The sequence below is a fragment of the Pleurodeles waltl genome, chromosome 3_2, assembly GCF_031143425.1.
Source record: "Pleurodeles waltl isolate 20211129_DDA chromosome 3_2, aPleWal1.hap1.20221129, whole genome shotgun sequence".
Lineage (NCBI taxonomy): Eukaryota > Metazoa > Chordata > Amphibia > Caudata > Salamandridae > Pleurodeles > Pleurodeles waltl.
The window spans coordinates 188,879,617-189,167,974 of NC_090441.1; the positions used below are offsets into that span (position 1 = coordinate 188,879,617).

Below are 288,358 nucleotides of genomic sequence, written 5' to 3' on the forward strand. Positions count from 1 at the left end.
GGCTGTCCACATGGTTACGAGACACCCCGTCGGTTGAAAGCAAGATGTTACAGACACATACAGCACCACAGGGGCTGCTGCTCTCGATACTAACTAACGCTCCTCACACGCTTCCCAGACTAATATTACTAGAGGCAGCCCGATTCTGCTGGCGCAGATATGTCCAAAATAAGACCACATCTCTCCCCTATTCGCCCCTGTTGCCACTGCTTCAATTGCCGGGTACCCAAACCCTGTCACTACACCACGATACACGAGAAATGAATAGGCTCCAACTAGGTGATTTATACTCTAGCTCCTTGATGCATACTTTTGCGGAACTGGTGACTGTAGGCATTATGCAAAATGGGGCCTTTCTAACATTTAATGCCATAAAGTTACTGCTCAACAATATCTGGGGCGTAGGAGACTCGGAACCTCCCGAATCCTCACTGCTCACCACTATCCTAACTATTGGCAGCTCAAAGGGCACTATTACCACACTATATAAAGCATTGCTTGAGTCAATATGCACAACACTGCCACATGCGAAAGCGCGTTGGGACTCTGTCCTTTCTACCCCATTACCACAGAAGACCTGGGTTACTGCCCTTGCAACAATCAAATCAATATCCCGTAATCCTCACCTACGTTACACCCAATTTAATTATCTTCATCAATCATATTTATCACCAGCTCGCATCCAAAAAATCTACCCCAATACAACACCAACATGTCCCAGATGCGCTACACAAGCAGCTGACTTCTATCATATGGTTTGGAGTTGCCATCCCATAAACTCGGCCTGGCAACGAGTGACGGAGAGCACAGCAGAGATCTCATCTCACACCCTGGTACCCACGCCTGACTCCTGTTTACTCGGCATACGTCATCGTGCCAAAAAAGATAAACATACGCACAGGTTTATAGACCTGGCATTTGTGGTGTATAAACGTTTGATAGCAACACATTGGAAAGCTCCACATGCCCCCTCCCACGTGACATGGCTACAGGAGTTACATAGCCGATCTCAAGCTGAAGCCCAGACGCTGCACTTGCTACAGCACAGAGGTCTCATTCTTTCGGGCCCGGAGGTTTGGGACACGTTTGTGGTGGCAATAGAGGCCAGAGATGACATGTATCCCCCGTGAACAGGATACAACATACAAACAACACAGCTTGAGCTGACACCGTTAATACTTTAGCCACACGGCATCAGCTCTGATTGTCCTTAACTGCACTCATTGCTAATATCCTCCTTCTTTCTCAAATGACACTTCCCAGCTGTACCCATCCACACCCCACGCGCTAACACATGCATGTAACATACATTTACAACATGTAAAATATTCTTGCCCTTGTATCTGTCAATACCACAGACACTTTTTACACCCTTGAGGTGTAATCCACCTCAATTACGGATGCCGTCAGAGTTTGGCCAGACCCTCTTAAGCCGCAATCATTCCCCATAATAGCTCTCACGCTAAATGCCACTGTACCCTCCTTTTACCCCGCCCTTAATTTTCTCGCACTCTTAGGATTGGTTATAAATGTTCTCCCTTTCAGTTACTTTCGTTCCCCTCTTTCTATCCCCCCTTCCCCTCCTCTCTCTTTGACATCTTACGGTGTAGCAATGCTGTGTAAAATTATACAATTGTACAAACGTATTGCAAAATGACGTACAGCTATTGTATTGTTGTGTGAAGATTGTGTTTAATAAACAGATTTAAAAAAAAACTAAAAAAAAAAAAACTAGTGCCTGCAGCAGTATCTTTTCTGCTATATTAATGTTTGTCAAGACAACTGAGTGCCCGTTTGTCAGTAGGTATGTTTTCATGCAACAGTTCAATTCATAATGCTGCCAAAACCTCACAGTTTATCCATTTACAAGGGTTCTTCTGAGAGTTGTTCCTTCTTTGTCGCACATTTATCCCTTAGTTTCAGCAGCCGCAAGATTCATGAAACATTTACTTGATCAAAGAAAATGAATAATGGACAATTGTAGGAAGCTGGCTCTCTATATTGGGGACTAATGCTCTATTTTGTGGTAGTGTGAGCGAGCAGTCGGGTGTATCAGAGGGTAGTGCTAAGCTTTTGTTGTACTCACAGAGTAATCCGTGAGCAAATTAGAAAAATTACTTTTTTATATATACTTTGAAACCAAGAACTTCGTTACAAGGTAAGCATGTTTTTAAGCATAAATACTTTTCACTTGCAAAAGTAGACAGGGCAGTCTGAGTTCATCAATGTTAACATATGGGAGGAAAACAAGTTCAGCAAATATGTACTTTACAACAACTTGCAAGACCAATCTCTGAGACTTAAGGTGAGTATTGGGCAAGGGTCAGGACCACACCAAAAGGTCGCTCTGGGCAGCACTGGGGTGGCTGGGTGCAGAGGTGTAGTACGGCGTTGGGTGCCAAATGTATTTCAATGGGAATTTGCCTCAGTGGAAATAGGCTGCAGCCTATGGCTAGGAAGCCAGTTGGGGGAAACCAACAGGTAGGTAACAAGCGTGGGGTGCTCTAGATGTAGGTGCACCTTTGGTCCTCTTCTCCAAGGCCCAGGGGCGATGGGGGAAGAGATGTCCTTTGGCATTGGGTTTCTGTGTCTAGTAGCACTCATAGTTGAGGGTTTCTGAGGTCTGAGGCTGCAGGCGTCACCAAGGAGTCTAGGAGGGGTGAAACCACAGTGGACTCAAGCTCAAGAGAGTTGGGGGACATCGTTGACACCAGGGCCAATGGAGACGGGTGCAGTGATGGCTTCAATTGTCGGGTTTCTCTCACCACAGAGGTTGTGGGAGAGGGGGCCTGATTGCAGAGGCTGCAGGCGACTTCTGGGAGTTGGGGAACCTTGGTGGCACAGGAGCTCCACTCCCACTCAGGTCCGTGATGGCGGGTGCAGTGGTGACTTCAGGTGTTGGGTCTTTGCGGTTCCCAAGGCTGCAGAGTCCTTTCTTTAGGGTTGGTTGGGGAGCAGGTCCGCTGCTCATGGAAGTCTTGAGTCTTTTTCGAAGGCAGGCTACCTCCTGGGTTTCTGGAGACTCAGCTGCAGGAAGAGCCGTCTTTCGGTGCAGAGTCCATCGAGGGTTGCACACAGGCTGGCGGGGCTGGTACCAGGTGTAGTGAAATATGTGTTTTTGACCACTGACTTTGTGTTGCACCACTTTCCACCTGGATTAGCTGTCTAGTTTTCACCAGTTGCAGACTACATTTGGTATTTAGTTTAGCTGCCTATTGACTTTATCATAGTATTAGACACTGCCATGTTAAATCTGCATGTATTTTTTCACATTGTAAACTGTGCTTGCTTTCGTGCTTTTTCTCACCAAGGGCGTTGGTTGATAAGGATGTACTCAGACGACAGGGAACGGCCTTGTTTTGATTTGACACCTTGGGATTGTGGCCAAATCCCAACATGTTATTTTCAAAGCAGACCTAAACTTTCCAGCATGTTTGAATTACGAAATAAGGGATTTTTTTCCAGAAAGCTCCTTTTGTTTTTTTACGATATAAAAAGACCCAGTGTGACAGTGAGAGAGTGTGTGGCTTCAATCAGGATTCTTGACGTTGGATGCTTGATATCTGTCCCGTGAGGGTGGAGATCTCTTTCTCTTTTGCAGTCGAACGGGGTTATAGTCTTGCTGGTATGAGAAAGATGATGAGCTTGGCTGGCCCTATGGTAATGTATTTTTACTTAATTATTTGCTTTGCAGGATAATTATAAATACATATATTCACTGTGTGTATTGCAGTTGAGAATAATTTTGGTATTTTTTCCTTTCATTGCTGTGACTATTTTTAAACGTGTGATTTCAACATGCTAATCTCCTTTTTAGGAACCTCGTGGTGAAATAATAATAAATGTCTTCTTTGAACTGAGAAGTGCATTCCAGAGATTTTTGTCAGCTTGGTCATTAGTGAAAGCAAAACACCAGGTCGGCCGCTTCTTTTCTCCTCTTCTGCTTGTGCGACTCTTTGGTGTCCTTTGTCTGGATCTGAGTTATTGGGTCCTGTGTTGCCACCTAAATACTAAATTTAGGGGCGTTACAGGGAGTGCCAGGTGGCAGCCAATTGGTTTAGATAACAACACCCTCTCTGTGACCACTTCCGTTGGGAAGTTGGCATAACACTGACCCTAATTCCATCCAGAAAAAGATGAAGGAATTTAAAAAGTGGCGTCCACTTCAGCTGATTCACCTTAGGGGTGGGACTAGCATGATGTGGACACACCTCCTTATCTAACTAATTTTCCCGCCTGTCTTGCTGCCAAGAAGTGGGGTCAAGACAGGGGAATTGGTCATGTCCGCCATATGGAGAGACCTGGGTTGCATTACAAAGGCGGCTAGGCCTTTGAATAATCCCACCCTGTAATGTCCCTCCTGCCTTGAGAAGATGTCAACACCCCTGCCCATTGCAGGCTTATGTCTTTGGCCAATGAAAATGTTGGCTCTCACCTTAGGGGTCCAAAATGTGGCAAAGGTGGCTGAACTGGTCAGGACCAGTCAGTCAAAACACTAGTAGTTGGTAGGTTTTCAGAAAGCACCTCTAAGGTGCCCTCTGGGTGCAAGTATTGGTAAACCCAATACTAGCATCAGTGTGGGTTCACCAATATGAGATGTTTGATACAAAACATCCCTATCTTCAGTGAAGCCATCATACAGCTGGCAAATTCGGATTGACCAGTGCTCAGCACATGTTTTTAAAATGGCTTCCCTGGCCACTTACTATGTCTGAGAATTGACAATGACATACCAGGGGTATATCTGCTTGAGCCGATCTACCCTCACATGTAATGTAATGCACCTTGCCAGTCGAGTTTTCACTTTTGTCTGCACCAAGACATGCAGCCTGTCATGTGCTTGGTCAGGGGTCCTTTAGGGTGGCACGATTCATGCTGAAGCCCTGAGGGAGCCTCTTTAGTACCTAGGCCATAGGTACCAGGGGTGCCATTCACTAGGGAGTTACAGAGGGTGCTAAAGGATTTGCCAATCGGGGGAAAACAACTGTGCAGTTTGGAAAAGAGATCTGGCACTGGATGAAAAGTAGGCCTTGAGCCAAGGTGAAAGGTACAAAGGAAAGCAAGGCTGTGATTTGAGATGCTTTTTCCTTGCTGTCCAGCTAGGTTCTGGTGGAAGATCTGACGAGTAACTCTCGGCCAACATACACCAATCCATATAATGTTTCCAGTCCTCGAACTGCGGCCCTTGTTCTGACCCCCACAATCTTGCAAAGGTCCGTTCAGCTACAACTAACCCCAGGAATATCCATATACGTTTCATGCAGAACAAATCTGTTTCCTCCCAGATATTCGGGAGATACCACTTTGCTGAGGTAGTGAGGGAATCCCCAGACACCTAGTCCACACATCCTTTGGCTGCTTTAACTCTGCTGTTAAACCTCACACTCACTACCAGATGTTGTTCAGTGGGCTGCAGGGCCCACGGGCTATGAGCCCCCAACAGTGTGGGTTGGGGTAATTTACCCCACCGGTGTCCTTGTGATTGTCCCACTCTAGTTTTGAAAACTGGGCTATGTACAATCCCTTCCACACTTGACTGTCAGCTTAGCATGGGCGAGCAGTCATAGGCTTTTCATGGACAAAGTGTGCACTGCTTGAGCTCAGCACTCAACAATCACCCAATAGACACAATACATCCAATGTCAGTCCAGTGCTTAGCTTTACAGAAAAGCAAACACTTTTAACCAGACAGCAATACTAAGTACTACACAGCCCTATTGGTTATAAAGGATAGTGTCTCTGTGAGGTTCTTCTACGTGGTGTTACATCCTGGATTCTCCTGGTCTCTCCCAGAAGACCAATTTCTGTGTGTTTACCACTTTGGGAAATCAGGAAAAGCAGGAATCCAGCTAACGTGCAGTCTTTATGTATTCCACAGTCACATACGTACTCACCTCGAGATCATTTTTTAGTCTTACCGTCTTCTGGAATATCGGATAATTAACTGTCTATTCCTTTCTTTTCTTGAGCAGTCCAGATTGCTTCTTTGCATGTGCAATGTTTGGACCATGCTTGGCAAGCATCTCCCAGAGGACTGGAGATGGGGGGAAGGGGGGGGGGGGAGTGGGGATATGGGCTGCATTTGTCTACATGCCTTCCAATCCAAGCTCAGATATTGCTAGACCGTAGCTTCAGGGCAGGTAAGGATGCAGCCACATCAGTCTCCTTGGATGATGGTGAGGGGCTTCACCTGGGCTGATGCCAGCTGCAGCCCCCATTGGGCCTACAATGATCATGGCAGTACAGTCCCTGACCAGGCCAAAGGTACAGCACTTTCCAGAGGTGCCTGCGAGGAACCGGGGGTGAGAGCAAAGAAAACGTGTCACACCCAGCTCACTCTCTGGAAGTCATCTCTCTCTGCATATTCTCAGTCCCTTGAGACACACTAGGCCTCTCTCATCCTGAACAGTCTCTCCTCCTGCAGGGCCAGACAGACTCCTTCCCTCCCTTAGCAGGCAGATGGCATTCAGGTGCTTCAAGGAAACCTACAGCTTCTCCAACAGAAAGTAGAGACTTCTAGTGATGTCCCCTCTCCTTGGGGAGACTCTCTTTCGGGCAGACACCAGCCTGGTTGCACAGCAGTGGTTTAAGTGCTCTGCAGAGCGCTAACTTCCCTAGTCATAAAGCTGTTGGAACTAGAAACATTGGGTGGTTTGAGCCCCTCGTTTATATGCATCTTCTAAACAAGGAATATGGTTCCCCTGTCTCAAACTGTTGAACCGATTTGGGGTGGTTTTGTTTTAAGCGTCTTCTCCCTTTAGCCACAGAATGCAGGTAACACAATTCCTGTGTGTGGGAGAACAGCCCTCACCTCTACCTTGTGCTATCTCAGGCCATCCAAAGTGCATCAAACTAGCCCCATTACTCAGACTCGCTCACACACACAGTCTTTTCACTGCATGTCTTACACAGCACACAGGCCTATGTATGTGACACTGACTTGGGATCCCAGCACAAGGTCCTGGCCATGCACAGAGTAGCAGAACTTTACACATGTGGGGCCTGTAGGCCTCAGTCTCAGTGACACAGATTAGAAGGTCTTTCTTAAACATGGAAATCCTGTGTTTTCCAGGTCACAGGACAGGTTCATGAACTCAGAGTCAAGAATAGATCTAGGTGTCTGTGTACATGGTTAGATTACTGTGAATCCAATTCAAGATGCCAGCTGTACAAGCAGTTGAGGACCAAGGGAGGCTGAAATGCCTGTATACCACGCAGGAGACATTAATTATCAAAAGCTTACTTGATCACCAGCTGCATACATACAGCTGGCATCAGAAGCTTCCGTCGCGTACTCCAAACACACACACACACACATATATTCTTGGAGGACTGGTTAGCTTGGCTAAAGTCACACAATGGTATCAAAAAATACAGACACCATGAATGGAAAACAACATCTCTTTATTTATATCTTAGTCGATGCAAATGAATAAAACCCAAAACAAATATACAAAATCATATAAAACCTGTGAACCTCATGTCCCATATTATTGATAAGGGTTTTTCTCTTCCTCTTCTGCACAAATGAATAATGAGTCACTTCACCTTTTGGAATCACTAGAACTGACTGCTTTTGGAAGTTTGGTTGACCACAGAGAATGAGAAAGGAGTCTTTACACGAGCGAATTATGAGATCCCGAAGGCACCGCCCCCGCTTCCTGTGAATGATCAGATGAGATACACCCCTTCCTTACTTCCAGAGAATATGAGCCAGTTGAGTTGTTTGACCCACTTCTTGTGAATGAGAGCCAGATGACACACCCCACTTCCAGATGTCACCGCTAGAACATCATTACGAGTGGCCTCGTACTTCTGAAGGGGCAGTGACTGTAGTCAATAGCCCCAATGGAATTATGAGACCCACAGTGTTTCCACAGATTTGTTTATTTTCACTGAAAGAGATTGTGGCTGCTGAAAAATCTGCATTAGGGTTCCACTTGCAGTGCCCTGGGTTTTTTCCACTCCCGGAGTAACTGATACCCAAGAATCGGTAACCTGGGTGATGGGGAAAATCCACGCCACTTCCCAGGTGACAGATAGTAAAAGCCCAAAGCTCCCAACTAGAGCAATCAGCATAACTCATTCTTGGTCAGTTGGCCTCTCTTACACTTTGTTCTGTTTCTTCCCATTCCACACGCGGCATGGACATTAATTGGAAGTAGCTGCTTCTCCCTTGGTACCACTGGCACTGCCCTTGCTCCCCTGGTTCTGGCCAGGAAGGAAGCTGCCACAAGAGAAGTAGAGAGGAACTGAAGAGCCCCATTTCCTTTCTATTGATGTACTCCTTGCCTTTTCCCAGGTCCACCAGAAGCGACCAAGAAGTTGTTGAAGGGATAGGGCTGAGGGAAGGGGTAAACCTTGTGCTATTATGGCCCTGGACCCACTTCTCTGATGAGTAGGATAGAGGCAGAGAGAAGTAGGAAGTGGTTCCAAGCAGAATAATGCAAGTCCCACACTACTGCAATTTCCTATATGCACAGTCCTCGTTCTCGCCCAAGCATCAGTCTGGGTTCTACTGGGAGACTATACAATCTCATGATCAAGTTCTCAGTAAATCCTGGAATACTATGGTGGCAGACCTGGTCAGATTGTCACCCTCTAGCTTAGCAATGCCCGGGACTTCACGAGCAAAATCTCTTGACCAACGTCAACTAAGTTATTTTAAAAACTAAAGACAAACTCTGTATGAATAATAATTTATCTAAAAAATCCATCAAATCAAGAGCAAAGAGCTGCACTCTAGGACTATCTAACATATAACATTATATCTTGCCAGTAGATTGCTAAACTTGTCTGCAACAAAGACCTAAAACCCAGGGAGTGAGTTTAAAACAATGACCCAAACAAAACCTGCCTTGCAAAGACGATACAGGATGCACATTCTTCTAGCAAATATGGCTAGTCCTATGTACCAAAAATACATGTCTGCTCCGACATTGAGGCACAGACTTTAAAAATGGTCTAGAATGACCAAGCAGCTCCTGGATGCCAATGGCGATGAATACCATCTTGGCTTTAAATTTGAACTAACAGTTTTGACTACAGCCACACCATTGACAATCCAAAGTGAAGTTAATTAAAATGTAAGAAAGAAATCAGGTGTTTTCCTGAGATTTACAAAAAACATAGCAAAAAATTTAAAAATGTTACATTTTCTATACATTGACCAAGATTGTTATTGTCTAGATATAAACATGGGCATGAATTAGAGTTTGTGGTGAGAGAACAGTCTGTGCTTTTTATGGGGAAGTGAAAATTCATTGAGAAATCTACGGCAGAGGGTTTATCGCTTGCTCCACAAATATGTGTGTATGTATGTGTATATATATATATATATATATATATATATATATATATATATATATATATATATATATAAACAAACAAACAGATGATGCCAACCAACCCATTTAGCCTGCCTGTCTTCAGCTCTATCAGTGCTCTTGCTCTCTAGGTGCAACACTTTGGGAAAACTGATCACATATCATCGGTTTCGAACATTTCCTATAATTATTTGGTTTCCTTTTCACACCTTGAAACAAATCAATTAGAAACAGTTTCTTGGAAGACTGCACTTCACATTAGAGAGGTCTGATGGTGAAGTCCACCTGCACATTCTGAAGAGTCCCATCATTTTTTTTATTTTTTTTTATTTATGATCAAGAGAAACCAGACGTGAGCATACCAAGAGAGAAGGTTTTAATGGTAAGAGGTGCCTTTATGGACCACAGTAGCCACTTCTGCAGTCAGCTGCTTGGAGATATTGAGCACAGCGCTGCCTTTGTAAGCTCAGTGTCGCCCTTTTAAGCTAAGGCTTTAAAAACCAAGGGCCTGATTTAGAGTTTTGGTGGACAGGTTACTCCGTCACAATTGTGACAGATATTTTGTCCGGTGTATTACAATTTCCATAGGATATAATGGGATCGTAATGCGGCTGACCGGATATCCATCATGTTTGTGACTGAGTAACCCCATCGCCAAACTCTAAATCAGGTCCTTGGTTGTGTTTGTCTACCGAAATAAATATTTGTGACCAAAAATAGGCTTGTGACCTCAAAAACATGAAAATGCCCTTCGTGTTTCCAATCCACGTTGATCAATGCTTCTCCAGGATTCTTTTGGCAGAATGGCTTGGCTTTGACATTTTTCGAATTCCGTTATCTGAACTTCTGTGCTGGGTTACTTATGGTTGGCAGGGGTGATTTACTCAAAAAATACATAAATCTATCTGGGCTTTCAAAACTTCATTCAGCCCGAGTCCATTGAACGAATCAATGAAATCTCGCTCCCCACTTGGGTACCAGCGTGAAACTTAGTAGGTCACAGATACAACATATCCTTCAGCGATATCACAGCATTGAAGATCTTCAAAAGTTGCAGTCGGGTTGAGAGGGTGTACCCTAGTGCCACAAGGGACAGTGCTTGCAGCTTAAATTAGTTAAGTCTCTCCCAGCAACCTCCAAATGCTTGAGAATCATCCCCTCCTGTTATCGAATGGAGAATTACCCACTACTGTTTCCCCCTATAAAATCGCTCTGCTGGACCAAGAAAGTCCTGAATCTAAAATTTCAGTCACTTAAAAATTGTGACCAGGTAACACTCATTGGGCCACAATCTTTGTAGCCTCAAGTAGACTGGCACACTAGCCTCTTGTGGAATCCGTTTCCTGTGGTGTGTATTCTGCAACTTCCCAACCCCCACTCCCAATGTAAAACACCCCGGGCCTTCTGAGTTCAGGGCTCGGAGCGTGCGCTCGAAATCACATCTGCTGTCTCTTTGCAGTCCATTAGTGTGGACACAAGGCCTCCTAGCCTTGTGCGCGCTCAGTGCTCTTGCCGCGTCTTTGTTGGCTGCAGTTTCTCTGAGCTACGGTCTTTGCTCTCTGTGTCAGATGCGGAGTCTGCCGAGTCGCTGCCCTGCTGCTGGCTTTGCCACATCTTGGCGTAGAGTCCACCTTTAGCCAGAAGCTCGTCGTGGCTGCAAGGGAAAAGGAGAAAGAGGGAGACGGGATAGGAGTCATAAACAATCTATGCCACAATGCATGTTCTGCAACAACTATTCTTTGGTCACCCAGTAATACATTTGGTGTATGAGCAAATGGCTGCAACCATCATGCCTTGAGATGCCTGTGTGGCACCAGCAGTACACACTGGCCGCTGTGATCCTCGTCTGATGTGGAATTCATAATGTTCATGTAGGAATCTGGCTCTATATATACTATATCAAAATGAGGTATAGTGTGCACAGAGTCCAGGGGTTCCCCAGAGGCTTAACAGAGGCTAAAGTAGATAATACTAATGCTCTCTTTTGTGGTAGTGTGGTCGAGCAGTTAGGCTTATCAGAAGGTAGTGCAAAGCATTTGTTGTACACACCCACAGGCAATAAATGAAGCACACACTCAATGACTAACTTCAGGCCAATTGTTTTTATGTAGCAAAAATATATTTTGTTACTTTATTTCTAGAACCACAAGATTCAAGTTGCAGGTAAGTACATTTGCAAGTAAGTATGCAACATTATGTATCAATACCACTTTGTTTCAAATTGGCAAGTTATATATTTTTTTAATAAATAGCAATAATCTGTTTAAAAAGTTGACACTGCAATTTGCAGAAACAGTTCTAGGGGGGGAAGAAAAGTGAGTACATTTCCAAGGTAAGTACAAGACTTCCAGTCTACTGGGGTTAGGATGTCCACAGCTTGGGGTTCAAGTTAACCCCAAACACTCACCACCAGCAAGAGGAGGCTGGCTGGGTGCAGAGGTCAAAGTTGAGGTTGGTTTAACATGGGCTCCTACGGAGACTGGGGGTACTTGGAATCAGGCTGCTTGCAGGGAAGTACCCGCGTCTTCAGAGGGCAGGCCGTGGGGGTTTAGAGGAGCACCGGAGGAGCCACTGGTCAGCACAAAACACACACTCTCAGTGGCGCAGGGCCGGCCGGGTGCAAACACATCTTCAGGCTCCCAATGCTTTCCTACAGGACGACTCCAGGGGCCACAAAGATGCTGCAGGTGAAGTCCAGGGGGGCGGTTCCGGGAAATCAAAGGCTGGACAAGAAAGGGGGCCACCTGCTTGACGTTGCTGCACCAAAGGTCGGATTCCCCAAGGCCAGGGGGCTACGGGTGCAGGGGTACCTTTTGGCATCAGGAACCTTCGTCCGGTTCGGTCGCGGTCAGGGGGGTCCACCAGATTGAGGCTGCAGGCATCGTTGTGTTGGACAGGAGGGTCAACCCAGGGTGGGCACTTGCTCAGAATGCTGGGGACCAGCTCTAGGCAGTTGGGCCACCTGGAGTCCTTGGATGGAGTTTCTTCTTGGACAGGGAAACTGTCCACAGGGGTTCTTGGTCCTCTGGGGTGCTGGAGCCAGGCCGGTAGGGCTAGGCCAAGTCAGTTTGCATGTTCAGTCCTTCTTTCTTCTTGTGAGGTTGCCATGAACTTGATGAGCTAGGTTCAGAGGAGCCCTTCAATCCTGGATTTAGGGGCATTACAGGGGTCAGAGGGCAGTAGCCAATGGCTACTGTCCCTGAGGGTGGCTACACCCTTTCTGTGTCCACTCCCTTTGGGGAGGGTGACACCGACCTAACGCTATTGGTTAGATGGAGGTTTTTGCAAGGAGGGGATCACTTCAGCAACTCTGGACACCTTAGGTGTGGTCCCAGCTGAGGTGGTCACTCTTTCCTAATTTTTCTGCCAGACTTGCTGCCAAAAGTGGGGCTTTGTCCAGGGGGCCGGCATATCCACTAGCTGGAGTGCCCATGGGCACTGTAACAAGAAGCCTGAGCCTTTGAGGCTCACCACCAGGCGTCACAGTTCCTGCAGGGGGAGGTGTGAAGCACCTCCACCCAGTGCTGGCTTTGTTGCTGACCAGAGAGAGAACAAATCTCACCCCATGTGTTCAGAAACTCGTCTGGAAGTGGCAGACTGGCATAGGCTGGTCAGTCCTGGACTAGTAGTTTGGCTAACATACAAGGGGCATCTCTAAGATGCCCTCGCAGTGCAATTTTCAATAAATCCAACACTGGCATCAGTGTGGATTTATTGTGCTGAAAAGTTTGATAACAAACTCCCCAGTATTCAGTGAAGCCATTATGGAGCTGTGGAGTTCGTATTGACAAACTCCCAGACCATATACTTAATATGGTCACACTGCACCTACAATGTCTAAGAATGGACTTAGACAATGTAGGGGCATATTGCTCATGCAGCTATGCCCTCACCTGTGGTATAGTGCACCCTGCCTTAGGGCTGAAGGCCTACTAGAGCGGTGACCTACCTATGCCACACCCCTGAGAGGGGTGCCATGTCGAATGACTTTTTCTCCCCTCCAGCACACACATGTTCTTGGTAAGGGGTCGCACCAGGATGGCATAATACATGCTGCAGCCCTTGGGGACCTTCCCTGGCCACAGGGACCTTGGTTCCATGGGTATCTTTTACAAGGGACTTAGCTGTGTGCCAGGGGTGTGCCAATTGTGGAGGCAGTGGTACAGTCTTGGGAAAGAACACTGGTGCTGGGGCCTGGTTAGCAGGATCCCAGCATACTCCCAGTCAAGTCACCCCAATATCAGGCAAAAATTATTTTTCTTTCTCTTCTGTTTACTTGTCGTGGAGATTTTATAATGGATCAACAAGACTATTAGAGTTCAAACAATAAAACCTGAACTGGATAAGCCGATTATTCACGGAACCAGAGGAAATTGGCAATTCCCCACCCGGCTAGTTGGTCAGGCTTGTTCACAAGGTACTTTTTGTTTACGCCCCACCACTTTCAGTGCTCACCCACTGCCACTGGACTTCACTGGACCGATCAGGTCAGAGCCGGTGTACAGTGAGGCTGAGGTGACCCCGTAAGTCACACTGCATTGCCCAGGGATCAAGGGCGTGGGTATCAGGGAATTTTGGGCTTTCAAGCGTGGCAAACAGATCCACATCAGGGGCGCCCCAGTGGGGGAAGTGCTGTTGTAAAATCTGTGGATTGAGTTCTGACTTATGGACCTATTGATGCATCTTGCTTCGAAGGCCTGGCAGGTCTAATAGATATTCTTTTATCAGGTGAATATAGGGGTGAATAGCCCAATACCAGATCAGCTGAGCTAGGTGACAAAGAGGCAATTTGTGGGTGCCCCCTGCTTCTGAAGGTAGTACATGAGGACTGCCTTTTCTTTAATGAGTGGTAGGAACGCTTTGGGAGCCAGGTGAACTACTAGGCATTCTATGAAGTTGATGTGGTGAGTCTGTAGAGCAGGGTTCATAGACCGTGAACTGTGCTGTGACTGAGGTGAGCTCTCCACCCGGCTTTTGAGGAGTCCATGGTAATAGTAGTCTGTGGAAAGCACTGCCCCGCACAAGACTGCTGCTGTTCCACCATTGCAGAGAACGATTGGCCATAGGCTCTTACCAACACTAGACCTGCAATGTGATCCTCCGCTTGACTCCATTGTGTTGTTAGGCATTGCTGCACTGGACACTTGTTTAACCAGCAACTATTGCAATATAATAAGCCATCATGCCCAAGAGGCACATTTCTGTTTTGACAGTGAGATGATATTATGGCTGAAAAAGAGGCACAAGCTGACCAAAGGCTGCCACCCTTTGGGGGTTTGGGTGGGCTTTGTTTTGGGAGTGGAGAACTGCTCCTAGATAAGGCTGGATCAGGAGTGGTTGCAAATGTTGCTTGGCTACTTTTATAGTAAGGCCCAGATTGTGGGGAAGCAATATAGTTTGCTGGGTGTGCACTGTCAGCATCTTGCACCCTTGATCAGCCAATCGTCCTGGTACGGGACCACGGGGATGCCCCTCCTCCTTAGATGTGCAGCAAACACCATCAGGCACTTGGTGACGACCACGCTTGGGGTGGAGGTGACACTGAAGGGTAGCACCGTGAGCTGATAAGGATGACCACTTACCATAATCTTGCTCCATGCAGGGTGGAAGCACTGGAGCCTTTCCCCGACAGGTGTTAAGCGGTTGGGAAGAGGAAGGGAGAGTCAATGTTTGGCTTCCTTCGAAAGGGCCCCTGTGTGGTGCAGATTGAAGGACACCCTTAGCCTTTGCTGTGTCTATGTCTTTTTTCAACTTTTCCAGCATTTACTATACTTGCAGCACAAACAGGTGTTCCCTGTCAAACGGAAAGTTCAACAAATGCAGCCGGACCTCTCGCTTAAATCCTGACACCCACAGCCAGGCATGATGCCAAATGAAGATGCAGGTGTTAATACCTCATCCTGTGGTGTCAAATGGCTGGATTGAAGAATGTATTTACTCTCCATCACCAACTAATCCCTCCACTGCCTGTACTCTTCTGGGAGAGGTTTAAGGAGTTCTTGTACCTTACCCCAGTGCGCCATATCATAATGAGGGAGCTGCCCTACTGAGTTAGACATTTTTTTATGTGTTTTTGCCTGTACAGCAATCCTCTTTCCTTCTGTATAGATTTTCTTGCTCTCGTTGTCCAGAGTGTTGAGTTCGCTGGGTCCTGGGCATTTGCATGCAGTATGATAGTTATCCCCTGATGTAAATTATATTGCTGGGGGCTGCTATAAGGAATATGTTACGTAACCTGTAAGCATCTGTTCGTGGCATGTCATGTTGTAGATTTACATGCTCTGCATACTCCTGCCCTCTAGTGTTGGGTCTGGAGTTGTGCACGTTTTTCTTTCTTCGAAGAAGTCTTTCGAGTCACAAAGTCAAGTAACTCCTCCTCTCGATGGTAATGTGCATGGACATCGATTCCACTGTTAGATTAATTTCTCTCCGTCGTCGGGTTCAGACATGTGTGCCTCCATTGCATGTTTCAACTCTGTTTGGATTTGATTTTCGTTTCTTTTCATCTTCAATGGTATTGTTATAATTTGTGCTTTCTCCATCCAAGCCGACCAAAAGACCTTCGCTTTAACAGTCCCACAATCTGAGGGGACTTGATTCGACATCATGACTTGAAAGACTTCTTTGCAGAAAAACAACTTGCACAACACCGGACCCACACTAGGTGGCAGGAGTATGGAGACCATGTGTATCTACAGCCACACATGCCATCGAACATGTTTTATACAGCAGAGGGGGATAGCTCTGGCCCTCACAAGGTCTCTGAATGTGTCAGCTGTTGTTTTGCACATTCCTTTGAGAATCTGTAAGAAATGCACCGTGTGTTGTGTCTTTGATAATGCCTCTGCAAGGAAGTCATTGTCTTCCTCTTGGATCTGCATGCTTACTTTGTGATAGTTAGCCGCCCTTTGGCTCACCTCAAGGTAGAAGGTGGTATCTCCCTGCAGGGAGGTTCTAGCTGGCTAAACAGATGGGTCTGTAGCACCCTGTGGGGTGATATCATAGTTCTCCCAGGGTCCCCTGAAGACTGTGGCTCATAAGGGGTGTCAAAAGAGTCTGAAGACTAGCCTCCCTCCTCCTGTGAACTGTGAGATGACACTTCGGGAGAGTATGGCTGAGGGGTGTATGAGGAGATAATGGTGAAAGTGATGGGGTGGAGGAGGTGGTTGTGGAGAGGGAGGACTTAGCAGGTCAAGGGAGAGGGATACGGTCTATGAATTGTCTTTGCTTTGGTGGTGTCAACTCCAGAGCATTCTTCTCCTCAAGGGTAAGTCTCCTTTTATATGGGAGGGTCTCTGTTGGTTTTGCCGGAGCCTTGTTGGTGATTTTTCTTGTTTGGGAAAAAAAGGCATTTTTGCCTAGAGTCAAGCTCATCCTGAAGGTGATGGAGAATCCGCTCCAAAACCTCAGATGTCAAAGAGGAGTCTCTTTTCAGCTCCAAATGCAACCTCATTGTCTGTGTGTGTTTTGGCGCAGAGCTTGGTTTAGGCATCAATGGACCTTTCAGCATCAACAGTGGTTTCGATTCCTGGCTGGCATTACAGTCTCGTGCTGCATGGTCTTTCAGCTTCAATGGCATACGAGGCCCTTTTGGGCTTGAAGCTCGAGGCGGTTCAGTGCTTGACACAGTGACCAGTGTTGGCTCCAAAGTTTGTGCTTGGCGCTGACGATGGCCTGTGTGGAGTGAGATCTGGCAGAAAGCCTTTTAGTGGCTGGGCTGAAAACCCTATGTCTCTGTTTCTCTTCTCGCTGTCTGAGGCCTTAGGGTAGAGTCGATATGATGGGCGATACTACTTACAGTTGCTCACTTCCGTGCACTATAAGTGGCCTTACAACTTTTCAGCTGTTCCTCTTCAGATTCTGATTAGGACACGACCTCTGTAGAGTTTGGTAGCTTCCTTGGGGACAGTTTGGTTCTGTTGTGAATGTCTCTGGTTGATACTGTCCCTCACCCTCGATGTCTTGATGCCTAAGATCTCTGCGGTTTTAATGTCCTGCAACGCATTCCTCCATTTGACCCACATGCTTTCCTGTGAGTAGCTAAGTGTTTTCTTGGACCAGAACCTGAGACAAGCCTTGCAAATGGAATCAATGTGCTCGGGGAGAGACACAGGTTGCAAGCCTGGTGGTGATCAGTTCAGGGATATTTTGCAAGGCATTGTGGGCAGTTTTGGAAAGGAGTTCTTTCCGTCACTCCTGTTGCATTTTTGTTGAGGAATTTATTGAAGAGAGTTGGGGGCAAAAGCTCAACTGGGACCTAAGACCCAAGCAATTTGGTGCAAAAGACTTTGGGACTGGTGAAAGTCCTTGAGATCCGAAGAACGCATTTAAGCATGTTGACCACGGAGCCTCATCAGTACATGACTGAGCCCAATGGCAGAAAAAAACAATCTAACATGAGTAGATGTCCAGGGAAGGAGTCACTACATCCTGTGATTCAAAAGACTTCTTCGAAGAAAAACAACTTGAAAAAGTCTGAGCCCAACATTAGACTGCAGTAGTATGCGAAGTGTGTGTGTGTGTACATCAACACATGCTACGAACACTGCTCAGGCCTCTATGAGCCCTGTTTTCTCTCTCACTCCTAAGTGGATTCATACTGTGGCCTAAAGGTAGGTGTCACGGTCTTTCAAAGCCATCAACGTGTAGGCCTGTTTGTTATCTGTGTATGCTGAAGTCTCACCTATGGAGAATTAAAGGTCAGTTTTCCTGATCCGCATGAAAGCAGCTGTGAATTGGACGGGGCTGCATGTGACCATCATAGCTCCAGAATAAAGTTGGCACCTCCATTTCTGTCAGTGGAAAAGCATGGCATCTGAGATGCTCTATGACAGATCTGGTGTGAGCCTAAAACCTCTGCCCATTATAATTTATTGGGACGAGGAGCGGGTGGACACAACAGCTCTTTGTGCCGCTGAAACTTTCATCTCTGTCATGGAGGAAGCAGGGAGTACAGCAGCTCTAACACAGCACTGGTTGTCACTGAAACCTCAACTCCCTAATAGTGGAAAAATGTGTAGCAACAAAACTTCATCACAGTACTAGTGTTATATGGAGCATTCGTCTGTTATTAGGGTAAAACTTTGGGAGACCCTTTGTCTTGTAGCACTGTAGGAGTGAGAGGACTGGAGGAGAGTCTCTGCCATGAAGTCACCACATAGGTTAACCTATCCAAGTGTTGACAGACCCACCCACCACCTCCGCTTGATGCCTGCTTAGACAAAGTCTGTCCAGTGTGCTCAGAATCAGGCAGCAACAAGAAAGACAGATGGCGGAAGGGATATCACAATTCAAAAATTCTGTGCTGTAGCAAGAGACTAAGGGACTCATTTAGAGGTGGGTTATAAAGGGCGCAGCACAAGGTTATCCCACTTTTATATGAGTCAACCAATATTTTGGAGCCTCAGCTGTCTCCACCACTGGAATTCCTTAGCCAGTGGCTCATCAGCCAAAGGTGTAATGGTTTTTCAGAGTTGGAGAGCTTGTACACGGCTGTCGCAAACAGGAAAATGGCATAAATGCTCCATCCTGCAGGAAGAAAACAGCTTGCCTGGCGGGATTGCCAGCACAGTATCTACCCTCCCTGGCCTTCCCAAATGAGGTTAGACATACTTTGGTAACAGAATCTGTAACTGCAGTCACCATCCCAGGGTTTGCTAAACTTCCTGGATCTATCTGGGTTATCAGATTCCACCCTTGGACAGGAAATTAAGGAGACTTTTAGCCCATCCCTAGGGTGAGCTGGCTCTGCAGAGGGCATAGAGGCTGCCTCCAGGAGTGAGCACACCGAGGCGATGAGGCTCTCAGCTGCCCTGATACTCTCCGAAGAGAGAAGCACTGCTTACCGGAGGAGCTCCAACACATATCTTTGAGCGGCGGAAACGTGGCTAACTTGCCATTTTGCCTACATCGTGCAGTGGAAATGGATATCACAAGCGTGGACTACGAGAAGTGCTTGTTCAGATGGAAGCAATGAGCTTGAGAAGAAGCCTGTGTGACTTTCATGGAACACAAAGAATAACCAACTTAATTTCACACACGTCCACCTGATATCTACTAAACTGGTGGGCGCCCATGAACGTGTGATAACCTTGGGAAGGTGTAATAATATTACTGCTGAAGCAACTGAACTATGGCCGCCAAGCACTCTTTTTACCGGTGACTGATTTTCCCTATGTAATACTTACCTGCCGAGGACCCAATATGATGATGTGCACGGCTTTCACTTGACAAGGTTGGGGTTATGCTGGGGAATTCAAGACTTCAAAGAGGAACTTATTTAGATTATTTGGCAGTAAAAATTACCTCTGATTTGGATTGGACAAAAAGGTCGACAGGCATGCGCTCAAATTGTAGCAGAGCGTCGCAGGGATTCTTAGATTTCATAAATCTACTACCTCCGGGTCCCTATTGTCGGCTATCCAAATTCACAATATCCAGCATTTCGGAGGGGCTCTCCATGGTTTGGAGTTACGGGGGATTAAGAAAATGACAAAGGGCCTGATTTGGATTTGGGCGGAGGGGTTACTCACAGTGGTGATGGATATCCTGTCTGCCGAGATCTAAATCCCATAAGAAATAATAGGATTTAGATTTCCCATAGAAAACAATGGGATTTAAATTTCCCATAGCAAACAAAGGGATTTACATTTCAGCAGATGGGATATCCATCACTGTTGTGAAGGAGCAACCCCTCGCCAAAATCTAAATCAGGCTCACATCTGTAGAAAATAAATTTATGAGAGCTTTAGTGAGTTTGGAACAGATTACCTACACATAGATATGGGTAAAACCCATCGACCAAAAGGCCGAACTGAGGGTCCTGGTGTTCTGGTGGAGACTCTGGAGTACCGAAGAACTATCAGAATATCAGCTAGTGCTAGAAGAGGTTAAAGCCTTGGACGTCTTTCGTAAGATCATCTGGCTTAAAAATGTTCATTCGAAGCTAGGCTCCCTAGGGTTGTATAAATTATGGGATAATCGGTGGAAGGTACAAAATGTTTTGAAAAAATTGCTATGAGATAAAGATTGGAAGGTAGTTTCTGAAAACAAATACAAAATATCTCACAGCGCCACATGGATCACTCATGGGTGCCTTTTGGACTTTAAACTGGGATATTATTTTGAACCTTTTATGGATTACATTACCCCTGTGCTGCACTGCAATTGTACGTCAGATTTGGATATGGGCACTCCCTTTAAATAGTTTTTGCTCGAAACGTCACAACCCGAACGGGGTAGTGGATGAATGCACAGCCTGCAAACCGGAGAAAGAAACTGTTGTTTTTTTGCGAAGCTTGTAAGCTCCCATGCAAAAAATGGATATTCCCAGCTTGCAGGTCACTCTGTATAAAACAATACTTGATAGCACTGAGAATTCTTAGATCTGATACCAGCGAAGTGACTGTCTGTACTTTAGGAAAGTTTTTATATGCTGCATGGATTACGAGAAAGATTTCAGAGTTGAGGAAGATTAACAGGGGCCGCTGTTACAGATGTTATTGGATTTTAAATGTATTTTATATTTCCTGTTTAGTTATGTTATTGTTGTAAATGGGCAATGAATGTAACTGTTTGATATGTCTGTTTTAAAGGGTAATATTTCAAAATAAACAGAGTGGCTAGCCACTGGGCTTACCTTCCTCGCTCCGCGATGCGACCGTCCTTCACTACCAGGATCTGATGGGCACTGATCACAGTGGACAACCTGAGGAACAGGAAGAGGGAGAAGGAGAGAAGAAGGAAAGAGAGAGGAAAAGAGGGAGAGAGAAAGAGAGGGAGAGGGAGAGAGAAAGAGAGAGAGAGAGAGAGAGAGAGGAAGAGGGGAGAAAGAGAGAGATAGAATAGAGAGGGAGGGGGACAGCAATAGAGAGAGATAAAGAGAGAGAAGAAAGATAGAGGAGAGAGAGAGAAAGAAAGAGACAGAGAAAGAGAAGATATCAAGGCAGGGGGAGAAAGAGAGAAGAGAGGAGAGAAAAAGAGAGAATAGAGAGAGGAGAGAGAAAAAGAGAATAGAGGGGGGAAGTGGGAGGGGGAGAGAGAGAAAGAGAGAGAGAGAAAGAAAGAAAGAGAGAATTACGTAAATCACAGATGCATACATCCAGACATAAGTGTTCACAATACGTGGCTGACTTGCTGCGGAACCAGGAGACCTAAATACTAATCCTGTGTCATTCTGACCAAATCATTTGGGAGCAGATGTATCATACAGTTCACGATGTGTGACGAGTATTTTTGCGACCTTTATTAAATTCTGTGCATCAACCTATGTACTAATAGGTCGGTTAATAAAATGGCAAATCACAGTGGGTCACAATCCCATCCACATGGATAATATTCATTAGGCTGTTCGTAAATCGTGACTCACTCTGATGTGATACAGCCTCAGCGCCCAGCATTGGTACCTTGCAAGGGTCAGCAGACCACCATATTTTTTTTAAAGCCTAATTTCCTCCTACTCTTAACATGGAATTGATACACCCGGTCACACACTCTAATTCAGAGTGCTTGTAACCTTAAAAAAGCTTAGTATATCCGGTCCTTAAGCTCCCTGTACCTCACCTCCATTATATACCAGCATAGGGAGAATTTAGAAACAGACTAAGCACCAGTAATAGGCAACGTGTGGAACTGGACATTCTTTTATAGTACTTGTCCCATCTACAATACTTGTCCTCCATCCTCACCTGCCCCTCCTCAACACAGCTGGTTCCAGACCCTTATAACTAACACACTTGCTAATCAAAGACTTCATGCAGACTTCCAAGTATATCAAGACTGCTGTAAAGTTGGAAGTAAATGCTATGGATTATGGTTCAGAGGATCCAGAAGACAATGTCTAGGGCCGTGGAACCAGTACTGCCCATCTCATTCCTAAAGAAGTCATGAGGTGGGAGATCAAGGCTGTAACACTGATATCTACAGTTTAAGAGATGGACATTAGAGCCTGCCCTGCATGAAGTAGACATTCACTGGTGCAGCAGCGACATCTAGTGGTGAATCAGTACAGCAGTGGATGAGATAATGGTGGAAGGCACAGCCACTGCTGGAACAGCGATACCTAGAGGCAAGTCAAGAGAACAGGAATAGCGGTGGGCCAAAAGGTGGCACGAGGGCTCTGGTGCAGAAGTGACACTTAATGCCAAGTCACTGGGGCAGGCCTTGAGATGGCATTCAGAAACTGGTGCAGCAGTGTGAGGAGACTGGTGGAGAGGCGGAGGTGGCATGCAGGCACTCTTTAGCAGCGGCACACAGTACCAAGTCGGAAAACACAACTGGCAGAGACCATGAGATGACATGGGGACACTGGTGCATCACTGACATATAGTGCAAGGTCCGAGAACATCACTGGAGGATGCCCCAGAGGTGACATGCAGGCACTCGTGTTGCAAGCATTGAAACTTGGGGCTTGATTTATATTCTGTCGGATGGAGTATTCTCCATGGGCATAGTGGATAACTTTAGGTTCGTCAGGTCGAGAATACTCAGCCCACCAGATTTATAAATGATCGTCTAGCAGGAGGTCATTTATAAAGGCACTGGCAGGAACCTCCGTCAAGGCAGTTCCTGTCCATGCATTTTACTGTTTGCTGCATGCCTGCATTGGAAGGGTGCAGCCCTGCACCTAACAGAATTCTTTTCAAAAAGAAAATCCTGAAATTGGATTTTTCTTTTGAAAAGAACAAAAAGCAATGCTCCTCTTGGCATGACAGGCTTCTTCCATGGCAAGGGGAGCATTACAATGGTTTTACTGATCCTTACCGGCAGGTCCTACCTGGCGGTAAGGAAAAGTAAAAAATGACCACATGTCCGGCCATCTAAACTGGGTGGGCTGACATGTAGCCATTTCTCCTAGGGCTCTGACTCTCCAGGACCGTCAGATGGCTTTAATGACAGCGCAGACAAATTAGTCTCCACTGTGATTAACTCTGAGGTCCATCCTACCCTAAGGTACAACCCTAAGGCTTGCAAATGCGGCAGGTGGACCACTATAATGGCGAGGCTGGAACTCCGCTGCATAGCGAAGGAATACCTTCTTCCCAATATATAAAGCAGGCCGTTAGTGCCAAGTTTGAGAACACCAATGGCCCTGGTCCCAGAGGTTAAATGTGTGTACTACCGCAGCAGTGAGATGTAGTGCGAAGTGAGAGAGGACCACTAGCGGAGGGCAAGAGGTGACGTGGGCACTGGTGAAACAGCCACATGCAGTGCCAAGCGAGAGAGGACCACTGGCGGAGGCAAGAGGTGACGTGGGCACTGGTGAAACAGCCACATGCAGTGCCAAGCGAGAGAGGACCACTGGCGGAGGGCAAGAGGTGACGTGGGCACTGGTGAAACAGCCACATGCAGTGCCAAGCGAAAGAGGACCACTGGCAGAGGCAAGAGGTGACGTGGGCACTGGTGAGACAGCCACATGCAGTGCCAAGCGAGAGAGGACCACTGGCGGAGGCAAGAGGTGATGTGGGCACTGGTGAAACAGCCACATGCAGTTCCAAGTGAGAGAGGACCACTGGCAGGGAGCAAGAGGTGACGTGGGGACTGGTGAAACAGCCACATGCAGTGCAAAGCAAGAGAGGACCACTGGCGAAGGGCAAGAGGTGACGTGGGCACTGGTGAAACAGCCACATGCAGTGCCAAGCGAGAGGACCACGTGGGGACTGGTGAAAACAGCCATATGCAGTGCCAAGCGAGAGAGGACCACTGGCGGAGGGCAAGAGGTGATGTGGGCACTGGTGAAACAGCCACATGCAGTGCCAAGCGAGAGGACCACTGGCGGAGGGCAAGAGGTGACGTGGGGACTGGTGAAACAGCCACATGCAGTGCCAAGCGAGAGGACCACTGGCGGAGGCAAGAGGTGACGTGGGGACTGGTGAAACAGTCACATGCAGTGCCAAGCGAGAGGACCACTGGCGGAGGCAAGAGGTGACGTGGGCACTGGTGAAACAGCCACATGCAGTGCCAAGTGAGAGAGGACCACTGGCGGAGGCAAGAGGTGACGTGGGCACTGGTGAACAAGCCACATGCAGTGCCAAGCGAGTGAGGACCACTGGCGGAGGCAAGAGGTGACGTGGGCACTGGTGAAACAGCCACATGCAGTGCCAAGCGAGAGAGGACCACTGGCGGAGGCAAGAGGTGACGTGGGCACTGGTGAAACAGCCACATGCAGTGCCAAGCGAGAGAGGACCACTGGCGGAGGCAAGAGGTGACGTGGGCACTGGTGAGACAGCCACATGCAGTGCCAAGCGAGAGAGGACCACTGGCGGAGGCAAGAGGTGATGTGGGCACTGGTGAAACAGCCACATGCAGTTCCAAGTGAGAGAGGACCACTGGCAGGGAGCAAGAGGTGACGTGGGGACTGGTGAAACAGCCACATGCAGTGCAAAGCAAGAGAGGACCACTGGCGGAGGGCAAGAGGTGACGTGGGCACTGGTGAAACAGCCACATGCAGTGCCAAGCGAGAGGACCACGTGGGGACTGGTGAAAACAGCCATATGCAGTGCCAAGCGAGAGAGGACCACTGGCGGAGGGCAAGAGGTGATGTGGGCACTGGTGAAACAGCCACATGCAGTGCCAAGCGAGAGGACCACTGGCGGAGGGCAAGAGGTGACGTGGGGACTGGTGAAACAGCCACATGCAGTGCCAAGCGAGAGGACCACTGGCGGAGGCAAGAGGTGACGTGGGGACTGGTGAAACAGTCACATGCAGTGCCAAGCGAGAGGACCACTGGCAGAGGCAAGAGGTGACGTGGGCACTGGTGAAACAGCCACATGCAGTGCCAAGTGAGAGAGGACCACTGGCGGAGGCAAGAGGTGACGTGGGCACTGGTGAACAAGCCACATGCAGTGCCAAGCGAGTGAGGACCACTGGCGGAGGCAAGAGGTGACGTGGGCACTGGTGAAACAGCCACATGCAGTGCCAAGCGAGAGAGGACCACTGGCGGAGGCAAGAGGTGACGTGGGCACTGGTGAGACAGCCACATGCAGTGCCAAGCGAGAGGACCACGTGGGGACTGGTGAAAACAGCCATATGCAGTGCCAAGCGAGAGAGGACCACTGGCGGAGGGCAAGAGGTGACGTGGGCACTGGTGAGACAGCCACATGCAGTGCCAAGCGAGAGGACCACGTGGGGACTGGTGAAAACAGCCACATGCAGTGCCAAGCGAGAGAGGACCACTGGCGGAGGCAAGAGGTGACGTGGGCACTGGTGAAACAGCCACATGCAGTGCCAAGCGAGAGAGGACCACTGGCGGAGGCAAGAGGTGACGTGGGCACTGGTGAGACAGCCACATGCAGTGCCAAGCGAGAGAGGACCACTGGCGGAGGCAAGAGGTGATGTGGGCACTGGTGAAACAGCCACATGCAGTTCCAAGTGAGAGAGGACCACTGGCAGGGAGCAAGAGGTGACGTGGGGACTGGTGAAACAGCCACATGCAGTGCAAAGCAAGAGAGGACCACTGGCGGAGGGCAAGAGGTGACGTGGGCACTGGTGAAACAGCCACATGCAGTGCCAAGCGAGAGGACCACGTGGGGACTGGTGAAAACAGCCATATGCAGTGCCAAGCGAGAGAGGACCACTGGCGGAGGGCAAGAGGTGATGTGGGCACTGGTGAAACAGCCACATGCAGTGCCAAGCGAGAGGACCACTGGCGGAGGGCAAGAGGTGACGTGGGGACTGGTGAAACAGCCACATGCAGTGCCAAGCGAGAGGACCACTGGCGGAGGCAAGAGGTGACGTGGGGACTGGTGAAACAGTCACATGCAGTGCCAAGCGAGAGGACCACTGGCAGAGGCAAGAGGTGACGTGGGCACTGGTGAAACAGCCACATGCAGTGCCAAGTGAGAGAGGACCACTGGCGGAGGCAAGAGGTGACGTGGGCACTGGTGAACAAGCCACATGCAGTGCCAAGCGAGTGAGGACCACTGGCGGAGGCAAGAGGTGACGTGGGCACTGGTGAAACAGCCACATGCAGTGCCAAGCGAGAGAGGACCACTGGCGGAGGCAAGAGGTGACGTGGGCACTGGTGAAACAGCCACATGCAGTGCCAAGCGAGAGAGGACCACTGGCGGAGGCAAGAGGTGACGTGGGCACTGGTGAGACAGCCACATGCAGTGCCAAGCGAGAGAGGACCACTGGCGGAGGCAAGAGGTGATGTGGGCACTGGTGAAACAGCCACATGCAGTTCCAAGTGAGAGAGGACCACTGGCAGGGAGCAAGAGGTGACGTGGGGACTGGTGAAACAGCCACATGCAGTGCAAAGCAAGAGAGGACCACTGGCGGAGGGCAAGAGGTGACGTGGGCACTGGTGAAACAGCCACATGCAGTGCCAAGCGAGAGGACCACGTGGGGACTGGTGAAAACAGCCATATGCAGTGCCAAGCGAGAGAGGACCACTGGCGGAGGGCAAGAGGTGATGTGGGCACTGGTGAAACAGCCACATGCAGTGCCAAGCGAGAGGACCACTGGCGGAGGGCAAGAGGTGACGTGGGGACTGGTGAAACAGCCACATGCAGTGCCAAGCGAGAGGACCACTGGTGGAGGCAAGAGGTGACGTGGGCACTGGTGAAACAGCCACATGCAGTGCCAAGTGAGAGAGGACCACTGGAGGAGGCAAGAGGTGATGTGGGCACTGGTGAAATAGCCACATGCAGTGCCAAGTGAGAGAGGACCTGTAATGGAGGCCAAGAGGTGGTGTGGGCACTGGTGAAAGAGCCATATGCAGTGCCAAGTGAGAGGGGACCACTGGAGGAGGCAAGAGGTTATGTGGGCACTGGTGAAACAGCCACATGCAGTGCCAAGTGAGAGAGGACCACTGGAGGAGGCAAGAGGTGATGTGGGCACTGGTGAAACAGCCACATGCAGTGCCCAGCGAGAGAGGACCACTGGAGGATGCAAGAGGTGGTGTGGGGACTAGTGAAACAGCCACATGCAGTGCCAAGCGAGAGAGGACCACTGGAGGAGGCCAAGAGGTGAATGTGGGCACCGGTGAAACAGCCACATGCAGTGCCAAGTGAGAGAGGACCAGTGGTGGAGGCCAAGAGGTGACACAGCCACATGCAGTACCAAGTGAGAGAGGACCACTGGAGGAGGCCAAGAGGTGATGTGGGCACTGGTGAAACAGCCACATACAGTGCCAAGCGAGAGAGGACCACTGGCGGAGGGCAAGAGGTGACGTGGGGACTGGTGAAACAGCCACATGCAGTGCCAAGCGAGAGAGGACCACTGGAGGAGGCAAGAGGTGATGTGGGCACTGGTGAAACAGCCACATGCAGTGCCAAGTGAGAGGACCACTGGCGGAGGCAAGAGGTGATGTGGGCACTGGTGAAACAGCCACATGCAGTGCCAAGTGAGAGTGGACCACTGGAGGAGGCAAGAGGTGACGTGGGGACTGGTGAAACAGCCACATGCAGTGCCAAGTGAGAGAGGACCACTGGCGGAGGCAAGAGGTGACGTGGGCACTGGTGAACAAGCCACATGCAGTGCCAAGCGAGTGAGGACCACTGGCGGAGGCAAGAGGTGACGTGGGCACTGGTGAAACAGCCACATGCAGTGCCAAGCGAGAGAGGACCACTGGCGGAGGCAAGAGGTGACGTGGGCACTGGTGAAACAGCCACATGCAGTGCCAAGCGAGAGAGGACCACTGGCGGAGGCAAGAGGTGACGTGGGCACTGGTGAGACAGCCACATGCAGTGCCAAGCGAGAGAGGACCACTGGCGGAGGCAAGAGGTGATGTGGGCACTGGTGAAACAGCCACATGCAGTTCCAAGTGAGAGAGGACCACTGGCAGGGAGCAAGAGGTGACGTGGGGACTGGTGAAACAGCCACATGCAGTGCAAAGCAAGAGAGGACCACTGGCGGAGGGCAAGAGGTGACGTGGGCACTGGTGAAACAGCCACATGCAGTGCCAAGCGAGAGGACCACGTGGGGACTGGTGAAAACAGCCATATGCAGTGCCAAGCGAGAGAGGACCACTGGCGGAGGGCAAGAGGTGATGTGGGCACTGGTGAAACAGCCACATGCAGTGCCAAGCGAGAGGACCACTGGCGGAGGGCAAGAGGTGACGTGGGGACTGGTGAAACAGCCACATGCAGTGCCAAGCGAGAGGACCACTGGCGGAGGCAAGAGGTGACGTGGGCACTGGTGAAACAGCCACATGCAGTGCCAAGTGAGAGAGGACCACTGGAGGAGGCAAGAGGTGATGTGGGCACTGGTGAAATAGCCACATGCAGTGCCAAGTGAGAGAGGACCTGTAATGGAGGCCAAGAGGTGGTGTGGGCACTGGTGAAAGAGCCACATGCAGTGCCAAGTGAGAGGGAACCACTGGAGGAGGCAAGAGGGGATGTGGGCACTGGTGAAACAGCCACATGCAGTGCCAAGTGAGAGAGGACCACTGGAGGAGGCAAGAGGTGATGTGGGCACTGGTGAAACAGCCACATGCAGTGCCCAGCGAGAGAGGACCACTGGAGGATGCAAGAGGTGGTGTGGGGACTGGTGAAACAGCCACATGCAGTGCCAAGCGAGAGAGGACCACTGGAGGAGGCCAAGAGGTGAATGTGGGCACCGGTGAAACAGCCACATGCAGTGCCAAGTGAGAGAGGACCAGTGGTGGAGGCCAAGAGGTGACACAGCCACATGCAGTACCAAGTGAGAGAGGACCACTGGAAGAGGCCAAGAGGTGATGTGGGCACTGGTGAAACAGCCACATACAGTGCCAAGCGAGAGAGGACCACTGGCGGAGGGCAAGAGGTGACGTGGGGACTGGTGAAACAGCCACATGCAATGCCAAGCGAGAGAGGACCACTGGAGGAGGCAAGAGGTGATGTGGGCACTGGTGAAACAGCCACATGCAGTGCCAAGTGAGAGTGGACCACTGGAGGAGGCAAGAGGTGGCGTGGGCACTGGTGAAACAGCCACATACAGTGCCAAGCGAGAGAGGACCACTGGCGGAGGGCAAGAGGTGACGTGGGGACTGGTGAAACAGCCACATGCAGTGCCAAGCGAGAGAGGACCACTGGAGGAGGCAAGAGGTGATGTGGGCACTGGTGAAACAGCCACATGCAGTGCCAAGTGAGAGTGGACCACTGGAGGAGGCAAGAGGTGACGTGGGGACTGGTGAAACAGCCACATGCAGTGCCAAGCGAGATAGAACCACTGGCGGAGGCAAGAGGTGACATACAGGCACTGGTGCAGTAGTGACATGTAGTGCCAATTGAGAGAGCACTAGTGGCGGGGGCAGATGCAGCAATGGTCCCGATCGGTGGACTGATAATGTATGGGATTATGAATGGGGCCCTATAGTCTGCTTTCATCCAAGGTGGTTGCTGTAATGCCTGACTAGGACATAAAGATATAGGGAACCTTTAGTAGACATGAAGTGACAATCTGCGATCGCAGGAGTTACTGCCGCGCAGGTGAAAATGGCACATGATGAAAGAAGACAAAGTTACAGGTGGCTCACTTTTGAAGAGGTTCCCCTCTTTTTTGAGTGACTGATCTGAGGTGTCCAGTGGGAGCCACCTGTTCAGATCCCCATCCCAGGGCGTGTAGCTTTCAAGGCACCCCAGCTTCCTTTGCTAAAAATCTTTAGAACGAGTCCGGCATCAAGACACATCGATGCTATTTTATGGACTGCCAACATATTGTCAAGGTTCATACATGTGCAGTCAGGAATAGTAACTTTATATTCCCAGTGTATGCTTACATGGACAGTATGTTGGTAGCTAATACCATAACATCGATATATGGGCAAATCAATGTGAATTATCTCGCTATTTTGAAATACAACTCCCCAGTTATGACTGTTGTTTACTGTGTAACCATGGGGAGCGGGGTCTCTTTTACTCTGTAACCATGGGGTGCGGGGTCTCTTTTTCTCTGTAACCATGGGGTGTGGGGGCCTCTTTTACTCTGTAACCATGGGATGTGGGGGCCTCTTTTACTATGTAATCATGGGGCGCGGGGTCTCTTTTACGCTGTAACCATGGGATGCGGGGTCTCTTTTACTCTGTAACCATGGGATGTGGGGTCTCTTTTACTCTGTAACCATGGGATGCGGGGTCTCTTTTACTCTGTAACCATAGGGTGCGGGCCTCTTTTACTATGTAACCATGGAGTGCGGGGTCTCTTTTATTCTGTAACCATGGGGTGCGGGTTCTCTTTTACTCTGTAACCATGGGATACGGGCCTCTTTTACTATGTAACCATGGAGTGCGGGTCTCTTTTACTCTGTAACCATGGGATACGGGCCTCGTTTACTCTGTAGCCATGGGGTGCGGGCCTCTTAGTATTTAACAATAGGGTGCGGGGCCTCTTTCCCTATGTAATCATGGGGTGCGGGTCTCTTTTACTCTGTAACCATGGGGTGCTGGGTCTCTTTTACTATGTAACAATGGGGTGCGGGTCTCCTTTACTCTGTAACTATGGGGTGCGGGCCTCGGGGTCTCTTTTACTATGTAACAAAGGGGTGCGGGCCATCTTTTACTCTGTAACCAGGGGGTGCGGGCCTCTTTTACTCTGTAACCAGGGGGTGCGGGCCTCTTTTTACTATGTAACCATGGGGTGCGGGACTCTTTTACTATGTAACCATGGGGTGCGAGTCTCTTTTACTCTGTAACCATGGGGTGCGGGGCCTCTTTTACTCTGTAACCATGGGGAACGGGACCTCTTTTACTACATAACTATGGGGTGTGGGGTCTCTGTTTCATTCCTGCATTAGGATTAATGGAACTCCTGCAACTCCACTTGCAAATGCAAGAAGGCTACATAGTTCAGATGGGCCCTTTTCAGAGCACCCCACTCATACAGACTGTCCTTCTCCTCATACTGCCCTAATGATAGTCTGTGTGTCTGAAACATTTCATAAGAGGCAGTCATATTGCATTTACAGTCTGAACAATAACCGCCTTACCCTTGCGCATTACACCCTGACACAGAGCCGACTACATCCACCAACCCTGTACTACACGCGTTATGAGCCATCACTGAGGCTTTTTACATCGATTAAACTATATTGCATTACACTATAGTTAGCCATACAAGCAGGAAGGCAAAGGAAAGACTTTACATGAGCGTTCTGTTGCACAGCATGGTGGCAGCAGGCTTAAAGGTGTAACCACGCTTGCTGACATCAAGACTTCCACAGCCCTTTAGGCAAGGCATACTGGAGATTGGGATCAGAGGTATGAAGGTTTGCTCCAGTGCCCACCACTACGTGTGTTTCCCTTTGCATGTCTCTTTCTCGTGTTCTCACCTCAGCTGCTGTTTTAATAAGGGAACTGTTACTTCCCCTGTAAACATCTGTTTGCATCATTTAATGCCATGGCTTTCATGCTCTTCATACTCTTGCCATCTTGTGTTGAGCTTTGGCATTACAACTTGTTTTTCTTTGAAGAAATTTCACGTCACAGGAGGTGCTGTGACACCCCCTTAGACAGCAGAATTGTTAGGGTGCAAAATCCATCACCCCCTCCCTCTATTCATTCTCCAAAGCAATTCTCTGAAAACCTTACAATGCTTAGGCCATTTTAGGAAAGGCCAGAGGATAAGACCTTGTTTTCTTTAAGGAAATTTTGAGTCATGGAATGTGCTGTAACTCCACCCTCAGACCGCAATGCGCATGGGCATCGGCTCCACACTATATTGTTTCCGACCCAGTGGGTACGCAGTGAAATTGGAGTGTAGAGTAAGTACCATGGTGTGACGTGTATAGTAAGTTGTGAAAGAAGTCAACTGAGTGAAACTGAAAACTGTACTATCATTGCCAGCCTCCAGGCAGGAGGGTGGGCACAAGCGACTCTAAGCACTACGTGCTATGCACAGATGCTTACAGAGTAACAATTCCTGTTTGTGGCATGTGTGGCTGTAGATACACATCTCCTGCACAAGCTGTAAAGTAATTTTCTCCTAGGTAGGCTTGAGGGCAGATGATGCAAATGTTTGGAACAATATTCTTAATTCAGTTTGGCTAACTATAGCCTGTTGATGGGCTAGGACGTCCACAGGATAGTGGTTGGTAGAGGTGTGTTGTGCTGACCAGGTGGTTTCTTTGCAGATGTTTGCTAATGGGATGTTACCCATGGAAGCCATGGTCACCACCTTTTTGCAAACAGTGTGTGCACTTGGAGATTAAGTGAGTCCACAGTTAGCTTTAGCTGAGAAAGTTTGGTTACACCTTAAAATCCACCGAGCAATGTCTGCTTTGGCAATGGGGTGACCACTGTAGAGTTTAGCAAAAGCTACAAAGAATTGGTTAGTTTTGCGGAAGGACTTAGCCCTGTCAGTGTAGTACATGGGAGCACGCTTGACGTGTAGGGTTAGCAATGCCTTTCTGCTACCAAATCTGGTTGTGGAAAGACTATGGGCCGCTCAGTAGTCTAGCTGATGTGAAAGGGTGAGACTACCTTCAGAAAGACTTTTGGATTAGTTCTAAAGACCAGAGTGTTCTTGTGCACTAGAAAGAATTGTTCTTAGTGATAGTACCCTTTTAAATCCCCCCATAAATATCTTCACCACAGGGATTTTGAAGAGCAATGAGTGTTCGCTATTTGCATGTATGCCACATCAGTCCTTTGTAGGTGTAAGAAGTAGCAAATGATGTCTTGAGCCGTGTTCTTGAAGGGGTCTGGTTGTTTTGAGATGCAGTAGTGTATAACTCTCTTCCACTTGGCTGCGGGACATGCACGTTTGGTAGGCCTATGCGGCTCAGACAGTATGGCCATATACTCATCAGGGATTTTTACATAGCCATACTCTAAGACCTAAGGTGCCAGATGGCTAGGTTGAGCCGCTTGGGGTCTGGGTGCCCAATTTGGCCGTTATCTTATGTGAGCAGGTCTGGCCTGATTGATAGCTTCTTGTGGAGACTGATGGACATCTCCAGGAGCACTGAGTGCCAGGGCTGTCTGGTGCAGATTGGGGCCACTAGGATGAGGGTGAACACCTGTCTCGTCTTTCTCCCATGTACGGGATGAGTGGGAGAGGAGGAAAAGTGTAGGCAAATATCTCTAATCAGTTCCATCCATAGTCTGTTGCCCAATGACTGTGGATGTGGGTTCCTAGAAGTGAAACGTAGAAATTTTGCATTTTACAGGGCTGCGAAGAAGTCAATGGCTGATGTTCCTCACTACTGAAAGTAAATGTGTATAACTTGCAGGAGCAATTTCCACTCATAGACTTGCCAATGCACCCCGCTTAGCAGGTCCGGAGGTAGTTGTTTACACCGGGCAAGTGCTAACAGGTGGATCTTGTTAGAGAATACCTAGTGCTAAATCTCCTGTGCTATTGCAGGCAGGTGGAGGAGTGAATAACCCATCTTTCTGTAGTTAGTACATGGCCATCATGTTGTTTGTCTTTCTGAGGTCTACTTTGGCTTGGACAAGGTTAAAGAAAGCTTTGAGAGCTAGGTGGATACCAAGTAGTTTCAGGTATTTGATGTGTTGACCCTAAAGGTGATGGGTCCAGGTATCTTGCATGCACAGTCATACTGGTGTGAGCTGCGCCCTACCTGGTGGGTGATGAGTAGGTGGTGATGGTCACCTGGGGAAGTGGATACAAGAAAAGCCTGCCAAGGAACAGATTGTTCCTGTTCCACCATTGCACAGAGCATTGAGTGCTGACCTTTCTCAACCCTAGATCTTCCCAATGACCCTCTGCCTGACGAGGCACTGTTGGAGTGGATGCATATGTAGTCTGGCATGTGGTGCAAGAAGCCATCATACCTATGAGTTTTATTACAGTTCTTGGAGAAAGTAGACAAGCTGACTGAAAAAGAGGCAGCTAAAATACCATCACCCTGGGCTGACTGAGATACACTTTCTCTGTTGCAGCGTTTAACACTGAGCTCAAGAAGTTCTCCATCTACTGGAGCTGAAGGTGGGATTTCTTTATAGTTATATTGTCAAGCAGGGGCACCTCTGTTCTCGCATGTGTTATGCATTGTTGCCTGCTGCTGCTCTTGATCAGTCAGTCCTTGAATTATGGAAAGACATGCATGCTGCCTCCATGCAGATGAGTGGCCACTACTAATGGGCACTTCGTGAGCACCCTGGGAACCGTAGTGACACTGAAGGGTAGGACTTTGAACTGGTAGTGTTGTCCACTTACCTCAAAACAAAGGTTCCGGTGATGGGCGAGGTGGATGGGAATATGAATGTAGGCGTCCTTCAGGTTTGTTGCAGTCATGAAGTCTGAGTAGCTTGATGATGTTCTGCAGAGGTATCATATGGAAGTGCCCTATCAGGATGTATCCATATCCTGGCCTTAGGTATAGGATGGGTTGGATGTGGTCCACAATGAAGTACAGCGAGTACACACCTTCTCCCCATTGGTGTGGTGGCTCGAACCGTACTTCATCACTGTGGAAGAGTGCTGGAATCTTCTCTACAAGAAATGTGAAATGGTCTTATAGGTTTCTGAGAGGTGCTGCACCACCACCTGCATTTGCCCCCAGTGAAACCTGTTATACTTTAATAGCAAACCCACAGATTTGACGATACGCAAATGGGTAGCTGCTCCCACCGCCATGCATCTGCCTGCAGCGTCAAGATGCTTGCTCTACTTGTCTAGTAGGGGAGCATGGCATGTGGATTTTGCAAAGGCACAATTATGTGCGGTATTAACTACCATGGAGTTTGGGAGAATCTTGCCACAGACATAATGGCTCATCGGAAGAAGCTTCAAAATTCTTTTCTACCCATGGTATGACAACCATTGTGTTTACAAGCTCTTGGAAGTTATCCAGGGGCCAACTTTAAATTGCCCTTGAGCATAAGCAGGAACTGCTCTGTGCATGCAGTCTTAGTAGACCCTCTCCACCAAGAAGTTCTCCTCCTCCAGTAGGAGTTGCAAATCCACCTTTTGGTGGTGAACTGCCCTATGAATAATGGCATGGTATGTGTTTCATCTTTTGGGGGTGGCTTTGCTGGGTATGGCTCCAAATTAGGGCCAGCCGTAGGGTTGATGTTATAACCTTTCCAGCAGTAACCCCCATCCCCTGGTCCTAGACCCTGGTCGCATGGGTCTATATCTCCAAAAGGACTTCCTGGGACTAAGCAGAACTACAATGAGGTCTCTGGTGATTCTAGTGGTGGTGGTGGTAGGTTGAGCCGCTGGTACTCCAGAGGAACCCGCTTCTTCCTCCTTGATGTTGAGAGGGTTGTGTTCCCCCGAAGATACCAGGGATCTCCGAAGAAAGTTGCTGCTTCATGTTCTTGTAAGCCCAAAACCCCTGTCTTTAATACCTCAGTGTCTTTTTGTAGTGAAAGGCGAGGAAGAATCATAGTTGGGGGAGAGACAGATGTTGCAAACGCCATGCTGGTTTGACCAAAGTTATTTTGCATTACACCTCGGGCAGAATTGTCAGGTAGCCCCTTTCTCTTTTCATTGTCAACTGCAATGCTCTGAAAAACGTAGAGTGCTTAGGCCATTCCAAAGAAGCCCCGCACATGAAGCATCACTGCAGGACAGCCACAGTTTGTGGAGAAGGTCAGGTGGTTTATCATCCAGAAAAACAGACCTATAAGCGCCAACCACGCTGTGATTATTTTCTGAGTCTTCAGTCTTGAACAGTAGAACTGCTAGACCCAAAAAAGCTGAAAGGCTGCGCATTTGTCTTCGAGCTGCATTGGTCTTGGACAAGTCCAACCCTGATGGCGGTAAAAAACACAATGTAGGGTGCATTAGGTGCCCATGGGTTTTGTGAACTAAAGAAATACTCACAGCACATTGCCTGACTCGACAGGTCTTTGAGCCCAACACCAGGAGGCAAGAGCAGGGGCGGCTCCTCCATAAGGGCGGAGGAGCGTCGCCCCCCTGCCAGCAGCAGACGCTGCAAACCTTTCAGAACGAAAGGATAATAAGCTGTGTTTATTATCCTTTTGTTCTGAAACGGCGGGCCACAGGGGTGTCGTGCACTGAAAGAGAGTGCTCAGCACTCTCCCTCAGAGCACACCTGTGTTTGGCCGACTAAACACACATTCGCAGTTGGCTCTCTCCACCCCAGCGCTGTGTTGCTGGGCTGGAGAGAGCCTGCACAGTCTGCCTGAGAGGGCCCTTCCAGCCAATCCTGACCCTGCTGTGAGCAGCGTCAGGATTGGTGCAGGGCAGGCTGGGAGCCTGTTCCTGCAGCAGAAGGCAGCAGAGACGGAGGAGTGGCGTGGCCTCCGTTCAGGTAAGTTTTTATCATTTAAAAATAAATAAATAATAATAATGTATTCCTCCCACCGCTGTCCCCTTCTTGTCGCGCCGCACCCGCCCGCGCCTTTTAAGAGCTGCGAGCTGCAAGCCGCAACTGGGCAAGAGTAAGGAGAGCATGTGTCTATACATCCACACATGCTAGAAACGTATAGTACTTTTTCTACTAAGTAAACTAAATTCAAGATGCCATTTGTAGGGAAAGAGCCCCCTGCTTAGGGGAGCTTTTCTGTCCTCTTCTCAAGCCAACAGAGTGAGGTGTTGCGGAACCTGCGATTGCTGGTGTTTTTTTAAATTTATGTTGGAAACAAACTAAAGGCCACAGTAACTAGTTATTTTTTATACTGCTAGATTTATACCTTTTTATACTATCTATCTATTAAGTTGCCCTATGATGCGTAATAGTTCAGTAAGGGAAGAGGCTTAGACGAGTGCTGGCTGTCAAGGAAATTCTGTGCTCAACCCAGGACACCCTGTTAGTGTCAGGGAGTTGTATGTTTTGTAGACACGTCTTATAGACAGATGCTGGAAATAAGCAAGATTATTTAGGGTGTTGAAATAAATTGAGAACATGAAACTTATTTTTATTTTAGCTGTAAGTAATGTTCGTAATTGACCATTTATATTTTCTGTAATGTTTTATTTGCTTATATCAAACATATAGGGGGTCATTCTGACCCCGGCGGGCGGCGGGAGCCGCCGAATGACCGCACCGGCCATTCTGGCTTTCCCGCTGGGCCGGCGGGCGACCGCCAGAAGGCCGCCCGCCGGCCCAGCGGGAAACCCCCTTCCACAATGAAGCCGGCTCCGAATGGAGCCGGCGGAGTTGAAGGGGTGCGACGGGTGCAGTGGCACCCGTCGCGATTTTCAGTGTCTGCAAAGCAGACACTGAAAATTTTATGGGGCCCTGTTAGGGGGCCCCTGCACTGCCCATGCCAGTGGCATGGGCAGTGCAGGGCCCCCCAGGGGCCCCACGACACCCGTTCCCGCCATCCTGTTACAGGATGGCGGGAAGGGGGTCGGAATCCCCATGGCGGTGCTTCAAGCAGCGCCGCCATGGAGGATTCCCTGGGCCAGGGGTAAACCGGCGGGAAACCGCCGGTTGCCCTTTTCTGACTGCGGCTTTACCGCTGCGGTCAGAATGGCCCAGGAAGCACCGCCAGCCTGTTGGCGGTGCTTCCGCGGTCCCCGGCGGTCATGGACCGCCAGGGTCGGAATGACCCCCATAGTTTGTTTCGGATTATGCTTCAATCAATACACTTACTAGTATACCCGTTTTTTTGTGGTTCACCAATGTGTTTGTTTACTACTGCCCATTTAGGGGTTGTCTGTAAAGGCTACTTTGGTATCACAGATTTAATAAAGCAGATTGTCAAAAAATAGCTTTTCTGCTCATTTATCTATGTTTCTGGATTAGCCAGATTACCTCTTCACAGCATTTCCCTCAGATCTCTCATTCCTCTGTACTCTTTCCCTGAGGACTTTCAATCAGTCTTTGTATGAGTGTGAACTGTTTTGTTTTGTAGGTTGTTCTGACCTTAGAACAACTGCACTGACTGTCTGCATGCTGGCAGGCACCATGGTATGTACAGTGCCCTAGCAACAATAGGTTGTAGGTGTGGAGCAGACCGCATTAGGTAAAATCAATGTAACATGAGGGCATTTCTCTGTCTGAGCTTTGAGTCTATCTGCTGTTAGAGATGTATCTATCGGCTATCCAAGGCCTTAGGTTGTGTAAACTCTGTAACTCGTGAGATAGCATTGCTGTCTCAGCCTGTACTGTGTTAAGTAGGTCGACCCCCACCTCCAAATCCCTTTGGCGTTGAACGCTCCCTAAAGGGTTATCTTAAGCTAACGAGGCAAACGGTGTATGTGCCCAGGAAAGCCCACACCTTCACTCTTACCTGTGAGCCACTACGATGGATGTGCGATTGGCACAGACCTTGGCCAATGAGGACTGGATGTTTCTCTCTGTCTCTGTGTCCAAAGCAGATGTAGCCTACAGCGGGGAAGGAAGGAACTCTGGTTATTAGTAGGTCTAGGAGACGACACTGAGTGCTTGATGGAGGGGACAGATGCTCAGAGCTTGCGTGAGTGCTCAGATGTACAAAGCTTTTAAGTGAGGGTTGAATGGGTTCTTCGTGACAGCTCAGTGATTCACTGCTTGATTCTCTGAGTAAACACTGAGCTCTTCAATGAGGGCTGAGATGTTCATAGCACGAGTGTGCAATCAGAAGTTGAGTTGGGCATTAGGGGCGTAAGGGCACTGCTTCAGAAGTGTTATAGCGTGACAGAGTTTGGGGTTCTAAAATGAGGGGTCTGGTAGTCAGATAGAATAGAATGGCTTCAGACCTTCGGCAAAGATTCAGAGCTTGAATGAGAAGTCAAAGATATGGTGTCTAAATGAGGTGTTAGGAAGGATCACCACTTTAGTGAGAGATCAGACCTTAGCCCGTGACATGGAAGAAGGGGATCTTATAAATGGACAAAGATTCAGAGCCTGAGCAAGGGCTTGGAAGATCCAAGCTTGAGTAACGATTCAGAGGCGAGCATGAGAACAGGAGATGTCCAGTTTACAGATCGATATAGGAGCAGGGCTTCAGGGCTTTAGTTTGGACTCAGTTGTCAGCAAAGAAGACGCTATGGATAAATGTGGGCATGAAGCTATGGGTTCCCTGAGTGAGGACTACTGATTATGATGTTTATGGCATATAAAGAAGGCCCCCATCGTTACCTCGTCCAGTAGGATGATCTGTGGAGCCTTCAAGATGGTGCGAGCAATGGCCACTCTCTGCTTCTCTCCTCCACTCAGTTTCAAGCCGCGCTCCCCAACCTGAGTATCGTACCCTAAAGAGAGAAGGTCACCTCTTGTAACTGGTACAAAAGCAGAAGCACCAGAGATATTTCTTGTTTCAGGCACACAGGAAGAACCATCATATATACACCTCTCATTAAAGGCAAGCAGGAAGAGCATCAGAATTATGTCTTGATGGAGGTAAACAGATGTACCTCTCACAGCAGGCACAGCGGGAGGACCACCTGATATATCTTGATAGAGGTACACCTAGGTACCTGTTATAGCTACACAGGCAAATGCACCAGAGACACCACTCATTGCAGATACATAGATGGAGAGCTACCTCTTATTATTACAGATACAGATACACCACTCGTTACAGGTACGTAGAGGTACTTTCATTTGAGGTGCACGGGAGGCTCCAGTTATACCTCTCATTACACCAGAGATACCTCTCATTACAGATACATAGAGGGACGTATCAGTGATACCTCTTATTACAGGCACACAGAGAGAACCAACAGAGACATCTCTGGTTACACGTACTTAGAGGGAACTTTCATTTCAGGTACATAAGAAGACACCAGTTATATATCTCATTACACTGGAGATACCTCTCATTACACATACATCAGAGATGTCTCTTACTAGAGGTATATCGGAGGCACCAGTTATACCTCTCATTACAGGTACACAGGGAGAAGCACCGGAGATACCTCTCAGTACAGATACATAGATGGAAGCACCAGAGATACCTCTCATTACAGCTACATAGATGGAAGCACCAGAGGTACCTCTCATTACAGATACATAGACGGAAGCACCAGAGGTACCTCTCATTACAGATACATAGATGGAAGCACCAGAGGAACCTCTCATTACAGATACAGAGATGGAAGCACCGCAGATACCTCTCATTACAGATACATACCTATCATAACAGTTACATAGATGGAAGCACCAGAGGTATCCCTCATTACAGATACATAGATGGAAGCACCGGAAATACCTCTCATTACAGATATGGAAGCAGCAGAGGTACCTCTCATTACAGATACATAGAGGTAACTGCCCATGTAGAGAGTGGATGAATCCCACATTGGTAACAGGCGGAGTATGGGGAACGCTGTTGTGGATATCATATTAGAACGAGGAACCTTCACCCACACTAGGTGGCCTGCTGATTCCTGGGGCTCACCCCTCAACAGCAAACATGCTGCTAGTTGATCTCAACCAGAGCTCTGTTCTGCGAGCATTGTGTGGATGTATTTGTCCTGTATATCTCTCTTAAATTAAAACTATTAAGTGGGAGGCTCAGAATCTTTGATGTGACCTCGCTCCACTCTCACAAGGCTAAGATCGAAATTAGGAGCGGTGAGTAGTTTGTTAGGAAACCTTCTGCATCATGAAATGGTTGACTTGTTTCAGCTGCGACACACTAGCTGTTAGGTCTGGGGGTTTCCTTCAGGACCCAAAGGAAACCCACCACCTCACTAACCCTACATCCTATAGAATATGACTAGTATCAGGTTGTAATAATGAAGGGTAAAAGTCAAACTGTACGCTAGAGACCTACAGGCTTTGTCTGCCATTGGATTGAGCCCTTTAGAGAAAAAATCAATCTGGGTACTATGAAACCAAGCAGACAGCAGTATTTAGGGTGCCCAGCAACATAAAACACTACTAAGTAGGGAGATGATTCCTCCTAGTGTTAATACCAAGCTACATAAGGAAGCCACCAAACTTGCATTCCACCCATGGGGTAAAAATGTATCTTATTCTATCTGGTAATTCTCTGGATTCTGTGCCACTGCGTAATACTTCCCAATCTCACCCATCCACATCTCGTTTACCATCCACAGCTCTGCCTGTTCCCTACTTGACTTGGAGCCTCGCTGTAAGCCCCACCACAGCAGTCCCCCACGCCTCCCACACACTATCAGCCACAGAATGAGGACATAAGATGTTGGCCGTACCATCTCGGAAGGAAAGGATGCGTTCGTGTATGTCAGCAGCCTGGGCGGCCATCTCTACCTCATCGTCAGAGGCCGTCACGCGCCCATAGCGGATATTGTTGCGGATGGTGTCATTGAAGAGCACGGTGTCCTGTGGCACCACCCCGATATGTGAGCGCAGTGATGCCTGTTTCACCTAGAAGAAAGAAAGTATGGTCAGAACTCCATTGGCCATTGGCCATGTACTGGGCAAGCTAGTGGTGGCAGCAGAAATTCAGGCAGAGAAGGACAGTTAGACAATGGCGCTCACTGCTGCCCTGAAGTGGGTCTAATTGCAGAGACCCTACTTTCTAAAGCCCTGGTTGCCAGAACCACAACATCATGACAATAGACGTAGCAGATTTGGGTTTGTTGGGTAATTTTGTCACAGGTACAGAGTCAAGTGCTTTTAAGGTGCCCCTGATTGTTTATTTCTGCATTTAAAGATGGGCTGAGTAGTAAAATAGGCAACTGTGAGAAAAATGCTTAACTAGACCTTGGCCTTTGAGAACATGACTTGCTTGGGTTTGTGGAAGTAAATGGTTCAAGTGAGGGATCATAGCCCCTTGCAATGACTCAAAACTGCTTGTCGTTCCTGGTCACTTGTTTTACGGACATCCTGCCTACGTGACATTCCATGATAGGAGTGACAGAAGATAGTAGGCAGAACATTTACTTCAAGGCCTATGGATGCCATCTGGTGAAGCTGAATCCCCTTTACTCCCATATCTTTATTTAAATGCCAGGAGGTGATGTGAAGAAGAGAGCTTTCTTTCAAGTAGTGGCTGCATTGGTATGAAGATTCAGCAGGAGACCATCACGCAATAACACTCAGAAAGGAAGCGGAAAGCTCGCCTTTAGGGAAGGACCTACATAACACGAAGGTTTCCAAGCAGACACTTCTAAGGAAGCCTGTTGTGGAAGAAGACACCTGAAACTGATGTTAGGATTAGGGAAGTTAAGAGCCAGGTTGAGTTGAGGTCTGCAAAATGATCTCTGGTTCTGCAAAGACTCACTTTTAAACCACCTTGTACTCTGTAAAGTGACCTCCCCATCTCAGTCTGAAAACATGACTCTTTTAGTTGTGGAAAACATAAGACACTTAGGGCCAGATGTAGGTAAGGATTTGTGCCTCGCAAATGGCGAAAAGCGCCGTTTGCGAGGCGCAAAAGACTCTCCGCTATGCAAAAATGCATTTTGCGAGTCGGATCTGACTCGCAAAATGCATTTCCAACTCGCAAATAGGAAGGGGTGTTCCCTTCCTATTTGCGACTCGCAATGCCATGCAATTTCATTTGCGACTGCAAAAGCGGTCGCAAATGAACTCGCAGTTACCATCCACTTGAAGTGGATGGTAACCCAGTCGCAAACGGGAAGGGGTCCCCAGGGGACCCCTTCCCCTTTGTGAATGGAAACAAAAAATAATTTTTCAGAGCCGGTAGTGGTCCAATGGACCACTGCCTGCTATGAAAAATACCGAAACAAAAGGTTTCAGTTTTTTTCCTAAGTGCAGCTCGTTAGCCTTTAAGGAAAACGGGCTGCAGATGGAAAAAGAAAACAGCTTTATTAAAAAGCAGTCACGGACATGGTGGTCTGCTGTCTCCAGCAGGCCACCATCCCCGTGAGTGCCCATACTCGCAATGGGGTCGCAAACTGCGACCCACCTCATTAATATTAATGATGTGGGTGTTTGCGACCCCATAGCGAGTCGCAGAAGGTGTCTGAGACACCTTTCTGCATGGTGAATTGCGAGTTGCAATTTGCGAGTCGCACGGACTCGCAAATCGCAATTTTCTACCTACCTACATCTGGCCCTTAGGTCCTCATTATGACCTAGGCGGCAAATGCCACCTACCACCATGGCGACGGCCTCCAAAAGAACGTCGCCGTGGCTACTTACCGCCCCTCATATTATGACCATAGCCAGAATTCCGCCAGAAGTCTAGCGGAATTCCGGCTACGGTCATGGCGGCAGACGGTGGTAAGGTGGCGCTGCTGATGCCAGTAGAACGCCGCCGACCGTATCAAGTCCCATGATATGGCCTGGCGGTGTTCTGCTGGAGGAGCAGCAGCACCGCATCCCGTCTCCTGCCGGAGGACCCCCTGCAAGCAGGAAAGTCAGGTTCTCCAACAGGGGAGAGGGGCGGGGGTTGTTTTGTGTGTGTGTGTGTGGGGTGGGGGGGGGGGGGGTGTGACTGTGTTTGTATGTGTGCATGCGGATGTGAGCCGTGTGTAATGTGTGTGTGCATGAATGGGTGTGAGTGTATGTTGTGTCATGTGATTGCGTGTGTGCTAGAATGTATGTTAGTGAGTGTTGCTGTGTGTGTATGAATGTATGCATGTGTGGGTGAATGTTGATATGCGTGTGTATGTATGTGCGTGTAGGTGTGTGTATTTCGTGGGTTGGGAGGGGGGGGACTCTTGGGATGGGGAGGGGGACAGGAGAGATCCATATCAGTGTCAAGGTAGGAATTCCCTGGCACTGATAGTGCCTACCGCCATAGTTTTCTGGTGGTAAAAAAGCCACAGGAACCATGGCGGTGGGGTGTGTTATTATACTGTAGGCGGCCTAGTGATGGCCGCGGGGCTGGAGACTGTAGTCTCCAGCCCGGGGGTCGTTACCGCTATGGCGGTCGGTGTGGTACATGGGCGGTTTGGCTTTTGCCAAACCGCCAATGTCATAATATGGCGGTATGTACCACCAGCCTGTTGGCGGTACAACCGCCACTACTGCACCGACTGCTGGGGTCGTAATGACCCCCGCATTGTAGTTTCTTTGGTCTTTCCTGTCTCTGTAGAGTGCACTGATGCTAGTACCTAGGGTTCTTTAACACTACACAAGTTATTTAAATGATTGAGCTTTCAAACTTGGATTTTATGTCTGCACCTGAAAGCACCAGGCTCAGTAAGATTCTCAGGGAGCAGGTGGAGAGGCTGAGTCACTGAACAAGATGAAGTTTCAAGTGGTACACAGGTTGGTGGGGGGAAGAGTACAGGATGGGTAAACTGTTAAAACACAAGAAGGATTTTAAATGGAGCAGACACTTTTGAGTCAAGCACTCTTGTTCCTCACAGCAAATTAACGTTCAGTGGTACTGAAGTCAACTTATTTTATTGAATATGTTTCATTGAGACTTTCTAGAAGAGAACCACTCACTGTCTCTGCAGCTGGTAGCCTCAAAAAGAGAGTAGAAATATTTAACCTTGCAGCGTGGGACTGCAGCAGTCGAGGGATGTGGAATCGCTCTCTGTTGCTCTGCAGGAAGATCCCCCAATCTCACCTATTGTAGACTTTTAGTATACCTGCAGCCTGGCAGCTGGGAGTCTAGGCGCTACACAAGCAGCGTGTGCCGGGGCTTCCGTTTGGCCTTCATGGCCACTCTGGCCAGGAAACACACTGCAGAGAGTTATGCATGCCGTCGAGTCTCCCATACAATCCCTGCTCCTTGTGCTCAAGGGCACAGTTGTGTTGTATTGCATAGTTGTTAACTTTCACAAATTTCAACAAGAGGTTTCTCTTAGTTTAATAAACGGCACACTGACACGCATTAAAATACATTTTCAAGGCACAGGAAGAATGCTATTCTTTGGAAACTCTGCAGCAAAAAAGTGGCAACAAGGACAAATGTAACAGTTGCATTTGTTCTGACTCACTTAGTTGGTCACGAATAGGCTGCTTTTTTAAATATCTTAAGGCACCTGGTGTGGGCCACCCCTTTCCCCCCTGCCCCATCGTGCTTTGAGACCCATCAACCAAAAATAATGATTGACAAGGCCTATGCGAGATCTATTGGTTTTATCAAGCTTGTTTTAGACATGCTGTACAGCATTGCTGAAAGAAAAAACACAAGTGCTATGATGCGGTCAACGCTGGCCTGCTGTACAACATGCCACCTTAAAAATATTCACAAACCCAAATAGTGGAATTAAAGTGCTTTGACAGTGTTTTTTTTCGCCATGTTGTACGACATGGTTCAAAGTAAAAAATAAAAAAAAAGGGCTATGATATCTCCTGGTGCTTCTCTCTCCTGTTGTGCCTTGATATTCTTGTCTGCCTTCAAAGCTTTTTGTTGTTTCTGACTTTTCTTTGCCTTTACATAAGATTTGGTGACTCCTCGCAGGGTGGGCTTCATAGTTGCCCAAAGGGTTCCCGGTGATTCCACCAGGCCACCCTCAACAACCGCAATAGGACTTATGGGCATTGTTTGTTCGCTGTGTACAAGATGTTAATTTGCCATATTGACTGGGTCCTTCAGGAGGGCCTCTGAATCGGACTACGACTGGGGATATGAACGTGGCCGACGCAGTGCTTAAAATTACTGATGTGGGGAGCAGCGTGAGGTCAATAAGGGACAAAGTCTTATGTGCCGCTGATGTATGCATGTATTACCTTGCCATTGGGTGCCAAATGCACCACATATCGCACAGTTCTAGGCCTTCCACCAAATTAAACATCCCCCACATCTATCCCCCACCCCTATGGCCAGCCTGGCCCATGTCTCTGGGTCTAGGGTGGCAATACAGTCTCCTGTGTTAGCCCCAGTACACACACTTTCACTGCCTCCAACAAGGATTTGAATAATTGTGGGGTGGGGTAGATTATATCTTTTTCCTTTTAGCCAGCCTTCTAATGTGACAAATCTCCATAGTGCATCACGCGTAGTCTGGGAAACCATGAATGGGAAATTTCTGTGCAGGAATATGGCCGCTCTCCTGAAGCCTTTAGTGTTCTTTGCAAGGTAGATCCTATCACATCCAAAGAGGGCATTTAGGTCCCAGATGATGTGTCTCTTGTAGCATCAGAACTGCAGGTGTATGGCGCTTTGCAAACTTGAGGACTGCACCCCTCTTTATGCGGTCATTCAACCCATTAATGTTCCAGGTCATAACTGAGAAGCTGCATCTCAGAGTGTGGTGCGAATCAATGAGGAAATCCTTGACCCCACTCCTTTTCCTCGATTGTTGTCTTCTGTTTCTGAGGCGTGAGGTGAACCCTGAGCCACGCTGCATCACTTGGGGATTGTTGTAGCTTCTTGGGCATGTTCTTGTTTCCTGCTGGAACCCAGTTGTTCCGTCCGGGTGATTCCAGAGGGGTGGGGTGGGGTGATGTTGCATTTCAGAGTTTTCTGTTCTGTCGCACAGTCCCAGGGTGCTTCAAGAGATTGAAAGCAAAAGGAATTGGAGTCAAGGAGCACTTTAGGTTTCTCCGGGAACAGCATCATATATTGAAGTTTTAAGGATCTCAACTTTTGTTTGACGGCATCAAAAGACTACCTTTGCTGATGTACTTGTCAGGTGTAGTCCGGGACCACCATGATGTGCATCGATTGATACTGCAGTGTCCCTGCAGCTCGGGCTCCTCTGATGATGGAGTCTCTGTCCATACAATTCAGCAGGTTAGCAATCATGTGATAAGGGGTCACACCTGAGGCAGCCTCTGTGCCAAGGACCTGTGTGCTCCTTGTACAGTAAAATATGGGGACAGCTTCCCTATGAGCATCCAGGAGGATATACAAGATTCCAAGAGCAGTTGTGGCTTTGTGCCGTCCTCACCCTCAGGGAAACCTAGAAAGTGGAGGTTACTCCTCCTTGCTTTGTATCCGAGTCCTCTCTACAGTTTTAACTTAGTGAACTCTCTGCAATGCACATACCGCATGGAGGTATGGACCCAGCACTAGCATCCACGTAATCTCCATTTAAAATGGCCATTCTAGTAAGTGAAAAGCCATTTCGGCATCCAAAATACAGATTTTTTACAGACTAATTTTTGGTCTCTGGTGGACAAGAGGGAAAATGGTTCTGAGGCTGCACATGGCCGCTCTGCCAAGGCTAAACCCCAATGGGTTCTGTAGGACCTGCTTATCCATTAGTGGTGTGAGTCAGTTCAGGGCTACCTAAGCCAGAATATTGTTGTCTGGATTTAACTGGGAGAGATGGTGGGTGGTATGACTGACAGTCCTTGTCATCTTTATTTGGCTTTATGAGCACCATCACCACTGCTTCACGTGTTGCTGGTGGCAAACTACTGACCTGCAGTCACTCAATATGTAGGCCTAGTGAACAGTCCCCCAGTTCCCTCTTGAACTCCTTAGAAAATTCAGCAGTCAGCCCATCAGAGCCAGGTGCCTTCCCCCTCCATGGTGGTCTTAATTTCTACAACACTGAGCGGCTCCAGCAGGTGGTCTCTTACCTGAGTTCACCATCAACCCAAGTCACCTCCAACCAGGTATCGACCAGTTGTGCGGGGCCTGTATTAGCCCCATAGGGTCAGTGTAAATGTCCACATTCTCTTGCAGTATGGCTGCTTTCACATACCAGTCCACAGACTGTCGACTATAACACCACAATGACAATTCTTCAGTGCTCCTTCTGAAATATCAAGATAAAGGTCTGCTACATCTTGTACCTTCCCTATATTGACACATTCAAGCACTTCTACTGATGTATTTAACCTCCCAATTTGCTGCCTCTAGGAAGAGAAGCTAAGAGCTATTCATTTCCCTGAAGGTTTAAATGTTTCATTCAATTCCATATTGTCTTTCCATAGAGGGTGCAGTGCTTTCCAGCTGTGTAAGCTGGATGAAAATAGATTTAAGCACTCCTGCCAATTTTGCTGTCAAAATCCTTCTAATTTACATTTTAAATATTTCTCACACTAAGGAGAGTTGGGAGATGGAACCGAATATTGATGTCAAAGAACTCAATAGCTGTTTGCATCACAGCTCTAAAAACTACATCTCTGAGAGCCTGCGATGGGATGCCCAGCTCTGTATGTCAGTACGTGGTATATGTGAAGCACCGTACAGGGTCAAAGGCAGGCACAGAGTCACTGACTGATAGGAAAGACAGCTGGTTATTGGGGAGTTATGAGTTGTGATGTAGGGCCTCTCAAAGAGGTGGGCCTCCAACTCTTTCCTAAGTTGAATGCTGCATGTAAAGACAATTCTTACGGACATGGGGATGTTTTTCCAAATCCTGGGTGCTTTGTTTTTTCTTTTTTACATTTCTTAGTCTCCCCTCTGACGGTGGCCTGTCTTCATGTATGCAGAGAGTCACCAGAGATGGTTTTGGCACGTCCGGGCAAAGTAAGTCCAGATTCGCTGGAGAACAGTCATAGAGCGCACTCTGTAAATATTGGTGATCAAGAATCCACTACGGGTCTTATTTAAAGTTTGGCGGGTGGGATACGGTGTCACAAACATGGCAGACGTCCGTTCCACCATATTCCACCATATTTCAAGTGCATTATATTCTATGGCACTTGTAATATGGCAGACGGGATATCTGCCACGTTTGAAAGAGTACCACATCCATCAAACCTAAATAAGGTATTATTTCTCTTACCATGAGCCAAAAATAATGCTGGAGTGGGAATCAGACAGAAAGGAATGGAAGGAGAAAGATGCTTCATAATACCCGTCTCACTAGGGCACATCACTCATCTACTATATCAGTCATGAACACAATCTGCTGCGTGTTAATGACGCTCCGGTAGAACTTGCCCTCAACACATTGCACATGTCCATTGTAGAGTCAAACGTGAGGTTGAAATCACCACAATATCACGTTGCTAGCATTATGTTTCCCACACTAGGACAGTAAACCTTAAAAAACTCAAGCATCTAAAATTGGGAATCATTTATTGAGCCCATAACTACCAACAATCCTCCCTGTGCATCAGAGTGAGTAAAATTCTGCTTAAAGTTACACCCTAGTGATGAAATAATAATGTTGCTGTAATGAGCGTTGCGTTGCATTTGCCTGCAAAGGTTGGGGCTGTGTTTGGGCCAAGGTGTGTCTCTTGGGAAAAGGGTACTTCTACATTGTGCCTTTCCAGGGAGGCCAGACCCAACCACTTCTTTTTCGGGTTGTTTTTACCATTTCGTTCATTTATTTTCTCGGCCCATGAAATACCAGGTCTAGCCACGGAACTATATATGACAACAAACTGCACTAAAATGAGAATAACAAGTATGTACAGGTCTATGTGTCTTGATATAATATGTCAGGTAAATAAACTATACCCAACTACCTTCCACACTGAACCAAACAGGCGTGCAGGGTCACCCAACATCACCAACTCATGCAGTTGAATATCAGAGAGGAGGTCACTCCAAGATGGTCGTCAGGGTGGCTGTGGATGAAGATGGGATGGGTTGAAACGGATGCACGGCTTTCGGTATACAGCGACGCAGTTACGCAGCCATCTTGGTTGCAGCAGGCCACGCCCCTCCCTTGCACACGTTTTGATGGGACTGGTTTTTAATCACGAGTTGGAGCATGCCTGGAGAATACATTGTAATGCATGCAAAAGAATGCCTGATCTTTCTACCTCTCCGTTGCCTGATACTATTTACAAACCAGTGTTAATTCTCTGGTTGTTGGGCAGCCATCAACAATTACAAAACATAAATGAACTAACACCACGGCAGGGCACTCAATGAAATTTAGGTTCAAAACCCAAGGTTAAGGTTGGTGAGATATGGAGCTCCAGTGCACTTACTCTGTTGAGATTTAGTAGCAGCTTCTATGGTTTCCACTGTTCCAAGGTACTCAACAGAGACGCGAGTTGAAGTATTATTCCTTGCCATTCGTGCGCTGGTCTAGAAAGGCCGTCTCATTTCACAGTGTGACCCACTCATTTATTCACACAAACACTGCAAACGTGTTCTTACCGCAGAGATATCCTGCCCATCTATCTTGATGCTGCCCCCGCTGACATCATAGAAGCGGAAAAGGAGTCGAATGATTGTACTCTTCCCTGAGCCGGAAGGACCCACCTGGATGAAGGGGGAGAGAGAGGGTTAAGATATCAGAACCAGAAAGGATAAACTGCAGGAGAACAAAGAGAAGGTTAAAACTAAGAGGTCAGAGGCCTGGAGTGCAATCGGGCGTCCTGCCTCTTGTATTTTGAGGACTGAAGTTTGGAATTCTGATCTGTTCATTCAGAGAGAGTGGGGTAGTTGTACGTAGTACCTTCTGTAGAGCTGGTGACGGGATTAAATATAAATACACACTTAGGCAGCAGTGAAACCTACTGGAGAGCAAGGATATGCCTGAGATTAAAGAAGACACTGACGATGAAGCATGGTAAGGACAGAGGACACTACCGCATGGAGAACAAACAACCCGACTGTGAAATTTGATGTGATTGTTTAGCAGGCTAAGCCTTGTTACAGTTTTGACAGTACTCCATGACAGTTTTAAAAGGAACCGTTTTGATTCAAAAGTGGCTATTATAAATATAACACCAACTTTGCATCCTGACGATGACCTTATCCAATTCATGGTGTGTGAGGTTGAAACGTCTATGACTGACTGATTCTTCTATCGGCATCTAATATGTGGACAATTGTATTGTGACAAAACTGTCAGTTGTCACCTGATTATTCATAAGTATGAGCTGTTGTTGTAAACTGTATAGACACTGGCCACCTTTTTAGAACCAACTTGACAGCTCATGAGACCTTATGTGATCAAAAATAAGAGCTTTCGACAGTACTAGAGAGAGGGGTTGCGGCTCTTCCCAGATGTTGGTTCTTCTGAGTACAGCTTTTGATTTGGCAAAAGCTGTATGCTTCCACAGAAAGAGTGCCTATTCTCCAACCAGCTATCATCATGTGTTTATCCAGCTGCTTCAACCAGACACTATCATGCAAAGCTATCTTGTCTGTGAAGGCCTGACATATTCATGTGAAAAGCGTATGCTAACATCAGTCCATTTAAGGGAGGATTGTTGTTACTCTGTATTAAAGCCTACAGATAGGTATTTATTTTCTTACATTAAATCTTACAGATTATCTTATTGGCAAAGGTTTTGTTGTTGTTGGTGATCCCTGTGACAAACCCTGGATAAAAATATTTCCTCTGTGAGAATCTTTGTAAGGAGGGATCATATTTTGCTTAGCTAATTGTAATGGTGTATACTTTTGCAATTTTTTGAATGCGTGCCTAATGATTGCTTTGTGGGAAAGCTTACACTTAAAACAGTAGGCCTAAGTTGGTTGTGGTGATAAGCGATTAGCCAGATTGGTGCAGCGGGAGAAGGTATGTCTAATGCCACAGGTCTGCCCTATGTATTATGAACAAGTATGACAAACGTACTAGGCCTGGCCTAGCTTATTTATTGTGAAACACATTTGTTGAATCCACTAGGCCTTTAACAGTGTCAGAGGCTATAAATAGATATTTTGTGATATGTGATCTCACAGATCATCCTAGTAGGCAAGGGTTCTTGGGTTGGCCACACACCCGACAAACCCTGGGTCTTTTCACTGTGACGATTCTTGTTGGGCGCAATTGAAATAGTTTGTATATTGCTTGGAAAACTCAATTTTTCTACATGTTTGTAATTTTATAACTGTATGGACAATGGTTGCTAGTTTATATGCACTTGAATAGAACCGTGTTAGTTATGGTATCAAGCCAATGGTAAAGGCAAGGGCTCTTATTGGTTCCTTAGGAAAAGTTATATCAGATTCCACAGTTTGATTGATTATGAAACATTGTGACAAAGCCAGGAGGCCTGATTTATTTATTTCGCCAAGCACGTGTTAATGTCAAATATGTTTTTTAAACTGGCTTGTTATTACACTGTGCTAAAGCTTGCAGGTAGGTATTTTGTTACATGTAACTTCACAGATTACCATAATAGGCAAAGGTTTTGGTCTCCCACCCTGGCAAACCCTGAGAGTAGAAGAATTTTCACTGCAATGATTTTTGTTAGGCCCTTGAGAAGGGTTGTATATGGTTTTGCAAACTGTACTGTTGTACATATTTGAAATATTATAACTATGATTGCTGGTTGCCATCTTATCATGCACACTCCAGTAGGCCATCCTGGTTATAGTGTCAAACTAATGGTAAAATCTAAACACCTATTCAGTTGACTTGGGAGGCTATCTCAGATTCTTTTGGTACAATCTGTTTATAATGAAAAGTTCAGACAAAGAAAGTCATTGAAAGTTATTGTGAAAGGCATGTGTTAAAAGTAATAGGCTTTTAAGCGTGCCCTATACTAAAGCCTGTAGGCAGGTTTTTTGTTGAACGGAATTCAGCACATTACTACTGTAGTTGGCAAGGGTTTTGGTGTTGGTGACCCACCTGAACAAACCATGGGATTGAAGATGTGTTAATGGCACACACGCGGACAACAGTCACCATAGCATGGGAGTCAAAGTCTTTTGTGACAAATGCCTCAAGCAGTAGGATTGACGTGTTCTGCATTGTCACTCACACACAAGCCATCCTGAGCAGAACTATAAGGCCTGGATACTTGCAACTTGGAACACCCCATTTTTATGATTCAGTAGCTCTAAGTAAAAGCTACCGCTGTTAAAAGCTAACCTGTTGCTCTTTTAAACAACGTTTTACTTTGAAAAAGGCATATCTTACAAATGCTGAATAGACACAGACTAATTTAAAACTGGCCTTAAGCATTCAGATGATTTGCTAACAAAAACACAAGGTAATGCAATGCCACCCAGTTTAAAAAAATAGGGCACATAAAAAGATGAGATGAAACAGACACGTGGGGAGACAACTCTAGGCCCTGGTGTCATGCCATCTCCGTGTGTTCTAATATACAGTGGGGTCATTGCAGTGTTCCACATGTATCCAAACTGGATGGAGAACATGGACACTCTATAGTCACTTCCTAGCGTAAAACAGCATTGTTGGAACTCCAATAGAATGCATCTTATCACAGGCATCAGAGATGCTTCGTGTCCTTTATACTCTGATACCAAGGACAGACCACAGCATGAACAACACAATTACAACGAAAGGAGCTTTGAAGTGTAACTCACCAGTGCCAGCGTCTGACCAGGCATCACCGAAAAGGAAACATCTTTCAGGATTTCCTTCCTGCAGAGGTAAGAGGGTGTTAGAAATCAGGTGCTGCCTTTTCCCAAACTGACAATGATCCAATGTGAAAAGAACAGAAAATGGCAACTCACTGCACACACGACACTGAACTGACCTGCTCAAAGGAAGCAGGTAAAATACTCTATAATCTTCAAGCCAAACCACAGTGTCATGTAGCGCTCGTAGCCTGTCCTCCAATAAGCTAAAGTTCTGGCACTCAACTACGTCTGACCTCTCTTTCCACCCTCTCAAATTTTGTGATTGTGCTCAAACAAACCTTTAAAAATAAGCATGATCCTGAGTAAGTCTACCATATGGATACTAAACATCAAGGCTGAACCCTGAACATCCTGAAGTATGTAGTTCCTTTGATGTTGGAAGCCAGGAGGTTCTAGGATACAGTGTGGCCAATCTCTTGTTTCATTTCTTCCTCCATGAACTATGTTCTACATATAGACAGGATTATGTTCCCTTCATGTTTCAAGTGGACGTTCCTTTTGATTAATGCACATATATGTGTGAACTACCACTGAGGGCCACATAAGCCAAGGTTCTGAAACTCCACCCACAACTGCAAGTGTGAGGTTTCAGCAGTCCTGAAACTGCTGCTATGACAACATGATCCAGGGATAAATTCCAGGGAATGAAGGGTCTCATTAGATGCTCTGGTGTCCCCTGGATGCCCTCCGTTTACCTACCCATCCAAGTAACTGAAGTGAACGTTCTCAAACTCGATCCGGCCGTACTTGAACTTCAGGTCGCCAGCGCCGACGGCGTCCTTCACCTAGGTGGACGAGAGAGGAGTCAGGAGACAGAGGTATCAGTTAAGAACCTAGGGAGAACAATCGTAGGGGATGCACATTACACAGGGTCTACTCGATAGAAAGGAGACAACAGTCGTAAAGGAAGAGACTCCCAACAAAGGTTGGAAGTAATAAGGGGGGCTGTTGAAACACTGAGTGCAGGGTCTCAACACATCTTATGTTATATGACCTTATGAAGCGCTCCATCATCCGCGAGGGTATCCCTGGTACTCCCTCCCCCTTGAAAAGGGCTATAAGATCACTGCCCCATCATAACACGGCTCTCATTACATACTATCACCCCTACACAATGGGCATGGGCCTCTCAACATAAGGAAAGCTGCATGCAAGGTGCTCACACCACGTAAGGCCATTCATAGGTGAGACGCTAGAGAGATCCTACTACTGTCGACACCCAGAATACTGTGGTGAAGAGTATTAAGGATAGAATATCGAAAGGTACCGCTTAAAGGGAAGTATAGATTTACTATTCGTAACTGCACATCTACGTACCTTCAGGAGATATCTGTGTAAGTGCACATATATCGAAAATCTATACTTACTTAACTGTCAATATTGTTTTCACAATACTTTGATGTCTTCAATATTGTGTCCCATTGATATTCTATGGTCGATATTCACGGTCACACCCTCTAATTTTGGGCCACTTCTTGCATGGAATTTCTTTAGGGTATGTGAGGGACCCTGGACATTGAGTTCTCGTCACGGTGCCCTTAAAGGCAAGGGGACAACAATCTACGAGACTGGTGCTAGACGGGGCTACAAGTCGAGAAAAGCCGTGCTGTGGTCAGTGCTTCATACATGAGTGACGCGATATGTGGAATATGTCATACACAATGCTTTAAATATAAGGTAATGTCAAACGCCATGCGGACATCACTGCAGGAGACTGCCAGCTCACGCAGATGGTTGGTCAAGGTCTGAGTATCGATTCGAAGAGAAGGGTCAGATGTGGCACGCTAACCATCACTTGTGGCTCAGATGCAGTGACTGTTCCAGACTGACAGCACCTGTAGAAACAGGTTCCTTCAAGGGCGAGTGTGGTCTGTTCGGACAAGAAGCAGGTAATACAGTGGCGTAACACAAAATGATGGGGCTCCCTTGTGGAATTTAATGAAGGGCTCTAAGCCTCCTCTATCTCACCAATTACTATTGAGCTTGGCCTGAACTTGGTTCCCCTGAAGGTTTGGGGCACCCCAAAGGGATGAAGGCCCCCCTGTATGCAATGGCTGCAGGGGCCTGCGTTAAGCCTTCAAGGCAATATTCAGAACACATCTCAACCCTATGTTTGGTCGATTGCTATCGAACCTGCCTTCCTGGCTTCAGGTACCAGAAGGGGAATCCAGTAGAACTCTACCTGGAGGGAAAACGCCTTTGTGAGAATTACTATGCCGGACACCTGTACTTACTCCTTGAGAAGCATCTTTAACCAAACAAGAAAATGTACAGCGCGTGACTTCCTGCCTTTCTACTCCGAGAGCAGCTTGTGCGCTCTTATCTGCTAGGGCGGGGTTCAGACAGCCATCTATAGGTGTACGATGTCCATGTCCAGGAGGGGTGTTGGAAAGAGGACCCAGTAATCTAGATAAGTGACTTTACTCAAGCGTCTCCTCTCCCACCTTCTCTTCTCTCACAACTAGACTCATCACAACATTCTAAGGGAGATCTCAGTGGAATGTTCTACTGGGTGCAGTCGTAAAGTTACAAAAGGGGGCACGGCTGCCTACTTCTGGTCGTTATCCACCATAACGCATTTTTGCATTTCCTTGCAGCGCACGTATGTTCTGCTGGATCTCTTCTGAAGTAAGTTTCAAAGCTCATGATCAGATGGGAACCACTCCATCTAGCCAGTGGGCCTGCAATGGGGGTAACCCAGTGCTCTTTTTGTTGGTCAGCCACAAAATCTCGCAGCACACCAATGATGCCCACTTCTATATTAAGGAGTCCTCCCTGACATGTTCTCTGCCCGGGCGTGCCACGCCTATTGGGCAGAAGAGGCTTCAGCACCCCCCTCTTCAGTTGGAATGGTCCGGGCTGGCTGGGCTGGAGTTGCTGTATGGTAGATCAGCCTCACTCAAAGCATCCTGCTTGTGTTTACGAGTCCATTTGCAGCCGGATAGCCTGGCCTTTTCTATTCCTTTTTTTCATTACCTATTGTGTTGTCTTCTGCGCGAGACCCCAGGCTCCAAGCTGTGGCCCTGGCTGCCTGGTGTCCTGGGACAGGGCGTGAAAACGGAAGGTATTAACTCTGCTGTTGTCACATTAACATTCATTCCCTTTGCACCACCATTTCAACTGAGTTGCCTTCCTAGCACTGCATTTTTTTATATATTCTTTTTAAATTAGTTTTACGAATCTCTGAAAAGGACTACCAATCTACTTATGTTTACCACGATTAACATTTCCTGTTGCATAGTGCAATAACTTTTTCCGACAATCTTCTCCGAAGATTACCCCATTTTTCTCTCCATAATGTTCTAAAGTTTTTCACTAGCCCTGGGTGAAATTTCTATTCCGCCAGGGTATTGTTGCGTAATTTTCCGTTGTACTTGTTGCAGGAAATTCCCCAAATTACGTCATATTGTGTGCTTACACACCGTTTCCTGCCAAAATTCAGCACAATTGCATAGACAATGTGAACAACCAGCACACAAGCATGGCATTGTGCCCCAAAATGTAGCAGCAAATGCATGTTTTGTATTTTGTGTAATTTTGCTTTATTTTCTGAAATTTAATGAAATTAGACAAAAGCAAATTATGAAAATTTCACACACCTCTACTTTTTACATACCGCTGACTATATCTGTTAGATGAAAACATTCACCTAACTCATGCCCCACGTACTCTAGATGGGTAATAAGAAATGTGTGCACCATGTACTACTACCGGAGGACTGCCATTGACTATTTCTGAACATGGACCCACACTTAACCGGTCAGAGTCCTTTTGAAATAGGCTCATCTGATCCGCATCAGGGCAGATTCACAAAAATACTGCACAACACAGAGCATAAGCAAAGATGCTGGTTTGTGCTGTGCAGGGGGATAGAGCAGAGTGAAGCCATATTTACTGAATATAGCCTCCTGCTGCTGTCTAACCCTGTGCTGATGGTCTCTAAGGCCCCTGAGCTCCAGGCACAAAACTTTGTACCATAGCGCAAAAATCTGTGAGTGCTGTCGAACATAGATTTTTTTTATTGGTAATAGACCATGCCAGTGCAAAATACTAAACCTGGACAGACTTTAAAACATTTCCCACATGGGATGAGTGCTGTACAGTGCAGCACAAAATCAATGTGTGAAATGTTAGGAGAAATAAATACAGTTCTTCTTCGCACCTGCCTCAACAACTCAAAGAAGGGTTATCTTTTGACACTTTTAGTAGCTAGAGTTTTGCATCAAAAACCATAGGTGGTAGTGCTGGACCACCAAAGTACCGCCCACGGAACAGTGTCTTGACACAAGGGGGTGCAAAGCGCTATTTGCACTACCAAAGGCACTTTTCAGGTAAAAGGTTTCGCACTGGAAAGGAAATACCGTATCAAAACCTTGTGCCACGCTGCATCGCTGCAGTGCAAAGTCTTGATAATTCTGTCCCATACATTTTATGTGTAGCATTTATGTATGAGAAACGCAGCGCATGTGTAGATTGTTCTTTTGTCAACTACAAGGTGCAGCCAGAATTCCTTGTAGCACAGTCTTCCCTAAGAGCACTGCTTCCATTATAGAAAGCTGAGGCCTAGATATGTCCACAAAGTACTCCCAGCCCTTCCAGCGTCAAGAAAAAAACTCAAAAGCATTCCCTGTTCGGAATATCTACTTTTAACCTCTGGAACAGAGATACTAAAAGGCACAGGACACATGGAGCAGATGCATATGAATCCATATATTCTTTTGGTGCCAATGACAGTGGAAAAAGTAAGAGATTAAGGACAAGATGTGTCAAGACATTTTGCATTCGCAAACAATGCGAATTTCAAGATTCCACCGTTTGCGAATGCAAAATCGCCTTTCACAATGTATGAAAGGCGTTGCAGTGCAATTTTAGGGAATCGCAATTTTTTGCGATTCCCTAAAATTGCGACTCTGAATAGGGAATCGTAATTCACGATTCCCTAAATAGGAAATCATAAATAGGGAATACCTATTTGCGATGACCTATGCACATGTATCATGCATTTCCTAAATGCGAACTGGGCATTTACGAAATGCAATTACCATTAACCCCAAGATGGCGGTAACCATGTGCAATTTTTAAAAAATGCATTGAAAATGCATTTTTTAAGAAGTGCCATGAGTGTGCTTTACATGTGCACATTTTTTGGGGGGGGCTGTGCATAAAAAGGGGCCCTAGGCTCCCAGCACCCTTGGATTTGCATTACCTAAGTTGCTAATTCTTTTAGGAAATAAAAAACCATTCACACCTACGGGCCTTCAGGCCCATAGGGATGAATGGATTCCCATTCCCTAATAGCGATTCCTTAATAGCGATTGCGAATTTAAGAAAACGCTATTAGGGAATCGCTATTTTCTTACATACCATTTTGCATTTCTCAAACAGCGATTTCTTAACATTCGTTAATTAGGAAATGCTAAACGATACTTAGTACCTAAATCAGGCCCTTATGGGCCAGATGTATCAGACGGACAGGTCACTCCTTCACAACGGTGACGGATATCCCATCCCCCGATGTCTAAATCCCGTAGGATATAATGGAATTTAGATATTGGCAGACTGGATATCCCTCACCGTGGTGACAGAGTAACTCATCTGCCAATATCTAAATCAGACCCTAATTCTATTAGGTGCATTAGAATCCACCTTAACATTGACTGCAATATTTCCAGCTCCCAAAAGTTTTTGATTCTCTCATCTCTCTGCAGTCTTTGAAGGCTGGCTTACATCTTGTGACAATTGGGAGTTCCATTGAAAGAGAAGAAATTTAAAATCAGTATTGAAATGACATAAGATTTGTTACCCCTATTTGTTATGGGAAAGACAATTTCCACAGAGTTCTGGTTTAAATTAAGAATTTCAATGCAATTCTGTTCTTCTGAGGGATCTGGAGCCTCCAGTTTCATGTACATATTCATCAAGCAGAGAGAGGACAAATGCATTAGAGGGACAAATTACTGTCGTATTTTTTATATTTTTTCAGATTATAGGTCTAGGATTTAGGAGTACAGATTTAGTAATACTTTTGCACTTAATAGATTTGCCTTTTGAATGCAAAGAGGCTACACGACTGGAGTGGGAGAGTTTGAGGAGCTATCGCTTGATCATTTAAATGTTGGGGGGGGCAGTAAATATTTAAATAGCGGTAGTTAACTGGGGCAGGCTTAGCATGCTGTGGGTTGACTGTCTGGCGCAGGAGATAAGTTTAGCCACTGCAATGACGGTGACTTTTAAAGGGGCCAGGTGGGTTCTCCGAAAGCTGGTCAGTAGGGAGTTTCCGTAGTCAAGTGTAGAGAGAACTAGGTTTAAAGTCGTTGGTATAAGTGACTTGGTTCCCTAATGTAGACTGATTTGGTACAGTCTCTTTTTGCAGTTGTTTTATGTAGGATGAATTAAAGATTTTGAGTCATCCTTGCCTGTAAGCATTCTAGGGTTTTCTCTGGTCTTGGTTTGGCCTCTGGCATGTAGACTTTCAATACAACTGAGTGTCATCAGTGTGTAGATGAAATGCTCGATTTTCTCAGGAAAGAACAAAGGAGCATGATGGAAAGGTTTGAAGAGCTTAGTTAGGGGGGCTGTGGACCCCTAGGAACTCCTTGTTGAAAGGGTGGGTGGCTGGATATAAAGTTAAACAGATTCACTTATCAGTGATCTTAAGCTAGGGCTCAACCCATCTTATCCACTATGCTATGATTTTCAGGAGGGCGCATGGATGACCATATTGAATGCTGCAAACAGGTCAAGAAGAACAAGGAAGCAAGAATCCTCATTGTCAAATGTGCACAAACAATCCTACGTCTAACTTTGTTTTCTCGCTACTGACCATGGTGTAAATCCTGACAGAAGATCATTGAGGAGCAGGTTTTCATCAATGTGCATCTTTAGTTATTTTGTGACACACTTTCAGGTTTTTTGCACTAGGAAGGGAGGGGAAATTTGATATTGGGTGAAATTCATGAGGTCCTCTGAATCCACACCAGGTTTTTTGAGCAGAGGATTTATTTGGCCACATTTCTGGAAGTCTGTGATTAGTTCGTGAGGCGAACTGTTAAGCTTGTTGGTTATATAGGGGAAAATGATGCACCGAGTTATTTTACTTTTTTCCAGGGCTGGGATATGAGAATTCGGAGGACAATTTAAGTTCAGAGATTGTGTTCATCAGGTTCGCAAGCATTATCATCTTCAAGGATGAGCATTTCTTAGCAAATTTGAAAGTGTGGGCCTCTTGAGATGGTGGCTGAATTTGAGATGGCAAAAGAACACTTGATTGTTTAAAATTATTTTATCTTTGCAGAAGAGAAAGAATTTCTTGCTTTTTTTCTATGGTTCTCCGGATACTGTATGTAGGAAGTTGGCTCTGTATGTGTTATTTCAAAGTAAGGAATAGCATGCACAGAGTCCAAGGGTTCCCCTTAGAGGTAAAATAGTGGTAAAAATAGATAATACTAATGCTCTATTTTGTGGTAGTGTGGTCGAGCAGTAGGCTTATCCAAGGAGTAGTGTTAAGCATTTGTTGTACATACACATAGACAATAAATGAGGTACACACACTCAGAGACAAATCCAGCCAATAGGTTTTTGTATAGAAAAATATCTTTTCTTAGTTTATTTTAAGAACCACAGGTTCAAATTCTACATGTAATATCTCATTCGAAAGGTATTGCAGGTAAGTACTTTAGGAACTTCAAATCATCAAAATTGCATGTATACTTTTCAAGTTATTGACAAATAGCTGTTTTAAAAGTGGACACTTAGTGCAATTTTCACAGTTCCTAGGGGAGGTAAGTATTGGTTAGGTTAACCAGGTAAGTAAGACACTTACAGGGCTTAGTTCTTGGTCCAAGGTAGCCCACCGTTGGGGGTTCAGAGCAACCCCAAAGTCACCACACCAGCAGCGCAGGGCCGGTCAGGTGCAGAGTTCAAAGTGGTGCCCAAAACGCATAGGCTAGAATGGAGAGAAGGGGGTGCCCCGGTTCCGGTCTGCTTGCAGGTGAGTACCCGCGTCTTCGGAGGGCAGACCAGGGGGGTTTTGTAGGGCACCGGGGGGGACACAAGCCCACACAGAAATTTCACCCTCAGCAGCGCGGGGGCGGCCGGGTGCAGTGTAGAAACAAGCGTCGGGTTTGTAATGTTAGTCTATGAGAGATCTCGGGATCTCTTCAGCGCTGCAGGCAGGCAAGGGGGGGATTCCTCGGGGAAACCTCCACTTGGGCAAGGGAGAGGGACTCCTGGGGGTCACTTCTCCAGTGAAAGTCCGGTCCTTCAGGTCCTGGGGGCTGCGGGTGCAGGGTCTCTCCCAGGCGTCGGGACTTTAGGTTCAAAGAGTCGCGGTCAGGGGAAGCCTCGGGATTCCCTCTGCAGGCGGCGCTGTGGGGGCTCAGGGGGGACAGGTTTTGGTACTCACAGTATCAGAGTAGTCCTGGGGTCCCTCCTGAGGTGTTGGATCGCCACCAGCCGAGTCGGGGTCGCCGGGTGCAGTGTGGCAAGTCTCACGCTTCTTGCGGGGAGCTTGCAGGGTTCTTTAAAGCTGCTGGAAACAAAGTTGCAGCTTTTCTTGGAGCAGGTCCGCTGTCCTCGGGAGTTTCTTGTCTTTTCGAAGCAGGGGCAGTCCTCAGAGGATGTCGAGGTCGCTGGTCCCTTTGGAAGGCGTCGCTGGAGCAGGATCTTTGGAAGGCAGGAGACAGGCCGGTGAGTTTCTGGAGCCAAGGCAGTTGTCGTCTTCTGGTCTTCCGCTGCAGGGGTTTTCAGCTGGGCAGTCCTTCTTCTTGTAGTTGCAGGAATCTAATTTTCTAGGGTTCAGGGTAGCCCTTAAATACTAAATTTAAGGGCGTGTTTAGGTCTGGGGGGTTAGTAGCCAATGGCTACTAGCCCTGAGGGTGGGTACACCCTCTTTGTGCCTCCTCCCAAGGGGAGGGGGTCACAATCCTAACCCTATTGGGGGAATCCTCCATCTGCAAGATGGAGGATTTCTAAAAGTTAGAGGCACTTCAGCTCAGGACACCTTAGGGGCTGTCCTGACTGGCCAGTGACTCCTCCTTGTTGCTTTCTTTGTTCCCTCCAGCCTTGCCGCCAAAAGTGGGGGCCGTGGCCGGAGGGGGCGGGCAACTCCACTAAGCTGGAGTGCCCTGCTGGGCTGTGACAAAGGGGTGAGCCTTTGAGGCTCACCGCCAGGTGTTACAGCTCCTGCCTGGGGGAGGTGTTAGCATCTCCACCCAGTGCAGGCTTTGTTACTGGCCTCAGAGTGACAAAGGCACTCTCCCCATGGGGCCAGCAACATGTCTCTGGTGTGGCAGGCTGCTGGAACTAGTCAGCCTACACAGACAGTCGGTTAAGTTTCAGGGGGCACCTCTAAGGTGCCCTCTGGGGTGTGTTTTGCAATAAAATGTACACTGGCATCAGTGTGCATTTATTGTGCTGAGAAGTTTGATACCAAACTTCCCAGTTTTCAGTGTAGCCATTATGGTGCTGTGGAGTTCGTGTTTGACGAACTCCCAGACCATATACTCTTATGGCTACCCTGCACTTACAATGTCTAAGGTTTTGTTTAGACACTGTAGGGGTACCATGCTCATGCACTGGTACCCTCACCTATGGTATAGTGCACCCTGCCTTAGGGCTGTAAGGCCTGCTAGAGGGGTGTCTTACCTATACTGCATAGGCAGTGAGAGGCTGGCATGGCACCCTGAGGGGAGTGCCATGTCGACTTACTCGTTTTGTCCTCACTAGCACACACAAGCTGGCAAGCAGTGTGTCTGTGCTGAGTGAGAGGTCTCCAGGGTGGCATAAGACATGCTGCAGCCCTTAGAGACCTTCCTTGGCATCAGGGCCCTTGGTACTAGAAGTACCAGTTACAAGGGACTTATCTGGATGCCAGGGTCTGCCAATTGTGGATACAATGGTACATTTTAGGTGAAGGAACACTGGTGCTGGGGCCTGGTTAGCAGGGTCCCAGCACACTTCTCAGTCAAGTCAGCATCAGTATCAGGCAAAAAGTGGGGGGTAACTGCAACAGGGAGCCATTTCTTTACACAAGCCCCCCCCAGCCCACAGGCCAGGAGACTCAGCCCAAGCTGGGAGAGTCTTCCTAGTCTGTCAGGCGAGGAAGAGTAGGAGAAATAGGCTGGTTAGTTGCAGGGCCTACTCTGCCTTACATCCTTCTGTTCAGGTCATTCCCTTTGGGGAACTGACCCACTTCCACAGTGATAGGACCTAGTCTGAATTGCCTCTTGTGTGCCTCTTCAATGTCTCCACCCATTCTTTTTATTTTGGGTTTAGAGGTATCCACCTCTGCTAATCTTATCTTAGCCAGGGTCATCCCTAGCTTACCCAAAGAGGTTACCCAGAGCTGGAGTAACCCCACCATGACCAACAGGGTCAGGGGGCCTAACTTGCTATTTGGCATGGGGTCTGACCACCATGCCAAGGATAGTGCAGCCATAAAGGCTAACACCCAGCAGAGGCCACTGACAGCTGTCAGTGCCCAGAACCACACCTTTAGCTCTTCACCTAAAAGGGAAGGGGCTAAGTTACAGGCTTCTTTGGGTTCAGGTTGCCTGTCTGCTGTATTGGAGTGGGGGGTTACCACATCTTGTAGTAAACACCCTTCTTTCACTCTTTCTTCTGTTAGCTGAGGAGCCACCCACTCAGGTTTAACAGTTGCCTGACTAGCCAGGACTTCTTGTGGGTCAGGTTGGACTTTATCAGGGCCATTTTTGGAGTTCTCCCCTACTGGAGCAGAATCTCCTTGGCTTGCTGTAACCTTGGCTAAAGGTTGTCCACCCTTCCTACTCTGTTTTCTTTTCTTCTTCTTCTGGGGCCTGCTTGCATTTACTGCAGAGGCAGGACTTCCAGAATCCTTGGGAGGGGACTGGCACTGGACCAGTTCCTCTCTTGAGCTCTGACTAACCTCTGGGTAGTCATTTCCAAGGAGACAATCAAGGGGGAGGTCTGTACTGACTACTACCCTTCTCCAGCTATGAGTGCCACCCACTTCTATGGGCACTAAAGCCACAGGCCTCTTAGTGACCCTGTCTAGGCTAACTCTTACCCTGGCAGTCTCACCTGGGATGTACTGGTTTGAGAGCACCAGCCTGTCATGCACAATAGTGTGACTGGCACAAGTGTCTCTCAGGGCAGTGGTTGGGATTCCATTCACCAGTAGGTGGTGGAAGTGTCTACTTCCCTCTGGAATCTCCAACTCACCTGTTGGGCCCTGTTTCCAGTTGAAGGCTAGGAAGACCTCCTCATCTGAGGAGTCATCTCCCATGGCTACACTGGTTACCCCAGGAATTTTGTTCTGGGGTTTGTTTTTGGGACAAGAAGTGTCCTTGGTGTGGTGCCCAGACTGTTTACAGTTGTGGCACCATGCCTTAGTGGCATCCCAGTTCTTACCCTGGTACCCACCTTTGTTTTGGGTTGTGTCTTGGGGCCCACCCACCTGTTCTGGTTTTTGGGGGCCTACAGAGGACTCTTTTTCTTTGTTTCTAGTGTTACCCACTTTCTCCTGGGGAGTTTTTGTAACCCATTTCTTTTGGTCACCCCCAGTGGAAGTTTTGGTTACCCTAGTCTTGACCCAGTGGTCTGCCTTCTTTCCCAATTCTTGGGGAGAAATTGGACCTAGGTCTACCAGATACTGATGCAACTTTTCATTGAAGCAGTTACTTAAAATGTGTTCTTTCATAAACAAATTATAAAGCCCAACATAGTCACACACTTCATTTCCAGTTAACCAACCATCTAGTGTTTTTACTGAGTAGTCTACAAAATCAACCCAGGTCTGGCTCGAGGATTTTTGAGCCCCCCTGAATCTAATTCTATACTCCTCAGTGGAGAATCCAAAGCCCTCAATCAGGGTACCCTTCATGAGGTCATAAGATTCTGCATCTTTTCCAGAGAGTGTGAGGAGTCTATCCCTACACTTTCCAGTGAACATTTCCCAAAGGAGAGCACCCCAGTGAGATCTGTTCACTTTTCTGGTTACACAAGCCCTCTCAAAAGCTGTGAACCATTTGGTGATGTCATCACCATCTTCATATTTTGTTACAATCCCTTTGGGGATTTTTAGGATGTCAGGAGAATCTCTGACCCTATTTAAGTTGCTGCCACCATCGATGGGACCTAGGCCCATCTCTTTTCTTTCCCTTTCTATGGCTAGGAGCTGCTTTTCCAAAGCCAATCTTCTGACCATCCTGGCTAACAGGGGGTCATCTTCACTGGAGTTATCCTCAGTGATTTCAGAGGTGTTGGTCTCTCTTGTGAGGGAACCAGCATCTCTGACTATTATTTTTGGAGTCAGGGTTTGAGGGACCCTGTTCTCCCTAGATAGGACTGGTAGGGGGGAATTGTCCTCCAAGTCACTATCCTCTTCCTCTGAGTTGCCACCCTCAGAGGGGTTGGCCTTTTCAAACTCTGCCAAAAGCTCCTGGAGCTGTATTTTGGTAGGTTTGGGGCCCATTGTTATTTTCTTTATTTTACAGAGTGACCTTAGCTCCCTCATCTTAAGATGGAGGTAAGGTGTGGTGTCGAGTTCCACCACAGTCACATCTGTGCTAGACATTTTGCTTCTAAAAGTTGGAATACTTTTTAAGAATCTACAACTGGTTCTAGAATCTAATTCAAACTTTTACAAACTTTTAAACTCTAAAAGAAATGCTAAACAGGGACTTAACACACAAGGCCCTAGCAGGACTTTTAAGAATTTAGAAAACTTTTCAAATTGCAAAAATCAATTTCTAATGACAATTTTGGAATTTGTCGTGTGATCAGGTATTGGCTGAGTAGTCCAGCAAATGCAAAGTCTTGTACCCCACCGCTGATCCACCAATGTAGGAAGTTGGCTCTGTATGTGTTATTTCAAAGTAAGGAATAGCATGCACAGAGTCCAAGGGTTCCCCTTAGAGGTAAAATAGTGGTAAAAATAGATAATACTAATGCTCTATTTTGTGGTAGTGTGGTCGAGCAGTAGGCTTATCCAAGGAGTAGTGTTAAGCATTTGTTGTACATACACATAGACAATAAATGAGGTACACACACTCAGAGACAAATCCAGCCAATAGGTTTTTGTATAGAAAAATATATTTTCTTAGTTTATTTTAAGAACCACAGGTTCAAATTCTACATGTAATATCTCATTCGAAAGGTATTGCAGGTAAGTACTTTAGGAACTTCAAATCATCAAAATTGCATGTATACTTTTCAAGTTATTGACAAATAGCTGTTTTAAAAGTGGACACTTAGTGCAATTTTCACAGTTCCTAGGGGAGGTAAGTATTGGTTAGGTTAACCAGGTAAGTAAGACACTTACAGGGCTTAGTTCTTGGTCCAAGGTAGCCCACCGTTGGGGGTTCAGAGCAACCCCAAAGTCACCACACCAGCAGCGCAGGGCCGGTCAGGTGCAGAGTTCAAAGTGGTGCCCAAAACGCATAGGCTAGAATGGAGAGAAGGGGGTGCCCCGGTTCCGGTCTGCTTGCAGGTGAGTACCCGCGTCTTCGGAGGGCAGACCAGGGGGGTTTTGTAGGGCACCGGGGGGGACACAAGCCCACACAGAAATTTCACCCTCAGCAGCGCGGGGGCGGCCGGGTGCAGTGTAGAAACAAGCGTCGGGTTTGTAATGTTAGTCTATGAGAGATCTCGGGATCTCTTCAGCGCTGCAGGCAGGCAAGGGGGGGATTCCTCGGGGAAACCTCCACTTGGGCAAGGGAGAGGGACTCCTGGGGGTCACTTCTCCAGTGAAAGTCCGGTCCTTCAGGTCCTGGGGGCTGCGGGTGCAGGGTCTCTCCCAGGCGTCGGGACTTTAGGTTCAAAGAGTCGCGGTCAGGGGAAGCCTCGGGATTCCCTCTGCAGGCGGCGCTGTGGGGGCTTAGGGGGGACAGGTTTTGGTACTCACAGTATCAGAGTAGTCCTGGGGTCCCTCCTGAGGTGTTGGATCGCCACCAGCCGAGTCGGGGTCGCCGGGTGCAGTGTGGCAAGTCTCGCGCTTCTTGCGGGGAGCTTGCAGGGTTCTTTAAAGCTGCTGGAAACAAAGTTGCAGCTTTTCTTGGAGCAGGTCCGCTGTCCTCGGGAGTTTCTTGTCTTTTCGAAGCAGGGGCAGTCCTCAGAGGATGTCGAGGTCGCTGGTCCCTTTGGAAGGTGTCGCTGGAGCAGGATCTTTGGAAGGCAGGAGACAGGCCGGTGAGTTTCTGGAGCCAAGGCAGTTGTCGTCTTCTGGTCTTCCGCTGCAGGGGTTTTCAGCTGGGCAGTCCTTCTTCTTGTAGTTGCAGGAATCTAATTTTCTAGGGTTCAGGGTAGCCCTTAAATACTAAATTTAAGGGCGTGTTTAGGTCTGGGGGGTTAGTAGCCAATGGCTACTAGCCCTGAGGGTGGGTACACCCTCTTTGTGCCTCCTCCCAAGGGGAGGGGGTCACAATCCTAACCCTATTGGGGGAATCCTCCATCTGCAAGATGGAGGATTTCTAAAAGTTAGAGGCACTTCAGCTCAGGACACCTTAGGGGCTGTCCTGACTGGCCAGTGACTCCTCCTTGTTGCTTTCTTTGTTCCCTCCAGCCTTGCCGCCAAAAGTGGGGGCCGTGGCCGGAGGGGGCGGGCAACTCCACTAAGCTGGAGTGCCCTGCTGGGCTGTGACAAAGGGGTGAGCCTTTGAGGCTCACCGCCAGGTGTTACAGCTCCTGCCTGGGGGAGGTGTTAGCATCTCCACCCAGTGCAGGCTTTGTTACTGGCCTCAGAGTGACAAAGGCACTCTCCCCATGGGGCTAGCAACATGTCTCTGGTGTGGCAGGCTGCTGGAACTAGTCAGCCTACACAGACAGTCGGTTAAGTTTCAGGGGGCACCTCTAAGGTGCCCTCTGGGGTGTGTTTTGCAATAAAATGTACACTGGCATCAGTGTGCATTTATTGTGCTGAGAAGTTTGATACCAAACTTCCCAGTTTTCAGTGTAGCCATTATGGTGCTGTGGAGTTCGTGTTTGACGAACTCCCAGACCATATACTCTTATGGCTACCCTGCACTTACAATGTCTAAGGTTTTGTTTAGACACTGTAGGGGTACCATGCTCATGCACTGGTACCCTCACCTATGGTATAGTGCACCCTGCCTTAGGGCTGTAAGGCCTGCTAGAGGGGTGTCTTACCTATACTGCATAGGCAGTGAGAGGCTGGCATGGCACCCTGAGGGGAGTGCCATGTCGACTTACTCGTTTTGTCCTCACTAGCACACACAAGCTGGCAAGCAGTGTGTCTGTGCTGAGTGAGAGGTCTCCAGGGTGGCATAAGACATGCTGCAGCCCTTAGAGACCTTCCTTGGCATCAGGGCCCTTGGTACTAGAAGTACCAGTTACAAGGGACTTATCTGGATGCCAGGGTCTGCCAATTGTGGATACAATGGTACATTTTAGGTGAAGGAACACTGGTGCTGGGGCCTGGTTAGCAGGGTCCCAGCACACTTCTCAGTCAAGTCAGCATCAGTATCAGGCAAAAAGTGGGGGGTAACTGCAACAGGGAGCCATTTCTTTACACTGTAACACTGCACATGATCTCGAAGAGTATCATGGCTCTTGTCTGTTTACCATGTTTATCGTCACCCTGAAGAAAGCCCCTTTACTTCAAAGTTATGTTTCTGTACTGAAAACAGCTCTAAGTTCTGTCTTGATGGATGTTGCCAAAGCATATAGGAGGACAATAAGAAGAAGTAAGGGCACAGGTGAGACAGTAAAGGAAGAAAGACATGAGCCGTATAGATTAGTAAATAATGATAGGCTGTGTGCACCATCAGAATCCCTTTACATAATTTAGGCCCCACTTTTATGTGGGTTTACACTTTTTTATTACATTTAAAATCAAAAGCAAAAGGTATTTATACTATTCTAGGTGTTTTACAAGTGATGTAGCCTTTGTGTGCTATAAAACCAGACATTCCCACCAAATTTCAGATAATGTGGGAGGTTTACAATCCAAATGTTCTTTAGTGGTGCTATTTTACTCTGTTTTTTGGTTAATGTTCTTGAAATGCAGTGACTAAATCTTTATACTCAAATGTTTGCCGCTCCTTTTTGAAAACATATACTATGGCTCTCAGAACGTAGCATTAAGAGAGGCATTGTGTGAGAGAGAGAGAGAGAGAGAGAGAGAGAGAGAGAGAGAGAGAGAGAGAGAGAGAGAGAGAGAGAGAGAGAGAGAGAGAGAGTTTAGTATTGTTTCGAACTACACAACATGTTAACATGGATATTAGGATGCTTTTTCACATAGGACTTTAAATCACCATAAGCTTATCTTAAAGCAGTGAGGGGGGTGAATGGAGAGGAAAGGTAAAAAGAAGGGACCAGGAGAACGGAAATGAGAAAAGACAACAGGATTAAGAAAGACCCTTGTGAAAGGGGAGGCCTTTTTCAAGACACAGGGATGTAATCAGAGTCCCAGTGCTTTCTGGGTAGCAGCAGAAAGGGAGGGAGTGAAAAGACAAATAGTTGTACGCAGGGCACACCACGAGAAAACGGGGGAGGGAAAGAGGTTTCAGTAAAAGAAATCCATGAAAGACAGATCTAGAAACCTCTGTGCACTGTTCAGGACATTGACATGCAGCCACACAGCCACTGGGGGGCAGCAGTCTACTCCAGAAAGCATATGTATCTGATGGAGGAATTACTGAGCTTCTGGGCGGACAATGACCACTGCAGTAGAGAAGGTACATCTTTAACCAGTCTCTGAAGTGTTGAAGGCAAGGATACAGGTTAGCAGACTGCCTGACCTTCAAAGGGAACATACTAAATGCAGGCATTTACTGTAAGGTAGTACCTAGTTCCCACTTGGTACAGCCAGTACTCTGCCTCTGAAAATGAGGTTGGGATTAGGACTGCCAGCCCTATATATTTTTCCACTTTCCTGCATGTGTCAACACAATAATCCCTAGTGTGTATGCAAGAACAGACCCTAGCAGTTAAGCCACACATGCATTACTCATGTCTAAACAAAAGATATTCGAGTGTTGTTCTGGTCTTCTACAACAACTTGGTTATGTTTTTGCTTTGTTGTGCTATGAATAAACATTCCCCACCAAAATCTCTTTCATGATCCTTCCACATTGAACAGGATTGCTAGTGAAATAGGCTCATCATCTGTCATGGAAACTCTCATTTTGGGATTGCTTTCTTTGCTACATCATTGTTTCTCCATCAGTCGTTTTTCCAAGTGTGGGTTGCATTTCAGTCAATCATTTCAGAAGCAGGACTTTTTTGTGGGAGCTGGAACTCGTGGTTATGACTTAGCCCGTGGAATACTGTTTTAACAACAGTCTATACGTATAGGGCCTGGAGATGCGATATTCTGCGGCCCGACATCAATCTAATGACGTTCAATGTTATCATCCAATCCTGCATAGGGTTCATGAAAGTATTGTGGTCTGGTAGATCAGTGGGAAAAAAGACTAGATAAGTAAATATGCTGAGGCTGCACCATTTTCAATACTTTTCCAAAACTTTGTGGGTGTACAGAGCTCCAAGTAGTCCTACTGGGTGGAGACTGACGCGGCTGACCTAGTCTGTTTTATAGTGCAATATAATGTGATCTGGTAAATGCAGTATGAATAGAGGAAAAGTAAGAAATGTGCCTATAATGCACATTATCCAACATGGTTCTAAAATGTTCCTTTGGGGCATGGAGGATAAGGCGCTGAAATAATCCTACTAGGCTGAGAACACTGCAACTTGCCTTCTAGGGTTCAGAGTTCACCAGCTGCTGAGACCTGCCTTGGAATCCGGAAGCCACAGTTCTGCACCCAGCCAGGTCTACAGACACAATATGTGTTGAAATCCAACATTTGTGGACTTGTTACGATTTCTCAATGGAAAATCCTAAAACTGTGTCAAGGTGGTTAAGTCCTGATTTGCTTGAGGCCATGTAACAGGTCCAGTGATATTTAAAACACATAATTTGCCATTTTGTCGAAAAATACTACCCTTCATGTTACTCGGTGACAAAATGACTCGTAAGGGCTCCTATCTCAACTCTTAAGATGGCCTCCAGTGGCATTCTTCATCTCCCTACCCCCAAAAGGATGAGGCTAGCTGCGCCCCTGCCTCTGTCTGAGGAGCTGTTTCAGCACATGAAGGGCTGCATGTCCCTTGGACTTTTAACCCGAAGAGCGTAAGGACTTTTTATTTATACGTATTGTAGCTCGTCCGTTTTTATAGCTCACTCTCCCCTTCCGGCTCATGCCCACCTGGCATTACAGCCACTTTGATTCCTGCCGGATGCCCTTTTGGTTTCACTGTTAATATGTAGCTCTACATTTCTCAGTCACTCATCTTGTCACTGACATTTAGATGTACATTTAGGTGCCCCTCAGATTTCTGTTCTATCCCCAAGCCTTTGCGGGTCCAGGGGGGGTCTCTGTGTCCCTGGTCACTTCACTTCCTCTTTTCTCCCCCCTCACTTCCTGTGGCCCGTACCACTGTGCGTCTGTCGGTGGGGAGGTATTTGAGTGGTTACACAGAAGTTGGACCTCTTTACCCCGGTTTCTTATACCGGTTTACTATGGTACATTTCAGTTTTTAATTCAAGGAATCACATAATATCAAATTTATTGTACTGACCGAGAAAAAGAAAACCAACTGGACCAAAAACGTCATATTTGAGGGGCTGATGGCAACTAATTGTGCATCCTTTGGTACCCTCAGGGCTTGGGGTTCAGAGGCGCGGGGCTGTCGGGGGCGGCCCCAGGGCTTCTCTGCAGCAGCTCTGCGCCTCTTTATGTCTTTGTTTGCTAGTTGCGACTCCTCTGACCTTTTTTTTTCTTCCAAAAATCCTAGAATCTTCTGTTCTCTTGTTATATTTTTCTGACCGGCTGGGAGCTATAGGTAAACTGCAGCCCGTTGTTTGGCGGTTGTCTCTGCTAATCTCCACTCTTTTCAATCTGTCACTCATCTCTAGTTCACATTGTATTTGATTCCATTCCTTAATGTTATGTGTCTTCGTTATTACTGAATTATTATTATGTTGTGAATTGTGCCCAGGTGGCTTATGCATTGGGGCGAGCGTGTGTTTACTCGATGTACAAAACCACAAGTGTTGTACAGAAGACTTTGGCTGTTTTTGTGGCAGAGCTGCAGACATTAAGAACTGTGGACTCGACTGGGAGCGGTTTGGTATTATCACAGCGCAAGAGCTCTTGGTTACTGTGGGATTTCATAAAACACTAGTGGGTTCTACTGGGGCGAACAGAAATAGTGGATGAAGCAATCTTTGAAAGTAAATTGGTCCTTTTCAGGGATTTAGCAGTTTTCCAGCTTGGGTGCGCTATGCCGCGCCATCATCCCCTGCATCACCTCGCCATCTAGAGGCTAAGTCTTGAATAGCACCTTCTTTACTTATGAAAGGTAAACATTGTGGCTTTTGACAACAGCCGCGGCGGAAATCACTTGTGAACCCCACAATGAGAGCTAAATACACGGCGTGTCACGGTGGGGTTTCCACTGTCAGGCCTGTCTGCAGGAAGAATTAAGCCCTTGATAAGATGCTGTATTGTGCCCAGGCAAAGCCATACAATTTGTGGCACCTTTATAAGTCTGGTTTGTACAATGCATTTTGCATTCTGGGACCTGTAGTTTGTGGACTGTATACAGAAAAGTAAATGCAAAATCACCCAGAAATGAATATGCTACAAGTTGCAAGAACACAGGATAACTGACACTTATGACCCTGCTGCGCAGTCTCGCGCTCCAGCGTCACTATAGTGAGACCAGCCATGGTGCAACGAAGCACTAGCAAGAAACTCACCTCCTGCTCCTCAGTGAAAAGTTCGAACATGTTCTCCATGTCGATGAAGGAGGTCTGGATCATCCTGCGAACGAAAGAAGGGCACACGTGTGCTTGTAAGATAGCTAGGCGAATAAGGCACCTACGGCAGAGATCATAGAGAAACATGCCTGCTCCAGCTTCTGATCCCTGCAGGGCGGACCAACCTTAGGTGGTCGATAAAATGTGTCCCAATGAGTGGTATATGCATGCAAGAGAGTGAGAGGGCCGCATCCCTCTCCCCTACATCTCTGCGGCCACACCCACTCAGAAAAGGGGGTGCACACACGTCCTTTCTTACCTGTAGTAGGTGCCAAACCAGTTGAGCGGGGTGTAGAGCTGGATGATGTAGGTGCCGAAGAGAACGTAGTCCCCCACCTGCAGGGAAGACCACAGAAGAGAGACCCGCATGAGACAACCCTGGAGAGAAGTAAAACTCAACAGCGAAGGAGACACTCTGCACTTCGCAATATTTTCACCAGATACAAGACCAATATTTGGGTGCAGCTTTGATAAAAATTAAATAAATAAACAAAGTCTTCTTTCACCACGAGCAGAAAAACCGAAAATAGCATCACCACAGGGCTGAAAAGTGAAAGAAACAGAAGGGGCGAGAAGAGACAAGGAAATACAAGAGACCCAGTGAAAGAAGTGACAGAGTAACAAACAGGTGCCAAGAAAACTACTGCCGTGATAGCACAAGTGTAAGAGAAAAACCAGAACAGGTGGGAAACAGGAGAACTAGGAGGGTGGACCACACAACAGTCGCACAAACCGTGAACTTTCCCTCGGTCACAAAGTAAGCGCATAGAAGCGAGCCGGCCAGCAGTCCCATGCCGATGATGAGGTTCTGGGATTGGTTCAACAGGGCCAGGCTGGCGTTCACCTTGAACTCGGCCGTCTGAGAAGAGAACAGACACACACACACACAATATCAGGGTATGAAACACCACCAACAGCTTTTGGGGTGCAAAGTGTTGCTGGTTGTCGAAGAAAGAATGCGAGAATAATAAAGATGTCAAAACTGTCACCGGCCCACTCATATCAAAAACACCACCCACCCTCTACTGTCAAAAACACCACTCATCCACTTGTGTCAAAACACCACCCACCCTCTACTGTCAAAAACACCACCAACTTACTTTTGTCAAAAACACCACTCATCCACTTGTGTCAAAACACTACCCACCATCTACTGTCAAAAACATCACCGACCTACTTGAGTGAAAGACACCACCCATTCATTACAGTAAAACACCACCACCCACTTACTTGTTTCAAAAACACCACCCACTACGGTAAAAAACACTACCCACCCACTCATATAAAAAACACTGACCACGCATTTGTGCCAAAATACCACCCACCCTCTACTGCCAAAAACACCACCAACTTACTTGTGTCCACTCTCAAAGACACCACCCACCCACTGCAGTAAAAAACACAACCCACCCACTCATGTCAAAACACCACCAACCTTCTACTGTCAAAAATACTACCAACCTATTTGTGTCAAAAACACAACCCACCCACTCCTATCAAAAACACAACCTACCCACTTGTGCCAAAAACAACACCCACCTTCTACTGTCAAAAACACCACCAACCTACTTGTGTCAACATCACTCTCCCACTCAAGTGGGAAAACACCACCCACCCGTGTCAAAAACACCACCCAAACTCTACTGTCAAAAACACCACCCACCCTGGTTGTGTCAAAGACACCACCCATATACTTGTATCAAAAGCACCACCAACCTACTTGTGTCAAAAACACCATCCATCCTCTACTGTCAAAACACCACCAAACTACTAGTGTCAAAAACACCACCTACACACTCGTGTCAAAACACCACCAACATACTGGTGTCAAAAACTCCACTTACCAACATATATCAAAAGCACCATCTACACAGCGGAGTGAAAAACACCGCCAACTCACCAAACCCTGGGCATAATCAGAGCTGAGAGTTGGATAAGGAGGCTTGTCAGACTCTGTGCAGGTATGAGGTGATGGGGAAAAGGTCAAAGAGTGGCCTAGATAGCAATGCCGCACTGCTCTGTTCACAACGGGGGAATGGAGGGGGGGCCCACAGGAGGAGGGGGACTAAAGAACCCAGGAAGGGGAGCATACGGACACAAAAGAAAAAGAGGGCACGGGTGGGGTGAGGGTAGACGGAGTGTGATAAGTGTGACACCGGTACAGGACATGTGGACAGAGGGCACGGGTGGGGCGAGGGTAGATAGTGTGTGATAAATGTGACACAGGTGCAGGACATGTGGACCGAGGGCACAAAGAGGGCACGGGTGGGGCGAGGGTAGATAGTGAGTGATAAATGTGACACCGGTACAGGACATCAGGACACAGGGCACAAAGAGGGCACGGGTGGGGTGAGGGTAGATAGTGTGTGATAAATGTGACACCAGTGCAGGACATGAGGACACAGGGCACAAAGAGGGCACGGGTGGGGTGAGGGTAGATAGTGTGTGATAAATGTGACACCAGTGCAGGACATGAGGACACAGGGCACAAAGAGGGCACAAAGAGGGCAAGGGTGGGTTGAGGGTAGATAGTGAGTGATAAATGTGACACCGGTGCAGGACATGTGGACAGAGGGCACAAAGAGGGCACGGGTGGGGTGAGGGTAGATAGTGAGTGATAAATGTGACACCGGTGCAGGACATGTGGACAGAGGGCACAAAGAGGGCACAGGTGGGGTGAGGGTAGATAGTGAGTGATAAATGTGACACCGGTGCAGGACATGAGGACAGCGCACAAAGAGGGCACGGGTGGGGTGAGGGTAGATAGTGAGTGATAAGTGTGACACCAGTGCAGGACATGTGGACAGAGGGCACAAAGAGGGCACGGGTGGGGTGAGGGTAGGTAGTGAGTGATAAATGTGACACCGGTACAGGACATATGGACACAGGGCACAAAGAGGGCACGGGTGAGGGTAGGTAGTGTGTGATAAATGTGACACCGGTGCACGACATGTGGACACAGGGCACAAAGAGGGCACGGGTGGGGTGAGGGTAGATAGTGTGTGATAAATGTGACACCAGTGCAGGACATGAGGACACAGGGCACAAAGAGGGCACGGGTGGGGTGAGGGTAGGTAGTGAGTGATAAATTGACACCAATGCAGGACATGTGGACACAGGGCAAAAAGAGGGCACGGGATGGGATGAGGGTAGACAAGGTGTGATAAATGTGACACCGGTGCAAGACATATGGACACAGGGCACAAAGAGGGCACAGGTGGGGTGAGGGTAGTGTGTGATAAATGTGACACCCGTGCAGGACATGAGGACACAGGGCACAAAGAGGGCACAGGTGGGATGAGAGTAGATAGTGAGTGATAAATGTGACACTGGTGCAGGACATGTGGACACAGGGCACACAGAGGGCACGGGTCGGGTGAGGGTAGGTAGTGTGTAATAAATGTGACACCGGTGCAGGACATGTGGACACAGGGCACAAAGAGGGCACAGGTGGGGTGAGGGTAGGTAGTGTGTGATAAATGTGACACCGGTGCACGACATGTGGACAAAGGGCACAAAGAGGGCACGGGTGGGGTGACGGTAGATAGTGTGTGATAAATGTGACACCGGTACAGGACATGTGGACACAGGGCACAAAGAGGGCACGGGTGGGGTGAGAGTAGGTAGTGAGTGATAAATTGACACCAATGCAGGACATGTGGACACAGGGCACAAAGAGAGCACTGGTGGGGTGGGGTGAGGGTAGATAGTGTGTGATAAATGTGACACCGGTGCAGGTCATGTAGACACAGGGCACAAAGAGGGCACGGGTGGGGTGAGGGTAGATAGTGAGTGATAAATGTGACACCGGTGCAGGACATGTGGACACAGGGCACAAAGAGGGCAAGGGTGGGTTGAGGGTAGATAGTGAGTGATAAATGTGACACCGGTGCAGGACATGTGGACCGAGGGCACAAAGAGGGCACGGGTGGGGTGAGGGTAGATAGTGAGTGATAAATGTGACACCGGTACAGGACATGTGGACACAGGGCACAAAGAGGGCACGGGTGAGGGTAGATAGTGAGTGATAAATGTGACCGCGGTACAGGACATGTGGACACAGGGCACAAAGAGGGCACGGGTGGGGTGAGGGTAGGTAGTGTGTGATAAATGTGACACCGGTACAGGACATGTGGACACAGGGCACAAAGAGGGCACGGGTGAGGGTAGATAGTGAGTGATAAATGTGACCGCGGTACAGGACATGTGGACCGAGGGCACAAAGAGGGCACGGGTGGGGTGAGGGTAGATAGTGAGTGATAAATGTGACACCGGTACAGGACATGTGGACACAGGGCACAAAGAGGGCACGGGTGAGGGTAGATAGTGAGTGATAAATGTGACAGCGGTACAGGACATGTGGACACAGGGCACAAAGAGGGCACGGGTGGGGTGAGGGTAGGTAGTGTGTGATAAATGTGATACCGGTGCAGGACATGTGGACACAGGGCACAAAGAGGGCATCGGGACAGAAGCATGGGGAGACAAGACTTTGGCTGATGGGGCACAGAGATGGGCACTAGGGGCGCATGAGACTGTGAGTGGGGAGGACACAGGAAGAGAAGTAGTACCTTGGCGTAATGTGCAATAAATGCGCGTTTCTCACCTGGTAGCGGACTATCGCCTCGTCGAATCGGTTCACCTCATAATCCTCCGCGTTGTAATATTTCACCTGAAAGAAAAGGAAAACAAGTCAGTGTGAAGGCAGATCTGGACGGACACAGGTTCCTGTGCACTGTTAGAACTGTGTTGGGGGTGGGGGGGTGGACTCCGGTTTCTGTGCAGAGTTGGAGCTAGGGTGGTGCACAGATTCCTGTGCAGTGTTAGAGCTGGGGGAAAAACAGGTTTCTGTGCAGTGTTAGAGCTGGGGAAAGGGGGGGTGGCAGGTTCCTGAGCACTTATAGAGCGGGGGCAGTATTAAAAATAGAGTAGGGTCTGAAGGAGGCACAGGTTCCTGTGCTCAGTTAGGGAGGGGCATAGGTTTCTGTGCACTGTTAAAGCCAGGGGCACAGATTCATGTGCAGCAGTGTTAGAGCCGGGGAGGCGGGGGCACAGGTTGCTGTGCACGGTTAGAGCAGGGGGGCACATGCGCATGTGCAGCAGTGTTAGAGCCGGGGTGGGTGGCACAGGTTCCTGTGCTGTGTTGGGGTGGGGGGGGGCACAGGTTCATGAGCACTGTTAGAGCGGGGGTCACACACACAAGCAGCAGGCAGTGCACACTCCCCACTAGGCACGAAGCTCGTTACCGTCTCGAAGTTGAGCAGCGAGTCCACGGCCCTGGATTTCGCCTGGTTGTCGAGAGTGTTCATGTCTCGGCGATACTTGGTCCTCCATTCCGTGATCACGATAGTGAGCGCTGGAGATGAGAGAGGAAAGAAGGGAGGCACTGGAGCAGCCAATAGAGAGGTGTCTAGGCGCTACAGGGGAGAGAGGGACGCGCTGCTGCAGCACAAGTGACACGTACATCTACAGGGGAGGCGCAGAGACACACGTACCGCCAGAGACACTCACCACAAGGGTGACATACACAAATACAAGCTTAGAGAACAGCAATGCAGGCAGCACATTACATACTAAGGGCCTGATTTATAGTTCGGTGGACGGGTTACTCGGTCACACATGTGACGGTTCTTCCGTCCGCTGTGTCACAATCTCCGTAGGATATAATGGGATCGTAATACGGCAGACGGGATATCGCCATGTTTGTGACAGAGAATTCACCTCTGACAAGACCTACGTCAGGCCCTAAATGAGGTATGTATATAGGACACAGTAGAGACAACACAAGCAGCACATATGAGAGGGAAGGTGTAAACCTCAGAACATGCTGTTGAAGAGGCACGCATGATGCATGTGAGAGGGAAGGTGTAAACCTCGGAACATGCACGTCACAGAAGAGCACATGCATATCACGAAAGAGGACATTAAACACATAACTGAGGGAGAACCAGAAGCAAACATTGTGAGGGAGATGCTCTTATGCACACACGAGCACACACACACACTGTGTAGGAAGTTGGCTCTGTATGTGCTATTTCAAAGTAAGGAATAGCATGCACAGAGTCCAAGGGTTCCCCTTAGAGGTAAAATAGTGGTAAAAATAGATAATACTAATGCTCTATTTTGTGGTAGTGTGGTCGAGCAGTAGGCTTATCCAAGGAGTAGTGTTAAGCATTTGTTGTACATACACATAGACAATAAATGAGGTACACACACTCAGAGACAAATCCAGCCAATAGGTTTTGTTATAGAAAAATATCTTTTCTTAGTTTATTTTAAGAACCACAGGTTCAAATTTAACATGTAATATCTTGTTTGAAAGGTATTACAGGTAAGTACATTAGGAACTTTGAATCATTTCAATTGCATGTATACTTTTCAAGTTATTGACAAATAGCTACTTTAAAAGTGGACACAGTGCAATTTTCACAGTTCCTGGGGGAGGTAAGTTTTTGTTAGTTTTACCAGGTAAGTAAGACACTTACAGGGTTCAGTTCTTGGTCCAAGGTAGCCCACCGTTGGGGATTCAGAGCAACCCCAAAGTCACCACACCAGCAGCTCAGGGCCGGTCAGGTGCAGAGTTCAAAGTGGTGCCCAAAACGCATAGGCTAGAATGGAGAGAAGGGGGTGCCCCGGTTCCGGTCTGCTTGCAGGTAAGTACCCGCGTCTTCGGAGGGCAGACCAGGGGGGTTTTGTAGGGCACCGGGGGGGACACAAGCCCACACAGAAATTTCACCCTCAGCAGCGCGGGGGCGGCCGGGTGTAGTGTAGAAACAAGCGTCGGGTTTGCAATGTTAGTCAATGAGAGATCAAGGGATCTCTTCAGCGCTGCAGGCAGGCAAGGGGGGGCTTCCTCGGGGAAACCTCCACTTGGGCAAGGGAGAGGGACTCCTGGGGGTCACTTCTCCAGTGAAAGTCCGGTCCTTCAGGTCCTGGGGGCTGCGGGTGCAGGGTCTTTTCCAGGCGTCGGGACTTAGGTTTCAGAGAGTCGCGGTCAGGGGAAGCCTCGGGATTCCCTCTGCAGGCGGCGCTGTGGGGGCTCAGGGGGGACAGGTTTTGGTACTCACAGTCGTAGAGTAGTCCGGGGGTCCTCCCTGAGGTGTTGGTTCTCCACCAGCCGAGTCGGGGTCGCCGGGTGCAGTGTTGCAAGTCTCATGCTTCTTGCGGGGAGTTGCAGGGTTCTTTAAAGCTGCTTCTTGAAACAAAGTTGCAGTCTTTTTGGAGCAGGTCCGCTGTCCTCGGGAGTTTCTTGTCGTCGTCGAAGCAGGGCAGTCCTCAGAGGATGCAGAGGTCGCTGGTCCCTTTGGAAAGCGTCGCTGGAGCAGAGTTCTTTGGAAGGCAGGAGACAGGCCGGTGAGTTTCTGGAGCCAAGGCAGTTGTTGTCTTCTGGTCTTCCTCTGCAGGGGTTTTCAGCTGGGCAGTCCTTCTTCTTGTTGTTGCAGGAATCTATTTTTCTAGGGTTCAGGGTAGCCCTTAAATACTAAATTTAAGGGCGTGTTTAGGTCTGGGGGGTTAGTAGCCAATGGCTACTAGCCCTGAGGGTGGGTACACCCTCTTTGTGCCTCCTCCCAAGGGGAGGGGGTCACAATCCTAACCCTATTGGGGGAATCCTCCATCTGCAAGATGGAGGATTTCTAAAAGTTAGAGTCACTTCAGCTCAGGACACCTTAGGGGCTGTCCTGACTGGCCAGTGACTCCTCCTTGTTGCTTTCTTTGTTCCCTCCAGCCTTGCCGCCAAAAGTGGGGGCCGTGGCCGGAGGGGGCGGGCAACTCCACTAAGCTGGAGTGCCCTGCTGGGCTGTGACAAAGGGGTGAGCCTTTGAGGCTCACCGCCAGGTGTCACAGCTCCTGCCTGGGGGAGGTGTTAGCATCTCCACCCAGTGCAGGCTTTGTTACTGGCCTCAGAGTGACAAAGGCACTCTCCCCATGGGGCCAGCAACATGTCTCTAGTGTGGCAGGCTGCTGGAACTAGTCAGCCTACACAGACAGTCGGTTAAGTTTCAGGGGGCACCTCTAAGGTGCCCTCTGGGGTGTATTTTGCAATAAAATGTACACTGGCATCAGTGTGCATTTATTGTGCTGAGAAGTTTGATACCAAACTTCCCAGTTTTCAGTGTAGCCATTATGGTGCTGTGGAGTTCGTGTTTGACAAACTCCCAGACCATATACTCTTATGGCTACCCTGCACTTACAATGTCTAAGGTTTTGTTTAGACACTGTAGGGGTACCATGCTCATGCACTGGTACCCTCACCTATGGTATAGTGCACCCTGCCTTAGGGCTGTAAGGCCTGCTAGAGGGGTGACTGACCTATACTTGCATAGGCAGTGAGAGGCTGGCATGGCACCCTGAGGGGAGTGCCATGTCGACTTACTCGTTTTGTTCTCACTAGCACACACAAGCTGGCAAGCAGTGTGTCTGTGCTGAGTGAGAGGTCTCCAGGGTGGCATAAGACATGCTGCAGCCCTTAGAGACCTTCCTTGGCATCAGGGCCCTTGGTACTAGAAGTACCAGTTACAAGGGACTTATCTGGATGCCAGGGTCTGCCAATTGTGGATACAAAAGTACAGGTTAGGGAAAGAACACTGGTGCTGGGGCCTGGTTAGCAGGCCTCAGCACACTTTCAATTGTAAACATAGCATCAGCAAAGGCAAAAAGTCAGGGGGCAACCATGCCAAGGAGGCATTTCCTTACACAACCCCCCCCAAACGAAAGAGGATGAGACTAACCTTTCCCAAGAGAGTCTTCATTTTCTAAGTGGAAGAACCTGGAAAGGCCATCTGCATTGGCATGGGCAGTCCCAGGTCTGTGTTCCACTATAAAGTCCATTCCCTGTAGGGAGATGGACCACCTCAACAGTTTAGGATTTTCACCTTTCATTTGCATCAGCCATTTGAGAGGTCTGTGGTCAGTTTGAACTAGGAAGTGAGTCCCAAAGAGGTATGGTCTCAGCTTCTTCAGGGACCAAACCACAGCAAAGGCCTCCCTCTCAATGGCACTCCAACACTGCTCCATGGGGAGTAACCTCCTGCTAATGAAAGCAACAGGCTGGTCAAGGCCATCATCATTTGTTTGGGACAAAACTGCCCCTATCCCATGTTCAGAGGCATCTGTCTGCACAATGAACTGCTTAGAATAATCTGGAGCTTTTAGAACTGGTGCTGAGCACATTGCTTGTTTCAGGGTGTCAAAGGCCTGTTGGCATTCCACAGTCCAGTTCACTTTCTTGGGCATTTTCTTGGAGGTGAGTTCAGTGAGGGCTGTCACAATGGATCCATATCCCTTCACAAACCTCCTGTAATACCCAGTCAAGCCAAGGAATGCCCTGACTTGAGTCTGGGTTTTTGGAGCTACCCAGTCCAGAATAGTCTGGATCTTGGGTTGGAGTGGCTGAACTTGGCCTCCACCTACAAGGTGGCCCAAGTAAACCACAGTTCCCTGCCCTATCTGGCATTTGGATGCCTTGATAGAGAGGCCTGCAGATTGCAGAGCCTTCAAAACCTTCTTCAGGTGGACCAGGTGATCCTGCCAGGTGGAGCTGAAGACAGCAATATCATCAAGATAAGCTGTGCTAAAGGACTCCAAGCCAGCAAGGACTTGATTCACCAACCTTTGGAAGGTGGCAGGGGCATTCTTTAAACCAAAGGGCATAACAGTAAACTGATAATGCCCATCAGGTGTGGAGAATGCTGTTTTCTCTTTTGCTCCAGGTGCCATTTTTATTTGCCAGTACCCTGCTGTCAAGTCAAAGGTACTTAAGAATTTGGCAGCACCTAATTTATCTATGAGCTCATCAGCTCTGGGAATTGGATGAGCATCTGTCTTGGTGACAGAATTGAGCCCTCTGTAATCCACACAAAACCTCATCTCTTTCTTTCCATCTTTGGTGTGAGGTTTGGGGACTAAGACCACTGGGCTAGCCCAGGGGCTGTCAGAGCGCTCAATTACTCCCAATTCCAGCATCTTGTGGACTTCCACCTTGATGCTTTCCTTAACATGGTCAGACTGTCTAAAAATTTTGTTCTTGACAGGCATGCTGTCTCCTGTGTCCACATCATGGGTACACAGGTGTGTCTGACCAGGGGTTAAGGAGAAGAGTTCAGGAAACTGTTGTAGGACTCTCCTACAATCAGCTTGCTGTTGGCCAGAGAGGGTGTCTGAGTAGATCACTCCATCTACTGAGCCATCTTTTGGGTCTGATGACAGAAGATCAGGGAGAGGTTCACTCTCTGCCTCCTGATCCTCATCTGTTACCATCAACAGATTCACATCAGCCCTGTCATGGAAGAGCTTAAGGCGGTTCACATGGATCACCCTCTTGGGGCTCCTGCTTGTGCCCAGGTCCACCAGGTAGGTGACCTGACTCTTCCTTTCTAGCACTGGGTAAGGGCCATTCCATTTGTCCTGGAGTGCCCTGGGAGCCACAGGCTCCAGAACCCAGACCTTCTGCCCTGGTTGGAACTCAACCAGTGCAGCCTTTTGGTCATACCAAAACTTCTGGAGCTGTTGGCTGGCCTCAAGGTTTTTGGTTGCCTTTTCCATGTACTCTGCCATTCTAGAGCGAAGGCCAAGTACATAGTCCACTATGTCTTGTTTAGGCTCATGAAGAGGTCTCTCCCAGCCTTCTTTAACAAGAGCAAGTGGTCCCCTTACAGGGTGGCCAAACAGAAGTTCAAAGGGTGAGAATCCTACTCCCTTCTGTGGCACCTCTCTGTAAGCAAAAAGCAGACATGGCAAGAGGACATCCCATCTCCTTTTGAGTTTTTCTGGGAGCCCCATGATCATGCCTTTTAATGTCTTGTTGAATCTCTCAACTAAGCCATTAGTTTGTGGATGGTATGGTGTAGTGAATTTGTAAGTCACTCCACACTCATTCCACATGTGTTTTAGGTATGCTGACATGAAGTTGGTACCTCTGTCAGACACCACCTCCTTAGGGAAACCCACTCTGGTAAAGATACCAATGAGGGCCTTGGCTACTGCAGGGGCAGTAGTCGACCTAAGGGGAATAGCTTCAGGATACCTAGTAGCATGATCCACTACTACTAGGATGTACATATTTCCTGAGGCTGTGGGAGGTTCCAGTGGACCAACTATGTCCACACCCACTCTTTCAAAGGGGACCCCCACCACTGGAAGTGGAATGAGGGGGGCCTTTGGGTGCCCACCTGTCTTACCACTGGATTGACAGGTGGGGCAGGAGAGGCAAAACTCCTTAACCTTCTGGGACATATTGGGCCAGTAGAAGTGGTTGACTAACCTCTCCCACGTCTTGGTTTGTCCCAAATGCCCAGCAAGGGGAATATCATGGGCTAAGGTCAGAATAAACTCTCTGAACGACTGAGGCACTACCACTCTCCTAGTGGCACCAGGTTTGGGGTCTCTGGCCTCAGTGTACAGGAGTCCATCTTCCCAATAGACCCTATGTGTTCCATTTTTCTTGCCCTTGGACTCTTCAGCAGCTTGCTGCCTAAGGCCTTCAAGAGAGGGACAGGTTTCTTGTCCCTTACACAGCTCTTCCCTTGAGGGTCCCCCTGGGCCTAAGAGCTCAACCTGATAAGGTTCAAGCTCCAAAGGCTCAGTTCCCTCAGAGGGCAGAACTTCTTCCTGAGAAGAGAGGTTCCCTTTTTCTGACTGTGTTGCAGTTGGTTTCCCAACTGACTTTCCTTTTCTCTTGGTAGGCTGGGCCATTTTTCCAGACTCCAGCTCTACTTTTTCACCCTGTGCCTTGCATTGTGCTCTTGTTTTTACACACACCAGTTCAGGGATACCCAGCATGGCTGCATGGGTTTTTAGTTCTACCTCAGCCCATGCTGAGGACTCCAGGTCATTTCCAAGCAGACAGTCTACTGGGATGTTTGAGGAGACCACCACCTGTTTCAGGCCATTGACCCCTCCCCATTCTAAAGTTACCATTGCCATGGGATGTGCTTTAGTTTGATTGTCAGCATTGGTGACTGTATAAGTTTTTCCAGTCAGGTATTGGCCAGGGGAAACCAGTTTCTCTGTCACCATGGTGACACTGGCACCTGTATCCCTCAGGCCCTCTACACTTGTCCCATTAATAAAGAGCTGCTGCCTGTATTTTTGCATGTTAGGCGGCCAGGCAGCTAGTGTGGCTAAATCCACCCCACCCTCAGAGACTAGAGTAGCTTCAGTGTGGACCCTGATTTGCTCTGGGCACACTGTTGATCCCACTTGGAGACTAGCCATTCCAGTGTTACCTGGATTGGAGTTTGGAGTGGGACTTTTCTTGGGACAGGCCTTGTCTCCAGTTTGGTGTCCAGACTGACTACAGTTTCGACACCAGGCCTTTTTGGGATCAAAGTTTTTACCCTTGTACCCAGGATTGTTTTGTGAAGAGGCTCTGGGCCCACCCTCCTGTGCAGGTTTTTGGGGGCCTTTAGAAGACTCTTGACTATTTTTATTTTTGGCTGTCTCACCACCTTTCCCCTGGGGAGGTTTTGTGACCCCTTTCTTTTGGTCACCCCCTGTGGAAGTTTTGGACACCCTAGTCTTGACCCAATGGTCCGCCTTCTTTCCCAATTCTTGGGGAGAAATTGGTCCTAGGTCTACCAGATGCTGATGCAGTTTATCATTGAAACAATTACTTAACAGGTGTTCTTTCACAAATAAATTGTACAGCCCATCATAATTACTTACACCACTGCCTTGAATCCAACCATCTAGTGTTTTTACTGAGTAGTCTACAAAGTCAACCCAGGTCTGGCTTGAGGATTTTTGAGCCCCCCTGAATCTAATCCTATACTCCTCAGTGGAGAATCCAAAGCCCTCAATCAGGGTACCCTTCATGAGGTCATAAGATTCTGCATCTTTTCCAGAGAGTGTGAGGAGTCTATCCCTACACTTTCCTGTGAACATTTCCCAAAGGAGAGCACCCCAGTGAGATCTGTTCACTTTTCTGGTTACACAAGCCCTCTCAAAAGCTGTGAACCATTTGGTGATGTCATCACCATCTTCATATTTAGTTACAATCCCTTTAGGGATTTTCAACATGTCAGGAGAATCTCTGACCCTATTTATGTTGCTGCCACCATTGATGGGTCCTAGGCCCATCTCTTGTCTTTCCCTCTCTATGGCTAGGATCTGTCTTTCCAAAGCCAATCTTTTGGCCATCCTGGCTAACTGGATGTCCTCTTCACTGGAGTTATCCTCAGTGATTTCAGAGGTGTTGGTCTCTCCTGTGAGGGAACCAGCATCTCTGACTATTATTTTTGGAGTCAGGGTTTGAGAGACCCTGTTCTCCCTAGATAGGACTGGTAGGGGGGAATTTTCCTCCAAGTCACTATCCTCTTCCTCTGAGTTGCCACCCTCAGAGGGGTTGGCCTTTTCAAACTCTGCCAAAAGCTCCTGGAGCTGTATTTTGGTAGGTTTGGGGCCCATTGTTATTTTCTTTATTTTACAGAGTGACCTTAGCTCCCTCATCTTAAGATGGAGGTAAGGTGTGGTGTTGAGTTCCACCACAGTCACATCTGTGCTAGACATTTTGCTTCTAAAAGTTGGAATACTTTTTAAGAATCTACAACTGGTTCTAGAATCTAATTCAAACTTTTACAAACTTTTAAACTCTAAAAGAAATGCTAAAAAGGATCTAACACAAGGCCCTAGCAGGTCTTTTAAGAATTTAGAAAACTTTTCAAATTGCAAAAATCAATTTCTAATGACAATTTTGGAATTTGTCGTGTGATCAGGTATTGGCTGAGTAGTCCAGCAAATGCAAAGTCTTGTACCCCACCGCTGATCCACCAATGTAGGAAGTTGGCTCTGTATGTGCTATTTCAAAGTAAGGAATAGCATGCACAGAGTCCAAGGGTTCCCCTTAGAGGTAAAATAGTGGTAAAAATAGATAATACTAATGCTCTATTTTGTGGTAGTGTGGTCGAGCAGTAGGCTTATCCAAGGAGTAGTGTTAAGCATTTGTTGTACATACACATAGACAATAAATGAGGTACACACACTCAGAGACAAATCCAGCCAATAGGTTTTGTTATAGAAAAATATCTTTTCTTAGTTTATTTTAAGAACCACAGGTTCAAATTTAACATGTAATATCTTGTTTGAAAGGTATTGCAGGTAAGTACATTAGGAACTTTGAATCATTTCAATTGCATGTATACTTTTCAAGTTATTGACAAATAGCTACTTTAAAAGTGGACACTTAGTGCAATTTTCACAGTTCCTGGGGGAGGTAAGTTTTTGTTAGTTTTACCAGGTAAGTAAGACACTTACAGGGTTCAGTTCTTGGTCCAAGGTAGCCCACCGTTGGGGGTTCAGAGCAACCCCAAAGTCACCACACCAGCAGCTCAGGGCCGGTCAGGGGCTTGTGTCCCCCCCGGTGCCCTACAAAACCCCCCTGGTCTGCCCTCCGAAGACGCGGGTACTTACCTGCAAGCAGACCGGAACCGGGGCACCCCCTTCTCTCCATTCTAGCCTATGCGTTTTGGGCACCACTTTGAACTCTGCACCTGACCGGCCCTGAGCTGCTGGTGTGGTGACTTTGGGGTTGCTCTGAACCCCCAACGGTGGGCTACCTTGGACCAAGAACTGAACCCTGTAAGTGTCTTACTTACCTGGTAAAACTAACAAAAACTTACCTCCCCCAGGAACTGTGAAAATTGCACTGTGTCCACTTTTAAAGTAGCTATTTGTCAATAACTTGAAAAGTATACATGCAATTGAAATGATTCAAAGTTCCTAATGTACTTACCTGCAATACCTTTCAAACAAGATATTACATGTTAAATTTGAACCTGTGGTTCTTAAAATAAACTAAGAAAAGATATTTTTCTATAACAAAACCTATTGGCTGGATTTGTCTCTGAGTGTGTGTACCTCATTTATTGTCTATGTGTATGTACAACAAATGCTTAACACTACTCCTTGGATAAGCCTACTGCTCGACCACACTACCACAAAATAGAGCATTAGTATTATCTATTTTTACCACTATTTTACCTCTAAGGGGAACCCTTGGACTCTGTGCATGCTATTCCTTACTTTGAAATAGCACATACAGAGCCAACTTCCTACACACTGTGACACACGTACGCACATACAACTACCGTCCCCACAGGCGAGTCGAAACACATTCACTGTAATATTAGTTCAATGCTGCATACCAGGAGAGGAGCAGACCCCTCATTTAACCCTGATTTTGTAATGTCTGTGCACTGTGTGTGGAATTCCCTGTGAAGAACGCAGTTGCACCCTTAAGTGCAACCCTCAGCTTAAAACCAACAAATTGCAAACAACTCAACCAGCGAACTACTTTCAATATGTAGGTTAGCTTAGAAGTGCTGACCTATGGTTCGCTGTGACATTATATAGTGATGCCCTTGCATATGCAAGAGTTATGGCCCATAATAATACTAAGACCATAATATGCAACGGTCAGCTACAAGTTATATATTATGCCTCCTAAATTCACGTAAGACATATCTGCTATGAGGGTTGTCCATCACCAACATTCTACACCCAAAAAATCAAACATCACCAAATAAAGAGGCATGGAATAACTGAAGAGATCCGTCACGCATTACAGGACGATTCAGAGGACTTTAATATAGGCCACCGCTGCAGGTCCAAAATATCTATACAAGTTGACTATTTCTTTACATCGCACATAGACTCTCAGATATGGGATGAAAATGAAAGAATGCCCATCCCAACTGATCTCTCCACTTCTCGCTCCCTCCAACCACATCTGTACACAAAGGGGGTCATTATGAACACGGCGGGATGCCCCGCCGTGTTCATGCTGGCGGTCTAAACATAGACCGCCAGCCCCCTTGAGACCCTGCTGGCTGTATAAACAACATTCCACTGGGACGGCGGGCAGAAACAGTGTTTCCACCAGCCAGCCAAGCAGAATGCTGGGCCGGGATATTGCCGACGGCTCCACATGGGGCAGTAGTCAATGCCGCAGTGCGGCGGGTGCAGCAGCACCCGTCGCACAGATCACTGCCTGTAAATCGGGCAGTGACCTGTGCGACGGGGCTGTGCACGGGGGCCCCTGCACTGTCCACTTCAGGTGCATGGGCAGTGCACTGGCCCCCAGAGCACCCCTACCGCCAGCCTTTTCCTGGCGGGTGAAACCACCAGGGAATGGCTGGCGGAACAAGGGTTCTTTATCCAGAGGAAAGCGCTGCTTGCAGCTCTGCCCTGTCGGATGAAGAATTCCGCCATCGTCAGGCTGCCTGGCGGCAGTAGCCTGGAGGTGGTGGAGGGCCGCCTGTGGCGGTCCCCACTGTGTTCATTATGTGGCGGTCGAGACCGCCACGCCCGTGGTGGAAATTTCTGCCGGCATGGCGGTCTCGACCGCCAAGTTCATAATGACCCCCAAAATCTCAGATTGGGCAATCTAGTGCAGTAACCAGCTACGCAGACTATATCATAGGAAATACCCTAAAGGGACCTGCAGAGCTGTTCAAAGATACCAGTGTGGTGAATAAAAATAAAATTGCGCGTCTGTCTCCTATAGTTCACCACCCAACACACTGCAAAGCGCTGCTCCCATAACATGATAACCGCACCTCTGTGGTCATCATGCACGACATGGAAACACTTCCCACACAGGATCAAAACAAAGACAACTTCCAACCACACATCCCACATGGTGTAGCGTGCTACCCACGTAGGCAAGTGCTTCAGGGCCCCACACAGGGGAAGTAAGCTCTATATAAATGCTGCAATACAATACAAGGACGGTGTCCTCTTTGTGCAGGTGGCATAAGATGGAGGTTCTACACATGTGGGCGAAGGCCTGGTGGCTTACCTCATCCAGAAGGATGATTTCATCCATGGCATCAAGCAGACTGCTTTCTGCAAGCTCTCAACTCTCTCTGGGGTAGTTTTAGTGCCAAGATACCTTTGGGTGTACATGTGCCCTCACTCAGTCAGAGAGCTGAACGCTGACTGCTGACTAATGAGGTTTTCCAAAGGTCACCAGTTGTAATCCCATCACGGCAGGCTCAGCCCTCCATCCTTTCAAAGTAGATAAAATGAATACCATAAATTGTGAAACTATAAATATTATTAAGGTTCTTATTATTGCGAAACAACCAATGCTCCATCCCCCCGGAACGCTGTGCCTGTCTGGCAAAGATAAGGAATCACACCCTAACCCACAACAGCCACTCGTGTCATGACCACCCCTCGTAAAAACAAAACTGATTTTTGCTGTTTTCCCAATCTCCACCACCTCTTTTGATCTAGTAAAGCCTAGGAATGTGCCTGTGTTTATGCTCCATTCCTCCTTTTGCTGAGGATTTTACATAAAAAAAGATACAGCTTTAGGCTAGGCCCTGGCCTCCCACAAGGTCCCAAAGTTCAGATAAGTGCGGAGTCTCAGGTACCAGTTCTTGGTGAACAAGTTACTTACGTTTGGTAATGAATTATCTGGTAGACACATATTCTAGTTCCAGATTCCTCACCTTAGATCCAGTTCCCAGGTTCCCAGGCAGGTCGCTCCCCTCACCGCCACGCAGCCCCCAGTGTGACCGCTCTCGCTGCCGTGCCCTGACTGTCTGTGCCTGCCTCCTGTGACCGAGCGCCAGTGTCCTCCGATCCTGTGCCCCGAGTGCCTGTGTCCCTGGTATTGTTGCCCTGATTGCTCTCCCTTACTTGTTGCCTTGCCTTGACTGTGCTCCCTTTTTTTCTCTGCTTCCCTCGTCTTGCCGCGTCTCCCCCTCGCCGCCCGTTTTTCCCGCCGCCGCGTCCCGGTAGCTCCGCCCCCTTGCATCCCATTGCCCGCCACGCTCCCACCTCCCAACTGCTCCTCCCTCCCTCTTCCCCTCATATGGAGGCCACGCAGCGGTAGAGAGAGCGACCTCTGACCCTGGTTCCCAGGCAGGTCGCTCCCCTCACCGCCACGCAGCCCCCAGTGTGACCGCTCTCGCTGCCGTGCCCTGACTGCCTGTGCCTGCCTCCTGTGACCGAGCGCCAGTGTCCTCCGATCCTGTGCCCCGAGTGCCTGTGTCCCTGGTATTGTTGCCCTGATTGCTCTCCCTTACTTGTTGCCTTGCCTCGACTGTGCTCCCTTTTTTTCTCTGCTTCCCTCGTCTTGCTGCGTCTCCCCCTCGCCGCCCGTTTTTCCCGCCGCCGCGTCCCGTTAGCTCCGACCCCTTGCACCCCATTGGCCGCCCCGCTCCCACCTCCCAGCTGCTCCTCCCTCCCTCTTCCCCTCAATGGAGGCCACGCAGCGGTAGAGAGACCGACCTCTGACCCTGGTTCCCAGGCAGGTCGCTCCCCTCACCGCCACGCAGCCCCCAGTGTGACCGCTCTCGCTGCCGTGCCCTGACTGCCTGTGCCTGCCTCCTGTGACCGAGCGCCAGTGTCCTCCGATCCTGTGCCCTGAGTGTCTGTGTCCCTGGTATTGTTGCCCTGATTGCTCTCCCTTACTTGTTGCCTTGCCTTGACTGTGCTCCCTTTTTTTCTCTGCTTCCCTCGTCTTGCCGCGTCTCCCCCTCGCCGCCCGTTTTTTCCGCTGCCGCGTCCCGGTAGCTCCGCCCCCTTGCACCCCATTGGCCGCCCCGCTCCCACCTCCCAGCTGCTCCTCCCTCCCTCTTCCCCTCATATGGAGGCCGCGCAGCGGTAGAGAGAGCGACCTCTGACCCTGGTTCCCAGGCAGGTCGCTCCCCTCACCGCCACGCAGCCCCCAGTGTGACAACTCTTGCTGCCGTGCCCTGACTGCCTGTGCCTGCCTCCTGTGACCGAGCGCCAGTGTCCTCCGATCCTGTGCCCCGAGTGCCTGTGTCCCTGGTATTGTTGCCATGATTGCTCTCCCTTACTTGTTGCCTTGCCTTGACTGTGCTCCCTTTTTTTCTCTGCTTCCCTCGTCTTGCCGCGTCTCCCCCTCGCCGCCCGTTTTTCCCGCCGCCGCGTCCCGGTAGCTCCGCCCCCTTGCACCCCATTGGCCGCCCCGCTCCCACCTCCCAGCTGCTCCTCCCTTCCTCTTCCCCTCATATGGAGGCCGCGCAGCGGGCGCGCCGAAGGCAAGCCCGTCTGCGCCCGTCCGTGCCTGGACCGCGCCCAGCGCCAGACCCCCTGGCCCCCGCCGCTGCCAGCCTCCCCGCCGGACCTACGACGCCGCCACCCTCCTCGCACTCAACACCAGCCGGATCCCCGGGTGCTGCCGTGCCGACCCAAGACGCACCCACGGACCCTTCGCCTGCCAATCATACAAGTTCTCCTGCATCCGGATCCGCACCGCACCCGCCAAGCCAAGCACCAGCAGCAACCACCTGAAGTGCATCCTGCTCAACACCCGCTCCATCCACAGACACGCCGTGGAACTCTGGAACCTGCTCAATACACCACATCTCCAGACGGTGCCTTCCTCACAGAAACCTGGATGAACACCTCCTCAGCGTCCGACATCGCCATCGCCATCCCGGACGGATACAAGATCACCCGGAGGGACCGCGTCAACCAGACAGGAGGAGGCATCGCCATCGTCCACAAGAACACCATCCGCATCACGACCAACTCCGACGACACCCTCACAGCCGCCGAACATCTCCACTTCCAGATACACACCGACCCCAAGACCACACTCAGAGGCACCCTCATCTACAGACCCCCAGGACCCCGCACACAATTCAGCGAAGACATCGCAGACTTCATCAGCCCACACGCCCTCCCCTCCGCTGACTACATCCTCCTAGGGGACCTCAACTTCCACCTGGAGAACAACAACGACAACAACACCACCACCCTGCTGGACAACCTCGCCAACCTCGGACTCAAGCAACTGGTGAACACCCCCACACACTACGCCGGACACACGCTTGACCCAGTCTTCTCCTCCAGCAAGTACATCTCCTTCAGCCACTCCACCGGACTCCACTGGACAGACCACAGCTGCGTCCACTTCAGCTTCAGAAGAACCACGACTCACCACCACCCACAACAGGCTCCCTGCAGGAGCTGAAACAAGATCACAACCGACCAGCTCTCCACATCACTGAGCCAGAACCCTCCCGCCAGCTCAGCGGACCCCAACCAAGCAGCCAACAACCTCACACAGTGGATCACCAACTGCGCTGACAACCTTGCACCTCTGAAAACCCATCCCATCAGGCCCAACAGCAAGAAAGCCTCCTGGTTCAACAACGACCTCAAGAACTCCAAGAAGAACTGCTGCACCCTCGAAAAAGCCTGGCAAAAAAACCCGACTACAGACAACATGACCGCCCTCAAGCACGCCTCCCGCAAACACCACCAGCTGATCCTCACCACCAAGAAGACAGCATTCAAAGAACGACTAGACAACAACGCACACAACAGCAAGGAACTCTTCAGCATCGTCAAAGAGCTCTCCAACCCCAGCGCCGGAAACAACAACATCACTCCCTCACAAGACCTCTGCGACTCACTCGCCTCGTTCTTTCACCGCAAGATCGCCGACATACACAACAGCTTCGGCGCACAGACCACGCACCCAACCACCAAACCGACGACCCCCAACACCACCCTACGCGCGTGGACCCCGGTCAGCACCGAAGACACCATCCATACGATGAACACCATCCATTCCGGATCACCAACCGACCCATGCCCCCACCACGTCTTCAACAAGGCCGACTCCGTCATCGCACCCCATCTCCGGGACATCATCAATTGCTCCTTCAACACCGCCACCTTCCCGGAGAGCTGGAAGCATGGCGAACTCAGCGCCTCCCTGAAGAAACCATCAGCAGACCTCACCGACCTCAAGAACTACCGCCCCATCTCGCTCCTCCCGTCATCGAGAAGACCGTCAACAGACAGCTAGCCGCCTTCCTCAAGACCAATGGATCCCTCGACCACTCGCAGTCCGGCTTCCGTGCCAACCACAGCACCGAGACCGCCCTCATCGCAGCCACTGACGACATCCGAGCCCTGCTTGACAACGGGGAAACAGCGGCCCTCATCCTCCTGGACCTCTCCGCAGCGTTCGACACTGTCAGCCACCGCACCCTAGTGCAGCGCCTCAGCAACATCGGAATCCAAGAGAAGGCACTAGAGTGGATCATCTCGTTCCTCGCCGGAAGAACCCAGAGAGTCCGCCTCCCCCCGTTCAGATCCGAGGCCACCGAAGTCATCTGCGGCGTACCACAAGAACCATCACTCAGCCCCACCCTCTTCAACATCTACATGAGCCCCCTCGCAGCCATCGCACGCCATCACAACCTCAACATCATCTCCTACGCCGACGACACCCAGCTGATCCTCTCCCTCACCAACGACCCAGCCACCGCCAGAACCAACCTGCACGAAGGGATGAAAGACGTAGCCGAGTGGATGATGAACAGCCGCCTGAAACTGAACTCAGACAAGACGGAAGTCCTCATCCTTGGATCATCACCCTCTGCCTGGGACGACTCCTGGTGGCCCCCTGCCCTGGGCAGCGCACCCAAACCAACGGACCACGCACGCAACCTGGGCTTCATCCTGGACTCCTCCCTCTCAATGACCAGACAAGTCAACGCCGTCTCATCATCATGCTTCAACATCCTACGCATGGTCCGAAAGATGTTCCGATGGATCCCCACCGAAACCAGGAAGACGGTCATCCAGGCACTCGTCACCAGCCGACTGGACTACGGTAACACCCTCTACACCAGAACCACGGCCAAACTACAGAAAAGACTCCAACGCATCCAGAACGCCTCCGCACGCCTCATCCTTGACATCCCCCTACACAGCCACATCTCCGGACACCTGAGAGACTTGCACTGGCTCCCCGTCAGCAAGAGAATCACGTTCCGCCTCCTCACCCATGCACACAAGGCCCTCCATGACCTGGGCCCCAGGTACCTCAACAACCACCTGACCTTCTACACTCCCACCCGCCAGCTATGATCGACCAGCCACGCCCTCGTCGCCGTGCCACGCATTAGAAAAGCCACCATGGAAGGAAGATCCTTCTCCTACCTGGCAGCCAAGACTTGGAACTCTCTCCCCATCCACCTCCGTGTGACCCAAGACCACCTCTCCTTCAGGAAGCAACTCAAGACCTGGATGTTCGAGCAGCAGCGGTCCCCCCTCCCCCAGCGCCTTGAGACCCTCCGGGTGAGTAGCGCGCTATACAAATTTCTTGATTGATTGAGTCTGACGCCTGTGGGAAATTCTATGGTAAGGAATCTGCAACTAGAAGTCTCTATCAGATAGTTGTCGTAACATCCTGAAGAAGTCCTGTAGCATCACAGAGAGAAGACACTAGGCCAGGACTCTGCCAATGAACCCCCACAATCTGGAATGGTCCCGGTCTGGAAGATGAGGGACTGCCTGACGGGAGCTGCCCCTAATCTGGGGGGAAAGGGAGGGGAAAGAGCTGAGGTCCTGCCTGCAGCCTGGGTGGACAACCACATGGGGGTCGGTCGAGTCCAGGGGGACAAGTAGACATCTGGCTAGTGGCTAGGAGTGGGCAGGGTTTTCTGGGCTAGGAGGGAGGGTTAGGGCTGGGCTAGGAGGCTGTTACTGCCCCACATTTTTCTTTTTGACAGGGCTGCACACCGGTAAGAGGTTAGAGCGTCCCCCACCTTTGAATTTTACTTGGAGACCTTGGGGTTTCTTTCTTTGGTTGTTTGGTCTTTGGGCCTTTTTGGGGAAACAGAAGCATTCAGGAAATGGTTTGGCACCGATGGGCAGGTGCAGCAGGGAGAGGTAGGAGGTTTCGAAAGGAATTTGTAGGAGTTGAATGGAGTTTTGATTATGTTGGGCAACACAGTAAATGGTTTGCGGGGAGTGGGGGAAGCCGAAAGCCAAGAGTGAGGTAACAATGTTAGACTATATGGTGGGATGATACTGATGGATGCATTTCAGGTGAGGAGAGTGTGCGGTATAGAGGGGAATATTTAAGGGATTGTATGGGGGAAGGGAGTTGGGGTGGACAGGTTAGGAAATGTTTAGTGAGGCCAGGGTGTTTTAGTATGTATGGCAAGTGCAAGGGACTGTTTACCTGAGTAAGGCACCTGTCTCATTAAAGCAGCCTTTTCGCATAACTGGGCTTGTGTTTCCTGGAAAGGCCATCACGCCCAAGGGAGGAACAGCATGTCTTGGAGCCATGAGGACAAGAAGTCTGCTGTCCAGGACCGAATGAGCACAAGATGTGTGTTTCATCAGGAAGATCGCCCTCGCCCACCAGAGGCCGGAAGAGAGCACTGGGCCTGTGACTCCTCCACGCTCTGGGCCTGTGGCTCCTCCATGCTCCAGTCCCACTCCTGTCTCATTCACGGAACCCCCTGGCCTTCAAGACCCATTTCAAAGTCCACAAGCCATGCTAGGTTTGCCCTCCGGCCCCTTCCAGCCCGTGGGAATCAACACTCGCTCGCTGACATGCGGCTTCAGAGTTACTGAGACTAGAGCTTTCTGGGTTCCTAGACTTCTGTTGTGGCCTCTTCCTATCTTATGCATTCTCCCCACTACCTTAATGTTCCCTGCTGCTCAGCCGGTGAGTGAGGTCATTGTATGGTTGGGATGCTGACAGTGTTTGCGCTTGGATGAGTGGACAGATGGAGTGAGAAGGGCTGAGCGTCAGGATGCTGCTCCTGGTGGGGCTTTATCTGTAACCTTCATCTAAGCTAATAAACCTACCTCTTTTATAACCCATGAGTAACCGTCCTTGATTACAACACTGGCGATGTTTTAAGGAAGAACCATCGTGTGAAAGAAGGAAGAAACAACCTACAGAAAATCTAAGGAGGAACCAGATTACAGAGGAAAACTAAGAGATTGAAAGTCTAAGAGAAAAACGTAAAACAAAAGAAAATGAAGATTGAAGTGAAGAAGAATGCCCTGGAAGCCCCACCAGTGTCTTTTCTACCAGACAACCTGTACACAACAAAAGTTAGCGGGCGTGTGACCTGTTTAACTGCAACGCAAGCTGTTTAATCAACTAGGTGCGCAAACAGGGAGTGCAGCGGCCTGCAGATTGAGAAGGTGGTCTGCTCAACTGTGCACGAAGCCAGACCTGTTGTACCTGCTTGTATAGACTGGGTATATTGAAGAAGTGGTCTGCTGCACTGCGTGTGCACAGAGTTAAAAATGTGTGGCACTGAACATGTGGCAACAACTGGTGTCAGCATTTAAAGACTATCTGAAGAGTGATCAGTGAACCTGCGCAGCAGCCGCGTGAAGCGCTGTGCTTAAGGGCCCACATTGTGAGTAACAGTTACAGTCTACCTGTTGACTGGGTTGCCGGGTTTCCCCGCCCCCTATTCTACAAGAGAGGTCATTGGGTACCTGATCTGTTTCCAGGAAGCTTTCTGAGAGGAAGACTACAGCGCAGACCTGACACGTGGCATTTTGTTTAGTGGCAGGGTCCAAGTTGTTCCCCAAGTGGTTAGGATGCTATGGTAATGGTGAGAGTGCGGATGGCCGCAAAGTCCGTTTACATCAGTGGAGGTATCAAGAACGATTTGATAACGAACATGGTGCAGTGGTCAGGAACTGGAAAGTAGGAGAGCTCGTGTTTGTAAAAGAAACCTTGGTAAAGGGGAGTCTAAATTTATAGGACCATTTTGCATTGAGGAACTTAAGAAGAATGTAGTGACCCTAGAGCATGGAGAAGTTTGGAGCATGTCTAGATTAGCTAGGTGTGATTGGAATACTAAATTGGTGGAAGCCAAACTGGGCTGATGAGCTGGGAGACAGTGGAGTAACCTTACAGCATCATAATTCTGCTTTGTCACCCAGGGAAGTTCCCACTCGAAGGAGGGCAGAGTATCTCAAAGACTATGGGGGTCATTCTGACCCTGGCGGTCAGTGACCGCCAGGGTCACCGACCACGGGAGCACCGCCAACAGGCTGGCGGTGCTCCGTCGGGCATTCTGACCGCGGCGGTTCAGCCGCGGTCAGAAACGGAAAGTCGGCGGTCTCCCGCCGACTTTCCGCTGCTCGGGAGAATCCTCCATGGTGGCGGAGCGCGCTCCGCCGCCATGGGGATTCTGACACCCCCTACCGCCATCCTGTTCCTGGCGGGTCTCCCGCCAGGAACAGGATGGCGGTAGGGGGTGCCGCGGGGCCCCCGTAAGAGGGCCCCACTGTGTATTTCAGTGTCTGCAATGCAGACACTGAAATACGCGACGGGTGCAAACTGCACCCGTCGCACATACCCACTCCGCCGGCTCCATTTGGAGCCGGCTTCCTCGTGGGGAGGGGTTTCCCGCTGGGCTGGCGGGCGGCCTTCTGGCGGTCGCCCGCCAGCCCAGCGGGAAAGCCTGAATGGCCTCCGCGGTCTTTCGACCGCGGAGCGGCCATATGGCGATTCCCGCGAGGCGGGCGGCGGTATGTGTGATCATGGTTTCCCACATTGTGTTGTACTTTTTATATTTTACACAAAGTATGTGAGTAATGTTTCCAGCCTACTGTATTGTTGTAAATTTAGTGTCATTATTAATTTTTGTTAAGTATTTGTTTGGGGGAGGGTGTGTGTTGTGGTTTGACTAACTGTGATGTACCCAAGAATGGTGAATGGTGATAGGGGTACATGCTTACACCCCAATTCAGTGGAGGGTAGGTAAGACCCTGGTTCTCTTTAAGTGAATGGTGATGGGGTAGGTGGTTACACCCCAATGCAGTAGAGGTGGAAGAAACTCTAGTCCTTTTGAGTGTTGAGTTGTAAAAGGCAACAGGCTGGTCCTGTTATAGTGTGCATGATGTGGAGGGGAACCGGTAGTTAGTGTTCTCTGTTGGGTGAGCAGGGAAGTTTTGTGTTATTTGTACACTTGTATTGTAAATTTGTGGAACGTATTCATTAACTGTATTTTACCATCTTACATCCCATTGGAGTATTGAAGTTATGCAGAGCGAGTGTTTGTTAACCTTTTCTGTTTATTGCAGAGAGTGTTTGTTAACCTGTTTTGTTTATTTTGATGTGGTGGTACTCAATTTAGGAGGACGGTTGATGGGGGGTGGTTGTTTGTTTTACCGTTTTTCGTTCTGTTGAATATTTCATTGTTTTCATAAGGGGGGAGATGTGTTGTGGCCTCTTTCTATCTTATGCATTCTCCCCACTACCTTATTGTTCCCTGCTGCTCAGCCAGTGAGTGGGGTCACTGTATGGTTGGAATGTGGACAGTGTTTGTGCTTGGATGAGTGGACAGTGGGAGTGAGAAGGGCTGAGCGTCAGGATGCTGCTCCTGGTGGGGCTTTGTCTGTAACCTACAACTAAGCTAATAAACTTACCTCTTTTATAACCTACGAGCATCCATCATTGATTACAACAACTTCAATGAGCTATGGCCACCGGATCCCTTTGTGTCACAAGACACCAGAAAATCTAGACCGTGGCCAGCCAGTCTAAAGAGAAACAACCCTGTTGTTTGTAATCCTAATTTGGGTGGCAACCTTTAGTATTGCGCTGTTTCCCACAGCTCAGCCCCAGTACCCTTGGGGGGGTTAAGTTTACAAAGGGAATCTTACAGTACAATAGAACAGAGAAAAGTCTGAAAAACATAGTGGACACACCCAGTGTAATTGATTACACCCTCATGTGTGCACATCAGAAAAGACACACATCTCAGGGGAAGCCCAATCCCATGGGGAGACACAGACAGAGAATGGGGGTCCCAGTGACAGGCAGGAGGGGGAACATAGCGCCAGAATTCAGACAAAGTGATGCAGAGACACATCACGCAGGGAATGCATGTACAAGGAGGTCACACAGGGAGTTACTCAGATGAATAAGAGAAGCTAATTAGTGAGTTGTGGGAATATACAAACAAGTGACAGGAGACGTACATGCAACAGCAGAGAGAGAAAGTGCACATGTAGCACCACACACAAGATATGGACACACTCAGTGCACATTATACAGCAGACGTACACAACATAAGGAGACACACAGTGCACATTATGCAGGAGACGTACACAAGATATGAAGACACGCAGTGCAAATTATACAGCAGAAAACACACAAGATATGGAGACACACATTGCACATTATACAGCAGACAACACAAGATATGGAGACACACATTTCACATTATGCAGCAGACAACACACAAGCTATGGAGACACACAGTGCACATTATACAGCAGACAACACACAAGCTATGGAGACACACAGTGCATATTATACAGCAGACATACACAAGCTATGGAGACACATAAACCTCACACAAGCTTTTCAAGTTTATCTCCATTGTGCAAACCATTCTTATCCCAACATTTATCCAACAAACACCACCCTTCCTTATCAACAATATTAACACACAATAATCTGAGGTCCCAATCACTGAAACATCAAAATACCAGACAGTTACCCCCAGAAAACAATCACAGAGGAAAGAAACCCTCAGACACACATTAGGAACACTCATGTAAAGTACGAGCGAGTTCACCGTCTGGAACCCAGGTTCCTCTCACTGACTTTATGCCCATCTTTGAGCATCTAGGTTGTTCTGCTTACTTCTGGCTAGGTTCGCGCTATAGAAACAGCACATACATACATAAATACATACAGAATACCAACATATCAATATGAGTTCAGGTAAGAGCACCATCATCGTGACCATTGGTCTAATCCTTCCTCTTGGAGACCAAACAAATAAGAGTCACGTCCATCCCCACGGTGATCCGGAGAATGACGGTGGACAGGACCAGAAGGGCCTGAAGTACACACGAGTACGCAGCTATTCCTGACCCACTGAGCTTCGAGTGCAGCAGAACACGATGTAAACTCCTGGGTGTGTAGACTGCATTGCGGACTTAAGACCGGACTTAGATCTCGGCGGGTGGAATACTCCGTCACAAACGTGACAGCTATCCTGTCTGCTGTATTGAGATATCTGTAGGATATTGTGGGATCGTAATACGGCGGACGAGATATCTGTCAAGTCTGTGTCAGAGTATTCCCCTCCGCCAAACTCTAAATCAGGCCCGTAGTCCTCTTAGAAAAGAGGAGCTTATGAAGATCCTACTATTCTACTTAGAAGCAGTTAACATGAGGGCACCAGAGCCTGGATGGGCCCAAGTGTGAATAGTGATAGGTCACATGGGTGTTTCTTTGCCTAGTCTGCACACAGTATGCCAGGGCTGCTACTTGTGGTGCCAGGGCTGCTGCTGAGGTGCCAGGGCTGCTGCAGACTTTTGACTATCTCAGGTTCTTGATCTCATAGGCTCAGATCTCAAGCAGCAGATCTGTCTATCCAATATATAGTGCCTCGATTCCAGTTTTGGCACTGTACCAGTGTGCACAGCATACACTGCCAAGGCCTGCCTCCATATACAGAGGACAAATTGTTATGATTGCTTCCATGTTAACCACTATATGTGAAGCACATGTTGGCACACCATTTTCCTCAGCACCTTGGTGAAACACCACCACCACGCCGGGTTTCAATATACAATTATTTTTAACATTTATGTTTGCCAATGGCCACCCACTGTGCAAACAAAGTTAATAGATTGTCAAGTATCTATGAAGCAGACGTAATATAAGTTTGACACTGAGGCTAATCCTTGTATTAGCGCTCCCAGGGCTGCTTGGGCACTAGTGTTAACAAAGTTTCCTAGCGCACGAGTGCTAACAAAGCTTGGTAGTGACCAGCTGTAGACTCAAGATCACCAAAGACAGGGTTAGCGTCCCTTGCCCTCCACTCACCCTCCCTCCACTTCAAAGCCTCCGTGCCAGGAGGACTGCCAAGGCTGTATTTAGGATGAAGCCAGCACTACTTCCGCCCTAGAAACTTCAGGCTTTAGTTTCTTCCCCCATCACCCCCCATCCACCCACACCGACTATCGCCGTTTCAACAGCATCTGTATTCATTTTCCTAGCATTGTAATTGCTCATCACATCCCACCATCCTCACTTCTGGATTAACTATGTAACTACTCCGAGGTGTCCTTCTGTCCACTCAGCGCCTCAAGAGATACTTCAAGTTCTGAAATGCTTCTGAGGTTTCTTAAAGTTTCTTTAGACAAATTGTATTATTTTTGTGCATCCCATTATACTTTTTTGATTTATCTTCTTAGGTTTGAGACTGAAGCGTCACTGTCTTCAAAGTCACTTCCGTTGGCCAATCCCCATGCATGCGCCCGAACCCGAGAAGTGACAATGAGCCAAGCTTAATCTGCAGCTCCAATGGGCCAAAAGCAAGGCCTTGAGGGTTTTCTGAAACAAGGAGCACTGAGAGGCAGAGTGTGGTTCAAAGGGCAAGGTGCTCCACTTGTTAGCAAGTAGGGAAAGAATTGGCCGCCTTGATATTGCTGTTAGATGTAGGACCAGTGAGTAGATTGGGTGAGTAAGATATGCGAGAGTACTGATGCCTACCAATGAAACAAGGGCCGCTGGCATTGCAAGGGTCTAAAGTGGATACAAAAACTCTTAAACGCTGCCTGCTTATGAACAGGAAGCCAGCGGAGACCACAAAGATGGCCAGAGATCCAAGAACAACGCAGTAACTTCAGCAGCAAACGAGCTGCTGCTTTTTGAACCAGCTGCAGGGGTGGGTGGTCGCAGATTGATGCCCCAGATAACGTGTATTCCAGTCATCTAGTTGCGACCCCACGTGTGCCTGGAGAATTAGATGCTGAGTATTTCTGAGAGGAGCAGGTCCCAGGCCCAGCTCTCTCCGTGCTGCTCCATCGCTCTTGCTTGTGTCTTCTCCTTGCTTTTTCCCCTGTTATTTGTGTCTATTCTCTTTGCTTTTCCCTTGTTCCCACTGCATTCCTCTCCCTTTTACCCTGTTTTTTGACTGCCTTCTCCTTGCTTTACCCTCGTTCCCCATGCTTTCTCCTTGCTTTTCCTTATTTTCACTGCTCTCTTCTTCCTTTTACCCCGTCGTTCTTGTGTGCCTTCCCCTTGCCTTTCCTTCATTTTCACTCCTTTTTCCTTGTGTTTCACCCGTTCTTGTGCAGCCTCCCCACGTAACTCCTGACCATCACCTCACTTCCGGAATTCCCGAGGGCCCTCAAGACCTGGCTGTTTGGATGAACCTCTGGGACCTGCAAGCGCCTTGATACCCTGTGGGGTGATTGACCGCACTTTACAAATCCTGATTGATTGATTGACTGAGAGATGAAAGACAGGATCTTTTTAAAGGTCCTCAAGAGGTGGTAGAAAATCGTGCTGTACATAGGTTAAAAGTACGTTCATCACCAAAGTACATCCTAAGATTTTTCACTGAGCCGCTTGGGAGAGGACATGTTTCCAGAGTGTCCAAAACAAAGTTGAAGATCAAATATTAGAGAGCCCTCCGAGAACCAGAACCTCAGTTTTGTTGGTGTTCAAGTTTGACATTTGGTTCATATCCAAACACAGGCAGCAGTTAGATCAGTGGTTCCCAACCTTTGGACTTCTGTGGACCCCCACTTTGTCATTACTGGAACCCAGGGACCCCCACTGAATCATTATGGGAATCCAGGGACCCCCCCACTGAGTCATTTCTGAAAGCTGGGGACCTAATCTGTTAATATTATTTAATTTTCTAAGCAGTCGCGGACCCTCTGAGGTGGCTTTGCGGACCCCCAGGGGTCCCAGGACCACAGGTTGGGAACCACTGAGTTAGATTACAAAGGAAATGACTGCAACTGAGATGGGTGTTTTGGGTGAACGACTGAATGAGACAGTTAACGAGTTGTGATTCCTTCTGTAAAAAAATTCAGTGAGCACCCCTTTTATTTGTTGTAACTCATTACACCGCAAGTAACTAAATCAGGAGGTAGTACACCGTGGGTACCTTTACCTTGCAAATTTGCAGGTATGGTTATTCTTATTACCGGTTTCCTATATATTGATATTCGGTCCCAGAGCACTGGGGCCCCAGGTGCCCAAGAGTTGCTTGGGGAGGGAGACCCGACTCAAGCCTCCATCATGATATACTTAAACTGCTCCAGGGAGGTCATAATAATAAGAATAAAACAAACAATGACAGCTAGCATTTTTGTGGGAAAAAAGTTTCATTAAGCGTTTCCCTTATCCATACCCTGACCCTTATAAGTTTAAAGCTCTCCTCTTTTCATCCCTTCACTATGAAAGCCATTAGGAGTTCTCTACCGGCTATCCCCTCTCCTAGTTTTCAGGTATATCATTTCCCCTTTGATTCCCTCTGGTCCTCAGCATCTCTTGAATAGCCTAAACCCAATAAAGTCCCTGAACCATCTTAGGAAAGTATCATTCGCAGCTGGCCATCCTCTATCACAAATTTAACACCGACCATGGTACCCCTCTCCCTTCGAATAAGCAATTGTCACGCCTTAATTGAAAAAATGAACGCTGAACCGTTAAGTTGAAAAACTATTGTCCTATTTCTCTTCTCGTTCTGCAAGTTAAGATTCTAAAGAAATACATCAACTCCCAGCTTATTGGTGGAGACTGCCGCCCTTGATCTTGCTCAGTCGAGCCTCAAACCGGCTCACAATATAGAGACATTCTTAATTACTGCGTTGAAGGACATTAGGACAGAGCGGGAAGGTGTCTCTCCCTTGATTCTCTTGAACTTCTCAGCAGCCTTTGACACAAATGTCCATCCACGTCTGCTGCATAAGGTTCAGAAGATGGTGGCCATCTCTCTTCCCTCAAGTGCATTCATTCATTTGTTAGAAAGTGTGGTATCACTATTTGGATCCTTCTGCATCTCTTTAAAGGTCTACGCAGATGATCCACAAAGTTTGGTTGACCTCCAGGTCACTCGGACTGACAGTCTCACAACTGTCAAAGCCTGGATGACTCATGTTGCAGACTGATGGTCAGCTCGCACATAATCCTAACTGTGATGACGCTCCCTATTTTGGAAGGTGTCATCTCTGTAAGGACCACTACCCAATGCTTGCCTAATCTTTTTACCATCATCAAATAAAAACCTTTGACTCTGCTTCACTCGTTGCCCATTACGATAATACAATTGTAACTACATGCTTTAACTTGCTGAGGACCTTGAGGATAAATATTTCTGTATCCTGGCAGTCGTCGTCTAATCATTCGGGCTTCCATCTCAAGTCGAGAACATTGCAATGTCCTCTGCAATGGACCTGCCCTATCACTCATAAGCAGATTTCAGGTAACCTTAAATGCTTCACCTGCCTTCTCTTTGGTCTGAAGAAATGACACTTTGTTACACTTCATCTTGAAAAACGACACTATCGTCCTGTAAGTAACAGAATTGCCTTTAGCGCGCTTTACATGAATTACTGGGCTGACAGCTTTGTGGCCCAGCTACCTGCACTGTAAATCCATGTTTCACCTCCCTTCTCGTACTCTCAGACCTCTTCTAAAACTCCCCTAAAGTTTCCCCACTTTGACAGTTGACGCTCAGAAGGCTGCTTATATTGACTGCACTTTACAGCATCAGGACACATTTGCGTAAAAGTGCATAATAGAAGACCACAGTTCATGCATTCATTTACCCATCTGAGCCATTGATGAACCCAAGTGGGTTTAAAACACTAAAGTTAGGATCAACAAATTTTTAATGGGAGTTTGCTTGAAGACTCTTCTCTTCCCCATGGGTCCTTATTTTCACACACTTGTGTTTTGCCTTTCCCGCACACAGGTCACTCATTGGTTCTTCAAGTTTGTACACAGCTCATCTTTTCCCACAGGTTCCCTCACCTGCACACTTTCTTTCCCTACAAAGTTCACCCTTAAGTTCCTCAAGTTTGCACACAGCTCATCCTTTCCAACAGGTCCCCTCACCTGCACACTTTATTTCCCTACAAAGTTCACCCTTAAGTTCCTCAAGTTTGCACACAGCTCATCCTTTCCCAAAGGTCCCCTCACTTTCTTCTCCTGTACAGAGTTAGCCCATGGGCTCTTTACACTTGCACACAACTCATCCTTTCCTTACAGGCTCCCTCACCGGCACACTTTCTTTCTCTGCATAGAGTTCACCTGGAAGTCCCTCAGTCTTTTGCACAGCTCTTCCTTTTCCAGGGTGCCCCCACTTACTTGGTTACAGACCACATACCCAACCAGAGATCACCCGATTGTCAGCTGCTCATGAACATGACACTTCCCAGACCAGAGATCACTTGATAGACACTCACTTAGGTACAGAGATCACACATGTGTCACTCACTCAGGCACAGAGATCACACGTCTGTCACTCATTAAGATACAGTGTAACTCCCTAACTACAGGTCTGCCGACTGACACTCAGGTACAGAGCATGTTCCCAACCAGAAACCATTCGACTCTCAATCACTCAAGTACAGAGACCTTACACATGTGTTATTCACTCAAGTACAGAGATCACACATGTGACACTCACTCAGGTACAGAGATCACACATGTGTCACTCACTCAGGTACAGGGTCATGCAGATAAAGATGATGAGCCCAAACCAGGCGTTGAAGGACGAGGTGAAGTAGATGATTCCGATGATGATGTCCGCAATGGTCGGGAAGATGCTGAAGACGATGTAACTGTCAAGAGAAGGCCCAAAAAATTATTTTGATACAGATGCTCTACAGACCCTAAGCACTCCCCATCAACCACCCAAACACATTCCTACAGTATTTATCCAACACAGATACTGTTGTTGTGAACATTCAACCCCCCACACAAAGACATTCCAAGCATCATAACCAGTCTCAGCTAATCACCTCTACGCATTACTCATCAACACCTTCAAAGAGGACCTCACCATCCTTACAGACCAGACTGGAACCATCACTACAGACCAAACCGTTACTACAGACCAGAACCAGCCATCCACACAGACCAGAACGGGAATATCACTGTAGACCACACCAGACCATCACCGGACTGGATCAAACCAAACCATCACTACAGACCAGATTATACCAGACCAAATCACCACTACAGATCAGTGTTGGGTATCCATACTGATCAGACAAGAATGTCACTAGACCAGACTGAATCATCATTACAAATCAGACTAGATCACACCATCACACTAGACTAGACAAGATCGGAGCATCACTACAGACCAGTACCTGCCATCCATACACATCACCACACCAGATCATCACCAGACATGACCATCGCTATAGACCAGACTGGACCATCTGTACCAACCAGCCCCGGTCCCCTCTCCGCCACCCTCACCAAACAGCCCCAACCCACACCCAGCAACCAGCCAACCATAGTCACCCCCACAAACCAACCAGTCTTGGCCATGCCCACCACAAATTAGTCTCTGCGATGCCTACCAACTAGCCTCGGTCAGAGCCAAGAACCAGCCAGCCTCGGCCATGCCCATGTATTTGCCAGCGCGAGCCATCTCCATGAACCAGCCCTGGCATCTCCATGAACCAGCCCCGGCCAGCTCCACTAACCAACTCCGGCCATCTCCACGTACCAGTCCCCGGTCAGCTCCACTAACCAGACATGGTCAGTTCCATAAAGCAGCCACTAGTCACCCAAAGGACCCATATAGCTATACCAACTGTAGTGTCTGCAGAGAATGGTTGTTACCGTCACCTTTCTCGAATGCCTTGTGCTTGTATTGCCGCACGCCCCTGTATATTTACATAGAGGCATTCGAGAACGGCGAGTGGAGAAACGGTTATTGAAGCGGACGGAGCAACTGCACGTCTCCCTTGTACAACTTATGCTTAGAGGAAATAGAGAACATTTCTTCAATTCATACCATGTTGGCGAATTCCTACAATTGGCGACGAGCTGCAAATCAATTCACCTACCCTTCGCGTCAAGAGCGCAACGAGTGTGCCTTTTATTCAGGAACCGCCGTTCCGCTGAGTCAGGGGCCGCACAGCATCCGCACTGTAGCCGTAGGAAGGATCTTCTGGGAGTTGGGCAGCGGCAGCACTAGGTGGTGCGTGCGCTGCATACCTACCGGTACGGAATAGCGGCTACCGGCCTCTAACCTCAATTTCCTCTGCATGACGTGGACGTGCTAACACGCCATTCCAACTTGGCAGCCATTTTAATTTGGGTCAGTTTCCTCCACATGACGTGGAACCGGAAACACATCCCCCTGACTTGTATCTGGCAGCCATTTTAGTTTGGGAATCGGCATACTGCAGAGATTTGGTTGTGGACTAAGCCAAGCAGTCATTTCGAACTGTCCAACAGGAGATAAAACATGTTCTTTGATATGTTCCAAGCAGCAATTTTTATTTAGAAATTGACTTATTAGTGATTTAAACACATCATTTAACTTATCTCTAACCAATAACTGATCATAATAAAGTGTTACTTTTACATAAGTGGAAATTTTTAAGTAGGGAGACAGTGCAGACACATGGCTTCGAACAACCCTTGGAACTTGTCACCTCCTCAACCATTCATTCCTGTTTCTGGTTCACCTATATTAAAATGGGAGGAATGGAGTGAATATTTCAAAAATTATATCTCTGCCATTGAGGAAGAAGAGGAACTTTCTGCTGAGAAAAAGTATAGGATCCTTCTACATTGTTTAGGACCAGGAGGTTTGAAAATATTAATAAGAAACCTAGGCAAGCGGGTGATAGCGACCTGTATAAGAATGCACTTGAAGACTTTAACTATTACAGACCTAGAGTTTGCATAGCTGTGGATCGCTACAAGTTCTTTCATCGGAAACCAGGGAAGGAAGAACCAGTAGAGGATTACGTGTCTGCCTTAAAGAATTTAGCAATTAATTGCAGATTTGGTGAATTACATGACGAGCTCATTCGTGACCAGATCGTTATGCAATCGTCTAACTCGAACATCCAAGACAATCTGTGGGCCAAAGGAGAAAGCTCTTTGCAAGAAGTCATTGATATTGTGAAAAGGGCAGAATTGACTAGAAGGTGTGCAAAGGAAGTTTTAAATGAAAATAAAAGTGAGGAGACCATAATCGCAAGAGTGAAAGGAAAAAAACACACTAGAGAATTTAAAAAGAAAGGCACAGGGAGAACAGGAATTGGACAGAAAAATTATAAGTCAGACGATAAAAGGAAGTGTTACAGATGTGGCAGTTATGACCACTTGGCGAATGATAAATTGTGTCTGGCAAGGAAACAGAAGTGATCAAAATGTGGAATTGTAGGTCATTTTCAAAAAGTGTGTCAGAGGAAAAGTGGGAGTTGTAGCAAAGTCTTGGATCTAGAAGACACTAAGGGGGTGATTCTGACCGCGGCGGACGGCGGTCGCCGCCCGCCACGCGGTTCCTGCCGAAAGACCGCTCCGCAGTCAAAAGTCCGCGGCGGTCATTCTGGCTTTCCCACTGGGCTGGCGGGCGACCGCCGAAAGTCCGCCCGCCAGCCCAGCGGGAAACACCCTTCCCACGAGGACGCCGGCTCAGAATTGAGCCGGCGGTGTGGGAAGGTGCGACGGGTGCAGTTGCACCCGTCGCGAATTTCAGTGTCTGCTAGGCAGACACTGAAATTCTTTTTGGGGCCCTCTTACGGGGGCCCCTGCAGTGCCCATGCCATTGGCATGGGCACTGCAGGGGCCCCCAGGGGCCCCGCGGCACCCCCTACCGCCATCCTGTTCCCGGCGGGAGAACCGCCAGGAACTGGATGGCGGTAGGGGGTGTCAGAATCCCCATGGCGGCGGAGCGCGCTCCGCCGCCATGGAGGATTCTCAAGGGCAGCGGAAAGTCGGCGGGACACCGCCGACTTTCCGTTTCTGGCCGCGGCTGAACCGCCGCGGTCAGAATGCCCAGCGGTGCACCGCCAGCCTGTTGGCGGTGCTACCGCCGACCTCCGCCATGGCGGTAATTACCGCCAGGGTCAGAATGACCCCCTAACTCTTCAGATGAAGACGATTTGAATATGTGTAATTTGTGTGTAAATTCTTCTGACGAAGACACTATTTTATGCATAAAGCAAGAGGAGAAAAACAGAATGAAAAAAACAAGTTGTGAGATCATGTTGGGAGGAGTGACTTTGCGTGTTGTAGTAGATTCGGGGTCTCCATATACTACTATTAATCAAAATGTCTGGGAAAGGAATCTCAAACATAATGTGGGTGAGGAGTTACGCTCGCCAGATATAACAATCAAGACATTTACTGGTGAAATCATTGAACTGTTAGGTTTCAAGGAATTGAAATTCCAGTATAAGGACAGACAAATGACAGGAAAATTGTATATTGCAGTTACTGGTCCTTCTGTTTTGGGATGGATCGATCAGAGAAAATTGGGCGTAATATTGGATCCTAACAATCCTGAACCAGTATTGTCTGTACAAACAGGGTTAGGAATTGGTCAACTAGTGCTGCAGAGATTTTCCAATGTATTTACGGGAAAGATTGGAAAAATAAAAGGCTTTATGCACCTTATTCATTTAAAAAAAGATGCTGTGCCACAGGTGGATAAAGTAAGAAACATTCTGTAGGAGGCTGGACTGGCTTGTAGTGAGTACCAAGGGGTACTTGCACCTTGCACCAGGCCCAGGTATCCCTTATTAGTGTATAGGGTGTCTAGCAGCTTAGGCTAATAGATAATGGTAGCTTAGCAGAGCAGCTTAGGCTGAACTAGGAGACGAGTGAAGCTCCTACAGTACCACAAGTGTCACTTGCACAATATCATAAGAATACACAATACACAGTTATACTAAAAATAAAGGTACTTTATTTTTATGACAATATGCCAAAGTATCTCAGAGTGTACCCTCAGAGTGAGGATAGCAAATATACACAAGTTATATGTACACAGTACCAAAAATATGCAGTATAGTCTTAGAAAACAGTGCAAACAATGTATAGTTACAATAGGATGCAATGGAGACACATAGGGATAGGGGCAACACAAACCATATACTCCAAAAGTGGAATGCGAACCACGAATGGACCCCAAACCTATGTGACCTTGTAGAGGGTCGCTGGGACTATTAGAAAATAGTGAGGGTTAGAAAAATACCCACCCCAAGACCCTGAAAAGTGAGTGCAAAGAGCACTAAAGTTCCCCAAAGGACAAAGAAGTCGTGATAGGGGAATTCTGCAGGAAAGACACAAACCAGCAATGCAACAATGATGGATTTCCAGTCGAGGGTACCTTTGGAACAAGGGGACCAAGTCCAAAAGTCACAAGCAAGTCGGAGATGGGCAGATGCCCAGGAAATGCCAGCTGTGGATGCAAAGAAGCTGAAACTGGACAGTAGAAGCTTAGGTTTCTGCAGGAACGACAAGGGCTAGAGACTTCCCCTTTGGAGGACGGATCCCTCACGCCGTGGAGAGTCGTGCAGAAGTGTTTTCCCGCCAAAAGACCGCCAACAAGCCTTGCTAGCTGCAAATCGTGCGGTTAGTGTTTTTGGACGCTGCTGTGGCCCAGGAGGGACCAGGATGTCGCAAATTGCGCCAGGAGATAGAGGGGACGTCGAGCAAGACAAGGAGCCCTCTCAGCAGCAGGTAGCACCCAGAGAAGTGCCAGAAACCGGCACTACGAGGATGCGTGAAACGGTGCTCACCCGAAGTTGCACAAAGGAGTCCCACGTCGCCGGAGACCAACTTAGAAAGTCGTGCAATGCAGGTTAGAGTGCCGTGGACCCAGGCTTGGCTGTGCACAAAGGATTTCCGCCGGAAGTGCACAGGGGCCGGAGTAGCTGCAAAAGTCGCGGTTCCCAGCAATACAGTCTGGCGTGGGGAGGCAAGGACTTACCTCCACCAAACTTGGACTGAAGAGTCACTGGACTGTGGGGGTCACTTGGACACAGTTGCTGGATTCGAGGGACCTCGCTCGTCGTGCTGGGAGGAGACCCAAGGGACCGGTGATGCAGTTCTTTGGTGCCTGCGGTTGCAGGGGGAAGATTCCGTCGACCCACAGGAGATTTCTTCGGAGCTTCTAGTGCAGAGAGGAGGCAGACTACCCCCACAGCATGCACCACCAGGAAAAGAGTCGAGAAGGCGGCAGGATCAGCGTTACAGAGTTGCAGTAGTCGTCTTTGCTACTATGTTGCAGTTTTGCAGGCTTCCAGCGCGGTCAGCAGTCGATTCCTTGGCAGAAGGTGAAGAGAGAGATGCAGAGGAACTCGGATGAGCTCTTGCATTCGTTATCTAAAGTTTCCCCAGAGACAGAGACCCTAAATAGCCAGAAAAGAGGGTTTGGCTACCTAGGAGAGAGGATAGGCTAGCAACATCTGAAGGAGCCTATCAGAAGGAGTCTCTGACGTCTCCTGGTGGCAAAGGCCACTCAGAGCAGTCCAGTGTGCCAGCAGCACCTCTGTTTCCAAGATGGCAGAGGTCTGGAGCACACTGGAGGAGCTCTGGACACCTCCCAGGGGAGGTGCAGGTCAGGGGAGTGGTCACTCCCCTTTCCTTTGTCCAGTTTCACGCCAGAGCAGGGCTAAGGGGTCCCTGAACCGGTGTAGACTGGCTTATGCAGAGATGGGCACCAAATGTGCCCATGAAAGCATTTCCAGAGGCTGGGGGAGGCTACTCCTCCCCTGCCTTCACACCATTTTCCAAAGGGAGAGGGTGTAACACCCTCTCTCAGAGGAAGTCCTTTGTTCTGCCATCCTGGGACAAGCCTGGCTTGACCCCAGGAGGGCAGAAACCTGTCTGAGGGGTTGGCAGCAGCTGCAGTGAAACCCCAGGAAAGGCAGTTTGGCAGTACCAGGGTCTGTGCTACAGACCACTGGGATCATGGGATTGTGCCAACTATGCCAGGATGGCATAGAGGGGGCAATTCCATGATCATAGACATGTTACATGGCCATATTCGGAGTTACCATTGTGAAGCTACATATAGGTAGTGACCTATATGTAGTGCACGCGTGTAATGGTGTCCCCGCACTCACAAAGTCCGGGGAATTGGCCCTGAACAATGTGGGGGCACCTTGGCTAGTGCCAGGGTGCCCTCACACTAAGTAACTTTGCACCTAACCTTTACCAGGTAAAGGTTAGACATATAGGTGACTTATAAGTTACTTAAGTGCAGTGTAAAATGGCTGTGAAATAACGTGGACGTTATTTCACTCAGGCTGCAGTGGCAGGCCTGTGTAAGAATTGTCAGAGCTCCCTATGGATGGCAAAAGAAATGCTGCAGCCCATAGGGATCTCCTGGAACCCCAATACCTTGGGTACCTCAGGACCATATACTAGGGAATTATAAGGGTGTTCCAGTAAGCCAATGTAAATTGGTAAAATTGGTCACTAGCCTGTTAGTGACAATTTGAAAGAAATGAGAGAGCATAACCACTGAGGTTCTGATTAGCAGAGCCTCAGTGAGACAGTTAGTCACTACACAGGTAACACATTCAGGCACACTTATGAGCACTGGGGCCCTGGATACCAGGGTCCCAGTGACACATACAACTAAAACAACATATATATACAGTGAAAAATGGGGGTAACATGCCAGGCAAGATGGTACTTTCCTACACATTCCTATTCCTTTAAAGGATGATGTCAAATTGCAATTGGATAAACTGCAGGAGGAGAAAATTATAGAACCCATTGAATCATCCGAGTGGGTGGGCCCATTAGTCGTGGTGAAGAAAGCCAATGGGAATTTACGATTATACATCGACTTGAGAGATCTTAACAAGAACATACTAGTTGATCAATTCCCCTTACCACATATTAGTGAAATGTTATCACGCACTAGGGGAATGAAATGGTTTTCCTCCATTGATTTAAAAGCCGCCTATCATCAGGTACGGTTACATCCTAGTAGTAGGGACTTGACTGCTTTCGTTACACCCTTTGGGTGTTAGAGATTTCGGAGGGTATCATTTGGTTTGGCGTCAGCGGCAGCCATGTTCCAAAGATTAATGAGCTCAATCCTTGCAGGAATAGATAATACAATGGTCTTCCAAGATGATATCCTTATAATGGGGAGGTCAAGGGATGATCATGATCAGACCTTGTTAAAAGTATTGAATGTGTTGGATGAAAAGGGCTTGACGGCAGAATTTAGTAAATGCAAATTTGCATGTGACCATGTCAACTACTTGGGGCATGTGGTATCTGCTCAGGGAATAAAACCAAAGGAGGAGTTATTGTCTGCAATAAGCAAGGCACCTAATCCTCACAACAAGGATGAGGTCCGTGCTTTTCTAGGTTTGGTAGAATTCTACTCCAAATTTGTCAATAACTTTTCTATGAAAACGTATGATTTAAGGCAATTGCTTAAAGCAAGAAACAAGTTTCTGTGGACAGATGCGTGTCAAAATGCTTTTGACATGTTGAAAAATGATATCTGCAAAGCACCACCATTGCAAGGGTTCGATTCAAGTCTTAAATGTGTTATTACAACTGATGCCAGTTGCAAGGGAATTGTAGCAGTTCTTACCCAAATTAATAAGAAAGGTTAGGAAGATATGATTGCCTTTGCCTCACGTTCATTAACTCCAACTGAAGAGAAGTATTCAGATATTGAGCGTGAGGCACTTGCATGTGTATGGGCACTGGAACACTTTAGACAGTATGTGTGGGGTACTACAGTCATCTTAAGATGTGACCACAAACCACTTGTGAAGGTTTTAACCACAAAGGGGTTGTATAAGGCTTCTCCTAGGCTAGCGAGAATGTCTGTACGCTTGTTTGACTACAACTATGTGGTGCAATACTTACCTGGAGTAAAGAACACAGTTGCAGACTTCTTAGGCCACATGCCCTTGCCATCCAAGAATACCGATGAATTTCAGAATACTGATGAAGATGGAAAAGAAGACATGTGGGTGGCTAATGTGGATGAAGGTATATGCAGGGGTATTACGCGAGATGAATGGAATACAGAGCAGAACTTGGATGAGGCGATGAAAGAATTGAATGCCATGATTACTAAAGGGTGGCCGTTAAAGAAAATGGTTAATAAGAATTTGTGACCCTTCTGGGAAGTAAGGGATGAATTATACATGGAAGGTGGTCTATTTCTTAGGAACGGGAAGGTAATACCTCCTATGACCTTAAGGAAGAAAACTCTTGAGATTTGCCATGAAGGTCATCTAGGCATCGGTAAGACTAAGAATAGAGTGAAGCATTGGTACTGGTGGCCGTGGTTAGATAAGGAAGTAGAAAGAATGGTGAGAGACTGCCATGTTTGTGATAATGCTGATAAGACGCAAGTGATGTTAAGACCGCCTTTACATCCTATTCCTTCCCCCACCATGTCTTGGGAAAGAGTAGGTATTGATGTAATGGGGCCCATAGGTGAAGGTGATGAGCAGACTACACCAACACATCAGACCCATAAGACTTGCAAAGCAAACATGTGCATTTTTTTTTTTTTTTTTTTTACAGAGCAGGCCTAGCAATTCATTTAGCTCATAGCCACCCATTCCTACACATCATAATGACTCATCTCTACAAGCCACACCCAGTGATTCCTTGGATCACTCCTGACCCTCAGTGACTATCCATACAAACAACAGTGATGATCCCCAAATATCACACCAGACAATTAATTCTAACCCCCCGACCATCCATACATAATACACCTGACATTCCTTTATATGACCTGAACATCCCTACAGTACAGAGGCTGCGTTTTTGTGTTCAAGAACCACTAGAACTCCCTGTTTCTACTCACTACCAAAAATGCACAAAAATCGCCTACTCCCACCAGGTCGCCCCTTTGTCCCCGGTATTGGTTCTATTTTAGAGCCCCTGTCACAGTTCGCAGATCACTACCGCAGACCTATAGTACAAAGAACATCAACATACTTAAAGATACGAGAGATGTACTGAGACTGCTGCAAGAAGTTCCGTTTGACCCACAGAAACATCTATTGGTGGGCCTAGACATCGAAAGTCTTTACACAAGCCTACCACAAGTCTCAACCTTGGACACAGTAGAAGAAGTTCTTTAGAAAGAAAATTGGCAATATAAAACACCAAGGGCCTGATTACAACTTTGGAGGAGGTGTTAATCCGTCCCAAAAGTGACAGATATGCCACCAGCCGTAATACCAGTCCATTATATCCTATGGAACTCGTAATACGGCTGGTGGTATATCCGTCACATTTGGGACGGATTAACACCTCCTCAAAAGTTGTAATCAGGCCCCAAGACATTTAATTTTAGAGTGCTGTAGACTTACACTCAAGGAAAACTCTTTGAGTACCCTGTGCCATCGGGTTCACCGAACTTCAATGGGCAGTACCTTTGCCCCCAGTCTAGCAGGCTTGTATGTCAATAATTTTGAGGAAACATATTTTCACAGACCAACCCCTTTCATCACAGGTGTTAAGCTATGTAAACAATACATTGATGATGTTTTGATGATTTGGGAAGGTGGAGAAAACAGTCCATTCATTTTTTAACTAGTTGAATTCACTTGAAAGTTTTTTGAAATTCACATGTAATATGAGTAAGGACTCTCTTCCTTTCTTGGACGTGACCATCTTTATAAAATAAATGAAAATACAGACTAAAACATTTCAAAAACCGACGGGCAAGATCAGCCTCCTATTGTTCGATAGTTTCCATCCACGCTCCCTAAGAGAAAACATACCTTCTAGTCAGTTCCTACGGCTACTCAGAAAATGTAGTGATATTCAGGATTATCCCAAGCACGGGAACTGATGAATAAACTGAAAATCAGACAATACCCTGCACAGATCATCTCAAAATGCAGCAAGAGAGCACGAAATCAGAACAGGGAGGCCCTTCTCCAAGATGTGGAAAAACCAGAGACTAAGGATGTCATGCCCTCTGTGGCCACCTGCAATATTGGCTTGAATATGGTAAAAAAAAAAAACTAATATATAAACATTGGAGAATTATCAACTCTGGCTCCTTAAACTGGCCAAAACCAAGATTTTTGCTTAGAAGAGAAAGTAACCTGAGGGACCTATTAATACATACACATCCCAAAAAGAACCCACAGCCCATAAATACCATCACCACAATGTGGGGCCTAGCTCCAGTAAGGGGTCACTTCCCTGGTGGTTCATGCACTGTATGCCACCTAACCTCGGCAACCAAAACCATAGAGTTTACACCTGAGTTCCACTGGGTTTTAAGGAATCACCCTAATTGTAACACAACACATGTAATTCGCATGATAAAATGCCCCTGCAACCTGCGGTATATAGGCACGACATGCATGACGTCAAGACACGTATAGGAGAGCACAGGAGAAATATTAGGTGCCAACGAATCACAACCCGCATGAGTAGTCATTTTCTGATTGCACGACGTACAGTGGACGATTTGAAATGGGTGGTGTTGGAGACCCTTGAGAAAGTAGATGTACATGCAGACAGAAACTTTTTTTTTTTTTGTTAATTTTTTTAACATGTTTTTATTAGTTTTTCAAAAGAGCCATACATTATATTGCATACACAAGTCATTGATAGCATTTTGTTATTGGTTACAGTCTGTCGTCTGGCTCTCCCATGTTAAGGTCAATGTATAACAAACAACTAAGAACTTGTGTGCACTTCCCGGTCCACTAATTCTACCCAGCACTTCCGAAGTTTGTCGCCACGCAGGACAAAGCGTTCAGTTGCGATGTGGTTCTATTGCCGCTGGTAACGGGGGCCCTCACTGCCACACGAGTGAGGGCGGGGGGGGGGGGGCAGAGGAAACAAGGGGGGGGGAGGGGGGAGTAGATGGAAGGATATGGCACAATGGATCATAGCGCTGGTGTCTATTGGTTAGGTGTGCAGGCCTTTTGGCTCTGTGGCATGCATGCCTTGGGGGGGGCTGCTGTGCTATCAGTGTTGGCGAGGCATTGATGACAGATATGTATGCATCCCCAAGTGTAGTATTGCCTTTCTGCTGGGGCTGGGCCCACGGCCTTCCAGGTGGGTGCAGCTGTCTGTGGTTCAGGGGGGTCTTTCATCATTTTTGGCTTCTAGCCTGGACACTAAAACGCCCCAGGCCTCGCAGCCTGCTTGTCGCAGTCCCCTGCGTGCTAAATTTGTTAATACCTGAAGTTCAGCACGAGCCCAGCGTAACGTGAGGGCAAGCCAGGCTTTTAAGTCAGGTGTATTGCGAGCCTTCCAGTTCATTGCTATCAATCTTTTGTACATTACATAAGCTAGATCTACAAACCTGTGCAAGTGTTTATTTCTTTTCGTCCTTGTCCTTAGTCCGAGTAGACAGGATTTGGGATTCGTGTCCAGGTTAAGCCCCGTAACTTCCGCTAAGGCTGTGACCACCCCTGCCCACTCCCCCCGCACCCGCGGGCACTCCCAGACCATGTGATAGAACTGTGCTGCTGGTGTTTTGCATCTGGGACAGGCTGGGTCCGACCCGGGGAACATGCGTTTAATCCTGGCCGGCGCCAGATATGTCTGATGTAGATAATTGAACTGTGTATATCGGAATCTGGGGTTTCTTGAGACCTCACGTGTGTGGCTCAGAGCTTTTGGCCATTCTGTCCCGGAGATCGGGGTGGGCAATACGATGTTCCACCTCTCCCAAGCTTTCTGCAGGTTGTCTTCCGCGGGTCTGTTCAGGAGCTTATAAAGGCTTGAGACTGCTTTTCCTTGGGGGTCCCAGTTCAGCATGTGGTGCAGGGTGACTGAGATATCAGGCTCTATGTCCCCAGATACCCATGTTTTCCTGATTGCATGACATATCGCGTGATATGCCAGGAATTGCCCCGGATTGATCTCTGTAAGGGCCTGTATACCTTCAAAGGTCATTAATTTCCCTTCCTCAAAGCAGTCTCCTACTGTACTTATACCCGCGTCTGACCAAGTTGTAGGTGAATATGAGCCGGCTTCCACCCACCCGGGGAGCCGATCCAATGGGAGAAGCGGTGAGTAGGGTAGTTTTTTGACTCCCTTTTGGATATACTTCTTCCAATATGTGTGTGCAGCTGTCATCAACGGGTTTGTGCACGTGCTTTTAGTTTGCTTATCCAACAGCCAGCCTAGTATGGGAGCACCTTGGAGTCGGGATTGCAGCCAAATAGTTTCTGCCGAGCTGGGTCTATGGAGCCAATTTAAAATCCACTGCAGCTGTGCGGCCGCAGAATAGAGCTCAAAGTTTGGGGCGCCCAGTCCACCCATTGCTACCGTATGATGCAGCGTGGTGAGTGCAACCCGCCTTCTGCCCTCGCCCCACACCAATTGTAGTAGGATGGAGTTCAAGCTAGCGAAAAAGCTTTTGGGGATAATGATTGGTAGGGCCGCAAAATAATACAACAGTCTAGGTAATATCAGCATGTTTGCTATAGCTACTTTACCCAGTGGTGAAAGTGGTAATTTATTCCAAAAGCGTACTGAGCTCTCAACAGAGGACACCGCTTTCCCCAGATTTCCATCCCTTAGGTCTTCTGCCCTGTGGTAGACGTTCATCCCTAGGTATTTAAATGTATCGAAACACCATTTTAGGTGGCCTGGTGGGGCACATTCTTGCCTCGCAGGGGGCCAGCTGGTTAGTGGGAATATACAGGATTTCCACCAGTTAACTATTAGGCCTGATACCCTTCCGAACTCAGACAGCAGCAACATCACTCGGGGCAGCGACTCCTCCACTCTGCATATGTATATCAAGGCATCATCTGCGTATAGTGATATGGAGTGGAGAGTACCGTTCCTTGACACCCCCCATTCTTCTTTTTTGGCACGGACGCGTGCAGCTAGTGGTTCCATCGCTAAGGCAAATAGGAGGGGGGAGAGGGGGCAACCCTGTCTTGTTCCCCTGCTAATCAGAAAGCTTTCTGATATTACTCCTCCAGTCTTCACCCTGGCCTGTGGGGCAGTGTACAGAATGCGTACCCAGCTTGTGAATTTTGGACCGATGCCCAGTAACTGCATAGTGGCAAACAGGAAGTCCCATTCTAATGTATCAAACGCTTTTTCTATGTCAAGCGATATCACCGCTTCCTCGAGTGCGGTCGGGGGGGTGTCACCCATCACACTGAGCAGCCTCCGAATATTTAGGAAGGTGTTACGTTTCGGGATGAATCCATTCTGGTCTTCATGTACCAGGATATGCATGTAGGGAGCTAGTCTGTTAGCCAGCATTTTGCCAAGGATCTTACAGTCTAGGTTTAACAGTGAGAGAGGTCTGTAAGACCTGACGTCAGTGGGGTTGGGCCCCTGCTTTGGGAGGACCACTATCATTGCCTCTCTCATTGTGGGGGGCAGGATACCGTTGCTCCCTGCTTCTTCAAACGTTTTTAGGAGATGTGTGTTAAGGTGTGTCGCAAAAGTGGAGTAGTATTCTGATGGCGGGCCGTCTGTCCCTGGGGCTTTATTCCTAGGTAATTGTTCAAGGGCCTTATTAAGTTCCCCTAATGTGATGGGGGCTTCTAGTGTCTCTCTGTCGGCGTGCATTACTTGAGGCAGGGGAGAATCTGCTAGAAAGGACTCAAGCTGTTGGATGGAGCATGATGTGCTTTTGGTGTATAATTGTGTATAATATTCCCTAAACGCATCATTTATTTTTACCTGCGTGGTAGCTATTGCGCCTGCGCCTACTCCTATCGCCCCGATTGGAGGGCACCGCCGGTCCTCCCGCAGCAGCCATGCGAGCAGCCTACCAGATCTGTCGCCTTCCGACTGTAGCCTAGCCAAGTTTGTGATCGTGAAGGCGTAATGTAGCATCAGCCTTTGCATGTTCCGCGCGCGTTTCCTTCAGAGCCGTGCATGGCGTTTCATTGCGGGCAACTGCGTTTTCTAGTGCTCTTAGTTTCGTCTCCAGCTTGCTAACCTCTGCGTGGAGTGTGTGCCTCACCCCCCCTGTAGTGGAAATACAATGTCCACGGATCACCACTTTGTGTGCGTCCCACTCCATTGCTCTTAGTTTTGTGGTGCTGGTGTTTAATTCCCAATACTGTTTTAGTGCTGTTCTTAGTGAGTCTGTGAATGCAGGGTCGTGTAAGGCTTCCGCTTGTAGCCTCCACGTTGGGATAACCTGGCGCTTCCTGCCCCAATCCAAAACTATTTTAAGCGGTGAGTGATCTGATAGTGTCTTGGCTAGGTATTCTATTCCACTAGTCGCTGTGCAGATCTCCTGGGTGCCCCACATCAAATCTATCCTGGTGTGTACCTTATGTGGTGCTGAATAGAATGAATATTCCCTGTGTTGTGGGTGTTTCATGCGCCATATGTCATGGAGGCTCATGTTACTAGCCCATGTTGATAATGGGCGGCTGAGGTGTCTAATGACTGTTGAATGTGTGGAGGGATTTGACCTGTCCAATGCTGGGTCCGGCGTGCAGTGTTTCGGGGTTCGTTAATAACGCTGGAGTGAGTGTGCTCAGGAAGTCAGGCAGTGCGCTATTGGGAGCATATACCCCTATAATTGACAATTGTTTGCCGTCCAGCTCACCCTCCACTACCACATACCTGCCCTCGTGATCTATCTTGTGTGATGTTTGGATAAAGGGGACATTCCCTGCTATCCATATGAGTACCCCCCTCGCGAAGGTTGAATAGGATGTACCCACAATCTGACCTCCCCATTTACTGCGTAGGTCTTGCAGGTCAGGGTCCCGTAGGTGAGTCTCTTGTAGGATTGCAATATGTGTGCCATGGCGTTTGAGTCGTGTATGCACCCTGGACCTTTTGCCTGGAATCCCCAGTCCCCTAACGTTCCAGGTGACTATGTCATATTTGTATGTACTGTGGGTTATGGATTGGGCCATGTTCAATTTGTGAGTGTGTGTCTTGCTCCCAGATTCCCGGGAAGGCCCACTGAGTCTCCTCCGCCCCCGTCGCCCCCGCGGGCGGGCCCCCAACCTCCGGGCAATTGTCCTGAGTTGTGAGCAGACCGGTAGTGCACAAACTAAAAGTTACCCTCTTTCCCTCCCCAACTGGATCCCAACCCCAACTGTGAACTTGCAACAAGCTACACACCCATTTGGGTGCGAGCTGAGGTGTATCCATATGGATGTCTGTGGGGGAGCAATGATACTATCCGGATGCGGCTCATTTTAGGGGCTCGCATCCTTCTGCAGACATGGTCTGCTAGTGGTTTGGGGCACTCCCGGGGCGCGGCCAAACGCCCACCCCCCCCGCTCTACGCCGCCAGCTGCGCACAATATGAATAAAGGAGTTATCTCCAGGAGCAAACGTGCAAGGATACATAAGTTCAGGTGATGTGACCACCCACTTCAGGAGGGAGTCGCAAAGTTCAGTTCTGTGCTCCGGCTGTGGCGGTTGGTCTCCCTGGGGGGGATAGTTCAGTAGTGTTTGTTCAGAGTGTGTCTGCGGACCTGGGGGTGAACTCCGGGCCCCTCAGTGCCTCCGTTAATGTAGAGTCCGAGCTGATCGAGTCAGACTCCGAGCCTTCCTCTGGATGGGTCCTGAGAGTCTCAAAGAAATTCTGTGTTAGTAGGGGGGGTTTCTTTAAGGGCCCTGGCTCTCTCCTCTGCAGCCTGTTCCACCGTGGGTTGACCCCTGGCGTGCCTCTTGGATCTTTTCCTAGGTTTTGTCGTTGACCAGTTCTCGTCGGTGCCGGCTGCCTCGCGGGGGTGGGCGATGCCTTTGGCATGCATCCACGTCCAGGCATCTTCCGGTGAGGTGAACACATGGGTGCGTTCATCTGTTATTACGCGTAATTTAGCGGGGAACATTAATGCGTATTTTATGTCATGTTCCCGGAGGCGTTGTTTAACTTGAGTGAAGGAGTTACGTTGCCTTTGCACTTCCTGAGTGAAGTCTGGATAAGCGTGAACGGTCGAGTCCTCATACCTGTATGGGCCTTTGCTGCGGAACTGTTGAATGAAAATGTCACTTACCCAGTGTACATCTGTTCGTGGCATTAGTCGCTGCAGATTCACATGTTTGGCACAGTCCGCTGCCTGGTGTTGGGCTCGGAGTATTACAAGTTGTTTTTCTTCGAAGAAGTCTTTTTGGTCACGGGACCGAAGGACTCCTCCCTCCTCGGCTCCATTGCGCATGGGCGTCGACTCCATCTTAGATTGTTTTCCCCGCAGAGGGTGAGGATGGAGTTGTTTGGTATAAATAGTGCCCATGCAATGGAGTGAATATGTATGTACGTTAAGAGTTTCTAATAATTATTTACAAATGTTCAGATGTTTAAGATTTATGATCTACTTCTAAACGGCTACAGGCTTCCCGGGGAGGTGGGAGGGTACATGTGAATCTGCAGCGACTAATGCCACGAACAGATGTACACTGGGTAAGTGACATTTTCAGTTTGATGGCATATGTTGCTGCAGATACACATGTTTGGCATAGACTATAAAGCAGTTACCTCCCCTAAAAGCGGTGGTTTAGCCTGTAGGAGTTGAAGTAGTTTGGAATAATGTTCTTAGTACAGCTTGGCCCACTGTAGCTTGTTGTGCATTTAGTACGTCTACACAGTAGTGTTTAGTAAACGTATGAGGCGTAGACCAGGTTGCAGCCTTACATATTTCGCTCATAGGAATGTTTCCTAGAAAGGCCATTGTAGCACCTTTCTTTCTGGTTGAGTGTGCCTTTGGTGTAATAGGCAATTCTCTTTTGGCTTTAAGATAGCATGTTTGAATGCATCTGACTATCCATCTAGCAATGCCTTGTTTAGAGATTGGATTTCCTATGTGTGGTTTTTGAAAAGCTATGAACAGTTGTTTTGTTTTCCTGATTAGCTTTGTTCTGTCAATGTAATACATTAGTGCTCTTTTGATGTCTAATGTATGTAGTGCCCTTTCAGCCACAGAATTTGGTTGTGGGAAGAACACTGGCAATTCTACTGTTTGATTTAAATGGAATGGTGAGATTACTTTTGGCAGAAATTTTGGATTTGTTCTTAGAACTATTTTATTGTTGTGTATTTGAATAAATGGTTCTTGTATGGTAAATGCCTGTATTTCACTTACTCTTCTGAGGGATGTGATTGCAATGAGAAATGCGACCTTCCAGGTTAGATATTGCATTTCACAGGAATGCATGGGTTCGAAAGGTGGACCCATGAGTCTTGTTAAGACGATGTTAAGATTCCATCAAGGAACTGGTGGTGTTCTTGGTGGTATAATTCTTTTTAGCCCTTCCATGAATGCTTTAATAACTGGTATTCTAAATAGAGACGATGAATGAGTAGTTTGTAGGTAAGCAGATATTGCTGCGAGGTGTATTTTTATAGATGAAAAAGCGAGATTTGCTTTTTGCAAATGTAGTAAGTATCCTACTATGTCTTTAGTAGAGGCATGTAATGGTTGTATTTGATTGGCATGGCAGTAGTAAACAAATCTTTTCCACTTAGATGCATAGCAGTGTCTAGTGGAAGGTTTTCTAGCTTGTTTTATGACCTCCATGCATTCTTGTGTGAGGTCTAAGTGTCCGAATTCTAGGATTTCAGGAGCCAAATTGCCAGATTCAATGATGCTGGGTTTGGATGCCTGATCTGTTGTTTGTGTTGTGTTAACAGATCTGGCCTGTTGGGTAGTTTGACATGCGGTACTAGTGAAAGGTCTAGTAGAGTTGTATACCAAGGTTGTCTTGCCCATGTGGGTGCTATCAGTATGAGTTTGAGTTGGTTTTGACTCAACTTGTTTACTAGATATGGAAGGAGAGGGAGAGGGGGAAAAGCGTACGCAAATATCCCTGACCAACTCATCCATAGAGCATTGCCTTGTGATTCGCGGTGTGGGTACCTGGATGCGAAGTTTTGGCATTTTGAGTTTTCTTTTGTTGCGAACAAATCTATCTGGGGTGTTCCCCAAATTTGAAAGTACTTGTTCAGAACTTGGGGGTGAATTTCCCATTCGTGGACTTGTTGGTGGTCTCGCGAAAGGTTGTCTGCTAGTTGGTTTTGTATTCCTGGAATAAATTGTGCTATTATGCGAATGTTGTTGTGAATCGCCCACTGCCAAATTCTTTGTGTTAGGAGGCACAATTGTGTTGAGTGTGTTCCTCCTTGTTTGTTTAAATAATACATTGTTGTCATGTTGTCTGTTTTGACAAGAATGTATTTGTGTGTTATTATGGGTTGGAAGGCTTTTAACGCTAGAAATACTGCTAACAGTTCTAGGTAATTGATATGAAATTTTGTTTCGTGTATATCCCATTGTCCTTGAATGCTGTGGTGATTGAGGTGTGCTCCCCACCCTGTCATGGAAGCATCTGTTGTTATAACGTATTGAGGCACTGGGTCCTGAAATGTCCGCCCTTTGTTTAAATTTTTGCTGTTCCACCATAGAAGCGAGAGGTATGTTTGGCGGTCTACCAACACCAGATTTTGAAGTTGACCCTGTGCCTGTGACCATTGTGATGCTAGACACTGTTGTAAGGGTCGCATGTGTAGTCTTGCGTTTGGGACAATGGCTATGCATGATGACATCATGCCTAGAAGTTTTAGCACATGTTTTGCTTGTATCTTTTGGTTTGGAAACATAGCACTTATTACCTTGTGGAATGCCTGCACTCTTTGTGGACTTGGAGTGGCAATTCCTTTTGATGTGTTGATGGTTGCTCCTAGATATTGTTGTGTTTGACACGGTTCTAGGTGTGATTTTGTATAGTTGATGGAAAACCCCAGTTTGTGAAGGGTTTGTATGACAAATGTGGTGTCGTTTGCGCATTTTTTTACTGTGTTGGTCTTGATTAGCCAATCATCTAGGTAAGGGAACACATGTATCTGTTGTCTCCTGATGTGTGCTGCTACTACTGCTAGACATTTTGTGAACACTCTTGGTGCAGTTGTTATTCCGAATGGCAACACTTTGAATTGGTAATGTATTCCTTTGAATACGAACCGTAGGTACTTTCTGTGAGAAGGGTGTATTGGTATATGAAAGTACGCATCCTTTAGGTCTAATGTGGTCATGTAATCTTGCTGTTTGAGCAGTGGAATGATGTCTTGTAGTGTGACCATGTGAAAATGGTCCGATATGATGTAGGTATTTAGTGTCCTGAGATCTAATATTGGTCTTAATGTTTTGTCTTTTTTTGGAATTAGAAAGTACAGGGAGTAAACTCCTGTGTTTTTTTGTTGTACTGGTACTAACTCTATTGCATCCTTTTGCAGTAGAGCTTGAACTTCTAGTCCTAAAAGTTCTAAATGTTGTGGTGACATTTTGCGTGTTTTGGGGGGGATGTTTGGTGGGAAGTTGTGGAATTCTATGCAATAGCCATGTTGGATTATTGCTAATACCCAATTGTCTGTTGTAATCTGTTGCCAAGATTGGTAGAATTGGCTTAGTCTTCCCCCCACTGGTGTTGAGTGAAGGGGTTGCGTGACTTGAAAGTCACTGTTTAGGTGGAGGTGTTTTTGGAGTCTGGAATCTTCCCCTACTCCTTGGGAATTGACCCCCCCCGATATCCCCTGAAACCTCCCCTTTGGAAGGAACCCTGATATGGTGTGGTTCTTGTTTGTTGGCTGGTGGTGTCTGTGGGTTGGCCACGAAACCCCCCTTTAAATGGAGTTTTTCTGAAAGAGCCTCTGCTCTGCGGGGAGTAGAGTGCGCCCATGGCCTTGGCCGTGTCTGTGTCCTTTTTAAGTTTTTCAATGGCTGTATCCACTTCAGAGCCAAAAAGTTGTTTCTCGTTGAAGGGCATATTAAGGACAGCCTGCTGGATTTCAGGTTTGAAGCCTGAAGTGCGTAGCCAAGCGTGTCTCCTTATGGTGACAGCAGTGTTGACTGTTCTTGCTGCAGTATCGGCTGCGTCTAGTGAAGAGCGGATTTGATTGTTTGAGATCGTTTGTCCCTCTTCCACTATTTGCTGCGCCCTTTTTTGGTATTCCTGGGGAAGATGGTCTACGAGAAGTTGCATCTCGTCCCAGTGTGCTCGGTCATATCTGGCCAGCAGCGCTTGTGAATTTGCGATGCGCCACTGGTTGGCTGCCTGTGATGCTACTCTTTTCCCTGCTGCATCAAATTTCCGGCTTTCTTTGTCCGGAGGTGGGGCGTCGCCAGATGTATGTGAGTTTGCTCTCTTGCGAGCTGCCCCTACTACCACGGAGTCAGGTGGTAACTGCGAAGTAATAAACACTGGGTCTGTGGGTGGTGGTTTGTATTTCTTATCCACCCTTGGGGTGATGGCTCTTGATTTTACGGGCTCTTCAAAAATTTGTTTTGCGTGCCGTAACATCCCTGGTAGCATTGGGAGACATTGATATTGGCTGTGTGTAGCCGAGAGGGTGTTAAATAAAAAATCATCCTCTATAGGATCGGAATGCAGTTGGACATTGTGGAATTCTGCTGCCCTAGCCACCAGTTGCGAGTATGAGGTACTGTCCTCTGGCGGGGACGTCTTTGTGGGGTATGACTCGGGATCATTGTCCGGCACTGGGGTGTCATACTGGTCCCAAGCGTCTTGATCCTGATCGTCATGACTTATGGTAGTTTGCGCTGGTGAGTGCATTTGTGGCGGTGTTTGTGCCGGCGATGCCTGTGGTGGAGAGGGCGGAGGCGTGACTTTTTTAACCACTTTGGCTTGTGGTTGTGCGTCATCCTTTGGAAGTTCGATCCTTCTTTTTCTCATGATTGGGGGAAGGGTTGATATCTTCCCTGTGTCGTGCTGGATGTACAGTCTCTTTTGTGTGTAGTCCGATTCTACACTTTGGAGCTCTTGTCCAAATCTGTGCATTTGGCCACTTATTCCTTGTTCCTCTGAGTAGGATGAAGGTGTGGTATTTTTCGGCGCCGAGAGAGAATCTTTTTTCGGTTTCGGCACCGACAGATTTTTTGTTCCTTTCGGCATGGATTCTCGGTGCCGATGTTTTTCGGTGCCGGTATCTTGTTTTAGTCTCTCGGAGCCGCTTTCTCGGCTCCGAGGTTGCTCCATGGCGGTCCCTCGACCGGAGTCGGGTGTCTTCGCTATGGGCGTGCCCTTTTTCGGCGCCTTCGACGGGTCGCCTGTTTTATGGGTCGAGCCATGGCCTGTTGGCAGTGGCGTCCCCTGGGCTTTCGGTTTGTCGATGGATTTACTTTTCGACGTCTTACTCACAGTTTGTTGCTGTTGTTCGACGTCGGAGTCTCCGGATTCTGATTCCGGAACCGAGAATGTTTCCTCTTCCTCGTCGAAACGTTGTTTTGTCGACGTGGACGCCATTTGTTGACGCCTGGCTCTTCGGTCCCGGACTGTTTTTCTGGACCGGAAGGCTCGACAGGCTTCACAGGTATCCTCCTTGTGCTCGGGGGACAAGCACAAGTTACAGACCAAGTGCTGATCTGTATAAGGATACTTACTGTGACATTTTGGGCAGAAACGAAACGGGGTCCGTTCCATCGGCTTCGATGTCGCACGCGGTCGGGCCGACCAGGCCCCGGTGGGGGATCGAAACTACCCCAAAGTTTTCCGATGATCGGTGTCGATGTACCTAACTATCCCGATACCGAACGGAACAATACCGACGCTTTCTTCCGAGATTTTGACTAACTTTCCGAACCGAAACACGGAGCGAAAAGGAATACGTCCGAACCCGACAGCGGAAAAAAACAATCTAAGATGGAGTCGACGCCCATGCGCAATGGAGCCGAGGAGGGAGGAGTCCTTCGGTCCCGTGACCAAAAAGACTTCTTCGAAGAAAAACAACTTGTAATACTCCGAGCCCAACACCAGGCAGCGGACTGTGCCAAACATGTGTATCTGCAGCAACATATGCCATCGAACGTATCGTATCCCGGTCCCTGAAGTTTAGAAACCTAGCTATCAGCGGTCTCGGAGGTTGACCCGGTGCCGGAGGGCGTCCGGGAATTCCGTATGCTCTTTCCACTGAGAAGAATTTGGATGGGGTTCCATTCAGGACCTCTTTAATTAACCAGTGTTCCAACAGGAGCTCTGAGATTTGATCCAGTGATTTTTCAGGAAAACCAAGAAACCGTATGTTGTTGAGGCGGGATCTGCCCTCCGCCTCCTCTGCTCTTCTCAGCAGTGACTTTACTTCTGCATCTAGGCGGAGAATTTGTTTTTGGTTATCCGCTACCGTGGGGGCCAGTTCACTTAGCGCCGCCTCCGTTGTCTTCACTTTATCAGATAGTTTGCCATGGTCTACTCTGAGGATGTTCAGATCTTGCGATACCGTGTCTATCCTGGTCTCCAGTGAGGTTTTAGTATCCATGATTGCTTGTAATACTTTCTCGAATTGCGAGGAATGGGACATGAGCGTGGACTCCAACGACTGCAGAGAGGGCGTATGCTGCTGATTGCCAGGAGCCTGGCCATGCGTGTTCCGATCCTGGTTTTTAGCTGATTTGGGCCTTCCGGCCATTTTGACTTATCTGTTGTGGCCTGATTCCTCCTACAATCACGCGCTCACCTACGTTCTCTGGGCCCTGCAGACAAGGAGGGCATATATATCCCCGCGGGGCCACGCCAGTGCGCGCTTCGGTTTTTGAGGTTACGGCCCCGCTGGTGGTCCTCTGAGTGAGATCTTATTCAGGCGGTCTGGTACCTCCCGTCGCTGGGTCCGCACGCGTGCTTCGAGCCCCCGGTCGGCAGCCAGCTCCAGGCTCTTGGTCCTCTTTCAGTATGGAACGGAGGAGTGACGTTCCCAAGTGTATTCGCTTAGTGTGTTACGGGCTCGCACAGTTCTTTAAGCAGTGTTCCACCCTGTGGTGCAGGTCGGCGCCATTTAACAGAGGGTATGGCTTAGCCCAATCCGGACCGACCCTGCGCGTAACTCGTCTGTGGTGGCTTCGATATCTAGCTGCAGGTCCAGTGTCGACTCCCGGGATGGGCGCGCCACGCCATCAGTCATGAGGTAGGGAGGCACCCCCAGGGGCCCACATCAGGATTCATCTCCCGTCCTTCACCCCCCCCCTCGTGGGCGGGAGGGGGTAGTCGGTGCGAGGCGGAGGCTATGGCTCCCAGTTCCCTTCGCGGCGGTCCCCGCAGCCGCCGTGCGCCCGCCTCACCGTCCGAACCTCCAAATTTGGTGCAAAACCCCACCCCAGGGGGAGACGCGCCAGTGGCCTCCTGGAGAGAGCGCGTCTGCTGCGGCCGGGTTCACAGCCGCCCGACAGGCCTCATAGCCATGTAAAGCAGTTGGGGGGTCCAGGGAGCGGGTCCCACCCCGCTCGTGAAACAAATTCACCCCTGGCCTGTTGTTGTGGTCCCACAGGGCCTTTCGCGGAGGGGGAGGCGCGTCTCTCCCCTTATTTTCAGCTGTGATGGGGGCACCCACCCGGGGCCCCTGCCACCCCCGCCGCTAGTCCCCCGCCGCTCCACGGAGCCCCCGGCGCCTGGTGGGGGGGGGGAAACTCCGGCGGCCGATAGGCGAGCGGGGAGGGGGGGCGCCCAGGACAGTGTAGATGCAAAATATGGGCTTATCGCCCTCGCGAGGTGGTCCGCTCTCATTTCCGCGCACCCACCTCTTGTTTAGTGTTCAGGGCAGTGTCTCAGCCGTCGCGGCTGACAAAATGGCGGCCGCAGCTCCCTGCTTCGAGCTGCTCCGCGGCAGCCTCTCCGCCCGGCCGCCCGATCGCCTTCAAAGCCGTCGGCGAGGGGAGAGCGGTCCCAGAAGCGGATCCCACCTCAGGGATATGGCAGCGGAGCCCCAGGAGCGCCCCGGAGATGTTTTCGTGGCGGGCTCGATACGGAGCGCTTACTTAAGCGTCCCTCGCGGTCGCCATCTTGGCTCCTCCCCCATGCAGACAGAAACTTATTACAAAAAGAACAACGTTGGATTTACCGTTTGAAGACACATCACCAGGGCCTTAATGGTGAGATCCCGTGGACCCAAGTGATGTAATAGAGATCCGTGACTTTTGCTAACAACTCTGTAGAGTCAGTACTAACTATGGGGTGGAGGAACGAGGACATAAGAGGAAGAAGTAAAGTAGATGCATCCAAATAATTCTTCCCAGAAAAAATCTAAACTTGAAAAGACTGAGGATGGAGTTATATGTTGAATTGTTCCTGGAATTGTCAGTCTTTAATAATCCATAAATGACCATGATACACTTAAAAGATTACACACATCTCTTCCCTAGCAAATAATAGAATTGTGATTTAGACTCTGGACTCATTTTATGTCTTTAAGTGGAAACAAAGGAATCTTTTTGCCCTGGTTCCTCAAAAAATAGTAGCTAGTTCCTAGGCTTTGGAGTAACAACAGCAGGGCCCTAAAACTTGACTAAATTGATATTCTTTAAGATTTATTTAGAAAGCTAAGCAGGGGTGGGCTTGGCTGGCAGTTGGATGGGAGACAGCCGAAGAAATTCTTATGCCCAGTTCCATAGATAGTTAATAATTCTTTATTTATTATTTTTGACTCCTGTTTACTTTTTTCAAGGCTCCAACCATATAGATGAGATAATAAAATAAGAATTAATTGCGGGGTAATTTTGAAAAAAATATCAGATTGGTGGATTATATGTGATGATGAGAGCTACAAGCTCGATTTGAATAATAGCATGCAGTAGAGAAAAGTGCATTCACCCCCATTTTCTACTTTTCCTAAAAACTGTTTTATAATTCCTCAGGACCTGGAGGCCTTTCCCTTTTTTGAAATATTTGAAAAAAATATATTATTATAAAAAAAACATTGTATTTATGGAAGGGTTTCGTTTCTTTCTCGTGCAGCAGCTAAATCACACCGTCTGATCCACAGCTGTGAGCAATCACAGGCTTATTGTGATAGACACACACAGAGGCCAAAGCCACAGGCCACAGTTTGTAACTACCTGGTCATACAAGCTGTGTGCGAGTGAATTTTAAGACATTAACACAAGTAAGTGGAGGGGCACATAACATTAGAAGCATTTAATAATGTTTCAAAGAAACAACCTCTGGAAGATAAGAAGGAGGGGCGAGCCATAAATCATGGTTAGTTTTCTATTCAGAGCATGTTGTTAGAGTGCAGAAGTTACTTAACTGTGGTGCCCTCTTCAAAGCGGAGGCCTTCTCTCTGTTTTATATAATTGCTGATTTTTGGGAGTTAAGATGAGAGTTTTCAGAGATAAAATAAACATATTCTAGTGTGTGAAAGAGGCAACCTTGGAAATGAATGTGATTATAATTATCATAACTTGGGTACGGAGAAGAGAGAGTCCTAACTTTATGAGTGGGTTTGGCCTGCTTGTCGAAATGACATGGAGGCCTTTTATCACATATTAATACTTATGTACATTCAAAGCCAAACTTTGGTGCTTTTAAAGAGCAGCATTTGACTGCATTGTGGTAGTTTCAACCAGGAGCCCTTTAGGAATAGAAGGGGCAGGGTATTTTAGCGCGAGGATAGATTTATAACATCTTTATAAGTTAATGCGATGATTGAGGCCATTACACATAAGTGAGTAGGGAATATCTAACAGAACCCCCGCTTGTTGACTGTCTTTTGATTGTCTTGTATCTGTTGCCTGCTGCCAGTTGGGCATCCAGTGCAAGGAAAGCTTCCCCATTTTAATAATGCCCATCGATTTGAAATTAATTTATTTAACACTGATTAACAGAGGAAGGTTTAGGCGAAGGCTATTATAAGTATAAGCAGATTAATGATGTTCACATCTGCTTGCCTTTATAATGATGTAAAACATCAAGAGATGTGACTCTGTAATAAAAACAAAGGACAAGGTGATTCTCTTAATAAGGTAAGTGAAATGGGAGACAATTGTGGGTGTTGAATAAAGGAGGTCATCTTAGAATTCGGGGGGACTGCCATAAAAAACACAGGGAGGAATTTTCTCATTTTTATCTTTGTTCTATTTTCATTTTTATGTTTGTTTTCTTTTGGACTAGGTAAATACATTTTGAATATGTGGTATGTGTTAGTTCATCTAGGGTAGTGCACAAAGTGAGGTATGAGTGAACACCTTCAAATTAGAAAAAGGTGTGAAGGTAGTTATAGCAAATAAATTATATTAATTAACAATATTACTTCTATATATATATATATATATATATATGTCTTCACCATAGGAGCAGTTGGGCACCACAAGTATGGAGCTTGCAAAGTCATCGCACTAAATTGAGAAGTCCAGGAAGGTAAAACCCATATCTGGGCACTTTGGGATCTGCTGATTCTTTGGTCCTGAAGAAAGCCAATGACCCTTTTGGACAAGAGTGGGCTGAAACCTGTCGACCTGACCTGATATGTGTGTGTCCTAATACCCTTTCCCAGCCATAGTAAAGTTGGACTGTAGCAGAGTGGTAGAGGCATCCTCAGATCACTCTCACTTTCACTGCACTTTTTAGTAGCTTTGTTCACGGATCCCTAATAGTTTCCTGGACTTATGTGGAAACTACCCCCTAGGTTAGGGGAAGAAGGCGATCCCATGATGGTGCTATTAGCTTTGAGTACACCGGAGTAATAATATACTTGTGGTAGAAAATAGCTGGTGAGGGACTTCCAAAAGAAACTAGAGGGACTCCTTGGTGAATACTGGGATGAGTGGTTTCACTCCTGCTGATACTGGAAGACGGTTAGTGGGGAAGCTGAGTGGTAGCCTGATACTTCTACCTCTCCGGTTTGATTCTGATGTGCATCCCTACGGACCAGCAGTGTTCATCACTACAGACCACACCATTCAATCTCTACAAACCCCTCCAGACCATCCCCACAGACAATCATTCACCATCCCTGCATACTACCCAAGACCATGCCTTCATATCGCACTAGACCATCCCTTCACACCACCTTTACAGACCACCAGTGACCATCCCAACAGAGCAACCGGACAATCCCTACAGACCACCCTAGATCCTCCCTCACTAGCCCTGCATAGTAACCCTGACCAGCCTTCAAAACACACCCGATCATCCCTTCATACCACTTGTGACCGCCCTTACAGGCCACACCTGGTCACTCCTGCAGTGGACATCAAGGTACACCTGGAACGCAACCCACTGCTCACGTTGGGAAGGCAATAATCCAACATCAGTTTTAAAAGGGAGAAACCAGTCTTTTCCTTCCAGGGCACAGCCCAAGGGGTGTGATGATAACCCATGTCCACTAACCGTACGGCTCCCCACAACCCCAGACAAGGGAGCAGTACCAACTATACTCTCTGGGTGCACCCCCTAACTGGCAGAGTACACGCTCTACTGACGAACATCCAACCAAATATGGAAAACCTTCAAAGGAACCACCAAATAGGGAACGGAAGGACAGCATTTCCAGGATTATAGCGGTTGAGATAAAGAGGTGTCCTGGTTCTTAACAATGAAAGCACAGTCCATGCCTGTCCTCCTTCCGAAATGAGGATCATGCCTACCAGTGAATATGTGCAAACACGTCTACAACTAGGATGCTCGTATCAGGGATAAAACATAAGTCCCAATATTTTAGTGTACTGGTTTATCATTAAATGTGTAAATCAGCTTAGCTCAGGTGTTCTGTGCCCAAGGTGGTGTGAATACAGCACACAGCCTGGTGACTGTTCTATTTATACATCTTCACCCCTGCACACTACATTTTCCAAGTGGCGCAGGGCACCGGTTCTGTCTACGACCTATGTACAGAGGGGTTTTTCATTGTTTGTTAACCCATACATAGTACTTTGGCACACCAGACCATTACCATGCAAGAGATGAAAATCCAGTTTGCCTCCACAACGGATTGACAGTTTCTCATATGAATGCAGCTGTACTCCAACTAAATTCCCCATACGGCCATGGGGCATTGCACCACCCATCATCCATTTCGACTGCAGCCCACGTACTGTAGGGCCTCTCCATTATTTGTTGACCCAGATGTAAGTGTGTTTGTTATATTAGGCCAATACTACACTGACACGAAAATTCAGATAGCCTCTACAAGTGATTGATAGTTAAAATACGATTGCTTCTATGTTCCAAAAACATTTACCATGTGGTAAAAGTGTTGTGTCGCCTCTGACATCACCCCTTCTTTTTATTCACACACTGGTGTTTCCTTATGGTGAACTGGTGTTGTTTGTTCACACCGGGTGGTGTTTTTTTGTTTAAGTGCGTTTCTATTTTGTAGTTAATTTGGTATTTTGTGTATATAGGCACTGTTTCCACTGTCCGGAGGAGGCCAGATTTATAAAGGCCGAAACGCGTCGACTACATTTTCGGAGGAGTGACTGTTGGAATTTCTGAAATATTGGATTTAATAACTTTGGATGGTATCGGATACTTACACCAGTGACTGACTTTTTTCGCTGATGGAAGATACCCTCCTTGTACAACTGTCATTACCTCTGAGTGATCCTGCTTGCCACTGGATGGCTAAGCAGCTTATGATTAATGTATTACGGTGCCCTAAGGAACTTCTGGCTTAATTGTATTGTGTGTAGTAATTTTATATAACTATTTGTATTTTGTCTTTATGTTATGTATACTGTGTGTTAGTGATATTTAGTTGAGTAGGTGTGTCCTGGTGACTCTAAGATTTAATTGATTTAATCATAATAAAGAAGTAATTTTTCAGTGAAAAATTTAGGTTTTCACTTAGATACTTAGCCGTACATTTATCCCTGCTGGATACCTTTATTCCAGTCACATGCTAACCCGGCGCCTGAATTCATTATCCCAAGCTATTGCTAGACCCAGCTGCTTCAGGTGGAGAAAGGAATAACGAATCGGTGTTCCGGTCGGGGGGTAACCTTTGACGAAGTAAGTGGGTTTTCTGGTGGCACTTAAAGGAGACGGCCAGGAGGTTCCATGACTGATGCACTGACCTCCTGTGCTTCTCCCCCAACATTCCCATAGTTTGTGACTACAAGGATCCCCCGCTCCACTCCTCCATTAAGTGTGGATATCCTGGAGTTAGGGTGAGAGACAGTAGTAGGAATGTGATGGGGGGCATGGATGCTTCACAGCTTTGTGGCATGTTATGGGTGATTGGGTTCACACAAGAATGAGCCACTTTTTTGTGTGCAGTGCACACACTAAAGAGATACATTCTCTACACAGAAGGATGTCCAATGCTATCCTCCCACAAAGCCACTATGTGTATTGATCCTTGGCAACCACAAGTTACATTTATGTCTTGTTTTGTATTTATATATTCGTTTGTGTTTTGCAGTTTTGATTTATGTATAATTTGTTACCTCATGATATATAAATCTCTTTATAACACCTCCTTCCAAGAAGGAATATTCACCTGAAAAGATAACCAGAGATTAGAGATCTGGTATTGGCCACATGTGCACAAGTAGTATATGTGTGTGTGTGTATGTGTATGTGTGTGTGTTTTTTGAAAAGGGAATCAAGTTAGGGTCACATAGGGTCTGTTTGGTCCTAATAAAAGCCCTGGATCCCATGGTGGACCATTCAAGTTCTGAAACATGTCGATCAAAGGGGAACAAGGATGTCATAATTGCATTTCCTTTGTCAGGCTTTTTGTTTTAATCACCCCTCCTTCGCCCTGAATAAAGTTTAGAATGTACTTCTGGTAGGTGGTAGAGAATTTTATCTGGATACCCCACTTTTTCCCTGATTTTCCTTCAGTCTGACAACAACGGCCCATCCGCCATTAGAGCATGCTTTGGTGAGCATGGAATGGCCAAAGATGAAGCATGACACCAGGGGCTGTGTGAGGCAATCCCAAACTTTTTCAGCAAATGCTCTGCATTTTTCAACTGTGGCACACCAGGAGTTAGAAATCCACCCACAATAGACACATTTCTCAAGTAATTGGGAGGTGGAGCCAAAAATTGGGCTTCTTGGCTGTGAGGGCAAGTCTGTTCTTTGTGCGTTAGTGTTACAAGTAGGATTCACCAAGCAGAAGAAAATAGCTCTCACAATTTACACCAAATCTGTAAAGATTCTACACACCTATGTTATTCTACATATGATCTATGCCTCCTTTTTCCCTTCACAGCTTTACCTCTTCCTTTTCACGCATCAGTCCCTTGCTTGCATCATTGGTTTTAACCCTTTCAAACATTTGCTGCTTGCTGCCTCGTATCACCATGTCTTGACCTATGCCTTGGCTTACCACATATTTCTCTTCGTCGCCGAACAAGTCATCTGAATAAAGTCAAAGGAACAAGGAAACAAGGTCAGCCATCTACCTTCATCTCTTCCTTACCTGAGCAGGCTGTTGATGCTGCTGGTACCCCGGTCCACACTGCGCAGCACCTCGCCAGTTTTGCGCCCCAAGTGCCACCGTAAGGACAAGCCGTGGAGATGGGCAAAGAGGCGCGTCTGCACCTCGCGGTTGGTGTACTGCTGGACCCGGATCCACATGAAGGTTCGCAGGTTGCTGACAAAGCCTGTGGAACCTGTGGAGAGAAGCAAGTGCAGGTAAGAGAGCGCGCACCAGGATGACCTGCTGGGATCTACTCACGATCACAGGACTTTCCACACTTTTAGGCAGTGCTGGAATTGAAAAGATCTATATGGGAACATATAAATTGGGGTCAAGGTATGGCAGCAGGGTCACGAGGGGCGAAGTCATGAAAAGCGGAGTGCGACAGTCAACTTATATATATATATATATTTTTAAACTCTGCCACTAAGAAATTGGCAATAAGGACAAATGTGACAGTAAACCTGTTCTGGCTTACTTAATTGTTCACAAAGGGCTGAGTTTGTAGCCATTTTGATATCCTATGGGGTTAAGGTACCTGGTGTGGCTAGCTCTGTGTGCACAGTGATACTCAGAGGATAATGATACCGGTAATATAACTCTGATGGTTAGTTCAGCTCTGGGAGAGATCTGTGTTTTGTCTAGTCGCAACTTAGACTCAAAGTAGCATGGACGTTTAATGCCCCTCCCGCAAGGCTCGTAGTGTAACACGCACACGACAGATTTATATTTTATGCTGAAGTAGGTTACTGCTTTTGACACAGAGGTCCATATCTTGGTTCACACAACACCAACCACTGCGTTAGATTTTAAATTCAGACTGTGATTCCCCCGACTGTGCACTCTTAACTTATAATGCCTGCAGGTAAGGGCTGTAGGCGACTCTTACACCTTGTAACACATGTAACAGGCCTTGTAAATGATTAACACACATATATGCCTTATTGTCTCTGTATAATGTGTGCCTGTGATGTAAAGTGCTTTGATACCCTACACTGGGATGGGTAGCACGTAAAATAATTAAAAATAAATAAATGAGTAAATGCTATTTAAGTTGTTGTGTAGTTACTTGCACAGACCAACACTTCTGACGTGTACAGTACACGCATATCTCTTACATACAGTGGTTGAACAAAATCAAAAACCTGCAGCCAAATCACAGTTTCTCTTAAGTACTTGTGAAATGATAACACACTGAGTCCATCTCCTGTATTGGCATCTAGGACTTTAGCTGCCAGTCAGGATGATACTCGATCAGAAGGAGGACTGATGGCTTCTAAGTTCAGCCTTTGTTTTGGGCCCGGCTGGAAAGTAAACTAAGAAAGCCGCTTCAATCTCCTCCAGGTTGCTGCTCCGAACAGAAGCAGATGATGTGCCTGGTGGTGCTGAGTGTGTCCATGGCAACAGATTATACCAGGACACATTTGACATATTTCAGTGGGGTCAGCCCGGATCCGGCTCAATGAAAGCTTACTTCCTGCACTGCTTTTTTTATTTTTATTTCTTTGATTAGTTTGAAAAAAAAAGAAAATAACAAGCAAGTATCAGCACGATAGTGTACAAAAGCAGTCACTTGCGTGGTATACATGTGTACCAGTGCATCAGTCAAAAGGTAAAGAATCTGACACATATAAGTCCTTACGACAGTTCAAATAACACCAATAAGCGAATTATCCACTTCATCATTGGGGATAACAAGTGTCCATACTCCCTTCTGCTTTTCTACCATTATGCTATCGCCACGTTACAGAACCCTGTCAAACATGCAGGGGGAGAGGGATGAAAACTAGGGGGGTAATGAACACTTAAAGTATCTAGGCTGGCTTAAAGTAGGTGAAACACCAATGTGCCCCATGAATTGACCTTTGTCTAGGGGGCACCAGCTTGGAGACTCCTACACTGCTTTTACAGCATTAATCGCAATTTTAGAGAGAGATCCATGGCCCTCATGATGAGTGTCGTGAAGCATCGGGCAGCATCAATGCTGAGCAAATTTACCGATACTAGGGTACCATGAGGGACATCCTAGAACTGAGGAGTTACTGGGGGGAATCAGCAATAAAGGTATTGATTCCACTTGCTGTGTCTACTTTTAACCAGCTATTTCCACCACCTGCCTCAGAGGGAGAAATGATCAAGTTTCATGATTTATCGCTGGACGCATGATTCAGATCCAGCGTGGAGGCCTGCGAGCCTATCAGAGAAGACCAAAGTCCCTATAACCAAGTGTCAGGAGTTGAAAAGGCTCCTTTTCCAGCTTATTCACTTTCCACAAACCTGATGCATGTGGAATACTTGTTTAAAGCAGACATCAGAAGTTACACACTACTTTTTATTGCCCTGAGGTACAACCATTTTTCTAAGTAAACTGGTCGGAGGGACTATAAAATCTCCGGCGTGCATCTCCCCACAAAGTAAGACACTTGTAAACTGTCCAGGTGTCCCACTCGAACCTTTATTTACAACCTGCCATGTGGCAGCGGAGTAAAGCGTAATACAACACAACCACAGCTCTGAGGAAAGCGGACTACAAACACTGACTTGAGATGCAAAACTCATTTACACAACTCTACTCTCTCATGTGCTGTAAGGGCTTGTTTACACTTTAGTGAGGTAAAGCCTGGATCTGCACTCCCTCTCGGACTGTCTGTGAATGCCCGTAACATCCCTGGACTGTCCTATACCTACTCTGGATGTTAAACAGTAGATGGCACACAACATGCCACGCAACCACATGTGGAAAAAGGTTTACCTATGCATCTGTCAAGCCCACCTACAGTACTCAGCTAACACTAATGAGCTCTGCCTGAGGACTACACTGATGTCGAGCAACCGCTAAGTCCCACCGTTTAAGAGGAGCAAGTCCCCGTCTTGAGGTCTACGCCACTTCAGGGCCCAGTTCCTTGCTCACGGAGTTGGTAGCCCTATGTGGTGACTTGCAGCACACTGCCCAGTAATTCACACCATGGAACTGGTATTTGTCTACACCTGGTGAAGATAGGATCCATGACACAGATAGCCTTCTTTCAAGAAGGGTGTTAAGTCTACGCCACTGATGATGTCCTTCTTTCAAGGAGGATATCAGGTGCCTGCTACTGATGCCATGACTGGCAGGGCAGAGATCTGGCACGGCCGATCCGCAGGCATGGTCTGCTCTCCTCAGAAAACAACTACACTCAAAATTGTCACCTCCTAGAATGTTTTGATCTAAGACATTTTTGCATGTGCGATCAGCCAATTCCATCACCACACAAATCTCAGGAGAGCAGCAACCTAATATCTCATTTGTTCTCAAATGTCTCCCATCCTGGAGTAGAGACATGGTCTGTGTCCTACCAGGACTTCAAACACAGTGCTTGCCTTGTGCTCAGCAGCCAAGGCGCCTGCTGCAGGCTTCATGTGCTCACTGTAGGGAAGGTGGCCCTAGACAGGTTTTACCTGCTGCTGAGGCAATGCTTTGAAGATAGTCCCAGGTGAAGTGGCTACGCTCTGCTGAAACTGATGATGCTGTGATCGCTCAGTACATGATCTCTTGAATAAAGCATCAAACTAAACCTGCGGCATACTCGCCTTATTTTCTACCACATCTCTTCGTTTGTCACTAGACAGAACATCAAAACCCACTGTTGGTTACCTGAGAAGGAAGGAGTATTTCCACAGAAGAGGGATACTGTGTTCCTTTCAGGTAAGGAACTGGACTGGGCCTCTATGGATGACATGATCTGGTTGGTGGAGGGTCTTACAGCATCATGGTGAGATCACTTATGGCTTCTACTGCCATATCTCGAAGAAGGGAAAGGTTCTCGGATGACAACAGTGGTGGGAACCTATCGAGCTCTGAAGACAGCACTGATAGAAACCAGTGTATCTCTGGTGACATCCGATGGAGAAAGCTCTATTGATGTTAGTGATGGAGAGGTGAGGGATTGGGTGAATACCTGTGATAGACAGGAGCCACTGGTGATGTCGCTAATGAAAAGAGGGGGATGGAGAACAGGAGAGCTCTGGGGATATATTTTCATTAAGAGGGCTCTAGCAATATCACTCACAGGAAAGCGAAGGAGTTGGGAGATATCAGTGATGGAGAGTGGAATCAGTGGTGACATCACTAATGAAGTGAGGGGAAGACGTCTGGTGACATCCTGCATGGAGAGGAGGAGGGCTCTAGCGGAATCACTGACAAGAGCTTTGGTAACAGATCCGAGTGATATATCAGATGGAGAGAGGGGAAGGTCCCCTGCAGATCTCACTAGCATTCTCAGGGGGGTTTGGAGGACATCTGAAACTAAACGAGGAAAAGTGACTACAGGACATCCAGAAGGATCTGCAATACAACTCCAGAGATGAGAATTCATAAAAATTGAACACACCCCACACTTAACAGCACCCAGAATTTAGCCCCCTCCTGCACCCACCACCCCCACACTAACATCAGATGTGGGGTTACCTGCTCCTCCTCCCTGCAGAAACTTCAGCGCCACGTAAATGCACACAGTGCGAGCAAGGGTGGGCCACGGCGTCTCCCCAGACATCTCATTTACTGAAAAAAGAGAACATAAAAGACATGGTTAGCAGCACAATGTGGGATCCAAAGAGGGACATTTCTTAAGGGGGTGATGGTGGGATCGAGCGGCATTCGCCAGTAGGTAGTCAGGTCCAGGGCCTCCTGTTGGGTGCGGCAGCGTCTATGTGAGGTTTCAGCACAGACAGAGACCTAGGGCTCTGTGGCATGTGGCAGAGACACCTTTCACATTTAAAAATGTGCTTATTGCCTTCCCTTCCCTCTGACAACAGCTCAATGTTTACTTTGTCATCGGTGGTGGGAGACCAGGAGAAACATACACCACATCCACCTTGAATTTTTATGCTCAATAGTACGGAATAAGCTTACAGACCTGGATATATCTGTTAAAACTTTAGCAACTCAATCCAAATAGGTATTTGTGAAATGTATTTATAATCTAGGTCCTTTTTCAACTTAAAAATACATTCTGCTAAATTTCAAAGGCTTTTACTCTTATTATTTGTGAAGGAGACAAAAATCAATTACCATCTAGCCAAGCAATGAAATTGGAGGCAGCTGCTATGTAAAACAATTGATAAGAGCAACTTAAAAAGGAGATGTAAAGAAACTGGGCAAACGATGTGCAGATAAAATAAAATGCTGGGATTTAAAGTAAAGTCTACAAAAATGAACAAAATAAAACACAATTTGAACCAGATTTGTCAGTGAGGAGCAAGGGACTACTATTAGGTGAATGTGAACAATGTGCAGAGGTTTTAGACATTCACTCAGAGTGAAGGGAGCCAATGATCATAGTGGGTTGACCCACTGCCCCATGCTGCAGGTGGGCGAAAGCAAACTGAGAATGACGATTGAGCAGACCACTGGATGAAGCCCACGGATCCAATGCCCCTATATCTATGTATAGTATGCATTAACTTTCTACAGCTGTCCCAAAGACCAGACCCAACATTGACTGTAGAAATATAACCATGACCACTCTGTCTTACGTGAGTAAACACTTAGTTGCTGTGCGACACATTCCCAGTGCCCCACTTTGACTCGCTTTTGTGGGATCAGAACCCCAAAACCTTAATGTGCCAATACATTTAAATCATTCCAAAATTATGTCTGGCGTTTCCTCTCCAGCACCCTTGGTCTTGCGATAAGAGAAGCACACTCATCAAAATCATGCCCAACAAAGTTTAGCAGAATAATAAAATAGCAACTGGGACCCCTCAAAAAGGGAGTTCTAGATCAGGGAAAAAGGTAAAGTGTTTTATTACGAAACCTCAAAGAATTCGGTAGTGAAGAATAAAGGCAAAATCTCTGCCACAAAGGCTCAAATCAAAATAATTCTAAGTCCCACATGAACATCAAAAACCTAAGAGAAATGGACAGCATCCCTAGAGGAAAGACAAGTCTCTAAAATGTAACTGTATGGATCACGGAGGAAACAGACAGCATCTCTTAGGAGAAAAGGAAAGGTCTCTCAAAATTCAGACAGAGTCCATGGAGGAAAGGGAAAAATCTCTGGCTCACCTCAAAAAGGAGAGGATTTTGAATTTGATAGCACACAGGGTAATACGGAAAGCGTGTCTAAGCATGGCATGATTACAGATAGCACAACATTAACCAATGACAAATGCATGTGTCATAAATTCTAATGCACTACTACTAACCCCCTTCTACATAAGACTCCAACTGCTTCTGTGGTGTTGGGGTCCAGAGATCCAAAACATTTAGTAACAATTTTGAACTATTGACACACACAATAGTGTATTCTGTCAGGCGCCCAGCTGGACTACACCAGAAGGATCCTTGGACACTCTGCAGCATTAGGGACATGAAGACATCCCTATTCACAATACACACTCTGAGGAAAGTAACCAGCTATGTCACAGTGTCCTGCGAAGAACGTGTGGAGAGAAGAGGCACAGGGGGACAATGACTGGGTGGGGAAATGAGCAGGAGAAGAGGGAAAGGTGAATCCGATCAGCAATCATCTTAATTAAAATGGAGTCTTCGTGTACTGTGCCATGAGTTCATCACATCAATAAACACACTCTAAATGTTACAGCAAACTCATTTTAACACAATATTATTTCATCATTTACGACTAAAATTAATCTTAAAACTCGTAAATATTTAACTTGTTTCAAACAAATTTGTCACCCAAATGTTTACAAACTCTAGTAACACTATCAGTGATGTGATTCAGGGCCAGGACTGCAGATCCCCAGGACCTTTCCCGTGAGCCGGCATGATCTACCGTGGGACAGGCTGCAGGCACGTTTCGGAACAGAACTCGGTCATGGGTCTGCTTCAGGACAAAGATTCCTTGGGTGAAAATGCGATACAGGGCCTCGAGTCTTCAGTCTCAATCCAAAGCGCCTCACAGTGGCTTCTGTCAGGATGAAACCACATCCAACCTTCCAGGGATGACATCACAACAAGCCCGAACATGCGCATAACCAGCATTCAGACAAATCTGAACCCACGTGTGAACACCAAGAGGCGCTGAATAGACGCCTGTGTTGAAAACATACCCAGACTTAGGCAAAGGACCAGACTAAAGCCTGATTTATGTGTTGGGGAAGCAAAATCTGTTGTGACGGAGGTCCCTCCCCACCAACATAATGGTTCGCCTGCCTAATTTAATTTCAGGCAGACATTAACTTTGGCTATGGCGGAGTCTACTCCGTCTCTGCCAAACTTCAGAGACACGCCTGGGGAGTAAGGGCCGTCGGAAAAATTAGTACAGGTCCACCAACCAAATTTAGATGGTGGATCCAGTGTCTTTCCACCTGGCAAAACCTGGCAGGTAAGGGACAGTAAAACTGTAATACTACTACTCTGCACCATAGAGGAAGACTACAATGCTGAGGGGAGCATCATTTTTTTTCTTTACAAAAAGAAAATCCCAATTCTCGATTTTCTTTTAGTAAAGTAAAAGAAAATTCTACAGGGTTGGGTCTGCACTGACAGGACCTGCTGTGACGGGGGTTCCTGTCAATGCTTTTGTGAATGGCCGCTTGCTTGGTCGGTAGCCATTTATAAATCAAGCGGACAGCCTCTCCGCTATATGGACGGCGTAATTCACTCCGCCCCTGCGTGGTACGGCAAGCCGCCCGCCTTGATTTAAATCACGCCCTAAATATACACTAGGGTAGAGTTGTAACACAATGTAATTTCTGCCAAGAGTCTTCCAGGCACAAACTGCCTAAACATAGTGCCTCCTAGGCGCTACATTATAAAAAAAGCCTGTGAAATAGGTGCAGGCGCCGATACAGCTGCAAAACCAATCCGCACGAAAGCAGTTATCCTCAGGTACGAGTTTAAAGATGGGTATAGGCTCAATAAATACAATTTGAAGCTTCTGAGGGAGTCTAGCGGTTAGCAGCACACCTTCTCCAGGTAACATCTATTGTTTTCGGGCGAGGAGTGAGATGTGCATCAGAGAAGCAGAGATGGATTCCTTCCACAGCAAGGCTAAGGATGCCCAGGGCCTTCGAGGCTCATCAGCTCCGTTCATTGGATGAAGACCCGGGTGAAAGGCTGGAGGATGTGGGCGAGGGAGAAGTACTACAGGCTGGTGAGAGGTGGATCTCACCAGCCTATCAATGGTCTCCAGATGCTACAATCCTCGTCTGAACATTTCTTGCTCCGTCCAAAGGTGAAGCCTCTTTTTGTATATTCTAGGCAGAATACGTGTCTGGATTACACTCCTGCCCCCTGTTAAGGAAGGTTCTGGGCTGAATGTGGCTGCAAATATATGTCCCCTGAGTAATTAAATCAGGCAATTTTGTAGTGTAAGAAATTGTGGCTTTTAAGGTTTCCACCTAAATTTATAGACTGGATTTATTTTCACCCTGAGCACTGTGAGATTTCTAACCCACCTCCCAGGTCCCTTAGAAGTGCAGAAGATCTGGCTGACTCCTATAAGGCCACAGCATTAAAGCGTAAAAGACGCACCGGTGGCATAAAAGTTAAAAGCCACATGTAGGCTGCAGAGGAGATTTACACCACCAATGTTGGTGATTGTCATCAAATGTCTGTAACCAGAACCAGTGAGCACCGGCGCGAGGGAAGTCCAGCTGAGAGTCACAGGAAAGGGAATGGACCTGCCACACGTTGACTAGATGCTGAGATGAACCTGCCAACACCCGAATCAAAACCTAGAGTATTCTTAACACTTAAAAGGAGAAGACTCCTTCAGTGTTGAGTAAAACCCAAACACGCATTAGCAAGGCCAACAGGTCTGGCTAGCCGGCAAAGTTTTACTTACTTTTTTCCAAATAACTACAGGGAACATACGTGTAAAATAAGTAAATATACCGCTATCTAAAAGTGGCATACATAAATGGAAAAAAAATAAAATATATAAAAAACACTGCAAGGAACATGAGAGGAAAGCAAAAACTGGCCACCCAACCTGGCATGGAAGTGGACCACTTTTTAGTTGGATGGGCACATGTGCAACAGCAAAAGACCACCTATTACAAAGTAGAGATCCAACAACTGCAGTGGACATTGCCCCATACTTTATGCTGTGGGGGTGAAAGCAAAATGTGAATACCACTTGAACACATCACTGATGAAGAGGGCTGCCCCAAACTCCTCCATACAATGAGTGTGCATTAAAATCTGTGTGGCGCTCACAAAATGTTAGGGCGCAACACTGACAGTGGTCCCTTGTTTAGGTGGTCTATCAATGGTCTCCAGATGCTACAAAGATAATCGCTGCTCATTTCTAAGGTTATGGGTCCGGATCTCCACCATCGGCCATAGCCTCCATGCCTAGCTGTCAATCATCAGTGGTAGCGCCTTTTTCCAGTCCACCACCATTTCTTGTTTCACCACCAACAGCATATGGTCCACAAATGTCCAGTTGTTTTTAGTTAGTCCTTCCATAAGAGTGAAGCATAATGCAAGCGCTCTAACCAGAGGGACATCTGGTATGGGGAACACTACTGTACCTTCACTATGGCACAACCCTTCCTTCCAGAAGCTCTGTATGACTGGACAGGATCTCCACACATGCTGTACACCCTCTTTGGGGCCTCACAGTCTCCGCCCTTCACCCCTGGTCCTTGGCTACGTGTGCTGCAATCTGTAGGGTGTCAAGCACCCCTTGTACATTATCTTATATTGGGTTTCACAGTTATGCACACTACATATAGATTTCAGGATATTTTGCCAGAGCCCTTCTCACTGAAACCCTGATAATTCTTTACCTCCAAACTTTTCTCCTGCGGTCATGAATGGTCACCTCTCTGAGTTTTGGGGGGAGGGGGAGTCGTGAGAACCCTACAGATTGTGGTTCTTGCACTACATCACAATGCATTACCTGCCCACAACCCAGGTATCTTTCCTAACACTCATTCGCTTTATGCTTCTCTACTGCACATTTTCTCTTTTGGGTAGGCTGCCACTATAAAAATACCATATACCTGCCTGCCTACATATTCCTACTTCTTATCACTGCAGATAATATGTATATCTGCTGCACCCTCATAGATGTTCTTCAACTATATTGACAAAGACTTGCTGTATACTCACCAGTGTCCCTACTGTATATCGGCACAAAGACGCTGCTGCACACTCACCAATGTACTTATAGTATATCAGCACAAAAAAGTTGCTGCACACTCACCAGGGTTCTTGTAGTATATGGACACAAAGACAATGCAGCACACTCACACATTTTCTTATAGTATATCTGCACAAAGGCATTGCTGCACAGTCTTCAATGCTTTTATAGTATATTGCCACAAAGACATTGCTGCATATTCACCAATTTACTTGTAGTATATTGACACAAAGAAATTGATGCACACTTACAAATGTGCTTATAGTATATCGGCACAAAGACATTGCTATACACTCAATGATGTTTTTATAGTATATTGGCACAAAGATGTTGCTGCACACTCACCAATGTTCTTATATTATATCGCCACAAAGGCACTGATGCACACTCACCAATGTCATTGTAGTATATTGGCCCAAAGTTGTTGCTGCACACTCACCAATGTTCTTATAGTATATCGGCACAAAGACGTTGCTGCACACTCACCAATGTTCCTAAGTAGATCGGCACAAAGACATTGCTATACACTCACCAATGTTCTTATAGTATATCGGCACAAAGACGTTGCTGCACACTCACCAGTGTTCTTATAGTATATTGGCACAAAGACACTGCTGCACACTCACCAATGTTCTTATAGTATATCGGCACAAAGACGTTGCTGCACACTCACCAGTGTTCTTATAGTATATTGGCACAAAGACACTGCTGCACACTCACCAATGTTCTTATAGTATATTGGCCCAAAGTTGTTGCTGCACACTCACCAATGTTCTTATAGTATATTGGCCCAAAGTTGTTGCTGCACACTCACCAATGTTCTTATAGTATATCGGCACAAAGACACTGCTGCACACTCACCAATGTTCTTATAGTATATCGGCACAAAGACGTTGCTGCACACTCACCAATGTTCTTATAGTATATCGGCACAAAGACATTGATGGCTCTCTCTGCACCCATCAACCCCATGCAGAGCAGCACCACGAACTGCAGCCAGGTACTGCCTCGTGGCCAAAGGTATGGCAGCACGAGACGCAACTTCTTGCGGAAGTCTTTCCAAGTGGAGCGGTTCCCAGGGTCCTGGCTTATAAGGGGCTGTGAAAAAATCAAGGGACATGATTACTTCACAGAGAAAAATGGAAAATTGCACACTAATGAGGAAGCAACAACAAATCACTTCAAATCAAAGCCTTCAAAACTGAACACAAGGAGACACCAAAGACTATAGCTTCTGGAGAGGATCTCTGCAAGCAAAAGGCTGAGATTCACAATTCTTAAAAAAAAAAAACACAACACAACAAAAAAACTACTCAAGACTCATTTTACTTGAACTTGCTATGAACAGAACTTGAACAAAGACACGCTGCAACTGCAAACTAACAGTCTGACTTCCAAACTTTTAACCAGACTAGGAACCTGTGTTAGACAAATTTTGATTGGGTGCTGGCAGCTAAACAGACTTGTCCGGAGACTAATTATACGCAAGTCCTATGTGGGCTTGTAATCATGGAGCACTACGTAGACCACTAAGCGATGATACCCATTGTTTGCATTTTTTTCCCCAGGCATGTGGATGGAACTCTATTGGCTCCTCTTGCAGGCCAATGTTTACTACCAGTTACACCGTTTACAGCTCCATCATGAGCAGCATTACCGCTTATCTTGCAAACACGCTCATCATCTCTGGTGGATTTCCTTAAAAAAACAAGGCTGCAGGTCCTTGCCATCTCTGCACCCAGGATATAGAAAAACATCTCTGTACCCATCAGGACTGCCCCAACGCTGCTCCAATTTAGGAAAAGAGTTGAAGATGCCCCTTTTTAAAGAACACTACATCACAACTGGGAGTCCTGGTTTTATGGCATTTATTTATTTAACATTTCCGTCTGTATTTATCCATAGTTATGTTTTTGGCCATTTTATTGCTATTTATCCATATTTATTTTATGTTTTGTTTATGTAATTGGAGAGGTAAAATGATATATTTCCACATTTATTTAATTGATGAACATTCACTAATACTTTGATGCCTGTCAAGTTTTAGTAAATTAAGCAGCCAAATATAACAAAACACTCCACCCAAAGGTAAATATTAGCATCATATACAAATATATGTTAACACATGTCTGTATTCAAGGGAATCTCACCCTGTTTTTAAATCCCCATGGTGTCTATCTCCTTAGCAGTTTGTCTGGAATCCATGAAGCACAACAGGGAGAGTCACAAGAAGCACACTTTTCTCTATTTTTCCGCTTTTAAAAATAAATACAGACAGGAAATAGATTGTTTTCTGTTTGAATTTATCTGTAAAAAAAAATCTGTAAAATCAGAAAAGGGAAGCCTTAATCACAATGCATTAACCCTCCAAAACCCAGCTATCTCTCCCATCACTCCCTGACCTTCTGCTTCTCATTGAATCTGTACAGTTCTCAGCAGCCTTTTGGTTCAGTATGTGCTATAGAAATACCATAAACATACCTACATGTATGCAGGTTGGAGGAAATCAACTGAAAAGCAACATTCATCCTGGGATTCACTTCCATTTAATGCAAACTGCAAAAAGATGTGCCCTAAGTTTGACACTATCGAGACTGAAACACCTGCATGGCAGTGCTTAATTTGAGCCGGTGATTTCCAGGTCTTGGCCCTGGCACTTAATTGTCAGTACTGGCTCTGGTGACGGTCCACGACATGATGGGGCTGTCTGTTGTAATTGTGAGATGAGCACAACAACAGGGTTTAATAAGTTAATGTACATTTAAAAAGAACATTATCTGCTCCTTACGCCATTATTATAGCTTTGGGTGGCCTAGAACCAGCTGAATTGTCACACTTGTAGGAGGGGGATGGTTGGTACTTGGTTGAGATGGTCGTTGGCAGAGCTAAGGGGGCAGCCGGTGGTGCAGTCTGCACAGGCCTCATGAGCAGGGCCCTGGCACTTACTGTTTTTTTTTTTTTTTTACAAACTAAGCACTGCTGCATGCAAAGCTACTCCACTACCTGTGAAAATGCACATCTTTGTCTCCTCTGGTAACAGCAGAGGCGACTCCAGTCACACACTCTTTATGCGAAGAGAATTGGGAGGGAGAGGAGAACATTTATTTATCATGCACAACTTTTACTGGTCCAGGCTAGCTTCTAGGCGCAGTAGGGAGAGATTAATAAGGCTAGGAAAAGAGAGGGCACAATAGATTAATAGAGTTTTTGAAAGTGATGAAGGGAACAGGAGCAGACAAATCATGGAACCCCAGGGAGCTACTGAAGAAGACTTGCAGTGTCCAAGGAGTGAGGTCACCAGAATGAGGGCTCAGGGGACTCTGAGCAGTGTTGTTCATTAACTGACACTGACAGAAGGAGGAGGACAGCAGAGGGGGGCCAGGGCTGGAGACGCGGAGTGAGACGAGAGTAGGCCGCCCCAAGTACGGCTAATAGAGATGGCAGCCAAGGAAAGGGACAGTAAATGAAAGTAGATGGTTAGAGAGAAGCTATGATCTGGGACAACATATGTTAGAGAATAAGAGCTAGAAGAAGGAGCTCTGGGAGTGAAATACAATAGGGGATAGAGATAAACTGAGAAGACTAGGTGGAGACAGAGAGAAAGAAGTGAGAAAAACATGGACAGAGACAAAGGGGGGGGGGGCAGCTAGTGTCAAACTGAAATAGACAGGAGAAACAAGAGAGTGTAGTGAGAGAAAAAGAGCAAAAAGCCAAAGATGGGTCAAGAAAGAGAAATGCTGAAGAGAGAAAAGAAAAGCAAGTGAGACATACCTTGCTGGTTCCAAAAAGCATGTAACAGCAGTTTAATGAGATGTTAAGGGTAAAGGGACAGCTTTGTGACAGATACAAACACATGACTGTACAAGTCTTCACACACACAACCACACATAAACAAGCACATGCCCAACACTGAAGGATGAACCGGTCAGTGGTTAAACACTTGCTGCTGAAGTGTGCAGGGATCTGCAGATCACAACTTAGAATCCCAGCAAGGCTGATGCAGACTTCTATCTTACCAAGGTTGCAACACTCGCTAAGGTGTAACTGGGTAATACTAAGAAAGCTGTAATTTACCACACTTAGAATCAGCAGAAGTGTGGTATGAAGTGCTTTATAACCCCAAAAAGCCCCAAAATGATTATTATTGTAACGCAGAAACAAATGAACCCCAACCTTGCAGTAACTCACCTGTCGGTTCTCGACATCCCGCTCGTCCTCATTCACCAGCAGCATGTAGGGCTTGCGGGGCAACCCCGGGGCTCGTAGTCCAAGCACAAACAGGGCCCCTGTGAAAACATAGCGAAGGAACCAGAGGCTGAACTGTACCTGCAAGGGACCAGAGAGAGAGAGGGGTGAATACATCAGATCTAGACCGGTGAGGGCAGTGTCAAGAAAAGAACTAAAGAAGCAAATGAAGGAAGCAGGAACAAGGGAAGATGCGCATCAACGCTGGGCCAAAGAGATGATTCAGGCAGGGGTCTCCAACCTTTTCTGTAGTAAGATCTAACCGTGTGCAATAAAAATCATTCTGAGCTTCTGATGGTACTGGTTCTGTAATAGGACCCTACCAGACCTGATCACATTAGTGGGCATCCTATGCACCATTACCAGCAGTGATCACCTCGGGGCGTCAGGCCGGGTCGCCAGTTGTAATGTCAAAAAGGCTTGGTTAGTCTGGAATGCTTCTACCTGGGCAGTTCATAACAGCCACCGCTGCTACAGCTATGGGAGGCACCAAGGCATAAACATGAGTAATAAGCCTCCCTTTGCTGCAGCATTCCTAACTCAGATGCTTCAAATATATTTTGGAAATTCAACCCTTTGCTCCAAGCATCAGCATGCAAGATCTGAAAACACACACCTTTTCATCTCGTACACACAGTTCTCAATTGGCATACGTATATTAATTCCACCTAACCAAAACTTCTTAAGTAGGCCGGGCTGTGCACAGGAGTGATACTTAAAGTTAACTAGAGAGTTACTAATGTCTCACAAGCTACTCGTTGAAGATGCCTGGGTCAGAGGATGAGAGGGAGAGGCACAAACCTGGACCAGACCTCACCAACTATCGGTGATATTTGGTGGACCAGTTCAGCTCAATTTACACCTAAATAATGTAGTGGCTTAGCACAGGCTCGCAGAACCTCACGCTGCTAGGAATGCTATGCCCACCTCCTTCGAGGTGGGCTATGCAGCATTTCCCCCAGCAAACTGGACATCTTCCAATGGAAGACGGAAGTGGTCTAGAACTGTGTGCAGATTCTTCTGAAAGGATTCCTCCCTTTTCCTGGTAATATAGATCCCTATATATTTGATATCTCTGGCTCTATGGGGACTAGTCGCCGTAGGACTCTCAGTGATAACTGCCCAGACAATGGATACAAAATCAATTTCTCTCAGTTAATGTAGAAACCTGAATAATCCACAAATAGGTCTAGCTATTGCAACAGGCAGTCTATGGTCAATGTTGTCCGCATATAAGAATATACCCTCCTCCTAGGTGCCCTCCCAACTGAGTCCACACACTAGGGTGTCGCTTTGTACCCAGCAACAAAATGGTTCAGGTGCCAGAGCAAAGATGATTGGGGACAGCGGGCACCCTTGCCAGGTGCCCCTCTCCAGGTGGAACCACTTAGAGAGTGTCCAGTTTACATTGACTCTTGCTAGGGGCTCGCCGTAAAGCAGATCCACCCAGGGCATGTAGCACAGGCCGAAGCCCTTATATGCCTACTCTAGCATGTCAAACGCTTTGGTAGAGACCGATGTTGGCTCCTGCTGGCCCTCATCATGTTCCACACAGCCAAAGAGTTGCCTAAGATAAGGTGGGTACTTCGGTCATACATAAAGCCAGTATTTTTTACTAATATTTTTGTGTCTATGTTGAGTAGCGATATCGGTCGGTACACTCACCCAACTTTAAACCTTTCTTTGGTATAATCACAGACATGGCCATGTGGAGGTCATAGGATAGCACCCCTTTCTTCCTCAAACATGTTCAGGAGGTGAGGTTTGGACTTACTAACCATGCACTTATGAAATTCTACTGCTGTCCCACTGGGCCGGGTAGTCTTGTCCGATTGCTAAGCTTTAGTAGCCTTGTCAATTTCCAGTTCATGGAAAGTCGCCTCGAGCATCGACCTGTCCGCAGGGGAAAGCTGAGGCACCTGGATGCCTTTCAGAAAGTCCAGCAACCCCTCTGACCTCTTGCGTGTTTTGGAATGATGGAGACCACCACTGACATCCGTGAACCTCGCAGCAATCTCGGTATTATCCGATATCGGGCTTCCATTCGCCCCCCCCAAGGGATACCGCTCAACTGAGGCCCCTATCCAGTCTCTCCAGCCTGGCCAATAGCTTAGTCTCTTGCATTGTAAAAATGCAGTTGAGTGGCAAGTTACTGGGTCTGGGCCTCGTTATACATTAGGCCCCGGAATTCCTGTTGTTTAGTCGAAGGCATGTTCAATCTGCACGTCAAGAATGGTACATCTCCGTTCCATCCTGAGAATGTCTGCCTCAATCTGTGCAGCCGCCGCAACTCGCTCCCTGTTTTTGGCAGTTGTCAAGGAAATTACCTTACCCCTATAACTGTCTTATAAGCTTCCCTGAGGGTTACCGGGGAGGTGACCGAGTTCCTATTTTCCAGGAAACAGTTATGTAGCATCTCAGAGTTTTGTATTCACTGTTCTATCTTTCATGATCTAGGAGTGCAGCCATCAAGTCCGATGGGGCTGCGGTTCCCTGCATAGGAAGTCCACCCCAAGGGTGGGAATGGTCAGATACACCTCTCGCCAAGTAGTTGCCGTTTCCGAACCAAGCATTGGTATGCGCATGAGTAAGGCAATGATCTATGTAGAAGAAACTACAATAAACTCCGAAATAAAAGAAGTATTACCTGGCAGTGGGATGTTGCAACCGCCAGACTTCCATTAACTCCATGGCTTCCAGAAACCTCTCTAGATGTGTATCCCAACCTCTTACTCTCAAGCCCTCCCACCCTTTAACGTTGCATGATCTGTCCAGCTTGGCGGACATGGGCAAATTCAAGTCTCTGGCTAAGAATATTGTCCCCTCAGGAACAAGGAGTAGTAGTGTGCCAATTTCATCTAGGGTCGAGGCTTGGTGCCGGGAGTCAGGTATGCAGAGATACCGACCACTAACTGTCCCTGGGGCTCCACCTACACCCCACTCCCAATAAAGGAAACAACTTTTTAATCAGGATGGCTACCCCATGAATCGGTTGTGAAGCCAGCATGGGCCAATAGCCTTTACCTGCCTGTATTAACATTTTACAGGAGTTCCTCTCGAGGTGCATCTCCCGAAGAACTACAACTGGACTATGCCTCGTTAGGTATCCCATGACCACTCATCTCTTGATCTTGCTCCCCAGACCATTAAAGTTCCATGAAAGAATGGCCAGTGTCTTTGGCCCTGGTGAAGGGTTATGTCTCCAACATGCATCCCTGCGCAGTACAGAAACAATGCACCATTTTGCGGTGTCTTTTTATCGAAGTCATAACCCCTGGCCCAGAATATGTGAAAGAACAACTAGGTCCTAAACAACGATAGCCTATACCACTACTGCTAAACAACTAAAAAGTCTCTACAACGAAGTACTGAACAACTACTGTCTAAACAACGATTTTGCCTGAATAATGATTGCCTGAACAACGAATTATAAAGTACGTTTTTATTTTTTTATGGTTTATTAGTTGTTTAGAATTTTTATATATATATATATACACATTCTAAACAACTAATAAACCATTTTAAACCATAAAAAAAAGAAAAACGTACCTTAAAATTAGTTATTCAGACAATCGTTATTCAGCCAAAATCATTGTTTAAACAGTAGCTCTTCAGTACTTCGTTGTAGAGACTTTTTAGTTGTTTAGCAGTAGTGGTTCAGGCAAGTAGTGGTTTACACCTCGTTGTTCAGGATATTTCCCCCTAGCCCATGCCTACAGTATGGTTGTGTGTGTAACATCAAACTCCCTTCAAGTAACTGTTCAACTACCACCACCCACCCTGCAAACCTGTGCGGCAGCTTGGAACTTCCAGCTCCCCCCACCCTCAATTTGTAGGAAGCCCAGAGGAAGTAGATGTTCCCTGTAGAGAGTGGTTCACTACCAACACAGACCCCATCTCAACACAAGGACCATACTCTCACAAACTAAAGTCTCAAGGAAGATCTTGAGAATTAGTGACATTCATGGCCATAGCCACAATCTCCACTGAGGAGTGACACTGCTGCTATGTGGTGACACCTCCTTGGAATTATGGTGTTGTCTTCTTCGTGACACCCGACTCCAGGATTTGGGGCCATTCGAGTCCTTTAGTGTGCCCACTGATGGAGAATGCTACTGCCTTGGTTGTGGCCTCTCCTTCACCCTTACCCCAGGCAGCCTCAGGCCTATCAAATAACTGTGAAAATCACCGTGCGGTGAGCCATGTAGAGTAGCATATATTTAAGCTGCATAGCGCGTAACTTTTGCTTCATTTTGGTGAAGGAGCGATGCTGTTGCTGAACTTTTGCAGTGTAATCTGGGAAAACCATGATCATTGCTGAACCACAAGTTATAGTGCCCAGCTTATGGGAGGCCATTAAAATAGCATCCTTGCCTGCATAATTGAACGGAGGGCAATGAAGGGTTGTGGTTGTGCCCCCGGCGGAGGGGTAGGAAATAAGGAATCTGTGCACAGGATCCACCCAAAAAAAAAACATATTGAGACATCCTCAGCAGGGACTCAAGTATTCAGCCAGTTCATGAAAAAGGACGTATGAGCGCTCTCTTGCATCTCCTCTAGGATCCAAACCTCATTCTAATGTAATTACACCGGGATCGCCTCTCACTGTCCTCCATATGAGCTTCTAGATGCTGCACCACTTTCTGTAGTCCTGTAATTTTAGACTGAAGCCCACGTATAATTTTAGACTGAAGCCCACGTAAAGAGTACTCCACCTGAGAGATCCGTCCCTCCGCCTCCATAACTCTAGCCACTGTGATATGCAGGTCTTGTCAGAGCAAGCAAATGTCAAGACTGGGCTCACCGATCTTCAACTCTAAGGAAGACCTGAAGCCCTGGATCTCCTGGGGGATGGAAGTAGTCGGCTCAGAGATGGGGATGTCGGGGGTGTCCCAACTCCAAGTGAATCCTCCTCCAAAGACGAAGTGGGCTGTGAAAATGTATTAATGTGGCCGTGGGTGTGTCGAGGAATAGGCCTGTACCTCCCAATATTTTCTCTCAGACGCCCATGCAAGCTCTTTAGTGGCAGAAGGGGGGGACAACCGTAGTCAGTGTAGATAGAAGACATGAGATTAAGGTCTGCAACCGGGCATAGGAAATCGCAGCGCCTCAATGGGTCGAATCACTTTCACAGTTGTTACTCTCCTCCCAGCAAGTTCACTATGGGTTTGTGCCCACCCCTCCACCCCCCAACCAATGATTTCTGCTGCGGAGTCCTACTTGCACTCCCCCAGCTCTGTCGGTGCAGACCCAGGTCGAATCCACTCATGGGCTAGGAACACGTAGTCCTTTCCCAGCATCACTGAAGAACTGGCAGAGTCCCACGTGGCACGAAGATGCCAAAACATCAGGCACTCCTCATGCCTCTTCCTCAGTTCAGCTGCGGGTCCACCAGCTATCCTCCTCCTGCGCAAAGGCTCTACAAGCCGCAGGCACCCTACTATGTCCAGCGGCCTGGCTGTGTAGCACCCACAGACTCCAGCATGTCCTCCAACATCTGTTGGCCGCAGGCCTCAACCCTCAAGTGCCACGTTGGTTGAAGGCACACCAGCAGAAGGCTCACCGCAGGACCAGCCTGTAGGCTAGCAGGCACTCCATTGCCCTCTGCAAAGCCGCCATAGCTCGCAGGGACCGGCATCGCCCCTTGGTGGCCCTAATGCAACATGGCTGCATACTCATACACCTTGAGCTGGCCCCTGGATCAATGTTTTCCTCCAATGTGCCAGGTAATCACTGCACAGAGGCCCCCCACTCAGCAATTGTCTGGCCAATACTGGAATTCAGAATCTGTGGCTCGACGTTAATCGGATGGCTTGCCGATGAGCGAAGAGCTCAGCAGAGAGCACTCACCATCTTCAGTGGCTTATCCACGCCCCGGCTGTTATATTTCTAACACCCACAACATTTTTCACTTCAAACGTGTAGTCCCAACAATCTATATATCCACTTAGCTATCCAATGGGTCACTTTGTCTGTTCCATTGGTAATAAAAATATCTACCAGAGGTTTGTAATCTGTGTGTAGTTATGTCCCCATAAACACATGCAGAAATGCTGGATTCCCACCAACAAGCACGCTTTCTTCTGCCCCCTCAGGATGTGTGAAGAAAAAGCTTTTATCCAACCATTTCTCTATCGGAAATGGGTGTCTCCTAACTCATACACCTGTCATCCGTCAATTCCACTGTCCTAAACTGAGGACCCCCTTCTTCAACAAATTGTCTCATCTCATTGGTCTTTTCAGCGAAATTGTCTAATAATTTTGCATAGTATTTATTCTGCTAGACCCAACTGTTCCTTGCTGGTTGGGCATGGAGCATTTTCTATAGCCTTCAACAATTCAAATTCAGGTTTTATCCCATTTTCACCAACATGTCCCAGGCGTTTTACCTCAGGCACAGCAAATTAGAATTTATCAACACTAATGATTAAACCTGAATCCCTTAGTGTAACTAAAACTTGCTTTAATAATCCATCATGCTCCATTTAGTCACTGCCACAAATCAGAATGTCACCCTGGAATACAACCACTTGTTGGATTCCTCACAAAACCTTTCACTCGTTGGACTATTGCTGCCACAGATGCCAACAAAAATGGCATCCTCAGGTATCTAAACACTCCCAGTCTTTCAATCTTCCTAGAGTGGTATTGAAAAGTTCTGGAAATTCTCTTTTCTATTCGTTCACTTCCATTGCTTTGGTCACCAAGGCTTGCTCTGGGTGATATGGCCCCAATGAAAGGTCCAAACCCTTTTGCTCTTGCCATCCAAGCAGCAATTTTTCCTTCTCTGCCACATACACCCTTCCCTGAGTACAGTATACGATATATCTGTGTCAAAAACAACCTATTATTGGTAACTTCACCTCACACTAGCCAACAGGGCTAACACCCGGTTTAATTTCACACCTTTGAACAGTCTCCATGTGTTCCAATCAATTATCGTATAAGATGGACGGGAATCTGCCCACTTCTCCACATCCACTCAATGAACCCAAATACACCACGTACGCGGAATGTATGGTTCTGCAACATTCAGTACAGTACAATCATTCACCCTGCCATGGTCCATGACTTTCACATCCTCTTTTACAACCAAAACCTCATCCTCTTCACTAGAGTCCTCTTCCACCAATTGCTGCCTTCTGTTAATTATAGTCTCGCTACCTCCATTATCACCAAGCTTGCAAACCCCTGAAAAATGTCATAGTTTTTTTACAATGATAACACCTCGCTTTACTTGCTGAATAATTAGCCGAGGATGCAAGATGTTTCACACTCCCACATCTGTAGCATGACATTCTCTCCTTAAAATCAAATTTTTAAGAAATATTTTCCATTTCACCCCAAATTCATATTTTTAAGAACTATTTTCCATTTTTTTCCTTAAATTAAAATCTTTAAGAAATATTTTCAATTTCGTTTAGATTTTTCCCAAGTCTTCACTTACATTCCACCATACGTAAGGATTCAGTACTTTTATATAAGCAGAAGTATTTTCAATCCTTCTTGCAACTGACACCGCTGTCTCCAATGTGGGCTCCTTGACACCGAGCAGTTTTTCCTGAATTTGCACACTGCTAGTGTTATCAGTTGATCTCTCACAATTTTGTGTCGAAGCTGCTTAAGTCTGGGGGCTGCTGCAAGACAGAGTACACACGCTGCAGGAAGCTGCACCCTACCAAAAACATGTATCACCATGATCAATTGTTTCATAATTTTCTTGAAAAACTGCTTAAGCAGACACACATTCATCCCTTTCTTCCAATTTAACATCATCATCTCCAGCTCTATCAGGAATATGCAAACCTTCTACACCCAAACTAATTTTTTAATAAGGATAATTATCTTTTGGGACAGGTTTCCAAGTAGGTTTGAAATGCTTCTCTCCAATCTTCCCACAGCATCACTGGATATCCAGGACGTTGAAGATACACTGGGGGCGGTAATGGAGGACTCCATCGTAAGAGCAGATATAAATAACATTAACTATTTAATGGATTAAACAACTCTTAAAAAAAGAAGGAACAGAATAACTTAAAAATAAATAGTCACCGTAGTTGTTTTGTTTCCGTAATTCCTATGAAGAAGATTTTTCAAATATGTTCCAATGTAAAGTACGCATTGTCTTCTTGGGGTATTCGTATTTCTAACATGATGATCCCACAAGCTGAGAAGCCTTCTTGTTTCTATGTTGAGAGATATGTGTGCTGTTTAGAAATGTATAGTCCATTTTCTATGTTCATGCCCCAACACATCTCAAGTCATGAGTGAGACAGAGCACTTAGCAGTGAGTACCATTTCCGGTATCCTTGTCAGTGGTGCATTTATACAAGCATTTGTGTCAGAAACTGTGGTAAACTGTTGACTCCACTTATTACTGCAAGACCTTCGTGTACCACCAAAGAAGTGTGCAATGCTCCCCGACTCACACTACTAACCTGAGAAACTGCTTGGTAGGTAGGTGTCGCACGTAAAGATATAACCAGAATAAATATTTGTAATTACTCAGTTAATTTATTCAAGGATCTGCCTGCAGGTTTTCCTGCTCCAACCATGCCCTTTGTTTCTCTACTTAAGGATCTCCTGCAGGATTTCAGTCACGAGCTCTGCATCAGTTTCAGAAACGCACACCTAGTTAATTCTCAAAGATTTACAGTACATTAACTATTACCTTCTCCAGAGGTAACTCTGGAATGAGATCCTGCTAGTAAGATCCTGGGCTCAAATCTTGCTCGTCACCAATGAAAAGAAGGCGCTTGTTCCAGAAATAGCTGGTTTTCTGTATTGAAGTTAAGCATGGGAAACATACCTGTGCCCAGGACCCCGACAGCAGATAACTCTCCACTGGTCCCTGCTGAGATCCCTTGGTGTATCATTCTGAGAGGACCAGGAGGAACCCATGTGCTGAAACTTTCGGAGAGTTGCCGAAACACTGGTGTATTTAAAAGTCCTCAGGTGTACCCCACAGCCACATCTTTCAGCATTTTGTCTGGAGCTGCCCCATAGTCCAGGCATGACTAGATCACTGCATTTGGCGTGGTCACTTGGACATGGCTTTCCAACACAGTAGGGTTCTTTGTAGATTTTTGGGGGGCCGGCACATGCAGGTGACATTAGTGACTGCGACAATTTGTGATCGATGGTTAACCCCATCTTTTATTTCCTTAGAATGGATGGAGAAGTGATTCATCAACGCTTAATTGTCCCATGTTCAACACCTTGCGCCATAAGTTTTTAAAACCGCTTTTTTTTTAAACTTTGGAATTCAGACAGGTTAGACCCGCTGTCTTGTACCTAAAGCTCTTAGCGACACTGAAAATTTGTTCGCATGTGTTGCGATTTTTGTCTAGGCTCGTTAGCGCTAATCGCTAATTTTCTGGTTACACAGCGGGTTTTATGCCTCATAGGGAGTTGGTAACATTCGGAGGTCTGTCAGTGAACTGCTTTCTTTTAAGATGATGTATTTTTATTAATGTGACTTTGTTTTATCTATGTAGTATGTGACACATGCTTTTATCCTGGTTTGTTTGTATGATTTTTCTTCGTAAAATCAAATAAAGTCTTTTGAATTGATTTAAATTGATTCATCAGCACTAGCCAGATGTCAGTGTCCGATAAATGGGGTCCGATTTAGTCAACCACAACTCTATCCTGTATGATTTCAACATTCAAAAGTCTGTCGTAGTCCCCCATACTACAAGTTGAGGCATCTACTATAACCCTGGTTAGTTTCTACAAGCATCTCTCCTCTACCCATCACTCAACTACTATTTTCTGCAAACCCAGCTGTCGGCTAGATTTATTAAAACATTTTTTTTAAAGCTCCATTACTCACACCATATTTTTAAGCACTCCATGAAAACTTAGTTTTTATCAGAGAAAGTGAAGCTGCGATCGTGGAGTCTCTCTTGAAAAATCTAACTTTTTTGCTCACAGACCATAACAAATTTAGACCAGTGGTTCCCAACCTTTTGATTTCTGTGGACCCCCACTTTAACATTAATGAAACCCAGGGACCCCCACTGAATCATCATTAGAATCCGGGGACCCCCGCCTGAGTCATTACTGGAAGCTGGGGACCAAATTTGTCAATATTTGTTAATATTTTTTAATTTGCTAGGCTCTCCCGGACCCCCTGAGAAGGCTTCGCGGACCCCCAGGAATCCCTGGACCACAGGTTGGGAACCACTGATTTAGACCCATCAGTTGTCACCGTCTCGCGCCCTATCACTCAACCCTGTAAATAACTACCTGAGGTATCCTGCTTCCTGGATAACAGTGCTTAAATATAAGACAGAACTTTATCTTCCAGCACTAGTCAGAGAAATGCCACTCCCAGGTGTGCCAGACTAAATTGGATCCATAAAGGTGAGAGAAGCTGAGGAAACACTAATAGAGTGTGGAAATCCAACATTATTACCACGGCCCTTATTGAGCACCAAAAACCAATGCTGAGGGACTCCAGCTACAAACGTTGGACGACTCCTGGAATGCTGGCTGCCACAGGTGATGACAGCATGCTCACAGGAAAACTACTATCTGGTTGAACATAAGGTTCAGTCTTTACCTTCCAGAAAAATGGCCGTTTCAAGAAGCAACACGACTAGCCCACATAGGAGCCTGACTTGATCCTGGACCTGGTCTTTCTAGAGTGGTGTCTTATGTGGTCCTTCTGGACTGGATCCAGAGCAAGAGATCAGCATCCTACATTTTTTTTTAAAAATCTTTTTATTAAATGAAACAGCCATTGTCCTAAGTGACAGACGACAATAAAAGACCCATCATTTATCTACTACTCAGAGACAGATTTCAGCAGATGTCGAATATCGAGGGTATAACATGTTGATCGAGCATCCCCGCGTCACGTAGTCAGGCACAGCCCGATCCCCAGCCCTCCACCCGCCCGTACACAGCCTACCAAGGGTCACGCCATACATCTGTAGGCCCCCCACCCTCCCCAGATTTTAGCATCTTGAAAATTTATCAACCTGATGTAGCTGACCAGAGTGGACGGTCTGTACAAGAATGGCAAAGGCGTAAACCGGCTGCAGTTGGAAATAAGAGGAATACTGAGAAGGAAGGACCAGAACAAAGATGCAAAGACTCAAAAGAATAACATGGGCACACCAGGGAAGTGAGATACAAAGACACACAAATCCCTACGGAAACTCAAAGAAAGGGTGAAGTATCCTGCGTGTCTGAGCTCGTGTCTAGAATGAGTGAATAATGCAAAGGAAAGCTGGTTCAAAGTCTCCAGTGGAAACCCTGAGACAGAGGCAGTCGGAGGGAGGATGGAGCCCTGGCAGAACCTACCTGCCGTTGCTGTAAACTAAGGGGCAGATGTACTAGTAATTGCGGAGGGCAGTGCCACAAGCCTTTTTGCCGTGCTGCTCTATGCTAATTTAATTTAAAGGGGCAGAAATGCACCGTATTTACAGTCCTTTCAGCCAGCGCCGGAGCACAATTTGGTGCCTAGCGCCAATACAGGCACCCTTTCACCATGGTGCAAGGGTGTCTGCGTTGTTGGCAGGATTGTTTTTGTGCAGGAAGGGGCACCTCCCTGCTCAGAAAGAATTCAGGGAGGCTTTTTCCTCTTTCTATGCGTACTGCCGTATGCAGCACGCACAGAAAGTGAAAAAAAACAAGGAGAAAAACAAAGTAATTTCTCGTTGATATGCTTCCCGTTTTGACGCATTCCTAGGTTTACAGAGCTTGTCAATATGGGAATCCATGGGTGTTATGTGGAAACACCAACTGCAATGCCAATGACATACCGCCCTGACACACTGCAGGGCAACGCAGAGACTTGAGCTGCATTGCCTTATTACACCATATCTACGAGGCCATGAAAAGCCACGCAAAGTGGCTTTGCATGGCATTGTAGATAGGAGTCTGCACTCTGTGCCGCCGGTGTGTCATAAAAAGTGATGCTGCAGCAGTGCACTGGGCTTGTAAATATGCTGCTAAGAGCCTAACATAGACCAACAAACGTACTCCATACCTGGACGGCTCCAGACTCTTGTATGAAGTCCTTGTCCACCTACTCCAATAAGAATGCTGGACAAAAGAGGGCCATATGGGATTGGGAAAGACCCTCCACATACCTGAACTAACTGAAATATTTTAATTTAAAATTTTACAGGCTTTTTTTTTTAAATCTGTTTATTAAACATTATGCATAAACAACAATACAATACACTATTAAAGGTTTTACGATCTGTCTACACACATTTGTAATCTTGTACGGTGCAATTGTATTGTGACGTGCTGAAATACAACTTAAAACTGTGCAACTAGTGGTTAGGGTCACATCTGAATATCAAAATGTGTATGCTGGTATCGGCAGTAGTGCGGGCTACACCTGCCGGAGGGTGGGGGGAGGGGACATCAACTATGTATGTAAGCTGTGGGGCCGAAGACGAGGTCGGGGCGGAGGGACGCCCAACGCCCATAGTGTAGTGAGCGAGACAAGATAAGGATTCCATGGGGCCGCTGTTGAGGGAGAGGCACTTTAAAGCATTACGTTATTGCACTGAGATAGGGTGTGAAGGTGTCAGGTCTGAATGATTGGAGGACAGCAGTGGGGTGCGTGGTGTAGAGATTAAGCAGGGAGATAACTCCCGGGCACTGATTAACTCAGGGAGGGTATGTGTTGTCCCTGGCTTCTATGCCTACCACAAAAGTATCCCAGACTTCAGCACCGCCCTGTATCAGACCCTTGTATTGTTATTGGCGTAATGTCTGCGTCTCAGCTTGCAAGCGACTATGCAGGTCGCGGAGCCAGGCAGTGTGTGATGGAGCATGCGGGGCCTTCCAGTGCGTGGCAATCAGGCGCTTAAAGACTACGAATGCTAGGTCTATAAATCTGTGAAGATGTTTGTCATCCTTAGCACAGTGGCGTATGCCGAGTAAACAGGATTCAGGAGTGGGTGCGAGAGTGTGGGCCGCGATGTCCGCTGTGGTATCAGTGATTCGTTGCGAAGCCGTGTTTATTGAGTGGCAACTCCAGACCATGTGGTAAAAATCTGCCGCTGGGGTGGCACATCTAGGGCATACTGGATTTGTGTTCGGGTATATCCTTTGAATACGGGCCGGGGGTAAATATGAGTGGTGGATATAATTAAATTGGGTGTACCGCAGTCTGGTATTGCGGGAGACCCCAAAGGCAATTCAGATCGCCACCCCACAGGCAAATGTTGAAGATTTGGTACCATATAATTGCCCTTTCCGTTTTGAGTGTGTGCTTTACAGTGTGGATTTAGATAGGTGTGTCTCTTGCAGTAGGGGTATATGTACCTGATGTCTCCTAAGAAATGTATAAATCCGTTGCCTCTTGCACAATGCTGCCATACCTCCTATGTTTCATGTGAGTATCTTATATTTTGGGATATATTGTTGAGTTTGAGAGGTCATGAGGTGTTGTCGTCTGCCGTGCGTGGTGTGAGGGTAGGGCATAGACAGAATCCGCAGAATCAGAGTTTGCATTGTGGTCTGGTTCCCCTTCGGTTTGAGTGGACATGGTTGTTGCCGATGTGTTGACAAAGCGAGATGTAGCCTGTAGGAGAAGGGAGCGTTCCGTTTACGACTGTTCGGGTGTAGGTTTACTGCCATGTTTTTTGCGTTGCCTGTGTCTTGCTTTGGGAGAGGACCATTTTTTCATTGGTTTGTTAGTGTCTATCGGGTCGGCGAGGCCCTTAGTGTGTAGCCAGGTCCAAGCATCTTCTGATGTAGTGAAAAAGAGTGCACGTGAGTCGTCTTGTACACGAAGTCTAGCCGGGAACAGCAGTGCATATTTGATGTTGTGTTCACAGAGGCGTTCCTTAACCCGGCAGAAAGAACTACGCTTCTTCTGCATTTCCGCTGTAAAGTCTGGATAAGCTGTAATCTCTGCGTTTTCGAATCGCATAGGTCCTGAATAGCTGTAGGATAAGGTCTCTATCGCGATAATTAAGGAGTCTTGCTATCAGCGGGTGAGGCTGCGCACCAGGTGGAGGGGGTCTGCCCGGGACCCTGTAGGTGCGCTCTATTGAGAAGAACTTTGGAATATTGTCTTTAAGAATTGTATCCGTAAGCCATTGTTCTACAAATAGTTCTGTGCAAGGGCCTTCGGCGCGCTCAGGGAACCCCACTAGTCGGATGTTGTTATGACGTGACCTTCCCTCTGCATCCCCAGCTCTGCGTTTTAAGTCTTCCACTTTGGTTGTTAGATGAGTCATCTGCAATTGGAGGTTCTTCCCAGTCAAAGGAAGGGATGCGTTGTCTTTTTCCAATTCTGTCACCCTGTCAGCCAGTGCGTGTTGGTCTGTTCGCAATGTGTTGACATCTTCTGCCACTGAACCTATTTTGGCTTCCAGGGTGGACTTGGTGTCGAGGATGGCTTGCAAAATCTTTTCGAACTGTGTTGTGTGTGTCTGTAAAGTAAGTTCCATCTTCTGCAGAGCCAGTTGCGTGGCGGAGTGGGCCTCGGAGGAGGGGGAGGCGCTGGAATCCATGTTATCCGGAGGTGCACGTGAGGTTTTTGGCTTACCCATTTGGTGTCCGCAGCTCTGTGTGGCCACTAGTAGAGTGAGCGCGGATAGGAATATAATGTCTTGCAGAGGCCAGGGTAACCACACAGCCATTCTAATGCCAGGCGTAGATATTAGTGCTAGTTGAGCATGCAGTCCAGTTCCCAGTAGTTGGCAGTGCATTTTACCGCTGCGCCGCATTCTCACCTTACCTCCGGGCTGCAATCAGGTGCCGAGTATGCCATGCGCCTGAAGCCGTGCCACACAGCGACGTCAAACACAGTGCTGGGACGCCGGTGTGACTGGGGTATGAGGAGTGCTATATGCAGTCGAACCAAGGAACGCACCAATACAGTGTTTCAGTGCGCCATGAGTGCTGTAGCCAGTCAGGGCGACAGCAGGCCAGTGATAAAAAGATAGGTAAGGGCATGGAACAGTGCCAGGAGGGTCAGGGGTGGTACCTCTCACGCTTTACTACAAACGGCAAACAAACTCAACAAAAAAAAAAATATGCAAACACAGCCCAGTCACAAACAGCAAACAAACTCAACCAAAAATAAACACCGCCTGTGGCGTCTGCACAGAATAACAAATCCTAGATTGCACCCTCGTCCGCCTGCACCAGGAACACAATTGTGAAACATTCCTGGCTTGTGCATATACTTAATTCAGAAACTAAGCCACTATACTCTCCCAAAGCACACACAAACACACCTAAAACAGAAATTTGCAGCAAGTAACACAGGGCAACAGGGGAACATATGTAAGCAGCAGACATATGTAACAAACAGTCACACACAATATATTATTAGATGTAACTGAGGGATACATGGAGCAAGCAGACATTTGCCGTAAGAAGACTAAACAACAAATAAAGAAATGTAAACAGATATGACAAGTGAGCACATGCAACAAGTGAAAAATGTAATGTGTCTATTGGTTGCTGGTAGACACATTTCATAAAGCTGCCAGTGTGGGCAAGCACTTAAAACAAGGAGACTTGAATCAGTGATCCACGTTCACATCAGCACTCTTAGTTCCCTCTTGTTTAGAATGCTGGTACATGGGGCCACAGAGGTTGCATTGCGTCCCAACTGTGATCACTGAAGAGATCTCAAGAGAGTAATGGAATAAAACTGAACACAAAAATCAACTGCAATTTTATTACATGGCAAAGTGGATTGTCTGGGCGAGCGGCGGTCAGGCTGTAGCAGAGTCCACAAGGGGTGGAAGACCGGGGTCCTATTTATTGCTGTAACACTGCTTTCCGGGCTGATAAAGCAGCACGTTCAGATGTGAGGGCCATATGGCTGTGTTCTAATGAGGCCGGTGGGAGGGGGAAAGAGGCTACAGGACAGGAGACGAAGTGAGTGAAAAGCCATGTGTTTTAAACATTGACCACTGAGCGCACGCACAGAGGCTTCACAGATATATTAAAATAATCAGTTTAAAAAACATCTCTGACTGGAGCGTTTGCTCTGCATACCCAACAAAGGGATTCAAACACAACACAATACAATGCAATTCAAATCCAAAGTTGTTCAGTAGTATTTACAGCTCACTTGTGCTTTAAGCAAATGAATAACGATTAATGGGAAAGACGTGTCGGAGAAGGTCTTCGTGTGAGCTCATAGTGTGTACTTTCCAGCCTGCGTGTGTGTATGTGGTACAGCTGACTACAGCACAGAATTTATTTTGTCCACTGTAGCGTCTGTCGATGTGCATCTGCACCCCTTTGCTGCATAACGTGCTGCACAGTGTTAATTAAAAGAAAGTAACATTGAATAAATGAGACACTCTCTGAAAACAGCATCTGACATTTGATCTTGGTCTTTGAATGCTCAGCTAATGTGACGTGATAAGAACATGATTTACAGCCATTTACCGAAAGTACGTTCAGAGCTTTGGAGCCAGTAAAAACACATGGGCTCCGGAAGACAGCTCTTAAAGAAAGAAAAAAAGAAGTTCCTATAACGTCGTTACATGGGAGGTGTGGATAGATATTAGTAATTGGCCCCTGATTTCAGGGAGGACTAAACACAGAAAGAGGTATGAAGCATGCAAGCTATGGACAAATGGGCAGGAAGAGTATGAGAGCAACGATGGAGCCACCAAATGGGAAGCCTATGGGTGGGATGAAGCCCACAAAGTATATACAACATGTCTCGTCGAAACAGCGCATGCACTGTTTAGAGTCGAGACTTAAAAACATAAAAGACAGATGAAGGCTGGGTTCGGACAGAGGCCTACTGCTAAATGTTATCAGCCAGTGTAAGTGCAACTTTATAAATCACTGCAGCTGCTACCTGGAAGGTTAGAGTAACGCTATCAGGGCAGGTGCTGACACCCGCTTCCAGTCTCCCCACTCCCTTTTGTCCTTGCCCCCTCCCCCGGGCATCCGCAACCCGCACCACAGGGGCTGTGTGGCCCGCATCACACCTCTGGTCTGTTGTTGTAATGAAAATTAGGTTGAATGGAGTAGGTACGTTCACTCGCTTTCAGCCAACCATCGCTGCAGGAGCAACCAGCCATCCTCACGTGTCTCCACAGTCCTCCTTGTGTTGTGATGAGCGCTGGGGGTGAAGCAGGCGGCGTCTGGTGCAGCTGCCTGAATTATGTTCCTTCTGTTCATGGCTTGAGTTGGAGACACAGCTGCCGATGGAATCTAATAAGCCTGAAAGCTATCCATTATTTAGGTTTTGTAGCAAGAAATCCTCAGGTTTGGAATGGAGAAGAAAGAAGCTCCGTGACTCATCAATCTAGACCTGCTCTCCTAGACAGAAGCGGCCACTCTCCATCACAACTTCTACAAACTCTTGATTAAGTTTGTGTTTATCTGGGTTAGTTATGATTCCAGAAGTGTTTCCATAGGCACGAGAGCTAAGGTCACCCAAGGCTTTGCTAAATCACTATGAGAATAGTGACAAGTGTGCAGTTCTCTGCTTACTACAGATTAACCTATCAAAGTAAATTCAATAGGTTTAAGACGGGCTGATGGCACAGAGGCGCATTCCAGTGACAAACGGGAACAATCCTGACGCCCCTTCATTTCTTCTCCAATCACTTATTAAAAGGGGTGCTCCTTGAATGATCCTGATGCCATGCCAGCATTGGATTAGGAATTTGGCAAATCGATGTGATCCCTTTAAATGTCTCCTGTTCATGTAAAGGAGAATATTAATGCATTCAATGTCATTTATGTTCTTACTGAAGCACCAAGTGCATGTGATTCTGGAAAATATATTTTGGCAGTGAATATGCCTTACTTTATGTAGATCCCTCTCAGACTGAGGTCTATTAAAGAACCGTGGATGTGAAGAAATATTAAATCCATAAAATAGTGCACCATCATGTACCACTGGGAGCCCTCGGCTGCCCTTGAAGTTAGTCTCTCAGTCTCACCTTTATTTAGTAAAAATGCCTCCTTTCATTTAACAGGAAACTGTGTTCTGGTGTGATAATCTTAACATGTATTAAATAGGATCCTTAATTCAATGTTAAAGCTAATGGACAATATTGGGTCAAGCTCAGATCAGATTCTTGTAATGCCACAGTATGTAATTAACAACCCAAAGTCATAAGTTTAGTTTTGCTATGGTTAAGTTCCAGACCATAGTCACCGCAAAACGAACTGAACTTGTCCATGAGTACCTGGAGGCCCATAGGGGTTCTGGAGATCAAGAGAGAATCATCGGCAAATAACAAAATTGGAATTTTATGGTGATTCAAAGATGGGGCATCATTTTGACAATTGGACACGACTTGCACCACCTCATTGATGAACAGTGTAAATAGCATTGGGGCAAGAACGCAACCCTGGCGCACTCCTCTCTTGATGTCTATTTTGTCTGTGAGTTCCCCCTGATTGCCCCATCTTACTTGTGCAAATGTTTTTTCATGTAATCTTTGGATTAAATGCACTAAGCTCCCTGGGATACCAATTTTGTACAATACTTCCCACGGTTTCTCTCTTGGGACAAGATCAAATGCGGATCTTAAGTCTACAAAAGCCACATAGAGTTTTTGCTTAGATAAGGTGACATACTTCCAGAACAGTAATGACAGCCTGAAAACTTGGTCCATAGTATTAGTTTTGGGCCGAAACCCAGCCTGTAAGGGAGATAAAATGTGCTGGTCTTGAATCCAATCAGTAAGCCTCTCTAAGACTTGTTTGGCAAACGTCTTCTGAAGGATATCAATAAGGCTAATTGGTCGATAATTTACAGGCAACCCTGTATCACCCTTTTTATAGATTGGTATTATTTCAGCACCATGCCAAGACTCTGGAATAGGGCTGCCAGCTGCTATGGCATTTGACAACAAATTAATATACCATGCCCATATCTTAGGTTCTGATTTGAACAAATCCCCTGGAATCTTATCCGGGCCAGGGGCTTTTGCTGGCCTCAGAGAATCAATAGCACCTGTGGTTTCAGCTAAGGTAAAAACAATTCTCTCAGATGAGATCTTATTAGCAGCCCAACACTCGACATGTGCAGGGTCCTCCAGAGCTTGCTGTACAGGCAAAGCATAGATTTCAGAAAAGTAGGACACCCATCTTTCGGGCTGTATATGCAACCCAATATCATCCTTACCCCTTTTCGAACTGGAGGTCAACAACCGCCAAAAAGAGCTATCATCTTTACTTTGGACTGCTGCAAGCAGTTTCTGCCATGTCTCATTCTCCCAGTCTCTTTTGGCTCGCTTCAGGGCATTAGCATACCTACAACGAGCCTCTTTAATAGCCGCATGCGTAGAATTTTTAACAGCCTCTTTTAAGGTGGATCTTGCTTGCGCACAATCCTGATTATACCAGTCCCTGCGAAGGGTGTCAGCGGGTCTCGATTTAAAGGAAGTTTCCTTATAGAAGATACCCTGAAGAGAATCGACCATCTTAGTGTGGATCGCCATAATAGGAATATCCGAGGATTCTTGATCTTCGTAATCTACAAAGAGTTTTAAAAAAGATGAATAAATTTCCCCAATCAAGTACGGGTTACATTCAACCTTTGGCCAGCAGACCCTAGAGCGTCTATGGTTCAAATGAGGGAATGGAACATTAGTAATCCTTAAGTGCTGGACTCTTAAAAATGCATGATTAGTCAATACAAGACACAAAGGATTATGATCACTATCCAAGCGAGGTAAAATTTCCATATCAAGTGAACTTGACCATAGCCTAATGTCCAAAAGAATGTAATCAATAGTACTAAAGGAAAGCCCTCGCTTGAAAGTAATGGCTCGCTCCGAGTCAGATTTAGTGCGGCCATTGCATTCTCTCAGGCCATAGTTCAGGCAAAGGGAAGACATCTGGAATGCAACACAGGAAACAGGCGAAAGTACCATTTCTTTAGATTGGGGAATACCCCAATGTTCGTCCTCCTCAGTAGTCAGATTGCTAATGGAGTTGTCCAACACAAAAGAGCAATTAAAATCACCTGCTATAATCAGAAAAACTGAAGGGTCCAAAACGTCTATGTAGTCCGTCAACTGGGAAAGAACAATTGATTCAGACCCACGGGGAACAGATCTAGCATAAATATTCAGAACTATCATTTTAAAGCCAGGACGGAATGTAAGTTGCACACCCAGCAGATCAAAGGAGTTAAACTTTATCACAGAGTGATCACATTCTAACTTATTGTTCAGTAAAATCATTAAACCTTCTATCTGTCTTCCAAATCCACCAGAGGCAGGTTGGGCAGCAGAGAAATAGGTTGTAAAGCCTTGTAAGGATAACTGTTCTTTAGTCCATGTCTCCTGGAAGAGACAGATATCTTGTTTGTTTACAAGGCTTACCCATTCCGGGTCATCCAGCTTTTGCTTGATTCCAGCTACATTCCAGGACATGATGTTAATTTTAGGAGGTGGAGATATTGACTTTGTTCTCATAGGTAGGGCAGGAGTCGAAATCCCTATAAATTGACACACATCATTTACTGTTTTTGGAAGCACTGTACAGGGGGCAGACAGTCAGTCCAATTCAGAGAGTGAGGGGGAAGGGTTCTGATATTTAGAAGTAACAGAATTAACTGGGGAGGGAATAGCCCCAGCTGCTATAGTTCCGGATGTACAACATTCTCTGGATAGCGGGGCCCCAGGCGGCTGACTGCTAAGTCTAAGATTCGATACCCTACCAATACATAGTGTGCGTGTCCGTGCATCAAAGGCCAGGAGATCTTTAGCTAGACTATAATCATTGAAGAGAATCGAGATGTAATCAAATTCAGACCCTAACTGGTTATGTCTGTGGGCCTCACATATATCAGACCGGATAACAGAGCGGCAATTCCTCTGTGAACGAATCCAGTGAATCACTTTGTTAATTAGTGAATCACTCGACTCTCTGTTACCCTGAGGTAGCTTTGGTACCCTAGTTAAATAGATAGTCGCGACTTCCCTCCTCCTTCTGGACCTTTGTTTAGGGACGCGCGTCTGCGATAGTGTCATATGATCAGGATTAGTGGCTGGACGGGGACTAACACAGCAGCTTACTACCGAGGATATTCCTCCTGGATTTAACTGAGAAGTTTTTGGACGTGAAATATCTATATCTCCCCGTCCAAAAATTGATCCACCCTTATTTACACCTGATTGTGACATTCGCTCATATGCGGAAGACATGGATTGAGAAACAAACCTACCATTCCTGCCACATGTTGGGGAATTATCATTAATGCACCTAACGGTGTTGTGTGTAGAGGAAGATGTCATTTTGTCACCTATACTGAGGGGACTGGGTTTTGTGGAATCCATCAGAAGATCAGACGAGGGGACAGACTTATAGGGCACACTACAGTTACAACCAGACTTTTGACCCTGAAGTCCAGCAATTTTGTTCATCAAAGTTACCAATAGACTTTTAACATCATCTAATTTCAGAGAAATAATACCCAACTGGGAAACTTCGTTATTGCCCATCTTTGCATCCAGAGAGTTTTTAACAGAACCTTCTTCGCATAAGGTCTGTAGGTATCCAGGACTTACAGGATTTGAGGCCAAAACCGAAAACCTATTTGAACAAGGAATGGTAATAGGGGGAGGGGACGCGCACCTCACATGGGGTGCATCTTCTTCAGCTAGATGACCATTTATCCCCACCAAGGGTGGTGAGGTTTCCGGAGGTAAAGGGGTTACACCCTGGGATTGAGGAAAAGGGTGTAAATCAGCTTTAACCTCTATTCTATGTGACTGGGTTTTTTTCTTGAAGAGATCTGGAATCTTTTTGGAAAGAGTGGTATCCGGTCTAGGAGGACCAACAACGGAAGGACTCCTCAATATAGCCTCAACCTCTTCAAACAGTGAATCAATTGCTTTGAATTGCTGTAAATTAGTGGTTGAAGATCCCTCCGTTTTCCCGGCAGAGCGTTTCTTGGGTTTTTTGACCCTACATTGGGATACTGCTACCTCATCGGCCTTCCTCTTCCCCATGTCGTCTGTCCGGTGGCCTAGTAAAGTAATTTCAACCACAATTGTAGGAAGAAAATAGCCCAGCCCCAAAGCCTACTATCAAGTACAAATGAAGCCCTGTATTAATATTTGGTGTATTTTGTCTTTTGTGGACAAACTACTTTGTGGGTAATTTACAATATTTGTGAAACTATTAAAAAAAAAAAAATCAGATGATATGTGAAAATGTTTTGCAGTGCATTTGGCCCTATTTTTGCACTAACAGAAAAGTACTGGGTTCTGTGCCTATTAGTATCAGAGCACAAGCAAAAACTGGTGCTAATTTCACACAAATCATTGACAGAAGCAATACTTGCAGATATACCTCTAAATCTGCAGTAATGTTTGATAACTGGTTGTGTTAATGTTATTACTCAATTGTGGTATAACAGCAAAACAGTCGATATTCTGTAAGTGACAACATCACTGCGGGGTGCTCATTTCCCCCAGAGAGCAATGCAGCACAGCCCCACCATATACAAACATCAGAATGTTCTCCTGAAAGTGCTACCACTAATGTCCTAAAATCGTTTTCTTTCAAAAGGGAAGCTTTTCTGTGTTGCTTGATGCCACTAAAGGCCTTCGAACAACATCCCTGACATCACATGATATCTTCTAAGCCCTGGGACAGTGCTAACTGCAGGGATGGAGGTTGTGATTTAAACAACAGGTATCATAACTTGGCCCCTGGTGGTCGCCCTACAAATGAACAGTTAAGGGGGTGCTCAGTAAATGATTCCTAATTCCTCCCAGACTTTCACTCCTAGTTTTACCCTGCGTTCAGCAAGTAGAATGCCTGGATGAGTGTTAAAGGGCAGTACAGACTTTGTAGAGTTCAGGAAATGTAGAATTAATGGGTAGTAGGAGGTTTTTAGAGTTCAGAGAAGGGTAGCGTTAAGGGATAGTAAGGAGTTTTTATGGTTCAGGGAAGGGCAGCGTTAATAGGTAATGAGAGTTTCTTAGGGTATGGAGAAGGTTACCGGTTAATGGTATTAAGGGTTTTTTTATGGTTCAGAGATGGTTACCATTAAGGGGTAGTAATGGATTTGTAGTGTTCACGGAAGGGTAGCAGTAAGATATCGTAAGGGGTTGTAGGTACAGGGAATGGTAGTGTTAAGGGATTTGTAGAGTCCAGGGAAGGCTATTGTTAAGGGGAATACGGGGTTTAGCGTTCAGGGAGATTGGTATTAAGAGGTAGAAAGGAGTTTTTAGGGTTGAGGGAGGGTAGTGTCAAGGGGTAATAAAGGGTTGAAGTTTCAGGAAAGGGTAGTATTAAGGGATAGTATAGATTTTTTAGGGTGCAGGAAAGATTAGCATTAAGGGGTAGTAAAGGGCTTTGGAAGAGTTCAGGAAAGGGTAGTGTTAAAGGGCAGCATGGAGGTTATAGGGTTTAGAAAAAGGGTAGCATTAAGAAGTAATTTTGGTGGGGGATTACTGAAGGATAGCGTTAAGGAGTAGTAATGTTTTATAGGGCTTGGGCGGGTAGCGATAAAGGGAATTAAAGGACTTGTAGGGTTCACAGAAGGGGAGCATAAAAAAAGGCCCATACCACCATTCACCACGTTCTGATTTCTGCTATTGATAGAGATATGGTTCTCCCTGTTAATATATCCCAGACTGCAGTGAGTGACCATAACCCTTTAATAATTTCACTCTCAATTATGGCCCATGATACTGTAAGTAAAATGATTGTTGCCAATGTCATTCCAGTTAGGCCTAATGGTGTCCAGATTAAATAGGCAGGGATTGGCCCAAATAAAGTTCTACGACAATTGTTTACTCTGAACGCCGATGAATTCAGCGAATGTCTAGAAGATGAGGGAGATCATGTTGGGAAACCAATCTTACCCAAAATGTTATCGGCCTATTTCCCTCCTTGATTCTTCATGTAAATTGATGGGAAAGGTCCTCCAACAAAGACTGGAGAATTGGGATGAAAATAATTCCATCATATCTGAGGTACAATATGGGTTTAGGAGAGTGTTGGGGGAGCGGGGGGAACAGTAGTGCTATGTGTAACCCTTGAACTACTTATGGGGAGGTACACTAAAGCTTGAAGCTGGGTCTCTCTAGCTATGTTTTGTTGACTTAAGCAGCGCCTTTGATCTGGTGGACCGTTCAATACTCTGGACTACTCTGGGTTCCCTGGGTGCCACGAGGAATATTATTAGCTTCCTTGCAAGCTTATATGAAAACCTACAGGGTATTGTGTGGTATGACCGCAACGGGGAATGTTCTACCCTTTTTAGGATCAACAGGGGTATTAGACAGCGGTGCGTACTGGTGCCGTTTTTGTTTTCACTCTTCATTGATGGGGTAGATTACACCCTACAGATGTTGCAGGCGGATGCACCCATTGTCACTGGCCGTTCGGACCTAATATTATTGTACCCCGACGATGGAGTCCTGTTATCCAGGAAGCCGATCGGCCTACAAAGACTAATCGATACCTTTGGATATTTTAGGGCATCTAGGAGAATGAAAATGAATAAGGAAAACAACATTCACCATGGTCTGTGGGAAAAATGTAAACAAAAGCAGGACCTTCTATATTGAGGGTTCCCCGTTAGCTATTGTAAATTCCTTTTTTTATCTAGGGATCTTGTTTTCCAACATGGGCGCAACAAGTCGCAACTACTCAGCTGAAATTGAGTCGGATATTTGAGAGAGTATTCAGGTTTTCCCATAAAATCGGTAGTCGGCCAGTTAAGAAGATGATTGAAATATACAAAGCTTGAGGGGTAACAGCTGCTACCTGTGGGGAGGTCTATGGGGTTATACTCCTCGTAGATCCCTTCAGACAGAGGAGACTTGTTTCCTCAAGCGTCTGTTGTGTGTACCTAGATCTGCATCATCCTATAGAAGGATACTGGCCTGCATTTTTTGGAGGACAATTTAGCTTTACAACCGTCACTATTATGGCAGTCCATGTGGGCGAAAACCTAAACCAGGTTTACAAAGTCTACTATTTTAGACTGCCTTGCTTTAGATTGTGCTCGTAAAAGTCCCTGGTTGTCTTATATAAATGATTCTGTTAGTGCATTGTTTAACTGACCTGTTCTGAGTGACCCCGAAAGCTGTCTCTCCATTAAGAATGTAATTAAGGCCACTCTTATGAATTATAGATTGGAGCAAAGAATGTCCATAGAACCAGTAAACAAAGAGCTATGACATATTTACTAAGCGATCAGCCTGATGGTTGCCAATCATACCTTACCTGGGTAACCAATAGCCAGCAGCGTTTTGTCGTAACCAGACTGCGGTTGGGCATGGTTCATCACCTGGTTGCCTTTCCCGATATGAAGTAATAACCTTTAAGCACAACTCCCTGTCCCTGTGATGGAGTATCGTTACAAATTACGCAGCGCTTTTTAAAAATTTTTTTTTTTTTTTGCAGGTTTGAGAAGATGTTATTTGAAACCAACTCTTATTGCACGAAATATCAGGGATTCTAAAACTGCTGCACGCCACGTATTTGCACTCGCGTATTCTCTTGTATGTCCTGGTACTGCACTCTATATTTGGGGCGCTACACGTCTTAGGCGAAGCATTGTAGTACAAGTTTTAGGGAAGGTTACTAATTGTTTTTAATTTTTTACTGTTTTATTGATGGATTTCCAATGATCTTTTGTGGTCATCAGTATTTGTGCGGAATAAAGAGTTTTGAATTGCATTGAAGCTGGGACTGCAATACATCAAGACATTACTCCTGACTACCTCCTCTGTCTATGCTGTCGCCAGAGAAGAACCAACAGCAAAGTTATCCAGGAGACACCCACAATTGCAGTGGCATCTGTTTGAGCTAAAGGTCAAGATGTGTTGTAAAACAATGACTGGACCTGATGAGATAAAGAGTTCTGGTAACTTGATAAACAAATGATTATAGCTCTTGTAAGGTAAGCATTTTGTCTGTAGAAGCACATTACCTGCCCAATCAAAATATGTACTCCTGGCCATCAACATATGGGTGGATTCAAAGCCCCTCTCCATCACACTCCTTAAAGCGCTTTTTTCAGGTTGCCCACGTAGTGTATGTGAAAGCTCTGCTCTCTAGTCAGACCTAAAAATTAAGACTGGAGTCCAAAGTGCATTCAGGAAACTTAAATACCAGTGAGACATGCAACTCCCTCCTTTTCGGCAATAAAGAAGAAAGCTCATAAAAAGGAACATTGGCAGGAGTCACTATTCTTTTTAAAAAAACGTTCTGCTTATGTTAACACATCTAGTTTGGCCGAATGCTTGCACTCCGTAAGAAGGACACTGATCCAGTCTATCAATTTTAGTATCAACAATAAAACTTATCACGAGTGAGGTTTTGGATACCATACACAATTTTTCAAGATCACTTTTGAGTACAAAATTTAAGACAGATAAGACAGGAAATTTACGACTAACCCAGCTATGTAAATCGGCTATGTATGTGTACATTTACACACTGATTGGGACACACCAGCTAATACCACTGGGGCTTTGAAAGATTAGATCTTCATACTCTTTGTTTTCATTAGTACTTGCTCTTTCTATGTGCCCCTCCTGCTACAGGGATCACAAATTAATATTAGAACATTGGAATGTTGGGAGCTCCGTTGGAAACAATGGAATGCGCTGGGCTTCTAATGGCTGATAAAAGCCCGGAGCTTCAACATTCCAATGTTTGTCTCACAGCAACAGCTGTAAACAAAGGCTCACGGAGCCCGAGGGGACTTCAACCCCCTCGGGCTCCAGTGAGGCCTTTGATTCACTAATTAGAACATTCAGCCCTCTACAGGCAAAATGTTCTAATAGCCTTATAGACTTCAGAAGCGGGCTATACTGCCCATTAGAGGCTTGCTCCCTGGCCTTCGGCTCGGGCCTTTAACGCTGGAGCAGGCCTTTAGTGGTAGGAGTAGCCCACAACGGTGGGCTATAAGGCTATATGTAATACTTACCTAAATTTACTAGGGGATTTCAATTGACAGGAGAAATACTAGTTCATACTTCTACAAATCAATTAAACTAGGCATCTACAATAGAAACAAGTTTACAGAATCTGGTTGTAGCACTAGACCAACATGATCGGCTACGTGAAAACAAGCAATATATATATTTTCTCTATGGTTCTAATGTCTAAGGAATAGTTAATGCACTAAAAAAGCCAAAGAGGATAAAAACGAAATAATGAAGTAAGTCCTTGTAAGAATAAAGGCAAGGTGGGACTACAATTATGTGCAGAGTTGCATAATCTAAGGAGCAGGCAACTTCTGTTTCACTACTGCAACTGAGTGCATTTGATTTGAAGAATTAAGAAGACTTGCTTACTATGAAAAAGAACGTGAAAGGAAACTACAAGACCAAGCTTGCTGTTCTCCTCAAGAAGCTGATAGAAATATTGTTCTGTATAAATACTAGAATCTCAAAGAACTTTAGTGATCTATATGATTTTCACCCAGTTCAATGTCCATTACTGAGCAGTAATGATGCACCTAGGTTTCTCTACTTTGAGCGGGAAGGAGTATTGTCTGAAATGATTTGAGAAACCTAAGCCTATCATCTAAGCCACCTCGTAGAGTTTTGTTGGCCCTTACATGCTCTGAATTAATAAAATTTAAAATTATATAAGGGAGGCCAGAACCTAAGCAGCAGATGGCCCGATGACATTCCAATTATAATAATGACAAAAGACTCACTGGGTTGCAGTACCTATTTTAGTTCTTTTACAGACAATTCCAGCTGTCTGTTGCTAGACACCATTGTATACCATACTCCACAGAGCCAATCCTTATTGAAGACTTCTTGCATGTTAATTTCATTTGCCTTGCTCCTATTTGTTTCTTTCATCCCTTTCTGTGTTTGACCCGCCCGTAGGAGCTTTTGCGGTTAGTATATTCATCATTCTTCCTGCTCCCAATGCAGCATTGGAAACAAAGCCATGTTTTAAACGTGTGTAGCCTTTCAGTGGTCCCTACAAAAACTGCAGCAGAATGTGGAAGGTATTACATCGCTCTTTACAGACTACTTTGAACAAGCACTGCCAGTGCCAATCAGTCTCACTTACCTTTACGTACAAATGAGACTGATTGGCATTGGCAATGCTTATTATATCCTTTATTTAAGCAATCGTATTTGTAGGGTTCAGTTCCAAACCCAAAGGAGTATTATTGTTCCTCTTCATAAAAAGTGAACCAGCGCCATCGGAATTAAGTGGGCACTTGTTATAAGGGCCTCTGCCCCTAAGTTAGTGCTCAACCTTTACCTTTGTTTCTACTGGTCAAGGTTAAAGGTTTTTGGTGGTAGAGCCCCAGTGGGGCCAGGGATGCTCACAGCAGACCAGGGAGGCACCGGTGGCTAAGGGCCGCTGGTCAGATGGGGACTCCATGGTTACACACTTTTAACAAGTGATGGCTTAGGAACTGCTTGGACTAGAGCAAAGGTTCAAATGGTTCCAGAATAAGCACAACCTCTTCCTGCTGAAGAGACTGAACCCCATGCCAACGGCTGTAGATGAGGGTGGGTGAAATTGCTACTTTATCAGAATTGAAACAGAATATAACATGAATTGAACTTGCCTGTTACCGCAAGTGAAAATTGAACACAAGGGCATACCTCGCGTTCAATGAGATTCTGATCAGAGACTGGGTAGAGGAGAAACTATCTCTCAGCGGCCGTTTTACTTTTCTTGTGAGACGTTTTCAGCTGAAACTGTGTCCTGCGTGAGGAAATCAAGCAACATTTTGTGACATTCATGTAACATAAAATTTGCAAGATTTCACCAATGTCACAAAAAAGTAATCTGGATTTAGTTATAGACTGATAGTCTCTGGCTCAAACTGGAGTGGCCAAGGAGGCACCCCAAAGGATGGGTTGGAAAAGCTGCAAGGGCACCCTTCTTGCTGTCTTAAGGCAAAGCAGCAGCTCCTTGACCAGTTGCTGATCTGGCTTGTCCTGGGCAGCAAGCCTAAGACGTCTTGCGACTTCTGTGCAGTCTGGGTCTTTTGCGCCATCTGCACGGAGGTCAGCTGGGCTTTGGGCTTTTTTCTCATGAATCAGATGACTCATTTGGATGGCACAGTTTAGCTCCTTTCTCTGGAAGATAGGTCTTTCTTATCTCTACTCATCAGGCAGCAAGGCTGCCATGTCTCATTCAGGAGGCCGTGTGCAGGCAGGTGCTACTGAGTCACACCTGAGGGAGCTGAGGCCTTTTGGCCACTGCTGTTTCGGAGTCTGTTGTACTATGGTTGTGCAAACTGGGCCAAGAACAGCCCTTTCTGCACCCGACTCTCAGTAGCAGCGAGACGTCACAGGCTTCTCAGGGAGGCTCGTGTGGAAGTACTCGGGCATCAATATCACCCCCCCAGCAGCCCAACCTGATGAGTGTCCAGCCCACTGTTTCTCTTTGTTGAAAAGACAAGTACTTTATTAAAACGAAAACAGACCTCCACTACACACTTAATATTACACGCATACCCGATTCACATGTGTGAGTTTTTGTGCTTTTAGTAGCCTCTGTTGGCTAACCCACTACCCCTCAAGGTGTACCTTCTAGGCCCCTCTGTAGAAAATCTGCCTTTTCTGCAAGGTCATAGCAGATTTTTTTTTACCTTTGCTGACTTTAGAAAACTGTGCACTTAAGCCCTGCTAACCAGCAGTGAAGTGTGTGAGCTTCCCCTCTAAACATGGTTGAACTGGCCTAATCCTAACTGGTAAATTTCACTTCCCTGAAAGTCCCTAGCACAGGGTGTAAAAAGTGCACCCTGAGCATGGAAGTTAACTGTCACCTCTGGACTGTACCACCTACTGTGCCATCCAGCAGCGTGACAAAGAAAATATGGTTTCAGGCCTACCGCTGTAGACTGACTGCTGCAGTTTAAATCTGCAGTACGATCTGTTAAAATAACCCTTTCTGATAGGTAAAAACAAACCTTTTAAATGTTAGTAAGTCACCCCCATGGTGTGTGGTGTGGGTGTAAGGTAGGATGTATGGTATTTAAAAATGGAAAATGTAGAAAAATAATATTACCATGTTCCTACAGTGACAAGACCCTAAATGCTATTTTCACTCTGTCAGACTGAGCTGTCCTATGTAGAAAACCAGAGTACATCTTAAAATACTAATACCGTATCTCGGAAAAAAACAACCAGCGCAATTGATTCACAAACATCAACTGATAATAAAAAATAAGAATAAAAGCATGACAGCAATAATGACCACCAATAACTTTGATCATTTTGCCTTACATAAAATGCATTTGGCTAAAATACAGTGCAAATTTTAGGCTAAACCCTCCTTAGGTCCCTGCAACAGTACACAGATTTTACTGAACTGCAGAAATATCAAAAGAATATGGGCAAAACATTAAAATGGCTGCAAGCACCGAAGAGCTTTTAATTAAATAGTAAATACCCCAGCCCAAGAAAAAAAAACAGACGTGTTACATAGTTATAAACTCGTAGCCAGAGATCATGAGTGCATGTTAACAGGCATGAATCAATCCATTGTTACAAAAATATCCACACATCTGTTTAGCGCCTGCATAGGATTCCTTAATTCTACCCTTGAAAACATAGATTACACCATTTGATTTACAAATAAACATCAACAGGCTCCAACTCCGCCCACGTTCCACAAAACCTTGAAACTGCTCACACTCTTTAGGGTCTAGCGTGCAAAGCGCTCCTTCCCTGATGTAATCCCTCTATGGGCTTTTAACCATGCTCATGTCACGCCCATCAGTTTGGTTGGTTTGTGGGCTTGCCTTTTAAAATTCACTTGATTTCATTAGTGAAAGGCATACCTTTTTCAGTGTTTAGCCCTCCTCGTGCGAACCGGCCAACTACTGAATACATACAAGGCTTGATGTTTTCTGTATGGTTTCTGGACTACTTTTTATTTTTATTTTGTAGGCAGTGCGATCTTGCTGGGCAGTAATCGAGCACTTTGCATGACATCGACCCTGTTACATGGATAATTGCACTTTTGCCAGTTACATGGATAATTGGATTTTTGCTGATACGTTTCACTGCAAGCGAACTTCTGTTTCCTTTTGTGTGTCTGCTTCGCACTCATGCCAGCCGTCGGCTCGCTTATGTGAAACTCTTTTCCTTTTCAGTTTATGTGGCAAGAAAAGTCCGGTTAGGAGTTTAAAACGCTAATAGGTCTAACTCGAGCAAACGCGAGACCCACTGCATTGCAAATTCTTGTTTTGCATATGCTTCTTCGAATACTTTAGTTGTATACATCTTCTCACGCCACATAAAAATAGTAGGAACATTTGAGGCTTTAGAAGTGTACTCCTATGGGTGGGACTTAAAAGACTACGTGACAGATATCTTGTCCGTTATATTACGATCCCCATAGGACATAATGGGTGTCCATCATGTTTGTGACACAGTATTCCTCTCAGCCAAGATGTAAATCAGGCCCTAGGTCAGACTAACATTATTTTTTGCTGTCTATTCCTCTCACTTCACAGTACAGCAAACCAACTCGCTCCCTTTCAACCTGGGGCACCTGCCACCTCAAGGTCACCATTAACCTTTCAGGGACAGTTGTTTTTTAACAGAAATTAGAGGAACTATTTTGGTCAAAATAAAAAGATGCTGCTCCCAAGAGATCCTTTCTACTGCAAGCTGGGAATTGCATCCGTTTGTAGCTTGGAACCGGTTGGTGTCTAGAGATGACATAGGTAACACTGGAGCTCCACATCTATTGGTAGGATGGATCGAACACCATCATCCACGAGGAGATGTTTCCTGAGAAGGTCTCCGCCTTTCTTGCTGACGGAAGCTCGGGTGGTTCCCACTGTTGGGAGGCGGACTTGTTGCAATTAGTCTCCACCTTCTAAAGGTCTGCTTTTTAGCACATCAGGGTGATTTTATTTGGTTTAGCCTAGGCATGCTGGATCCTGCTTGTATCTGTATCGCCCTTTCTACTCCCTCTCCTGGTTTGCTTGCTCTTCCAGTTACCGGTGGTTGTGCCATGGAAGGTTTGTTGCACCTTGGGAATGATGCAGAAAGTGGGTGAGACGCTCACTCAGAAGATGCGATAAAAGACTGTGAGGGGGAACACCGCCTGATGCACATTATATTAAGGGTGCAAGTACTGCTCACCTAGAGGAGACTCTAGTGCAGTAGCTGGGTTTAAAGCTAGGTAACAGTCAGTCGTGCATGAATTGTGCTGGGATGACAAACTACAAAGTCAAGCATAATTTTACAATTACTGCGGCACATTGAAAGAAGGCGGTGGGGGACAGCAGCTAGATGACCCAGTGTCACAGGCAGTGCCGAAGAGTTTTACTTCCATCTTTTCTCGCTTCCTCGCTTTAATCACATGCATTCCTTCCTTTCTCTCTTTAATCACAGAGAGTAGCAGACCAGCCCTTGATTCACCAGTTTACCCTTCCTTTAAGGTTGAAAATACAGGAAAACACACATTCAAAGCTACAGTGTAGTGTGCTGCATAAACTTTTAATAGAGAATTTAGAGGAGATTTTAACTGGGCTATGGAATAGGATCCCAGAGAACACAGTTAAAGAAATCCCTCTTTTCTACAGGGCGGTGGTGAATGCAGTAGAGACTCCACCACTTCTTTGCTGCTGTTGCTGTGACTATGATCGCTGGCCTGCTACAGTTTACACAACTAGTGACTTTTTGTAGAAATCACACCATGAAATTAAATGTCTCTTGGTTTTAAAATAGTTCTTTTCACTATCTAGTGCATTAGTACCCACTTGACTGCCACTGAAACACACTCTCTCTTCCTTACAAGCATCCTTCATACATGTGTTAAACCTAACGAAGGCTGCGGGGCACAGGTACGAACAGTACAGGTGAACAGGCTGAGAGTAGAAACACCCTGCCACCCACCCACGTCACGTGGGTACCACTATCAACAACCACCGTCACGGGTGGGACACAGACACCTGAGACTTTAGAACAGGAAAGTGGGAGATTAAAAAACGGAGGGAATAGATGTTCCCTCTTATTTCTATTGGACCAGAGGCAATTTCAGACTAGAAGCAGCAAAAGTATAATAAAGTGGCTTCAAGAATCGGGAGATTCCCGCCTGAATAGGTTGTACTGGCATGTACGGGCACTTTCTCCGCCACCCCGATACCAAAACCTAGCTCTGGTGTTTTAAAGACATTAAATGAATAGACCCAGGGGAACGGCTCGTTGTCAGCCGCACTAGGGGGGCGCTGGCTGTCTAGGGTGGCACAGGCCCTCCGGCCCGGACTCGGACTGCAGGATTGTACGGGGCCCTGGGGAGAGGTAACGCAGCAATCAAGAGACGCCATCATCGGAGTGAGATGTATCCAATGAATGAGATACCAGGCTGCTGCACGGCAGAGGGGCTTTAGCATCAGTCAGAGGATGGGGGTCTGAAGCTGTCAGAGGTCACACGGGCTGCATAGACCTGAGATTTAAAGCTTCTCTGGGAGTCGTGACTCAGCAGTCTGTGGCCCGGAGGCTCCTCTCCCCGAGTCATCGCCAGTCCGGCGGCAACAGTGACTCAGCAGAAACGGAGGCTGAGTCACGGCAGGAAGTGAGTACGGCGTGCAAGGGAAAGAGCGTCCTCCGTAGGCGCCGAGGAGCGCATGCGCAGAGAGAGAGAGAGAGAGAGAGATGAGCGCGCGGGCAGCGGCGGCCCTGCCGGACTCTCCTAGTCATCCCAGCACGTGTACGGGTGTGGAGGGCACGAGCCCTAATGAAAAAACAGGGGGTGGCATGTGAAGAAGGGGCTAAGTGTCACATGGGCTTTACAGTGATGTTGTGATGTCATTAGAGGTGATGTCTGGCCCTTATAATAATTCTCACTTTCTGTGAGCAGACCTATTTTACAAAAAAATAAAAAAAGCAACAAACTGACAAAATTGCAAACAAATGTGAAAATTATATTTTTTTGGCTTTACTTTTTGTACAGAAGTGTATTTTTCCACACATCAATTCGTAACTGACCTCAGAATGTCTGCAAGTGGCAATATTTTTAAACAGACATGTAGAACTTTGAAATTACATGTTTAAACTGCTCAGAGATTGTGTGTTGTCTGAGAGGACGCTTTACTCGGAGACTGTGTGTTGTCTCAGCATACATTTGTGAACTAATACTGTCTAATCGCTGTGCTGTGTCAGGGTAGGTTTGCAAAGAAGCACTACCCAGAGACTGTTATCTTAGGATAGGTTTGCAAAGAAGCACTGCACACAGACCTCTAACTCAGGGTAGGTTTGTAAGGGATGTTGTTGTTACTACCAACCCAGAACTAATTTCTAGCTGGAAGAGCAGTCAACCATGGCCAAGCAAAGGGAAGTTGAAAAACGCTCACTTAGTATTAACACCAGGTGTGTCACTGAACTAAATGTTACTCTACCACTGCGTAAACTGGTGTTACGTTACATGGATAGGAAGCACTAGGCTACCCTTTCTGGTGCTAGTATGTGATATATAAAACTGCAAATAAGTGCCTGGATTCCACTGTTGTCTAATTAGTACCAGATTTCTGACACCAGCCGGCATGGATCACTGTGACATTAGTGTCAACAGCTGGGACCTGATTGCAACCATGAAACCTTGGCTAGATGTGGTCTCAGACCCGCTCCCACAGGTCCCTCCGGTGGTTCCATTGTTGTGGTCTCTATGGAAGCACAGGAGGAGGGGAGGCTTTTCCTGATAAAACAGGTTTTGCAGCAATTCACCCTCCACCATGCCTCATTCATAGTGGATTGGAAGTCTGGTGATACGGAGTGGTTTTGTTTCAAGGTTTAGACCAGTGGTTCCCAACCTATGGTCCGAGGACCCCTGAGAGTCTGCGTAGTCTCCTCAGGGGGTCTGCGACTGCTTGGAAAATTAAATAATTTTCACAGATTAGGTCCCCAGTTTTAAGTAATGACTCAGTGGGGGAGTCCCCAGTTTCCAATAATGTTTCAGTGGGGATCCCCAGGTTCCAGTAACAATTAAGCGGGGGTCCACAGAAGTCAAAAGGTTGGGAACCACTGGTTTAGACACTATTGCTGAAGGGCTCAAATCAATTTATTCAGAACTCCTACGCCAGGTACTTATGAGGACCAAACACCCCAGGATCACCACTGTATTAAAATACTTAATCCAGGGTTCACCGATCCTAGCTGAAGCCAGCCCAAGAGTTTGTGCACAATCATTCAAGGGCTGGATTAATAAATTGCCAAGCCACAGACAACCTCTTATCAAGTAACTTTGTATCACTGAAGGCAATTACTCAGCACGTTGAATGCGCAGCCATCGAGGCACTAATTTCTGATTTAGCTGCTGCTGGACAGCTCAAAAGTACATTATACTAAAGATCTGTGTGTAGCAGAGGACTGACCTACCCAGATGTTATTTGGAACTGCTGTAAAGTTCTCTTCTCCGACTACCTATAAAATGAAACACACAAGAGCAGTGGGTAGTGACTGACACTATCTTTGGTAGTAACCAAGGCAAGACTTACAATCTGTCAGAGCTAGGGACCATAAAACTAAAACATAAACAATGAAGAAGCCACTGAAAGAGGAGAAGGAATTTATGAATACAGCAACTGTACAGTTTTAAAATGTGTTCAAGAACTGGGATAAAATAGCCGAAAAGTCATCAAATGAAACATGTAAGATTTAAAAATCTACAGAGGAACCAAATCCAGCCTCTGAATCTTTATTTTGAAAAGTTCAATGAGGACCACATTTTTTTCAGGATTTTGTTTTCTTCAACATGCCTAATATTTATGACAATGTAATACCATTAGTACTATCGAGATCAAATAGCCCCTCGGTACACACAAAACGTAATCATAAGCGTGGTAAGTGTGGTACCAACAATCCAGAAAAAATACACTTCCCAGTTCATGGATGTGACAGGAGAATGCACCAGCTCGATACTAACATTGACCAACTGATTTGCAGACCCCTGACATTTAATACATATTCATGGACATTCTCAGAAACTCCTACAATTATTAATTTAATTCATTTCTCCCAGAGAAGTGGGTCCTTCCCACGCTAAAGACGACAAGCCTGGGTAACACATCTAGTCGGGGAGCCATTCCTGTAATCCCTCAAACATGGGTGCCCATCGGAGGTCAAGCTCAGAGGTCGCGGTGCACCAAACCTTCAGGAGCAACACAACTATGCCATTGAGTTCTGTTTAGGTTAACATTGTGTGAATATGTCTTATGTGGAACCTGTAAAAATCTAGCATGGATCTTCCTGGTTCTACGTTGGTGATCCCTACTCTAGAACGCAGCCACTATCACTGAACACAATGTCTCCATCCTTCTGAAAATACAAGGGAAAGTTGCTACTATTTAGCTTCCAAAATACCTGGGAACCTACCTGGATGGTGGGAATGAGGATTAAGATCCAGTGGAGACGCAGCAACTGCTTAATTGTATTTTTAGTTGACCGCTTAACTTTTTCGGTCTTGGCTTCGCCGCAACGCAGATGCTAACTGGGTTGGTGGCAGAATTCAGTGCCCACAACCAAACTCTCATACCTAGATTTAGGGAATGTGGCATTGATAAAAAGTTGGAACCAGGTTCAAAAGCTTCCTTTGTTAAGTGTAGCGCGAGGACTGCCTTTCAGAACCTGCAACAAGCACATTGATGGGTTTGGTACATTTCTGCCATCGAATCTTAAACCTTGTTAAAAATGGGATCAAGTTTCATAATTTCGTAGAGTAAACAGAAATCATATTTACCTTTGAAAGATTTCAGGCATTGCCAACACTTTTTGCACAATGTTTAATCTTTTATGCATTATCTGGTTGAGCTGCACAGAAGGAAAAACACCAATAGGCCTGATTACGACCTTGGGGGAGGGGATACTCCATCACAAACATGACGGATATCCAGTCCGCCCTATCACGACCCCATTATATCCTATGGAACTTGTAAGACGGCAGCAGGTTATCCATCACGTTTGTGACCGAGTATCCCATCCGCCAAGTCGTAATTAGGCCCACAGTCTCTACCTTCGTATTTTTTACACATAAATCCCAATTGCTGCCAATTAAACAACAAGTTAGTGGTGATATTATCCACCTAACACTACCCATGTAGAAGAAGATTAAGAAAGTGATATCTTGTTTGAAGTAGCATCTGAAATTGCTGCAGAGTTACTATCTCTTCCTCCCGGACACATCAAGAGCCTTTATTATAAGAACAGTCAGCAGTTTGAGTGCCGATTATTGCAATCCTTGGGGCACTCTATAATATGGTGGCCCATGATGTCACTGACACACCCACAGGAAGTCCTATCTGCCTGCTGGTTGGGCTAGGATTAGTTCAAGGCATTGACATTTTCTAAGCAGAATCTTTGCAGAACAAACAGAAGAACATAAGAGGAGCATAAGCAGGATTTGTAACGGAGGGTGCTCACGCCGCTTTAGCGGAAGAAACCTCCCACCGGTACCAAGTGATGCAGAAGCATGAGACGGAGGTACATCTCTTGTACTCTACACGTCTAGGTCATGGAATGGTCTCCCACAATCTATCCCATCATTTAGGAACACGATTACGACTTCTTTGTTTCCAGTCCTTTCACCATTTTACACATTGCTGGGCTCCCCTGTAGGGCTCTCTGCTGCCGACATCATGCCACCACACTCCTGATGCTAATCCTCACATCTGTTCCAGTCCCACAACTGGGCTCCACTCTGCCGGTCTTGCACCACTTCTGTAAAGCTTCCATGGGCCCTTTCTTGTATGTCTCATCCTAATGGTACCAATCCAAAATAGCGACCCACTGAAAGACACCGCCAATTGAATTGTCTCTTCCTTGTATCTATGTGCACCCAAGGCTAATCCCTTGTTTCCTTCTGTCTCTCTTTGTTTGTCCCTCACTATTCCTCTCTGTTGTTCCTTGCGAGTCCTCTTTCCGCTGCCTTTCCAGCCACTTTCATTCTTTTTACTCAACACCACCAGCCTCTCTAAGCCCCTTTTAAGAGTTGTCTCACTCGCTTGCTTTTTCAGTCTTCAAAAAGCCACTTCTCTCCTATTGTCTTTATCAGCCACCAACACAACCCAGTGATAACTGCCTGTACCTTACGTGCCATTATTCTACACCAATGTAACCCTACAGAACTTGCACAAGTGTACCGGATCTCTGGGAAATGCTGTTCCTCAGTATGCTTCATGGTGGTCATTGTGCTACAGAAAGTAAAGGCCTTTCTATGTTTTGTTCTGAAGAAAAAAAGTTAGGAAATCAATAGAAACCGCACCTGAACTTTCCGCAGACTGTCAATGTCAAACGACACAGGCCTCGAAAAATCATTAAAACGTTACTAGACCTTCATGTCGAGTAGCTTGAATAATCTACTCGACCTAACTGTAATGTACTTGACCCCGAAACAGGTCTCAAATTGTGTGGTCCTAGGCAAATAATGTATTTTACAGTCCCCTTTTTATTCATTCTCACATATGAGTGCACCTTCAAATATGTGAGTTCAGCATTTATGCTGTTAAAAAAAAAAACTCTTTTGTTTGATTAAATACACTAAACATTTGCTCCATGTATAATAAATGTAGCCCACATATCGGGTACACATGATCCATGCATGGTTTGCCTCTTAGTTTACTAATAGCTTTGCCATCAGGGCAGGAGTGTTTCTCAGTTTATGTTTAAACACTCACTTTTAATAAATATATTAATAAAGCCTAATGTGGTAGCGCACGGTCATTTACAGACAGTAACTTTCCAAGAAATGTCCAAAAACCTTCCCACTACCTTGCAGCTTTACTGATAAAACTATATAGTGTATTAACAATAATCTGTGAAAATTGGGTTTCAGAAAACATTTATCATTTGCACAGCACCAAGTAAAGTGTTCTGACTTTTTTTTCATCCTATTAAAATATTTGTTTCATCACACAGAAGTACAAAAAGTGGTCTTTCACAGCTACTGAAATATATTTTGAAAGGTTTGTGACTTAGTTATATAAATGTTGTGTGTTAGGAGAAAGCTGATACCAAAGGCCTTTCCTTTCACATAGGTCAGACAGTTCACCTTACAAGATCCTGGAACTCTGCAGTCACCAGGAAAAGTATTTGCATTGCAAGAAGACAAACTGACATTGACCTCTGCCTCTGAACACAGAGCAAATGTGACAAGAATAGGATTTAAAGGCATCTTAATTGCTAATTCAGTTTCTGACTGAACACCCAGTACATACACATGCTATTGACTTCAAAATGTATCCAACATCATCACGGCAGTAGTGGCGCATTAACAAGTCAGTTACTACAACGGCGCCTACAAAAACCTCAAGCAAAACAGTGTGCAAGCTCGAAAAAGCACAAAACTGTTTGACCTCTTCATTCTTGGCACAACATGTGATCTCATCTAGGCTCACCGACAGAACTCCACCTGCTATCAGATACTCAGAGGGCCACATATGTAGCTAGAACTCTGCCTTTTCCATAGGATCTTGCCTCGGCTGATGAAGCACCTCCCCACACCTCATTCCATCTGACCAGGTACCTTCAGTCAGCACCCAGAGCAATCTCTCACCGTCCTCCCACCCCTAAGATTCGAAGAGCCTGCACATCCAGACTTCCACATTCGGTACTGGCAACCTCCCCGTCACCCTCTTCAGGAAGACCTTTGAAGATATTGCGACAATGACCTGAAGATCCACTTCTTCTGCCAAGTATACCTACAGACTCAGAATAAGTCTTCTGTTTATTGTTTCTTTTTTCCCTTCTCCAACCCTGCCCCACAAGCACTCTCTGTTGGAATCCCCATCAACAGGTTGCAGTGATGCTATGCAAACACAGAGCCTAGTTCATAGCTTGACGGCAACAGACATCTACCAAAAGTGGCCTAAGTCACAACCGCCCACCTCTGAGTCCCTCCCTCACCCAACCCACACTGTAAGGGCGTGGTGCGCAGCCTAAATGTAGGTGGGGTAGGCGGTAGCCACCCCACTGTTAACACCAATGTGTGGTTGTGACACCACAAGAAATGGGATCATGGTCTGGCATCAACTCACCCAGTTTAGGCAGGTCAATCCGCCAGTGGTGCCCCTTATATGTAAAACCACCATGTAAATCTGGCCGACCCTCCACAGAACTGCGTGAAATGTATCCCAGATATTCTGAGAGAACATTACCAGCAGGAGACGGTTATACACCGCCATTATTGGGATGTATTTACGGTATGCACATCAAGCGGCAGCAATTCAACCAGGTGCTGATACCTCATGTACAGGCGGTCCATGAGTTTCTCTCGCCCACGAGTCACAAATGGGAAACTGGGCCCGATTCCATGGCCAGCAATCGTATATGTCACCGACTGTCTTCCATCGCAGCACGGCTTTAAGGTTCCCATTACAGCACAGCTCTAAGATTTAGCTACCTAACTTTTAATCCGTACAGTGTATATTTTTCAGACCTGAACCGTTGTGCTTACAAAAGTAATGTCCTTTTTCAGACCTCATGGTACCACATAAAGCGCTTTGTTGTCTCAAAGGCTCTGGTTTGGATACATATAAAATAAACAGATAATCAATACTTCTTTAAGCATAAGATAGTAGCTACCCTCCATCAACACAGCGCCCTACGTGAGTGGTTTCTTCGCAATCTGTCCGATGGTTTGTTTTCATGTATTCCCTCATCTCATCGCCCCAAAGCACCTTACAAATAACATACCACAGGTAATAATGGATGCTAAGAACGGTGCCAAGGTGGCTTTCTGACTTACCTTTTGAGGCGCATCCTCCAGGCCCCACCACCATAGGGGGCTGCTCCAGGAGACAAAGACCAAGTTCTCTCCAGCAAAGGCCAGTGCCCAGAAGACCAGTAGAACCATCCCATGACCACGTGTCCGGTCTTGTGCCAGCACCCTCGTGCGCTCAAGGTGCAGCAGGTGGAGGGTGAAGATCCAGCCGGCCATGGTCAGTAAGGTGTAGGTCAACATGTAGCCGTAGAGCACCCCGACACCAGCGACCTGCCAGACCAGGCCACCCAGGGGCAGGACGAGGAGAACAACTGTGATCAGCAGCTGCAGCTGATAGAGCCGAGAGCGGGGTATGTACTTAGGCTCCATAAGGCGCCCATAGCGGGTGTAGCAGGCGGATTGCAGAGCCCCCAGTAGGACGCAGAAGCTGAGCAGGACAGACGGCACAAGGGTGGAGAAGAAGCAAGGGGCGAAGCCCTGCTGGATCCAGGCTGTAGAGATAGAGGCATTGTTCTCACAGTAACTGCCAAGCATCACCATTGCGAGCCCGGGACAAGACCTGGGGAGAAAACACAAGGAAGAGAAGCTTGAACAACACAGAGGGCACAAAACATGCAGACCATGGGGACATCCAATGATAGAGGGTAAAATTTACAGCTGGCACAAAAGCAAAATCAGGAAACAGAAGCTAAAACTTGAAAAAGCACATCACAGAGACATCTGACGACAGACAGTAAATTTCACAATGCAGAGAGGTCAATAATAACTTAAGCAAGAGGTATCACTAAGTTATCCGATGACAGCGGACAGACTAGTGGAAGGGAACAAAAATAGAGAACTGGCACAGGAGCATCATGAAGACATGTAATGAGACAGCAACCTACAACTGGTACAATATCACCATGAATACATCACATTTCAGAGAGCAAGATAGCATCTGAGCATCAAGAGATGTCTGAAGACCCACAGGGCACGACACAAAAATGTACAACTGGCACAAGAGATGCATGAATGCATCTAATGACAGGGTACAATAATTAATTGTAAATTAGGTAGCTGTGCACTACTAAAATACTGTACTCTAGACCTGGTTGATAATTACTTGGGAGATTCATAGCTAGTACCTGGACACAGCTTGTCAGAACAAAGAGTTAAGCCAAAAAGGAGTCTACTGGAAGCAACTGAGAAAGTTCCATCTCCCCAAGAAAAGGAGCAACTGAGATCATTTTTGGGACTTATTGAGTATTATTCTAAGTTCATAAAGAACTTTGCTGATAAAACTGAAAACATAAGGAAGCTTTTACGCAAAGGTAAAAAATTCCCAAGGGAAGAAGAACAGGAGACTGCGTTCCAGAACATAAAAAAATAAATGTGTGAGGCAAAGGTATTAGTGCTGTTCAGTGTCGATGCAAGGACTATTGTTACTGTGGATGCAAGTGCAATTGGTTTGGGAGCTGTTTTGTCACAAGTTCATGACAAAAAGGAAGAGACAGTAGCATTTGCCTCACGTTCGCTAACTAAGTTGGAACTAAATTACTCAGTAATTGAGAGAGAGAGACACTGGCTGCTTCATGGGGCCTTGAATATTTCAGAACTTATATTTGGGGATGGAAAATAATACTTCGTACTGACCATAAACCATTGTTGGGGGCGTTGTCACCAGGGGGAGCTAGCAAAGTATCACCACGACTAGCCAGATTGGCAGCGAGGTTACAAGAACACCAATTTATGACTGAATACATTCCGGGATGGCGTAATATCCAGGCAGATTATCTATCTTGTTTGCCTCTGAATTGGCAGTAGGTAGATGAACAATGTGTAAGAAAATATGAAAATGAAGGAGCAGTGGTGAGTATTGAGGATGTAATAGAATGTGCCCAAGGTGTAGTATCACATGAGGAGTGTGATGTGAAGAAATGGAGAATGATAACACAATGAAGGGAGTAGTTAAAATGATAAGGGAAGGAGAGAGGAGAGAAAGTACACTGAATGTTCAGGTTCGAGCATACGTAAAAGTTCTGGGGGAATTGTCTCTTGTTTCAAAAGACATTGTGGTGAGGGGTGATAGATTTGTTCCCCCAGTGGGCGTTAGATACAAACTATTCAAGTTGGCCCAAAAGGGTCATTTAGGCCAAACGTTAACTAAAAGAAGATTGAAGGAAAAATTTTGGTGGCCAGGAGTCGATAGTGATGTGAAGAACTGGGTTGAAAGGTGTGTTGATTGTAAGGAGAGTGAAAAAAGGTTGAAGGTGGGAAAACAGAACATACTGGGAACGATACCAGAGCCTGGTATGGCGTGGCATACTTTATACATGGATTTTATTGGGCCATTGAGTGGAGATGTATGGGACATGAGATACGTGTTAATAATGGTTGATGTTCATTCGAAGTGGTTAGTAGTGAAGTTCACGAAGGAGGTCACCACCAGAAGCACCATTAGGGTAAAGGAAGAAATATATAATAAGGAGGGATGTCTGGAGAAACTTATCACAGACGATGGGACACAATTGCTGCCCAATGAAATGGAAGAATTTCCTAAACAATGTGGGATTTGCCATACCCGTACTGCATTGTACAATCCACAGGCTAATGGTATTGTTGAGAGGTGTAATCGTATGGTGAAAGGAGTTATCCAAATGGCGTTAAGAGGTGGCAAAAATGTACGTACTATGGCAAGTGATTTGGTATGTGCTTATCGTGCTACTATGAACAGTGCGACAGGCAGAATACCGTTTGAGAAAATGAGAGGTAGAAGGGCAAGCACAAAAATTAACCCACCTTGGATGTCATCAGTATTAGAAGGAGGAAGTTTAGTTAAATGGAGGGTAGGAACACCGGTTTTGAATTGGGAGAGGAACATAAAGAGGGGAGATTTGGTGAAAATAAAATCAGGATGTAGAGGAAGAGGTATTACGAAATTCCGTGGACCATACGTAGTTAAAGACGTACAAGAGTTCCATGTGGTTTTGGAAAATGGAGAACCGTGGTACAAGAGGAGAGTAGCCTTATCTAGCAGAGGCAACAAAGAGAGGGAAAGGAGAGGAAATTCTGAAGAGTACAGTAGCTTTTTACTTATGAGTGATGAAGATCTATTGTCTAGTGGAAAGGTTGGTAAAGAGGGGTGCATTCAAACACAGTCTGGTGTTCATGAGGCCCAGGCACCAAGGGTTGGTCTGGGAATTGATGCTCATAAAGCCAATGCAAAGGATACTCAAACAAGAGGTTTCGGCCCAAGAAGTCGTAAACCCCTGGAGTATTTACGTGATTATCTTATGTAAAGTCTGTTCTCTAAAATGTTCATATATATGTTATGTAACTTATATACCAAGTTATATGGATTTTTTTTTTTTGTAAAGGAGGTGGATATGTAGTGCTCGTGGAATTCTCGGCATGCGACACATACTGAGAATTCCACAATCTAGAATGCACGGTGGGGCGGCTCGAGGGCGAGATGAAGAAAACGCTAGAAATGGATGGGCGAGCCGGAGGTTGGTGAGGGAGCTTTCTTGTCTTCGTGCCAAAACCCAGGACTGAACACCGCTTCCGTGTGAACTCATTCCCAAGGATCTTAACACAGTGCTGCCCACAATGTTCCACTGGTGACCCAGGCGAGACGGTGGGCACAAGGGAAGCCCGCACGTCCCCTGTGTGACATCAGAGCAGTGAGTTACCGAATTCTGATCCAGTTATTCTCGCGATTGATTTCTATTGGGACTATAATCTGTCCTTTGCTAATGGTACCTTTTTGTGACACCCAATGCCAGGCTCTCACTATGCCTTTCAGTGGGACATACACAGAGGAACCTTATCACCCCAAAAAAAGTCCAACAACTTCCACTTAAACAGTCCCATGGAAACACACTAGCTAACAAACCAAACTGTTTTAGAAATACCACCCCCCACCCCCGAAACTTCAAGGGTCAGATTTAGAAAAGCCATATTATCCAAGGCAGAGGGCACTTCTAAGCAGTTATTCACCAGGGCAGAGCCAGAGGGAATAAGGGGGCCGAATCCACCACAGGCCCTCTGACAACTCCCGGGTGAACAACTTCCTGGGAGTGCTCCCCCCCCGCTCCCCGGGGTATCACAGTGCTTGAATCTTTAACTGGTACAACAACGCCATGAACCCATAACAAAGGGCACAATCTAATCTAAGACTTGAATATGGGCATCCGGGGATATCCACCAGCAGGGGGCGTGGCACACAGTGTACAGGTGGCACTGCAAGAGGGCATTACGTTACATGTGACACAATACACCCTAAAACTATACAAAGTGGCTTATGGAACCTGGCAATACAGAGACGTAATTTTGGGGTCGCAGTTGTGACCCCTGGCACTGCCTCTGTGACCCCTGACCTTAAAGATGGCAAAAGCCTGCCAGGAACACAGAGACAGCTCCTCTTTGTGGATGTTGTGGCTCCAGTTTCCTTGTTTTCTGACAATTTAAAATTACACTAATAATGAATAATCCTATATTATTCACTATTAGCGTAATAAAGAATAGAGCACAACCATGGTCGTCAGTGCCCTTTGCGACCCCTGGCACTGCCTCTGCGACCCCTGACCCAGGGTTGGAATAATAAGTGCCAAAAACACAGTCGTGGCTTGCACCACCAGCATCAGCCTCGATTATCCTTTGATGCTCATTTTTTATTACAATAAGAGTGATTATTAACCCATCTTTCACTGTGAATGTAATACAGACGCGAGAGCAGCAGGATCTGGAGAGGAACCTTCACTGCCATCTTAGGTAAGTAGATTAAAACCATTTTCAGTTTATGTTGTGTGAGAGCGAATATGAGTGATAGAGCGTGAGTATGTGTGAGCATGTATGTCAGTATGTGGGATAGTGTGTGTGAAAGTGAGAAAGTATTGGTGTGTGACAGTAAGAGTGAGCAAGAGAGTGCAAATGAGTGAGTCACGGTGAGACTGAGTGCAAGTATTGTGATGTCATGAGGGTTAATGTCGTGTGACATCACTTCCTGTGACACCATCAAGGTTAAAGGGGGCTTGATGTCGAGTGAGTGTGAAAGAAAGGGTCGAATGGCGTGTGATGTCACTTCCGTTTCCCCAGGCTTTTTGGAGAACTGACGTTCATGGGCAACACATGCAAACAGCACCATCTACAACTGGCAGAAGGCACAACACAGAGGACAACAGCTGCAGCACACCGAGGGCCTCACATCACACAATGGGCCATGCAGTCTGCAAGCAGAAGAAGGGAAGCGCGAGCAGGGCCGGGCACGTGCGACTGGATGAGACAAAAAACTGGGAGGAAAGAATTACACTGCAGGTGCAAAGTACATCTACAGGTAAAAAAGCGCCGTGAAGACCTCACGTACCACAGGCCACACAAAACACAGAAAGGGAACGGCAGCGCCACGACAAACAGCACAACAAAGACTCTCGCCACAGAGGAGCAACACACCAGCATCATAATTATAAGAAATATAAATTACTGGCGATAAAGCGCCATGAAGACATCCCCTCACAAGACAGCAACAAGCTGTTCACGGGGCAAATGGCCAGTAACAAAGGTCACAAAAACCCTGACACCTCTGTCTAAGCAACTCAGTCCTCACACAAGAAGCACCTTACTCTGGCCTGAGACTCAACGACAGCTCAGTCAATGCTCAAAGCCCTCAGTGCTGACCAGACCAGAGGGTCGTATACAGCTCACCCAATGCACCTCGGTCCACACCTGTGACTCCCATAGTTCAGCCAGTGCACCTCAGTCCTACCTGTGACTCTCAAAGCTCCACCAATGCACCTCAGTCCTCACCCGTTACTCTCAAAGCTCGACCTACGTACCTCAGTCCTCACCTGTGACTCTCACAGCTCCAACAATGCACCTCAGTCCTGACCTGTAACTCTCAAAGCTCTGCCAATGCACCACAGTCCTCATGTGTGACTCCCGCAACTCCACCAATGCACCTCAGTCCTCACCTGTGACTCTCACAGTTCAACCAATGCCCCTCAGTCCTCACCTGTGACTCACAGCTCGACCAATGCACCTCAGTCCTGACCTGAGACTCACACAGCTCCACCAATGCATCTTAGTCCTAACCTGTGCCTCCAACAGTTCAGGCAATGCACCTTGGTCCTCACCTGTGACTCTCATAGTTTGGCTAATGCACCTCGGTTCTCAGCTGTGACTCTCACAGCTCCAACAATGCACCGTAGTCTTCACTTGTGACTCCCACAGCTCCAATGCACTGCAGTCATCACCCGTGACTCACAGTTCAGCCAATGCACCTCAGTCTTCACCGGACTCTCACATTTCAGCCAATGCACCTCAGACCTCACCTATGACTCTCACAGCTCCCCCAGTGCACTGCAGTCCTCACCTGTGACTCACGGTTCAGCCAATGCACCTCAGTCTTCACCGGACTCTCACAGTTCAGCCAATGCACCTCAGACCTCACCTATGACTCTCACAGCTCCCCCAATGCACTGCAGTCCTCACCTGTGACTCACGGTTCAGCCAATGCACCTCAGTCTTCACCAGACTCTCACAGTTCAACCAATGCACCTCAGTCTAAACCGGATTCTCACTGTTCAGCCAATGCACCTCAGACCTCACCTATGACTCTCACAGCTCCCCCAGTGCACTGCAGTCCTCACCTGTGACTCTCATGGTTCAGCCAATGCTCTCAGTCCTCATCTGTGACTCTCAAAGCTCCACCAGTGCAGCTCAGTCCTGATCTGTGCCTCATACAGTTCAGCCACTGCACCTCAGTCCTGACCTGAGACTCTCACAGTTCAGCCACTGCACCTCAGTCCAGACCTGAGACTCTTATAGTTCATTGAGTGCGCCTTAGTCCTGACTTGTGACGCTCACACAGCTCCCTCATTGCACCTCAGTCCTGATCTGTGACTCATACAGTTCAGCCAGTGCACCTCAGTCCAGACCCAAGACTCCTAGAGCTCTGGCAGGGCGCCTCGGTCTCTGAGATCTGAGGCTCAGGACCAGTGCCCGTCAGTCCTGGTCCACGGGCCTTACGTTCTGCCAATGCACATTTTCAATGATTACTGAAGTTTCCATTTTATGCAGAACTTCGTACAGTGGCTTCGTATATTCAGAGATCTGCCCTCTCGTCCCTGCATCTGCCCCTCCCCTCAGGTTCAAAGTCTCAGCGCTACACGACCGGAGCTCGCAGCGCCGGGGGCACTAGTGACGCCTGCTGTGCCCTTGCACCACCACACCAGAGGCAGGAGGACCCCCAGACTCACCAGGGGTGCAGCAGTCAGGACACAGCACTCACAGCAGGGCTCCCACCTCTACGTGCTGTAGCACAGCCCCCCCCCCCCCCCCCCCAAGAGAGCAGTGCATGGAGGGGATCCTCCCGAGGGGTTAGGAGGGACCCCAGTCTCACCAGGGGTGCAGCAGTCAGGACACAGCACTCACAGCAGGGCTCCCACCTCTACGTGCTGTAGCACAGCCCCCCCCCCCCCCCCAAGAGAGCAGTGCATGGAGGGGATCCTCCCGAGGGGTTAGGAGGGACCCCAGTCTCACCAGGGGTGCAGCAGTCAGGACACAGCACTCATGGCAGTGCTCCCTCCCTGAACCCCCACCACTATGTGCTGTAGTACAGCCCCTCCCCCTCAGAGAGCAGTGCATGGAGGGGACCCACCCCAGGGGCAGGGGGACCCCAGACTCACCAGGGGTGCACCACACAGGACACAGCACTCACGGCAGGGCTCCCTCCCTGAATCCCCACCTCTATGCCCTGGTGTACAGCATGAGAGCAGTGCATGGAGGGGACCCACCCCAGGGGTAGGGGGACCCCAGACTCACCAGGGGCGCAGCAGTCAGGACACAGCACTCAAGGCAGGGCTCCCTCCCTGAATCCCCACCTCTATGCCCTGGTGTACAGCATGAGAGCAGTGCATGGAGGGGACCCACCCTAGGGGGACCCCCAGACTCACCAGGGGTGCACCACACAGGACACAACACTCGCGGCAGGGCTCCCCCCCCTGACACCCTAACTTTATGTGCTGTAGAACAGCATTCCCCCACCCTCCCAGAGAGCAGTGCATGGAGGGGACCCACCCCGGGGGCGGGGGGACCCCCAAACTCACCAGGGGCGCAGCAGTCAGAACACAGCACTCACAGCAGGGCTACCTCCCTGACCACCCCCACCCTCTATGTGCTCTAGTACAGAACCCCCAGAGAGCAGTGCATGGAGGGGATCCTCCCCAGGGGTAGGGGGTCCTCCAGACTCACCAGGGGTGCACCACACAGGACACAACACTCACAGCAGGGCTCCCACCTCTACGTGCTGTAGTACAGCCCCCCCCCCAGAGAGCAGTGCATGGAGGGGACCCACCCTAGGGGGACCCCCAGACTCACCAGGGGTGCAGCAGTCAGGACACAGCACTCACAGCAGGGCTCCCTCCCTGAACCCCCACCTCTATGCCCTGGTGTACAGCATGAGGGCAGTGCATGGAGGGGACCCACCCTAGGGGGACCCCCAGACTCACCAGGGGTGCAGCAGTCAGGACACAGCACTCACAGCAGGGCTCCAGCTCTGCCTGCTCTCCCAGTCATGCAAGGTTAGGGTGACTCGGCATGTTTTCTAACAAGGAACCCCCGGGTCCTAGCGCCGCTTTCAACCAGCTGTCCCCTGGGTCCTAGCGCCCACGGGCTCCTGAAGGCGCTGTGCTCTTTCAAGGCGCTAGGACACAGGTGCTGGAGGGATCAAAGCAATCCCAAGGGCTTGTGACATGAGGGCAGTGCGCCTAAAACATGGCCCACAATATACATTCACGCCGTTTTTCAGAGACAGAAGCCCTCTGCAGCAGTCATTCACCATGGAATCCGGGGTAGCTGTGTCTAAGCACACCAGCCCAATGAGTAGAACCAAAAACTCAAAGAACCGTCACCCACTGACTGATATCTCTCAACGATGTTTAACAATCACAGACACACTAAAGTCAATGTTGTGTTCATCTGTGTGTGGTATGATTTACATAATTTAGCAACTCTTCTCACAACCCCTCATCCCACAAATGTAGCTGTCTTTATAATGTGTTGACATGGACAGGGGTCATGCATGTCACTGAGCTGAGGGTCCCCTGATCTGGCAAATACTTATACTGCCTGTCTTTACAAGTTGAAAACTGCCCTGATTTCAACGTGTGGACCACTGTTTTAGCTGTCTAATTTACTGTCGGGGACACTTTTATTTTGTTCAGGCAGTGGCGTAACAAAGGCCGCCGCAGTCCCTGCGGTGCCTGGGGGCTCCAGGGGGCCCCCTCAGCCCATTACACAGTGCACGAACGGCAAGCCTCTGACTGAGTCCAGGGGGAAGGGGCCCCCTCCAGGGCCTTTGCAAGGTGCCCCCCAAGTTTCGGTACCCCACTGTGTGCAGCCTCTAGTTTTGTCCCACTCCGTCCCTTGCTTCAACACTTTGCAGGCTGGGTCGGCGTCCCTAGAAACCAAAGTTACCTAGTAACAGGGAAAGTATTTTAGCACCATCTAAACAACATTAAATTCAAGAAATTAATAACATAAATCTCCCAAGAAGCCTGTTTATAAAAAGATGAAGGAAATTTAATGATGACAAAAAGTCAAAAATTGGTTAAAAAAAAGATCTGAAGTTATGACTTTCTAAAGGAAAAACGTGCATTGAAATCAATGGTGGGGTCAATGCTAGTCTATGGGGTGGCACTTTCAGGAAAACTGATATGAAGCGTCGGTCAATAAAGACTAGAAGTTTGCCCCTGTAAACCATTTTATCTTCTGACCTAGGATGTTTTGATTTGTTTTAATTGTGTTTATATTTCGAACAAAATACATTCAGTGGATTCTAACAAATTCGGACAGTACAGTATAACTGAGGTCACAGACCTAGCTCATGTGAACGGGGGGGGGGGGGGGGCACAAATAAAGAGGCTTCGAGTAGTCAAGGCTCACAGCACGAGATCAGAGCAATTTCCTTTCCAATCCACAATTAGGAATAGTGCTGTGGCCTTTGCCCCCCTCCCCCCACACCCATATGATCCACTATCACCCTATCATCTCAGGCACACAAACCTCTCCCATGGCCATGTGGACAGGTCCCATCCTTATATGCACTCCAGCGTGCCACCCATCCCGCTGATCACATGCCAGGCATGAGCAGGTCCACGACAAATGCAAAAAGCTTTGCAATTGGACAATGACATTCTTATCACTGGGTCAGTAACCAGCCGGTACCTGAAGAGGCAAGCCACAGGACAGGATACCTAGGATTTCCAGTTAAAACCCATTATAACCAGTATAACACCACTGGAAGGAATATTTGCTTTTCAGTAGAAACCGGAAAACACTGGATTTTGCCTCATTTTTGCTGCTTTTGTGCCTCGGCTGTTAAACACTATGGCCCATATTTATGAAAACGTGGCACAGCGCAATGCTGCGCCAAAAATAGCAGCGCTGCACCACTTTTGAAAAGCAGGAATGCGCCGTATTTACTGGAATACGACGCACCCCTGTGCTTCCCCCTGCAACAGCGCTAAATTTGCTACCGTGCGTCCACGCAGCAACTCTTGCAGCAAAGTGCAAGGATGGCTGCGTTGAGGGGGAGATTGTCTTTGTGCAGGAAGGAACACTTTTCTGCACAAAACAATCTTTACTGGCGATTTGCCCTTTCTATGTGTGCTGCAGAATGCTGCAGAATGCAGCACACATAGAAAGAGCAAAGAACGAGAAATGAAAGCGTTTCTCCTCATTGCGCACGCTAACACACCCCTGGGGTGGCGTTAGATTTTGTCGCTGTCTCAGGTTTACAAAAACTCGTAAATCTGAGGCAGCATCAAAATGCAATGGGTGTTGCTGGGGCACGCCCACAGCATCACCCATTACACGCAAAGTGCTGCGTGCAAAGGGGCTGTATTTACAAGGTGGCGTTAAGCCACAAAAAATGGCTTAACGCCATGTTGTAAATACAGCACAGGGCATTGCGCCATTGGACCGTAACGAAAAGTGAGGCTCTGATAGCACTAGGGGCTCCTAAATATATCCCTATACGTGCAGTCCCTACCTCTAAGCACTTTTCTGTGATGGGTGTTTGCACTATGACCCACTTGGGTCATGGTAAGCCAACTAATGTGACTTTGTGATCAGATGGTCCTGGTGGTTTCGAGACCACCAGGACTAACTGTGTGGGAGGAGGGCTCACCTCACATGGACTCAACTCACCGTTTACTGCATGCGGTTGTGTAGTTTGCAGCATGTTTGTAGGTAAACTCTGAGCAATGTCTCAGTTCACAAATCCTGCTGTGGCCTTGGAGAACTTCCTAAGGCCAGATATTTAAAGGTGAAGCCTTGTGTTTTGGCACCAAAAGCTCTGAGGACACACTCAGCCATCAAAGTTCTCTTATCGCTGAAGAAACTTTTCCTTCCTCAGGGTTCTAAGTTCAGACTTAGTCACTTTTTTAGAGTTGAAATCTTCCTGTGGGGCAAGGCTGAAATGTAGGCTGGCCAGGACTCCCTGAGTTCAGACACCGTCCGAGTGAGGTGCACCTGCAGCTTTCTCTCTTGCAGCAAACATCTCCCAGCAGGTGGAATCAGGAAATATTGCCCACCTAGGTGTTGCCCTTTCCAGATAACCACAGCACTTCGTCTGTCTCCGAAGGGAAATACAGATGTCTGTTCCCTTGGTTTTTTAGGGTGATAGCCAAAGTGCAGACCCACTGGGCTTGCTGATCCCTAGGTGTCCTGCAGTTCAGGATTTCCCTGCGGACTGGAGGGGGGCAGCTGCCCTCACCCTCTGAGGCTCACCCTATGAGTTTGGATAGAAGGGCCAGCATTGGCTGTTCTGTTGGGGACCTTTAACAGTAACTGGCTTTTTAGATTGATGTAAATTAACTGAAGGAATTTTGCTTATTATCTTGTTGTTTTCACATTAACTTATGGGTCTTCTCGATCTCTAAAAACATTATTGTCCATGAAAATTCTGTTGAGGATAACCTTTGTACTAGATGATTACTATGCATTGTACTCATATTATGGTACAGCTAATTTTAAGTGTACATAAAGTTTTTTTCTCTGTATCACATAGCCTTCTCCATTTGCTTGTGTTGAATTATTACATACTTGTCATGATAATCTTTAGCTGATAGTAATTGTCATATTTTCAAACTGACCTATCGCTGCCCGGTTTGACTGGAGAGATGAGGGCCAAGGCACAATTGCTCTTTAAATTTTGGGATTCTCTGAATTATTGTTTAGAAATGATATATTTTCAGTGGATAGTATAGGGTTATATTGATTCTGTGTGGAATTTGTTTTTTTTTTTAATAACGTTTTGGGTTTGTAAGTATAGGTAGTAACTCCATTTGCTCTAGGATAGTTGGGGCAGCAGGTTTGATGGTTTTCACCTTTTCAAGATGGCGCCCGTAAGTTGCCAATACATTGGAACGGACATTCTAACAAGTCGCGCTCTCTTTCTAGGATAACGCGCGCCGGCCGAAGGGCGGTTATTTAAGGAGGTAACTCAATGCAGTCAGGTTTCATTGAACGGCCGGCGTGATCGGAACTGCTAATCGTGGCTCCGGTCTTTTGTATGAAGTTTACATAAGGATCAGGTAAGAGACTAATAATATTTGTAGTTACACGGGGAGCACATATAATATTGTAACTTGTTGTAACATGTTTTTTGAGCTGATTGGTTTTTCGGTATTACTCTTGTTATCAGAGACGTCGTGGACACTCTGTTACCAGTGCTTTAAATGGGCCGGTACTGTCCGGTACTGAGTACCGGCACTTTTTTATTTTGAGAGAGCGAGTACCAGCACATCTCAAGAAAAACGTAATACTTTGAATTGGAGAGTACCGGCACTTCTCAGAAATAAGCAGGTACTCTTGCACAGAGTACCTGCACTTTATTTTTTCCATTTCATGCACTGTCTGTTACAACTTCACGTCGACATGGCCAGATGGCCGTAAGTGGGTAGGTGTTCGTTGTTGACATTAATAGGCATAAGATTATTATAAGTAGCTAGCTACCTGTTATACCTCATATTTTATCTCAATTTCAGAAGACGTGGTACATGTTTACTACGAGTTAGCGGCACAGAGCTTTTTCTTATTAGAATCGAGGTATGACAATTTCACTGGGGCATATACGTTCTTGAGATACTGCACATTGGTTTTTAATATACATTAATTTTGGGTGACACTTGGATGGGTCACTTATAGTTGTTGTTCACACTTACTATAATATTGAGTTTAGTTTATTTTTTTATCACTGGTATTTGGTTAACTGTGGGTGTTGCCTTGGTCTTCCTTTCTCTCTTGTCACACTGGGCTGTGATGGATGTGAACTCAATTATAGATTTATTTGTTATAACATTTATTACATAATTAATTTATGGATTCAGATCTTAATTATACAGTAATGAAGAGTTGACAACTTTTGTTCTGTGGTTTGCCTTATTTTTTGCTATGTTAACTAATCTTAACCCCTTAGCTGCTGGGCCTTTTCCCCCCCAGTGCTGAGCCCTTTTTTGGCTATTTGGGGTAGTTCGCGCTTAGGGCTTCATAACTTTTTGTCCACATAAGCTAACCACGCCAAATTTGCGTCCTTTTTTTCCAACATCCTAGGGATTCTAATGGTACCCAGAGTTTGTGGTTTCCCCTGGAGGAGACCAAGAAAATAGCCAAAATACAGTGAAAATTTTGTTTTTTCCAAAAAAATGGGAAAAAAGGGCTGCCGAAGAAGGCTTGTGGTTTTTTCCCTTAAAATGCCATCAACAAAGGGTTTCTGGTGCTGAAATCACTAGCTTCCCACCTTTCAGGAACGGGCAGACTTGAATCAGAAAACCAAATTTTCAACACAAATTTGGCATTTTACTGGGACATACCCCATTTTTACTATATTTGGTGCTTTCAGCCTCCTTCCAGTTAGTGACAGGAATGGGTGTGAAACCAATGCTGGATCCCGGAATACTAAACATTTCTGAAAACTAGACAAAATTCTGAATTCAGCAAGGGGTAATTTGTGTAGATCCTACAAGGTTTTCCTACAGAAAATAACAGCTGAAATAAAAAAATATTGAAATTGAGCTGAAAACAACAGCCATTTTTCTTTATGTTTTACTCTGTAACTTTTTCCTGTGATGTCAGATTTCTGAAAGCAATATACCGTTTTGTCTGCTGGACTCTTCTGGTTGCGGGGATATAAAGGGCTTGTAGGTTCATCAAGAACCCTAGGTACCCAGAGCCAATAAATGAGCTGCACCCTGCAGTTGGTTTTCATTCTATACTGGGTATACAGCAATTCATTTGCTGAAATATGAAGAGTGAAAAAGAGGTATCAAGAAAACCTTTGCATTTCCAAAATGGGATCAAGATAAGGTTTTGAGGAGCAGTGGTTATTTGCACATCGCTGAATTCCGAGGTGCCCATACTAGCATGTGAATTGCAGGGCATTTCTCAAATAGACGTCTTTTTTACACACTCTCTTATATTTGGAAGGAAAAAATTTAGAGAAAGATAAGGGGCAATAACACTTGTTTTACTATTCTATGTTCCCCCAAGTCTCCCGATAAAAATGATACCTCACTTGTGTGGGTAGGCCTAGTGCCCGCGACAGGAAATGCCCCAAAACACAACATGGACACATCCTATTTTTTTTATAGAAAACAGAGCTGTTTTTTTCAAAGTGCCTACCTGTAGATTTTGGCCTCTAGTTCAGCCAGCACCTAGGGAAACCTACCAAACCTGTGCATTTCTGAAAACTAGAGACCTAGGGAAATCCAAGGAGGGGTGACTTGTGGGGCTCGGACCAGGTTCTGTTACCCAGAATCCTTTGCAAACCTCAAAAAGTGGCTAAAAAAACAAGTTTTCCTCACATTTCGGTGACAGAAAGTTCTAGAATCTGAGAGGAGCCACAAATTTCCTTCCACCCAGCGTTCCCCCAAGTCTCCCGATAAAAATGATACCTCACTTGTGTGGGTAGGCCTAGCGCTCGTGACAGGAAACGCCCCAAAGCGCAACGTGGACACATCCAAATTTTTTGAAGAAAACAGAGGTGTTTTTTGCAAAGTGCCTACCTGTAGATTTTGGCCTCTAGCTCAGCCGGCACCTAGGGAAACCTACCAAACCTGTGCATTTCTGAAAACTAGAGACCTAGGGGAATCCAAGGAGGGGTGACTTGCGGGGCTCGGACCAGGTTCTGTTACCCAGAATCCTTTGCAAACCTCAAAAAGTGGCTAAAAAAACAAGTTTTCCTAACATTTCGGTGACAGAAAGTTCTGGAATCTGAGAGGAGCCACAAATTTCCTTCCACCCAGCATTCCCCCAAGTCTCCCGATAAAAATGATACCTCACTTGTGTGGGTAGGCCTAGCGCTCGCGACAGGAAACGCCCCAAAGCGCAACGTGGACACATCCACATTTTTTGAAGAAAACAGAGGTGTTTTTTGCAAAGTGCCTACCTGTAGATTTTGGCCTCTAGCTCAGCCGGCACCTAGGGAAACATACCAAACCTGTGCATTTCTGAAAACTAGAGACCTAGGGGAATCCAAGGAGGGGTGACTTGCGGGGCTCGGACCAGGTTCTGTTACCCAGAATCCTTTGCAAACCTCAAAAAGTGGCTAAAAAAACAAGTTTTCCTCACATTTCGGTGACAGAAAGTTCTGGAATCTGAGAGGAGCCACAAATTTCCTTCCACCCAGCGTTCCCCCAAGTCTCCCGATAAAAATTATACCTCACTTGTGTGGGTAGGCCTAGCGCCCGCGACAGGAAACGCCCCAAAGCGCAACGTGGACACACACAAATTTGTGGAAGAAAACAGAGGTGTTTTTTGCGAAGTGCCTACCTGTAGATTTTGGCCTCTAGCTCAGCCGGCACCTAGGGAAACCTATCAAACCTGTGCATTTCTGAAAACTAGAGACGTAGGGGATTCCAAGGAGGGGTGACTTGCGGGGTTCGGACCAGGTTCTGTTACCCAGAATCCTTTGCAAACCTCAAAAAGTGGCTAAAAAAACAGGTTTTCCTCACATTTCGGTGACAGAAAGTTCTGGAATCTGAGAGGAGCCACAAATTTCCTTCCATGCAGCGTTCCCCCAAGTCTCCCGATAAAAATGATACCTCACTTGTGTGGGTAGGCCTAGCGCCCGCGTCAGGAAACGCCCCAAAGCGCAACGTGGACACATACACATTTTTGGAAGAAAACAGAGGTGTTTTTTGCGAAGTGCCTACCTGTAGATTTTGGCCTCTAGCTCAGCCGGCACCTAGGGAAACCTACCAAACCTGTGCATTTCTGAAAACTAGAGACCTAGGGGAATCCAAGGAGGGGTGACTTGCGGGGCTCGGACCAGGTTCTGTTACCCAGAATCCTTTGCAAACCTCAAAAAGTGGCTAAAAAAACAGGTTTTCCTCACATTTCGGTGACAGAAAGTTCTGGAATCTGAGAGGAGCCACAAACTTCCTTCCACCCAGCGTTTCCCCAAGTCTCCCGATAAAAATGATACCTCACTTGTGTGGGTAGGCCTAGCGCCCGCGACAGGAAACGCCCCAAAGCGCAACGTGGACACATACAAATTTTTGGAAGAAAACAGAGGTGTTTTTGGCGAAGTGCCTACCTGTAGATTTTGGCCTCTAGCTCATCCGGCACCTAGGGAAACCTACCAAACCTGTGCATTTCTGAAAACTAGAGACCTTGGGTAATCCAAGGAGGGGTGACTTGCGGGGCTCGGACCAGGTTCTGTTACCCAGAATCCTTTGCAAACCTCAAAAAGTGGCTAAAAAACAAGTTTTCCTCACATTTCGGTGACAGAAAGTTCTGGAATCTGAGAGGAGCCACAAATTTCCTTCCACCCAGCGTTCCCCCAAGTCTCCCGATAAAAATGATACCTCACTTGTGTGGGTAGGCCTAGCGCCCGCGACAGGAAACGCCCCAAAGCGCAACGTGGACACATACAAATTTTTGGAAGAAAACAGAGGTGTTTTTTGCGAAGTGCCTACCTGTAGATTTTGGCCTCTAGCTCAGCCGGCACCTAGGGAAACCTACCAAACCTGTGCATTTCTGAAAACTAGAGACCTTGGGGAATCCAAGGAGGGGTGACTTGCGGGGCTCGGACCAGGTTCTGTTACCCAGAATCCTTTGCAAACCTCAAAAAGTGGCTAAAAAAACAAGTTTTCCTCACATTTTGGTGACAGAAAGTTCTGGAATCTGAGAGGAGCCACAAATTTCCTTCCACCCAGCGTTCCCCCAAGTCTCCCGATAAAAATGATACCTCACTTGTGTGGGTAGGCCTAGCGCCCGCGACAGGAAACGCCCCAAAGCGCAACGTGGACACATACAAATTTTTGGAAGAAAACAGAGGTGTTTTTTGCGAAGTGCCTACCTGTAGATTTTGGCCTCTAGCTCAGCCGGCACCTAGGGAAACCTACCAAACCTGTGCATTTCTGAAAACTAGAGACCTAGGGGAATCCAAGGAGGGGTGACTTGCGGGGCTCGGACCAGGTTCTGTTACCCAGAATCCTTTGCAAACCTCAAAAAGTGGCTAAAAAACAAGTTTTCCTCACATTTCGGTGACAGAAAGTTCTGGAATCTGAGAGGAGCCACAAATTTCATTCCACCCAGCGTTCCCCCAAGTCTCCCGATAAAAATGATACCTCACTTGTGTGGGTAGGCCTAGCGCCCGCGACAGGAAACGCCCCAAAGCGCAACGAGGACACATACACATTTTTGGAAGAAAACAGAGGTGTTTTTTGCACAGTGCCTACCTGTAGATTTTGGCCTCTAGCTCATCCGGCACCTAGGGAAACCTACCAAACCTGTGCATTTCTGAAAACTAGAGACCTTGGGGAATCCAAGGAGGGGTGACTTGCGGGGCTCGGACCAGGTTCTGTTACCCAGAATCCTTTGCAAACCTCAAAAAGTGGCTTAAAAAACAAGTTTTCCTTACATTTCGGTGACAGAAAGTTCTGGAATCTGAGAGGAGCCACAAATTTCCTTCCACCCAGCGTTCCCCCAAGTCTCCCGATAAAAATGATACCTCACTTGTGTGGGTAGGCCTAGCGCCCGCGTCAGGAAACGCCCCAAAGCGCAACGTGGACACATACAAATTTTTGGAAGAAAACAGAGGTGTTTTTTGCGAAGTGCCTTCCTGTAGATTTTGGCCTCTAGCTCAGCCGGCACCTAGGGAAACCTACCAAACCTGTGCATTTCTGAAAACTAGAGACCTTGGGGAATCCAAGGAGGGGTGACTTGCGGGGCTCGGACCAGGTTCTGTTACCCAGAATCCTTTGCAAACCTCAAAAAGTGGCTAAAAAAACAAGTTTTCCTCACATTTCGGTGACAGAAAGTTCTGGAATCTGAGAGGAGCCACAAATTTCCTTCCACCCAGCGTTCCCCCAAGTCTCCCGATAAAAATGATACCTCACTTGTGTGGGTAGGCCTAGCGCCCGCGACAGGAAACGCCCCAAAGCGCAACGTGGACACATACAAATTTTTGGAAGAAAACAGAGGTGTTTTTTGCGAAGTGCCTACCTGTAGATTTTGGCCTCTAGCTCAGCCGGCACCTAGGGAAACCTACCAAACCTGTGCATTTCTGAAAACTAGAGACCTAGGGGAATCCAAGGAGGGGTGACTTGCGGGGCTCGGACCAGGTTCTATTACCCAGAATCCTTTGCAAACCTCAAAAAGTGGCTAAAAAACAAGTTTTCCTCACATTTCGGTGACAGAAAGTTCTGGAATCTGAGAGGAGCCACAAATTTCCTTCCACCCAGCGTTCCCCCAAGTCTCCCGATAAAAATGATACCTCACTTGTGTGGGTAGGCCTAGCGCCCGCGACAGGAAACGCCCCAAAGCGCAACGAGGACACATACACATTTTTGGAAGAAAACAGAGGTGTTTTTTGCACAGTGCCTACCTGTAGATTTTGGCCTCTAGCTCATCCGGCACCTAGGGAAACCTACCAAACCTGTGCATTTCTGAAAACTAGAGACCTTGGGGAATCCAAGGAGGTGTGACTTGCGGGGCTCGGACCAGGTTCTGTTACCCAGAATCCTTTGCAAACCTCAAAAAGTGGCTAAAAAAACAAGTTTTCCTCACATTTCGGTGACAGAAAGTTCTGGAATCTGAGAGGAGCCACAAATTTCCTTCCACCCAGCGTTCCCCCAAGTCTCCCGATAAAAATGATACCTCACTTGTGTGGGTAGGCCTAGCGCCCGCGACAGGAAACGCCCCAAAGCGCAACGTGGACACATACAAATTTTTGGAAGAAAACAGAGGTGTTTTTTGCGAAGTGCCTACCTGTAGATTTTGGCCTCTAGCTCAGCCGGCACCTAGGGAAACCTACCAAACCTGTGCATTTCTGAAAACTAGAGACCTAGGGGAATCCAAGGAGGGGTGACTTGCGGGGCTCGGACCAGGTTCTGTTACCCAGAATCCTTTGCAAACCTCAAAAAGTGGCTAAAAAAACAAGTTTTCCTCACATTTCGGTGACAGAAAGTTCTGGAATCTGAGAGGAGCCACAAATTTCCTTCCACCCAGCGTTCCCCCAAGTCTCCCGATAAAAATGATACCTCACTTGTGTGGGTAGGCCTAGCGCCCGCGACAGGAAACGCCCCAAAGCGCAACGTGGACACATACAAATTTTTGGAAGAAAACAGAGGTGTTTTTTGCGAAGTGCCTACCTGTAGATTTTGGCCTCTAGCTCAGCCGGCACCTAGGGAAACCTAACAAACCTGTGCATTTCTGAAAACTAGAGACCAAGGGGATTCCAAGGAGGGGTGACTTGCGGGGATCGGACCAGGTTCTGTTACCCAGGATCCTTTGCAAACCTCAAAAAGTGGCTAAAAAACAAGTTTTCCTCACATTTCGGTGACAGAAAGTTCTGGAATCTGAGAGGAGCCACAAATTTCCTTACACCCAGCGTTCCCCCAAGTCTCCCGATAAAAATGATACCTCACTTGTGTGGGTAGGCCTAGCGCCCGCGACAGGAAACGCCCCAAAGCGCAACGTGGACACATACAAATTTTTGGAAGAAAACAGAGGTGTTTTTTGCGAAGTGCCTACCTGTAGATTTTGGCCTCTAGCTCAGCCGGCACCTAGGGAAACCTACCAAACCTGTGCATTTCTGAAAACTAGAGACCAAGGGGATTCCAAGGAGGGGTGACTTGCGGGGATCGGACCAGGTTCTGTTACCCAGGATCCTTTGCAAACCTCAAAAAGTGGCTAAAAAACAAGTTTTCCTCACATTTCGGTGACAGAAAGTTTTGGAATCTGAGAGGAGCCACAAATTTCCTTACACCCAGCGTTCCCCCAAGTCTCCCGATAAAAATGATACCTCACTTGTGTGGGTAGACCTAGCGCCCGCGACAGGAAACGCCCCAAAGCGCAACGTGGACACATACAAATTTTTGGAAGAAAACAGAGGTGTTTTTTGCGAAGTGCCTACCTGTAGATTTTGGCCTCTAGCTCAGCCGGCACCTAGGGAAACCTACCAAACCTGTGCATTTCTGAAAACTAGAGACCTAGGGGATTCCAAGGAGGGGTGACTTGCGGGGCTCGGACCAGGTTCTGTTACCCAGAATCCTTTGCAAACCTCAAAAAGTGGCTAAAAAAACAAGTTTTCCTCACATTTCGGTGACAGAAAGTTCTGGAATCTGAGAGGAGCCACAAATTTCCTTCCACCCAGCGTTCCCCCAAGTCTCCCGATAAAAATGATACCTCACTTGTGTGGGTAGGCCTAGCGCCCGCGACAGGAAACGCCCCAAAGCGCAACGTGGACACATACAAATTTTTGGAAGAAAACAGAGGTGTTTTTTGCGAAGTGCCTACCTGTAGATTTTGGCCTCTAGCTCAGCCGGCACCTAGGGAAACCTACCAAACCTGTGCATTTCTGAAAACTAGAGACCAAGGGGATTCCAAGGAGGGGTGACTTGCGGGGATCGGAGCAGGTTCTGTTACCCAGGATCCTTTGCAAACCTCAAAAAGTGGCTAAAAAACAAGTTTTCCTCACATTTCGGTGACAGAAAGTTTTGGAATCTGAGAGGAGCCACAAATTTCCTTACACCCAGCGTTCCCCCAAGTCTCCCGATAAAAATGATACCTCACTTGTGTGGGTAGACCTAGCGCCCGCGACAGGAAACGCCCCAAAGCGCAACGTGGACACATTCAAATTTTTGGAAGAAAACAGAGGTGTTTTTTGCGAAGTGCCTACCTGTAGATTTTGGCCTCTAGCTCAGCCGGCACCTAGGGAAACCTACCAAACCTGTGCATTTCTGAAAACTAGAGACCTAGGGGATTCCAAGGAGGGGTGACTTGCGGGGCTCGGACCAGGTTCTGTTACCCAGAATCCTTTGCAAACCTCAAAAAGTGGCTAAAAAAACAAGTTTTCCTCACATTTCGGTGACAGAAAGTTCTGGAATCTGAGAGGAGCCACAAATTTCCTTCCACCCAGCGTTCCCCCAAGTCTCCCGATAAAAATGATACCTCACTTGTGTGGGTAGGCCTAGCGCCCGCGACAGGAAACGCCCCAAAGCGCAACGTGGACACACACAAATTTGTGGAAGAAAACAGAGGTGTTTTTTGCGAAGTGCCTACCTGTAGATTTTGGCCTCTAGCTCAGCCGGCACCTAGGGAAACCTACCAAACCTGTGCATTTCTGAAAACTAGAGACCTAGGGGAATCCAAGGAGGGGTGACTTGCGGGGCTCGGACCAGGTTCTGTTACCCAGAATCCTTTGCAAACCTCAAAAAGTGGCTAAAAAAACAAGTTTTCCTCACATTTCGGTGACAGAAAGTTCTGGAATCTGAGAGGAGCCACAAATTTCCTTCCACCCAGCGTTCCCCCAAGTCTCCCGATAAAAATGATACCTCACTTGTGTGGGTAGGCCTAGCGCCCGCAACAGGAATGGATCACACAAGGGTCAATGGTAGTCATTGCTTGAGGTCTACTGTTAACCCTGGAGTGATTCATTCCTGAAGCATGCACTAGGCGCAGGCACACAAGCGGGGTTGTGTTTTTATCAGGACAAGTGGGGAAACACTGGGTGGTAGGAATTTTGAGGATCCCTGCAGATCCCTGGACTTCTGCTCATTGAAATGCAAGGAAATGTGTTTTTTAAGCACATAATGTAATTTCAAGGGGATTCTGGGTGAAGGAAAACTGGTGAGAGCCATGCAAGTCCTGCACCCTTGGACTCCCCTGGTACTAGTTTGTTAAAGTTAACCCACCACTCACACTGGTTGGTTTTAGCACCACCAGAAATTATGGTTTCAAAGCATGATTACTTATCAAAGTATCTGAATATTGAAACCAAGCCTTCTGAAGGTGGGCCATAAAGCCGCGTCCAGACACCAACCTCTTTATGGTCCATTCAAACGCCATTCACGCACAACAAACAACCCTTTCATATCGCCAGCCACGGGCCCAATCCAATCAATCACTCCACTCACATTAACTCACCGCTGCCAGACAAGGGCCCATCACATTCACACGCCACAGAACGGAATAAGTTTGACTACATTTTACCACCTGTCAAGTAACTGCCTCCTTCTTCCTTAACATTAAAAAAAATGCATGCGTAACAAACCTTTACTAATGACTCCTGTGACAGCCACCTGAGGCTCAGGAAGACATGTTTTTGATGCGCCTTTAACGCACTCTCTGCGCTAAATCCAACTCCTTCCAGTTTGTGGATGCAAGTTGGGGGTGTCCGAGTATGCCCTACAAAGCGATTCCTCGAACTGAGTGTGCATATCTACCTTGGAAACTAAGGGAGACATGCTGGGGATTTCTCATGCTGTTACCTAAAGAGAAGGTCATAGGCTACCTGCCTCCTTCTTCCTTAACATTACCAAATGCATGCGTAACAAACCTTTACTAATGACTCCTGTGACAGCCACCGGAGGCTCAGGAAGACATGTTTTTCATGCGCCTTTAACGCACTCTCTGTGCTAAATCCAACCCCTTCCAGTTTGTGGATGCAAGTTGGGGGTGTCCGAGTATGCCGTACAAAGCGATTCCTCGAACTGAGTGAGCATATCTACCTTTGAAACTAAGGGAGACATGCTGGGGATTTCTCATGATGTTCCCTAAAGAGAAGGTCATAGGCTGTGGAAAAGGGTAGTGTTTGGTACATAGGGGAGTCCATGAGAACGTAGCATATGTCCCAACCAACATTATGTGCAGTGATGTGACTATAATGCACTTATACAGCAAACTGAACATCTACTAAGTTCTGATGGAGGATGAACATGAAAAGCAGGTCAAACACTGACCTATACAAGTCATTCTCCTTCAGTGCTGGGATGGCACCAATGGGTTTGAATCCATAGGTGTAGATGATGTACATCTGTACTACCTTTACTATCTGCCTTCTACCTGTGCAATAACCCTGTGAAGGCACTCCTACCATAAGCTTTCCTTACCCATCCATGTCTCTGTTCTCATCAGAGTCCTGGCTAATCCTGTATAATAGCCAAGTGAACCTATACTAGTTTGTGGAAGCAAGTTGGGGGCTTCCAAGTATGCCCTACAAAGTGATTCCTCGAACTGAGAGAGCATATCTACTGTTGAAAGTAAGGTAGACATGCAGGTGAAGAAAGGGTACTCCATGGCAATGTGGCATATGTTCTGTCTACTAGTATATGCAGTAGGGAGAAGAAAATGCATATTAATTGAACAGAACACCGACCACGCCAAAAGGAAGTCCATGATGAAGTAAAATTCTGTGGCTCCTTGCCTAACGAAGCAGTGGCCCATGGACGTTCGGTATCCATGCACTGCCACTGAAAGGATTACCCAACAGCAGCTCAACCTCAGTCGATTTCTGTAGGAGGCTGGACTGGCTTGTAGTGAGTACCAAGGGGTACTTGCACCTTGCACCAGGCCCAGTTAGCCCTTATTAGTGTATAGGGTGTCTAGCAGCTTAGGCTGATAGATAATGGTAGCTTAGCAGAGCAGCTTAGGCTGAACTAGGAGACGTGTGAAGCTACTACAGTACCACTTAGTGTCATATGCACAATATCATAAGAAAACACAATACACAGTTATACTAAAAATAAAGGTACTTTATTTTTATGGCAATATGCCAAAGTATCTTAGAGTGTACCCTCAGTGAGAGGATAGGAAATATACACAAGATATATATACACAATAGCAAAAATATGCAGTATAGTCTTAGAAAACAGTGCAAACAATGTATAGTTACAATAGGATGCAATGGGGAAACATAGGGATAGGGGCAACACAAACCATATACTCCAAAAGTGGAATGCGAACCACGAATGGACCCCAAACCTATGTGACCTTGTAGAGGGTCGCTGGGACTATTAGAAAATAGTGAGAGTTAGAAAAATAACCCTCCCCAAGACCCTGAAAAGTGAGTGCAAAGTGCACTAAAGTTCCCCTAAGGACAAAGTAGTCGTGTTAGAGGAATAATGCAGGAAAGACACAAACCAGCAATGCAACAACTGTGGATTTCCAATCTAGGGTACCTGTGGAACAAGGGGACCAAGTCCAAAAGTCACAAGCAAGTCGGAGATGGGCAGATGCCCAGGAAATGCCAGCTGCGGGTGCAAAGAAGCTTCGACTGGACAGAAGAAGCTGAGGTTTCTGCAGGAACGAAAAGGGCTAGAGACTTCCCCTTTGGTGGACGGATCCCTCTTGCCGTGGAGAGTTGTGCAGAAGTGTTTTCCCGCCGGAAGGATGCCAACAAGCCTTGCTACACGCAAATCGTGCGTTTGGCGTTTTTGGACGCTGCTGGGGCCCAGGAGGGACCAGGAGGTGGCAAATCGGACCTGAAGAGAGAGGGGACGTCGAGCAAGACAAAGAGCCCTCACTGAAGCAGGTAGCACCCGGAGAAGTGCCAGAAACAGGCACTACAAGGATGCGTGAAACGGTGCTCGCCGAAGTTGCACAAAGGAGTCCCACGTCGCCGGAGACCAACTTAGAAAGTCGTGCAATGCAGGTTAGAGTGCCGTGGACCCCGGCTTGGCTGTGCACAAAGGATTTCCGCCGGAAGTGCACAGGGGCCGGAGTAGCTTGCAAAGTCGCGGTTCCCAGCAATGCAGCCCAGCGAGGTGAGGCAAGGACTTACCTCCACCAAACTTGGGCTGAAGAGTCACTGGACTGTGGGGGTCACTTGGACAGAGTCGCTGGATTCGAGGGACCTCGCTCGTTGTGCTGAGAGGAGACCCAAGGGACCGGTAATGCAGCTTTTTGGTGCCTGCGGTTGCAGGGGGAAGATTCCGTCGACCCACGGGAGATTTCTTCGGAGCTTCTGGTGCAGAGAGGAGGCAGGCTACCCCCACAGCATGCACAAGCAGGAAAACAGTCGAGAAGGCGGCAGGATCAGCGTTACAGAGTTGCAGTAGTCGTCTTTGCTACTATGTTGCAGGTTTGCAGGTTTCCAGCGCGGTCAGCGGTCGTTTCCTTATCAGAAGGTGAAGAGAGAGATGCAGAGGAACTCGGATGAGCTCTTGCATTCGTTATCTAAAGTTTCCCCAGAGACAGAGACCCTAAATAGCCAGAAAAGAGGGTTTGGCTACCTAGGAGAGAGGATAGGCTACTAACACCTGAAGGAGCCTATCAGCAGGAGTCTCTGACGTCACCTGGTGGCACTGGCCACTCAGAGCAGTCCAGTGTGCCAGCAGCACCTCTGTTTCCAAGATGGCAGAGGTCTGGAGCACACTGGAGGAGCTCTGGACACCTCCCAGGGGAGGTGCAGGTCAGGGGAGTGGTCACTCCCCTTTCCTTTGTCCAGTTTCGCGCCAGAGCAGGGGCTAAGGGGTCCCTGAACCGGTGTAGACTGGCTTATGCAGAATTGGGCACATCTGTGCCCAACAAAGCATTTCCAGAGGCTGGGGGAGGCTACTCCTCCCCTGCCTTCACACCATTTTCCAAAGGGAGAGGGTGTCACACCCTCTCTCAGAGGAAGTTCTTTGTTCTGCCATCCTGGGCCAGGCCTGGCTGGACCCCAGGAGGGCAGCTGCCTGTCTGAGGGGTTGGCAGCAGCAGCAGTTGCAGTGAAACCCCAGGAAGGGCAGTTTGGCAGTACCAGGGTCTGTGCTACAGACCACTGGGATCATGGGATTGTGCCAACTATGCCAGTATGGTATAGAGGGGGCAATTCCATGATCATAGACATGTTACATGGCCATATTCGGAGTTACCATGGTGAAGCTACATATAGGTAGTGACCTATATGTAGTGCACGCGTGTAATGGTGTCCCCGCACTCACAAAGTTCAGGGAATTGGCTCTGAACAATGTGGGGGCACCTTGGCTAGTGCCAGGGTGCCCTCACACTAAGTAACTTTGCACCTAACCTTTACCAGGTAAAGGTTAGACATATAGGTGACTTATAAGTTACTTAAGTGCAGTGTAAAATGGCTGTGAAATAACGTGGACGTTATTTCACTCAGGCTGCAGTGGCAGGCCTGTGTAAGAATTGTCAGAGCTCCCTATGGGTGGCAAAAGAAATGCTGCAGCCCATAGGGATCTCCTGGAACCCCAATACCCTGGGTACCTCAGTACCGTATACTAGGGAATTATAAGGGTGTTCCAGTAAGCCAATGTAAATTGGTAAAAATGGTCACTAGCCTGTCAGTGACAATTTGGAAAGAAATGAGAGAGCATAACCACTGAGGTTCTGATTAGCAGAGCCTCAGTGAGACAGTTAGTCACTACACAGGTAACACATTCAGGCACACTTATGAGCACTGGGGCCCTGGGTTACCAGGGTCCCAGTGACACATACAACTAAAACAACATATATACAGTGAAAAATGGGGGTAACATGCCAGGCAAGATGGTACTTTCCTACACAACCCCCCCCCAAACGAAGGACAATAAGACTAGCCATGACCTGATGAGTCTTCATTGTCTAAGTGGAAATATCTGGAGAGTCCATCTGCATTGGAGTGGCTACTCCCAGGTCTATGTTCCACTGTATAGTCCATTCCCTGTAGGGATATGGACCACCTCAACAATTTAGGATTTTCACCTTTCATTTGTTTTAGCCAAAGTAGAGGTTTGTGGTCTGTCTGAACAATGAAGTGAGTGCCAAACAGGTATGGCCTCAACTTCTTCAGAGCCCAGACCACAGCAAAGGCCTCCCTCTCAATGGCAGACCAACGCTTTTCTCTAGGGGTCAACCTTCTACTAATAAAAGCAACAGGTTGATCCTGGCCCTCAGAATTAAGTTGTGATAGGACTGCCCCTACTCCTAATTCAGATGCATCAGTTTGGACATAGAATTTTTTAGAGTAACAAGGGCTTTTCAGGACAGGTGCAGAGCACATGGCCTGCTTCAGCTCCTCAAAAGCTTTCTGACAGTTTGCTGTCCATAATACCTTTTTAGGCATTTTCTTGGATGTGAGGTCATTAAGAGGGGCTGCAATGGAGCCATAGTTCTTAATGAACCTCCTGTAATACCCAGTGAGGCCTAGGAAGGCTCTCACCTGAGTCTGAGTGGTAGGGGGAACCCAATCAATAATAGTTTGGATTTTCCCCTGAAGTGGTGCAATCTGTTCCCCACCAACAAGGTGTCCCAGATAAACCACCTTACCCTGCCCTATCTGGCACTTTGAAGCCTTGATAGTGAGGCCTGCCTTTTGCAGGGCCTCCAAAACTTTCCATAGGTGGACCAGGTGAGCATCCCAGCTGGAGCTAAAGACAGCTATATCGTCCAAATATGCTGCACTGAAAGCCTCCAGCCCTTGCAGGACTGTGTTCACCAACCTCTGAAAAGTGGCAGGTGCATTTTTCAAACCAAAAGGCATTACAGTAAACTGGTAATGTCCTCCAATGGTTGAAAATGCAGTCTTAGGTTTAGCATCTTCTGACAATTTGATCTGCCAATACCCTGCAGTCAAATCAAAAGTGCTTAGATACTTGGCAGATGCCAGTGTATCTATAAGCTCATCTGCCCTGGGTATAGGGTGAGCATCAGTTTTGGTTACCAAGTTGAGACCTCTATAGTCTACACAAAACCGCATTTCTTTCTTTCCATCTTTAGAATTGGGTTTTGGTACCAGTACCACAGGAGAAGCCCATGGACTGTCAGAGTGCTCAACCACTCCTAGTTCCAACATTTTCTGAACTTCTTGCTTTATGCAGTCCCTGACATGGTCAGGCTGCCTATAGATCTTACTTTTGACAGGTAAACTGTCTCCAGTATCTATAGTGTGCTCACACCAAGAAGTGGTGCCTGGCACAGTAGAGAAGAGTTCTGAAAATTGTCCTAGGAGATTTATGCAATTGTCTTTCTGCTCAGCAGTAAGACAATCAGCCAAAACTACACCTTCCACAAGAGCATCTTGATCTGTGGAAGAGAAGAGATCAGGTAGAGGATCACTGTCTTCTTCCTGTCCCTCATCTGTTGCCATGAGCAGGGTGAGATCAGCCCTGTCATAGTAGGGTTTCAGGCGGTTGATATGGAGCACCCTAAGGGGACTCCTGGCAGTGCCTAAGTCAACTAAGTAGGTGACTTCACCCTTCTTTTCAGCACCCTAAGGGGACTCCTGGCAGTGCCTAAGTCAACTAAGTAGGTGACTTCACCCTTCTTTTCAACAATTGTGTGGGGTCCACTCCATTTATCTTGGAGTGCTCTTGGTGCCACAGGCTCCAAGACCCACACTTTCTGCCCTGGTTGGTACTGAACCAAAACAGCCTTCTGATCATGCCATTGCTTCTGGAGCTCTTGGTTGGCCTGCAGGTTTTTACTGGCCTTTTTCATGTACTCAGCCATCCTTGATCTGAGGCCAAGTACATAGTCCACAATATCCTGTTTAGGAGCTTTTAAAGGTTGTTCCCAACCCTCCTTTACAAGTGTGAGTGGACCCCTAACAGGATGTCCAAAAAGAAGTTCAAAGGGGCTGAAGCCCACTCCTTTCTGGGGTACCTCCCTGTAGGCAAAAAGGAGGCATGGTAGAAGGATATCCCATCTCCTGCGGAGTTTTTCAGGGAGTCCTATAATCATGCCTTTGAGAGTTTTATTAAATCTCTCCACCAGTCCATTTGTTTGTGGATGATAGGGTGTTGTGAACTTGTACGTTACACCACACTCCTTCCACATGGCCTTTAAGTATGCAGACATGAAATTGCTTCCTTTGTCTGATACTACTTCCTTTGGGAAGCCCACCCTGGAAAATATTCCCAGGAGGGCCTTTGCCACTGCAGGAGCTGTAGTGGTCCTTAAAGGAATTGCTTCAGGATATCTTGTGGCATGGTCCACTACCACCAAGATAAACCTATTGCCTGAAGCAGTAGGAGGGTCAAGGGGGCCAACTATGTCAACCCCTACACTTTCAAAGGGAACCCCAACCACAGGCAGTGGAATAAGGGGTGCCTTTGGTGTGCCACCTGTCTTGCCACTGGCTTGACAGGTTTCACAGGACTTACAAAATTCCTTTGTGTCCTCAGACATCCTAGGCCAATGAAACAGGGGAACAAGCCTGTTCCAAGTTTTCATTTGCCCTAGGTGCCCAGCTAAGGGAATGTCATGTGCCAGTGTTAGGAGGAACTTTCTGTACTCCTGAGGAATCACTAATCTCCTGGCAGCTCCAGGTTTAGGATCCCTATGCTCAGTGTACAAGAGGTTGTCCTCCCAGTAAACTCTGTGAGAGTCACTGACATCCCCATTAGCCTGTTTGACAGCTTGCTGTCTGAGACCCTCTAATGTGGGACAGGTTTGCTGTGCCACACTCAGCTCCTCTCTGGCAGGCCCCCCTTCACCCAAAAGCTCAGCAGTGTCTGCTTCCAGCTCCTCTGGTGTAGGTTTTGCACAGGGAGGGAATTCTTCTTCCTCAGAAGTAGAATCCACTGTAGAGGGAGGGATAGTAGGAAGTGGTTTGCTTCTACTAGCCCTAGCTTTAGGGAGCACTTGGTCCATTGTTCCAGGATCCAAGCTTCCCTGTCCTTTTTGCTTTTTGGCCTAAGCCCTTATCAAAGCAAAAATATGCCCTGGAATGCCCAGCATTGCTGCATGGGCCTCCAACTCCACATCTGACCAAGCTGATGTCTCCAAATCATTCCCTAATAGACAGTCTACAGGTAAATCTGAAGCTACCACAACTTTCTTTGGACCAGTTACCCCCCCCCCCCCAGTTGAGATTTACAACAGCCATGGGGTGGCTTTGTGTTATGTTGTGAGCATCGGTTACTTGGTACTGGTGTCCAAGTATGTGTTGTTCAGGGTGCACCAGTTTCTCAATCACCATTGTGACACTGGCACCTGTGTCCCTGTAGGCCTGGACCTCAACACCATTTATTAGGGTTAGTTGCTTGTACTTCTCCAAGTTATGGGGGCAAGCAACCAAAGTGGCTAAATCAATAGCCCCTTCAGAGACTAAAGTAGCCTCTGTGGTCTCCCTAATCAGACCAACCCCAACTAAATTACCAAAAGTGAGCCCAGCTACTCCCTTGGATTGGCTATTAGTAGGTTTGCTCCCACCACCACTGCTATTAGTAGGGACACTAGGTGTAGCAGTAGGGGTTGTAGTGGTAGGAGCTGTGGTGCCTTTCTTTGGACAACTGGGATCTGTTGTCCAATGGCCTTTTATTTTACATAAATAGCACCATGGTTTCTTTTCCTTGTTCTGATTAAAGGAGGATTTGGACCCACCACCCCCACCAGAGTGTTTTTGTGGGCCTGATGAAGACTCATTTTTAGATTTGTCCCCACCCTTGTCAGAAGACTTACCATCCTTCTTTTTGTTGCCATCTTTGTCACCCCCTGTATGAACTTTTCTGTTCACTCTTGTTCTGACCCATTTGTCTGCCTTCTTTCCCAATTCTTGGGGAGAGGTCAGATCAGAGTCCACCAAGTACTGGTGCAACAAATCAGACACACAATTATTAAGAATATGCTCTCTCAGGATCAAGTTATACAGGCTGTCATAATCAGTAACTTTACTGCCATGTAACCACCCCTCCAAGGCCTTCACTGCCTGGTCAATGAAATCAACCCAGTCTTGTGAAGACTCCTTTTTGGTCTCTCTGAACTTTATCCTGTACTGTTCAGTGGTTAAGCCATAACCATCCAGGAGTGCATTCTTAAGAACTTGGAAATTATTAGCATCATTTTCTTTTACAGTAAGGAGCCTATCCCTACATTTTCCACTAAATGATAGCCATAGGATAGCAGCCCACTGCCTTTGAGGGACATCCTGTACAGCACAGGCCCTCTCAAGTGCAGCAAACCACTTGTTAATGTCATCCCCCTCCTTATAAGGGGGAACTATCTTGTGCAGATTCCTGGAATCATGCTCTTTTGCAGGATGACTATGGGGAATACTGCTGCTGCCACCATGGGTATCTAAACCCAACTTCTGTCTTTCCTTCTCTAATTCAAAAGACTGTCTATCCAAATCCAGCTGTTGCTTTTTAAGCTTCAGTCTGGTTTGTTCCACCCTCAACTTATTGAGTTCCCTCTCTAACATTCTGTCATCAGGGTTGGTGGGAGGGACATTTCTAGAAACAGAGCTATGATGGGAATGAACAGAAGGAGACCTGTCCCTTACAGAAGCCAACTTAACAGCTTGGTTTACAGAAACATTACTACCAGTATGGTGAGAATAAATGCTTTTGCTATGATGTGAGACAACACTACTTATTTGGTGTGGCTCATCATCATTACCATCTATGCTAGATTGTCTAGTAATGGGCAGGCTAGGAAGTTTCTTTCCTGAATCTTTTCCTGGGGGAGTCCCTGAATCAGATTGGGAACTATTAGGTACTTTTTCAACAGATGGGGCACCTCTGGCCTTATCCTGTTCTCTAAGCATGTTAAGTAATAGTTCCAAGGCAGGATTCTTCCCTACACTCAAACCTCTCTCTATACAGAGACTCCTTGCTCTTTTCCAGCTAAGGTTGTCATATGCAAGTTTGGACAGATCAACACTTTGGCCTGTGCCAGACATTTTTTAGAGAGAGTTAAAGTGATAGAAAAAGAGAAAAAAGTTTTCAGAACTTTTTGGAAAGACAGAAAAAAACTTTTTTAAACTTTTAAGAACTTTTTGAAAGTTTAGAAGTACTTTTCAGCACTTAGAAAAGAGGAAATGCAAAACTTTTTGGCTATGTGTATATACACTGACCTTGTTTTGTATATTTTTCTCTTATGGAAAGTACAATGACAAGAGTGGTAAGTAGTCTCAAGCACTTATCCCACCACTGCACAACCAATGTAGGAGGCTGGACTGGCTTGTAGTGAGTACCAAGGGGTACTTGCACCTTGCACCAGGCCCAGTTATCCCTTATTAGTGTATAGGGTGTCTAGCAGCTTAGGCTGATAGATAATGGTAGCTTAGCAGAGCAGCTTAGGCTGAACTAGGAGACGTGTGAAGCTACTACAGTACCACTTAGTGTCATATGCACAATATCATAAGAAAACACAATACACAGTTATACTAAAAATAAAGGTACTTTATTTTTATGGCAATATGCCAAAGTATCTTAGAGTGTACCCTCAGTGAGAGGATAGGAAATATACACAAGATATATATACACAATAGCAAAAATATGCAGTATAGTCTTAGAAAACAGTGCAAACAATGTATAGTTACAATAGGATGCAATGGGGAAACATAGGGATAGGGGCAACACAAACCATATACTCCAAAAGTGGAATGCGAACCACGAATGGACCCCAAACCTATGTGACCTTGTAGAGGGTCGCTGGGACTATTAGAAAATAGTGAGAGTTAGAAAAATAACCCTCCCCAAGACCCTGAAAAGTGAGTGCAAAGTGCACTAAAGTTCCCCTAAGGACAAAGTAGTCGTGTTAGAGGAATAATGCAGGAAAGACACAAACCAGCAATGCAACAACTGTGGATTTCCAATCTAGGGTACCTGTGGAACAAGGGGACCAAGTCCAAAAGTCACAAGCAAGTCGGAGATGGGCAGATGCCCAGGAAATGCCAGCTGCGGGTGCAAAGAAGCTTCAACTGGACAGAAGAAGCTGAGGTTTCTGCAGGAACGAAAAGGGCTAGAGACTTCCCCTTTGGTGGACGGATCCCTCTCGCTGTGGAGAGTCGTGCAGAAGTGTTTTCCCGCCGGAAGGACGCCAACAAGCCTTGCTACACGCAAATCGTGCGTTTGGCGTTTTTGGACGCTGCTGGGGCCCAGGAGGGACCAGGAGGTCGCAAATCGGACCTGAAGAGAGAGGGGACGTCGAGCAAGACAAAGAGCCCTCACTAAAGCAGGTAGCACCCAGAGAAGTGCCAGAAACAGGCACTACGAGGATGCGTGAAACAGTGCTCGCTGAAGTTGCACAAAGGAGTCCCACGTCGCCGGAGACCAACTTAGAAAGTCGTGCAATGCAGGTTAGAGTGCCGTGGACCCCGGCTTGGCTGTGCACAAAGGATTTCCGCCGGAAGTGCACAGGGGCCGGAGTAGCTTGCAAAGTCGCGGTTCCCAGCAATGCAGCCCAGCGAGGTGAGGCAAGGACTTACCTCCACCAAACTTGGGCTGAAGAGTCACTGGACTGTGGGGGTCACTTGGACAGAGTCGCTGGATTCGAGGGACCTCGCTCGTCGTGCTGAGAGGAGACCCAAGGGACCGGTAATGCAGCTTTTTGGTGCCTGCGGTTGCAGGGGGAAGATTCCGTCGACCCACGGGAGATTTCTTCGGAGCTTCTGGTGCAGAGAGGAGGCAGGCTACCCCCACAGCATGCACAAGCAGGAAAACAGTCGAGAAGGCGGCATGATCAGCGTTACAGAGTTGCAGTAGTCGTCTTTGCTACTATGTTGCAGGTTTGCAGGCTTCCAGCACGGTCAGCGGTCGTTTCCTTATCAGAAGGTGAAGAGAGAGATGCAGAGGAACTCGGATGAGCTCTTGCATTCGTTATCTAAAGTTTCCCCAGAGACAGAGACCCTAAATAGCCAGAAAAGAGGGTTTGGCTACCTAGGAGAGAGGAAAGGCTACTAACACCTGAAGGAGCCTATCAGCAGGAGTCTCTGACGTCACCTGGTGGCACTGGCCACTCAGAGCAGTCCAGTGTGCCAGCAGCACCTCTGTTTCCAAGATGGCAGAGGTCTGGAGCACACTGGAGGAGCTCTGGACACCTCCCAGGGGAGGTGCAGGTCAGGGGAGTGGTCACTCCCCTTTCCTTTGTCCAGTTTCGCGCCAGAGCAGGGGCTAAGGGGTCCCTGAACCGGTGTAGACTGGCTTATGCAGAATTGGGCACATCTGTGCCCAACAAAGCATTTCCAGAGGCTGGGGGAGGCTACTCCTCCCCTGCCTTCACACCATTTTCCAAAGGGAGAGGGTGTCACACCCTCTCTCAGAGGAAGTTCTTTGTTCTGCCATCCTGGGCCAGGCCTGACTGGACCCCAGGAGGGCAGCTGCCTGTCTGAGGGGTTGGCAGCAGCAGCAGCTGCAGTGAAACCCCAGGAAGGGCAGTTTGGCAGTACCAGGGTCTGTGCTACAGACCACTGGGATCATGGGATTGTGCCAACTATGCCAGGATGGTATAGAGGGGGCAATTCCATGATCATAGACATGTTACATGGCCATATTCGGAGTTACCATGGTGAAGCTACATATAGGTAGTGACCTATATGTAGTGCACGCGTGTAATGGTGTCCCCGCACTCACAAAGTTCAGGGAATTGGCTCTGAACAATGTGGGGGCACCTTGGCTAGTGCCAGGGCGCCCTCACACTAAGTAACTTTGCACCTAACCTTTACCAGGTAAAGGTTAGACATATAGGTGACTTATAAGTTACTTAAGTGCAGTGTAAAATGGCTGTGAAATAACGTGGACGTTATTTCACTCAGGCTGCAGTGGCAGGCCTGTGTAAGAATTGTCAGAGCTCCCTATGGGTGGCAAAAGAAATGCTGCAGCCCATAGGGATCTCCTGGAACCCCAATACCCTGGGTACCTCAGTACCATATACTAGGGAATTATAAGGGTGTTCCAGTAAGCCAATGTAAATTGGTAAAAATGGTCACTAGCCTGTCAGTGACAATTTGGAAAGAAATGAGAGAGCATAACCACTGAGGTTCTGATTAGGAGAGCCTCAGTGAGACAGTTAGTCACTACACAGGTAACACATTCAGGCACACTTATGAGCACTGGGGCCCTGGGTTACCAGGGTCCCAGTGACACATGCAACTAAAACAACATATATACAGTGAAAAATGGGGGTAACATGCCAGGCAAGATGGTACTTTCCTACAATTTCCCAGAACTTTGCTTTAGTATGATACAACGTAAAGCAAGTAGGGATACAGAGGCCTGGTTGTGATGGACACTGGGGACAGTAATACCGACTCTCCTGCCGCTTTCCATGCTTTGAGCACACTTTACAACGACGACATGGACGATCCTTTTTGGGTGTTTTAGGTATGCGATCAGCAAAGTGTCGCTCCTGCAGCCTTGCCACATCCTCCAGAACATATGAGGTGGAGGCTGCTGCTTCTTCTGTAACAGCAGTGAGGCTTTCAATTACAGACAACTGGAAGTCAAGGAAAGTCATGAGTCTTCCTGTTGTTGTCTGACGGTAAACAACATACGCATTATATGTTGCCATCTGAATCAGGTGGGTAAACAGTTTCTTGTACCAAGTGCGAGTTTTACGACACGCATTGTATGGTTGAAGAACCTGGTCGTTTTTGTCCACTCCACCCATGTACTTATTGTAATCGAGTATACAGATGGGCTTGTGGACTTCGGCCATCTGACCCCAAACCGTGATGGGAGAAGTGCTCTCATCATGAATTGTAGTGAGCACGTATACATCACGTCTATCTAGGAACTTGACTGCGAGCAGTTCGTTAGAACGCAATGCAGTACTCTGTGATTTCTGGAGCTTCTTGCAAACAAGCTCCCGCGGGAATCCTTTGCGGTTACAACGAACTGTACCGCAGGCCACAGTGCCAGCTTTGTAGAGCTCACTGAACAGCTCTACTCCTGTATAGAAATTGTCCACATAGAGGTTATAACCTTTGTGAAGAAGAGGCTGGACAAGTTCCCATACAATCTTACCTGTGACCCCTAACACAGGAGGGCAACCTACAGGGTTTAGGGTAGAATCCTTCCCTGTATACACTCTCAGGCTGTACACATAGCCAGTAGAGCTCTCACACAGCATGTACAGCTTTATGCCATAGCGAGCTCTTTTGCTCGCAATGTACTGTCTGAAAAGCAGCCGTCCTTTGTACAGGATCAAGGACTCATCGACTGCTATATTCTTTCCAGGAGTATATATCTCTGGAAACCTGGCAGACAAATGTTCCACGACAGGCCGAATTTTTAACAACCTGACATGATCTGGATGGTCCCGGGGCAATGCAGCAGAATTGTCATTGAAATGCAGCATGCGCTGCAGTAGCAAAAAACGATCTCTGCTCATGTATGGTGCGAAGATGGGAGTTACCCAAACCGTGCGAGTCGTCCAGTAGGACTGCAAGGTGGGTTTCTGTACTAACCCCATTTTGAGCGTAAGGCCCAAAAATATCTTCAACTCCGCCAGCGAAGTGGGAGTCCACTGGCGTGCCCTAGAACGGGGCCCTAGAGTGCCTCCGCGCTCCCTCAGAAATTGGTCTGCACGCAAATTTGTTTGCTGCACAACTTTCTGAAGAAAGTCAACATCCAAAAACAGATAGATGTAGTCGACTGGCAAAAAGTTAGCTGTATCGACTTTACATCCAGCGTCACCAGTAAAAGGTGGAATTTGGGGCTGAACCAAACAGGGGGGCTGCCAAGAGAGCACTCTCTCTGTGCTTGCGGCAGCAAGCACGTGCTCTCTGGGTTCGGCTAACCCAATGTGGTCCCGCTGCCCCGAATGTGCTTGCGAAGGGACAGCACGGATGTCGTCATTGTCTCCTTCAGACTCACTGGAAGAGGTGTCGTCAGATGGGACTCCGCCGACTGAAAAATCACTCCCAGAATCTGCCCCATTGTCCTCTCCCTCAGATGCTGTCTCAGTGTCTGCTGTCTTAGTCTCTGAGCCTACATCAGAACTGTCCTCCATAACCCGAGCTAGGGCTTGATCAGCAGTCATCCAACGAGACGCCATCTCTGCAACTGGCTAAACTGTCCCTCTAAATTACTAGCCTACGTAGAAGGCAGATAGTCACAAAATTGCGTGTGCGTATGTTTGTTGTGTACAACAGGAAATGTCGTCACCTTACCTTCGCTTCTTCTCCAATTCTGCAGATTTTCTGAAAACACTGAAAAAAACAAAAAAAGAATGTATTACTTCACCTTACCACACACCCTGTGCAACAGTCATTTTTGGTGCTCTGCCTCCCATTACCTCCTCTTCTAATTCCCTCAGTACTACCCAGCAAAAGTGCCACTCATATCTCCATAGTCCCCCTGGCATTACATTTGTTTTAAAGCGCAGGTAACGCTTGCCTTTACTAATCCACTCAGCTACTTTATGGCAACTGCCACTAGAGAAAAGACATGCATGCATGCATATATATATATATATATATATATATATATATATATACATATTGGGCCTGATTATGACCCTGGCGGACGGCGGAGGCCGTCCGCCAAGGTACCGCCGCTGAATGACCGCACCGCGGTCAAAAGACCGCGGCGGCCATTTAGACATTTCCTCTGGGCCGGCGGGCGCTCTCCAAAAGAGCGCCCGCCGGCCCAGAGGAAATGCCCCTGCAACGAGGACGCCGGCTCAGAATTGAGCCGGCGGAGTTGCAGGGGTGCGACGGGTGCAGTTGCACTCGTCGCGTATTTCAGTGTCTGCTTAGCAGACACTGAAATACTTTGCGGGGCCCTCTTACGGGGGCCCCTGCCGTGCCCATGCCATTGGCATGGGCACGGCAGGGGCCCCCAGGGGCCCCGCGGCACCCCCTACCGCCATCCTGTTCCTGGCGGGCGAACCGCCAGGAACAGGATGGCGGTAGGGGGTGTCAGAATCCCCCATGGCGGCGCAGCAAGCTGCGCCGCCATGGGGGATTCTAAGGGCAGCGGTAAACCGGCGGGAGACCGCTGGTTTGCCTCTTCTGACCGCGGCCGAACCGCCGCGGTCAGAATGCCCTGCGGGGCACCGCCGGCCTGTCGGCGGTGCTCCCGCCGACCCTGGCCCCAGCGGTCTTAGACCGCCGGGGTCAGAATGACCCCCATTGTGTGAACAAGATTCTCACCCCACTACACGAGGTTCAAATTGACATCTTTTATTGCAAGCAACAGCCACGTACGCGTTTCGACTCTCAAGGATTCTTGATCACAGTAAATGAATCCCTCTTTTCTTTCATTGTTTATACTTGCGATAAAACATGTCAATTTGAACCTCGTGGAGTGCGGTGAGATTCTTGTTCACAAAATATTTTCGAGGTTGCTCTCCTCCATCACTGAGCACCGGCAGTGGAGTGCACTGCGCAACAGTCTTTTTAACCAATTTGTGTTGCATATATATATATATATATATATATATATATATATATATATATATATATATGTTTAGAAACAAAGTGGTTGAAGGGTTGCTGGGCGGCACACTCCACTGCCGGTGCCCAGTGACAGAGAAGACCAATCTAGAAATTATCTAATGCCGAAAAATGTCACCGCACTCCACGAAGTACAAAGAAAAGTGTATTTTATTGCAGTCAATAACCACCAACGTGTTTAAACTCACCAAGGACTCTTGATCACGGTCCTCGTGGAGTGCGGTGAAATTGTTCACCATTATAAAACAACACACACAAGAATAACAAGCATTTACAATGTAATGGGTCTCGCATCTGCTCGAGTTAGAGCTATTAGCGTTATAAACTCCTAACCCAACTTTTCTTGCCACATAAATTGATAATTGAAAGTTAAACTCTTTCACATAAGAGAGCCGATTCACAGCGCCACGGCCACCATGAGCATCATGTGAAGAGTTACACAAAAGGAAAAGAAGTTCGCTCGCAGTTAAACATAACTGCAAAAGTGCACTTAGCCTTGTTCCAGGGGCGATGGCCAAGGCGGTAACAAAACCTCCCCAAGGAGGGACAAAGGTAAATCATTTTCCAATGTCATCAAAGGATTTTTGAAGGGCAAGCCCACGAACGAGTGGTAGTGATGGGCGTGAGGTGGGCGTTGTTAGAACCCCAGATACACACCAACAAGTCAGAAAAGCAGCACATGGATGCTGCAATGCTTGTCCTGAAAAAAAAAAAAAAAATATATATATATATATATATATCTATATATATCTATATATATATATGTGTATACATATATACACATATATATGAGAGAGAGAGAGAGAGAGAAAGAAAACACGACACTCATGTCACAAACCTTTTTTTTATACATGTGTGCTTGCCCTTGCCAAAGCACACATGTATAAAAAAAAATTGGCCCCATTGATGGTCACCCTAAGGGCTGACCAACAATTTTTTTTTTTTTTTTTTTATTTTTTTACCCTGGGGGGCGATTGCCCCCCCCCCACCAGGCAAAACTACATGTTTTTTTTTCCCCCCCTGGGGTCGGCCCGTGTTCCAAGGGCCGACCCCGCCATTTTTTATTTTTTTTTGTAATTGTGGGGGGCGCGATCGCCCCCCAAAACTGTGTAAATTATTAATTATTGCCCCCGGGGGGGGGGGGCGGCCCGTTTACAAGGGGGCCGACCCCCCCAAAGAAGATCCCTGGTGCCTAGGGGCGTTTCCTGGCCGTGGATCGCAGCCATGCTGCGATCCACGGCCAGGAAACGGTGCCAGGGAGGCATCGATGGAAAGGGGAGAGCCTCCCCTTTCCATCGATGCCTCCCTGGCATCTGGGGATGCCGTTTTGGCCTTTTTTCCCCCACCGGAGAAAGAGAGAACGCTTACCTGCTTCTCTCCTTCTCCGTGGGGAAAAACTGCACATGGACGCTGCAATGCTTGTCCTGAAAAAAATATATATCTATATATATATATGTCTATATATATATATATCTATATATATTTATATATATATATGTGTATACATATATACACATATATATGAGAGAGAGAGAGAGAGAAAGAAAACAAGACACTGAAGTCACAAATCTTTTTTTTTTTTATACATGTGTGCTTGCCCTTGGAAAAGCACACATGTATAAAAAAAAAAATGGCCCCATTGATGGTCACCCTAAGGGCTGACCACCAACTTTTTTTTTTTTCTTTCTTTTTTTAACCTGGGGGGGCGATCGGCCCCCCCAGGCAAAACGACACGTTTGTTTTTGCCCCCTGGGGTCGGCCCGTGTTCCAAGGGCCGACCCCGCCATTTTTTTTTTTCCCCGTTTTTTTTTTTTATTGTGGGGGGCGCGATCGCCCCCCAAAACTGTGTAATATATTAATTATTGCCCCCGGGGGGGGGCCGCCCGTTTACGAGGGGGCCGACCCCCCCAAAGAAGATCCCTGGTGCCTAGGGGTGTTTCCTGGCCGAGGATCGCAGCCGCGCTGCGATCCACGGCCAGGAAACGGTGCCAGGGAGGCATCGATGGAAAGGGGAGAGCCTCCCCTTTCCATCGATGCCTCCCTGGCATCTGGGGAGGCCGTTTTGGCCTTTTTTTCCCCACCGGAAAAGGAGAGAACGCTTACCTGCTTCTCTCCTTCTCCGGTGGGGAAAAACTGTGACGTCAGCGCGCCTCGCGGCGCGCTGACGTCATAAGGGGGCGGGAGGGGGGTGGGATGGAGACGCGGAAGCTCTTCCGCGTCTCCTACCGTGAAAAAAATAAATAAATAAATCCTCCGGTGCATCGCACCGGAGGATTTTTAACCCCCTCCCTGGTGTCGGCCACTGGTCGTGACCCGCACCAGGGAGGGTGTGTGGGCGTCGGCCAGTGGCCGACGCCCGCACCAAAGGGGTTAAGAACACAATACGTGTTAATATGCTTTGTTATCTTTGATTTATAATTTACACATATTCTGTATTTTGGGTTCTTTACAGCCTTGACAAAGTCACGGGGAGTACCCACTCCCATGACGAAACACGTGTTGGCTGGTGGTTGTTTTATTGCTTCATTAAAGGATGGATTCTTCAATCAACTTGATGTCTATTGGACTGTGTCAATTTACAGTTTCTCAGTGATTGATCTACTAATCATTGAATTACTTTACTTTGTCTGTTAGAGTTTCATTTAATACTATATTGTTATACATCATTAAGTGCCTAGGTCTCCAATATTTAACCGGACAAGCACATGCCTGCTTCCTGGCCTCCCCCTAGCACACCCAGGGACCCTTCACCTGCCGGAACTGCGGCCTCACCAGCCTCAAATTGCAAAACCTCCGGCTGAACCTGACCGCAACAACCTCCGATGCATCCTACTAAATACCCGCTCCGCATGCAAACACGCCATCGAACTCTGGGACCTGCTCGGCACCTCCACCCCGGACGTAGCCTTCCTGACGGAGACCTGGATGAACGCCTCCTCGGCCCCAGACATCGCCATAGCCATTCCGGATGGCTACAAGATCACCCACAGGGATCGCACCAACGGAGTCGGAGGCGGAAACGCCATCGTCCACAAGAACACCATCTGGGTCACGACCTGTACCGACGACACCCTCAGCACCGCCGAACACCTGCATTTCCAGATCCACACCAACCCCAACACCACCCTCAGAGGAACCCTCATCTACAGACCCCCCGGACCACGGCCTCAGTTCTGCGACTCCATCACCGACCTGGTCAGCAGGCATGCCCTAGCCTCCGCCGACTACGTCCTCCTCGGCGACCTGAACTTTCACCTAGAGAATAACAACGACCTCAACTCCACCACCCTAATCGACAACCTCGCCACCCTCGGACTCAGACAACTCATCACTACTCCAACACACTCCGCTGGCCACACGCTGTACCCCGTCTTCTCCGCCAGCCCCCACCTCACCTTCAGCCACACCACCGAACTCCCATGGACCGACTACCGCTGCATCCACTTCACCTTCCAGAAACCCACCACGCACCACCGCACCCAACAGATCCCCCACCGCAACTGGAGCAAAATCAGCCAAGACCAGCTGAACACCAGCCTCGCCCGAAAACCACCCACCGAACCCACCAATCCCGACCTCGCTGCTTGCAACCTCTGGCGCTGGATCGACGACTGCGCCAACACACTCGCCCCGCTCAATAAACCTTCCAACAGAGGTGCCAACAAGAGAGCCAGCTGGTTCACCTCGGACCTTCGAGCCTCCAAGCAAACCTGCCGGAAACTGGAGAGAGAGTGGCTCCTCGAACAGACACTGGACAACCATGCCGCCTTCAAGAACGCCATCCGCAATCACCATCACCTCATCAGATCTGCCAAGAAAACCTCCTTCAAAGAATGCACACAACAGCAAGGAGCTCTTCAACATTGTGAATGAACTCTCCAACCCCAGCTCCAGCGCAAACGACATCCCACCTTCACAAGACCTGTGCAACCCACCTCCGCAAAGTCATCAACATCTCCTTCGAGACCGCGACCTACCCTGAGAGCTGGAAGCATGCTGAGATCAAACCCCTACTTAAGAAACCCATGGCAGACCCGAGAGACCTCAAGAACTTCCGTCCCATCTCCCAGCTCCCATTCCCGGCCAAGGTAATCGAGAAGATCGTCAGCAGACAACTGACCCACTACCTTGAAGAAAACAACATCCTGGATCCATCCCAGTCAGGGTTCCGCAGCAACCACAGTACCGAAACCGCCCTCATCGCCGCCACCGACGACATCAGGGCCCTGCCTGACAATGGCAAAACCGCAGCCCTCATCCTCCTGGACCTCTCGGCCGCCTTCGACACCGTCTGCCACCGCATCCTACGCACACGCCTCCACAGCGCAGGGATCCGGGACAAATCTCTAGAGTGGACCACCTCCTTCCTCTCCAGCAGAACCCAGAGCGTCCGCCTCCCCCTTTCCGCTCTGCAGCCTCCAAGATCATCTGTGGCGTTCCCCAAGGATCGTCCCTCAACCTTAAACTATTCAACGTCTACATGGCCCCACTTGCCCACGTCGCCCGGCTACACAACTTCAACATCATCTCCTACACCGACGACACCCAGCTGATCCTCTCCCTCACCAAGGACCCCCTCACCGTCAAATCCAACCCCCACGAAGGAATGAAGGCTGTCGCCGAATGGATGAGGAACAGAAAACTGAAGTTGAACTCAGATAAGACAGAGGTCCTCATCCTCGGCGCCAACCCTTCAGCCTGGGACGACTCCTGGTGGCCGACCGCTCTGGGAGCAGCCCCAACACCCATCAACCAAGCACGCAACCTGGGCGTCATCCTCGACTCAACACTCTCCATGACCAAGCAAGTCAGCGCCGTCTCCTCATCCTGCTTCAACACCCTCCGCATGCTCTGCAAGATCTACAGATGGATCCCCACAGATACAAGAAGAACAGTCACCCAAGCCCTCGTCAGCAGCAAACTTGACTACAGAAACGCCCTCTACGCAGGAGCCCCGGCCAAACTCCTCAAACGACTGCAACGCATACAAAACGCCTACGCACGCCTGATTCTCGATGCCCACCGCCACAGCCACATCACCCCTCTTTTAAAAGACCTACACTGGCTCCCTATCAACAAAAGGATAACCTTCAAGATCCTCACCCACGCACACATGGTGCTCCACAACACCGGTCCAGCCTACCTCAACAGATGACTCACCTTCTACACCCCATCCCGCCAACTCCTCTCAGCCGACCTCGCCCTCGCCACCGTCCCCGCATCCGAAGAACGACTACCGGAGGCAGATCCTTCTCCCACCTCACTGCCAAGACCTGGAACACCCTTCCCTTGCCCCTACGACAGACCGAAGACCTGCCGACTTTCAGGAAGCGACTCAAGACCTGGCTGTTCGAGCAGTAGCAGCAACCCTCCCCCCACCCCCGCGCCTTGAGACCCACGCGGGTGGTAGTGCGCTCTACAAATACACTGATTGATTGATTGATTGGGGAGGGGGAACCATGCATGCTTCCTCCTCATTGGGAAAACAATCTGGACATTGTACTGATACTTGTGGGCTTAGCCCTGCCCCGGGAAATAGGATGGAATGCCACAAGCTTGGTTTCTTGTTTCCTTTCTTGCGGTAATGCAAATCTATAAAGCAGCATACCTCTGGCCCTATAGGGCTGAGTAATGTTTCTCATCCTTGGTTTGTTTTGCTCCTGGTGGGCAGCCCTAGGCCACTAGGATCTTCAGGCCTCCAGGCCTATGAAAGGGCACATTTTGGAGAAATTTGGATGTTTACCTGTGCCAGACCACTTCTCTGCTTGGATGTTGGTGTCATTATCCTGCTGGTGGGGTCATCTTCTGCAACTAGCCACCAAAGACAGCCTCCTTACACTCTCCCCATGCGTCTAGAAGGACCAGTCCATGGACGATCCAGGAACCATCCAAGGTCCCCCCACCCAGCAGGTCCTTTCCCTCAGCTGTTCCTTCGGAGGGCAAAAGGGGGGCAGTGCCACTGGCCATGGAGGGACCCATCTTAGCCTGAGGGTCAGCTGGAGTCAAAGTCCTTAGTCCATCATTGCAAGGCCTCACGTGGCTTTGCCTTCCAGTTGGGAATCCTCTCGCCATCATTGCTCCCCGGTCCTTGGCCTTCTCAACAGTGTTTCCCTTGTACAGAGGTTTTTAGGTGTGTGGTGGGGTGAGTCTTAGGAGCCAGGTACCCTGGGCACATCCTAAGATGCCACATCATCCCACCACCCTGTCCCAACCCTCCTTCGCAGTGAAAAAGCGTTTCTACTAATCCAAAATAATTCTTATTTACGTCACAAGTGTTTGAGTTAGCATACCCAGACCTCGAGCTGAGATAGGTGGGACTCAGACTGCCTGTGTAAATATGTATTTTTGCAATTACAAAAGAAATACTGTTTTATTCATGTTTAAAAATCCCCCTGGAGTTTTTCCACATTAACATAAAACAGTTGAAATGGGAATCGTTTTGTGGCACAGCTTCTCGTACAGTATCTAACAAGTGCTTCCAACAAAGCCATGCCCAAGATGTTCTGATAAAGTTGCAACAATCTATTTACTGTTCAATCGTGCCATGCCATTTCCCTTGCATGAAGGGGAAACGGGATCATTATTATTTAATATTTTGGGTGGTCCCTAGAGTAGAAGTTTTATCTAACACAATTTATGTGCTTTTGATTGTTTTATGCCATGTGGCTTTATTAATTCAGTCCTACGGTGCCAGTTCACTCCATACTGAGAGTGTGGCTTTCTAGTTCTCTGAACCTATAAAAAGTGCCTTATTTGGGATGTGTGCCAGATCTGTTTTTGCTTTTTCCCCAGAGGCAATGGTCATGTTGAACCTCTTGCTGACTTTGCACGTCGACATTTTATAGACATTTCGTTTGTTTCTTCAAAGGCAGACCCTAAGGTACTCTGTCATTGACCATGTACCTGGACTTTTTCCTCTTGACATCATTTATATCAATACTTATTAGAACTGACTACTTTTTGGCTTTCTGTAATGATTCTACATTTTAAATACACCCCTATGGTTTTGACTTTGAATTTTCTTTTGCAAAGGTTTTTTTTATTTGCCTTTGCCCTTGCACTTTGTGACCCATACAGCCTGGATCTTGTATATCAGCACTTTCAAATTCATTGGTGCAAAACGCAGACAGAATTTTGGTGGAGAATGTGGGAAAAAGGGCAAAATGGTGCAACATGTAACAAAAAATCTTCATCCCAAAATTGCCATAGTTGGGGAATCCTTGCTTCGTGAGGGTTAATGCTTGTATGCCTGATTAGCAGTACCTGACCTGCTGAGGCTGTCAGGATTTGCATCACATGAGTACAAGCTTGTGAAGTGAGTAGTTTTGCCTGGCGAGTTGTGTTGTGCGGGTTGTAGCATCATACTTGTTTTATCTTGCTTTCTAAGTCTTGGACCACTTTCATGTCAGTTGCAATGTCCCAATGATTGACATCTACAAATATGTGAAGAATTGCAATGGCATATCATCTAGAGAGAGACACTGTGGCCGGCAGTTGGTCCAACTCCGTCCTTCAATTACATGCACCAAACCCCTTTCTAAATGTGTCCATTTTGTCTGTGGTGGAACATGGGAAGAGTTTAACCAGTGGAGCTGTCCCTTTAGGAATATCCCAGCATTCATTCTCGAGCAGGATGCCTTAATCCGGGGCAGGTTTTGGCTACAAATGGAAATTAAAATATAATTCTAGGAACATCCTCTTTGTTATAATTCATCATTATGCATGAATGAACCAAGAGTGCATCATGTGAGGAGCTCTAGTCTAGGCAATGGCTCATGGCTGTAGATATTAAATAAATGTATTTGATGCCCTACAACAAACGTAAGAACCAGACCGTGACGGCCAGGGCTACCAGTTTCAAGAACTCTACATTACAGTCCAGGTCTGTGCTAAGGCAGAGGCAGGGGTGCCCTAGGCTCAGATTTATGGGCTTTTGATGCAGGGCATCACAGCAAGTCATCCTGCTGTGCTGCCCTGCATCAAAGGGAAAGGGTAGGAATGAGCTGTATTGGTGCAAAACGGCACATTCCTGTCCTTTCCCACTGCTCTGGCGCTTTTTTGGCTGCCTAGCACCAATGGAGGCACCCTTACACCATGGGCAAGGGTGTCTGCGTTGCATGCAAGATTGTTTTTGTGCGGCGTTTTCCTCTTTCTATGTGTGCTGCATTTTGTAGCACACATAGAAAGAGGAAAAAACGAAGAGAAATAAAGATATTCCTCCTCATTGCACCTCATCTGGAGAGGCGTAAGGTTTTGACGCATCCCCAGGTTTCCATGGGTGTTGAGTGGGATTTGCGTGGCCTTACCTTACTTCATATCTATGAGGCCTTACAAAGTCACGCAAAGTGGTTTTGTGTGGTCTTATAGGTCAATCAAAGAATTAATACTTGTAGAGCGTGGCTAATCACCTGTTAAGGTCTCAAAGCGCTAGGGGGGTTGGGGAGCCGTAAGTGAAGGACAGAGGAGATCAGGTAAAGAGACAAGTTTTGAAGTCTTTTCTGAATTGGGAAAGCGTGGGAGATCTTTCGGGAGTTCCAGGTCTTGGCGGTGAGGTGGGAGAAGGACCTTCCTCCTGCTGTGGCCTTCCGGATACGTGGGACGGCGGCAAGTGTGAGGCAAGTGTGAGGTCGGTGGAACGGAGGTGCCTGGTGGGCTTGTAGAGGTAGAGTCTTTGGTTGAGGTATTCTGGTCCGGCGTTATGGAGGGCGTTGGATGCGTGCATGAGAAGTTTGAAAGTAATTCTCTTGTCTATTGGGAGCCAATGCAGGTCTCTCAGTAGGGAGGAGCTGTGGCTGTGTTTGGGAGCGTTGTTGATGAGACCGGTGGAGGCGTTCTGGATGTGCCAAGTCTTTTTAGTACCTTGGTGTTGGTTCCAGCGTAGAGTGCGTTGCTGTAGTCCAAGCGGCTGCTGACGAGGGCCTGGTTGACAGTTCTTTTGGTTTCTGTAGGGATCCATTTGAAGATCTTCTGAAGCAAGTGCATGGTGTTGAAACAGGCGGAGGAGACTGCGCTGACTTGGGGGTTCATCGAGAGTGAAGAGTCCAGGATGAATCCAAAGTTGCGGGAGTGGTCGGTGGGGGCTGGTGCGCTTCCGAGGGCTGTGGGCCACCAGGAGATCTCCTACGCTGAGGGGTTGTTGCCGCTGACGAGGACTTCAGTTTTTTCAGTGTTTAGCTTGAGGCAGCTCTCCTTCATCCAGGCTGCGACTACCTTCCTTCCGTTGTGGAAGCTGGCTTTGGCTGTGTGCGGGTCATTGGTGAGGGAGATGATTAACTGAGTGTTGTTGGCATTTGAGACGATGTTGAGTGCATGGTGTCTGGCGATGGTAGCTAGGGGGGCCAAGTAGAGGTTGAAAAGAGTGGGGCTCAGAGAGGAGCCTTGCAGGACCCACAGATGACCTTGGTGGCTTCTGAATAGAAGGGGGGAGTTGGACTCTTTGGGTTCTGTCAGAGAGGAAGGAGGTGATCCATTCTAGAGCCTTATCTCGGATCCCGGCATCGTGGAGACGACTTCGTAGGGTGCGGTGGGAAATGGTGTTGAAGGCGGCAGACAGGTTGAGGAGGATGAGAGCTGCGGTCTCACCCCTGTCTAGGATGATGCGAATCTCTTCTGTGGCAGCGAGGAGGGCGGTCTTGGTGCTGTGGTTGCTCCAGAAGCCAGACTGAGAGGGGTCAATGATGTTGTAGAGTTCGATGTGTTTGGTGAGTAGACTGTTGACAGCCTTTTTTCGGTGACTTTTTAGATATGGTTGAAAGGCTTACACTGACGTTGCATCACCAAAAGTGACGCAACGGTAGCACAAGCCTCTCAAAAATAGTGGCCCCAATACTACAGGTCATCCTACAGGCAGAGAGAAAGTGTGTTAGGCATCCCATTCTCTTTCCCACACAACTATGGTTTAAAGGAGTGGAGAATATCTTAGTTGTGGGAATAATCTGGAGAAAAGTTTTAGGGTCACAGATACAGATCCGTGGGGGTGGCTACAAGGAGTGATGCTGGATCACAAAACAAATATTTATCTTGCCATCCATCTAATTTTGGGTTGTTACAATTCCCATTTGTTCTGTTAGATTTGGGGGATGTGAGTGGAGGGGGTAAGAGGGAATGACCATATCAGAAGAAGAATCTCAACAGTCACCCGCCACCCTCACAATGTTAGTTCGATGGCTGGATGTGAATTCACCCACCTGCAGGAGGATGTCTGGAGGGGTCCATGGGACCCCTTTTCCCCTCTTTGAAAGAGTGCCCTTACACCACCTCTATTTGGTGCAGTCAGGGAGCTCCCTGGCAGCTGCTTTGCATCTGTGTCTGCATCTGAAATAGGGCATTGTCTTTGGTTTCCATTGCTTGTGCAGGTCTCATCTTCTGCAACTCCTCTGCTCATCCCCTTCCCACCCTTTCCATACAAAGGGAGATGCCAGGGGCCAAGCAGGTTGTATTAACCTTTTTTTGCCCTCTTTCTACATTTGGAATGCACCTACTCGCTGTTCGGGTTCAGCGAGTCAGGAGTGGAACACGGTTTTCAGCACTTGTCCCAATCACTGCATCCTTCGAAGACCACACTGTAAAGAAGCACTGTGCCGCACCAGTGATGCTGACCATTTTCTGAAATGTTATCTTTAATCAGTGTGAGCTTAGAAGCTCAGTTAGGGCTAGAAGAGAGCTATCTCCTGCCCCATCCCTCCTGATTCAAAGCACCTCATTCCTGCCACACACAGCTGGTGCAGTAGAATAGAAGCTGGCGTAGGGCCTGCACTCAGGCTGGCGTAGGGCCTGCACTCAGGCTGGCACAGGGCCTGCACTCAGATCCTGCTGGACATGGCTAAAAAGAGTTTCGGTGGCACTTGGGGCTGGCTCCCATAGGGATTCCTTCTGGGCCAGGCTTAGTGTTTGTACTACAATGAGCAGAGAGTGAAAGCTGTGTGTAGTTTGACAGGTAGGACAGTGCACAAGGACAAAATAATTTAAAAGGTTAGGCACCTACATATGCCATTTACCTACATGGTGGTTTGGGCACAAGGCATCGCTGAAGGTCATGTAGCCAACATCTGCAGCGAATGGCCAAAGGCTATGCACATTGGAGCTTGGCTCAACTGGAATCTGGTTGCAGGGCTGGACTACTGGCCAGGTCCAACAGCCAACTCTTGCTGCACACTGCTGAAGATGGATTGTAGGAGGGATTATTTGCATGCTAATCTCAACACAGAGTCTTGCCACATGCTGGGCTTGGACTACTGCACTTGGATGCACTAGAGGGTAGGCTCAGAAGGCTGCATGGTACAGGGGTTTACTGCCCTGTGGATTGGGCATATGAGCCGCTGACCACCCGAGTGTTGAGAACAGTGGAATACACAAACATAAAGTGGATGTATAAGTCATCAAAAATCACTTTGAAAAAGTTAAAGGTAAGTGATGGTTTCTTTTGCTCATTAGACATTAACAGATGTTTAAAACACCTCAGAAATTCCTTGATGAAATGCTCAGGAAAGTCAAGTTACAGTCACAAACCAAGCCCTGAAAATGTCCGGTTTGTTAAGGTACAGAAACTATAACACATCCCTGACTATTACCGCTTATGACCTCTTACATTACATTACTGAAGACATCTTAAATGATATCATTGATGGCATCACTGATGAGAATATTTACATGTTGTTGTTACAATCATACTACAGGGGACTCTCTTACAAGCAGACCTCTTGTGGTGAAGTCTTGTAGCTATTTAATTACGTGGGTTTACTGGGAGAATTGATCTTGGTTTTTAAACTATACCTTCAGCATGTGCGTTAGGTTTGTTGGTTGCTAGTAGCCTGTGACAGATGTAAAGTCTTCACCAAAGACCTCATTACGAGTGGTCTCCTAATTCCAATGGGGCTGGTGAAAGCAGCTACCAGCTCCATTAGAATTGTATCCAAATGTGGTTGCATTACAAATAGTGCAAGACGCATTAGGTATTGTGAACCACGAGCTAACATCATACACTAGTGTCTACAGATACTCGACATGTTGGTATCCACAAGGGAAAGGTAAGGAAACAGTACTAACAGAGAAGAGGCTCCAAGCCAGTAGAAGATAAACTCTAGTTTAAATGCAGCAAAGGAAGCTTCAACCACCAACCAGAAAACACGAGCCTTACTAACAGTACAGTACTTGCAACACGTTCAAAAGAGTACAAGAATACAATATATACAAGAAAGACCAGGCGTCAAACACGAGATACCAACCTCCTCTCTCTCACCCTTCAAACAATAATGAATCCCAAGAAGAAAAGAGAGGGAAAACATGAGGAAACACAAGCAGAAGTAATCTTGAATGACAACTTTATGACTCAGGTTCCAAATACGTCCGTCTTCTAATTTCACAGCACCTTTGAACAATTTGACCACCTTGAGTGGAGAAGAAGATTTTAAATGTCCATTATGACAGTTTGGAACATTCACCATTACTTCATCATCCTCTTTTAGATCAATATTTATCATTGCTTTGCACTTGCCAAAATAAGGCCCAAATTTAAAAAGGGCCTAGCGCCACACTGGTGTCATTTTCTTTACGCTAATGTGGCGTTAGGTTGGCAAAAACACAGTGCCAAATTTACAAAGTGGTGCAATGCATGCATTGTGCCACTTTGCGCCACATTATGCCTGCACCAGGCATAATGTATGCAAGGGGACATTCCTCCGTTAGGAGGCCCAGAAACATGGCAAGTGAAATCTATGAGATTCCACTGCATCATTTTTCTCGCCATTTTTAACGCCTGCTCAGTGCAGGTGTTAAATAGAGGCACACCATTGTTTATAATGGGCCTCTATGTACTTTGCAGGACTAGTGCCAAACGTTTTGGCACTAATCCTGCAAGGTACCACAATAGCATCAGAAATTATGACACTATTGATCCTAATGTACGCCATGGTGTGCTGTATCATTAATATGGCACACATATGATGGCGTTAGGGGGCGCAATGGGACGAAAAAAAAGTGGTGCTTCATGTAATGAAACTCCACTTTTCTTAAATCTGGGCCTCAGTTTTCTTTTTCTTTGGAGCCAATAACTCTTTCTTCAAACTTTCCTTAACCATTCCTTCATTTCACTTCTCTCTTGCGCATTTTCTGTCCCAGGGTAGACAGGTTAAAGTACATGGTTGCTTTGTCCAAAATAATTAAAAGCAACAAAATCTTGTGGTGATGTGTGGTGTATAACGTACTCTTCCACACCTTAATGAACGCCATTCGTCCAATCGCTATTTATATTTTCTTAACAATTGTACACAATCCTTCAGTGTTCTTATTAACCATTCAGTCACCCTATTAGTTTGGGAATGGTGCAAAGAACGATTTTGTCATAGTTCTGCCATCCTGCCACTAGGTGTTGCTCACGAGGCCCCTATGTCGCCCTGCCTTTACATCTGTATAGGTCAATTTACACATCAACTTTACCATACTGAGGAGCATATTTATGGCAAAGTGATGAGGAGCAGCAAGTCACCTTGCTGCGCTGCATCACATGGAACGGCAGGAATGCACCATATTTAAAAGAATACAGTGCATTCCTACCTTTGATCCTCCGCTGGTGCTGCTTTTGCAGCCTAGTATCATTGCAGGCACTCTTGCACCATTGCACAAGGGTGCCTCAGTTGTAAGGAGGATTGTTTTTGTGCAGGAAGGGGCACCTTCCTGCATAAAAACAATTCCCTGAGGCATATCATAGAAAGAGGAAATAACAAGAAGAAAGAACTATTTCTCCTTGTTATGGCTCACCTGGGGAGGGATGGGTTTTTCGTGTCTTCCCAAGTCTACCACTTCTAGTAAATCTGAGAATGTGTCAAAATCTATCACATTGGCACCCAAGGGGACACACTCAGATGAATCACCTCCTTCCTCACCAGAAGAACACAGAGGGTCACCTCCAAACTCAAGGAAATCATCTGCTGTGTCCTCCAGGGCTATTCCCTCAGTCCCTTACTCTTCAATGCATATAAGACCCCAATGGCCAACATTGTCATATCTCATAGTCTCAACAAAATATCCTATGTAAATAACACCCAATGTATTCACTCACTCACCAATGATCCTACCACCTCCAGGAGCAACTTCCACAGATGCATGACAAGCGTCACTGACTGGATGAAGAACAACTGCCTGGAGCTGAACACAGACAAGATGGAAGTACTGATCTTTGGCAACAACAGAAACCCATTGTAGGAAAGTACCATCTTGCCTGGCATGTTACCCCCATTTTTCACTGTATATATGTTGTTTTAGTTGTATGTGTCACTGGGACCCTGGTAACCCAGGGCCCCAGTGCTCATAAGTGTGCCTGAATGTGTTACCTGTGTAGTGACTAACTGTCTCACTGAGGCTCTGCTAATCAGAACCTCAGTGGTTATGCTCTCTCATTTCTTTCCAAATTATCACTGACAGGCTAGTGACCATTTTTACCAATTTACATTGGCTTACTGGAACACCCTTATAATTCCCTAGTATATGGTACTGAGGTACCCAGGGTATTGGGGTTCCAGGAGATCCCTATGGGCTGCAGCATTTCTTTTGCCACCCATAGGGAGCTCTGACAATTCTTACACAGGCCTGCCACTGCAGCCTGAGTGAAATAACGTCCACGTTATTTCACAGCCATTTTACACTGCACTTAAGTAACTTATAAGTCACCTATATGTCTAACCTTTACCTGGTAAAGGTTAGGTGCAAAGTTACTTAGTGTGAGGGCACCCTGGCACTAGCCAAGGTGCCCCCACATTGTTCAGAGCCAATTCACTGAACTTTGTGAGTGCGGGGACACCATTACACGCGTGCACTACATATAGGTCACTACCTATATGTAGCTTCACCATGGTAACTCCGAATATGGCCATGTAACATGTCTATGATCATGGAATTGCCCCCTCTATGCCATCCTGGCATTGTTGGTACAATCCCATGATCCCAGTGGTCTGTAGCACAGACCCTGGTACTGTCAGACTGCCCTTCCTGGGGTTTCACTGCAGCTGCTGCTGCTGCCAACCCCTCAGACAGGCAGCTGCCCTCCTGGGGTCCAGCCAGGCCTGGCCCAGGATGGCAGAACAAAGAACTTCCTCTGAGAGAGGGTGTGACACCCTCTCCCTTTGGAAAATGGTGTGAAGGCAGGGGAGGAGTAGCCTCCCCCAGCCTCTGGAAATGCTTTGTTGGGCACAGATGTGCCCAATTCTGCATAAGCCAGTCTACACCAGTTCAGGGACCCCTTAGCCCCTGCTCTGGCGCGAAACTGGACAAAGGAAAGGGGAGTGACCACTCCCCTGACCTGCACCTCCCCTGGGAGGTGTCCAGAGCTCCTCCAGTGTGCTCCAGACCTCTGCCATCTTGGAAACAGAGGTGCTGCTGGCACACTGGACTGCTCTGAGTGGCCAGTGCCACCAGGTGACGTCAGAGACTCCTTGTGATAGGCTCCTTCAGGTGTTAGTAGCCTTTCCTCTCCCCTAGGTAGCCAAACCCTCTTTTCTGGCTATTTAGGGTCTCTGTCTCTGGGGAAACTTTAGATAACGAATGCATGAGCTCAGCCGAGTTCCTCTGCATCTCCCTCTTCACCTTCTGATAAGGAATCGACCGCTGACCGCGCTGGAAGCCTGCAAACCTGCAACATAGTAGCAAAGACGACTACTGCAACTCTGTAACGCTGATCCTGCCGCCTTCTCGACTGTTTTCCTGCTTGTGCATGCTGTGGGGGTAGTCTGCCTCCTCTCTGCACCAGAAGCTCCGAAGAAATCTCCCGTGGGTCGACGGAATCTTCCCCCTGCAACCGCAGGCACCAAAAAGCTGCATTACCGGTCCCTTGGGTCTCCTCTCAGCACGACGAGCGAGGTCCCTCGAATCCAGCAACACCGTCCAAGTGACCCCCACAGTCCAGTGACTCTTCAGCCCAAGTTTGGTGGAGGTAAGTCCTTGCCTCACCTCGCTGGGCTGCATTGCTGGGAACCGCGACTTTGCAAGCTACTCCGGCCCCTGTGCACTTCCGGCGGAAATCCTTTGTGCACAGCCAAGCCTGGGTCCACGGCACTCTAACCTGCATTGCACGACTTTCTAAGTTGGTCTCCGGCGACGTGGGACTCCTTTGTGCAACTTCGGCGAGCCCCGTTTCACGCATCCTCGTAGTGCCTGTTTCTGGCACTTCTCCGGGTGCTACCTGCTTCAGTGAGGGCTCTTTGTCTTGCTCGACGTCCCCTCTCTCTGCAGGTCCAATTTGCGACCTCCTGGTCCCTCCTGGGCCCCAGCAGCGTCCAAAAACGCCAAACGCACGATTTGCGTGTAGCAAGGCGTGTTGGCGTCCATCCGGCGGGAAAACACTTCTGCACGACTCTCCAAGGCGTGGGGGATCCATCCTCCAAAGGGGAAGTCTCTAGCCCTTGTCGTTCCTGCAGTATTCACAGTTCTTCAGCCTAGTAAGAGCTTCTTTGCACCAACCGCTGGCATTTCTTGGGCATCTGCCCATCTCCGAGTTGCTTGTGACTTTTGGACTTGGTCCCCTTGTTCCACAGGTACCCTCAGTCAGGAATCCATCGTTGTTTCATTGCTGATTTGTGTTTTCCTTGCATTTTCCCTCTAACACGACTATTTTGTCCTTAGGGGAACTTTAGTGCACTTTGCACTCACTTTTCAGGGTCTTGGGGAGGGTTATTTTTCTAACTCTCACTATTTTCTAATAGTCCCAGCGACCCTCTACAAGGTCACATAGGTTTGGGGTCCATTCGTGGTTCGCATTCCACTTTTGGAGTATATGGTTTGTGTTGCCCCTATCCCTATGTTTCCCCATTGCATCCTATTGTAACTATACATTGTTTGCACTGTTTTCTAAGACTATACTGCATATTTTTGCTATTGTGTATATATATCTTGTGTATATTTCCTATCCTCTCACTGAGGGTACACTCTAAGATACTTTGGCATATTGTCATAAAAATAAAGTACCTTTATTTTTAGTATAACTGTGTATTGTGTTTTCTTATGATATTGTGCATATGACACTAAGTGGTACTGTAGTAGCTTCACACGTCTCCTAGTTCAGCCTAAGCTGCTCTGCTAAGCTACCATTATCTATCAGCCTAAGCTGCTAGACACCCTATACACTAATAAGGGCTAACTGGGCCTGGTGCAAGGTGCAAGTACCCCTTGGTACTCACTACAAGCCAGTCCAGCCTCCTACATTGGTTGTGCAGTGGTGGGATAAGTGCTTGAGACTACTTACCACTCTTGTCATTGTACTTTTCATAAGAGAAAAATATACAAAACAAGGTCAGTGTATATACACATAGCCAAAAAGTTTTGCATTTCCTCTTTTCACTCTTTTCTAAGTGCTGAAAAGTACTTCTAAAACTTTCAAAAAGTTCTTAAAAGTTTAAAAAGTTTTTTCTGTCTTTCCAAAAAGTTCTGAAAACTTTTTTTCTCTTTTTCTATCACTTTAACTCTCTCTAAAAAATGTCTGGCACAGGAAAAAATGTTGAACTGTCCAAACTTGCATATGATCACCTTAGCTGGAAAGGAGCAAGGAGTCTCTGCATAGAGAGAGGTTTGAGTGTAGGGAAGAATCCTTCCTTAGAACTGTTAATTAATATGCTTAGAGTACAGGATAAGGCCATAAGTGCCCAATCTGTAGAAAAAGTAGCTAATGGTTCTCAATCTGATCCAGGGACTCCCCCAGGAAAAGGTTCAGGAAAGAAACTTCTCAGCCTGCCCATTACTAGACAGTCTAGCATAGTTGGTACAGAGGTTGAATCACACCATACTAATGGTGTGCTCTCACATTATACTGGTAGCCAAGCTGTTAGGGTGCCCTCTGTAAGGGACAGGTCTCCTTCTGTTCATTCCCATCATACCTCTGTATCTAGAAATGTCCCTCCCACCCACCCTGATGACAGATTGTTAGAAAGGGAGCTCAATAGATTGAGAGTGGAACAAACCAGACTGAAGCTCAAGAAGCAACAGCTGGATTTGGATAGACAGTCTTTAGAAGTAGAGAGGGAAAGACAGAAGTTGGGTTTAGAAACCCATGGTGGCAGCAGCAGTATTCCCCATAGTCATCCTGCAAAAGAGCATGATTCCAGGAATCTGCACAAGATAGTTCCCCCTTATAAGGAGGGGGATGACATTAACAAGTGGTTTGCTGCAATTGAGAGGGCCTGTGCTGTACAGGATGTCCCTCAAAAGCAGTGGGCTGCTATCCTATGGCTATCATTTACTGGAAAAGGTAGGGATAGGCTCCTTAATGTAAAAGAAAATGATGCTAATAATTTCCAAGTTCTTAAGAATGCACTCCTGGATGGTTATGGCTTAACCACTGAACAGTACAGGATAAAGTTCAGAGAGACCAAAAAGGAGTCTTCACAAGACTGGGTTGATTTCATTGACCAGGCAGTGAAGGCCTTGGAGGGGTGGTTACATGGCAGTAAAGTTACTGATTATGACAGCCTGTATAACTTGATCCTGAGAGAGCATATTCTTAATAATTGTGTGTCTGATTTGTTGCACCAGTACTTGGTGGACTCTGATCTGACCTCTCCCCAAGAATTGGGAAAGAAGGCAGACAAATGGGTCAGAACAAGAGTGAACAGAAAAGTTCATACAGGGGGTGACAAAGATGGCAACAAAAAGAAGGATGGTAAGTCTTCTGACAAGGGTGGGGACAAATCTAAAAATGAGTCTTCATCAGGCCCACAAAAACACTCTGGTGGGGGTGGTGGGCCCAAATCCTCCTTTAATCAGAACAAGGAAAAGAAACCATGGTGCTATTTATGTAAAATAAAAGGCCATTGGACAACAGATCCCAGTTGTCCAAAGAAAGGCACCACAGCTCCTACCACTACAACCCCTACTGCTACACCTAGTGTCCCTACTAATAGCAGTGGTGGTGGGAGCAAACCTACTAATAGCCAATCCAAGGGAGTAGCTGGGCTCACTTTTGGTAATTTAGTTGGGGTTGGTCTGATTAGGGAGACCACAGAGGCTACTTTAGTCTCTGAAGGGGCTATTGATTTAGCCACTTTGGGTGCTTGCCCCCATAACTTGGAGAAGTACAAGCAACTAACCCTAATAAATGGTGTTGAGGTCCAGGCCTACAGGGACACAGGTGCCAGTGTCACAATGGTGATTGAGAAACTGGTGCACCCTGAACAACACATACTTGGACACCAGTACCAAGTAACCGATGCTCACAACATAACACAAAGCCACCCCATGGCTGTTGTAAATCTCAACTGGGGGGGGGTAACTGGTCCAAAGAAAGTTGTGGTAGCTTCAGATTTACCTGTAGACTGTCTATTAGGGAATGATTTGGAGACATCAGCTTGGTCAGATGTGGAGTTGGAGGCCCATGCAGCAATGCTGGGCATTCCAGGGCATATTTTTGCTTTGACAAGGGCTCAGGCCAAAAAGCAAAAAGGACAGGGAAGCTTGGATCCTGGAACAATGGACCAAGTGCTCCCTAAAGCTAGGGCTAGTAGAAGCAAACCACTTCCTACTATCCCTCCCTCTACAGTGGATTCTAATTCTGAGGAAGAAGAATTCCCTCCCTGTGCAGAACCTACACCAGAGGAGGTGGAAGCAGACACTGCTGAGCTTTTGGGTGAAGGGGGGCCTGCCAGAGAGGAGCTGAGTGTGGCACAGCAAACCTGTCCCACATTAGAGGGTCTCAGACAGCAAGCTGTCAAACAGGCTAATGGGGATGTCAGTGACTCTCACAGAGTTTACTGGGAGGACAACCTCTTGTACACTGAGCATAGGGATCCTAAACCTGGAGCTGCCAGGAGATTAGTGATTCCTCAGGAGTACAGAAAGTTCCTCCTAACACTGGCACATGACATTCCCTTAGCTGGGCACCTAGGACAAATGAAAACTTGGGACAGGCTTGTTCCCCTGTTTCATTGGCCTAGGATGTCTGAGGACACAAAGGAATTTTGTAAGTCCTGTGAAACCTGTCAAGCCAGTGGCAAGACAGGTGGCACACCAAAGGCACCCCTTATTCCACTGCCTGTGGTTGGGGTTCCCTTTGAAAGTGTAGGGGTTGACATAGTTGGCCCCCTTGACCCTCCTACTGCTTCAGGCAATAGGTTTATCTTGGTGGTAGTGGACCATGCCACAAGATATCCTGAAGCTATTCCTTTAAGGACCACTACAGCTCCTGCAGTGGCAAAAGCCCTCCTGGGAATATTTTCCAGGGTGGGCTTCCCAAAGGAAGTAGTATCAGACAGAGGAAGCAATTTCATGTCTGCATACTTAAAGGCCATGTGGAAGGAGTGTGGTGTAACTTACAAGTTCACAACACCCTATCATCCACAAACAAATGGACTGGTGGAGAGATTTAATAAAACTCTCAAAGGCATGATTATGGGACTCCCTGAAAAACTCCGCAGGAGATGGGATATCCTTCTACCATGCCTCCTTTTTGCCTACAGGGAGGTACCCCAGAAAGGAGTGGGCTTCAGCGCCTTTGAACTTCTTTTTGGACACCCTGTTAGGGGTCCACTCACACTTGTAAAGGAGGGTTGGGAACAACCTTTAAAAGCTCCTAAGCAGGATATTGTGGATTATGTACTTGGCCTCAGATCAAGGATGGCTGAGTACATGAAAAAGGCCAGTAAAAACCTTCAGGCCAGCCAAGAGCTCCAGAAGCAATGGCATGATCAGAAGGCTGTTTTGGTTCAGTACCAACCAGGGCAGAAAGTGTGGGTCTTGGAGCCTGTGGCCCCAAGAGCACTCCAAGATAAATGGAGTGGACCCCACACAATTGTTGAAAAGAAGGGTGAAGTCACCTACTTGGTTGACTTAGGCACTGCCAGGAGTCCCCTTAGGGTGCTCCATGTCAACCGCCTGAAACCCTACTATGACAGGGCTGATCTCACCCTGCTCATGGCAACAGATGAGGGGCAGGAAGAAGACAGTGATCCTCTACCTGATCTCTTCTCTTCCACAGAACAAGATGCTCTTGTGGAAGGTGTAGTTGTGGCTGATTGTCTTACTGCTGAGCAGAAAGATAATTGCATAAATCTCCTAGGACAATTTTCAGAACTCTTCTCCATTGTGCCAGGCACCACTTCTTGGTGTGAGCACACTATAGATACTGGAGACAGTTTACCTGTCAAAAGTAAGATCTATAGGCAGCCTGACCATGTCAGGGACTGCATAAAGCAAGCAGTTCAGAAAATGTTGGAACTAGGAGTGGTTGAGCACTCTGACAGTCCATGGGCTTCTCCTGTGGTACTGGTACCAAAACCCAATTCTAAAGATGGAAAGAAGGAAATGAGGTTTTGTGTAGACTATAGAGGTCTCAACTTGGTAACCAAAACTGATGCTCACCCTATACCCAGGGCAGATGAGCTTATAGATACACTGGCATCTGCCAAGTATCTAAGCACTTTTGATTTGACTGCAGGGTATTGGCAGATCAAATTGTCAGAAGATGCTAAACCTAAGACTGCATTTTCTACCATTGGAGGACATTACCAGTTTACTGTAATGCCTTTTGGTTTGAAAAATGCACCTGCCACTTTTCAGAGGTTGGTGAACACAGTCCTGCAAGGGCTGGAAGCTTTCAGTGCAGCATATTTGGATGATATAGCTGTCTTTAGCTCCAGCTGGGATGATCACCTGGTCCACCTTTGGAAAGTTTTGGAGGCTCTGCAAAAGGCAGGCCTCACTATCAAGGCTTCAAAGTGCCAGATAGGGCAGGGTAAGGTGGTTTATCTGGGACACCTTGTTGGTGGGGAACAGATTGCACCACTTCAGGGGAAAATCCAAACTATTATTGATTGGGTTCCCCCTACCACTCAGACTCAGGTGAGAGCCTTCCTAGGCCTCACTGGGTATTACAGGAGGTTCATTAAGAACTATGGCTCCATTGCAGCCCCTCTTAATGACCTCACATCCAAGAAAATGCCTAAAAAGGTATTATGGACAGCAAACTGTCAGAAAGCTTTTGAGGAGCTGAAGCAGGCCATGTGCTCTGCACCTGTCCTGAAAAGCCCTTGTTACTCTAAAAAATTCTATGTCCAAACTGATGCATCTGAATTAGGAGTAGGGGCAGTCCTATCACAACTTAATTCTGAGGGCCAGGATCAACCTGTTGCTTTTATTAGTAGAAGGTTGACCCCTAGAGAAAAGCGTTGGTCTGCCATTGAGAGGGAGGCCTTTGCTGTGGTCTGGGCTCTGAAGAAGTTGAGGCCATACCTGTTTGGCACTCACTTCATTGTTCAGACAGACCACAAACCTCTACTTTGGCTAAAACAAATGAAAGGTGAAAATCCTAAATTGTTGAGGTGGTCCATATCCCTACAGGGAATGGATTATACAGTGGAACATAGACCTGGGAGTAGCCACTCCAATGCAGATGGACTCTCCAGATATTTCCACTTAGACAATGAAGACTCATCAGGTAATGGCTAGTCTTATTGTCCTTCGTTTGGGGGGGGGTTGTGTAGGAAAGTACCATCTTGCCTGGCATGTTACCCCCATTTTTCACTGTATATATGTTGTTTTAGTTGTATGTGTCACTGGGACCCTGGTAACCCAGGGCCCCAGTGCTCATAAGTGTGCCTGAATGTGTTACCTGTGTAGTGACTAACTGTCTCACTGAGGCTCTGCTAATCAGAACCTCAGTGGTTATGCTCTCTCATTTCTTTCCAAATTGTCACTGACAGGCTAGTGACCATTTTTACCAATTTACATTGGCTTACTGGAACACCCTTATAATTCCCTAGTATATGGTACTGAGGTACCCAGGGTATTGGGGTTCCAGGAGATCCCTATGGGCTGCAGCATTTCTTTTGCCACCCATAGGGAGCTCTGACAATTCTTACACAGGCCTGCCACTGCAGCCTGAGTGAAATAACGTCCACGTTATTTCACAGCCATTTTACACTGCACTTAAGTAACTTATAAGTCACCTATATGTCTAACCTTTACCTGGTAAAGGTTAGGTGCAAAGTTATTTAGTGTGAGGGCACCCTGGCACTAGCCAAGGTGCCCCCACATTGTTCAGAGCCAATTCACTGAACTTTGTGAGTGCGGGGACACCATTACACGCGTGCACTACATATAGGTCACTACCTATATGTAGCTTCACCATGGTAACTCCGAATATGGCCATGTAACATGTCTATGATCATGGAATTGCCCCCTCTATGCCATCCTGGCATTGTTGGTACAATCCCATGATCCCAGTGGTCTGTAGCACAGACCCTGGTACTGCCAGACTGCCCTTCCTGGGGTTTCACTGCAGCTGCTGCTGCTGCCAACCCCTCAGACAGGCAGCTGCCCTCCTGGGGTCCAGCCAGGCCTGGCCCAGGATGGCAGAACAAAGAACTTCCTCTGAGAGAGGGTGTGACACCCTCTCCCTTTGGAAAATGGTGTGAAGGCAGGGGAGGAGTAGCCTCCCCCAGCCTCTGGAAATGCTTTGTTGGGCACAGATGTGCCCAATTCTGCATAAGCCAGTCTACACCGGTTCAGGGACCCCTTAGCCCCTGCTCTGGCGCGAAACTGGACAAAGGAAAGGGGAGTGACCACTCCCCTGACCTGCACCTCCCCTGGGAGGTGTCCAGAGCTCCTCCAGTGTGCTCCAGACCTCTGCCATCTTGGAAACAGAGGTGCTGCTGGCACACTGGACTGCTCTGAGTGGCCAGTGCCACCAGGTGACGTCAGAGACTCCTGCTGATAGGCTCCTTCAGGTGTTAGTAGCCTTTCCTCTCTCCTAGGTAGCCAAACCCTCTTTTCTGGCTATTTAGGGTCTCTGTCTCTGGGGAAACTTTAGATAACGAATGCATGAGCTCAGCCGAGTTCCTCTGCATCTCCCTCTTCACCTTCTGATAAGGAATCGACCGCTGACCGCGCTGGAAGCCTGCAAACCTGCAACATAGTAGCAAAGACGACTACTGCAACTCTGTAACGCTGATCCTGCCGCCTTCTCGACTGTTTTCCTGCTTGTGCATGCTGTGGGGGTAGTCTGCCTCCTCTCTGCACCAGAAGCTCCGAAGAAATCTCCCGTGGGTCGACGGAATCTTCCCCCTGCAACCGCAGGCACCAAAAAGCTGCATTACCGGTCCCTTGGGTCTCCTCTCAGCACGACGAGCGAGGTCCCTCGAATCCAGCGACACCGTCCAAGTGACCCCCACAGTCCAGTGACTCTTCAGCCCAAGTTTGGTGGAGGTAAGTCCTTGCCTCACCTCGCTGGTCTGCATTGCTGGGAACCGCGACTTTGCAAGCTACTCCGGCCCCTGTGCACTTCCGGCGGAAATCCGTCGTGCACAGCCAAGCCTGGGTCCACGGCACTCTAACCTGCATTGCACGACTTTCTAAGTTGGTCTCCGGCGACGTGGGACTCCTTTGTGCAACTTCGGCGAGCCCAGTTTCACGCATCCTCGTAGTGCCTGTTTCTGGCACTTCTCCGGGTGCTACCTGCTTCAGTGAGAGCTCTTTGTCTTGCTCGACGTCCCCTCTCTCTGCAGGTCCAATTTGCGACCTCCTGGTCCCTCCTGGGCCCCAGCAGCGTCCAAAAACGCCAAACGCACGATTTGCGTGTAGCAAGGCGTGTTGGTGTCCATCCGGCGGGAAAACACTTCTGCACGACTCTCCAAGGCGTGGGGGATCCATCCTCCAAAGGGGAAGTCTCTAGCCCTTGTCGTTCCTGCAGTATTCACAGTTCTTCAGCCTAGTAAGAGCTTCTTTGCACCAACCGCTGGCATTTCTTGGGCATCTGCCCATCTCCGAGTTGCTTGTGACTTTTGGACTTGGTCCCCTTGTTCCACAGGTACCCTCAGTCAGGAATCCATCGTTGTTTCATTGCTGATTTGTGTTTTCCTTGCATTTTCCCTCTAACACGACTATTTTGTCCTTAGGGGAACTTTAGTGCACTTTGCACTCACTTTTCAGGGTCTTGGGGAGGGTTATTTTTCTAACTCTCACTATTTTCTAATAGTCCCAGCGACCCTCTACAAGGTCACATAGGTTTGGGGTCCATTCGTGGTTCGCATTCCACTTTTGGAGTATATGGTTTGTGTTGCCCCTATCCCTATGTTTCCCCATTGCATCCTATTGTAACTATACATTGTTTGCACTGTTTTCTAAGACTATACTGCATATTTTTGCTATTGTGTATATATATCTTGTGTATATTTCCTATCCTCTCACTGAGGGTACACTCTAAGATACTTTGGCATATTGTCATAAAAATAAAGTACCTTTATTTTTAGTATAACTGTGTATTGTGTTTTCTTATGATATTGTGCATATGACACTAAGTGGTACTGTAGTAGCTTCACACGTCTCCTAGTTCAGCCTAAGCTGCTCTGCTAAGCTACCATTATCTATCAGCCTAAGCTGCTAGACACCCTATACACTAATAAGGGATAACTGGGCCTGGTGCAAGGTGCAAGTACCCCTTGGTACTCACTACAAGCCAGTCCAGCCTCCTACACCCATGGGAGGACTCCTGGTGGCCATCAGACCTGGGACCCGCACCCACATTTGCTGGCCACACTAGAAACCTCAGAATCATCATTGATAACAAGCCCACCAGAAAAGCACAGATCAACACCTTCTCCTCTGCCTGTTCCTCACCCTGCGGCAGGTTAAATAAGATCTTCAAATGGCTACCCCTACACATCAGATACACCATGATACAGGCCTTATCACCAGCTGACTGGACTATTGCAATGCTCTCTACCTAAGAATCGCTGCATGCCTCCTACAGAGACTTCAAACCATACAGAACCCCCCAGCCAGACTAATTCTTGACCTCCCCTGATGAACCCACTTCACACCACACCTCAGGCAACTCCACTGGCTCCTCATACAGAAGAGATGCCAATTCATATAGCTCACACACACACACAAAGATCTACACAACCAAGGACCTGCCTACGTCTGGGATGGCCACCCCCCTATAGACTCCCCTTTAAAGCTTGCATAGTGCTATGCATGAGCTACCACCACTCCAGAGCAGTATTCAAATCTCCTGTTCTACTTTCCCAAAAAATTCAGGGGGAATTTTGAAAGGTGTATTCTGAAAGACGTAGAGGAGGTGGGGAAGGGTTGTCATTTTGTATAGGGCAGCTCTGCCCATAAGAGTGAGCTGAATGTGCTGCCAATGTTCCACATCTCTGCACAGTCTGTCAAGCTGTGGGAGTAAATTTCTTCACATACATTCAGCTCGATCCTGAGTGGTTCCCACAGATGTCAAACACTTGTAGTATTCTGTCAATGGTGAGGGTCGGCTTAGTGATAAAAAGTAGCACATCGTCCGCTTAGAGGGAGATACTTTCTTCCCAACCCCGTCCCTCCATATTCCCCTAAAAAGCGGATATTGACACACTGACGCCGCAAGCAGATCCAGTGCCTGTGCGAATATCATGGGGATAGGGGACATCCCTGTCTCGTGTCCTTCTGTAGGGAAAAAGGGCAGGACACCGCACCATTGACCCTAACTCATGCCAGTGTTCCCTTTTACAGGAGTTTGACCCAGCCACAGAAATGCAGGTCACAAATCGCTGCTCCTATTTCTTCAGGTATTAGGTCTTCCACCAGAGTCGTGCTATCCTCTCCCATGAGCGTCTTTAGCTCTATGTCCCTAAGGAAGTCAACATAGTCCTCTGTCATCATAGTAGTCGTGAAAGCGTATAGGTGCTCATAGTATGCAGCAAAGGGATCAGCTATTGCTGCACCCGTTCTCTGAGGGATACCTTCACTATTAAGCACCTCTAATACCCAGTGAAATTTCATATCCCGTCAATCCAACCATGCCAGAAGTTTACTAGTTTTGTCACCTACATCGTATAGTCTGCATTGTGTTATTAGGGGACTGCTATGGGCCCTGTACTCTGCTAATTCATGCAGCTCTGCTCGGTGCAGTCGGTGTCTAAGGGCAGCACTGTCGTCAGTTAGGAGCTGTGTGTTCATGGACACTATGGGGGTGATTCTAAGTCTGGCGGGCGGCGGAGGCCGCCCGCCAGACTTCCCCCTCCAAAATACCGCTCCGCGGTCGGAAGACCGCTGAGGGTATTCTGGGTTTTGCACTGGGCTGGCGGGTGACCGCCAAAAGGCCGCCCGCCAGCCCAGTGCAAAACTACCTTCCCACGAGGACGCCGGCTCCGAATGGAGCCGGCGGAGTGGGAAGGTGCGACGGGTGCAGTGGCACCCGTCGCGAATTTCACTGTCTGCAATGCAGACAGTGAAATTCTTTGTGGGGCCCTCTTACGGGGGCCCCTGCAGTGCCCATGCCATTGGCATGGGCACTGCAGGGGCCCCCAGGGGCCCCACGACAACCCATACCGCCATCCTGTTCCTGGCGGGCGAACCGCCAGGAACAGGATGGTGGTATGGGCTGTCAGAATCCCCATGGCGGCGCAATGGGCAGCGGAAAACCGGCGGGAGACCGCCGGTTTTCCACTTCTGACCGCGGTCAAACCGCCGCGGTCAGAATGCCCAGCGGGGCACCGCCAGCCTGTTGGCGGTGCCCCCGTCATTTTAGCCCTGGCGGTCTTGGACCACCAGGGTTAGAATGACCCCCTATGTCTTGCTTGATATATTCATACTGAAGTGTCTTTTCCTTCCTCTCACCCGCTATTAAGGCTAGATTTGTCCACGAACAACTGTTTTAAAGGCTTCCCAAAAAATGCACGCTTAGTCTACATTTTCTCTGAAATAGAATACTGCCCCTTACTTAAGTTTCTTTTTAACGTCGCCCTCATAAGGTACAATGTATTGAGTCCAGGAGCCAGCATGAAGTCCTGAGCTGGGCCTCTCAGCATCACTAGAACAGGTGAGTGGTAAGAAATCCCCCACGGCTGGTATCCTGCGCCACCAAACTTGACTATGTGTAGCTGTTGGGTGTAAATATGGGCTATGTGAGAAAAACTTCTCTGAGATGCTGAGAAGTATGTGTACTGTCTTTGGTGTGAGTTATGAGCATGCCACACCACCGTGAAGGACTGCAACGGACTAGTGTCAGACTGGAAAGTGGCTTTACTCAATCTCTCCATTCCAAGGTTTGCCACTGCATTCATATCACCTTCCAGAATCAAGAGCCCCGGCTGCATCTCCAAAAGCAAGGCACTCAGGGGGTTATTCTAACTTTGGAGGAGGTGTTAATCCGTCCCAAAAGTGACGGAAAAGTGACGGATTTACCACCAGCCGTATTACGAGTCCATTATATCCTATAGAACTCGTAATACGGCTGGTGGTATATCCGTCACTTTACCGTCACTTTTGGGACGGATTAACACTCCTCCAAAGTTAGAATAACCCCCTCAGTGTGAAAGGGAGTGACTTCCTAAGGAGAATACCCGTTCCCCTGGCATCGGTTAAATATCTGGCATGCGCCACAAGAACATATCCAAGCCTATTTAGGGCCTGTAATGCTATCTGTATTTAACCACAGGCTCCATCTTTGACCACTGACTCAATTTTGTGCTTAGCTTCAAACGCCGTCACATTGGTGGTGCAGGTTTTTTTCTGTGCACAGCTTGTTATTGTGTTTTCGCACTTTCTCACCAAATACAGGAACATAATATGGGTGAGTAGTAGTAATAAAGATGTACCAGGCTGAGAATGTTTATATTAGAGCAGGGTACAGCTCGGTCTTGGAAGTACACCTTGGGATCTGGCCAGTCACTAGCTTGTTCTTTCAACACTGACCCGGCACGGCCAGCATTTGAACTTACTCAACAGGAGGGGGAGTTCCAGAACCTTCCTCTTACATTTGTTTAAAGTATGTAAGGTCGGTAAGCTTGACAACTGGGAGAAGAAAGAACTAATCTGGGAATGGAAGCATTGCACACAAAATAAATCCCATTGAGCTTGTTCTCCCTCTTGTTTCGGTTATCCAGCGTTCCACAACCTGAAGTTGGCAGACAAGGGATGATGTCCGAGTCAAGCCCCATGGTGATGCCTTTTTAATTCTTATTTTTAGCTTTACAGTTTGCATGCATGAATACGTAGTCACTATATATATGTTATATTCATTGTTGAAATATTGCATTGTCTTTGTTTCTTTGACAGTTATTATCCTGCTGCTGTGATTATTTTGAGAATTTCACGTGTGTTGTTGCATTTGAAATAAAAGCTCACGTTATTCTGTTTGTTTATGAAACCTGGGAAGTGCCTTAATAAATTCATTACTCAGACTAAGAGTGTTGCATTCTTTGCGTTCCTTTCATTTAGTTTCTTCTCGGTCTGAAGCAGAGCAGAACAAATTGGCATATTCCGGCAGTACGAGGGGAGAAGGTTGAAAAGTGTAAGATTTAAAAGTGAGAAATGCTTGCCATGAAATGGCAGTTTCTGAGGTTGCACATGAGATTCCCGGATGGAAGAAAGAACCTTAAGATGTTCTGGCGAACGAATGGGGTTTGGGTGCTGGTTTGGGTGAGGGCTGGGACGGATGTCTTAGTGATGCTGAACCAAAAAATGTTTAAATGTGTATCTGCTGATAGAAAAATGCATGAAAAATGTAAGCAGCTGGAACAAGAAAACCAGCAATTAGAGAGGCAGCTGGTTGAAACTAAAAATAATGTAACCATGCTGTCTTGTCAGAATAAGTTATTGCAAGATAAGGCTGATACATAGGGCCTGATTCTAACTTTGGAGGACGGTGTTAAACCGTCCCAAAAGTGGCGGATATACCACCTACCGTATTACGAGTCCATTATATCCTATGGAACTGGTAATACGGTAGGTGGTATATCCGCCACTTTTGGGACGGTTTAACACCGTCCTCCAAAGTTAGAATCAGGCCCATAGTCTGTTGCAGCTGTCAACGTTGCTCAAAACAGGTGTCGGAAATGAAGGGGGAAAATCGATCAAAAGAAAGTTCACTTAGCTATTGCTAAAACAGGGTTAGACTGGGACCCCAAAAAATGGGATATGAACATTTGGGAGAGTACTGATTTTTCAAATTCCAGTTATGAAGAGGTTAAAAAAGGTGGGGGAAAGGTTGAACCAGACGAGATGAAAGTGGTTCACGCACAGGCAATATTTAGACAAAAAATACAGGGCACTCCACAGAATCCAGAAGGAATTGAGATGCACTCCCTAGAAGATTATACCTAGGAAAAAGTTAATTATATTATTGACAGATTCAGGCAGAGAGCTGGGGAAACATTACTCACATGGATGGTGCAATTATTTGACACAGGAGCCTCTGGAGTAATGTTAGATATCGGAGACGCTCCTAAGTTTTGTACTCTTAGCACTGACCCCATAATATAGGAGCAGTTTAGGGGTTATCAGGGTTACCAACAGATCACCCTGCTGCAGTTTGTGAGTTGGGAGAGATGGAAGAGCTGGGAGACTAGAATAAACACGAGATCTGAGGGTTGCACAGATAATAACAGAGTATCTAGGAGAGACATGTTTATGGCATTACTGAAGGATGGTGTCAACAAGGAGAAGATTGATGGAATAGATACTAAAAGCTTGTGGGAGATGTACCGTAAGAGATGGCTGGAATGGAAGGAAAGTAGCAGAAAGGTTAACAAGTAAGATAATAAACGAGTGAATCAGGGCCAGGCACAGACGCAGGAGGATGGAAAAGAAAGGGAAAGAATTGTTTTTTCACGAGGGAAAGAGGAGGAAGATTTGGACAGCGAGGGGTTAGGTGCTGAGAGCGGGGAAGGAGAGGAATCTGCTCGCAGATATCAAAGCATATATCCAGACCCCACTTGGGCAAAAGTTGACAGGTTTAAATGGGATTAGGAAACAGGCCAAGCTCCAGTAAAGGGATGGGCTCATAAAGAAAACAGACCCCATGTTAATTTAGAAATACACTGGAAAAACAAAATGTTCAAAGGGTCCGGGCATTAGTTGACACCGGAGCGGAGGCCTCTTTAATTTATGGAAATCCAAAAAAGTTTACGGTCAGCTCTATACCATCAGAGGGCTGGGTGGAAAACAAACCCCTGCAGTGCAGACTGCTGTTCAGATGAAAATAGGAAGAACTCCAAAAAGAGAATATACTGTTTTGATTGTGCCCCCCTGAATATATACCGGGAACTGACATTCTAAAGGGGATGACTTTGTACTTGGATGATGATTGTTGTCAATTTGATGAAAGAGATACATTTCAGTGGCAAGCCATCTGAAGATACCCCCAGTGAAGGTGCCCCCAGCAACCTAGTGAATCCGCTTAAAGCAATACCGCATTCCAGGAGGGCATGATGAAATAAGTAAAACTATACAAGAATTGATTGTGGCTGGTGTGATAGCTCCCACCACCACTGAATGGAATAATCCTCTGCGGCCTGTACGCAAACCAGACAGGCACTATAGAATGATGTCTGATTACCGCGAGCTGAATAAATATACACCCTCTTTCACTGCCGTGGTCCCCGACATCATCACTTTGATTGAAAGAGAATAGAAACATAAAAGGACCTGGTATGCAACCATTGATATTACCAATGCTTTCTTTTCTATACCATTTGCCCCTGAGTGTCAAGAGCAATTTGCTTTCTCACATTGTGGCAGACAATTTAAGATGTTATCTTTGCCTACGGGGTATATACATAACCCCACCATCTCTCACCGGCTGGTGGCAGAACACCTGGATGAAGTATCTGTCAATCCAGAGGTGCAATTGACACATTACAATGATGATGTGATGATTCAGGGAGAGACACAAGAACAGGTGCAGACTCAGTTGGAGCGGGTTGTGGAACTCTTGCAGAGTAAAGGTTGGATGATTAATCCAGACAAAACACAAGGACCCTCTCAAAATGTGAAGTTTCCAGGAATTCAGTGGAATCAGGGACATTGAGAGGTGTTGCTGTAGAGAGGCGATCTTATAATTTGCCCCTCTCCGCACTAAGCAGGAGACTCAGTGATTTATTAGATTGCTTGGTTTTTGGCCAGTACTGGAAGGAGACATTGAGTTGCATGTAACCATTCAGGGGCAATATGCAAACTTGAGCATGTGGCAAAAACAGGGAAGAACGAGGGTGCCTCAGGGTTTGTGGACTAAAAAGCTACCTGATTCTGGAGAGCGATGTACTCCCTTTGAGAAACAGTTACTTGCTTGTTACTGGGCTCTAGTGGATACTGAGCAAATTACTCTAGGTCATAATATGATTTTGAGACCTGAGATTCCAATAATGCAGTGGGTGAAGAGTTCACCTAAAACTCACCGCATAGGACATGCCCAAGAAGCTAGTATCATACGGTGGAAATGGTACATATAGGACAGGGCCCGAGTGGGACCAGCAGGCACAGCAGCTGTAAATGAACAGGTGTCACAAGCCCCTGTGCAGGATGATGAGAGGGTGCAGGAGGTGCCACAGATAAAAGAGTCACCAGTGAGGTGGGGTGAGCCATTTGACTCCTTGTCCCCTGAGGATAGGAAGTATGTATGGTTTAATGATGGTTCAGCCAAGTAAGTGGGAGCCAAAATACATAGAAAGGCGGTGTCATATAACCCAGTCACCAAGAAGTTGCTTTCCACTACAGGAGAAGGAAAGAGTAGTCAATATGCAGAATTGTATGCTGTATATCAGGCACTGAAAACAAGAATTACCTGGGACTTGTCACATTTATACTGATTCTTGGTCCACCACCACTGTGTTGGCCCCCTGGCTTCCCACGTGGCATGCACATAACTGGCAAATACATTCTATGGAGGTGTGGGGTAAAATGTTCTGGCAAGATATTTGGGAAATGCTAGAGCAAAGTACTGTTACTGTGTTTCATGTAGATGCCCACTGTCCCACATATTCACGAGAACGCTGGTTCAATTCCCTTGCAGACGACAAAGCCAAAATCTCAGAGGCAGAAGTGGCGACACAGGATTCTGACTTGGTGGGGATGGCTAAATGGGTGCCCCAAAAATATTGACATCTGGGAGAGAAGGCCACTTACAGGTGGGCAGAGATTAGAGGGATGCTCATTGCCCTAGACTTGATAAAAAAACTGTGATTATACAATGTCCTATTTGTCAACATACACAACAGAGATCTGTCCCTCAAACGGTCAAAGGTCAGTTGGGGAGAGGAAAATTGCCTGGGCAGATATGGCAAATTGATTATATTAGGCCACTACCAATTAGTCGCGGGTGTCAATACGCCTGCACAGTAGTGGACACTTATTCTGGTTACCTGATTGCTGTCCCTTGCAAACGTGTCACCCAGTATAACACTATCAAGAATCTGGACTTCTTAATGTTATATTATGGAGTCCCACTCCAAGTCCAGAGTGACAACGGGTCACATTTCAAAGGAAAATTGGTACAGGACTATTGTTTATAACACAATATTGATTGGATTTATCACATTCCATATTATCCACAAGCTGCAGGACTGATTAAGAGAATGAACGGCTTGCTGAAAGCTCAATTATGAAAACTATCAGATGGAGCATTTAAATGAATCCCTCCAAATGTTGAATAACAGACCATTGACAAATGCAGAGACTCCAATGCATTACAGATACAACCTCATGCAGCAACAAACACCATCATGTATTGGGAAGTAAAACCAGGAGCCTCGGCTCCTTAACGAGCCACCCCAGAATCTGCAGGTCTTGATCTACATGTCTTAAAAGTTTGCACATTGAAACCAAGAGACATGGCATTCTGTGAAACAGGTGTTGGAATACAGATTTCCCCAGAGCATTTTGGATTGATAGCTCGCAGATCTGGGTTGGCACTCAAAGGTATTCAGGTTTTGGGGGGAGTGATCAATGCAGACTACCAAGGAGAAATCAAAACTACTCTCTTGAATAGTGGAGACACTGACTAGATAATACAATCTGGAGACCACATTGCTCAGATTGTGATTATCCCTTTATATGGAGGAATACTGAAAAAGGGGACTGCCCCAGCCCTTCTTACAGTGCTTGGGGAGGGAGGTTTTGGTCCAACTGACAGAACGCTGGTGCTAAGGTGTGGGTAGAATCCCCAAATCATCCTCCAGAATCAGCAGAAATCATCGCAAAGTGCAATGACAATATTTTGTTAGTCATGAAAACAGTAAATGAAAAGTGGGAGTATAAACCAGTTAACAAATGTTATTTGCGAGAATTATAATTTTATAGATCATAATACGAGGTGTCTGTGTGCTAGCTGTGCTACGTGGTTTCCCTTTGGGCGTGTGTGTGTAAGGTCGGGAGGGACCGAAAACCCCCAGCTCCAAAATGATTGATCGACCAGGCCAATTGACACTTTTACTGCACTTGACTGAAAATGTTTGGACACATCTGGCACGAGTCGTACTCAACAGGTCGTACTTTTGTATGACTCCAATGCAAAGTACGATGGATGTTATATCCACCTCTCTGGTGGCCATACCAATGCCTGAAAAAGTTTTACTTGAGATTTTCGATGTCACTAGCAAAGATGGAGATGTACGTGTACTGTAGATCTTGCCAAGAAGTAATGGAAGAAAAGTGGGACAACTTGACCCAAGTGATTAATTACAATATTACCACCGGCGATGTATGTTATTCTATGACCTGTGATTCTCACAAAATTAGAAAATGTGCTCAACTGCGCCTAGAGGCAACAACAGGGTCTCCTCAAGAGTTCCAGTGGGAACAACAAACTCTCGAACCAATAAACATTGCAAACGGGTAGACAATGGCATGTCTTCTCTTCACATGGTAAATGCTACCAGTCACATCAAGCATGTCAAACTACCTGTGGGATGATTATTCTCTTGTGGAAATACCACCTTTACATACATTCCTGCTAATATAACTGATGGTCTGTGTACCTTTACACGATTAGGACTCATGAGGTTTCCATTTCAATCGGTACATACTCGCTATCCAAGGGAAACAGTTCAATTAAGCGAGGATTGTGATTCTGAAATTCAATTATTATCTAAATCAGAACATATAAGCTTAAGTCTTTCTATTGTAGGAGTTCCAGGATTAGCTGTTTATAATACTCAAGATATTCACAAGTTAGCATGTTTAATGGTAAAGAACATCAACCATACTTCCATTGCTTTAGCTGATTTATTACTAGACATACGAGGTACTAGAATAGCTGCATTGCAGAAAAGCCCGCTATTGATTATTTACTGTTAAAGCATGATCATGGTTTCTCAGAATTTGACCACCTTTGCTGTTTTGATCTATCAGACCACTCTAAATCCATTCAGTCCAATATTGACACATTACAAGAATTGGTGAAAGGAGTAAAACAGGATGTAGACAAAGGGTGGTGAAACTGGTTGTTTAGTTGGTGGTCTGATTTTGGGCAATTGCACAATATTTTAGGTGGGATACTTGTAGTAATTTGTATTATAATAATGCTATGCTGCTGTGTACTATGCATACCTCATTTTCTCACAATGTTTAAACCAAAAAGGGTTAATTGTAGACCAGTATGTTATGAGAGTCACTGGTCAAAGGGTGGAGTATAATGCTAACTGTTTTTAACCATTAGCTACATCTTGATCACTGACTCCATTTTTTGCTTAGCTTAGCTTCAAACGCCGTCACATTAGTGGTGCAGGTATTTTTCCGTGCACAGCTTGTTAACATGTTTTCGCTCTTTCTCACCAAGGACGGTAACATAACATGGGAGAGTAATAGAGATAAGGATGTACCGGGCTGATTATGTTTATGGTAGAGCAGGGTACAGATCGGTCTTGGAAGTACACCTTGGAATCTGGCCAGTCTCTAGCGAACGGCCAGCATTTGAACAACAACTTACTCGACAGGAGGGGTGTTTCTAGAACCTTTCTCTTACGTCTGTTCAAAGTATGTAAGGTGGGGAAGCTTGACAACTGGGAGAAGAAGGAACTCATTTGGGAATGGACGCATTGCCTAGAAAGTAAATCCCATTGAGCTTGGTCTCCCTCTTGTTTTGGTTGTCCAGGGTCCTACAACCTGAAGTTGGCAGAAAAGAGATGATGTCGGAGTCAAGCCCCATGGGGATGCATTTTTAATTTTTATTTTTAGCTTTGCGGTGTGCATGCATGAATACGTAGTCACTGTATATATATTATATTCATTGTTGAAGTATTGCATTTTCCTTGTTTCTTTGATCATTATTATCCTGCTGCTGTGATTATTTTGAGAGTTGCACATGTGTTGCTGCATTTGAATTAAAAGCTCACGTTATTCTGTTCATTTATGAAACTTGGGAAGTGCCTTAATAAATTCATTACTCAGACTAAGAGTGTTGCATTCTTTGCATTCCTTTAATTTTGTTTCGTCTCAGTCTGAAGCAGAACAGAACAGGGTCTTATAATGATTCCCCACACATGTGTTCCCCGCAGTAGCACTACGTTAGGGGTACTGAAGAACTATGGTGCACTTAATTTTGCTCCCCAGCCTATTGACATTCCATGTTAGTATACTTTAGTGTCCCTGTTTCTGGACCTCCACTGGTGGACTAAACAATGGGCAACTGCCCACATCTCACCTGGGATACCGGCCCCTAAGGTCCCACCCGCACACAGTCTGTAAGGCCTATCACTGCCCACTCGTTCCACGGTTTGCAAGCAAAAAAAAAACAGAACAACAAACAATAAAATCCAAACAAGTACCCCAACCTGACATATCCTCCTCTCCTGCTACCCTGCAACAAAGGTCCTGAACTACCTATCCCCCAACTTGCAGAGTGGCTGTCGCCCCAGAAGTGTTAAACTACAGTGGGTAGGCTAGAGTCACCACACCAAGTTACATTAGACCACACATTAGCGGATTAATACATCCCTTACAGCAATCATGTAGATTTGGCATCTACTTAGTATACCCTCAATTCTCCCATCCCTCTCTCAACTCCCCCCACAAGTGGCACATCACTCCGTGTTCGTGGGGCATGCAGAGCAGTTTCCTTCTGCCAGAACTCTAGGAGCGCCCCAAATATCACAGTTGTCCCACTGCAACACATCCACCCCTGGAATGCAGATATTCATGGGTCCACATGGGTATTTGGCCCCTCGTGCCTCTCTAGGGACTTAGATTGCCTTGCATCATGTTCACAGTCAACAAATCCATCTGTCTGGGCCCTCTCTCCTTTCCGGGCCAACAGCACACCACCCACCTCTCAAGCCAGATCCAGGCTTTCTTTGGAGAGGTAAAGTGCCAGGATTTGCCCTCTGCCACCACTCGCAGTTTGGCTAGGTAAAGCATCATGTACTTAAGTTCTTTAGTTCGGAGTGCCTTTTTCATCTCCTTGAGCTTCTCCACTGCTGCTGAACCTGTAGTATGAAATTGGGGAAAAAGCTGATAGTGCTGCAAATCTCCACTGACGCGGGCAGCCTGAATGCTGACATCCCAATCCTTGTAGTTAAACACTTGGGCTATGAGCGTTCGTGGCGGGGCACCCGGTCGGTGCGGCAGGGCCAGCACCCTATGAGCCCTCTCAATGGAAAAGTAGTTAGACAGTCTCTTGGGGTGTAGGGTGTTCAAAATCAGATCCTCCATAAAGAGTACAGCGCTACAACCCTCCAGGCCCTCGGGACCCCAACAACCCATAAGTTGTTTTGACTTGCACGACGCTCCTTGGCTTCCAACTTGGCTGCAATGCCAGCATTTTGTTTCGTCAGAGTCTGTACTTGTTCCTCAAGACGTTTGGTCATTGACTGTAATACATTTATCTGGGTTTCAGCAACAGTGACCTTGTTCGTGATCTTTCTAATATCAGCACGCAGGAGATTAACGTTTACAGTGACTGCATCTAGTTTAGGCTCTATTGTCCCTTTCAGGGAATGTATGGCTTCCATGATTTCACGAAGTGATGGATCCTGTGCAGTTTTACTCCTGGGATCATCCTCTTCAGCGACACCCCCACTGCTCCAGCACCAGACATTGTCATGGGGACTATATATTTGTAACGCTGCGCCTCGACGTGGTGTCTCTTTTTGCTTCTGCGGTCGGAACACGCTGACGATTCTCGGAGCACCGTTCCCCGCGTTTTCTGGTCACTTTGCCAACGCGTCCTGGGAAGCGTGTTTTGCGCTCCCGGTCGCGTTGCCCTTACCTACTGTGAGGCATTTTCATCTCCCCTGTCGGTGGTGGCCTTCTTCTGGTCTTTTTCTTTTTCTTTTTTCTTGCCTCAGTATTTTGCCCTTTTCATGTTCATGTTGTGTCCATCTTGTCTTCTTCCTGATTGTATTACCCAGCATGCTCTCTTTCTTATATACTGCCTTTTTTCCCTATTCTTGTCTATGGGCTTTTTCCCAATTCAAGATGGTGTTCTTTTCATTTCCTGTGATGTCACTTCCCCTTTTTCAGTATATAAGCCACTCAGTCTTGCTCTACCTTGCGTTGCAAACACTTCCCTTTGGTTGTGCTCTTCGCTCCTGTTCGTCGATCCTGTTTTCGCTGTGGAGTTTTTTTGCCTTGTTTTTTCCTGTTTTTAAGTCCTGTTTTTCTTCTTCTTTTTTAGGAGTTCCTGTTTGAGGTTCTTCCCCAGTTCTTGGGGTTTTTTCCTCTGGGACTCCTTCTGGAGGGTATGGTCTGCTTTGGAGTTCCCTGTCAAGTGGCACTTTGGCCACTAGAAAGGGTAGCCCCTATCTGGGATTATCCAGAACCTGTAGAAGACCGGGTGTGTTCTCCAATCCTACATCCAGAGGTGAGAAGTCAAGTGCAGTTCGTGACAGATTGCAACGCCAAAAGATTCTGCGTTGCAAGGCAGCCATAGAAGATCCACAGGGAGAGGCGGCAGAAAATGCTCAAGCCATGCTGCAGACAGTCCAACAACGAGCCCAAGAGTTACAACAGTTATGGGCTGAAAACACTGCACAACAACAGGTCCTGTCTTCCCGGTCAATGGATATACCACCCGTATCTGCCGCAACTCCTCGATATTCAGGAGATCCTCTGAAGATAAAGGAGTTTTTGGATGCCCTAATGGGTTTCTTTGTCTTTCGTCCAATCCAATTTTCCTCTGATAAGGCTAAGGTGGGCTATCTGTTCAGCTCCTTGTCTGGTCTGGCGCTTGCTTGGGCGACACCTCTGGTCTCTGCAGAAGATCCAGTCCTGGCTAATTATCCTGCTTTCCTGACTCTTTTCAAACAGATGTTTGAGAGGCCTGGGGTGGAAGCAGCAGCTGAGGAGGCCTTATGTGATATACAGCAGGGCAATCAGGATGTTCTGCAGTATATAACTCGTTTCAAACAGCTGGCAGCTGAAACCTCTTGGGTGGAACGCAACTTCATAACCTTATTCCGCCGAGGCCTACGTGAAGAAATTAAAGATGAACTTGTACATTCTCCTCCAGCTTGTTCCTTAAAGGAATTGATGGATCAAGTCATGAACATTGAATATAGACTACGAGAGCGCAAGATGGAGAGACGTAGAACACCAGTCTGGTAATTTTCGTACCAGCAGTCGGCGAACGGACGAAGTTCCATCCGAAGCCTCTCCATCCCCGACTGAAGACCCCATGCAGATTGATCTTGTCCGTGGTCCATTAACTGAATCAGAAAGGGAGGATAGAAGGCGAAAGGGACTTTGTCTGTATTGTGGTAAGGCTGGCCATCTGATTCGTAGTTGCCCGGTACGTCCCTCAAGACCTGCGGGAAATGCCAACTCCCATGCCCTACAAGGAGGAAGGAGATGGGAGGAGCTGAAGTACCATCGATACGTTCCTCCAGAGAAAGTATGTCCACCCTGTTTATCCTCTCGGTCAAGTTACAAAGTTCACAGGATCAAGAAGAACATCTCCTGGCGCTCATAGATTGTGGAGCCAGTGGAATCTATTTGGATGAGACCTGGGCTATGAATAAAGGAATTCCCCGTATTCCCAAGGAAACTCTTGAGCAACACATGGTTGATGGCTCTCCTTTAACCTCAGGTCCTGTGGTGGCCTCAACTCCTACACTTGGTGTGACATTTGGGGGGCATCAAGAACATGTTGCTTTTGATCTTATAGCCTCACCAAATCACATCATGATTTTAGGAATAACCTGGTTAACTCAATTGGGAAATGAGAACTAAATCTTTAACATCTTTGTTTTGTCAGCAGAACTGTTATTCCACTAACTCCTATTGGTCTCCTAAAAGGCCCTGCCAGTCAACCAAGGATAATACTGACTCCATAAACATGATTCAGGGAGTCCCATATTGTTATCAGGAATATATTGGGATTTTTCAGAAACCCAGTAATCCCATTTTACCGCCTCATCGAATCTATGACTGTGCTGTTCCATTGGTTCCAAATGAAGTCCTACCTTTTGGTCGAATGTATTCTCTGACAGACCAAGAAAAGAAGGTGCTCAAGGAATACTTAGATGATAACTTACAGAACTGATTAATTGCTCCTTCTATGTCTCCTGCTGGGGCTCCTCTTTTCTTCGTCCCCAAGAAGACGAAAGATCTGCGTCCATGTGTTGACTTTCGCGAACTCAATAGAATAACATTTAAGGATCGTTACCCGTTACCCTTAATTAGAGATATATTGGATGCCATTCAAGAAGCCAAGATGTTCACCAAATTAGATTTGAGAGATGCCTATCATCTTCTATGGATCAAAGAAGGAGATGAATGGAAGACAGCTTTCCGTACTCCTTTCGGGCACTATGAGTACCGTGTCATGCCTTTCAGATTGACCAATGCACCTTCTGTCTTCCAACGATTCATGGACTCAGTGTTCTGTGATTTATTAAACCAATATGTAGTTATCTATCTGGATGATATATTGATATATTCCCGTGATCCTGAGCAACATGTACTGCAGGTCTTGGAAAGACTTAGGAAGAACCAGTTATTTTGTAAACCAGAGAGGTGTGAATTCCATAAGACCGAAGTGAAGTATTTGGGGTTCAGTATCAATCAACACAGAATATCCATGGACCCTTAAGTTCTGTATCAATCAACACGAAATATCCATGGACCCTGACAAGGTCAGCGCCATCTCAGATTGGCCTTCTCCAGCATCAATAAAGGAAACTCAATGTTTCCTTGGGCTATCAAACTTCTATCGTCAGTTTATCCAGAACTTTGCCCACCTACAAAGTTTCATTACACAAACAATTAAGAAAGAGAATCTGAAGAAGGGCTTCGTCTTGACCGAGAATGCTGAACGCGATTTTCAAGAATTAAAGAAGGCCTTTACTCAAGCACCCATTTTGCGACAACCTGACATTACCAAGAAATTTATCATTGTGACTGATGCCTCAGACAGAGCTATTGGGGCGGTTCTGCTGCAGAAACAGGACAACAATGGATTGGAACATCCTATCTTTTATCTTTCTTATATCTTATCAGAAGCAGAACGCAATGATTCTGTACTGGAACGAGAACTACTTGCTCTCAAAGTGGCATGTAAGGAATGGAGGCATTTCTTGACGGGTTCCAGAGAGCCTTTTGAAGCCAGGACTGACCATCACAATCTCCAATGTCTTCGGAGTTTCCAGTGTCGCAACAGTCGTGAAGCAAGATGGGCTTTCTTCTTCAGCCAGAACGATTTCGTGATCACGTACATACCTGGCTCCCAGAATTCAGTGGCAGATGCCTTATCCCGTAGATATCCTGACGTAGCCAAGATCTCTTCTCCACATCTTATTGAGCCTAGTATAATCATCGGAGCTACTCAATCTTTTCAAGAACGTGTTAAATCAGAGTACCAGTTTCTGTCTACTTCAGAATGGGATAGAGTGACTCCTTTTTTGCAGAAGAAGGACGACTACTTCTATCATCAACATGCTCTTTTCTTATCTACCAAGAAAGTTCAGACAGAAGCACTACAAATGTGTCATGATTCCCCAATAGCCGGTCATCGAGGAATCAGGAAGACCCAGGAGCTGCTTCAACTATCATTCTGGTGGCCTTCACTTAAGACAGATACAGAAACCTATGTGTCAGCATGTCCAGAATGTGCTCAGACTAAGGCACCCCGAACTAAGGCGGCAGGCTTATTAAGGCCTTTACCAGTTCCCTCAGCTCCTTGGTGTACTCTATCCACAGATTTCATATGTTCTTTACCTACCTCTTCTGGTAACCATGTAATCATGATGACAGTAGATTAATTCACCAAGATGGCACACTTCACAGCCTTGAAGAAACTACTGACAGCCCCAGAAATGAGTCACATTTTTATGCGGGATATTTTTCGCCTCCATGGTCTCCCGCAAGAGGTCATTTCGGACAGAGAGCCTCATTAAACATTGAGATCTCCTTATCCTCTGGTTTCCATCCACAAATAAATGGTCAAACTGAAAGAGTGAATCAAGAACTTCAACAGTATCTGAGATGTTACTGTAATGCCACACAAAGTAATTGGTCGGAGTTTATTGCTCTTGCCGAGTTCTCCTGTAGTGCGACCAAGACCACACCTTTTTATTGCACCTATGGACTTCATCCGAGGACTTTCTCTACTGTTTCCCGAACATCCTCTTTTGTTCCTGCAGTCACTTCTTTTTCACATCAGATCCGCCAAATCCAGGGTCTACTTCATACAACTCTCTTAGCTTCGAAACAAGCAATGAAACGAAAAGTGGATCGTTATTGACAAACGGCACCTTTGTATCAAGTGGGCCACAAGGTGTGGCTTTCTTCCAGATTTCTACCTTCCCGATTTTCTATCAATAAATTCAAACCACGTTTTTATGGACCCTTTCGGATTTTGCAAATCTTGAATCCTGTTGTTGTGCGTCTCCGCTTACCTCATACCTGGCGGGTTCATCCAGTTTTTCATGTATCCCAGTTAAAACCCTTTGTTCCTGATCCGTATCACCGCCATTTCCAGCGTCCTCCTCCTCTCTCCATTAACGGACAGCCTGAATATGAAGTGCAGGAAATTTGTGATTCCAGAATTTTTCGGTGCAGACTGCAATATTTGCTTCACTGGAAGGGCTACCCTCTCAGTGACTGTTCTTGGGAGGATGCTTCCTCCATCCATGCTCCCCATTTGGTTCGCCTGTTTTTTGACCGTCACCCTGACAAACCTGGGGCCTCGGGGAGGGGACCTACTGTAACGTTGCGCCTCAACGCAGCGTCTCTTTTTGCTTCTGTGGTTGGAACGTGCTGCCGATTCTCGGAGTGCTGTTCCCCGCGTTTTCTGGTCACTTTGGCAATGCGTCCTGGAAAGCGTGTTTTGCGCTCCCGGTTGCGTTGCCCTTACCTACTGTGAGGCATTTTCATCTCCCCTGTCGGTGGTGGCCTTCTTCTGATCTTTTTCTTTTTCTTTTTTCTTGCCTCAGTATTTTGCCCTTTTCATGTTCATGTTGTGTCCATCTTGTCTTCTTCCTGTTTGTATGTCCCAGCGTGCTCTCTTTCTTATATACTGCCTTTTTTCCCTATTCTTGTCTATGGGCTTTTTCCCAATTCAAGATGGTGTTCTTTTCATTTCCTGTGATGTCACTTCCCCTTTTTCAGTATATAAGCCACTCAGTCTTGCTCTACCTTGCGTTGCAAACACTTCCCTTTGGTTGTGCTCTTCGCTCCTGTTCGTCGTTCCTGTTTTCGCCTTGGAGTATTTTTGCCTTGTTTTTTCCTGTTTTCAAGTCCTGTTTTTCCTCTTCTTTTTTAGGAGTTCCTGTTTGAGGTTTTTCCCCAGTTCTTGGGGGTTTTTCCTCTGGTACTCCTACTGGAGGGTACGGTCTGCTTTGGTGTTCCCTGTCAAGCAGCACTGTGGATACTAGAAAGGGTTGCCCCTATCTGGGATTATCCAGAACCTGTAGAAGACCGGGTGTGTTCTCCAATCCTGCATCCAGAGGTGAGAAGTCAAGTGCAGTTTGTGACAATATTTGTCTAAGCTATTGATTTGTGATAGCTTCAGGCCCCGGTTCCTCACCATGGCTCTGGATCCAGTTTCTGCACTCCCTATAAACTTTTGCTCCCAAGCCTCTTTCAGTCAATGATGCGGCTCACCAGCTCTCAGGGGTGTCATCCACTATTTCACAGTCTACATTTCAGGAGTCGGGCACTCGCCATTTCTACCTCACCTGGAGCTCTGCTTTGGTGCCCAAATAATAGTCTCGGGGGAAAGAGGCACCTACAGTGTCGATATCAGCTAGGCTATTCTGCGGTGGCGCACAAGTTAACTGGTCGATAAGGCCCCAAAGTCTCAGTCCTCCCACTCCCCTCCTCTATTGAGGCTCACCTTCTGGATGGGCCGCGAGGTCGCCACAGAAGTTACAAATCCTCTTTTTGGCAGAATCAGTTCAGGCCCTCCACAGAAGTCGCTACCTTAGTGTCCTCACGTGGATGCGGGAATCCACCCCTGGGAATGGGAGAACCACAAGGCCCCTTCTGTCACTTCACTCTTTCAAGGGGCCTCCTTATCCCCCAGCGGCAGCCCGTGCTCTCACTTGGGGGATGCCCCCTCACCTGGTATCTGCCGATGTGCAGGCAGAACTGCAGGCCCTGTCGGTGCGTGCTCCGCATGAGCTGCCCTGAGGCCGGGCTGTAACACAGGAACATTAGGGCTGCGACCAGCCAGCCCTCAGCTGCCCCCCTACTGCAGTATGGGCCTCAGCAGGCCAAGATCTTCAAGGTAGGGCCTCCACATGGGCCACGACTCTAACGCTGGGGGCGGCTCACCCGCTGCAGCCCCAGTCCAGAAGTCAATCAGCTTGTTGGTCCACCGTCAATGGGCCGCACCTCCCCACCACCGCTCAGCAGGGTGATCGCTCGGGCCTCAGGGGATGGGAGGGATTGCGCTGGGAACACTCTCTGACCTCAATGGGCTGCCGTGCCGCAGGCCGCCATCTTTGTTGTTGCACTCTTGTTTTTCTGGAGTCTCGCTCTGGGGCCTGCCTGTGCTAGCACACCTTCTGCAGCTCAACCTGTATGCCTCAGGGTCCCTGTAGTCTCTGCTGCCTCTGCATGGCATGCAGAGTCAGAGAATTAGACATTTCCCTCTTTCTCATATGTTAAATAGGGGAAATTCTCAAAAATCTCTTGTCCTTCAGAACTCAAATAGTAAAGTAATAATGGTTTCCTTTCAGAATTTCGATTCTAACCAAAAACCTTTATATAAGTATAATTATTTTAAATCTTTTTTTTTCATTTTTTGCCACCTGAAAGTTGGATAACCCAGAAAAAGTAACAAAACTGAGGTGCTGTTATATTCTGCAAAAAGTAAAGGAGCCAATAAAATAAACACAAAAAGGGACAATAAGATAGGTGTCTAATTAGCAACATTTTAAAGTTGAAATGTCATAAGTAATTAACAAAGCACATTTTATTTCTTCTTTAAAAACACCGGGATCCGATTTGACAGTCCATGTAAAATCTAACCCTGAAAGCAAATGAAATGGCTAGGAACCCCACAATGACATAAGTCCTGGAGAATGAAATTGTTGCCCGCTGCCAAGGTATTTACGAGTTAAACTGCAGTACCAGGGTCTATCCACTAGGTGGTGGGACTTAATTAAGTGAAACTAGCAGAGTAGACAGCAGGAAAGTATCACTAAAGTCCTTCTGCAGTGTGCATAGTTAGTGTGGATTTAGGAGTGGTAAGGGAATTTTGGTGCTGTGAATGGTAATGTAGTGGTAAGGGGTGGTAGCGTGGTGGTGGTGCTGGGTGGCGTTCTTTGGTGGGGGTTTACAATGCACTGTTAGATGATAGTGGCTTGGTGAGACCGGTCGTAGTGGGAAGTTTCAGCATAGTGGCGGGGTTTGGACTGTGGCTCAGTAGGTGGTACTATAGTGCTGTTGGAGACGGAGTGTGGAGTAGTGTGACATACATCATTCTACGTCACATAAAAATGATCTTTGTTATCTGGTACCAGGGTGTTCACAATCGAATTTACCAATTTCTCCCTAGGTCTTATACCATTGGCATCAATGGTGTGCCCCAAATAAGTTACTTTTAACTTTCAGTTTACATTTCTCAGATTTCACAGTCAAACCACTGGCACATAAAATCTCCAATACATTTCTAAATGTGTCAACATGCTCCTTTCCCTCCATGGCAACAATTAAGATGTTGTCTTGAAAATAGCATACCCCATTTACTCCCTGAAATTATTTCTGCATGAGTCTAAAACAGACGACGCAGATGCCAATCCAAATGGCATGTATTTGTACCGGAGGCCACCAAACGGTGTAATAAATGACAAGTTTTGAGAAGAGGGAAGTAGCTGTATCTGATGATATGCCGATGATGTCTATTGTGGAGAAACATTCACTTTTCCCCAAAATAATGGCCTATGTTGCACTCATATTGGGTAAAGGGTGTCTACCAACATTCATTATTTAAGTTACAAAGGACTACACACATTCTGATGGAATGATTTGATTTGAGGATTACTACTATGGGCGCCAACCATTCCGATGACTCCATGTCTTCAATTGCATCAGAGTCCATAAACATTTTCAACTCTGCTTTAAAGATATCCTTCACAGCAAAAGTAAGCTTCTTACCTTGTGAACATTAGGTTGAACACCCCTTCTTAAAATAATTTTATGCTTGACACTCCAAAGTTTTTCCAATTTATCAGAAAAAAAACATCCGGAAAGCACTGAACAACATTATTCAAATCCATTACTGGAGGTACCAGTACAATTTGTTCTGCGGCACCTGGTACTAATGCATGCCCATGGCAGCCTGATGAATAAAGGAGGGGTGCTTCGAGACAAATATACGCTGCCTCTAAACTTTCTATATTTGTATGTGATATTAGCAATGAAAAAAACACATAAATCAACGTACTCTCCTTCGTACACCTTCAATTGTATATCAGACTTGAGTAAACACTTGGATTCCAATGCCCAAAACTTACTAAAATCTTTGAATTATATAATGGTATATGGGGCCCCAGTATTTAATAACACGTGACATCTCTCACCATCAATCCCTAGCCTACATTTAGGATCTTTTATTTTCAACTGTCTTTCTTTATCTTTATCATCAACAGTTAAAAGTTGATTATTCAATAGTTCACCTTGGATATCCCATCAACTAAACTAATGATATATGACTCATAATCCTCAAACTCAGTTTAACCTTCAGGTACTTTGCATAATGCCCAGGTAGACTTATTAAACGTCTGAACATCTTTACACACCTGTGCATAGAGACCTATTTTTGTTTTGCACGTCATACATGTAACATTCTTTGCTGGATAACACGTATCGTTAGCCAAGTGGCCGGCGCCACCACATCTGAGGCAACAATTTTAACTGGTGTTTTAGACTGGAGACCCGCACGTTCTTTTCCGGTACTAGATGTAGTAATGTTAACTTGTTCATGTTTACCATCACACTCTTTTCAATGGTCTGTCCATTTAATGTTAGCTTGTTTACTTTCATTCATTATTTCACAGACTTAGTTCTTCTCTGCTTGCTACAGCGAGAGCCTCTAATATCGCAGGATTGCAGGCGCCCGATAATTTCTATAGACTTGTTGAAAGTGCAAATCATTATTTGATCCAGAATGAACTAGTCAAGGTTACCTGTAAATGCACAATTCACTAATAGAGCTCAGATACTTGTAACAAAAACATTATTAGTTCACCCTCAGCCTGGACCCTACAAAAACATTGTGGGCCATATTTATACTTTTTGACGCAAAACTGCGCTATCGCAGTTTTGCGCCAAAAGATTAGCGCCGGCTAACGCCATTCTGAAGCGCCATGCGGGCGCCGTATTTATTGAATGGCGTTAGCCGGCGCTAGCAGACCGGCGCTGCCTGGTGTGCGTGGAAAAAAACCACGTACACCAGGCAGCGCCGGCGTAGGGAAAAATGGCGTTAGGGCGTCTTAAAATGGGGCAAGTCAGGATGAGGCAAATAAATCGCCTCCACCCGATTTGCGCCATTTTTAACGACGCCCAGACGCCATTTACATGACTCCTGTCTTAGTAAAGACAGGAGTCATGCCCCCTTTCCCAATGGCCATGCCCAGGGGACTTATGTCCCCTGGGCATGGTCATTGGGCATTGTGGCATGTAGGGGGGCACAAATCAGGCCCCCCTATGCCAAAAAAAAAATATAAAAAAAAAAAAAATTATACTTACCTGAACTTAACTGAATGTCCCTGGGGTGGGTCCCTCCATCCTTGGGTGTCCTCCTGGGGTGGGCAAGGGTGGCAGGGGGGGTCCCTGGGGGCATGGGAGGGCAGCTGTGGGCTCATTTTGAGCCCACAGGTCCCTTAACACCTGCACTGACCCAGGCGTTAAAAAGAGGCGCAAATGCGGGGTTTTTTGCCCCGCCCACTCCCGGGCGTGATTTTTGCCCGGGAGTATAAATACGACGCATTTGCGTCGCAGTCATTTTTTTAGACGGGAACGCCTACCTTGCATCTAATTAACGCAAGGAAGGCGTTCACGCAAAAAAATGACGCTCATTCCTCAAACTTTGGCGCTAGACGCGTCTAACACCAAAGTATAAATATGGCGTTAGTTTTGCGCCGAATTTGCGTCGAAAAAAACGACGCAAATTTGGCGCAAACGGAGTATAAATATGCCCCTGTATTGTTCTAAAATTGTTGTTTTTCCCCTCAAAATATAATTCTAACTGTTTCAGTGTTTTGGTGTATGATGTCTCATTATCTACCCTTCTGGAATTTGAAAGTCAACTAGGGTGGGGGAAATTCTTAAACCTCCTTTACCAAAAGAATGCAACAAAATAGCCTGTTTCCTGTCATTGGTATGTCCCTCACTTCCTGAGGCAAGTTTATAGATTTTTAATACATCATCTCTTTCCTCCCATAAAGTTTCTGGTTCCCCAGGAAAAGATAAGAGACTAGTGGCCAGATGTATGTAGGTTTGGGTTTGCGATTTCCTAATAGTGAATTTTAGCGATTCGCTAATAGGAAATCGCAAACTGGGATGTATAACAGTGTGTTTAACACCGTTTGCGATTCCCTACGTGGGTGCAAATGACCTACCTCATCAATATTCATGAGGTAGGTCGCAATTTGCGACCCCGTTGAGAATGGCCACACTCATAGGGATGGTGCCCTGCTGGGTCAGCAGACCACTATGTCTGTGACAGCTTTTTAAATAAAGCAGTTTTATTTTTTAAAAGCAGCCCTTATCCCTTAGAGAAAAATTTGGATGCATTTCAAACAAAAAAATGAGAAGTTTTATTTCATTTTTTTCAGAGTAGGCAGTGGTCTCTGGGACCACTACCAGCCCGGAAAAAATATTATTGCTTCCATTTGTGAATGGGTTAGTGGCGATTGTTTTGTGAGCACATTCACAAAACAATCTTACACCCCCCTGTGAGTCGCTACGGGGAAGGAACGCCCTTTCCTAATAGTGACTCACAAACCTATTTTGCTAGTCAGTAGACTCGCAGAATAGGATTGTTACATGGGCAAAAGCCTTTTCCCACTCGCAAACGCCCAGGAAATAGTCTTTCGTACATCTGCCCTAAAGTGGAGAAGACATATTATTTGCCATGGTGGCTGAGTATGTGAGTGAACTGCAACTAAACTGTAGATATGAAAAAACTATTATAAAACAACAAATGCAGCCACCGTTGTCGTCTGCACGGTGTGTTTGCCACTTTAGGCGACATGATGTCCAATGAACTGCAAAACCAACAGCCTCAGCCATCAATGCCCTACAGGGTTCACGCAACAAGAAATCCAGAGGTTGCTGACTGGTTTTGTATTGCGGAAGTGAGAGTGAAAACCGCTTTAACCAGTTTAAGTGAAGGTGTGCGCCTCATGGTAATCTGACACACTTTGAATTTCAGCTGAAGTTCTGTGAATGAAAGTGGCTTGAAAGGCTGTGTGGAAGCTTAAGTAGTGTTTTTTACATATTGAGTGTCGTAACGTCAATCAACCAGTAGATGGCGCTGACTGCCCACTAGATCTTTGTTGTGCACGGTACTTCAGATCACCTACAGCAGGGAGGAACTAAACCAGGGGTCTCCAACCTTTACTATAATACGAGCTACTTAAGTTTAATGAAACTCGCTACTCAGACAAGATGACATTAGTGGCCAGCATATGCAAGATTACTGCCCAGCCAATCAGGAGTGGGGGCAAGCAGCAAGTCTTTGTATGTATGGAATGCCTCTGATTGGGATATACTTTACAACCATCACTGCTGTGCCTCTGGCACCAATGCAATACCATTTGTAAAACGTTTCTCCAGTGCCACATGATTTCTAACTTAAATACCATCTTCAAATATATTCTGGAAATTCAGCCATTTTTCTCTAAATATCAGTTTATGAGTTTTGAAAATAAACACATTTTATTGACTATACATTCTCAGTTTTGCTATGTGTATATTAATTAAACCAAGCAAAAGCTTGTAATTTAGTAGTCTGGTCTGCAGACAGGAGAGCTACTTACAGGAAGCTCCTGAGCTCCTCCTTGCAGAAGGCTGAGCTGAATGAAGAACGCCGATCTCAGAAAGGAGCAACGTTACAGGGCGGTGTGTGCACCCTTTTGTAATATAATAACGTGCTTAGGTGCACGCTATGTCTACACAACAGCTGTAAACTATTGCGACAAGTGGAGCAAGCGCAGTGGGTAATCGGCTCGTGAGGGGAGTGCACTGTGCAGAATTCTGTGCTTAAAAACCATCCTGTGGGAAGCAATGGCCCTGAGCAGAGGGGCCAGTAAATCTGAGTGCTCATCAGGGAGTGCATCCAGAAACACAAACAAACACACAAAATACATGTAAAATCATTTTTACTTACCTCAGCTGCCAGGGAAGGTCATAGTCCAGCCTATGTACTTCATTGCTTTATTGTACTAATAGTGAATAAAGAGACATTATTCGGCACTAGTGTAATGAAAAAATAAAAAGCAAGGAGAGTGGATCCCAAACCGACGTCCATAAGGAGGAGCTGCCACTGTGCTCCTGGCACTGATTTTGCCACTTTTGAGATCAGGGGTCACAAAGACAGTGCCAGGGGTCGCAAGGGGCAAGGCAGGGGTCGCAGCACCTAAATGACGTACATCCCCACGTCGTGGCAAGTGCCAGGCAACCAGTCAGAGAAAAACAAATCCAAGTACTGAATCAATGGACACACCCACTGCACTGACCTGTGGTTGTAGCACGTATGTTCAAGGCTGTGGAGCCGCCCCCACTTTGTTATGTTCCCTTCCACCACTAACGGAGCAGAACCATCATGTAGGACAAATGCAGAGAGATATGAGGCTCCAGAGTGCAGCTATTCCAGGAGCAGCCAGCAGGCAACTGACCCTCACTGTTCCAATCATAACAACCCTCCCAGGTGACACGAGGCATTCCACTCTTGACGTCGCCAGCATTCCATACAGTCAGAACACTGCGCATGTGTTCTATATATACTTGATATCGCGCACGACTCACTCCCGAAGGAGTAACTCGGTGCTGCACTGTACAGGGGGAGGAAGAGACAACTAGGACAGCCATGTTTTCAACAATTTCTTAAAAACCTAAAATTGAGGCAGGTTTTTTTCAAGAACTATGTGTAAGATAAAGACATTCTGGGTAAATACATGCAAATATTTATCGAAAAGGCTCCCTTATTGCGACATCTCCATCCAAGGCAGAGCTGTGGTGAAAAGCTTATCAGGTTACTATGCCTTCACCTAGCAATCAGAAACAACTGTGACACTGCATTCTCCCCAAACACAACAAAGTGTGGGTGCGACTGGGACAGCAAAGGATTCTCTTTTATAGCCTTATTGCCCACCGTGGCGGGCTATACTGGCCATTAAAGGCCTGCTCCAGCGTTAAAGGTCTGAGTTGAAGGCAAGAGCCTTTAACAAGGGAGTGGTCCTTTAATGGGTGATATAGCCCTGCTACAGGTGGCTATAGGACTATTAGAATGTTCCACCCGTACAGGGCAGAATGTCCTAATTGGTAAAACAAAGGCAAAATGGTGCCCCATGGGGTTAAAATCTCCTTGGTCTCCGTGAGGCCTTTGTTTACAGCAACAGCTGTGAAAGACTAACATGAAATGTTGAGATTCAGGCCACCAGCCATTAGAAGCCCGGAGCACTGCCTTGTTTTCAATGGCGCGCTCAACATTCCAATGTTCTAATTGGACATATCTGGAGCTGGCTGTTTGGGAAACCAGATGTGGCTGGAGGTGTGACAGTCAGATCGGAGATGGGCCCGGCTGCAGTAGTAGTGATGTCCCTGTCGCTCTGAGAGGTGGATGTTGAGCTCTGACCTTCTGGAAAGACATCAGGATCATCATGACTTATTTCACTGGCACATAGAAGGCCACTCACTTCTGACAAACGATCACCGCCAGAAGATTTTTTTCCTTAAATATTTCCAGAAAATGATACATTTCTAGTTACTGTCTCTGCTGTTACCTGGGTTCTTCTCACTCTTATTTCTTCCAACCGTGAAGACTCGAAGGGACGTCTCAGCTTGCTGCCGGGATGGTGGTCTTTTTTAGTAGTACGGTCTTCAGAGATGGGAACTTTGGTCTTCTCCTGGAGCTGCATTTCTCTTTCCTGTTTCTTCTTCTGACTGGAGTCTTTTCATGACCTGGTGACTCGGAAACCCACGATGAGTGGTGGGTTGAACACCATGTAGCACTCTCCCTTGACAGAGGTGAGCTGGGGGCTTGCCCTGTTGTGAGCTGAAGAGTCAGTCAATATTCTTTAAAAACCTATAAATAACTCATTCAGTATTTTGGTCCAACGTGCAGGCTGTCTGGCTGGGTTTAGCTGTTCTTTCTATAAATCTCTCTACTTCACCATTTGCTTGTGGCCATCTCACAGTTATTGTCAGGTGGTGCTTGACTTCAAGTGAGGAGAGACAAAACGCCATTTCTTGGCCTCAGAAAGGGGGTCCATTGTCAGTTTGCAGTTCTTGCAGTCCTGTAACTGCCCTCATGTTTTACAGCTTCGGGACCACTGCTTCAGCGGAGGTGGACTCTGATCTCTGCTTCTGGATGTCTGGAGGAGGCATCGATGGCCACTAACATGTGGGGCCCGGGGGGAGGTGAATCAAAGTCCGCACTCATTCTGACCCAGGGACGTGAAGGGGCCAACTCTCTAATAGACGCTGGAAGTTCTTCCAGATGTGCGTCTTGGCACTGGAGGCAATCCCCTGCTGTTTCCTCTACCATCCGGCCTAGCCCAGGGAACCAGGCTTTTCAGTTTGGACAAGATGTTGTCGTTGATGCCCAGATGGGCAAGATCTACTATCTGGCGAGTGAGAGGTCTGGGAATAACCAGCCGAGAAGGCAGCCCTCTGCAATAGTCGCCAGTCCGTGGCCTCCATGATTTAGGCATCAAAAGCAGATCTGAGCCCCGGGAGCGCGTATTAATACCTTATCGAGTAAAGCTCTCCACTCGCTCTGTTGCAATGTGACGATGCCAAGCTGTAAACACACATCACAGGCGGTGGCTGACACAATGCCACTCAGTGACATCGGCTTCGGCTAGGCATTTTTATGACAAGACACTCTTCATAGCCGCCAAGTTTCAGACTGCTTAATGCGTGACATCTAAGATTGTATGAGTGGCAGTGTACTGCCAAATGCGTGACACTTTGAGTGACACTTTCTCCCAAGTAAACGAAAGCAAAGACTAATATCTGAGTGCCTGTCTGTTTGTTTTCTATTATTGCATCAAGACAGATCACACAAAATAAACACAAGCCTAAGACAAGCCCGGCGTGGCCAAGGCTTGTGACCAGTATTAGAAAAGTGAATATAAAGAATGACTGACAATCAGAAATGAAAATGTTTCAATTCGAAAAATATGTGACTGAATTAAACATTACTAAAATGTGCTGAAAGGGCACGAGTCATCGGTGCTTCTCAATCTGATCACTCGTTTCCCCTTTGCACTGCTTTCCTCTGATCTGTTCACTCGTTTCCCCTTTGCACTGCTTTCCTCTGATCTGATCCTCTGATCTGATCACTCCCTTGCACTGCTTCCTCTGATCTGATAACTCGTTTCTCCCTGTGCACTGCTTTCTTCTGATCTGATCTGATCACTCGTTTCTCCCTTTGCACTGCTTTCCTCTGATCTGATCCTCTGATCTGATCACTCCCTTGCACTGCTTCCTCTGATCTGATCACTCGTTTCCCCCTTTGCACTGCTTTCTTCTGATCTGATCTGATCACTCGTTTCTCCCTTTGCACTGCTTTCCTCTGATCTGATCACTCGTTTCCCCCTTTGCACTGCTTTCCTCTGATATGATCTGATCACTCGTTTCTCCCTTGCACTGCTTTCCTCTCATCTGATCACTCGTTTCCCCCTCTTGCTCTGGGGTGCTGTTCATGCCATAGTAAGTCAGAAGAACTAGATGAGGTGCAGATGTTTGCTTCACTGTTGCATCATCCTCAGTGCCTGTGGCCCGGGTGACAGCAACCTACAGTGCTTAATTTGAGCCGGTGGTTGCAGGTGGGGCTCACTGGCACTAATGTTTGGGGACCAACATTTATTAACCGTCAACATAGTCTTATCCAGGGAGAAAGGAGGTTTGAAAAAGAACCTGTGGGAGTAAGATAAAAAGGCAGGGAGTGTTTGGTGGTGGATTAGAGAGGCAGGGAGTGTCCGGTGGTGCATTAGAGAGGCAGGGAGTGTCCGGTTGTGCATTAGAGAGGCATGGAGTGTCTGGTGGTGGATTAGAGAGGTGGGGAGTGTCTGGTGGTGGATTAGAGAGGTGAGGAGTGTGCGGTGGTGGATTAAAGAGGCAGGGAGTGTCTGGTGGTGGATTAGGGAGGCAGGGAGAGTCTGGTGGTGGAATGGAGAGGCAGGGAGTGTCTGGTGGTGCATTAGAGAGGCATGGAGTGTCTGGTGGTGGATTAAAAAGGCAGGGAGTGTGTGGTGGTGGATTAAAAAGGCAGGGAATGTCCGGTTGTGCATTAGAGAGGCAGGGAGCGTCTGGTGGTGGATTAGCGAGATGGGGAGCATCTGGTGGTGGATTAAAGAGGCAGGGAGTGTCTGGCGGTGGATTAGCGAGGCAGGGAGTGTCTGGTGGATTAAAGAGGCAGGGAGTGTCCGGTGGTGCATTAGAGAGGCAGGGAGTGTCCGGTGGTGCATTAGAGAGGCATGGAGTGTCTGGTGGTGGATTAGAGAGGTGGGGAGTGTCTGGTGGTGGATTAGAGAGGTGAGGAGTGTGCGGTGGTGGATTAAAGAGGCAGGGAGTGTCTGGTGGTGGATTAGGGAGGCAGGGAGAGTCTGGTGGTGGAATGGAGAGGCAGGGAGTGTCTGGTGGTGCATTAGAGAGGCATGGAGTGTCTGGTGGTGGATTAAAGAGGCAGGGAGTGTGTGGTGGTGGATTCAAAAGGCAGGGAATGTCCGGTTGTGCATTAGAGAGGCAGGGAGCGTCTGGTGGTGGATTAGCGAGATGGGGAGCATCTGGTGGTGGATTAAAGAGGCAGGGAGTGTCTGGCGGTGGATTAGCGAGGCAGGGAGTGTCTGGTGGATTAAAGAGGCAGGGAGTGTCTGGTGGTGCATTAAAGAGGCAGGGAGTGTCTGGTGGTGGATTAGAGAGGCGGGCATGTCTGGTGGTGCATTAAAGAGGCAGGGAGTATCTGGTGGTGGATTAAAGAGGCAGGGAGTGTCTGGTGGTGGATTAGAAAGGCAGGGAGCGCCCGGTGGTGGATTAGAAAGGCAGGGAGTGTCCGGTGGTGCATTATAGAGGCAGGGAGTGTCCGGAGGAGGATTGAAGAGGCAGGGAGTGTCTGTTGGTGGATTAGAGAGGCAGGGAGTGTCTGCTGGTGGATTGGAGAGGCGGGGAGTGTCTGGTGGTGCATTAAGGAGGCGGAGAGTGTCTGGTGGTGCATTAGAGAGGCATGGAGTGTCTGGTGGTGGATTAAAGAGGCAGGAAGTGTGTGGTGGTGGATTAAAGAGGCAGGGAGTGTCTGCTGGTGGGTTAGAGAGGCAGGGAGTGTCTGGTGGTGGATTAAAAAGGCAGGGAGTGTCCGGTTGTGCATTAGAGAGGCAGGGAGTGTCTGGTGGTGGATTAGAGAGATGGGGAGCGTCTGGTGGTGGATTAAAGAGGCAGGGAGTGTCTGGCGGTGGATTAAAGAGGCAGGGAGTGTCTGGTGGATTAAAGAGGCAGGGAGTGTCTGGTGGTTTATTAAAGAGGCAGGGAGTGTCTGGTGGTGGATTAGAGAGGCGGGGCATGTCCGGTGGTGCATTAAAGAGGCAGGGAGTATCTGGTGGTGGATTAAAGAGGCAGGGAGTGTCTGGTGGTGGATTAGAGAGGCAGGGAGTGTCTGGTGGTGGATTGGAGAGGCAGGGAGTGTCTGGTGGTGGATTGGAGAGGCGGGGAGTGTCTGGTGGTTCATTAAAGAGGCGGGGAGTGTCTGGTGGTGCATTAGAGAGGCATGGAGTGTCTGGTGGTGGATTAAAGAGGCAGGGAGTGTGTGGTGGTGGATTAAAGAGGCAGGGAGTGTCTGCTGATGCGTTAGAGAGGCAGGGAGTGTCTGGTGGTGGATTAAAAAGGCAGGGAGTGTCCGGTTGTGCATTAGAGAGGCAGGGAGTGTCTGGTGGTGGATTAAAGAGGCAGGGAGTGTCTGGCGGTGGATTAGAGAGGCAGGGAGTGTCTGGTGCATTAAAGAGGCAGGGAGTATCATGTGGTGGATTAAAGAGGCAGGGAGTGTCTGGTGGTGGATTAGAAAAGCAGGGAGTGTCTGGTGGTGGATTAGAGAGGTGGGGAGTGTGCGGTGGTGGATTAAAGAGGCAGGGAGTGTCTGGTGGTGGATTAGGGAGGCAGGGAGAGTCTGGTGGTGGAATGGAGAGGCAGGGAGTGTCTGGTGGTGGATTAGAGAGGCGGGCATGTCTGGTGGTGCATTAAAGAGGCAGGGAGTATCTGGTGGTGCATTAAAGAGGCAGGGAATTATCTGGTGGTGGATTAAAGAGGCAGGGAGTGTCTGGTGGTGGATTAGAAAGGCAGGGAGCGCCCGGTGGTGGATTAGAAAGGCAGGGAGTGTCCGGTGGTGCATTATAGAGGCAGGGAGTGTCCGGAGGAGGATTGAAGAGGCAGGGAGTGTCTGGTGGTGGATTAGAGAGGCAGGGAGTGTCTGCTGGTGGATTGGAGAGGCGGGGAGTGTCTGGTGGTGCATTAAGGAGGCAGGGAGTGTCTGGTGGTGCATTAGAGAGGCATGGAGTGTCTGGTGGTGGATTAAAGAGGCAGGGAGTGTGTGGTGGTGGATTAAAGAGGCAGGGAGTGTCTGCTGGTGGGTTAGAGAGGCAGGGAGTGTCTGGTGGTGGATTAAAAAGGCAGGGAGTGTCCGGTTGTGTATTAGAGAGGCAGGGAGTGTCTGGTGGTGGATTAGAGAGATGGGGAGCGTCTGGTGGTGGATTAAAGAGGCAGGGAGTGTCTGGCGGTGGATTAAAGAGGCAGGGAGTGTCTGGTGGATTAAAGAGGCAGGGAGTGTCTGGTGGTTTATTAAAGAGGCAGGGAGTGTCTGGTGGTGGATTAGAGAGGCGGGGCATGTCCGGTGGTGCATTAAAGAGGCAGGGAGTATCTGGTGGTGGATTAAAGAGGCAGGGAGTGTCTGGTGGTGGATTAGAGAGGCAGGGAGTGTCTGGTGGTGGATTGGAGAGGCGGGGAGTGTCTGGTGGTTCATTAAAGAGGCGGGGAGTGTCTGGTGGTGCATTAGAGAGGCATGGAGTGTCTGGTGGTGGATTAAAGAGGCAGGGAGTGTGTGGTGGTGTATTAAAGAGGCAGGGAGTGTCTGCTGATGGGTTAGAGAGGCAGGGAGTGTCTGGTGGTGGATTAAAAAGGCAGGGAGTGTCCGGTTGTGCATTAGAGAGGCAGGGAGTGTCTGGTGGTGGATTAAAGAGGCAGGGAGTGTCTGGCGGTGGATTAGAGAGGCAGGGAGTGTCTGGTGCATTAAAGAGGCAGGGAGTATCATGTGGTGGATTAAAGAGGCAGGGAGTGTCTGGTGGTGGATTAAAAAAGCAGGGAGTGTCTGGTGGTGGATTAGAGAGGTGGGGAGTGTGCGGTGGTGGATTAAAGAGGCAGGGAGTGTCTGGTGGTGGATTAGGGAGGCAGGGAGAGTCTGGTGGTGGAATGGAGAGGCAGGGAGTGTCTGGTGGTGCATTAGAGAGGCATGGAGTGTCTGGTGGTGGATTGGAGAGGCAGAGAGTGTCTGGTGGTGGATTGAAGAGGCAGGAAGTGTCCGGTGGTGGATTAGAGAGGCAGGGAGTGTCCGGTGGTGGATTAGAGAGGCAGGGAGTGTCCAGTGGTGGATTAGAGAGGCAGGGAGTGTCCAGTGGTGGATTAAAGAGGCAGGGAGTGTCCGGTGGTACATTAGAGAGGCAGGGAGTGTCCAGTGGTGCATTAGAGAGGCAGGGAGTGTCCGGTTGTGCATTAGAGAGGCATGGAGTGTCTGGTGGTGGATTAGAGAGGTGGGGAGTGTCTGGTGGTGGATTAGAGAGGCGGGGAGTGTGCGGTGGTGGATTAAAGAGGCAGGGAGTGTCTAGTGGTGGATTAGAGAGGCAGGGAGTGTCTGGTGGTGGATTGGAGAGGCGGGGAGTGTCTGGTGGTTCATTAAAGAGGCGGGGAGTGTCTGGTGGTGCATTAGAGAGGCATGGAGTGTCTGGTGGTGGATTAAAGAGGCAGGGAGTGTGTGGTGGTGTATTAAAGAGGCAGGGAGTGTCTGCTGAT

General features: G+C 47.1%; 1 protein-coding gene across 2 annotated transcripts; it reads right to left on the reverse strand.

Annotated features, from left to right (window-relative positions):
* Nucleotides 1-9,658: 9,658 nt before the first annotated feature.
* ABCB6 (ATP binding cassette subfamily B member 6 (LAN blood group)) lies at nt 9,659-200,154 on the reverse strand. Of its 2 annotated transcripts, none has more exons than XM_069227144.1 (20): nt 200,067-200,154; nt 191,605-192,139; nt 150,910-151,047; nt 147,630-147,819; nt 141,072-141,164; nt 136,625-136,817; nt 106,240-106,361; nt 78,239-78,348; nt 77,599-77,664; nt 73,726-73,851; nt 73,252-73,328; nt 72,933-72,996; nt 53,867-53,952; nt 53,111-53,168; nt 49,979-50,083; nt 41,286-41,460; nt 39,247-39,359; nt 38,417-38,511; nt 20,965-21,033; nt 9,659-10,980 (listed from the first exon to the last, which is right to left on the reverse strand). In XM_069227144.1, exons 2-20 carry the CDS (start codon nt 192,118-192,120, stop codon nt 10,827-10,829), a joined length of 2,550 nt encoding a protein of 849 aa, XP_069083245.1. In that variant the 5' UTR covers nt 192,121-192,139; nt 200,067-200,154; the 3' UTR covers nt 9,659-10,826. The 2 variants fall into 2 exon arrangements, with proteins under 2 accessions (XP_069083245.1, XP_069083246.1); XM_069227145.1 differs by lacking the exon at nt 200,067-200,154 and adding an exon at nt 198,816-198,858.
* Nucleotides 200,155-288,358: the final 88,204 nt, after the last annotated feature.

Coding starts and splice junctions, on each gene's coding strand:
- ABCB6 (XM_069227144.1), bottom strand. CDS start 192,120: ATGGTGATGCTTGGCAGTTACTGTGAGAACAATGCCTCTATCTCTACA. Junction 106,362..136,624: donor AGCATCAACAGCCTGCTCAG/GTAAGGAAGAGA, acceptor TTCTCTTGACAG/TTACATCGTCTTCAGCATCT. Junction 78,349..106,239: donor CTGCATGACCCTGTACCTGA/GTGAGTGACACA, acceptor TCTCATCTCCAG/CGCTCACTATCGTGATCACG.